The following is a 284,048-nucleotide window of genomic DNA, read 5'->3' on the forward strand; positions in this document are numbered from 1 at the left end:
TCAAAGATGTAAATGTAAGACTTAAAACTGTGAAACTCTCAAACCTAAGCGTAAATCTACATGACTTGGTATTTGGCAATAGATTCTTAGAGATGACCCCAAAGCACAAGCAACAAAAGAAAAAAATAGATGAACTTGACTTCATCAAAATTAAAAACTTTTGTGCATCAAAGGACACTATCAAGAAAGGGAAAAATACAACCTACAGAATGGGAGGAAATACCTGCAAATCACACATCTGGTAAGGATCTAATATCCAGAATATATAATAAACTCATATAATTCAACAACCAAAAGACAAACAACCCAATTAAAAGACATATGCAGAGGACATGAATGGACATTTCTCCAAAGAAGACATACAAATAGCCAGCAATCACATGAAAAGATGCTCAACACCATTAGTCACTAGGGAAATGCAGACTGAAACCACATGAGATGCCACTTTATACCTGCTAGAATGGCTGTAATTTTTTTAAAAAAGGAAAATGTATTGGCCAGGATGTTGCATAATTGGAACCCTCATACAGTGCAGGTGGAACGTAAAATGAGGCAGCCTTTGTGGCAAACAGTTTGGTGGTTCTTCAGAAGGTTAAACATAAAATTACCATATGACCCAGAAATTCTACTCCTAATATCCAAAAGAATCAAAGACAGGTATTCAATCCAAAAGTTGCTTACAAATGTTCATAACAGCACTATTAACAATAGCAAAAATGTGGAAACAACCCAAATGTTCATCAACTGACAAGTGTATAAACAAAATGTGGTACACCCATACAATGGAATACTATTCAGCTATAAAAAGACTGAATTGTAACTATAAAATGATTAAAGTGGTAAATTTTATGTTATATACTTTTTACCACACTTTTAAAGAATCAATGAATGTAATTGACAACATTAAAAAAAACCAAGAGAGAAAAACCATGTGATCACTTCAATGCAGAAAAAGCCTTTGACTAAATCCAACATCTTCCTAATTAAAACTCTCAGCAAACTAAGAATTGAAGAAAACTTCCTCAACCTGATAAAGGACAGCTATGAAAAACCTTCAGTTAACATTAAACTTAATGGTGAAAGACTGAACTCTTTTCCTCTATAATCAGAGATCACACAAGGTTGTCCTCTTCTAGCACTTCTTTTCAACATTGTACTGGAGGTTCTAGATTTAAAAGGAAGAAATAAAAGTACCTTTATACACATATATAGACAATATGATTAAGTAGAAAAATAGATTCTACAAAAAGCTACTAGAACTAATATGTGTGTTCAGCAAGTTTACAGAATACAAGATGAACACACAAAATGAATTGTATTTTTATACACAAACAGTGACCAAGAGGAAATTAACAATTTAAAATGCCATTTACAATAGCATAAAAAATATTAAATATTTAGAGATAAACCTAACAAATAAAATGAAAGACTTGTACACTAAAAACTATAAAATATTGCTGAGAGAAGTTAAGGTCTAAATAAACGGAGAGATATTCTTTGTTCATTGATTAGAAGACTCAACAGTAAGGTGTAAATTCTCCTCGTATTAATCTACAGAGTCAATGCAATCACAAAATCCCAGCAGGACCTAAAATAGTCAAAACAACTTTAGCAAAGAAAAAGTTGGAGGACTATCATTACCAGATTTCAAAATTTATTATACAGTTACAGTAATCAAGACAGTGTGGTATCGGTATCAAGATAAACAAATAGATCAATGGAAGAAAATAGTCTGGAAAAAGACATGCACATATATAGACAACTGATTACTGACAAAGTTGCAAAGGCAATTCAGTGGAAGAGAGATAGTCACTATACTTTTTGACGCTTAAATTTTCCCATCTTTGGCCCCTTGTAACAGTTTGACAACTTCTTTGTTCTCTGGTACACGTTCCTGGCTCATCCTGTACATTTCCTGCCCCCAGACTGGAATTAGCCGTTTCTTCAAAGAGTTCTATGACCTGTTAGTGGCAAATAATATTTAGAAACCACTGTCTGGGCTCCTCAGTAGTTATTTCTTATAGACCTCTTCAGTCAACAGAACTAGACAACGCATTTTCTGTTTGAAAGAGAAAAATACATTGTGTTCTTACTAATATTTCTAATTCAAGTTTAAGATTACAATGTTTTTACTCAATCCTTTTGATTTTAGATATATATATTTCTCTTTCACCAAAAATCTTGGTTCTAATGCATAACATAGTCTCTCTTTTTTGCTCTATCTACATGAATATATAGTTTTTATTTTATTTATTTTTTATTGAAGTATAGTTGTTTACAATGTTGTATTAGTTTCTGGTGTACAGCAAAGTGATTCAGTTATACATATGTGCGTCTATGTATTTTATATATAGTAGGGTGTAACTGTTAATCCCAATCTCCTAATTTATCCCTCCCCCTCCTTTCCCCTTTGGTAACCATAAATTTGTTTTCTATGTCTTTGTAGTTTTTATTTTTTATTTATTTATTTATTTTTTGCGGTACGCAGGCCTCTCACTGTTGTGGCCTCTCCCATTGTGGAGCACAGGCTCCGGACGCGCAGGCTCAGTGGCCATGGCTCACGGGCCCAGCTGCTCCGCGGCATGTGGGATCTTCCCAGACCGGGGCACGAACCCGTGTCCCCTGCATCGGCAGGCAGACTCTCAACCACTGCGCCACCAGGGAAGCCCTGTCTGTGTAGTTTTAAAATAACAACATCAATATTATTATTGACCTATGATTACTAAATATCATTTAAGATTTCTTTCTGTTTTTAGGATATAGCCTATCAGGAATTTGTACACAAATTACTGTGTTTTAAATTCACTTGAAATTATTATTTTCTTATTATTTTCTCCGTGGTTGAGCCACTAATTTGATACACAACATCATAGGCTAGGTCCCATAGAAAACATAGCCTGAATCAAAAGCTTACATGTTTATACTTTACTGGGGAGTACAATTCCAAGGTATCAGGCATGAGAGAATGAAGCAGGGAGGCAAGGAATAGGGACAAGTACAGGGTAGGAAGTACATTGCGCCACCCCATGGGTTTGCCTCAGAGAGACCATATAAATGACCGCATCTCAAGACAGCTCAACACGGGGCAGGAAATGAGAAATTTTCATGTGGTGGATTCCCGTCTGTCACTGGTCAGGGTTTTGCCCCATGGCACATGAATTCCCCCACATTTCTGGGTAGTGCATGTGTGGGCACCGTGCTGATCCGCAGTGTCTTGTGCTCCAGTAGCAACAGGCAAGCTGTAGCGGGGGAGGCGGGAGGCTGGTGGTGCACGGGTGAGGTCAAGTGCTGTCGGGTTGTGTCTGTGTAAATGGGTCACCATGGTGGTGACTAGAAAGAATCCGTGTAGAGTTGGTCCCACAGAAGTGGCCAAGGTGAAACAAGTGGCCAAGGGCCTTGGAGACTGCAAAGATCTGAAGTGAAAACATAAGAGGCATCTGATACAGCACACCCCTTGGACCCCTCCGTGCTATTCATTCCCTCTCATTATACCTGGTCTCATACGACAATATGGGTTCTCCTCTACTGTGGGAACAAAATGCCCTCACTCCTTCCAAAAGGGGTGGTACAAGTCCAATCATTCATAAAATTCCCCTTAAGGCAGTAACCAGCCACAATCTCTCTTAAGACTCAGGGAAGATGAGTTAGTGAGTCAAGCTACAGTTCGCAGCTGAAGCTGGTCCCAAGGCTGTAAGTGATAATCACATCATCTCCCTCCTTCACTGTTCAGTCTAGAATTTGTCACTCTTAGCTAATACTTCAGTTGGCCTGATTGCTTTCCAGTGGAGTGATCCAGACTTTCATTTCTGCGGAGTCTGAGCCTTTAGTTACCTGGCCCTTGTCAGTTTGTAGTTGTTGCAATTGCTTTTTTTCTGTTGTCACTGGGTATAGAGGCACCCAAAGGTGTCCCAAGTGAATCCCCTGGGCTCCAGACATACTCTTTCTGACTCTGTTGTGTGTAACAGCAACCCTGGCCCCTCACTGTGATCAGGGGCATTGCCCTGCCAGTATGGTAACTCCTCCACCTCCAGGTTCATTGGCATATTGAGCCCAAAGTATCCAGTTGGTAATCCCAGCCTCTGGTTCAGTGGAACCTACACTATATCCCCTGGGAAACATGCTCCCCTCCCCCTGCCCCAAGCCAGACAGAGTCTAAGATTGTAGGGACAATTTCAATGCATCTGAGTTATTTAAACCATCTCTAAATAGGTCTCCTGCTTTTCCTCCCTTTCCCACCCTGCCAACTGAGGTGTTGTTTGAACTTGTTCACAGTTCACAAATCATGAAACTTTTTTATGAACACGGGGTTTTTAAAAAGAAATAAAATATCTTTGCTTTAAAAAAAGAATCTCTGCTTTAAAGGTCATTGTATTCAGCATCCTTTCCCCCATCACGCAAAACTGAGGTGATCCTCCTTTTATCCTCTGATTTGAGACGCTCTAATTAAAGAATTTCCCTCTGTATCCCACAGGCAATAGCTTTATTTCCTGATTTAGTTCCCAAGGCTCTGTTCCCATAAGTCCACCCACATTCATGAGGCCCTTGCTCTAAGGATCTAGCCTGGGCCCAATATTTACAGACCTTTGACTTTGTGCCCAGTGCAGCTCTCAGTACTGGGGACTCAGTGGTGGCCCAAGCCAACTTGGCCTCTCTTTCCCTCCTGGAATGCAGAGCTGGGAGATAAACAATAAACAGGTAAATAAGACAGTATCATCTAATGACAAGTGATTTGAAGAAAACATACATTTTAAGTTTTCTCTGAGGATGTTGTACACATGTACTGAGATCTGCATGTCAAAAGGGACCAGCCATGTGAGGACTCAAGAAAAGTGTTCCAGGCAGAGTGTACTGCAAATGCAAAGTCCCTGAGGTATGAATAAGAATAATGAGGTGGAGGTTTGAGAGTAATGTGTTCACAGTAATGAGGTCATAGAAGCATAAGTTAGGCTTCCTTGTCAGCCACAGGAAGGAGGTTGGATTCTATTCTAAGGACAATGGGAGGCCAGTAGAGGGTTTGGAGCTGGGGAGTGATAGGATCTGACTTACTTTTTTTTTTTAATTAATTAATTAATTTATTTTTGGCTGCATTGGTCTTTTTTGCTGCATGTGGGTTTTCTCTAGTTGTGGTGAGCGGGGGCTACTCTTCGTTGAGGTGTGCGGGCTTCTCATTGCTATGGCTTCTCTTGCTGTGGAGCACGGACTCTAGGTGCACGGGCTTCAGCAGTTGTGGCGCGCAGGCTTCAGTAGTTGTGGCTCGCAGGCTCTAGAGCACAGGCTCAGTAGCTGTGGCGCACGGGCTTAGTTGCTCCGCGGCATGCGGGATCTTCCCAGACCGGGTCTCAAACCTGTGTCCCCTGCATTGGCAGGCGGATTCTTAACCACTGCACCACCAGGGAAGTCCCCTGACTTACTTTCTGAAACGTTTCTCTGGCATCTGTGATGAGACTGAATCAGAGAGGGGCAAATGTAAAATCCAGGAGACCAGTTAGGAGGGAACTGCAGCGTTCCAGGGGAGAGATGAGGTAGGGAGATAAGAGGACCTATGTGACAGATACAGTCTATTATCGACTTTTGGGTCTCTGTCACTTTCCACCTGATACTGCAGTTGACTTCCTGTTATTCTAGGAGATTCCTGAGGCTAGGTCATCCCCAGAACTGAGTAACTGTAAGACAGTAACACATATTGAATCAATCTATAGCAAAATCTAACTTCTGCGAAGGGCTTTAGCAATGATAAAGCCTTCTCCCTTTTTTCCAAATTTAGTTTATTGAAGTATAGTTGATTTACAATGTGTGTTAGATTATGATGTATAGCAAAGTGATTCAGTTTATATATATATATAGCCTTTTTCATATTCTTTTCCATTATGTTTGTTTTTTTTTTTTTTTTGCGGTACGCAGGCCTCTCACTGTTGTGGCCTCTCCCGTTACGGAGCACAGGCTTCCGGACGCGCAGGCTCAGCGGCCATAGCTCATGGGCCCAGCCGCTCCGCAGCATGTGGGATCTTCCCGGACCGAGGCACGAACCCGTGTCCCCTGCATCGGCAGGCGGACTCTCAACCACTGCGCCACCAGGGAAGCCCTCCATTATGATTTAATCGCTGGATATTGAATACAGTTCCTTGTGCTATACAGTAGGACCTTGTTGTTTATCTATTCTATATAGAATAGTTTGCATCTGCCTATCCCCAACTCCGAATCCACCCCTCCCCCAACCCCTCCCCCTTGACAACCACAAGTCTGTTCTCTGTCTTTGAGTCTGTTTCTGTTTTGTAGATAAGATCATTTGTGTCATATTTTACATTCCACATATAAGTGATATCATGTGGTATTTGTCTTTCTCTTTCTGACTTACTTCACTTAGTATGATAATCTCCAGGTCCATCCATGTTACAGCAAATGGCATTATTTCATCCTTTTCTATAGCTGAGTCATATTCCATTGGAGCTGTGTGTGTGTGTGTGTGTGTGTGTGTGTGTGTGTGTGTGTGTGTGTATCAATCATATCTTCTTTATCCATTCATCTGTCGATGGACATTTAGGTTTTTTCCATGTCTTGGCTATTGTGAATAGTGCTGGATAAAGCTTTCCATTAATACTTTATTTCATTCTGTCCTCTCCCAAATCTGCAAGGTGGCTATGATGAGGGCATGAATTTTACATGTCCTCTCTGAGTTAACCCTTGCCACAAACTGTGAGGTGGAGACTATTTGTTTACAGCTGAGAGATGAGCAAACTGAGACAGAGAGGTTCACTTTCCAAAACCACACAATTAATGGTGCAATACTCAGGTGTCCCTGCAGAGCATGAGATGTACTTTGTGACTTACATAAGGCAAAACTTTGCTTCCAAGCTTAATTTTTTTTCATCAGTCCAAACACCCCTAGCAGAAGCCTGAGAATCTAAAATACACTATTGGGTGCAGGTATTACTTCTCTCACTCCCCTTACTTTTTGGATGAATCTAGTTGAGTCACCTTAATTCCTCCTAGCTCCACTTAACCAATAATGAATAATTTGATGGATAGGAGGGCAACAAAAAACTGTTGCTGACATCTCAATGGTCTGCTTTACTCAGCAATCAAAATGCCATGTCCCCAACTGACAGAAAATATCTTATGTTCCAGTTATTCAGAAATTGAGGACTTGTTCTAGGATTTCCATGACTCAGCAGGACAGAATTCATCCTTTATCAGGAACAAAATGGTAAGGCGTCAGCAAAGCCTTATTACTAGGATTAGAGAAACAAATATTCATTAGATTCTCTGAGACAGCTCTCTGCCACAAATCCCTGTGTGCACTCAAAACCTCTCTCTCTCTCTCTCTCTCTCTCTCTCTCACACACACACACACACACACACACACACCAGTCCAGAGACTGGTGAAAATTCATTTAATTTTTCATTAAACTGTGTGTTCTTTCGAGGACAGTGGCTGTGTCTTAACTTTATAGCATCTGGTACAGAGCCTGGCTCAGAATAAAGCACTCAGTAAATGTTTGTTTAATCGACTCCTAAAATCTGTAGATGAATATAATTTCTAAAATTTTATTGAAGTATAGTTGATTTACAATGTTGTGTTAATTTCTGCTGTACAGCAAAGTGTTTCAGTTACACACATATATACATTCTTTTCGTATTCTTTTCCATTATGGTTTATCACAGGATATTGAATATAATTCCCTGTGCTATACAGTATGACCTTGTTGTTTATCCATTCTATATATAATAGTTTGTATCTGCTAATCCGAAATTCCCAGTCCTTCCCTCCCCCCACCCCCCTTTCCCTTGGCAGCCACAAGTCTGTTCTCTATGTCTGTGAGTCTGTTTCTTTTTAGTAGTTACATTCATCTGTGTTGTAGTTTAGATGCCACACATAGGTGGTATGTAGATGAATATAATTAATAAATCTATTAAAAATATCTTCAGAATGCTTTAGAATGCACTGTCCAATGCAGTGGTCACTAACCATGTGTGGTAACCCAGTATTTGAAATGTGGCCAGTCCAAATAGAGATTTAGGGAAGTGTAAAATACACCCCAGATTTTGAAGACTTAGTACAAAAAAAGATAATATATTTGATATATTGGGTTAAATCAAATATATTACTAAGATTAATCTCAGCTGTGTTAAATGTGTTCCTATAGTATTTAAAATTACACATGTGGCTATCATTGTATTTTGATTGGACAACACGGCTCTAAAAAGGAAAATAAAGTTCAGAAAATATTATTCTTAAAGAAGATGGCAAGCCAATATTTGATGCCGCTTTCCACGCTCTTCATCTTGAACCTATCAAAAAAGCTCAGGTTTCTTCCAAGGCCAGCTTCTCCCGTGGCAAACAGAGGCCATGAGGATTCTGCCTAGGTCAGAGGGGTGGGCTGGTAGCTCATGGGCTGAAATGTGGCTTGCAGTTATGGTTGACAGTAATTTTCTTAAAAACTGAATTAGTTATTACCATTTCAAAATGGGGAGATTTCATACACAGATCCTTATTTGTTAGGTGCTCTTAGAAAAGGGGAAGTTGTGGCAATGCTGGTCTTTTTTTTTAAATTAATTATTTATTTATTTATTTTTGGCGGCGTTGGGTCTTCCTTGTGGCGCGCGAGCTTTCTCTCCTTGCGGTGAGCAGGGGCTACTCTTCGTTGTGGTGTGCAGGCTTTTCACTGCGGTGGCTTTTCTTGTTGTGGAGCACAGGCTCTAGGCGCACGGGCCTCAGTAGTTGTGGCACACAGGCTCAGGGGTTGTGGCTTGCAGGTTCTAGAGCGCAGGCTCAGTAGTTGTGGTGCACGGGCTTAGTTGCTCCGCAGCATGTGGGATCTTCCCGGACCACGGCCCGAACCTGTGTCCCCTGCATTGGCAGGTGGATTTTTAACCACTGCGCCACCAGGGAAGCCCTGGTCTTCTTCTTCTTTTTTTTTTAATTTAAGTTTAGTCAATTTACAATGTTTCAGGTGTACAGCAAAGTGATTCAGTTATACATATATATACATATAGGTACACATATTCTCTTTCAGATTATTTCCCATTATAAGTTATTATAAGATACTGAATATAGTTCCCTGTGCTATACAGTAGGTCTTTGTTGTTTATCTATTTTACATATAGTAGTATCTACCTGTTAATCCCGAATTCCTAATTAATCCCTCCCCAGTACTGGTCTTACATGTAAGCCAAAAGGTACAGCTAAAAAGCAGAAGCCGCCTTTGCCCAGGGAATGGATTCTCCAGTTTGCCATATTGTATTCCTATGGTCGAGTTGTTGTTGCTGTTGCTTTTTTTCTTTTTTAAGTAAAATATTCCTTGTAGCCACACCTTTATTCAAAGAAGAAAAGGGAAATGTAGACTAAGAGGGTGTCTGTGTCTTAAAGGAAGAGAAGAACATTCAATGGTGTTTAATATAAACACAAAGTTTGTGTGTGGAAAGAATACATCTTAAATCAGAATTAAGCAACAACTCCAGATGGCACCTGACTTTGCAATCCCTCACCTAGTTCTTCCGGATCCATCATTATTGGAGACGTTGAATAGTACTGCATCTCATTTGAGCTTTGAGTTGATGTAAAAGAAATTCTCCAAAGTGGCTCTACTTGCTAACAATTTTACCTTAAGGGTCTAAGAAAAATTCTAGGACATTGTTATGAAGTTTGTGCAGACCTAGTAAGACCTGATTCAGGCCTGAAAGAAAGAAATAGCCAAAACTTAAGTCCTTCCATCCTTTAATGTACCACGGAACTTCAGCTTTCAAAGCACTTCCGGTTCTGTCTCACCTAATTCAACCCCGTGAAGTTCATGGGGTGAGATTCCATAGATGGGGAGGACCGCGGGGGCCCAGGAGGCTGAGTGCCTTGCTAGGAGTCAGACGGGTAGTCTGTGGAAAAGCACCAGACCATGAACCCTCTGCCTCCCAAGGCCTTCTGGACAGTGGACAGAGAAGGCGGATGGCAGGAGAAAAGAAGTGGAAATGAAAATGGGAGACCTGAAGAGAGGTGGCGGGTTAAAAGGGGCAAGGAAAGTGCAGAAGAAGGCAGACATTAAGGGGTGGAGATAAGGCAGTGGAAAGGGTGGGGGACTGCTTCCAAGGAGAATGAGCTTAGACAGCATACCTGGGGCTGTTGGTGAATCTCATTCCATCAATGGCAAAACTAGAGCAGAGAGGAGGTGGTTTGCCCGGAGATGTCCAGCACTTTGCCAGGTGGACACTAGAACGTGAATCCAAGTCTCCTGATCCCAGTCCTGGGGTCTTCCTTCGGTTGGTCACAGGGAAGACGGGCCAGTGGGCAGAGAGACGAGTGAGGGCCTGAGGCAGGCAGTATCAGAGTCGCAAGAGGCGTGGACGGAAAGCTCTGCCTAAGGCTGGTAGTGCCCGGGTGGCCAAGTGCCAACCATTTTCAAGGGGCGCACACCTTCCACAGCTTCCGGCTCGAAGGCGGCGTGGGAAACGCCCCCACCCCCACCCCGCCCCCAGTATTCGGGGACTTTCGGAACCTCCTGAGAGATGGTCAGGGGATTTTGGAAACATCATGGCAGGAATCAAACGGCCGATATTTCTGAACGACTGCAATTTCCTAAGAAACATTGGAGATGAAAATGGTTAGGAAGAAGGCGAAATCTGCCGAGGGGCATTCGTGAATTTCCGAAGCTTCTCGAGGGGCATTCGGGACCTCTCGGTTCTTTGCGATCTATTCGAGAGTCAAGTCTCTGGTAGATCCGTTCGTCGCCTAACTCCTAAGGGCGACTTGGGCAGACTGTCCCCCGACAATTTTCGGAAGTGTTAGGGATCGGCCCGAGAGTGGTGCCCTCTAGCGGCGGAAATTGTCACCATTCCCGGCCTCCAGGTTGGGCCGGCACGCGCAGACGCAGTTGCGCGCCGGCGGCTGTTCAGACCGGATGTGGTTGCTGCTGAGGTCATTTCCGGCGGGTGACGGTGCGGACGGGTCAGAAGCGTAGAGGCGGCTGCAAAATGGCGGCGCCTGAGGAGCGGGATCTAACACAGGAGCAGACAGAGAAGCTGCTGCAGTTTCAGGTAGCAGCGAGTACTCGGTGAAGCGAATGCCACCGCGGGCTAGGGAGTGGGTCCCTAGAGGAGCCCAGAACCCTGCTCAGATTGGGCCCGAGATTCTTCTCAGACCAGCAGGCGGCCTCCTCCCCCCCCAGGCGCCAGTTGCCCTGCTTGCTGCCCCCGGCGCCCGAGCCTCTGTCGGTCCCCAGCCTTCCAGGAATGGCTGCGGGCAGACCCGCTCCCCCTCTCTCCCCTCAAGAGGGTTAGCTTCCCGGGTTCCCCTTAGCGGCGCCCGTCCTCAGCCATCCTTTTTCCAGCCTGGTTACCGGTTGGACTCTCTCCGCCAACGACTGTGGATCTACTGGGATGCTTAATCCCCACCGTGGAGTTGGCTTCGTTTCGGGTCTCTGGAAGGCCTCCTACCAGCCTCCCATGCCATTTCCACAAACGTTTACTGAGGGCCTCTTGGGTGCCAGGCCCTGTGTTGGGCGCTCTGGTGGCAGTGGGGTCAGGATTAGCCCCTGCCCTAAAGATGTGGGAGGACACCTCGTAATGAAACAGTGCATGATAAATGTCATCAGTGCCGTCTGACGGGGTTTATTACCCCGGGCTTATTCCTGGGCTCACGTTCTTGACTCTGCTTGAGGAGGGTGGGAAACTTGCTGGAATCTGCCTCCTTTTAGTGGATGTTTGGGTTAAGAACTTTGGACACTATGCACTTTATCCCTGAGTTGGAGAATCTGGTTGGAGGAGACTTAGGTAACCTTGACTCTGTGTTACCCTGATGGGTACCAGTTTCTTTATTTCTAGAATACGTATCTTAAAAGTGTTTATCCCCTAAGGATGTTGTGGAGATCAAAATGAGTTTATGGATGTCTAAAGGGCTTTGTAAACAGTAAACTGCTCTTAAACAGTATTGCAACTATTAATCATTATTTAACTTAGGATAGAATTAAAGTTAGTGGTACGCTTATTTCCTAATATAAAATATGCTAAATATTCATTAATTACACAGTATTCACCAAAAACCTTAGTGCTCAGGCAATAACAACAAATGGATAGAATACCATTTATTGAGTATGGTGTTGTAGGTACTTTCCTGAAACACTTAATATACATTATTGTATTTAATGCAACCCTATGAGAGTCATACTGTTACAATCCCTATTTTAGAGATGAGGGATATGAGGCTTAAGAAGTAACATGCTTAGGTTACACAGCTAGTAAGTTGTGATGTCAGATTTAAAACCAGGTCCATCTTTCCAGAACCCTTCCTGAGCTCTTGACGTGTGTGCTGTACAACCCATGTAAGTAGCAGTGTACACCTGAAAGTGGAATGCAAATGCTCTAATATTGTATTTTTTTCTCTTTGCAAGTTCTCACTTTTCTGTGATTTCCTTGATTTCACTGCAGTTAATTTTGAAGTGTTTTCTCTTAAATCAGGCAGTGGGTTGGAAGTGTATAAATTGGAAAATACTGTCATAGAAGTAGTTGACATTTGTTTGGAGTTTTGAGTAGAGAAATTGATGACACAGCACATTAGAATTAAAATGAATAAAGAGCAGACAACTAGCTTCTACTTCCTCACAGACTACTAATTTCAGAGTGTTGTTTAACTCTGGCAGATCATTTTATCCCTTACTACTCTTGAGGGATAAGCCCCCATGTTGTTTAAAGTGTTAAGAGGTGAGGTGAACCATAAGTCGTGAAGTGCTTAGTCTGGTCCTGGAAGAACATGAATATGTGGTAGCATTTCTGAGATAAAGTGCATAGGAATCTCTGTTTTTGTCTTCATTGGCTGTCTCTATCAGTAAGAGAGGTGAGTAGCAGGTTAAAGTTGTATTAAGATTGCTTTATGAAATTGGATTTAATAAGACAAATACATGTTACATTTGTGTATTCTTTAAGCAGTTGCTTGGATCAGGTTCATCATCCAGATTACCATTAACATCCTCTGAAATTTACTAGGTGTCAAGCGTTATACGAGGTATTTGATGTACATTAACTCTTTTAAACCTTTTTGTAACACTGTAAGGTGTTAACCCCAATTCAGTTTATTAATGAAGAAACAGGTTCTGCGAGGTCAAATAACTTGCTCAGGTGGTAAGTGGCAGAGATTTAGAAATCCATACCCATAACCATCTTGCTTATAACCTAATGGAAAAGCCAGACACATACATAAATAATGAGTATTCTGCAGTATATTAGTGCTCATGGTGTAATATACGTAGTAGTATAAACAAAGTGCTGTGGAAATTTAGGAAATGATAGTATTGATGAGGATGGAGGGGGAAAGAAGGATGGCTCAGTAGTTACCATTAAGTTTCTACCGTGCCTTAGGCGTGGTGCTAGATAGTTTAGAACCATTATGCTTAATCCTCACAATAGCCTTGTAAAAGTGCCACAGGTGATATGCCTCCTCCTAGGTAAGGAAACAGGTCTAGTAAAGTATTTGCTCTAGATCATTAAGCTCTTAAGTAGTGGGGATGGAATTAGAATTAGAAATCTAGTGGATCTGGATCTGAACTTAAAAGCTGGACTCTTTCCACTGTACTTTGCTGCTTTGAAGGAGGAATGGAATAACAGGTGGTGGGCAGGAGTATGTTCAAAGCTGAGGCATGGATATGAAATAACGTAGAATGTGTTTGTTGTGATGGATTTAGAGAATTGGAAGATGAAAATAACACTGGAAAGGTAAATTACAGCCAGATTTTGGAGGCCTGTGCTCAATGGTTTAAACTTTAATCTGTAGGCTTGAAGAGCCATCAAAGATTTTTTCAACTAGAGAGTGAAATAACACTAGGTTTCAGCTTTGCTTCACTAACAGTATGGAGCATGTGCTTGGAATCTCCACAGGGGTTAGGACAGAACAGGATGACACTGCTAGGAGTCAGTTTTCAATAAGTTGCTTCATTTGATATATTGAAATTAGCAAAAGTGAAATATTTTGGAAATCTCAGGTTTCCTCTATTTCACTTTTTTTGTGACATATGATTTGATTGGAACTCCTTAGGTTATATTTAGCAGGCTTCTAAGTCTGTTTGATGTCTTTTAAGATTCTTCTAGTTACTTTCTCCTGTTTATTTTAGAAGCAGTTGAATATGAATAACTAATGCCGTATTTATTTTAGGCCTTCCCCATTTTCTTCAAATGGGAAATAATGAGTTTTAAGAGGAGCTAATACAAATATGGGGAAGGTCAGTTGTATTGAAGTCCATGTTTCCAAATTTCCAAGTATAGCCGATTCCCCTGGTGTCTTGGTTTACTGCCTCTAGGTTGCTGTTTGAACACCTTTAGAAGGATGACATGGATAAAGAGAGAAGCAACTAAAGGAGCTATACATGGCCAATAGAGGAAGAAACAGTCCTTTTCTGCTTGTACAGGAGTATGAAATTTTGAGATTCGAAGGTGTTTTTGTTTTTGACATTGTTTAAACACTTTTTGAGCATTTACTTTATCGAAAGTGCTCTAGATCCATTGTATCTTTAAGTCCTCCCAGTAAACATGGTGTAGGTTCTGGTATTGTTGAGTAAACTAGGATCAGGAGATAATTTACCTAAGGTCAGTGATGAGCTTAGATTTGAATCCAGAACTCTGGATTCTCTTTCTTACTACCTAGCACTGCCGCTCTGGCCCTAGGTTTTGATTTGTTTTCAACAACAGGTAGGTGAGTAGGGCCAATAGAAACAGTATGGGACACTTTGAAGAAAGAGAACACAGCAAAGGAAGTCCAAAAGTGTGATTCTAATCCTGGACATCATCACTAATGTTAATTCTCTTAATCTTCTCTACGTGAAGATGGACTTTTTAAGGAGAAAGGAAGAAGAATCCCCCAAAGTGGGAATGAACAAGGAGGACCGTTCTCTCCCTTCCATACCCACAGGTATGAGAGAGAAAATGGGAGAGAGGGCTTCAGGGGGAGGATCTTCAGGGAAAAGCCAAGTTTCAGTTAGACCATGAAGATGAAGGAAGTGTTCCAGAAGTTAAGGATCCTAGGGGATATTGCTGCATAGCAGGGCTTTTAATTCTAAACAGAATCCTAAAAATGTGGTGTTACTGGGTCAAAACAATGTACGTTGTAAATTTTAATAGCTACTGCTAGACTGCTTTCCAGGGAGTTTTGGCAGCTCACACTCTCACCAAGAGGATGTGAGACGACCAGTTTCCCCACATCCTTGCCAGCACTGGATGGTGTCTTTTCAGTTTTTGTTAATCTGATTAAATTTTCAGAGTCCTTGTTTTAATTTGCATTTCTAGTGGTAGTGGTGTTTGTAGTTTTTGGTTTTGTTTTGCAGTCAGTTGAGTTTGAACAGCTAATGCAAACACTTGTTTTAAGCTATTTCAAATGGGAAAGAGTAGGGACATAAGAGTGAGGGATTGGCTTTGCAGATGTCCCACGGTATTATGGAAGGTTTGTTTTCTGGTTGCAGAATAAAAAGTGCTGATTTTAAGATTGAATTCCGTTCTATAAACTCCTGATTATGGATGAGATTGAGCTCCTTTTGGCTACTTATGGTTAGTTATTGTATAAATTCCCTGTTTATCCTTTGTTCATTTTCTCTTGGATTATTTGACATTTTCTTAGCAGTTTGTACGAGTTCTTTATGTATACTGGTCATGTATAGCAAATATTTTCTTTCGTGACATTTATCTTTGATCATTAATCTCTTCACTTACCCTTATTTAAAATTATGTCATCAAATTGGCATTTTTTTCTTTCTGGCTTTTGGATTTTCTGTTTTGTCTAAGAATGCCTTCTACTTAATGGCATTATACATATGTTCTTTTTTGTTTTCTTCAAAATATTTTATAGATTTCTTGTTAAAATCAGATCTTTAATCCATGTGGAATTAATTTTTTGTATGTATGAGATGAGAACCCAAACTTGCTTTTTTCCAGGAAAGACTATAGTTTAGCTGAATAGTCAGTCCCTCCCCCAACTGATTTGAGTAGTCCTCTTTATCATAGTGTACTCTGTTTTCGATAACCTATTTGCTAGTGGCATTACTGAATTAATAATAATAGCTTTCTACCAAATTTTACTGATAATATCTGATAGGACAGGACTCCTTCCCTATTCTTTTTTTTAATTATTGGTAATCCTTACAAGTTCTTTCATGTACATTTAAAAATCATTTTGTGAGCCACTATGGAGAACAGTATGGAGGTTCCTTAAAAAACTAAAAATAGAACTACCATACAACCCAGCAATCCCACTACCGGGCGTATACCCTGAGAAAACCATAATTCAGAAAGAGTCATGTACCACAATGTTCATTGCAGCTCTATTTACAATAGCCAGGACATGGAAGCAACCTAAGTGTCCATCGACAGATGAATGGATAAAGAAGATGTGGCACATATATACAACGGAATATTACTCAGCCATAAAAAGAAACGAAATTGAGTTATTTATAGTGAGGTGGATGGATCTAGAGTCTGTCATACAGAGTGAAGTAAGTCAGAAAGAGAAAAACAAATACCGTATGCTAGCACATATATATGGAATCTAAAAAAACCAAAATGGTTCTAAAGAACCTAGGGGCAGGACAGGAATAAAGATGCAGAGGTAGTGAATGGACTTGAGGACACGGGGAAGGGGAAGGGGAAGCTGAGATGAAATGAGAGAGTGGCAAGGACATATCACTACCAAATGTAAAATAATAGCTAGTGGGAAGTAGCCACATAGCACAGGGAGATCAGCTCAGTGCTTTGTGACCACCTAGAGGGGTGGGATAGGGCAGGTGGGAGGGAGGGAGGCGCAAGAGGGAAGGGCTATGGGGATATATGTATATGTATAGCTGCTTCACTTTGTTCTAAAGCAGAAACTAACACACCATTGTAAAGCAGTTATATTCCGATAAAGATGTTTAGGGCTTCCCTGGTGGCGCAGTGGTTGAGAGTCCGCCTGCTGATGCAGGGGACACGGGTTCGTGCCCCGGTCCGGGAAGATCCCACATGCCGTAGAGCGGCTAGGCCCGTGAGCCATGGCCACTGAGCCTGCGCGTCTGGAGCCTGTGCTCCGCAACGGGGGAGGCCACAACAGTGAGAGGCCCGCAAAAAAAAAAAAAAAAAAAAAGTTAAAAAAAAATCATTTTGTGCAGCCGTGGAATTATTGGAATTGCTTAAAATAATAATTTGGGACTGGTTGAAATTCAGGCACATGTACATTTCTTTATTCAGATGTCACGTGTCCTTTAAAATATATTTTTTAACTTTCCTCTAGTTTTTGGATATTCCTTATTACACTTATTCCTAGGTATTTTGTAGTTTTGGTCACCCTGTGAATGGGATATCTCTTTATTTCTAAATGGTTACTAATAAAAATGCTGTTGCATTTTGTACATTTATCTTGATTTTTTTGATCTTCTATCGAATTTCTTATCATGTTTTCTGATCATTACTAATTTTCTAGTTTTGTCTCTTGGGCTCTCTTTTTTAGTAACAATTTTATTGTGATATAATTGTCGTATCTTAAATGAACCCTTTTAAAGTGTGCAGTTCAGTGGTTTTTAGTGTATTTACAAAGTTGTGCAACCATTACCACTATTTACTTCCAGAGCATTTTCATCACCTCAAAAAGAAACCCATTAGCAGTCACTCTCCATTTTTCTCTCCTTCTAACCCCTGGCAACCACTAATCTATATTCTGTCTCCATAGATTTTGCCAATTCTGGGCATTTGGTATAAATGGAAGCATACACTGTACAGCCTTTTGTGCCTGGCTTCTTGCACTTAGCATAATGTTTTCAAGGTTCATCCATATTGTAGCCTATATCAGTACTTCATTCCTTTTTATGGCCAATAATGTTTCATTGTGTGGATAAACCACATTTTGTTTATCCATTTCATCAGTTGATGGCCATTTTTATTGTTTCAACTTTTCAGCTATTAATATTGATGCTGCTATGAATATTTGTATACCAATTTTTGGGGGACATATTTTCAGTTCTCCTAGGAGTAGAATTGCTGGGTCACATGGTACCTCTGTTTAACTTTTTGAGAAATTGCCAAACAGTTTTTCCAATGCAGTTATACCATTTTCCCTACCAGTAGTATGCGAAGGTTCCAGTTTCTCCACATCTGCACTAACATTTGTTAATCATCCATCTTTGAAACCATCCTAGTAAGCGTGAGGTATTAATCTCGTTCAATCTCGTTGTTTTGATTTGCATTTCCCTAATGACTGAAAAGATGGTTGAGCATCTTTTCATATGCTTATTGGCCATTTGTGTGTCTTCTTTTGGAGATACAAAATCAAATCTTTTGCCCATTTTTAAAAAATTGAAGTGTAGTTAACTTACAGTGTTGTGTTTCAGGTGTATAGCAAAATGATCCAGTTATATTTTTTTCAGATATTTTTCCATTATAGGTTATTACAAGGTACTGAATATAGTTCCCTTTGTTTCACAGTAAATCCTTGTTGCTTATCTATTTTATGTATGGTAGTTTGTATCTTTTAATCCCATACTCCTAATTTATCCCTCCCCTTTCTTCTTTTCCCCTTTGGTAACCATAAGTTTGTTTTCTATGTCTGTGAATCTGTTTCTGTTTTGTATATAGATTCATTTGTACTATTTTTTTAGATTCCACATATGTGATATCATATAATATTTGTCTTTCGCTGTCTCACTTCATTTAGTATGATATTTTCTAGGTCCATGTTGCTGCAAATGGCAATATATCGTTCTTTTTTATGGCTGAGTACTATTCCATTTTGTGTGTGTATGTGTGTGTATATACACACTACATCTTTTTTTTTTTAACTGAAGTATAGTTGGTATACAATATTATATAAGCTACAGGTATACAATGTAGTGGTTTGCAAGTTTTAAAGGTTATACTCCAATTATAGTTATTATAAAATGTTGGCTATATTCCCCGTGTTGTACAATATATCCTTGTAGCTTATTTTACACATAGTTGTTTGTACCTCTTAATCCCCTGTCCTTATATCACTCCTTCCCCCTTCTCCCCACTGGTAACCACTAGTTTGTTCTCTGTATTGGAGAGTCTGCTTCTTTTTTGTTATATTCACTAGTTTATAGTATTTTTTAGATTCTACATATAAGTGATATCATACAGTATTTGTCTTTCTCTGTCTGACTTATTTAACTTAGCATAATACCTTCCAAGTCCATCAATGTTGCTGCAAGTGGCAAAAACTTCACCCTTTTTTATAGCCGAGTAGTATTCCATTGTGTATATATACCACATCTTCTTTATCCATTCATCTGTTGATGGACACTTAGGTTGCTTCCATATAATGGCAATTGTAAATAATGCTGCTGTGAACATTGGGGTGTATGTATCTTTTCAAATTGGTGTGGGTTTTTGTGTTTTTGGATATATACCCACCAGGAGTGGAATTGCTGGGTCGTATGGTAGTTCTATTTTTAGTTTTTTGAGAAACCTCCATACTGTTTTCCACAGTGGCTGCACCAATTTACTTTCCCACCAACAGTGTATAAGGTTTCTCTTTTCTCTACATCCTCTCCAACATTTGTTATTTGTGTTCTTTTTGACAATAGACCTTCTGACAGGTGTGAGGTGATACCTCACTGTGGTTTTGATTTGCATTTCTCTAATAACTAGTGATGTTTGAACACCTTTTCATGTGCCTGTTGCCATCTGTGTATCTTCTTTGGAGAAATGTCTATTTTGGTCTTCTGCCCTTTTTTAAAATAAATTTATTTATGGCTGGCTGGCTGGCTGGTTGGCTGTGTCGGATCTTAGTTGCAGCACATGGTATCTTTATTGTGGCACACGGAATCTTTGTTGTGTCACGTGGACTTCTCTCTAGTTGTGGTGTGTGGGTTTTCTCTCTCTAGTTGTGGCACCCAGGCTCCAGGGCACGTGGGCTCTGTAGTTGTGGCATGTGGGCCCCAGAGCACATGGGCTCTGTAGTTTGCGGCACGGGGGCTCTCTAGTTGAGGTGTACGAGCTCAGTAGTTGTGGTGTGCAGGCTTAGTTGTCCCGTGGCATGTGGGATCTTATTTCCCCGACCAGGGATTGAACCCGTGTCCCCTGCATTGGAAGGTGGATTCTTTGCCACTGGACCACTGGGGAAGTCCCGGCCCATTTTTTAATTGGGTCGTTTGTTTTTTTGATATTGAGTTGTATCAGATGTTCATATATTTTGGATGTTAACCCCTTGTCAGTCACATCATTTGCAAATATTTTCTACCATTCTACCATTCCGTTGTCTTTTCGTTTTTTTGATGGTTTCTTTTGCTGTGCAAAAGCCTTTAAGTTTGATTAGGTCCCATTTGTTTATTTTTGTGTTTATTTCTTTTGCCTTGGGAGACTGATCTAAGAAAATATTGCTATGATTTATGTTCGAGTATGTTTTGCCTATGTTCTCTTCTAGGAGTTTTATGGCATCATGTGTCATATGTAGGTCTTTAAACTATTTTTATTTTTGTGTATGGTGTGAGGGAGTGTTCTAATTTCATTGTAGCTGTCCAGCTTTCCCAACACCACTTGTTGAAGAGACTGTCATTTCCCCATTGTATATTCTTGCCTCCTTTGTCATTGATTAACTGACTGTAGGTGTGTGGGTTTATTTTTGTCCTTTGCCCATTTTTTACTTGGGCTATTTGTCTTTTGTTGTTGGATTGTTAAGAGTTCTTTATATATCCTGAATACAAGTCCTTTATCAGATATATCATTGGCAAAAATATTCTCCCATTCTGTGGGTTGTCTTTTCACTTAATCATGTCTTTTGAAGTTTTTTAATTTCATGAAGTCCAGTTTAATGTTTTATCTTTTGTTACTTGTGCTTTGGTCATGTCTTAGAAACCATGGTCTAATCCAGGGTTACAAAGATTTACACCTGTTTTCTTTTAAGACTTTTGTAGTTCTGGCTCTTACACGTAAGGTCTGATCCATTTTTAGTTAATGGATATGAGGTGGGGGTCCAACTTCATTCATTTGGTTGTGGATATCCAGTATTCCCAACACCATTTCTTGTAAAGATTATTCTTTCCCTATTGAATAACCTTGAAACCCTTGTTTAAGATCAGTTGACCATAACTAAAGGTTTATTTCTGGATTCATTTCTGTTCCATTGATCTGTGTCTACCCTTATCTGTATCTACACTGCCTTGATTATTGCAGTTGTGTAATAAGTGTGAAATCAGGAAGTATGAGTCCTCCAACTTTGTTCTTTTTCAAAAGTGTTTTGGCTATTCTGGATCCCTTTCATTACCAAATAAATTTTGGGATCACCTTGTCAATTTCTGCAAAAAAAGGCAGCTGGGTCTTTGATAGGGATTGCTGTTACTCTAGATCAATATGGGGAGCATTGCCATCTTAACAGTATTAAGTCTGTCAATCCATGAATATGAGAAGTCTTTCCGTTTATTTAAGTCATCTTTAGTTTCTCTCGATGTTTTGTAGTTTTCTGTGTACAAATCTTGCACTTCTTTTATTAAGTTTATTCTTTTTGAAGGTACTGGGAAAGGAAATGTTTTCTTAATTTTATTTTCAGGTCGTTCATTACTACCATATAGAAATATAACTGATTCTTGTATATTGATCTCATATCGTACAACCTGGTTGAACTCTATTAGTTCTCTATTAGTTTTTTTGTAAATTTCTTAGTTTTTTCTATATACAAGATTATGTCATCTGTGAATAGATAGTTTTATTTCTTTTTTTCCCTTCTTGCTTAGTTTTAGTATAATGTTGAATAAAAATGGCAAGAGTAAATATCTTTGTCTTGTTCCTGATCTTAGGAGGAAATCATCAGTCTTTGACCATTATTATGTTAGCTGTGAGTGTTTCTTAGATCAGGGTGACAAAGTTCCCTTCTATTCCCAGTTAGGTTTTTATCCTGAAAGGGTGTCTTGGGTTCTTAAAAGGGTTATATGAGACAACGCAAGTAAAGTACCTGATAAATACTAGGGCTCTATCAAAAAAAGGGGCAGTTTTGGAGAATGTTCAATTGTACACATGTTCTGTTACATTTCTCTTTATTTTTCCAGGGAATATTTAATAAAGGGTAGAACTGAAAATTTGCAAAACTGTCCTTTTTTAAAACTGGAGTTAGAAGATAAGAAACACTTATCAAGTGGCCTAATGTATACTCGAAGGAGTGCAAGTCCTCTTCAAAAAGGATACATATAGAAAATATTTTATATACAGAAGACTTGTCTGATATTTTTCAAATTTACAGAATTAACCCTGTGATTTGGGAATTTAAAGTGTTGACAGTTAAACTTTGTAAAGTTTTTTCACTTGAAAATTCAAATTTAGCTTAGTTTTAGTATCCTTAGATACATTTTCCACAAGATTAGCATTAATACATTGTATTTCATTAGTTTTTGCCTAACCTTTTCATACAAAATGATGACATTCTGACGCTGTCAGCCCTTCTTTATTTGTTAATAGGGATAAAGATATATGTTCCCGCCCCTGTTTAGTTACACCGAGTTATAGTATATGTAATAAAGGCAGGATAAACATTTGATCCTTTCAATTATTTATTAGTTTTTAAATAATGAGTTGATTCCTAGCATCCTATGAAGTAACCATCGAGATTTTTAAATTTTTTATTTATTTATTTATTTATTTATTTATTTATTTATGGCTGTGTTGGGTCTTCGTTGCTGCGCATGGACTTTCTCTAGTTGCGGCGAGAGGGGGCTACTCTTTGTTGCGGTGCGCAGGCTTCTCATTGTGGTGGCTTCTCTTGTTGCGGAGCACAGGCTCTAGGCACGCAGGCTTCAGTAGTTGTGGCACGTGGGCTCTAGAGTGAAGGCTCAGTAGTTATGTCACACGGGCTTAGTTGCTCTGTGGCATGTGGGATCTTCCCGGCCCAGGGCTCGAACCCATTTCCCCTACATTGGCAGGTGGATTCTTAACCACTGCGCCACCAGGGAGGTCCCACTGAGATTTTTTCTTTTAACATCTTTATTGGAGTATAATTGCTTTACAGTGGTGTGTTAGTTTCTACTTTATAACAAAGTGAATCAGCTATACATATACATATATCTCCATATCTTCTCCCTAACCCACCCCTCTAGGTGGTCACAAAGCACTGAGCTGATCTCCATTTGTTATGCGGCTGCTTCCCACTAGCTATCTGTTTCACATTTGGTAGTATATATAAGTCCATGCCACTCTCTCACTTCGTCCCAGCGTACCCTTCCCACTCCCCGTGTCCTCAAGTCCATTCTCTACGTCTGTGTCTTTATTCCTGTCCTGCCCCTAGGTTCTTCAGAACCTTTTATTTTTTTTTAGATTCCATATATATGTGTTAGCATACGGTATTTGTTTTTCTCTTTCTGACTTACTTCACTCTGTATGACAGACTCTAGGTCCATCCACCTCACTACAAATAACTCAATTTTGTTTCTTTGTATGGCTGAGTAATATTCTGTTGTATATATGTGCCACATCTTCTTTATCCATTCATCTGTCGATGGACACTTAGGTTGCTTCCATGTCCTGGCTATTGTAAATAGAGCTGCAATGAACATTGTGGCACATGACTCTTTCTGAATTATGGTTTTCTCAGGGTATATGCCCGGCAGTGGGATTGCTGGGTTGTATGGTAGTTCTATTTTTAGTTTTTTAAGGAACCTCCATACTGTTCTCCATAGTGGCTGTATCAATTTACACTCCCACCAACAGTACAAAAGGGCTCCCTTTTCTCCACACCCTCTCCAGCATTTACTGTTTGTAGATTTTTTGATAATGGCCATTCTGACTGGTATGAGGTGATACCTCATTGTAGTTTTGACTTGCATTTCTCTGATGATTAGTGATGTTGAGCATTCTTTCATGTGTTTGTTGGCAGTCTGTATATCTTCTTTGGAGAAATGTCTGTTTAGGTCTTCTGCCCATTTATGGGTTGGGTTCTTTGTTTTTTTGATATTGAACTGCATGAGCTGCTTGTAAATTTTGGACATGAATCCTTTGTCAGTTGCTTCATTTGCAAATATTTTCTCCCATTCTGAGGGTTGTCTTTTCGTCTTATTTATGGTTTCCTTTGCTGTGCAAAAGCTTTTAAGTTTCATTAGGTTCATTAGGTCATTTGTTTACCACTGAGATTTTTAAAATTTGAATTGTAGAGTTTTAAAATTTGCAGTGAACTCATGGATGTAAATATATTTAACGTATTACATTTCATTGCCATTGTGCTTATTAAGGCTTAGGTTGTGCCATCTTTGACAATTGTGAGTCTATTTATTTATTTATTTATTTGCGTACGTGGGCCTCTCACCATTGTGGCCTCTCCTGTTGCGGAGCACAGGCTCCAGACGCGCAGGCTCAGAGGCCATGGCTCATGGGCCCAGCCGCTCCGCAGCATGTGGGATCTTCCTGGACCGGGGCATGAACCCATGTCCCCTGCATCGGCAGGCGGACTCTCAACCACTGCACCACCAGGGAAGCCCTGTGAGTCTATTTAGATTGGCTCCTGATGACTTTTATTTTTTAGGAAATCCTAGTATTTACATAATTTTATTTTTTCAGAGTCACAGGAAAGATTTACCGTTTGAATTTGTAATTTGGAAGAGCCTTGTATTATTTTTCCTGAAGACTTTTATCATATTGTCATGGCCCCAGTAGTCCTTGATAGGTTTTTAGCTTTTTGACATTGTAAGATGTTTGACTCATCTTGTGCATTTTCTAGAATCAGGTGTTTCTCCAGGAAACCTTGTTACTTTTTGGTAAGAAATTATATTTAGATGCCACAGGTCTGGTAGCTATGAGTGCTCATTGCTGTTGGGTTGGTCTAGAACTTTTTAGTTAACAGAAGTAGGAAATACATATAATATATAGTACAGACACACACATATGTTTGTATTTATTTAATTCATGATAAAACAATTTGATATTTCCAATTCAAATTCAGGACTGCCAATTCAAATTCAGCCCTACATTTTACCTCTCTTCTTTCTCCATACCCAAAAAATTGGTTCTTAATGAGATTAACATGATTATTCATTTGCCTTATCACATAATCAATACTTTGTCTCAAAATAATAATACCCTTACTGGTAACAACAATTTGATTATTTAAAACAATTTAAGCCCTTTTATTGCAGAACGTATAGTCAGTTTACTGTGTTTTAAAGTCATGTGGGATAATTTCATTTTGGATAGTTATGCTACCAACTCTACATTTGATTTTTGCTTCTGATGTTTAGAAATTGCTGCTGCTGCTTTTTCTAAATTTTGTTTTATAAAACAGCTGCAGGATTCCAAAGTCAAATCTACATGTAACAATATATTTAGAGAACTCTAACTTCTGTTCTTCTCTCTTATACCCTGTTCCCTGCCTTCCCCTGCAGAGAAGTTTAGAATTAAAACAAAAACAAAAACCTTTCTTTTAAAAAATCTAAGTAATAAGTATATATATTTGTGGACCCCTCCCTTTTAAAAAAGATAAATGGTGATGTATATTACACACTTTTCTCCAACTGTCTTTTATACTTATTATCTCCTGGTGATCACTGCATAGCAGTATAGGGATTTATTTCTCTTAAGTATTTACAGTTGTATAATACTCTATTGTATGGACATACCATAATTTAGATTGATGGATATTTAGGTTATTTCTCATCTTTTGCTGTAATAAATAATAGAGCAATAAGTAGCCTTGTGTACCAACATTTTATTTTTTGCTAGTGTGTCTTTGGGATAGATTCGTAGAAAGATTTCTGAGTCAAAGGATTAAATGCTTATATATATGTATACGAATCTGTAGTGTTGCTAGATATTGCCAAATTTTCCTACGTGAGGATTGTACCATTTTGCATTCCCACTAGCAATGTATGGGCCCCTGGCAACCTCACCAACAGAGTATGTTGTCAGATTCAGTATAGTTTTTTTTTTTTGTTTGTTTGTTTGTTGTTTTTTTTTTTTGCGGTACGCGAGCCTCTCACTGTTGTGGCCTCTCCCATTGCGGAGCACAGGCTCCAGACGCGCAGGCTCAGCGGCCATGGCTTACGGGTCCAGCCGCTCCGCGGCATGTGGGATCTTCCCAGACCGGGGCACGAACCCGTGTCCCCTGCATCGGCAGGCGGACTCTCAACCACTGCACCACCAGGGAAGCCCCGGTATAGTTTTAATTTACTTTTTCCTTATGAGTGAGGTTGATCAACTTTTCATATATATAAGGGCCATTTGAGTTTATTTTTCTATGAATCGTCCACTTTTTCTTACCCACTTTTGTAGCAAGTTATCCTTTTTCTTCTGGGTGTTTTGGGGGTTTTTTTTGGGAGGGGTTGTCATTTTGTTTGTTTGTTTTTTGGGTTTTTTGGCCACGCTGCACGGCATGCGGGATCCCAGTCCCCGACCAGGGGATCGAACCCATGCTCCTCTGGGAGTGGAAGTGTGGAATCCCAACCACTGGACTGCCAGAGAAGTCCCATCCTTTTTCTTCTGTATTTTAAAAAAATCTTTATATATTAGGAATTTTTTTTTTTTTTTGCCATACGCGGGCCTCTCACTATTGTGGCCTCTCCCGTTGCGGAGCACAGGCTCCGGACACGCAGGCTCAGCGGCCATGGCTCACGGGCCTAGCCGCTCTGCGGCATATGAGATCTTCCCGGACCAGGGCACGAACCCATTTCCCCTGCATCGGCAGGCGGACTCTCAACCACTGCGCCACCAGGGAAGCCCTCAAAAGAACTTTATAATCAGCTTCTCAAAATTGAAATTTTATTGAATTTATAAAATGAATTTGAGGGGATGTGGTTGACATCTTTATGTTGTTGAATCTTCTTATTCAAGAACACAGTTATTGTCCTCTCAGAAGCTTTTTGACAGACTGATTCAGTAGTGCTTGCTAGACTTCGTTTGTTACATTTTTATGTAACAATCAGGCATTTATGATCAAGTTGGTTCAAGTTTTGGGTTATTTCTTCAGAATGGGCTGGGCATCCCTGTTTGTTTTTGCACTCCTTTAAGTGTTTCAAGGAATAACATCTGTGTAATTGGCAGAGTAGTATAAAAGAATATGTGTATTACAGATATTCTTTTAGAAGCATATCTTCGAGGTGGATATTGATAAAGATTAATTCTGCCAATTTTCTTTTGGGCCAGTTGAGGGTCATTTGACATACTTAGGAAATCTTAGTGGCTATTTCTCCATATTATATTTTTCCTTAAAATGAATAGCAAAAAATAGTAACGTAATAAAATTGAAAATTTGATGTTAAATGCGTCCTCTGTGTTTGTGTGTTTTTAAACTACCGTTTGGTGAGAGTGCCAGCAATGGTAAATAGCAAAATCACTATGAGCACTGAGGTGCCTCTTGGCTTTGGATTTTCCCACCAAGGAAATTTTGAAAATGTTTTCATTTTCCTGGTATAAATTTAGAAGAGAAAATATTTTCATGCTTAAGTATCTGGGGAATTTTTTTTCATTATGTATGCATGTATATATGTATTAGTGTTTATAAATTCCTGTTGGAGTTAAATAAGTGAAACCAAAAAATCCCCTACCCTCAATTAACCCTCCACTCTATCTGCATTGCCTCTACCCTAGTTTACACTTCATTTCCCCTTTGGAATATTTCAGTAACTGTACCACTGCCCCTAATTTCAAGTCTCTGTCCTCTTCAATTCAGCCGTCTTACTCTTTCCAGAATAATCTTTCTAGCAAAGATTTGATTGTGGCCCTAAGATTTTTCATTTGCTTTGCATTGATTAAAGCAGCATGAAATCTTTGCATCTTATGATCTGACCCATATTTCACTGTCCAACTCCATAATTCTACCCTTTCCATTTCTATTCCAGTGATATTTTTCAGTTCCCTTAACATGGCATTCTTTCTCATGCCTCTGTGCCTCCATGCATACTCCTCTATTGCCCTGAAACACCTCCTTCTGCTAGTTTTCAGCTCAGAACTCTGATACCATCCTGAGTTCCCTGGAAGACTTGGATTTGTTTATTACTGGTGTATAGTTTATTTATTTACATGTCTTTTTTTTTTTGGCTGCATTGGGTCTTCATTGCTGCGCACGGGCTTTCTCTAGTTGTGGCAAGCGGGGGCTGCTTTTCATTGCGCTGTGCAGGCTTCTCATTGCAGTGGCTTCTCTTGTTGGTAGCACGGGCTCTAGGCATGCAGGCTTCAGTAGTTGTGGCACGTGGGCTCAGTAGTTGTGGCTCACAGGCTGCAGAGCACAGGCTCAGTAGTTGTGGCGTATGGGCTTAGTTGCTCTGAGGCATGTGGGATCTTCCCAGCCCAGGGCTCGAACCCGTGTCCCCTGCATTGGCAGGCAGATTCTTAACCACTGCGCCACCAGAGAAGTCCCTATTTACATGTCTTTTTACTCCACAGAATTATTGGGGATCAGGACTGTGATTTCTTTGTGGTGCTTGCTGCATGATGCTCAATTAATATTTGTTGAGTGAATTTAATAACTCACCAGAAATCTCACTTAACCAGAGGGGTTTTGTTTTAGTTGTTGTTGTTCTTGATGTTGTTTCTCTTTCTTTGTTAAAGCAGTTGCAGCAGCTTTAAGTATCCCATTTTTAAGAGGAAGGGAAAAGCAAAAATTCCAGTTAGCCACATTCTCATCTTTGCAGTATGATGTAGGGGAAAGAGCTCCATATTAGGAATTGCACCATTTGAGATCTTGACAGTTAATTAATCCCTCTAGGCCTCAGTTTCCATATCTGCAAAATGACTCTGATATTTCTAACTTTACAGGGTTGTTTTAAGAGTGGATAAGAAAGCACATACTACAGTGCCTGACTCATAGATGTTTAATAAATAATTGAATCTAAATCATGGAGCATTTTATAATGCCAAGTTTTGAGGCTGAAAAGTATAATTAAATTTAAAAGTAAATTGTTAACATTTTGTCACTTGACATTAGATTATACATATATAGATACATGTATATATGTATGTATATATACACACATATACATACACAAATCTCATGCATGTCAAGTTTTGGAAGTGTAATTTCACACTATTTTGAAACATATACAGTGGCAGATACTGTTGGCCTCGAGGGTGGGGAGGGAACAGGGAAGGCCAGATTCTCAGATGACATTTTGGAAGACTAGTAAAGTTTGGTGCCTTTGTAATGTTTCTCATAAAGAAGAAAACAATAACACCTTTATGTCTTCCTAAACAACTTTTCTGCTTGATTCTGAGTAGCTGAGTCACATTAGGAAAGGTTGAATAAGGCCAAAGTGGTTTTTGTTTGTTTTTTTAGTGGAATTAAGTGTGTTAAATGAAAGAATAGATACTGAAATAGGAACTTAGTGAAAAGTAATTTATTTGATTCCCAGAAAACAATCTGATTGTAGTACTTTAGAACCTTTTAATCAAGTTCAAGTTCATCTCACAACACACTACAAATGTCTTTTTCCCCCAATTTTTAAAATGTGGCAAAATACACATAAAAGTTACCATCTTAACCTTTTTTTTTTTTTTTTGTGGTACGCGGGCCTCTCACTGTTGTGGCCTCTCCCGTTGTGGAGCACAGGCTCCGGACACGCAGGCTCAGCGGCCATGGCTCACGGGCCCAGCTGCTCCGCGGCACGTGGGATCCTCCTGGACCAGGGCACGAACCCGTGTCCCCTGCATTGGCAGGCGGACTCTCAACCACTGCGCCACCAGGGAAGCCCCTTAACCATTTTTTAAGCGTACAGTTTAGTGATAACTAATACATTCGTAATGCTGTGCAACCATCATTATCATTCATCTCCATAACTCTTTTCATCTTGTAAAACTGAAACTATACCCATTAGACAATAACTCCCCATTTCCCCCTCCTCCAGCCCCTGGCAGCCACCGTTCTACTGTCTTTCTCTATGATTTTGAGTACTCTAAATACGTCATTTAAGTGGAACCATACAGTATTTGTCTTTTTGTGGCTGGCTTGTTTTTCTTAGCATAATTTTCTCAAAGTTCATCCGTGTTGTAGGATATTGCAGAATTTTCTCCTTTTTGAAGGCCGAATAATATTCCATTGTATGTGTATATCACATTTTGCTTATTCCACTCATTTGTTGACAGACACTGAGTTGTTTCCCATCTTAGCTACTGTGGATAATAATGCTGCTCTGAACATGGGTGTACATACACAGAAGTGGAATTCCTGTGTCATATGGTAGTTCTGTTTTTGATTTATTGATGCACTGCACACTGTTTTACACAATCGTACCATTTTACATTTCCACTAGTGTTGCACAAGGGCTCCAATTTCTCCACATCCTGGCCAGCACTTTTCATTTCCTGTTTTTTCAATAGTAGCTGTCCTAACAGGTGTTAAATGGTAGCTTATAGTTTTGATTTGCATTTCCCTAATGATTAGTGATGTTGAACATCTTTTTATATGTTTATTGGTTATTCGTACATCTTCTTTGGAGAAATGTCTATTCAAGTCCTTTGCCCAATCAAGTTGTTTATTTTTCTGTTGTTTTAAGAGTTCTCTATATTCTGGATATTAATCCCTTATCAGATATACAGTTTGCAAATATATTCTCCCATTTTGTGGGTTGACTTCTTACTCTGGGTAGTGTCTTTTGTTGTACAAATTTTTAAAATTTTCATGAAGTCTAGTTTGTCTCTCTTCTTTTGTTGCCTGTGCCTTTGGTGTCACATTCAAGAAATCATTGCCAAATCCAGTGTCAGGAAGTTTTTAGCTTATGTTTTCTCCTAAGAGTTTTATAATTTTAGGTTTTACATTTGGGTCATGGATCCATTTTGAGTTAATTTTTGTATATGGTATTAGGTAAATGAGTAGGAAAAACACACTCCTCCTATGTTTCTCCTTTTCTCTGAATAGACATGTACGTTTTCCACACATCAAGCAATTCTTTTTTTTTTTCAAGTTCTCATCATTTATTGATAAAGCAAAATAGTCCATGGCATTAGAGTCTAAGGAGCATTCTATGCAAATTCATGGTGAGTTACAGGACGAATAAGGCAATATTTTACTCTTCAAGTTATAGTCATGGAATTAACCTGACTTTCCTTGGAGTGTAGGACTTTTGCTGGGAGGAAATGATGCAGTGTGAGGTAGTGGAACGTGTACTGTTTTTCTTTTTTAACATCTTTATTGGAGTATAGCTGCTTTACAATATTGTGTTAGTTTCTGCCAAGCAGTTCTCCTAGATTCAATTCAGTTCAGTTCTGACACTGTGTACCTGAAGTTAGCATCAGATCCCACAAGTTAAAAGTTCAGTCCCACAAGACTGCCCCCACTTCAGATGCCAATCACAAGTCCCAGATGCCACCTGAACTTCTGACTGACCAGCTATATATTGGGGTTCACATGACCCCCTCCTCGGGTTTGATAATTTGCTAGAGTGGTTCACAGAACTCAGGAAAACACTTTCGTTTACTGGTTTATTACAAAGGATATAATAAAGGGTACAGAAAAACAGCCAGGTAAAGAGATATCTAGGGCAAGATCCAGAAGGGTCCCAAGTGCAGGGGAGCTTCTATCCCAACGGAGTTGGGGTGCACCACCCTCCTGGCATGTAGATGGCTTCACCAACTCAGAAGCTCTCTGAATCTTATACTATTGGGATATTTATGGAGGCTTTATTGCCTAGGCATGATTGATTTAAATTCCATTTTCAGACCCTCTCCCCTCTTTGGAGATTGGGAGGTGGGGCTGAAAATTTGAAGCTTCTAATCATGGTTTGTTCTGTCTGATGGCCAGTCCCTATCCAGGAGCCCACCAGGAGTCACCTCATTAGAACAAAATACAACGATATCATCCAGGAAATTCCAAGGGATTTAGGATCTCTGTCAGGAACCAGGATCAAAGAACAAATATTAGAACAAAAGATGCTCCTAGTGCTCTTATCACGTAGGAAATTATAAGGGTTTTGAGAGCTCTGAGTCAGGAACTGGGGTCAAAAACTAAATGTTAGAACAAAAGAATCTCCTGGTACCCCTATCTGCAAGGGTTTTAGGAGCTCTATGTCAGAAACTGGGGGCAGAGACCAGTATATATATTTCACAGCAAAGATCCAGCTTTTGCATGTGGATATCCAGTTTTCCAGCACCATTTGTTGAAAAGACTGGTCTTTCCCCATTGAATGGTCTTGACACCTTTGTCAAAAATCATTTTCCCATATATGCAAGAGTTTATTTCTGGACTCTATTCCATTCCATTGGCCTATATGTCTGTCTTTGTGTCCGTACCACATTGTTTTGATTATCTTTGTGTCAGTACCACATTGTTTTGATTACTGTAACTTTATAGTAAGTTTTGAAATCAGGAGGTGTGAGTCCTCTAGCTTTGTTCTTTTTCAAGATTGTTTTGGCTCTTCGGGTCCCTTGAGATTCTGTATGAGTTTTAAGGTTGGTTTTTCTATTTCTGCAAAAAAAAAAAAAAAAAAAAAGGCATTGGGATTTTGATAGGGACTGCTCTGAATCTGTAGCTCACTTTGGGTTTTTAACAGTATTGTCTTCCAATCCACGAACACTGGGTGTCTTTCCATTTATGTAGGTCTTTAATTTCTTTCAGCAGTGTTTTGTAGTTTTCATTGTACAAGTCTTTCACCTCCTCAGTTAATTCACAGTATTCTTTTTGATGCCATTGTAAATGGAATTGTTTTCTTACTTTCATTTTTAGAGTGTTCATTGTTAGTGTAAAGAAATGCAACTGAAACTTGTGTGTTGACTTTGTATCCTGCTACTTTGTTGAATTCATTTATTAGCTCTAACAGGGATGGGGGGCGGTCTTTAGAGTTTTCTACATATAAGAAGTTACGTCTCAATTGATTTTAATAGATAGCTATCATACAAAGTAGCTTCTCAAACCACAATGAAATTAAGGTAGAAATTAATAACAGAAGTAAAACTGGAAGATTCACAAATGTATGTAAACAACACACTCTTAAATAACCAATGGATCAAAGAAGTAATCACAAGGAAAATTAGAAAATATGTAGAGATGAATGAAAATGAAAGCATAACATGCCAAAACTTACGGGATGCAGCAAGAAATGCTTGGGGAGTGGTGGGGGCGTTGGTAGCTATTAAACACAAATGTTAAAAAACACAAAAGATCTTAAATAAAATAAAAAATAATAATAAAAGCGTCTTCCCTGGTGGTCCAGTGGTTAAGACTCCGTGCTTCCCGTGCAGGGGGCACAGGTTTGATCCCTGGTCGGGGAACTAAGATCCCGCATGCCACGCGGCGTGGCCAAAAAATAAAAAAAAATTTTAAAACACAAAAGATCTTAAATCAACAACCTAACTGTATAACTTAAGGGACTAGAAGGAAAAGAACAAACTAAACTCAGAACTAGCAGAAGGAAGGTAATATAAGGAACAGAGCCTAGGTAAACAACACAGAGAATAGAAAAATCAGTGAAACCAAAAATCGGTTCTTTGAAATCAACAAAATTGACAAACCTTTAGCTAGGTGGACTAAGAAAAAGAAAAGATTCAGATTACTAAACAGAAATGAAAATGGAGACGTTATTACCAATTCTACAGAAGGAAAAAATGATTAGAAGAGAGTACTGTGAAAAATTGTATGCCAAAAAATGATAACCTAGATGAGATAGACAAATTCCTAGAAATACAAAACCTACCAAGACTAAATCACAAAGAAATAGAAAATCTGAATAGACCTATAACCAGTAAGGAGATTGAATCCATAATCAAAAATCTCCCAACAAAGAAATGCCTTGAACCTGATGGCTTCACTGGTGAATTCTACCAAACAAATTTAAAGAACTAATTCCAGTCCTTCTCCAACTTTTTTAAAACATTGAAAAGGAGGGAACACTTTCTAACTCATTCTTTGAAGCCAGCGTTACCGCCATACCCAGATACTGCTAAAAAACTACAGACCAATATCCCTTATAAACATTAATGCAAAAATCCTCGACCAAATACTAGCAAACTGAATTCAGCAGCATATTAAAAGGATTATACACCATAACCAAGTGGGATTTATCTCTGGAATGCCAAGAATGCTTCAACGTATGAAATTCTATCCGTGTAATACTCCACATTAAATAATGAAGGGAAAAAATCCACATGGTCATCTTAGTTGATGTACAGATGTCTTCCTTGTCCACATGAACTAAGTATAGTTTCATTATAACATTCTCATTTTTAATGTTTCCTTCATGTTTCTTAAAAATAATAGCTAAATTGAGCATTCTACACTTAATCTTTACAACCCAGTGGGTTAATTAGTATTTTAATTTACATTTTATCAATAAGGAAACAACCTCGTGACTTCCCTGGTGGCGCAATGGTTAAGAATCCGCCTGCCAATGCAGGGGATACGGGTTCGATCCCTGGTCCAGGAAGATCCCACGTGCCACGGAGCAACTAAGCCCATGCACCACAACTACTGAGCCCACGCTCTAGAGCCCGCGAGCGACAACTACTGAGCCTGTGTGTCACAACTGCTGAAGCCCACGCACCTAGAGCCCATGCTCCTCAACAAGAATAGCCACCGCAGTGAGAAGCCCGCGCACCACAACAAAGAGTAGCCCCTGCTTGCCGCGACTAGGGAAAGCCCCTGCACAGCGACAAAGGCCCAACACAGCCAAAAATAAATTAAAAAAAAAAAAAAAAAGAAACTGAACCTCAGAAAGATGCCTAAGTTCACCCAGCTAGTAGAATTAGAATGAAGGATTATTCAAGATTCTGGTGTCTTCTAAATTTCCAACAAAGGTCCACCACTTATTCCACCTACTCTTAATTGCTTGGATAAGACCTTCCTTTAGGTGAAGTTAAAATTTTTTTTCTTTTTAAATAAAGGCAGGACTTTTCAAAGCCTTTAAAAGATGTATTGGGAATTTCCAGAAAGGGGATTTGATAAGCAGCATTTTCCAGTCTTATTTGACACCAAACTCAAAAGAACAAAACTTAATTGTTGACCCTGGGCATAAAGGAGAAAAATTTTATGTACATCTATGAGCTGTTTCTTAGCTACCGGTAGGTACAGTGATGATAGAAGAGACTGGGAATAAGAAGACTGGACAGTTCTGCCACCCTCATGCTCTGTGACTTGAGAAAGCTTGTTCACTTTGCTAAGCCTCAGTTTCCTTTTATGCAAAATGAGGGTTTGAAATATTGTCCTCAATTTATCTTTACTCTTTAATGTGAAAATTGGAAGAATTCCAGATGTTTTATTCTCAGTTGAACGAAAATTTTGTTGAAATTTTCCAAATTGAGAATTTATTGAAAACTTCTTGTTTTCTAAGATGAGTTAGTTAAATAATGGGAGGCAGTATAGCATAGGAGACAACCTGGACTTTGGACATAGTTATTCTAGGTTTCAGTCTTGGCTCCACCACTTATCATTATTCTTAAACAAGGATATTCTTACACAAAGTATATAACCTCTTGAATCCTTGGGTTTCTCGGTGAAAATGAGGGCTTTATAACTTGCATTGCCTATTACATAGTAATAGGTGCTTAGGAAATGGAAGCCGCTGGTATTTAATTTGGTAAATCAGTAATTAAATGTGAATAATAAAGATCTGAGTGTAAGAGCTTTAGTTACAGATTAGAGCCGAGGTGTGATCACTTTACTTCCTTAAAGGACTTCAAATTCCATTTCTCCTGCCACTACTAGTGAGAGCATACTGCTTATTGCATAAAGCAAAGCTATTTATGTTGCAGGAAAGAGAGAACAAAGATCTCTGCTTTTTCCCAAGTTTCTCTCTGGGAAAAACTGAAAACAAGTTAAAATATGCATCCTCAACAAGCTAGAGCCAACAAGCCAAGTGGAATTTAGAGAGTACTTAGATTTCAACTCAGCCTCCTGCAGTGTTTGTTAGTATAATAAACAGATGAGGTGGAAAGAAACACTTCTTAGGTAAGCACTCTAGTGATTATTGTAGAGTGATTAACTCATTACCCAATCCCTATCCAAATAGTCGAATGAGACATCTGGTTACAACACTGTACGTCTGTTGTTTGTGGTACCTTCCTTCAGTTATGCTTCAGCAAGAGATAGATTGAGGATCACAATATTTCAGATGTAGGTTGCCAAGTGGTGTTGACATCCTACTGTCATCTGATTTGGGAGGAGGAAGTTAGACTAAGGTTGGAATAGGAGAAGGATATAGAATGGTTCACGCACATCCCTCCAATCTCCCCTATGCATTTTGCTAGTTAGAGATTGATTGGGGTTCTGGGTCTTTTTTGCCCTAAAGGTAAGTACTTCCTTTCTCCTACTAATGCTGTCAGTCTGTTACATTTGTGTAAATTGATGTAACTAAATGTAACATTATGCTAAATCCTTGGGAGGGCAATTCATTGAAGAGGAGTTAGCTTTGAGAGCTTTGAGGGGAGGCGGAAGGGAGAGATCATCTTGGAACAAGGGATATTTCTCAGTGAGACAGACTTGGATGGGCCTGCCTGAATAGGGGATTTGTGGTACACACTGGTCCTGAAAGATTAGAGGGAGAAGGAGGTGCCAAAGTTAAACTTTCTACTCCTTGAAGCTCTTTTGTCCAGCACCATCTCAGATCACCTCAGATGTCAGTAGATCTAAATGTAAACCAGAGTTCTGAAGAGCAGGCCAGTTAGGTGAAATTACAGATTTAGCTAACCTTTATTGATCACTTACCGTGTACCTGAATTAGTGCGCGGTGTCTTCCACATAATTCTTTTTAAAGAGTCTCGATATTCTCAACTGATAATGGGTATGATGGCACTATCTCATGGGATTGTTGAGGAAACTGTATAGTTGCTTACACAAAGTAGGAATAAATGAGTAATAACGAAAAGAACAATGTTTAAAAACTAGAGAGAGATAAAGAAGTAAAAGTTGATCATTGGCGTGAGGGCAAGATGTTCATTTAAACATTTTCTACTGTATGCTAAGGCACTACACTAGGTCTAGGGGATATAGAGATAAATGGGTTCTCTTTTCAAAAGAAAGTTCCTATTAAAAGAATTACAGCCTGCTGAGTTCTAAAGAAATTAGTTTGGGAGGAGCTTGAAACCAATGACTGAGGTTATTAAATATAAAATTCCCTCAACTTCTGTGTTTCATCTCTCTTCTGTAAGTGCTTATAGCCAAACATGTTATTGCTGAGGAGAGAATTGGTAGCAAAGCTAATACAGTGTCTCCAGCCAAACCTGTAATATTCTTTCTTTTTGAACAAAGCTGGCATTGCAAAGCTTAATTGGCACTGAAATGACTATTGGCTTGACACATATTTAGTTTTTGACTCACATTGAAACCAGCCCTATTCAATGTAAATTGGAATAGTCTTTTTAAAGTGCATTTTAGCAGTATGTATCAAGAACATAAAAATATGTATATTCCTCTCAGGGAAAACTGAGAATGTGGGGGAAAAAAATGTATATTCCTTGGCCCATAATTTTAACTGGATCCTAAGGGGTAAAAGCCTAAGTACAGAGAAACTTTATAAACAGAAATGTTCATCAAAGTGCTGTTTTAATAGCAGAACATCAGAAGCAGTTGCAAAATCTATATGTAAATTGTTTTAGCCAATTAGAATATTATATAATCATTAAAATGGGTAGGGAGACTAATGCATAAAGGAGTACTTGGTATAATAAGTAAGAATGCTCAAATTTGTACATATCCTGGAGAGAAGACTCTCATGGAGAAGAGAAAATTGAGAAATCTCCCCAAACCTTGACTGTATGCAGTGATGTGTGAAAGGTGCGGCTGGTTAGTGGAAAGAATGGGGTGGAAAGATTGGTTCCCAAGCCAGGAGAGAAAACACCAGAAGAGTCCTACGAAGATCAGAAAGCGAAGGTGAATGGATTTTTGTCAAGATGCTTACAGTCTAGAAAGGAGAAGCAAAGACCATTAATCAGTTCCCCCTGTATGTTTGTTTTTGTCTGTTTGTTTTTAAGTTTGGAAAGGAGATTGAATCAAAACTCTAAATCCTTTTCTTGGAATACAGGGAAGTGGTAGTAGTTGTGACCACAGGGAAACCTCTCCCTTCCTCATCTTTCTCTAGTATTTAAACTGTCTTAACCTAACTTATACTAGGTTTTTTAAAGTACAAAACTGAGAGAAAACCCAGGTAGCCAACCCATGTCTAGGTTATGAGTTACATCTGTTTTCAGACAGTGAGTGCCAGATGAGTTCGGCATGTTTTTCATTTTTGGATCCTGTTGGCTAGCTTTGAGGTCAGGAAATCCATTCCCGCACGATGCATTTAGCATCATGATATAATGAATAAGAGCGCATTCATCTTTGGCGGTCTGTTTCCACTTTTCCTCCTAATTTTTTTGAACACTGTATCTTAATATTTCTCTTCTACTTCCACATATTATCCAATCTTCTTGGCTCTGTCTTTACAATATAACCTCAATCTATCCTCTTCTTTCCCTTTTCACTGCTACGATCCTATGCTAAACCAGCATTCTCTTTCCCTAGGATTCCTGTATAGTCTCCTTGCTGCTTCTTGCTCTCTGTCATGCCCTCTACAATTAATTCACAAAGCAGCCAGAATGACTGGCTACATATGGTCATGACACTCCTGCTGAACTTAGAAGTAAGGCTCTGGGTTAGTGATTCTCAACTCTGACTGTACATTAGACTCAGCTGGAAGCTCCTTCCCTTCCAGGAAAAAATTTACCTGTGCCTAGCCTGCATATTCAGAGAATCTGATTAAATTGCTTTTGTGGGGGGGAGGTGTCTAGATAGCTGTAGATTCCCCTCGGATGCTTCTGATGTGCAAGCAGGGTTGAGAAACACGACCCTAGATGAACTTTCCCTACCCTGCCTACTTCTCAGACCTTATCTGCCAACTTGCCAAGCTTGTTCTGTCTCAGATGTGTCTCTCCCACCCCAGTTTTGTTTTGTTTTTCCACTTTTTTTTTTGGCTGTGTTGGGTCTTCGTTGCGCACAGGCTTTCTCTAGTTGGGGTGAGCGGGAGCTACTTTTCGTTGCGGTGCGTGGGCTTCTCATTGCAGTGGCTTCTCTTGTTATGAAGCATGGGCTCTAGGTGCACAGGCTTCATTAGTTGTGGCACGTGGGCTCAGTAGTTGTGGCTCGCAGGCTCTAGAGCGCAGGTTCAGTAGTTGTGGTGCACAGGCTTAGTTGCTCCACAGCATGTGGGATCTTCCTGGACCAGGGCTCGAACCCGTGGCCCATGCATTGGCAAGCGGATTGTTAACCACTGTGCCACCAGGAAGTCCTGTTTTTCCACTTTTTAAATAAACCTTTTATTTTAGAATAGATTTAGATTTACAGAAAACTTTTAAAAATAGTATGCAGACTTCCCATATACCTTCACTCAGTGTTCCTTATTAACATCTTACATACTAGTTTGGTACATTTGTCACAATTAATGAACCAGTATTATTGCATTATTATTAACTAAAGTCCACACTTTATTCCGATTTCTTTAGTTTTTACCTAATGTCCTTTTTCTGTTCTGGGATCCCACCTTACATTTAGTGACTGTGCCTTCTTAGGCTCCTCTTGCCTGTGACAGTTTCTCAGACTCTTCCTGGTTTTTGATGACCTTGACAGTTTGAGGAGCACTGGTCATGTATTTTGTGGGTTGTCCCTCAGTTGGGATTTTTGTGATGTTTTTCTCATGATGAGGCTGGAGTTTGGGGTTTGGGGAGGAAGACCACAGAGGTAAAGTGCCTTTTCATTACATTTTATCAAGGGTACATATTATCAACAGGATTTATCACTATTGATATTGACCTTGATCATCTTGCTCAGGTAGTGTTTGTCAGGTTTCTCCACTATGAAGTTAATCTTTTTTCCTCCTTTTCCGTACTGTACTCTTTGGAAGGAAGTCACTATGCACAGCCCATACATACCTAAGGAGTGAAGAGTTATGTTCCACCTCCTAGAAGGCAAAGTATCTATCTACATAGTTATTTGGAATTCTGCACAGGATTTGTCTATTCTCCCCCATTTATTTATTTATTCAGTCATGTATTTCTGTTCATATGGACTCAAGGATGTTTATTTTGTACTTTGGATTATAACCTATTACTACTTTATTTTCTTGCTCAAATTGTTACCAGCTTTGGCCATTGGGAGCTCTTTCAGTTGATTCCTGTATCACTTTGATATATTCCCATCATTATGGGGTTTTTTGAGCACTCCTTTACTTTCTGGAACTAGAGGATTCTCCAGGCTCATCTTGTGTATTTTTTGCTCCAGTCCTAGAATTAGCCATTTCTCCAAGGAACCTGGTTCCTTTTATTGGAGAACAGTATTATAAACCAGAATCTGGGCATTATGTGTGCTTGCTATTGGGGTGTGTGTTGTTGCCTCTAGGCCCTCTCAGCTGATAGAGCAAAGATATACATATGTGTATACTAAGCTAACTAGTTCTGTGTGCAGCCATCTGTCTAAATTAAACTTAAAAATGAGTTGATTCAGATGTTTCCAACTCTCACCCACATGGATCATTCCAGCCTTCTCCTCTCGACTATCTGTAACTTCCCACTTCAACAGTGAGAAAACTGGCTCCCACTCTCTGTTTTATTGTTCATTTCCAGTATAAGTATATGGATATCGTGCTTCAGAATGAACATATACGGTGAACCAACTCTGTCAGCTAGAGCACAGTGCTTGTGTGCAGTTCCTTTTGCCTTTAGTCTTACAGACTTCACTCATTTCCAGAGTTTTAGGTTAACACCTTTTCCTCCCACCCCATTCAGTGAGGTTGTTTCATATATTTTTAATACCATTATTTTGTCACAGTCTGTGTTCCATCCTGGGATCCTCTCACCTTCTAAATTATTTTTTAAATTTCTGTACATTAAGGTTCACTCTGCTGTAAAGTTCTGTGGGTTTTGACAAATGCATAGTGTCATGTATCCATTTGTCTCAGAGTTTTTGCATTTGTCCTTCTGCCTGGAATAGTCTTCCCACATATTTTCCCATGACTGGACCCTTATCTTTCATCAGGCCTCTCCTGAAATGTTATCTCCTTGGAGAGTCCTTCTTTGAGCACCCTATCCTAAGGAATCCCCCAGCCTAAATTTTTGTTCATTTATTTTCTCTATGTGTGTGGTTGGTTTTGCTCAGTCTCTCTCTAGTAGGATACAAGCCTAATGAGTGCAGGGACTGTATTTGTATCCGGGATATCTAGAATACCAGATCAGTGAATATTTGTTGATACATGAATAGTCCTTTCCTAGCATATTGCTAGTGCATGTTTTTAATACTCATCAGTAGTGACTGAAAAGCAGGCTTATTCAAGTTGGGCTTCTAGTTTACCCTGATTCACTACTTATACAATAAAAGGGTTTTGCTTGCATTAGGTTAAGTATTTCAGTATACTGAAGATGTGCAGTTACCCTGATTGTTCTCTCCTACAGTGTTCATAACCCCTTTTTTAAAAAGTTATTTTAATAAGTGACGTATAATCTCTGGTCCCACTTAGAATTGTACAGTACCATGGATTTCCTGGCCTGGCTGTACATTAGAATCAACTGAGGAGCTTTTCAAAAAACCCACTGATTCCTTGGCTCCATCCCTGACTTATTGATCTCCAGGAAGATTCCGCAAATATGTATTTTTAACAGCCAGCTTAGCATCTAGTTCTGACTAGATGGAGTTTAATTAAAACCCCAGGGTATTAATGTACAATGAGTTTTGGTGACATTTTCTAGAGGATTTCACTTTAGTAGCTATGGTTATTGAAGCTTATACTAAAAGGTCTTTTTAACTCGGACAGACTTTTTCTGCAGCCTTTTAAGCCCTTAACTGTGTGTAGGTACTGGGGAGCGTTATATAGAGATGAATCACAGACACTGCTCTTAAGGAGCATGCATCCTCTGATAAGGCAGTAGAATGAGTGTAAATAGTCATAATAGCTGATAGAAAATAATAGGTTCATAAGAGAGGTAGAAAACATTTTTGGTAAAGACAGAGTAGTCATTCATACCCTGAGAAGAAGGTAAAAGTAAAGTCCAGTTCTTAAAGAGAATGTACAGAGAGGGAGTGGAACCCTGGACATCCCAGTTATCTGCAATGGGCTGTAAGGAAATCAAAAGTTAAAGGCGATCCTATTATAAGCCAGAAGGCAATAGCCAAACTGGTAAGAGGCCCGCGGGGGTCAGGAAAAAATCCACATTGTCAGAGCTGTCAAAGCCAGTGGTTCTTAATAGAGCTCTAGAGTTCTTAACAGAGCTTTTCCAATTGCAGTATTGAAAATTTTGTAGTATTTTAAACATAAAAATATATTAGCAGGGACTTCCCTGGTGTCACAGTGGTTAAGAATCCGCCTGCCAATGCAGGGGACACGGGTTCGAGCCCTGGTCCAGGAACATCCCATGTGCCACGGAGCAACTAAGCCCATGCACCACAAATACTGAGCCTGCTCTCTAGACCCCACAAACCACAACTACTGAGCCCGTAAGCCACAACTACTGAAGCCTGCACACCTAGAGCCTGTGCTCCACAACGAGAGAAGCCACCACAATGAGAAGCCTACGCACCGCAACGAAGTGTAGCCCCCACTCGCCGCAACTAGAGAAAGCCGGCACGCAGCAACAAAGAACCAACGCAGCCATAAATAAATAAATAGTTCAGTTTAAAGAAAAAAGCAAAGTTTTTATACTACTTGTGTAATTAAAAAAAATAAACAACTGCATACCTAAAGAATGCAAAGTTCAGTTTTTGGTTTTTTTCTTCTAAGCTTTGGAAAGGATAGTCAAATAGTCCAAATTAAATCCCTCACGTTGTACATAAAGGAAGCTAGAATTAAAACATGTTTGGTCACTGATCACAGGGCACAGAACCAAAGTGAGAATCTCAGGCTCCTAACTCACCAGTACATGTTACGACATTCTTAGCAGGTTGAGATCAATCTCTTTTTCCTGTTGCTTGCTGGTTATTAAGAGGAATTTCTTGAGGATAGAGGCTGTATTGTATTCATCCCTATATCCCTGGACATAGTAAGTAATACACAGAATAGGAAATAAACAGTAGACATGTGTTGCATGAAAGGATGGATGGATGGGTTTGGCTTTTGTATTAGACCTTGAAGGAAGGCTAGAATTTAGCTCTGTGGAAATTCTGGTCATTAGGTGTACACGTAAGCTGTTAGATTTGTTGAGTATCGGACACCTAAAGGGAAATAGAAAATAATGTAGAAAGCTAGGTTGGGGCCACATTATAGAAACAATTGAATGCCAAGCTAAGGATTTTGGATTTTATTATCCAGTCAGCTGAAAACTTTTGAGCAGAGAAATAACACACACACAGGGGAGTGGGGAGACCAGGGGAGGTGGGGAAGAGTTAGAAAGAGGAGGAGAAATTAATTATTTTGACAATTCACTTGAGGTGTCATTAAAGCTTGATTGAAGATGCCGGCTCAGGGAATGGAAATGTGATTATAGATATAGAAAACAGTCAGAACTTGATTACTGATGAAGTATGTAGTTCAAGGGATAGAGTACTCAAAAATGAGGCTGAGGTTCCAGATGTCATATTTGCCTGTATATTTTGGAAGGTGGTGATGTCATTAACACATACAGTGGTTTTAAATGATGCATTTGTGGTACTGGTGCCACATCTAGGTAGAAATGTTGAATAGGCTATTGGAAACGTGTTGCTAAACTTCAGAAAAGGTGACAGGTCCAGAAATTTATGAGTCATTTGAGTAGAAAGGGTCATTGAGGATTGCCAGGAAGAGGCAAAAGCCAAGGACACATCCTTAGGGAAATTTCTACATTTAGAGGGGATAGGAGAAGAGCCAGAGAAGGAAATTTGGTCATAGACAAAGTGAAACCTAAGAATAGTACAAGGAGAAGGGAGTAGGGAAAGTACATATTGGAGGGAAGCATCTGAATTACAGACTTCCTTTGATAAAAAGTTTTACACATTTTGCATTATAAGCTAATAGGTAAAATGATGTAAGTTAGTGAAAGGCATTACATTTGCAGAAAACCTGCATTTTTATATCAGTATGATAAACAATAGATGTTTAGCATTAAAGACTATTTTGCTGGGCGCAGAGGTTGAAGAAGTCTTTCATTTTTTAAACTTGAATTTGAGAGAATATTGATTTTGATCAAGTAGTCTTGAAAGCCTTGAAGTTTTAAAAGACAAGGAATTTTCATTTTTTTTTTTGTTGTATGGGAGTAACATCTACAATAACTGACTGAATAAATTCTGAATAGTGACATTTTACCATACTTGAATATCTGCCTTCAAAACTTTATTTTCCCAGCGGTATTCATAAGTATTCTATTAGGAGTAAAAATATCCAATATGTACTGTTGGTTTTTCCCTAAGTAACTTTTTGTTTTTAATCTTTCAGGATCTGACTGGCATAGAATCTATGGATCAATGTCGCCATACCTTGGAACAGCATAACTGGAACATAGAGGTATAATAGGATTCATTGTGAGCTTACTTATATTTCTTTTTCCCTGGTATGATAACAGATCTCAAAGACACGTGTTTTTTTTGTTTGTTTCTTTGTTTTTTTATGAATGTCTGAAAATTTTTGTGAAAGGTAACAAACTGTACCTTTTCTGCAAAGTCCCTCCTTTTGCAATCCATGTTAAGTTTTGAGATTATCCATTTTGGATACATTTCAGCTTGGTTCATTCATCCTGTATAGCAGGTCTCCTCTATGAGTATACCATTAAAAAACCCCACCGCCCTGTTAAGGCTTTTCCTTTCTCTACTGTCTTGCTATCACAAAGGAGCCTGCAGCCACCACGCAGGGCTGTCTTGGACGCCTGCTTCTGGGTGGAATTGCCAGTGGATGGCAGGTGACACGTATTTTTTTTCACAGCAGGAATCTTCTCTCAATAGATGTTTTTTCAAATTTACAGCTCTTTAGTCTTTAAAAATAAATTTGTGAGAAAGGTGAATTTTATGATCAAAGTTTATAAAATCATAGAAAAGATTGTGACCAAATCTCTCAGTATAGTGTCCCTCTCTCTTTATTTTTTCTTAATTACTCTTCGAGAAAAATACTGGTTTTTAAATATTTGATTTGTAACAAGATACCATCATGTGAACCTTTTTCTTACATATTTTATAATTTATTCTTTTGGATTTTCTAGATAGTTGTGTCATCTGCAACTGCATGATTTTTTTTTCAGTATATGGATCTTTCGTTTTTTTTGATATTGAATTGGCTAGAACTTCAGAGCAGTCTCAATTAATAATGGTAATAGCAGACATCTTGTCCTCACTATAATGCCTGTGATGTTTTATTATCAGGTATGTTGCTGGTTACGTTATTATTTTGAGATAGAACTACTAGAATGTAATAAGCTCCATGAGAGCAGAGTTCTTTTGGTTTTGTTAACTACTGTATTCCCAGCATATAAATTTGATCCTAGTACGTCTTAGGCTCTCAAATATTTATTGATTCTTCTTCCATTCTTGGTATATTAATATATATCAAGAGCGGATGTTGAATTTAATCAAGCACCCTTTTGATATCTGTTGAAATTACTGTTTAATTATGGTATATTATTTGAATAGGGTGCTGGATTTCTGAAAATATACTCCTAAGTGATATTTAGTTATTCAGCACTATTTTTGAGCAATTAAATTCTAGGCTCTGGCACTATGCCAGCAAATAAGACGAAGTCCCTACTCTCATGGAGCTTAATTCTAGGTAATTTAACTTTGCAATAAATGCTATGAATAAGATGAGTATAGAAAATGGAACAAAGAGGATCAGGAAAGTTATTTTAATAGGGTGGTCAAGTAAGGCCTTTCTGGGGAGGTTATATTTGAGCTGACACCTGAATGATGAAAAGGAATAATGAACGTGAACATTTAAGGGGAATGCATTTTAGGCAGAGGGAATGATGTTGCTCTGGTGTTGTGTCCTTGTTAGGCTTTGATTTCAAGCATATGCTGGCTTTATAAAATGACTGACTTGATAAAATGAGTTGAGAAGCCTAGATAGCATAGATTTTAAAGAAAGCACTTGAAAACTTATTTCTGCCTGTTCTTTATTAACTTCTTCATGGTTTCCCCATTATTCATAATCTATTTGTTGATAAGCTTTCTTAGAAGATGCTTTTTTCTTAGAGATTTCCAGGTTATTTAGCATAGGCTATACAAAGCAGCATATCATTTACTCTCTTCTGTGTCTGTTCTATTATCCTCTCTTCTCATTGTTTTTATTATGCTTATTTTCCTTTTTTAAAAACAAGACTTGCTGGAGACTAGTTTATTTTATTTGTTTTGTTTATAAAAAGCTCTTATATTTATCAGTTCATTTTTTTCTGTTTATTAAGCAAAATCTCTCTTTAATGTATTTTTTCATACTTCTGTAGGTTTACGTTCCTTTTTTTAGCATTATGATTTTTGCAGCTTTATTTGTACTCTTTCTTGCATTTAAGGCTGTGAATTTTCTTCTGAAACTGTATTTTTAAAGTTTTTTATTTTCTTCTTTGGCCCAAGAGTTATTTAGAAACATATTTGGAATTCCTAGTAGCTTGGTTTTTTTTGTTTATCCTTTTCATATTTATCTTTCATTTTATTTATATAATTTAATATTTATATGTTAAGGTCCTTGTCATTTAATAACATTATGAAATATATATTTTTTAAAAATTAAAATCTTAAAATTTAGAGAAAAATAGAGAGATAAAAGGAGCCACCATGTACCTACCATCCAGCTCCTGAAAGCAGGCATTTTGCAATACTTGTTTCAAATTTCTCTTAAACAAATATAGATAAAATTGAAGCCCCCATTGTCAGTTGCTTGCATGTCATCCTGTCTGCACCCCCTTCCTTTCTTTCCCTTCTTTCCTAGAAGTAACCACTATCGACAACAGTGGTTGTCAAGGAATGTGTTTTTTGTGGGATGAAGGTTTGGTGTCTGTATTCAATCAAGCTTAATGTACAATTAAAATCTGCTGTTTCTTTTTTTCTGGTTACTTAATAAGACTACTTGACATGATGAACTTGAATGTGGTTTTATAGATTTCTTTATTTTTCATTGGTAATACCTTTGTTTTTTCCTGATTACAAAACCAATACATGTCTGCAAACAATTTAAGAGTTTATAAAGTTGAAAATTAAAGTTCTTAATAACCATACTTGAGATAACTACTTTTGATGTTTTAGTATATTATATGTCCTTCCAGACTTTCTTATATATACACCTCTGCTTAGTGTGCTGATAATATTAACTTTCCCAATGTTAATAACAAATATATCAAAGAGAATGCTTTTCTGTATGCTGTGGGAAGACAGTACATGGTGCAAATAAAATGCATTAATAAATTCTGTGTTTATTTGGTGGGGGAGATGTTCTAACTTTTATATAGTTTGACTATTTGATGCATGAAGACCCGTGGCCATTAGAAGTTCCTTGTAATAACATATCCTTTGTTAATATCAGATGATGCTTTTTACTTTAAATTCTAATTTGGTTTATTACTATTGCTGCCCCTGCTTTATTTATTTATTGTTTTACAACTAATCTGGTATAATGTCAACCATGCTTTAACATGAAATGACGTATAGAAATATTAAAAACTTGTTGCAAACATACCCATGCACCCACACAGGAAAAGAATTCCAAAGTGTTAAGAAGAAAATGCTCACCCTTAATCCCATCATTTCATGGATAGCTAGTGTTAAATTTTAGTGTATATCCTTTCAGACTATTTTTGTTAGTTTATATGGCTATATAGATTTAAATATAATTTTCTTGTTACACAAATGGGATTATGCTATATTTACATTTTTTCACTTTTAGTAACTCATAAAAATAATACATAAAGATAACTGTCATTTGAAGACATACAGATGGTGGCCAATAGGCACATGAAAAGATGCTCAACATCACTAATTATTAGAGAAATGCAAATCAAAACTACAATGAGGTACTATCTTACACCGGTCAGAATGGCTATCATTAAAAAGTCTACAAATAACAAATGCTGGAGAGGGTGTGGAGAAAAGGGAACCTCCTACTCTGTTGGTGGGAATGTAAGTTGGTGCAGTCACTGTGGAAAACAATGTGGAGGTTCCTCAGAAAACTAAAAATAGAATTACTGTGCGATCTAGCAATCCCACTCCTGGGCCCATATCCAGATAAAACTATAATTCAAAAAGATGCATGCACCCCTGTGTTCATAAGCAGCACTATTCACAATAGCCAAGAAACAACCTAAATGTCCATTGACAGATAAATGGATAAAGAAGATGTCATGTATATATACAATGGGATACTACTCAGCCATAAAAAAGAATGAAATAATGCCATTTGCAGCAACATGAAGTTCAAACAAAGCCTAAGATTAAATATGAAAAAAATCCTGCTCAGATCATTTGCCTACCACTGTTTCTCAGTCCTACACACCCAACATAGCAATATTAACAATTTCTTTTGCTTTTTTCCCAGATATTTTTGTGCCTGTCTAAAAGTATGTATATTTTTCTCCAAAGAGCTTCTATTTATATGGGCTGTATCTATTGATATCTATTACCATATGACAAATTAAAACTGAAATCGTTCTGTTTAGTAATTCACTTTAAAAATAATAAACTCGGGACTTCCCTGGTGGCGCAGTGGTTAAGAATCCACCTGGCAGTGCAGGGGACATGGGTTTGATCTCTGGTCTGGAGGATCCCACATGCCGCGGAGCAACTAAGCCTGTGCTCCACAACTGCTGAGCCTGTGCTCTAGAGCCCGTGCTCTGCAACAAGAGAAGCCACCACAATGAGAAGCCCGCATACTGCAATGAAGAGTAGCCCCCGCTCGCCACAACTAGTGAAAGTCTCACGCAGCAACGAAGACCAAATGCCAAACATTTTTTTAAAATAATAATAAATAAACTCATTACATGTTAACATTAATGTTTGCAGACTTTTTTGTCTGGCTTAATAGAAAACAGCTGGATTTTCATATTCACTCCTGCTTGTAATCTTTTGTGATATGTAGTTTTAGTTGAAGTATGTGAAGAAAATCTGGCTTCACCCAGGTATGTAGTTTACCATTTTAACCATTTTTAAGTGGCATTACAATTTAGTGGCATTAATTTAATTACATTTACATTGTTGTTCAACAGTTACCACTGTCCATCTTTTTTTTTTTTTAATTTATTTTTGGCTACATTGGGTCTTTGTTGCTGCGCGTGGGCTTTCTCTAGTTGTGGTGAGCAGGGGCTACCCTTCGTTGTGGTGTGCGTGCTTCTCATTGTGGTGGCTTCTCGTTGCGGAGCACAGGCTCTAGGCGTGCGGACTTCAGTAGTTGTGGCGCGCGGGCTCAGTAGCTGTGGCACAGGGATTTAGTTGCTCCGTGGCATGTGGGATCTTCCCGGACCAGGGATCGAATGTCCCCTGCATTGGCAGGCAGATTTTTAACCACTGCGCCACCAGGGAAGTTCCACCACTATCCATCTTTAGAACTTTTTCATCGTCCCAAACTGAAACTCTATACGCATTAAACAATTACTTCCCATTACTGTCTCCACCCAGCCTCTGGTAACCACAATTCTACTTTCTGTCACTATAAAATTTCACTATTCTAGATACGCATATAAGTGGAATCAGACAATATTTGTCCTTTCGTGTCTGGCTTATTTCACTTAGCATAACGTTTTCAAGATTTATCCATGTTACAACGTGTATCAATACTTTATTTTTTATTATCAAATAATATTCCTTGTATGAATCTACCATAATATCTTTATCCATTCATCAGTTGATAAAACATTTGGATTGTTTCCCCTTTCATCTTGTCATTAATGTTGCAGTTTATATTAGTGTACAAGTTTCTGTGTGGACATATGTTTTCATTTCTCTTGGGTATATATCTAGGAGTGGAATTGCTGAATCATATGATTACTATGTTTAGCCTTTTGAAGAACTGCCAGACTGCTTCCAAAGAGGCTACACTATTTTACACTCCCAGCAATGGTATATGATGGTTCCAATTTTTCCACATCCTCACCTACAACTTGTAACATCTGTCTTTTATTATATTACAGTCATTCTAGTGGTTATGAAATAGTATCTTGTGATTTTGATATGCATTTTTCTGATAATAATGTAGTACATCTTTTTATATACTTCTTTGTCATTTGTTTATCTCCTTTGGAGAGATGTCTATTCAAATCCTTTGCCCATTTTTAAATTGGATTGTTTGTCTTTTCAATGATGAGTTGTAAAAGTTCTTTATATATACTGTAGATACTAGATGACCCTTATCAGATATATGATTTGTAAATATTTTCTCCCATTCTGTGGGGTTGTCTTTTGACTCTGTGTTAGTGTCCTTTGATGCACAAAAGTTTTCAGTTGTGATGAAGTCCAGTTATCTATTTTTTTTCTCTTATTGCTTGTGCTTTTAGTGTCTTATCTAAGAAACCATTGCCTAATCCAAGGTCACAAGATTTTCACCTGTGTTTTCTTTGGAGTTTTATAATTTCAGCTCTTATATTTAAGTCTTTGATGTATTTTGAGTTAATTTTTGTATATAGTGTGATTTAGGGGGTCAGCTTCATTATTTTGCATGTGAATATCCAGTTGTCTCAGCCTCATTTGTTGAAAGACTATTCTTTCCGCATTGAATTGTGTCTTAATATTTGAAAACATGAAACCTAGAGGACTACATGAAGTTAGCCACATGGCAAAGTTTAAAGCCAACTGTCAAGGTTAGAGGGCACACAAGTCCTCCAAAAGACCACCCTCACTTTTTTTTAAATTAATTAATTAATTTTATTTATTCATTCATTTATGGCTGCATTGGGTCTTCGTTGCTGCCTGTGGGCTTTCTCTAGTTGTGTTGAGAGGGGGCTACTCTTTTGTTGTGGTGCGCAGGCTTCTCATTGCGGTGGCTTCTCTAGTTGCGGAGCATGGGCTCTAGGCGCACGGACTTCAGTAGTTGTCGCACATGGACTCAGTAGTTGTGGCTCGCGGGCTCTAGAGCGCAGGCTCAGTAGTTGTGGCGCACGGGCTTAGTTACTCCGTGGCATGTGGGATCTTCCCGGACCAGGGCTTGAACCTCTGTCCCCTGCATTGGCAGGCAGAATCTTAACTACTATGCCACCAGGGAAGTCCCTACCCTCACTTCTGACAGCAACTGCAAGTTCAAGGTGTTCCTAAAACCACCTTCAGTTTTGATAATTCACTAGAAGAGCTCACCGAAAGCTATTATAACTCATGGTTACAGTGTATTACAGGGAAAGGATACAGATTAAAATCAGCTAATGAAAGAGACACTTAATGCAGAGTCTTGAGTTCCAAACACAAAGATTCCTTACTTCTCTCATGGAATCAGGACATGTTACACTGCTGGCACAAGTGTGTGACAATATGCATGAAGTATTACCAACCAGGGAAGCTCACCTCAGCTTCAGTGTCCCGAGTTTTCACTGGGGCTTCATCACATAGGCATGATTGATTTGATTGGTTGCCTATGTAATTGAACTCAGTCTCTAGGTTGACTGATACTGCATTACCCAAAATCCCCAGCCTAAATTAAATGGTTCGTCTTTCTAGGGTGGTCAGCCCTACCCTAGGTTCCCATAGCAAAGATACTCTTATCAGGTGTGACATAGATTATCTCCAGAAGATTATTCTCCAGAAGAAGGCAGAGATCAGACCTCCTCTTGTGTAAGGCCAAATTTTTTTACTACAGTGGGACAAATATCCATTTTCAGGGGCAGAGTTAGGAAAGGAATGAGACTTTTTACTGAAGATCGTCTGTCTGCCAGGAATTATATTAGAATCTTTGTGTATGGTCACCTCATTAATTTTTCAAATTAACCCTGAGAAGTATTGTTTCTTCATTTTGCACATGAAAAAGTGAGGCACAGAATCCAAGCAACTCTTCTGAGTGCTGGAGCTAGGATTCAGACCTAAGTTTCTCTGCTCCAAAGCCAAGCCTTCCATCAAACACCAACCCATCAGGATTGCTCCATTGCACAGCTCTGGGGACACAGTCTGCTTTGCTGTGTTCTCTGTGGATGGTTTTCCTTACGCTTGTACAGTGAAGCACCTTGTATCCCAGCCACCCTAAATAACACATGCCATCTTAATAAAAGCAGTGAGCTTCCAGACAAGTTCCTAGTACTCCTCTACTGTGTATGAATTCTGGAGCCATCACCACACATTGCCTCCCACCATAGCAAGTTAAAGAAAGGTTCATGAATATATACTCCCTGGTGACCTATTTCGAAACACCAGCAATGGTTGTCTCATCTCTTCTAGGTTGATTTGAGCATCACTGAAGTTCTTGCTATTCTTTTCTTCTCAGGCTGCTGTACAGGACAGATTGAACGAGCAAGAGGGTGTACCGAGTGTTTTCAACCCACCACCATCCCGACCCTTGCAAGTTAATACAGCCGACCACAGGATCTACAGCTATGTTGTTTCAAGACCACAACCAAGGGCAAGTTATTTCATAGCTGGAATTTCTCCCTTTTTTATTTTAAAAGTTCTTTCACTTGGTTATGTTGATCTCTGTATGATAGGAACAAAAGGAATATTCAGAATATAAACCTGTTAGCTTGACCTAGCTCCTTGGTAGGTTTATTGGGTTTATCATTTTTCCTTTATTCCTTAATGAACCAATGAAAGTATCCTTTTTTTTCCTGTTTCCATGCCAGTTATTTGAAGAGTTTTCTGTGCCTTGTTTATAGCACTTCATCTACATGTATTTACATGTCTAAAAATGTTTGCTACGTGTTTAATAGATCTTCCACTCTTAGAGTGTTTACTGAATTCTTTGTTGCTTCATTTTACTTAATTTTAAGCTACTTCTAGGGAAGTACTTGTAATCTCTGTGGGAGAAATTAGTCTTGAAGGGCTAGCAGCAAGGAGGTGGTTCAGTTAAATTCAGCAAGCATTTAAGAGTGTTCCAAGGTACTTGATATTTTGCTGTTGGGGATCTAGAGATGAATAAAGAGGCATTCTTCCCTCTTCAAATTATTCACAGTCAAATTAGGGAGGTCAGGTGTGTATACTGATAGTGAACACTCCAGAGAACTTTTTGGAGTTTCTTATTCTTGGAGTTACACTCACCTCTTATACTTGGATTTAGAGTTTACTCCATCACTCCTTTTTGTGGAGTACTTGATAATGTTTTAAAAATAGTTTCTAAGTAGATGTTTTGGGGGTATTCTGAAGTAGAACAGCACAGATTCCTAGAGCAATTATATGATTCAAGGAGTAGTTCTAGGGAATTCCCTGGCGGTCCAGTGGTTAGGACTGCACTTTCAGTGCTGAGGGCCCAGGTTCAATCCCTGGTCAAGGAACTAAGATGCTGCAAGCCGTGTGGTGTGGCCAAAAAAAAAAAGAAAGAAAAAGAAAAAGAAAATTTTTTTCTTTTTTAAATTAAAAAAAAAAGGAGTAGTTCTGTATGTGTCCAGTGTTTCTCCAGTTGTTTTGGGCTTGAATGTGTTTGGGACCCTAATGTCCACTAATGGAGCTCCAGAGCTCTAGAGCTCCCTGGCCATGGACACAGAGGGTCTCAGATTAACACAATATACCGTGTAAGAAATGTTTTGTAAGCTATAGAGCCCTATATATTTGCTAATTAATAATAAGAGCAGCAGTAATCAACACTGTTAAAATAATAATTAAGAGTATTACCAAGATTAGCAGCTGTTTGGAGATTTATAATTGTGGTTAATATAATTATTTGTCATTTATATACAAATGTTCAAGGTAGCAGTAGTGGTTATCTTTCTTGTTATTTCTATATACCACATTTTAATGTATTAAGTCTAAAAAGGAAAGAATGAATATTTATGATTTAGGGAGGAAAACTTGCAACTGAATTTGACAGCTAATGTATGTAAGTAGCTGCAGAATAAGTGTTCGAGCAAATTTAATACAAAAATGATTGTATAAAAGAAAAATATAATAGTATTAGATGAAGTGAGGTCAAAGGTAGTTGGTTTTTAAGAAGGATGAGGTGGGCCAGGAAAAGGGAACCTTGTTTTGCAGAGGCAGAAATTACAAGAAAAGGACAAAAAAGAATGAAAATCTTAACTAGCAATTAAGGTATTAGGGATTGAGAGAATGATATCTAACTTTGTTTTTGGAATTTCAGGGGCTGCTTGGATGGGGTTATTACTTGATAATGCTTCCATTCCGGTTTACCTATTATACAATACTTGATATATTTAGGTATGTACCTTTGTACGTATGTGTTAGTAGTAACAAGGTAGATGTTGGAGCTGAAACATAGACCAGAATAAGGTTTATGCTCTATCAATTTTGGCTGCCAGTTTGTCATCAGATTGAATACTTTTCCTGAAGTAGTCATATAGCATGAAAATATTTTCGGTTTTTCAGACATAACAACAGATGTTATCATTTTCACAAATAAGTCTGCCTCCCTATCCCACATGTTTGTCCCCCTACATTCCCTAGTTAATCTTCACACCCTTTCCTTTCCAACCTCTGTTATCTTTACTAGCTTCACACTCCTTGTAACTTTTACCCTAAATCATTTTACAACTCATAATTCCAACAAATTCTTTTGCTCTGAGATGACCTACTTTCTTCTAGATTCCTCCTATAACAGTTTCACCATTCTAGACACACCTCCTGTACATTTTCCTCTGTCCTGGCAACCCATAGGTTGCTGGCACTGGAACCCTTCCATATGTGTACCCACTTGCTTCACACTTTCACCTTTCTTCTTAATTCCTTCATGTACCATTTGGAGAGCTCAGCACAGGAAGCTACAGAAAGGCTGGAAAATGTCAAGGGGCCCAAGTTTCTGGCACATCAGACTTGGGGTGTCTGGTCTGGAACTCAGTAGTAGATGAACCCACACCTAGACTTCATGGAGAACTAAAATGTTTTATGGGCATCCACGCCAACAGATGGAGCCTTGCATACAGGGCATTCTATACCTTCCTCTAAATATGGGCTAATCTTTGCCTTGCTCTAGGGAGCAGAGCCTGAAGGTAAGGACCCAGCAGCTGCAGAGGATCAGACAATACCTAAGAATGGGCATGTAAAAACCTTAAGTCTTAGTTGATATCTCTATTTTTTTTTAAAAAGCTGATTGTCCTAAATTGTGTTGGCCATTGGAATATATTGTAATGAGAAATAAAAAAATTAAAACCTTTATCCATTCATCAAAATTTGAAAACTTAAAGAGTAATAAGATAATCCTAAAATACTTGATTTCAGAGAAAGTTATCAAAACATTAATCTTCTTAAGGATTTCTAATCACTCCCTCACATACACAGCTTCTTACCTTTGTTTTTAATTTGCTCTGGAATGTTTGTGTCAATGAGTTTGATTTGATTACTCAGGAGAAATTCCAAGTGAAATCATGTTTATATGGGGAATTTGTTAAGGGGATAAGGAATTGGCTCAATATTTGGTAAGGAAGGTATCATAGTTTAGTCAGCTTTTCTATGCTGATATTTCTTTAAGTATATGAATATTGTTTGCTTTGGGAAAAAATATGCATGGCATGTGTTACTAATTTTAATGCAACTGTATCATCCAAGTAACTTATTTAATGTTACATAGCACATTGACTTATCAAGCCCCTGCTCCTTTGCCTTTTATGGAAACCCAGAGGATAAATAAATGGTACTATACAAATGTGATAAGATGGGCTCTTTAGAAACAGATGTGTGGTACCGTCTTTAACCTTACAGTAACTGCCAGGTCTCCAACTCTGCCCGTGTTGTCTAGATCCGTTTTATAACTTCCTCCATGGATGCTATCAACCATAAATCACTGAGCAGAATTTACTTGCCCTGTTGAAGAGCAAGTCAGTCATGACTGCAAGTTTGGATTTGAAGTTCTTGTCCATAATTTGAATAGTTTGGGAATGTGGACTCATAATTCAGAATCCCAGGAGAACAGAAAGGAAAGGGAGAGGCAAGTAGAAGAACCAGAAAGAGATACAGCTCTGTTCTAGAACAGCACTAATAGAACTTTCTGTGATGATGGAAATGTTCTATATCTGCAGTGTCTAGTGTGGAAGCCACTAGCCACATGTGGCTGTTGAGCACTTGAAATGTGGCTGGTGTGAGTGAGGAAGTGAATTTTAAAAATTGTATTTAATTAAATTAATTTTCTTGGTAATTTAGATAGCCACATGTGGCTCATGGCTGCTGTTTTAGACAGTGCCGTTATGGAGAGTCTGGGGGCACAGCCTGACCTGTGATCTTTTTGAATATTGCGTCTTCCTTTCCCAATTCTTATAGCCCTAAATTTTTCTGCAAAAAGCACTCAAGATTTGTTTAGGCCAGTGTTGGAATTTATAATTCTAGTAATTTGCATTCTTCTTAAGCAGACAGTGGTGTAGCACTTGCTGCTTTGTGGCTTTTGAGCTAGCCTGTACTCTCAGGTTTGATGGTCCACTCACAGACCGTTCACCTCCCTGTGCTGCCATGCCCATGGCTCTGCTATAGGAATCTTTACAAACTGGCCCACTCCATATGCACTACAGTAAGCTGATTCATGTGATATTTATTCCTTCCTCCCCAGGTTTGCTCTTCGTTTTATACGGCCTGACCCTCGCAGCCGGGTCACTGACCCCGTTGGGGACATTGTTTCATTTATGCACTCTTTTGAAGAGAAATATGGGAGGGCACACCCTGTCTTCTACCAGGGAACGTACAGCCAGGTCAGTGCCACAAACCATATAGATGCCAATTTATTGATATGATTCTATCCTCAAAGGAAAGCATAGCTTAGCACTGATCATGTCATTCTTTTATTCAGAAACTTTAAATAGCTTTTTATTGCTTACACAAAAAGAGACCAAGCCCTTTAGCTGGGCCCTCCTTGATCTAATCCCAACCTCCTTTTGAGGTCTTTCCTGCATAACTTGTTTCCCTATACCCTAGGTTCCAGCTGACCATTCCCTTAACATACTCTGTACTTTCCCACCTCTGTGCCTTTGCTTTTGATTTACTGTTTCCTCTATCTAGAATGCCTTCCTCACATTTTTGCTAATTGGAATCTTGCCCATCCTTCACTAGCTCATGTCACTCCCCTCTTGTACCCTTTCCTAATTGTTGCGCCCTACCCTGCCTACTTGCAATCTAAAATAGTAGTCTTTCCTTTTGCACTTTCATAGTGGTTTTCTTTTTTTTTAAACGTTATAGCAATTTCACATTCTTCCTTATTTTATAGTTGTTTGTGTTAATGTCTTATCTCCTGTACCAGACTGTAAGCTCCTCCTTATAGGCAAAACCGAAGTCTTGTATCCCTCACAGAATTGAATAAGGGGATAGACTCAAAGCAACACATCTCATTCAACCCAAGCCATGCAGACATTCGACTGTTGTTACCTCTCAGGGAGCAAAAATTAGGAGTTCTATGGGTGTTGGGCATATCTCTAGTTTACCAGAGAAAAATGTAGAAGTAACACCTTATGCCTGAGGGTGGTTCTGCAGCCTCCAGGATTCCTGGATCTATCTGGAGAAAGAGAAAAATGCTTACTCTTGCTTCCTTCTGTGATTCTCCCACATCTGCTTTTTCCCACTGGCTGCTCCCACCCCACTCAATGAGCATTAAGCACGTACTATATGCCACGCATTGTGCTCAGTGCTAGAGATACAGACATGAATGAGATGGGCACCTCTCATACACCCTCTTTGCTGTAATCCTGAAGGTAGACCACCAGTGGTCATTTAGGAAATCTTAATTAAATTGTAATATACTTGGGATTCTGCAAATGCAAAAGCATACACAGAAATCTGGGACACTAGCCTTGTCTTTGAAGATCTTTTAAACCCCATGCTCTTTAAAATGCCCTTGGGTCCCTCAGTCCCTCATCCCTGCTTGGTATGTGGCCTTGGATCAGGCTCATCTTCGCAGTATTTTTTATGTTGTAGCTGTAAAGTGGCAAAACTCTCATCTCCCTTTTCAGGTCAGATTTTCCTGTTTACATCTTCCTTTAGATTGTGGGAACAGATGACTTTTCTGTGATTGGGTGGGGAGGGGGCCTTTTTTTTGTCAGCCTGCCTACTCTTATGTGCCCGATAGAATTTAAATCCTAACAACACTAAAAACTTTTTCATTGAAGCTTGTTAGCATGGACTTTTTGTAGGGAGAGAAATGCCAGGGTTATGAAGGTAGGAGCCCAGGAATTTTCTGGTTTTCTTGCTCACCTTTTTCCCTCATTTCTTCCTTTGTTCCTAAATACGTAGCTGTATCCATTAGGACCCTTAGCCTAATTAAAAGTTTGAGGCACAGTCATCATCATAATTTGTGATCTTTTGTTTCTCACAGGCACTTAACGATGCCAAACGGGAGCTTCGCTTTCTTTTGGTTTATCTTCATGGAGATGATCACCAGGACTCTGATGAGTTCTGTCGGTAAGTGGATTGATTTTTTTTTTTTTCCTCTTTTCTGATCTTATCTACTGATAATTTGTAGTAAGCAAGTTCTTATCATGTCTTCTTCATCCCTCTCCACAGCACCACACTTTGTGCTCCTGAAGTTATTTCACTAATAAACACTAGGATGCTCTTCTGGGCATGCTCCACAAACAAACCTGAGGGATACAGGGGTAAGTCGTGTTTCTTTTGCCTCATTGAGATTGTTGAGATATCTTTGGAATAATCTGGAAGGACATGCCATTTATTGCATGACTATTCTGTGGCTGACCAATCCTCTCAGCAGTCCTGAGAGATGGGGGTTGTATTACCTCCACTTTATGGTTTAGGAAACAAGCTCAGAGAGTTTAAGCCACTGGCCCAGGATCATACAGTTAGCAAGTTTTGGAGCAAGCTCAGGTCTGTCAGGCTCTAGCCCATTCATTACAGTTAACCATTGCCAGAGCCTGTTTTATTTTTAAAAATACCCAGTCCTGGGGCTTCCCTGGTGGCGCAGTGGTTGAGAGTCCGCCTGCCGATGCAGGGCACACGGGTTCGTGCTCCGGTCCGGGAAGATCCCACATGCCGCGGAGCGGCTGGGCCCGTGAGCCATGGCCGCTGAGCTTGCGCGTCCGGAGCCTGTGTTCCGTAACGGAAGAGGCCACAACAGTGAGAGGCCTGCGTACTGCAAAAAAAATACCCAGTCCTGGCCAGCAGCTTGCCTTTAATCTTAATGAGTTTTTTACTGAAGAGTTTATTCTTGTCATCAGCAATTTTAACAGAGCTTCTTGCACAATGAGTTTGAGTACCCTGAGTGCTGATAGGGATTCAGAAAGCTCAGATCTTTGCTGACTATAACTAACTCTTAACTGGAGGTAAATATCTTTAGAAGTCAGTATAAGATATAAAGGCATCTAGTGAAGGAAAATGTAGTTACTTTGCAGCTACTTCTATTCAGCAACTTTTGAATATATACTAGCATACCAGGTGCTGTGCTAAATCCTGAGAACCAAAGATGCAGCAGATGTTTTGTCTACATCCTGGAATCCGAATTGTTATTCCTAATTGGTTTTTAAACATCTGATAAGTTCCTGCAGTATATGTTTTGCCATTCTCTTACGGCTTTGGGTGTGAGGAGTGATAGATAGAAGGAGACTAAGGATATTTTTAACAGAAGCTTAAAATCTCTTCTTTCAAATCATAAGGTAAAACGGGTAAAGCTCTGTAATTGTAAAATCTTGGTTATTTGGAAGACCAACTTTCTAAACTCCTTCAGAACAGAAAAGCTAGCCCTTTTTTAGTGGGTGGGGGCAGGTGGGACATAGGAAAAGGGGATAAGGAAGGGATTGGATGAGAGGAACAAAAGACAGGGAAGATGATGGTGGAGATCCTCACCAGTAACATAAAGCTTGAGACTTGCAGCCTTGTCCCCTTCGACACAGGGGGAAATTATGCTGAGCAGTAGCCAGAGTCTTTGTAGATCCTTTTCCCTCCATCAAATAGACATTGTTCTTGAACTCTGCAGCCTGCCCTAGCATCATCATGACAACCACACCCCACCAGAAAAGCCTGTCCTACTCTAATCAAATTACCTGGGAATAGGGACACAAATATATAACAACAACAGCAAAAAGATTGAGAAACTAGGAGGGAAAAAGGTAGGCAGGGAATAAATGACACCTCCCTTCTTTCCCAACTGACACCAAAGCAGTTCTCTCTTGCTTGTTGTGTAAAGTCTAAGAATTAATCTGTTTTATCCCTAAGTCCTGCCCTTGATCTTTTGGGTCTTCTTTCTGTCAGTCTCGCAGGCTTTAAGAGAAAACACCTATCCATTCCTGGCCATGATTATGTTGAAGGATCGGAGAATGACTGTGGTAGGACGGCTAGAAGGCCTCATTCAGCCTGATGACCTCATTAACCAGCTGACATTTATCATGGATGCAAACCAGACTTACCTGGTGTCAGAACGCCTAGAGAGGTACAGGGGAGTTCCTCTCTGGAACTGAGACCAGCTGTAGACTTGGGTGCCTTACCTGGGGCTCCACAAATCCTGACTTCTTCTCTGTTAGGCGACTTTAAAAGCCTTGTCCATTTAGTGTTATTTATATATTTTGACCTAAATAACTCCATCAGATCATCTTTTCTTGGAGATGTGATTCAAAATAAAGACAGGACTCTATGCTCAGGAATGTAAATTGTGTCATTTAAAATAGCTGAGCATGATATAAAGAACTTAAATGTAAAAAATGAGGAATGCTTATAACTTGGTTATAACTCCTCCCCCATCACATAAGTAATGTACATTAATTAATGTAGAAAATTCAGGAAACATAGAAAAGCACAGAAGAAATGTTAAATCACTCATAATCCTACCACCACTTTTAACATTCTGGGATATTTTCTTTTAATTTTATAGACACAGACACACACACTCCTACGTACATACACAATTTTTTGGAGAGAAAAAGAAATATCCCAAAATGTTACAGTGTTTTCTCTTTGATTAGTAGAACTCTGAATAAGATGTTTCTTTATTTTTCACATCTTCTAAAGTGTGTGTATGTGGTTTTTTGGTTTTATGAAAGCAACATACACCAAAATGTTGTAACCCAGAAAGGTATTTACCTATAAAATATGATCCCACTGATCATTTTATGGCAATAATATTGTGTTACTTCTGTTAGGATTGGGGGGAAAGGATAGTTTTACATGGAAAGTTAAAAAGAGAGGGAAAAGCTTGCCATTTCTTTTTCTGCCAAATTAAAGTAAGAAAAGAGATGGCTCATTCAGATTCTGCATGAGAATCTGAATCCCTTATGGTAGTATTAACTGGTCATCTGCCAAGATTGTCAACCTTTTTAACCCCCTAAAAAATTTCAATATAAGAAAACACAGAGCTTTGTGAGATTTATTTTTTCCCTCTATGCTTTTGATCTGTCCACAGGGAAGAACGAAACCAGACCCAGGTGCTGAGACAACAACAGGATGAGGCCTACTTGGCCTCTCTCCGGGCTGACCAGGAGAAAGAGAGAAAGAAGCGGGAGGAGCGGGAGCGGAAGCGGCGGAAGGAGGAAGAGGTGCAGCAGCAGAAGTTGGCAGAGGAGAGACGGCGGCGGGTAAGGAGCCTGTCTTTATTTACTTCTGGTGACTCTCAAACTGGTCTTTTCTCAAGTGTGAAAGAAAAAAACTAGATAGGATTGTGAGTGATTTAAATTCTCCATGCCATTTTAATATTTACTACATTTTCACAAAAAGTATTTTTTAATTGTTTAAAAAGTTTATTAAAACAAATACAAGAGTAAGTAAAAGTTAGGCAGAACAGCTCTGTTCCATGAAAAGTAAGTATAAATAGATAATAAGCAGTTCAATATGCTAATTCACAGCAGTAGATTTTAAGCATTCATTCTTAGTACCAGTGTTTAGCTCATCTGACATTTTATTCATCATCTTGTTTCATTGCATATTGCCACTTGATTATAGCCAGGGTCTTTTAGTCATTCCCTTTTTTCTAACAGTTACATACCTTAACATAGTCAATAAATAATACATGTGATGCAATAGTATGTAATCAAATAAATATAATTTGAATTAGAGTGTTTCTGACCCTTGCCAAGAAGTTTTCTTCTGATACTGGTCATTAATTTTTCGTCTGACTGCCTAGTAAACCTACATGTTGTGATTGTGTTTCTTGTTTCCTTGTTCCCTGATTGGAGCCATAGCCTCACCTTTGCTTTGTGTCTCTACAGAATTTGCAAGAGGAGAAGGAAAGGAAGTTGGAGTGCCTGCCCCCGGAGCCTTCCCCTGATGACCCTGAAAGTGTCAAAATCATTTTCAAATTACCCAATGATTCTCGAGTAGAAAGACGATTCCACTTTTCACAGTCTCTAACAGTAAGGACTGCCTAAGTTGTGTGAAGTGTATGTAAAGTCTGGGCTGTCTGGGCTGTAGATATGGAAACTTTTAAAGACTCTCAAGAGTGTTATTGCTGTATCTGCTGCTCTGATGAACAGGGGAGGAAGGAGGTGGGGCAGAGAGAAGAGTGCACTGAATTATTGTATGTTCCTTCAGGTCTAGCTGCCAACTCAAAGCAGTTATTAAGGTTTCATTTTATCATGTTTGAGCTCTGCTAAGAAGAAAAGATAGCTTACCAAGAAGTCCCACAAAAGACTTGTATGTTGGAGGTGGGAGGCTCTTCCAAGCTGCTCGACTCACATTGGCTTTAGAATCCCACCAGAACCCCTTGCTGTGTAGAAAAAACTCTATCCCCGCTGCCCTGGAAGGACTGGAATTACACAACTGAATATAAGTGCATGCACAGCTTGCATGCAGTTGTCACTCTTTCTTTCTACTCAGCCCATTAGAAGCCCCACTTAGTAGGGCTACCTTGTATATCTGGTGTCCATAGGTAAATAGTGTTTGTCATTCCATAGGGATGTAGTTACAAGCAGAGACTCTCAGAGTCTCACAGAATGAAGATCAAATTCTCATTGTTCCAGTGTTAATAGGTGTGTTTCCTTGGTCAGTTTACTTAATCTGTAAGCCTCAGTTTCTTCATCTTTAAAATGGGTATAATAGTCACTCTCTAATAGGATTGTTAGGATTAAGTTCATATGTAAAGTGCTCAACATTGTGCCTGGCTCATAGTAAGCATTCAAATGCTATTGTTTTTGGTGTTTATTATCAGAAGGAAGTTCCTGTTTATATTGAGCATTGGTAAGTTGCCTTTCCAAGTTTACAACTATAATAGATGCTGCCATTTCCCTGATCATTTGAAATAATCAAGAATAAACTGCATAATAGAAATGTGGATGCTCTGTAGTCAGGTGAGGCTGGGTAGCACATTCATTACTTCTCCTGTTTAACTGGAAAACATTGGACAAGTTACAGAGTCTCTTATAGGGCCTCAGATATATCCTGCATGTAAAATGGAAATATAACCTGTCCTCTGATAACATTAAACTGAAGGTATGTCAGGCACTGTGCTAGGCACCCTAGGGGTTATGCAGGTGAGTAAAGCGTGGTTCTGGAATTCATGGAGCTTACTGGCCAGTAAGGAATGTAAGACGATTCAAAGAGCTAATTCAGAGTAAAACGTTGTGAGGCATCCTAGTGAGAGAGAAGCAACAGCTTCCTTGTTTTATTTGTTTATCTCTCATTTATACATTGATTTATATGGGGGAAGGTGCTCACATCTCTAACTTTGGATGTTTTAGTTGGGAATAACATGAATGAGCCTCACACAGGACCTAGCATGTAGTAGATGGTTTCTAAATGTTCATTCCCTTTCCTTGATGTGTTTCCTAACTACTGTTTTCTGTGTGAGTATTAGCTTGCAGCCATGTTCACTGACAGTTTCTCTGTAGTATGCCCAAGCGCTTATGGAGCTTTTACTCCCCAAACTCTAATTATCATTTTGTATATGAAAAGCGTAACCAAAATTTCCTCTCTTGAGAGTTTTGGAGGAAAATCTGTTAGAATTGTGGAGTAGAATAGACTTTTAGCCAAAGGGGAACCAACCCATTTGTTAAATATTTAATCCTTGTAGGCTTTTTAAATATGTTTACACTACAAGTTATTTTTTAAAGAAGAAAAAAACTTCAGATGGAGAGAAATAATTCGTAAATGGGGACAAGGATCAGATGGGAAAGAAAGAAGTGTAAGAGGAGAGGTGTATTGGCAGTGCTGGCCTTTCATTTAACATTTATAGAGTTAATAACATGTAACTGAATAGTGAGTTACAGTTTTTTAGTGCTCCTGCAGACTTTGTGTGGTCTTCTGTGAGCTCTACCCTTTATAAATACTCTCAATGAGTGAATGTTCAGCAAAATGCTCAGTTTGTGTATGATGCTCAGCTCTTGACAGGTGTTAAAAGCTAGGATAAAAAAGGGTAAACTGTAGAAAAATCTCTAGCCTTCAAGAGTGAGCAGAAAAGTGGCAGCTGACTTTCTCCTAAATGAATGCATGTAAGAGAGAAACCAAATTATACTCAGCCCAGAAATCATTTTTCTATCCATTATGAACCACAAGGGACCTGTAGAGGTGATTTCATCTGTTTCCTGATGGTATTGGTGCATTGCCAGTGATAAACAGAAAATGTCAGTGTTGTATCAGTGTTGAGTATTGTCAAGCAGTGACTGAAAAGGAAGCAAGATATTTTGCCCTTTTGTAAAACCCTGTTGGGTTCATACCAAGAATACTTGGTGCAAGTCTAACTGATGCATCTCAAGAAAAGAAAAGAAAAGGAGAATGAATGTTAATGGAAATTGCAAAGACAGAGAAAGGAGCTGAAAGTGATTAAGGTTGATGGACCAAAATATGAGAATTTTGTAAAATCATGAATGGATTAGGTGAAAGGAAAATGAATTTACTCCTTAAATGGATTTGTAGCAATAGCCTCTTCAGGCAGAGGGAAATAAACTTATGAAAGGTGGAACAAAAAGGAAATAGAAATAGATACCCTCAAAAAAGTAAGGGTAACTTGAATGGGGTGCTCCTGATCTTTGGGATGGACCTGAAAGAGGTCAGCAGTGCCCTTCACTGCACATCCCTTAGAGTCTTGTTAAAAACAGACTTTGAGATAAAGAGGACCATAGATCAGATCCAGGGTGCCTGTTCTTAATGTGTGGCATTAAGAGACAGGGGAAAATAAGAATTTACCTGTACCTTGCCAGGGTACAGGGTGAAGAGGGCTTTCTCACAGAAGAGAGGTCTACGTGGAAGGTGTCAGATCTCGATCAAGTGAAGGAGGTGTGCATATGTGAGAGCACCCAGTGCAGAGAGGTCAGAGCCCAAGTGGCCTGGGGATGGGGTGGGTGTTAAATCCAGAACCAGGTAAGGAGGGTATACATGAGGAGAGGGGAATCAACTCATGGCTGTCAGTATACAGGGGGAAATAGAAATATAGATGCATATATGTATGTACACATTGTCTGGCTTTCTCCACAGCGAGTGCTTGGGAACATCAGCACCCCAATAGCAATGAACATATCTAGCACCTAGGTCGTGGTTGTTATTTATTTATTTTCTGTTTTTTCGTTTTTGGCCGCACTACACAGCATGCAAGGTCTTAGTTCCCCGACCAGGGATCGAACCCATGCTCCCTGCAGTGGAAGCGTGGAATCCTAAACACTGGACCTCCAGGGAATTCCCTAGATCGTGGTTTTTAAATAGCACTGTCCATTAAGAAGAATCACGGTTCCTTGGAGAAATGGCTGATTCCAGGACTGGGACAGGGAAAATACAAGATTAGCCTGGAACACCTTGTACCACAAAGCAAGGAATTGTTCAAAGAATGATGGAGACACGTCAGAAAGACGTGGAGGCCAGCTTGATTGGGCTCCTCAGACTCCATCTGAAACAGTTTGAACATTAGAACCTATTGAATAAAATAGGAAAGCATGGCTCTATATTAATATAAATAAATAAATTGAAGAAAGTTTGAGGAGCCGAATGTCTCTGTAGTCTCAGAGTACCCCCCCCCAAAAAAATGCTCATTAATAACAAAGGAGAAAAGACTAACTTAGAGTGGAGAGGCCTGGCAGGCACCATCTTAATCAAGTGGTCACAGTGGACATCATAGGTAATGGAGCAAAATGAAATTGTACTCCACCTGAATAGGATGCATTGAGTAGAGCACAGCATCATTTCTGTAATACTCCTGTCAAAGATGCATAACTGGAATCTAATCAAGAGTAAAATATCAGGGCTTCCCTGGTGTCGCAGTGGTTAAGAATCCGCCTGCCAATGCAGGGGACAAGGGTTCATGTCCCGGTCCGGGAAGATCCCACATGCCGTGGAGCGGCTGGGCCCATGAGCCACAACTACTGAGCCTGCGCGTCTGGAGCCTGTGCTCCGCAACGGGAGAGGCCGCGACAGTGAGAGGCCTGCGCACCGCGATGAAGAGTGGCCCCCGCTCTCCACAACTGGAGAAAGCCCTCGCACAGAAACGAAGACCCAACACAGCCAAAAATAAATATAAAATAAATAAATAAGTTAAAAAAAAAAAGAGTAAACATCAGATAAACGAATTGAGAGACAAAGTAACTGACCAGTAATCTTTAGGAGTGTCAAGGTCGTGAAAGTCAAGGAAATCCTGAGGATTTGTTCCAGGCTGAAAGGAGCAGACTTAGGAGATGTGACAACTACTAAATGCAACATACAATTTAAAACTGGATCCTTTTGCTATAAAAGGCAACTGCCAAGACTTGAATGGGGCCTGAATAAAAATTTAATGTACATTATTATATTACAGTAGTAATGTATCAGTTAAGTTTCCTGATTTTGAGGGTTGTATTATGAAGGTGATTGCCCTGTTTTTAAGATATACACAAGAGGGCTTCCCTGGTGGCGCGGTGGTTGAGAGTCCGCCTGCCGATGCAGGGCACACGGGTTCGTGCCCCGGTCCGGGAGGATCCCACATGCCGCGGAGCGGCTGGGCCCGTGAGCCATGGCCGCTGAGCCTGCGCATCCGGAGCCTGTGCTCCGCAACGGGAGAGGACACAGCAGTGAGAGGCCCGCTTACCGAAAAAAAAAAGATATACACAAGTATTCTGGGGTGATGGGACATTCAGTTGGTAGCTCACTTTCAACTGGTTCAAAGAAAAAATTCTGTACCTGTGCTTCCAACTTTTCTGTAACTCTTGATTATTTGTAAGTTAAAAATGTTTAACTTTATATCAGACAGGTTTTCAAAAAAGAAACAGATGGGTCAATTCAGAGTAGGACTAGCATTGGGCTGTGTAATAAATCTCTTGAAAGAGTTGTCCGACATGTTTGCTCTTTGAAATTGATCGACTTTGAAATGGAATTTCAGTCTAATGTGATTACTTCATATCTCCAAGTTACCCTGGGGAGAGCTGGGGTATATTTGATTTCATGGTTGTGTGTGTGTGTGTGTGTCTTTGTCTTTTTCTCACTGCCCTTCTTTTTCTATAGGTAATAGAAAATTACCTTCTTTTTCTGCAGGTAATCCACGACTTCTTATTCTCCTTGAAAGAAAGCCCTGAAAAGTTTCAGATTGAAGCCAATTTTCCCCGGAGGGTGCTGCCCTGCACCCCTTCAGAGGAGTGGCCCAACCCCCCCACGCTGCAGGAGGCCGGACTCAGCCACACAGAAGTTCTCTTTGTTCAGGACCTAACAGACGAATGACACTTTTTCTTCCTCTCCTTTTCAACCCCAATCCCTAAAAGAAATGGAAAAAAACAAAAAAATAAGAGAGAGAAATTCATATTATTATTATTATAATACAATATTTTTTTTAAAAGACTGCTGCATCCTCAGGAAGGATCAGAAACCATGCTGCCTGCAAAAGTCACCACCTGTGTGTGCACTCGAGGTTAGCAGTGAACGTTCCTGCTGGCGAACCCACCCTTCCCTACTGCCTCTGCACCACACCTTCCAGTGAAAGGAGACTCTTCACCTCCAACCCAGCCATTGTCCCAACTGGGGAAGGGGACATTCCCACTAGATCTCATTCATTCTTGCTTTTATAGAAAATAAAAGTGAAAAAACCTCCAACAACCAGCTATTGCAGCATCTCCTGAGGACTTGCTTCTTCCACCTCTGGAGAAGAGAGGGAAGGGAAGGCACAGAGCAGAGATGTTCCTTGAACTTCCCACAATTTATGAATAACTTTAATTTTTTTGTTGTTGTTGCTTTGTAATGACCAAAGGAATGAGGCTGACATAGGTGTATTTTTTTTCCTTAACATCATTTGATAAAGAGCCATTTCTTAAACCCATGAGTTCTTGCCCTGGGCTCCTTAGCCCACAAGAGTGTAATAAAGGTGTCCCAGGCTGGTTTGTGCTTATTTCTGCCATTGTCCCTCTCACGTTCCCAGAGAGGTTCTTTTTGGTCCAACTCTAGCTGTCCTTTCTTGCCACCTATGCATCCCACTTGGTACAATGGGAGGAAATCTGGGTTTGTAGCTCTACAAAGGCTGTGTATGTACAGATACACCCATATACATGGTATGAACTCCGTGTAGACTAACCTATACGTACAACTGCAGCTTTTCCTTGGAATCTGGACCAGGTGGTCATTATGGGATCTGAACAAAGGATATGCGTTCTGACATGTGCATGCTATTCCTGCCCAGCCCTGAGCTTTCCTGAATTGCCAAGCTTGGTGCCTTTCCAGAGGACAAGCAGGGTCTGTGGTGGAACCAGCAGAACCATGTGAGAATACCCCACCTGTCTCACTGGGAATGTGGTGGTGGTGGTGGTGTTTTAAGGGTTGAAAGAACTGGAGGCCTCGAAGGGAGCCAAGACAGAACTCAGCCTGTGTAAAGTGTCGGAAGGCACATTTCAGTTTTTGGTGTAGCTACCTGCTGGGGGCAGTTTTATCCTCTCCCTCTATTGCTGTGTTGAAGCAGTAGGGGTTTTTCCCTCTGATGTCTCATCTGTGGTTGAGTTTATGGTAATGAGTATAGGGGTCAGGCCATGTATTCACAGATGTCAGCGTGAGCTGACAAGTATTCCAAAGTGTTCTGTAGCTAGACTTGCAGAACTTGTAACACTGCAACCTACTGAAGTTACTGAAGTTATTGCAGTTCCCTAGCATGCTGTGAGGCCAGGGGTTCATGTCAACATAAAGCATAACTTGCTAGACTTGCAGCCTCCAAAGGCTTTCTCTTGCTTAGCTAAAAGCTAAGGACCATTCTTTTAAGTAGCAGTGATGTGACTGCTCTTCTCTGCCACCCTTAGTGTTTGGGGTAAACACCAAGGGGCAGGGTGATGAGCCCCATGGGTATCACCTGGGGAGCCTGAGAATTTCCCAGTGGCCTTGGCACAGGTGTCTGCAGCACCATCTCCAGGAAACTTTAATTCTGCTCCTGGCTGCCTGTTTTTCTTTCACTTTGTTTCCTGCTGTCCCAAGTCCAGATGAGTGGGAAATCGCTTTCCGACTGTTGTCATAAAATGTATCTGGAGTGACTAAGGATAAACTGTTCTCCACTCCACCTTACGTGAAGTCTACTTCCTGCTGACAACCATGCAAAGATGAATTTTTCCACTTAACTCGGAGCCACCCTCCCTGTCTGGAATGCAGAGCTGTTTCCCTGCGTAGGAGGGTATTAAGGACCTTCACCAGGCTGGGTGTACCAAGTATCTTTTCCACACCACTTTGGGAAGTTGTAAATTTTTTTCTTAATAATTCAATCTGCATCTTATACTATGATGTGCACTTTACGCCTCTTGCCTTTTGATAACTTGTCCAGTGAAGAAGGTCAGATGCCAGAGTATTAAAGTCTTCCCAGCGTTGAAACAGCCCTGCTTTACTCAGTCTCGCTTCCTGTCTTCATGCTGACCTAGACCTGCTGCCTAGGTGCCATCTCCTCTCCTCCATGAAAGATGCACATTTTGTCAACGCCCGTACAATCTGTATGTTACTCCCAAGGACCTCTGGGAACTTGATGGGACCTGCAAGTGAGAAAATACTGAGAAGCCGGTGATCTGCAAGCATTTGCTCTTCTTTCCAAATCACCTCCTAATTATTTCAGCTGTTGTTTCCAAATGGCAAGTCATCAACTAAACAAAAACACTTGTTTCCAGTTTTGTTTTGTACTCCCAAGACTAAAGTTGTAGATTCAGCTGAATCTCCGTAGGAACTGACCAAGCAAAGATACCTAATTGAAGTCAGTCGAATTTCTGCAGCCTCAGTCTTTTCTTTCACTTCTGCAGAATTTCCTGCAGCTAATACTTCTTTCTCCTTGCTTGTTTTCACTATGATGTTTGGATAAGAGATGGCCAATGGAGAATATTTCTTTTAGAAAAAAATAAAAAGAACCTAGAATCTTCAACTGAGCTGTCATGAAAATTGCTAATGGTGCCAAGGCCAAGGAAAAAGTTACAGAAAATGACTGTGGGAAGGAGTGATAACCCCCAGAATGCAAAATCAGGAGTGTATTATCTGGTGCTTGAACAAGGAGCTCCACTTTACAACTGGTTTTTTTTAGGACTTGTGAGGGATGCAGCAACAGGAAATCCATCCACAAAGGAGGCAGTGCCCCAACTTGTACTGCACCTGAATAGTTACGTGATAATTTACTGAAGAAATCTAGTGTACTTTAAATTTTTTTCATAAAAGTTTACATTGTATTGTAGGTTAACATTAAATGTTTTATAACAAAAATTCCCTAACAAGTTGTGGGTCTTTCTGTCTAGGGGAGATCTGGTAGATGTTTCTCTGTCTGAAGGCAAGGTTGGAAAACACCAGGAGAGGGAACAGAGGGAACATTGCCAAGAAGCAAGGGGTTAAAATAGACCTTCTACAATGTGTTCTTGTGGAAAATGGCAGCTCAGGCAGTGTGCTTTAGTAGAAGGAGCTGGCAGATCTGGGTTCAAATTGAGGCTCTGTCATTTGTCAGCCTTATGACCTCAGACAAGTTTTTTAGCTTCCATGAGCCTTAGTTTCCCCAACTGAAAAGTTAACATCATCTGCCTCAGGATAGGCTTGTAGATTAAAAGATTAAATAAATGGAAAAAAAAACTTAAAATGTATATGAAGCACCTGACACAGGTGTCATTCAGTATTTGTTCCCCTTTCTCTAAGGAAGTGTATTTTGAAGGTATATTTTCTGGCATTAATAACTCAGTTTTTTAAGGCATGTCGTTTCTCCTGCCGGAACAGACCCATGTCCTTGCAAATGAGTGGCTAGAGAAGAGTCACTTTGGATCTAACAGATTCTGGACTATTGGAACTATGCTCCTAGGTATTTTTGCTCGTATTTTCATTTCTGAGAGGAAACTTAAGCCTCAATTCTTTGCCTTTCTCTTTCCCACTGTCTGTCCGGGGCAAAGAACTCATTTCTGTGAGTATGGATTCTTGTCACCTTCAGAGTCTGCCCTGTTGCTTATCCAAAGGTGTGTAGGTGGGTATGCGTGTGTGTGTATATATAATTTTTTTGAATGCACATCTTAAGTGTAAACTAGAATGTCTTTGTCTAGTAAGTTTTCAAGAAGAGTTTACTCACCTTGGGTCAGAATCCACTAAAAATGAATACTTCGCCATTGTGAAGCTCACATATAAAAATTTTGCCATCGATTAATAGAGTCAAGGAAGATGCAGACTCTGATGCCAGATACACCTGGTCTCAAATCCTGACTGGGGCTGTGATTTTGGCCAACTAACCTCAACTCTAGGCTTCAGTTTCATCATCAGTAAAATAGGGCCAACTGTACCATTTCCATGAAGATTCTGTGAATTGCTGCTGCAGACAGCCTGGCACATAATAAGTGTTGGGTAAAAGCTCCTATTACTGTTTGCCAGTTTGTAGTTTGGGCTGCTCACTGCTAGCAATTCACCCCATATGGATTAAGGAAGCAGAGGAAAAGGGGAGGGGTTGAGGCTTTGCTTATGGGCAAATAGTGCCCGACACTTTTTTCTTGACACACTTCCATCATTGCAGTTGGAACTCCACGTGTGCTTTTACTTTGATGGAGCCACAAGCCCCGAGCCACCAGAGTCCCTTCCTCTTGCCTCTTCTGCCACTTTGATGCACTGTCCTCCAGGGCAAACTCCCAAAGTACATGCCATCTGCTTGGACTACTTTATCCTGTTCTGGTTGCTACTGGCCATTCTCCAGATGTTGGCAACGGATAGTTTCCACCAGCAACCTCAATGACTCACATCTGCATATTTGGATTCCCTAAAATTCCAGTTCTTCTGCTCCTGATTTGCCTTGTGTGGCAGCTGAGTATGGTGGGATGTGGCTTTGGGGTCAAATCTGGATTTGAAACTGCTGCTTACGGATTGATCTAGGGCAAGTTTCCTCCTATATAAACCTCATGGCAGTACATTCCTTGCAAAAGTCCAGGTGCCATTTTTGGGGGGTTGGGTTTTTTTTTAATTTGTTTTGGCCGCACCAAGTGGCTTTCAGGATCTTAGTGCCCTGGCCCCCGGCAGTGAAAGTGCCAAGTCCTAACCAGTGGACCACCAGGGAATCCCCTCCAGGTGCCATTTAAATGAGCTGATATCTGTGAGTGCCTGGCATTGGGTAGATGGACACTTAGATGAGTGGTCGCTTCCCTCCCTCCTTTGCCAGCAGTCCCCTGCTTTGAGTGTGGCCTTCACTCAGAACTACTTCACCGTCAGGACTTCAGAACCAGTCCCTCTCACCACAGCTGTTACCACCCAACTCCACTGTCCTTACTCTGCTTTCAAAGCCCTCCTGTCCCTTCACCCTCATTTCAGTCTCCCTTCTGGTGTCATCTTGGCTTCACGCCTCTCTCCACTACAAGCCAGTACTGACTGTCACAATTCCCAAAGTAAACTCAACCGTTTGATTTCTTTCCTCTTGCTCCTTCAGCTGCAGAATCCTAGCATGTATCACAGTGAGTTGAAGAGCCCTCGGGGTTGGTGCCCACTCCTTTGATCCAGCTCTAGGAAACCCTATGCATTTCTACACCATAGGCACTGCTTCACTGTGTCCCCCTTTCTCAAATCCAAGCCCACCTGCATCCTCCTCACTCTAAACCCACTGCAACATCTACTTCCTGAGAAAACTGAGGTCTTGTCACAGAACTTCCTCATCTTCCTTTTTCACCTCAAAATTGTTCTGTGATGTCACCTGCTTCCTGTTTCTCTTCTGTCTTGTGGGTGTATTTTCTTTTAAAAGAGATCTAATTTACACCCAGTAAAATGTCCAGCTGTTAAATCCACAGCTTGATAAAATTTTACCTAAGTATACACCAAAACTAAGATGCAGAACACCACATTACCCCAGAAAGTTCCCTTGTGCACCTTCCCAATCAGTAGACTCTCAGACATAACCAACTATTCTGACTTCTTTCACCATAGAAGTTTTGCCTGTTCTTAAACTTTGTATAAATGGACTCCCTATGTATGTGTGTGTGATTTTATAAGTTGTTTTCATGATGAAATTTTAGGAAGTTCAAAGAAACAAAAAAATGTATTATACCACACTGTCCAGAGATGTCTGCTGTTAATACTGTGATGTATATCTTCCCAGACTTTTCATTGCATATAAAAACATTTTTAATACAGAAATGGGATAATATTGTAAATACTGTATTATCTCTATTTCACACATTCTTCTATATCGTTTTTAATGGCTATGCAGCATTTCACTGAATAGCTGTACCATAAATTGATCAAAAGCCTATTGTGACATTTAGGTTGTTAACCTTTTTGTTTGCTTTTATCTAATAGATTATCTAATAGATTGATAAACATCCCTGTAGCTAAATATGCACATCCATGTTTATTTTCTCAGGAAAAAAAATGTTTTAGTAGTGAAATTACTGTGTCAAAAAGGAATGGAAATTTTTACTTTTTAAAATGTTTGTGTTATCTCCAAGTTGTGGTGCAGAAAAGTTATTTATACTCCTATCAGCAGTGTGTGCTCAGTCTCCCATCTGTGTCATGATCGCCAGATCTTTACCAAAAACTATCCCCTTTCCAATTGCTTGGATCTCTTTATCTTCCACCAAAAACTGTTTGGCATCTCCTCCCTTACAAAATCTTAATGTTGCTTTACCCACAAGTCACCACTCTGTCTCCTTCCCTGCCAAGATAGGTTGCACAACCAGCCTCCACTTCTTTCTTAACCTCCTGTTAATTATACTTTCATCTCCACTGACTGTCTCTTATGGTCACCTGTGACCTCTTTTTTTTTTAATAATGTATTTTTAAAATTTTATTTGTTTATTTTTGGCTGTGTTGGGTCCTTGGTGCTACGCGCGGGCTTTCTCTAGTTACGTGAGCGGGGGCTACTCTTCATTGCGGTGCACGGGCTTCTCATTGCGGTGGCTTCTCTTGTGGAGCACAGGCTTCAGTAGTTGTGGCACGCAGGCTCTAGACACAAGCTCAGTAGTTGTGGCGCACGGGCTTAGTTGCTCTGCGGCATGTGGGATCTTCCCGGACCAGGGCTCGAACCCGTGTCCCCTGCATTGGCAGGCAGATTCTTAACCACTGCACCACCAGGGAAGTCCCACCTGTGACCTCTTAATTACCATTTTCATTGGCCTCTTACAAGACCTTTCAGAATGTAGAAGTCGCCCAGCTGATATTTGACACAGAGTAAGCGTCACCTTGTTTCCATTCCCACAGGTTGAGGGTCAGAATACGTAAACAAGGTTAAAGAATTCACACTTTATCCTGCAGGCCGTTGAGGGGTTTTAAACAAGGGATTGGGGTTTTAGAAAGCTGATTCTCTCACCATGGAGAGACTGGATGGGAAGGGGCAAGACGGCAGGCAAGACAACAAGTGACATGATGAGAGTCGTGGATCAGGAGCGGCCTGGGGACGGAAAGAGTCTAATGATGGGCTGAGCACTATTTAGGAGGGACAGTGGCCAAGGCTCGGAGGCTGATTAGATATGGAGGGTCAAGGAGAGGGAGAAACTGAGGATGGTTTCCGACAACTAAATTTAGAAACAAAAGCAGTCTCTGGTGCCCTTGGCTGGTGCTATTTCAGTGGAGGAGTACAGTGTCAGAGGCAGAAGTGATGCATGAGAGGTGAAGTGGAAAGATCGAGTATAGGCAGCTCTCACAAAATTTGTCAGTGAAAGGTATGGGGGGAAATAGGAGCCAGGACTGAGGAAGAGTTATTGTTTTAAGGTAGGAGAGACTTCATTATGTTTAAATGCTAAAAGCAATGAGATTTTAGAGAAGGAGGTTGAAGATACACAGAGAAGGGATAATAGAGAAAGATGCCACTGGAGTGGTGGGAGGCATTGGCTTTAGGAGGAAGGATGGGAGCAGAAGTCAGTGCATTCTGACTTCTGGAATGTAGGTTTGAAGGCAGAAGTTGAGGGTGTCCCCAAGTGATTGTGTCTGTTCTATCTGTCAGGTTGGGGGGAAGTGATGGGCCAGAGGTCTAAGAAGACTGGGGAGATTTAAAATGGCTATTTAAGAGAGGAGAACAGAGTGTAGGAAGACTCAGAAGTCTGTCTCAGCAAACTGAGGGCCCAGGCGAGACTGAGACCAGAACACACGGTGGGAATATGCACAAAAAGTTACTAGTCTACCTCCCTCACTGCTGCCGATTTCTTTCTGAAAACAGAGGTCACCTGGGAGCATTCAGAGCCTCTCAGTTCCCCAGCCTAGAAGTTGGGGCCTCAATTCTAGGGCCCTGATGGAACTTCATAACTTCATTTTTCTCTGTTCCTCCACATGGTCACACTAAGTAACACACACAGATCTCTTGATTGTTCCCTAGACACACCAGGCGTCTTCCTGCCTAAAGCCAGGCCAAGAAAACTCATATTCAATAGAAATGGTTTAAAGGATGTGCTGTCAATTTTTCAAACTCCTCTGATTGCCAGGAAGGCAGGTGCCTAGACCACATGATTCTAGTCTTCCAGAATCAATCACATTGACAAGACTCTTTTTTAACTCTGGCTTCATTATCACCCAGGTACTGGCAGGAGAGTAGATGTAAATCATAACTGGCCTGGCATACCAGTTTTGACACACAGAGCTGCACACACCTGGATGTTCTCACACAGCTCTTGCCTTTTGGCACCTATCTCTAAAGAGGTCTTTAGTTAGCAAACAAACAGGAAACCCATTCTAGCTAATTTAAGGAAAAAACTGATGTGTTGAAAGACTATGGGGTAGGTCCCAGAATGGAAAGCCAGACCTCAGAAAGGGTGGGGTCCAGGTTTCAGAAAGGGTGGGTGGAGTGCAGTTGTGGGAAAGGGATTGTCACAGGTAGAGGGCACATTTCAGATGTCAAGGACTCCCACCTTTGGAGCATAACTGGCAAGCAGATTGAGGTTTCTGTGTTTAGTTGCACCCCATACAACAGAGGCAGAGCCTTTTAAAATGGTGCAGAAAAGTGTAAAGAAAATAACTATCATTAACATTCCCACCACTCAAAATAATTAACATTGATATTTTGGCATATTTGCTTCAGCTTTTTTTTTTTTCCTGGATATGCTCTGGTTAAAACCACCTAAAATGTTTATGTATTTGCTAAAATAAATCCATTCATACTCAGCAGATGTGGCTAATTTCTGGCCGATCTGGGCCCTGGCGCCAGCCCCTCGGGTGACCTACCATGGCCTTGAGTACTGACCGGCTGGCCGTGAGCCTCTGCTGTTCAGAGGGCTTTCCCAGCCTGCACTTCATCTGTGGTCAGATTAACAGTGAAGCATGATGGGTGTGTCCCAGCTTGTCAGTGGAGGCCAGGGAGTGGACATCATCATACCAAAAATAATTAATAATGAGAGAGAGAACAGTAAATTTCACTACGCTGGGACAATGCAAAGAGAGGGCAGGGCCTGTGTAAGATCATCTGGGCCCTGGGACTGGGGTCAACTTCCCACATATTTTTCCTCCCAGGAGCTCACTCATTTATTCACTTATTCAGTCATCTATTTAGAAACACTCACAGATGCCTGCTGTGTCCTTGCCCTTTTGTTAGGGTCTGGGAATGTGGCGAATGTGATGGTCCTTTGTCTGGTGAAGCAGAGTCATGGGCAACAAGAAGGATTCATAACAGGTGAGCCATCTGCGTGGTGTGCAGTGGAAACCAGAGTAAAGTGTGGCCTGCTGTGGCTTGAGGGACGGGTCTGAGGAAGCTCGTTTGAGGAGGGGACATTCAGGCTGGGCTTTGGGAAGGGAGCATGCCTATCAGAAGGAGAGAATTCAAAGCATCTGAGGCAACTTAGTGTGATTCATGGGCCAAAGGGAGCAGGGGGCACATGGCATCTCCCTCTCTGAGCCTCAGTCCTCAGTTTCCCCAGTGGGCACTATGAGGAAGGTAGGAACAGCTTTACAGTCAAGAAAACAGAAGAAGGATCCCGTGAGAGAAAAACTTGGTGTGGTGTGTGCTCACGAAATGTGAGTGGTCTTCCAAGCAGAGAGAACAGCATGCAAAACAAGGGGGTGAAAACAGGGCACGATGGAAAAGAAAAATAAACAAAACTCCTTCTGTGGCTGCCAGCCCCCGAAGGACCCCTCCAAGGGACAGAGATCTTCCACTTCCTGTTGCATTCAGGAAGTTGTAGGTGGCAGTCGGGGAGGGCTCGCCTGGAGCCTGGAAGAGGGGGAAGAAGAGACCAAAGGGAGGCCTCCGTGCGGGCTTTTCAGAGGTAGATTCTCTGACTTGGAGAATTTATAAGTGGAGACTACAAGGCTATCTTGATTCTCGCATTTTCTAACTGGGCCTAGAAACTAGGCCTCTATAACCTCGGTGCCCCCAAGTGGAAACCGAAGATAATAAATACCTCAACTCAGCGTGTTGAGGGGCAGACACTATGGGACCTGGCCCCTGCCTCCTCTCCAACTTCACCCTGTGCTCCTGCCCAAACTCATTCTTGCCTCTGGGCCTTTGCACATTCTGTCCCCTCCCTCTAGAATGCTCTTCTCCTGACTAGCTCCTTCTCATCACTCAGGTCTCAGTAATCTCAATGTTGCCTCCTCTGAAAGACCACTGCTGTGTCAGGGAGCCCCTCCCTGTATTCTCCTTCATGGCCCTTGTTATATTTGAAACTATTGTTTTTTTGTATTTTGTCTGTCTCTCCTTCTGGAATGCCAGTTTCTGGGAGGCAGGAACTTTGTTTCATTCACTGGAGTTTCCCCAAGGCCTAGAACAGTGCCTGGCTTTGGGCAGAAGCACTCAGCCAGGTTTGTTGAATGACAAACTAAGCACCCTACCAGGCCTTGAGGACCCAGTGGCAACTAAACTGCCTTTATGGAATGTTTAGACTGTTACACCCTCTGTGCCCAGAGGAGAACTCTGAATGTTCTACCTGTCAGCATACAAGCTGAGTTCAAGGGACACTGAGCCCAAAAGTGAGAGAGCATCCAGTCCTGGAGCTCCACCCTCCTCCCTCCAAGGACAACTTGTAGTGTGTGACCCTTGGAAAGGTGTTGCCAATGACACCAACTGTTATTAAAATAAAGACACACTTTACTGGCAATTCATTCATTCAAAAAAATGGCCACCATGGGCCAGGCATTGTTGTAGTTGGTGGCAGGCAGAGCTTTGGACAGAAAGGAGGTAACCACAATAATCTCTTACCCCCTGCCACTGCCACACCTTATGTAGCAGAATCGCAGCCCAAAGATGATATGATTTTACTCTGATTCATAATGTTGAATCTTTACCCAATTTCCCTTTCTTTACTTTTTATTTTGAAATAAATATAGGTTTACAGGAAGTTCCAAAAACATTACAAAAAGGTCTTACGTACATTTAGTTTCCCTCAACAATAACATCCTGTATAAAACCAGAAAATTGACATTGGCACCATCCACAGATTTTGCCAGTTTTACATACCCCATTTGTGTGGGTGTGTGTAGTTCTGTCAATTTCATCACCCGTGTAAATTCATGTAACCTCACTATAATCAACATATGGAACTGTTCCATCACCACAAAGATCTTGCTCCTGCTACCCCTTAGTAGTCACACACATCCCACCTTAGTCCCCCATCCTTAACCAACCCCTGGCAATCACTAATCTATTCTCCATCTCTCTAATGGTGTCATTTCAACAGTATCGTAAAAATGGAATTATATGTCACCTTTGTGATTGGCTTTTTTCACTCAGCATAATTCCCTTGAGATCCTCCAAGTTGTCACGAGTGTCAATAGTTCATTCCTGGTGACCTCCCTGGTGGTCCAGTGGTTAAGAATCCGCCTTCCAATGCAGGGGATGTGGGTTTGGTCCCTGGTCAGGGAACTAAGATCCCACATGCTGCGGGGCAACTAAGCTGGCACGCCCAGAACTAGAGAGAAGCCCGTGTGCTGCAAAAAAAGATCCCACGTGCCCCAACTAAGACCCAACCACCCAAAAATAAATACATACATACATACATACATACATACATACATATTTTTTTTAGAAAATCATTCATTCCTTTTCACTGCTAAGTGGTATTCCACCATCTGGATGGACTACAGTTTATCCATTTACTCATTGAAGGACAATTTGAGTTGTCCCAGTTTGGGGATATTAAGAATAAAAATGGCTATTGAACTTTTGTGTGTATATTTTTTGTGTAGACACGTTTTCATTTTTCTGGGATAAAATGCCCAGGAGTGCAGTTGGTGGGTCATATAGTAAGTGCATGTTCAGTTTTTTTGTTTTTTTTTTTTGCGGTACGCGGGTGTCTCACTGTTGTGGCCTCTCCCGTTGTGGAGCACAGGCTCCGGACGCGCAGGCTCAGCGGCCATGGCTCACGGGCCCAGCTGCTCCGCGGCATGTGGGATCTTCCCGGACTGGGGCACGAACCCGTGTCCCCTGCATTGGCAGGCGGACTCTCAACCGCTGCGCCACCAGGGAAGCCCGCATGTTCAGTTTTATAAGAAAATGCTGGGCCATTACCATGGTGAAGCTGGGCAAAGCGGCAGAGCAGGGGCTGCAGCAGCTCTTCAAGAGCGGCCAATTTGCCACTTGCTGGGGGTTTTTATGCCTATCTTGGTTTACCCAGGATTTAAGAGGGGTGCAGATGCTGGGAATGGCTGAGCCAACCTATTTTGAGCTTACTTTGGGGATCAATGACTATTTGGTCATCTGGATTTGGAAGCAATCAATGGACAGGAACAACATGGAAGGCGTGCGCTCTGGCTGGGATGAGCTGGAACAGTGCTCACCAACCAGTGGCACACGGCTCTTACTTCACAGATGCATCTCTACTGACTTATTTATGATAGACTGCATCAAAATTAATATTTTAAACACGGTTTTAAAATATAAAAAAGAAACTGCCAAACTATATTCCAGAGTAGCTGTGCTATTTAACATTCCCACCAAAAACGTATGAGAAATCAAATTTATCTGTATCCTTGTCAGAATTCGACATTGTCACTATTATATTAGTTGTTTTAATAGGTGTAATAATCTTATTGTGGTTTAACTTGTGTATCCCTAATGGCTAATAGTGTTGAACACAATAAATATCCTCTTTGCTAAAATGTATGTTGATGCCTTTTGCCCATGTTTTAATTGGATTGATTTTCACTGAGTTTTGTGAGCTGTTTATATATCTGACATGAGTCCTTTGTCAGATATGTGACTTGCAAATTAGGTTTTAATTTTTGACGAAGTTCAAGTTTCAGTTTTTTTCTTTTATGGACTTTTTCTTTTTTTTAACATCTTTATTGGAGTATAATTGCTTTACAATGGTGTGTTAGTTTCTGCTTTATAACAAAGTGAATCAGCTATACATATACATATATCCCCATTACCTCCTCCCTCTCGCGTCTCCCTCCCACCCTCCCTATCCCACCCCTCTAGGTGCTCACAAAGCACCGAGCTGATCTCCCTGTGCTATGCAGCTGCTTCCCACTAGCTATCTATTTTACATTTGGTAGTGTATATAAGTCCATGCCACTCTCTCACTTTGTCCCAGCTTACCCTTCCCCCTCCCCGTGTCCTCAAGTCCATTCTCTACGTCTGCGTCTTTATTCCTGTCCTGACCCTAGGTTCTTCAGAACCATTTTGTTGGGGTTTTTTTAGATTCCATATATATGTGTTAGCATACGGTATTTGATTTTATCTTTCTGACTTAACTTCACTCTGTATGACAGACTATAGGTCCATCCACCTCACTACAAATAACTCAATTTTGTTTCTCTTTATGGCTGAGTAATATTCCATTGTATATATGTGCCACATCTTCTTTATCCATTCATCTGTCGATGGACACTTAGGTTCCTTCCATGTCCTGGCTATTGTAAATAGAGCTGCAATGAACATTGTGGTACATGACTCTGTTTTGAATTATGGTTTACTCAGGGTATATGCCCAGTGGTGGGATTGCTGGGTCGTATGGTAGTTCTATTTTTAGTTTTTTAAGGAACCTCCATACTGTTCTCCATAGTGGCTGTATCAATTTACATTCCCACCAACAGTGCAAGAGGGTTCCCTTTTCTGCACACCCGCTCCAGCATTTATTGTTTGTAGATTTTTTGATGACGGCCATTCTGACTGGTGTGAGGTAATACCTCATTGTAGTTTTGATTTGCATTTCTCTAATGATCAGTGATGTTGAACATTATGGAATTTTTGGTATCATACCTAAGAATTCTTCACCTAGCCCTAGATCCCAGTGAAGATTTTCACTTGTTTTCTTCTAAACGTCTTCTAGTTTCATGTTTCACCTTTAAATTTATGATTTTTTTCTTTTTGCTTATGGCTTTCCAATTACTCCAGTAATATTTGTTGAAAAAAACTATTCTTCATTGAATGTTCCAAAATCAGTTGGTTGTACTTGTGTGGGTCTATTTCTGGGTTCTTTATTCTGTTCCGTTGATCTATTTGTCTATCCCTCTCCTGATAAACTGTCTTAATGCATCTCTTCAGTGAAATATTGCAATCAGGCAGTGATTCTTCTCACTTTACTCTAAAAATTGTCTTAGCTACTCTGGTTTCTTTTACCTTTTCATGTAAATTTTAAAATAAGCATGGCAATATGTCAAAAAAACCCACAAAACTTTGCTGGATTTTAATAGGAATTGCATTAAACCTAGAGATTACTTTGGGAAGAAATGACAATTTACTATGCTGAGTCTTCCAATCCAAGAACATGACATGTTTCTCTGTGTAGGTCTTTGCCTTGTTTCATCAGTGTTTTGTAGTTTTCAACATACAAGTCTTATGTTTTGTTAGATTTACATGTTTCTTTTGTCTTTCAAGTGATTGTAAATAGTATCATCAGGTTTTTAATTTCCATTTCCATGTGTTCATTGCTAGTATGTAGAAATAATACAATTAATTTTTGTATATTGATCTTATATCCTATGACCTGACGAACTCATTTAGTTCTAGTTATTTGTAGATTCCTTGGAATCTTCTACATAGATCTTCATCATATCATCTACAATAGAGTTAGTTTGATTTCTTCCATTTTAATCTGCATTCCTAATTTCATTTCCTTTTTCTTGCCTTGTTGTGCTGGCTAGGACTTCCAGTATGATGTTGAATAGAACTGGTGAAAGCAGATATCCTTGCCTGTCCTGATCTCAGGGCTGGTAAGCACCTAGTCTTTCACATCATTAAGGATGATGTTAGCTGTAGGTTTTTGTATAGATGATCTTGTCAAGTTTTATCATGAATGAATGTTGAATTTTGGCCAAAAAAATTTTTTTGCATCCATTGATACGATCTGTGATTTTCCTTTCCTACAGGCTTTTTGAAATACTGAAAAAAAGCTTAGAGACTTCCCCATCTGACAATTCGCTCAGACTGGGAACTCAGCTCCTACCACTCATCTAGTGCACCATGCCTCAGTGTGTTCCAGAGAATGCAACTTGGCCTGGCATGTGGCCAAAGAATCCCAATGTAGGAAATGCTGCCCAGAGTATGTATCCACTGCTAGACATTTACAACACACATCAGCATAGCCAAGGCTCAGAAAAGCCCTGCGATATAGGCTGTTACTCTCAACATGGAATTTCCCAAACTTATCTTACCAGAGTCCTTTTTTGCACAAACTCCATTATGTTCCACAAGACTTTCTCTGAAACACACTTAGGGAGCCACTCAACTGAGTCTGACCCTTAATTTGCCGATGATCCAAAGGTTGAACGAGAAGTCCCCTGACCAAGGTCACAGATAGTGGCATCACAGACAGGCACAACAGGTCTCCTGCCCCTGACCATGCTGCTTTGACATACTACCAAGTCAGCGGGCAGCCCTGCCATACCACACGCCACCATGGAGAAGAGGAACGTACCCACATCACCAGTCTGGCCCCTTTAGTGGCTCTCGGGCCCTTCGTCCCCACTGAGCTTGAGGATCAGGGGCTCAAATCCTTATAGGTTCAGTGGGGTCCATGGGTGGTGGGTATGTAATGCAGGCTGGGCCAGTCATGCTGTTCTAGCTCCCTAACGGTAGCACACGTTTCAGGGATGGGCGTGCAACCTGTTGGTCTAACAAGACTCCAGACCAGGAATTATTAGAATTACTGGGGGGGAAAAACAGTTTTTGCATGGAGATGATGCTAAATTAGAAGAAACTGAGCTAGAGGTACCAGGAAGCACCAGGCAGAACAAAGTTGTAAGATGAAGAGAGACCTGGTTCCTTAGGACATGCCTGAACCCCATCTGGTCAGGCTGAAGCAGAACCTCCCTCCAGAACTTAAATGACAGACTAGTTAAGTGCCGCTTCCCTCAAACCAGTTAGATGGAATCCTGTCGGTTGCCAACAGAATCCTAATTTGCCCGTGAAGCAGTGTGGCCTGGAGCAAGTTGTCACTGAACTGGCCCCGTAGATCCCTTTCCATCAGGAGGTATCATTTCCCCCAAGATTCCACAGCGAAGAACAATCTTTTCTGCCCCCCTCATCCCTGTCCCCTACCCACCCTCAGACCGACACCCCCACGCGCGCTTCCCATCAAAAGGATGAGAACACAGGCAGCCAAAGGCAGCTTGGGCAGTACTCGATATACATCATACATTTATTATTAGTGAATATCCCTCTGAAATCAGCAACAATATTAAAAAAAATAATGATTGCACTACTTGGTCAAGCAGAACTAGCAAGTTTCATTTTAAAAAAAGTACAAATCTGTTAAAAATTTCAATCAGTATACACATATATAATACAACATACTAGTTATGTTAAATGCTACAAACCAATGTGAATCCAATGGAATGGAGAAAACCACACATTTAAGCTTTAAGAACCATTTTTTTCTCTATATATTAGCATTTTCTCAAATACATACATGGGAAAAATGAGGTAACTGTAAAATGTGCAAGGAACAGGGCCCCCCAAATTACATATATTTATATATATATATATGTAATTTTATATATATATATATATATATATATATATATATATAAAAGACCTTTCTAACACAGAACACAGGCACTGGGCCCAGCCAGGGCTGGGGGACAGCACCCACTGTCATGCCTAGGCCAGAAGTTGGTAAATAAAAGAGTAAACAATGACAAGCCCCCACCACAGGAAATCATTGGTAACATGGCATCTATAGCAAGGTCGGCAAATCACAAACATCCTAAATAATTGTTTTATAAATCTTTTTTTTTTTACTTTTTTTTTTTAAATGTTGTGTTTCCCCCCCAATAGCTGCTCGTTGGAATCACTGCTGCAGTCAACACACCATCCGTGAGCCTGTTTCCACCTGCCCCAGGAACCGTTAAGGGTTTCGAAAACCTTTTTTTTGGGGGGTGGGGAAGGGAGGGGGTCGGAGAGGGTAGTTCTCTGTGTAAAACAGGTGGGGTTTCAACACTGCTATAAATATAGAAATGTCACCTGGAGTTATATACAGTAAGACTCTGGGTTCTCCATGGGGTGGGGGCCAGGCTGATGGGGCCCCACGGCAGGCTGGGGGGAGGTGGTGGGCCAGGGCCGCTGCGGGAGAACGAGGGTGGTTGGAGCATCCCTGAGGCAGCAGGCGCCAGGGGCTGCCTGCTAGGATGTGCCGGCCCCACACGCGGTTCGTTCGGGGCAGCAACCCCAGCGGGGGGGGTGAGGAAGAAACGGAATGGGACCCGGGTGGGTGAGGGTAGGGAGCTCGGCCAGACCCTCCGGGGGCTCCTCCAGGTCTTGGAGGGCAGGGCTCAGGCTGGGAGGGGGCCCCTGGAGGCGGGGTCCACACCCTCCTTGGACCCTGTCCCCCTGGGACTTCCCTGGAGGAGACACGCCCAGGCAGGTGGGAGACAGGCCCTGGCTAGAGAGGGAGAAATGCCCTGAAAAGCGTACGGTCCCGGTAGGCTCTGGGGACGTGTGCAGTACAGTGCATGGCAGTTATCAGCTGAGCACAGCCCCCCCCCCCGCCCCCCCAACCCCACCCATGACCGCCAGCCGCCTGGCCCCGCCCCAGCCGCGCACATGCATGCAGACCAGGCGGCACCACTAGACCATTCCCTGCCCCTGGGCACCTGGTCCTGGTTGGTCCCTATACACCCCCCCGCCCATTAAACCAAAAGAAAAGAAATTGTTTAAAAAATCCACACCCTCAAATCCTACACGTGATTTTGGGCCAAATGAATAAACAAAAACTGCTGCTCCTCACGTTCATGCAAAACGACAGAGAGGGGAGATGGGGCATGGGTCTGGGCCCTGTCACCGCCAGGCAGGGGCAGCCACCAGCAACACAGGAAATCACTCTCCCTGGCCTGGTCCAGGCCCCCTCAGGATACATGCCGTCCCGGGTCAGGGCCTGCCTCCCACCTGCTCGGGAGGTTGGCTCTGATGCCCTCCAGCCTGGGCTTGGGGCAGGAATGTTGTACCCGAGGTGAGGGTCCTCTAGGGAGCCAGCCCCACCCCACAGCAACCTGGGTGGGGCTGGCTGCCTGAGTCTGTCTGGGGTCAAGGCAGGAGAACCCACTGGCCTCCTGCCACTGTCTGTCCACGCCTGTCAGTGCCACCTGAGCAGAGAGCACACCACTTCAGTGCAAGAGACCAGGCGACCGAGGACAGCACCCCCTTTGCCCATCCCGGGGCCAAGGATCTCCACCAGCCACACGAGGGGAATGAACCCCTGGCTCCCAGGGCCGGCAAGAAAAGGAGACAGACCCGAGGGCAAACAGGAGAGACTGAGTTAGGGACTCTCAGGCCGCTCCCTGGCGGGCGTCTTTTAGACTGGTGGGCAAACGGGGAGGGAGTCTTTGGAGCTTGGCAAATGCAAGGGCTTATTGCAGGGGCTTCTCTCGGGCTGACCCTGGCACCAGCTCTGGAGATGCAGGCAGGAACGGCAGGGCAGGCCTGGGCCACGCCCTCCCCGGCCTTCCGGGGCCCCCGGAGTTTCCAGAGCTTTGGGCAGGGTTCTCCTGGGTGGCTGTGGACCTCACTCAGCCTCCCTGGGCACCTCGGAAGCGTCAGCCCGACAAATGGGACACGTCCGGTTGGCCTGGGGGGAGCAGCCGCACATGAGGCTCCACTCTCACCGGACCCCCAACCCATCCGGGGCTGTTCTGCTGCCCGGTGGGGACCTGGCTCCCTGAGTGGAGCCGGCACTTCTGGATGCTGAAGAGGACACGAAGGGAAGCCCTCCAGTCCACCCTCCTCCCTCACTACACCAGGAACACCTGGGAGCGGGCGTGGCTACGTTACCTTCAACCACTTGTCGACACACTTGGTGTGGAACTCGTGGTTGCAGGGGAGGACCCGGAGCAGCTGCCGTGCCTCGAAGTCACTGAAGCAGACGACACACCTGGGAGGAGGGCACAGAGCGTCACCCGCACACTGAAGGCGAGGGCAGGTTCGCGGCAGAGCACGAAGCGCTACCCTGGGAAGACCGCAACCCATCTGTGCTCACAGAGAGACAGGAGGGGGCGCAGGGCACTCACAGCGTCTGCTCTGACTGGTGGCTGTCGGGATGAAAGCGGTACGATGGAAGCTGCTCGATGTCCGCTTTGGTGAGGCCGCGAGGCTTGGCGTCTCCCAGCCGCTCTGCCAGGTTCAGGAGGGCCTGGACGTGTGCAGGAGGGGAGGGTCAGTGGCAGCCAGGGCTGGAAGTCCCCCAAGCCCCCACCTCCCAGGACAGGGCTCCACGGGACCTCATAGTTCTCCATCTCCACGTCATCCACATCAAGATCCAGGCTGATGGTGGGCCCCATTGCTGTTGGTGACATTGGCAGCATCGAGCTAGGGGGAGATAGGTACGCGGGCCCGGGGTCAAGGTCAGTAGGCGTAAGGGGCGCAGAGCTGCTCCCGACTCCCGCCATGAAACAAAGCCCAGAACTCTGCACTGTTCACACCAGGGACCCCAGTGTCTGTCCCAAGATGTCGCAGTAGGGCAGGGAGCCCAGCTGGTGAGCGTTGAGTGTGCATGTATGGTTTGGCGGGGATGCTAGGTGGCTCGAGAGGCCCCGGGACCCCACGGGGCTGTGTTTGGGTCTAACCACTAGAGGCCCCAGAAGAACAGGGCACCACAGCTCTGGGGCAGATGTGTAGGTACTTACAGGAAGTAGGGCAGGAAGCTGGGGTAATACGGTGGTGGCGGAGGCGGCGGGGGTGGTGGCGGGAGCGGCTGTTGTAGGCGGTATCTCTGGGTGCTCAGTCTCCGGGGCATCATGTGGGAATATGGCTGCAAGAGGGGGGCCAGGTGCACGTCAGCCATGGGCCTGTCTCCCGGTCACCCTAGATCCTGGGTGGGGAGTGGCACTTACCACACCAAAGGACAGCTCCTGGTGCAGGGTATCGTGGGGCAGGTAGTGCAGGGGCACGGATGGGGACAGAGTTGGGCCCGGGGCAGAGGTGGAGTAGGTGAAGCTCCCCAGGGGGTGCTGATCCCCCCGCAGGTCCACATCACTGTCGAGCCGCTGCAGGGGCTGGGAGAAGCAGGGGTGAGTCAGCAGAGTCAGTGACAAGGAAAGCCCCCACCTCCCTGCCCCACTTGCCATCCCCTCTAGCATCAGACCCATCGCTCAGACTCACCATACGTGGGTGCTGGGTCTGCAGCGACACAAACTGCCCAAGAGGCGCCATATGAGCGGGCTGGGGGTGTGGGGCTGGCGGTGGAGGGTGCAGGATATAGTGGTCACTGGAGATAAGGTGGGGGTAGGCCTGATAGGGCACAGGGAGCTGCTGCATGGTACATGCCTGGATCAGCTGCTGAGAAAGGGGGCAGAGGCTGGAGAATGTTCTTCTGGGCTCTGGGCTGGGTCTGCTTGTGGCTGGGCCAGGGGCCATTCCACCCAGCGAGTGGTCCCAATCAAAGGCCTCTGGACCATCCATCCCTGGCCTAGGCCTCCCAGGCAGGACGTCTTGCTCTTAAGACCCACAATTACCACTCCAAACCATAAAGCAGGAACTGGGAGCAGGGAGGTCTCTGAACTCTGAAGTGCCCTCCCACTGGACGTGAACGCACATATGCCGTTCTGGACAGGGCTGTGGCCTGGAGCCGAGCAGACACTGACAGCCTGGATGGGCGCTGTAAGCTCAGCTCAGTTCCGACACTGGCCTGTGCCTGGGGCCTTCAGCTGGGGGCGGGGCAGGAGGCCCAGGCGCTCACTCACCGGGGGCGGGAGGCAGCAGAGGGGATAGTGCTGCCCGCTGAACATCACGGAGCATGCTGGGAGCTGCTGGGTGCTGCAGCCAGGGATGTGTTGGCCTGTAGGCAAGGGGAAGCCTTGGGTCGTCACTGTGGTGACTGTGTAGGACAGAGGGACAGGTCCCTGGTGCACCTGCAGGAGGAGAGACCCAGGAACTGTAGGGAGGCCACTCTGCTGCCCCCAGGTGAGAAGCAAAGTCCTGCCGGGCCAGCTCTGGTGAAGGTGAAGTCAGGGCTTGTTCCCTCTGCTCCTCAGACCGGCTCGCCAGAGGCCAGGGGCAGCGGGGCGTGGGCGTGGGGGGGTTCCGCTTACCTGCTCGTGGAGATCAACCATGAACGGGCTCTGCTGGGAGGCTGGGTGCAGCATTCGGGGGCTCCCGCCGGCAGGAGCCGAGGCTCGGCGCTCCTCTACGGGGAGGTATGCTGGTCGGGTCGGCGGCTGCTGGGAGGGTAAGCGCTCATCCTGGGTAGGTGGGCTGGCCAGGGGGCCCTCACGGCCAGGGCTGCACCACAGAGAGGAAGCCCCAGTAGCACTGACGGGGGCCGCTCATTCACAGAGCATGGAGAGAAGCCAAGGTCACTACCCACTGGGGAAGGAAGACAGCTCAGGGCCCTGTGCCCTACCACCCCTGGCCCCTGTGCCCCAGCCCAGGCTGAAAGCTCCAGTACCAGGGGCTCCGGGCTCCACAGGACTGGGAGGTTCCCTCCTACCTTCCCCAGAGCTGGCCTGGGCTGCTGCTGGGTCCTGCAGAGAATCGCCGCTGACCCACAGGGGCAGAGGGCAGCCACCTAGTCACTGCCAGAGCCCATGGCTGCATCAGGGGAGGCAGAGGGGTGGAGGGGCTGGGCCAGGGCTCACAACCCTAGGAAGCAAACCGACAAAGGAACTAAGGTACAGAGAAGTCCAGTCCCTTGCTGCATTAGGGGTCGGGGAGACAGATTCAAACCTCTGCAGCCTGGTTCCAGAGGCCACTGATGCCCACCACACCCTGGGCTCCCCAGGCAGGGCTGCGCTCTGGCACTAGGGTTCAGGCTTGGCCTGCAGGGAGTCCAGGCCTTAGTTTCCTGCTCTGTGAAATGAGATCAGGGTCCGCCTCAGGGTAAGTTCAGAGGGCTGGCCGGCATGCTTCCAGGCCAGGGGGCTCTGGTAAGGCCCCCTCAGGGTGGGGTCTCCAGGAAAACCTGTCCTGGCGTGGGGATCTACAACTCTGACCTCTAGGTAACTGGGGCTCCTGAGGGGACTCCAGCTTCCTCCCTTCTGTCTGGTTGGCTCAAGATGGATTGCAAACAGGCCTGGGGCCTAGTTCTCCTTCCACTAGTAACAGGTGAGAGGTTCTGACTTGGTTCTTGCCCTCGGGGTTCCCAGTCCAAGCCAAGTCAGTACAGTCGTTCCTCAGTATCCACGAGGGATTGGTTCTAGGACCCCCACGATACCCAAATCCGAGGATGCTTAAGTCCCTTATATAAAATGGTATAATATTTGCATATAATCTACACACATCCTCCCATGGACTTTAAATCATTTCTACATTACTTATGATACCTAATACAATGTAAATAAATGCTATGTAAGTGACAAATTCAAGTTTTGCTTTTTGCAACTTTATGGAATTTTTTTCCTTAAGTATTTTAAATCTGCAATTGGTTACATCCATGGATGTGGAACCCATGGATAGAGAGAGCTGACTGTATACTTTCTTTCCATACTCTGTTCCCACAGTGCCTACCCAAATGGGACTTCACCTACTTTTCAAGTAAGGTGCTGTCAGCCTCATTTTGCAGAAGAGAAAACTGAGGCTCAGAGACGAAAGGACTTGCCCAAGGCCTCACAATAAGTGTCAAAGCTGGGAGGTGGGCTGACTACCAGCCTCTTGCTGCACACTGATGCTGATGGGAAGGGGTCCAGCCCAAGGGTTCTGGCAGGACGTGATGAAGGAAGTCAACCTCTGGTGAACTGGTGGGTCTGGCGTGCAGCCAGGCCCTTTGTGTGGGGGGGGAGTGCATGCAAACCAGACCCAACACAGCCCCCAAGTGGGAGGTGGGGCTTGCTGAGAAAAGAGGAAGCAAGAACCTAAACCTAAGGGAGGAAGTTGAGTGAGAAGGGGGCGGGGCAGGAGCTAGGGTCCAGGTGGGGGAAGTTGGGGGGACCACTCATTAACTCCAGAGGTTGGAATGAGACCCTGGCAGGGAAAACTCTGGAACCTGTCAGACCCTGCAATGCTGAAGGGCGCATCCAACAGGACCAGCCTTTGGCTGTTCCTGCCACAGGGAGCCCTGCCTCCATCTAACAAAACTCCTATGCTTCCTTCATACCCAGCTTTAAGTGTCACCTCCCTGCTAACACAGCTAGGGAACCGGTGTACTGTCCCCTCAACACCTTGTTCCTTTCCTCTGTGCTGGGCTTTACGTGCATGGGCCCTGACTTTCAAAATGAGCCTGAAAGGGAGGCTCTTCACCTGATAAGACAGCACAGGGCCAAGGCCACAGCCACAGTAGAGCTGAAATTCACATTTCTCCCACCCAACCTGGGCTCCAGCACTTGGCAGAGGGGTGGGCAGGGCCCAGTGACCAGCTTGTGTCCAGCACAGGGCAGGCCTGATGTGGTAAATGCACACTGGAGAGCCAATTACATAGGTCTAAGGCCATGTCTGGCAGCAGTGAAGTTAGTGCCAATGATTAAAAACTGGGACATAAAAAAATCTGTCCTTTCAGTGTGTTGTGTGTGTGGCGGGGGGAAGGAAGCAGAAAATCTGGTCCCACTGGGCCCTCATTTCTGCTTGACCCACCTCACTCTGGGCATGAGTTTTCTCTCCAGGCCACCCCAGGCTCATTCCTTGCCTGCCCACCACAGGTGACTCGGGTCGTGAGCCCCCAGCGTGGGCCAAGTGCATATCCTTACACTCATGTGTACACACACAGCCTCCTTGATTCCTGCTGATAATCCAGCCAAGCAAACAAAGGCCAAGAGAGACTCAGAGGAAACCCCTAAATAACTTAAACAGCAGACTCCTGACCCACCCCAGATTTTTGGATCAGAATCTTTGGAGGGTTGGGGAACAAGGGCACCTAGATTTCTACTAAATTCCCCAGCAGTTTCTACAGCACAGGCAGGTGCTTGAGAACCTCTGTTCTAACTGACCTCTGAGATCCTGGGAGCCCACAGTCCTGCCTATGAGGAGTACACAATACTTCCCATGTGCCATCCTGGTAAGTCCTCATAGCAACCTTCAGAAGTAGGCATGCTGAGGCTCAGAGAAGTGAGGTCCAAGGCCAGTCAGTTGGAGCTGTGAGTGCTCTGGGACATGGCAGTGGCCTCAACTGCTCCTCTTGTGCCAGGCTGTCTTGAAGTCCGGGCAGTGTCAAGGCTCAGGGGTGCAGAATCACAGAGGCCTAGGCCCATGGGAATCTGCTCTGGCCAGCCTCTTCAAGGACACCCACACCTCAGGAAAGGAAGTGGCAAGGAGCCGAGAAACCCAACCACCAGACAGAAGGCCTCTAGCTGTGACTGATGGTGCCAAAGATGACAGTGTTGACCCTTGCATTCTTACACACAATACCCTGACTTCTGGCCAGAGTCTTGGCTGAGGATTGGGCACATCGCCTCCCCTCTCTGAGCCTCAGTTTATTCATCTGTAAAATGGGAATAGCCCAGTAATCACCTCCCAGGACTGCTTAAAGGCTGCTGCACTGATTTGTAAAGCTTAGGTGTGAACGATCACTATCAGAAAATACAACAGGCTGACCTTCACTCCCACCCCCCAAGCAGCTTAAAGATGCTATTTTAAGCTCCGCAGGAGGCAGCTGGGAAACATGCCTCCCTCAGGGAATATCCCCTCCCAGCTGGCAAGGGAGGGGACCCTGGTTCTTGACTGGAGACAGAGATGGCCCATGGGGAACTCACCCACTTCACAGTTGAGGAAACTGAGACCAGGAGAAAGAAAGTAACTTGCTGCAGACCACAAAGCCAAAGAAGGACAGAATTAGTCCTGGCTGGCCCGTTAGGCCCAGATTTCCTCAACCCCTGACTCTCATTACCATCAGTAACCTCAAGAATTACCTAATGCCAATTCTCTACTGCAGGCCCTAAAGGAGATCAGGAGAGCTTTCTCCTTCAGGCATCCTGACTAGACCTATTGTGGAAAGAAGCAAGTAAGGCCCAGAGCTGGAGCAGCAACTTGCTCAAGGTCAAACAGCAAGGCCACCACCTAACTGCTCTGCCTTTCACCACACCTCCTCTGCGCTGGGCTCTCAGTGAGGTCTCCGTAAAAGGGTCTTGAGGGTCCCTAAATCCAATCTCGCCCAGAAGCAGGGACTGCACCTTGCATCCACCCCCTCCCCCAGGAGGCAGCCAACTCCCTACTTCCTATCCCCATCCTGGTCTAGGGAGACCCTGACATATCATTTGGGCCTGGGGGCTGTTTGCAGGTACAGGGACTGTTTTGCAGATAAGCTAAGTCAGGCCCTGAGAACAGGAGCAGACTCAGGCAGGCTGAGAAGCCCCCCTCCCACCCCTCGAAAAAGAGGCGGGTTGGGCCCAGCACTGACTGGTGGGCAAGCAGAGCTCCCTAACTGTGGTGCCTGGAGGCAGCTGAGAGCAGGACCACCAGGCTTTGAGTTAAGAGTTGTTGGCCAGCCCAGACTCCCTGGGTGACCTTGGTCAAGGAAATCTTCCCTTCTGTGAGCCTCAGTTGCCACAACTGTAAAATGGGAGTGGAAATCTCTCCTTCCCAGAGCTCCCAAATAAAGCCACAAGAGGCAAGACGCAAAAAACCAGGTGGTCACATTACTGGGGGAGGAAACCAGTGTCCCTGAGGAGCAGGCCCCTCCTCAATGTGGGCCAGGAGCAGGTTGCGGGATTCGGGGAGCTTCCTCAGCCACCCCTCCCTGGGACTGGGGACGTGGGTGGGGAGGACGTGGTACAGATACTCGCCCAGAGAGGGGCCTCCCTCGTCCCCCTCTCACTCCTTTGTGCCGGGCTCGGAGGGACATCGGGGGCTGGAGGCCATACGGCGGCGTCGGGGCCAGAGCGCTGTGACTTTAAGAGCCGAGGATCCCGGACCATGTGCTCGGAGTGAGACAAAAGCAACAACAAAGGAAGTGGCGGCGGCAGGGGGAGGGGGCGGCTCCTTCCTCTCCAACCGCAGCGCTCTGCCTCTGGAGAAGGGAGACTCGGCCTGGCCTTGGGGGGCGCTGGGGGTGGGGAGGGGTCCCGGATTCTAGAGGCCTCGCCATCTCCCCTCCGGACTGCCCGTAATTAACTCCTGCAGAGCCAGCTAGATCACAGCCCTCAGTCCCAGGGGAAGGGGGGGGCAGGAATTCCAGGGATGCGGAAATCGGGAGCTGGGGGCTCTGGCCCCGACTCACCTTCGGCCGCCTGGCCACACGTTGACTCCTTTGTTCCCGATCTAGGACGGCCAAGCTGGGCAAGAGGCGGGGGGTGGGTGGGAGTGTGCTGCCTGGACCCTTTAAGAGCCCCCGCCCTGAGGAACAATGTGCTCCCTTCCCCACCCCCCCGGTCCGGGGGCAGTCCGGCTCCTTCCGGGGCCCTCTTTCTTTGTTGTCCGTCCGCCGGGCGTCTGCCTCGCGAGGCCCACGCGCGGTCAGTCTCTCGGCCCAGGCCCTCTGGGAGCGGGAGGCGGCGCAGGACGCGGCCGGGTTTGCGCAGCTGCCGGCGACTGGCCCTTTAAGAACTGTCCGCGGCGGCAGCGGAATGTAACAAACCCCACATTTGATTCACAACATTCGAATCGGCGGGGTCGCGCGCCGGGCGGGAGGGGGGCTCGCGGGGGCGCGCCGGGAGGTTCCGGCAAACAGTAGCCGGCTGCTCCCCGCGAGGGCCCCGCCCCGTGCTAAGAGTTCCGCCCCTCGGGGGCGCCAAGAGCCAATCATTCGCCGAGACTCGGCACGTGATTAGTGGGCCGCCATCTTGGAAGGCAGATTTTTTTTTTTAAAACCTCCTCTCGCCCCCACCTCCTCACTTAAAGTGCCCGCAGCCATCACAGGAAAGGGGCGGGGCCACATGGTCTGACCTAAAGACGGGAGACAGCGCGGTAAGCAAGACAAATTGGCTGTAACTCTAACCTGCTATGCAAACTCACAAATCACTCATGCTTCTGAGGCTCAGTTTCCCCGCCATAGAAGTGGGTCCCGCCGGGAGAGCCGCAGCCCGGACTTACTGTGTCACGGTCCCCTCCTTGGGACGGCGCCTGGGACACAAGTGCAATGGACCTGACCTTCGACGGGGCAGGAGCGGCTCTTAAGCCAGTCCGAGTGGTTAGGAAGGCTCTAACAGCCCTGGGCCGGCAACCTCCCCGGAGATGACGTCAGCCCCGAAAGCTACTGCGCCGCGATGACATCATGGCCTGGCCGCCTCGCATCTCCTTGTTTATACTGCGCGGTGGCTTTAAAAAGTTGGGAGGGGTTGGATTGCCCAACGAACCAATAATGGGCAACCCATGCAAATAAGCTAACGCTTGTCGGGAGGGATTGGCCCGGCTCGCGTTGCCGTCACAGAGACATTTAAACACCCCGCCCCCAGCGTGGGCCGGGAAAAGGGCGGGGAACAGTTTGAAGCTGGAGCAGCAGTCGTCCCGCGCTCTAATTGCTCTAGGCGAGGCCTCGGAGAGCTCCCTGCTTAGGGGGATTGGGGAACTAAACCCAATGAAGTCTTTAGTTTTCTACTGTACTCCTAGCAATTATGAGACGCATTACTACAACCTGCCCATTTTACAGATGGGTAGAGAGAATCAAGAGGGGTGTCATTCACCCCAGGTTACAAAGCGAGGAAGAGTGGCCGAGCAGATACTTGAACCCAAGCCAAAGCCCAGCGTCGTTCCCCTTTGCCTCGACGCCTCCCCAGGCAGACGTTATACAAAGTGGGGTATTATCTCTACATCGATAGCAAAAAAAAAAAAAAAAAAAAAAAAAAAAGCTGGGAGCTGGGAACAGGTCAAATAAATTATGCATATAATCAATAACTGGACTCCTCTGTATGCAGCTGCACTGACATAGGGTTACCTCCAGCACAGCCCTAAACAAGATACCAGCAAAAAATGTTAAACATTTGTTAAGCCTGTGTGGTGGGGTTGCTGGGTGTGTGTGTGTGATTTTCTATGCTTCTTTGGTATATTTCATAATCCCAAATTTAAAAACTGAAAGAAAGATACTGAACAGAGTATAACAGTATCAATGTTTTTAAAAATTGGATATATACAGTATCTGTATATAGAATATTCCTGGAAGGATATACAGGAGACTGATTAATAACTGTCCTCAGGGAGAACTGGAGGAGAGCACTGGGTCAGGATAGACTTTTTATTGTATACGCTTTTGTACATTTGCTCCTTAAAAACAAAACAAGAAAAACTCTATACAGTATAACCTACTGAAAATTCTAAAGAAAATTACTGTGAAAGAGTATGTTTTAAATATTTTAAGCCATAAAAAACTTGTGTTCCTTTAGAGTCAGAAATCCCCCTTTGGAAAGGGTATCCAGTGGAAATAATCCAGAAGGAAGCTGGGGAACAGACATGCTTATCCAGGTGTTGTTTAGACCAGCAACAATCTGACACCACAATGTGGATGGCAGCCAGCAACACAATGACTGAAAATGGTACCCACTTAGAGATATGTTTGCATATCTCTTAAGGACAGAAGATCAAGTTCATGATGCAGTGCTACAGATGTTACCTGGAATGCCAAACTCTATCCATCATAGTTAAACTACGTGTGCATGAGAATAAATGGGGTTGCGTTTCTCTAACCATCTCCTTATCAGCAACTCTCCCTTCTCCTAAATCCCTTCCAACCTTTTATTTTTCTCACTCTGTAAAAGCAATCAGAAAATCCTTCCCACATTCAAACTGCCTACATTGTTAAGACCACCCCCCTGCTTGCCTGTGTAGGGATAGAACCTGCAATGGCTCCCTAATGCCTGGCTTTCAGGGCTCTGTTTAACAAGACAAGCTTCCCTTACCAAACTTTTTTTTTTTTTTGCGGTACGCGGGCCTCTCACTGCTGTGGCCTCTCCCGTTGCGGAGCACAGGCTCTGGACGCGCAAGCTCAGCGGCCATGGCTCATGGGCCCAGCCGCTCCGCGGCATGTGGGATCTTCCTGGACCGGGGCACGAACCCGCGTCCCCTGCATCGGCAGGCGGAGTCTCAACCACTGCGCCACCAGGGAAGCCCCCCTTACCAAACTTTTCAGGCTCACCTCTCCCCAGCCTCTCTCCCACGACCATGGCAGTGCTCCCTCTGGCCTTCCCTGCCTGAGATGCTCTCTCTCTTCCTTTCTACGAATCCATTCCTCTTCTCTGTCCCTTGAGGCTCTGCTCCCATCTCACCTCTTATAGGAAGCTGTGAAGTCTCTAGCTTGTACTGAACTCCTCTGTCTCTGAACTCAGGCCTAGACACACCCTGACCTTCACTTCATGCCATTTAATTTGCACACAACCCTGTTATGATTGCTTCGTGTCTCACTCAGTAATCTCCTTCTGGGCTTCCCTGGTGGCACAGTGGTTAAGAATCCGCCTGCCAAAGCAGGGGACACAGGTTCAGTCTCTGGTCCGGGAAGATCCCACATGCCGTGGAGCAACGAAGCCCGTGCACCACAACTACTGAGCCTGTGCTCTACAGCCCATGCGCCACAACTACTGAGCCCGCGTGCCGCAACTACCAAAGCCGGCGCGCCTAGAGCCTGTGCTCTGCGACAAGAGAAGCCACTGCAACAAGAAGCCCGCGCACCGCAACTAAAAGTAGCCCCCACTCGCTGCAACTAGAGAAAGCCCGTGCGCAGCAGCGAAGACCCAACACAGCCAAAAATAAATAAATAAATAAAGAATCTCCTCCTGGCGGAAGAGGATACAGCATTTTTAACTGCACTGACATTCAGCCTTCACTGAGAGGCAGACACCACAGGGGTAACCAGTCTCATTTTATGGTTGAGGATCTGAGGCTCAAGGAGGTGAAGTGACTTGCCCGAGGCCACAATGTGAAAATCCTTTACCACTCCCCACCCTCAGAAAGCGACTCCAGTAACTACTCCACAATCCAGTTACTCCTTTGAAGCCACCAAGCCTCTGACTGTGCCATTCTCTCAGTCTAAAATGTCCTCAACACCCCTACTCACCTCTGGCCAAACCCTGCTCAACCTTCGGGGCTCAGCTCAAAGGCTGCCTCCTCGGAGCCTCTCCTGACCATCTGCTGGCTTCTTCAATATACGGCATGACTATTATCACACCACATCAGGATGGCAGAAGGTATCTCCATGGGACTGCTCTCCCTACCCGCAGCAGGGCCTGGCTCACACTTCCTTGGATGCCCAAGGAAGGGACTCTGTATTGCCCTTCCTTGCCCCTGATGCTTCAGGGCCAGGAAATCCTTGCCCTGTGTTCTCTCATGCATGACCCTCTAGTTTACGCCCCTGGGAGGCCCTCAGTAAATTCCCACAGACCTCTGGGTTCCCCCCAGGACCGGAGGCCAATAACACATCTCCCTCTGAAAAACCTTGCTGGGTGCATGCAGAATCACTCTGGAGCAAGAGGGAGGGAGGCTCAATTTTACCAGATTTCCCAGAGAAGTCAGAAGTCTGGACTTTCCTCTCAGGTTCACTGACAAGTCTTATGCTTTGGAACCCCAACGTGGGCCCAACGGCCTGCATGCCTACTCTGTGCCCCATTCTTATCATCCCACCCCCACTCCCTTGAAGGCAGGTTCTGTTACTTTCACCTTACACAGATGAGGAAAGTGGCTAAATAAATGACTCCCCTTGCCACAGATCCCAGAAGTGTGGCCCAGGTGGGGGTGGCTCACTCTTGCCCAGGCATCTGCCTCGAAGCTCTGTGGAGAAATCAGGGTTCTAGAGTCTTCTGCATGATCTGGGCAAATCCTACCCTGATCATCTCATTGGTCCTTCCAATGACCTAAGAGCTAGGTACCAGTGTTTGCTCCAAGAAGCTTGGGCAAGAGAGGATATGATTCACCCACCATCACACAGCCATCAAGGGGCAAACCTGGGATCACATTTTAAACGAACATTAAGTTTGGTGCATGCAATGCAAATGCCAACACAGGGTCCCCAAGTGTTGCTCAATAATCAAAAGCACAGATGTCCTGGGGCAAGAGACTCTCCAGATCCCAGAGTGGAAGAGTGGCAGAGAGGGATTTGAATCCTGGTCCCTCGAGTGCAAAGTACTGGATGCTACAATCCAGCTTCCACTCCCAGGCCTCCTCTGCAGGAGATGGGAGGGATTCTGTGCAGGCAGGAAGAAGGTGGGGTCATCGGTTCCTGCTGGAGCCCTCCCCTGCTCCATCTGCCTACCTAAGACCTGGACAGCTGGCTGCCTCCTTCCCTCCATCAGGATCAGAAAGTACTCCACTCCTTTTTTCTAAGACCCCTCAAGCTCTCCTCCAGATGCAGGGCCTTCCCAAGTGGAGCTGGCAGAACATAGAGATTGAGGGACCATCCAGGGACACACAACACAGCCTGGTAAAGCCAGCTCAGGACACAGACCTCCCAGCTACCCCAGGGCATCAGACTTGAGCCTCACGCTCCAGGCTGGGGGTTGACAGGCCCCCTGCCAAGTCCTCTCTGCTCAGGACAGGCCTGAACACACCTGAGCCCCAAGCTTTGTCTCCCCTAAAAAGCAGAGGCTGTTTGTGCATATGGGGGAGGGCAGAGTGTCTGTAAAGGTGTTCCCAGGTCTGGGTTCAGGGCTGCAGCACTCTGGCTCCAGCTTTGAGACTTGGTCACTTATGTGGTCTCACTCTTCTTCAGTCTCATCTGTAAAACCAGGATGATGACAACACTAATGACAGATGACATTTACTGAGCACTTAGTGTGTGTAGCACTGCTGTTCATCTCCTATAGGCTACTGAGGGGGCAGGCATACACTGATGGTTAAATACAGAGCCTCTGAAACCAGCCCACCGAGGCTTGGACCCTGGCTCTGCCTTTTATCAGCTTGGTGACCTTGAGGAAGTCACCACCTCTATGAGGCTCACAGTTTGTCCAGGTGTAAAATGGGGGTGATTATACCTACCTCAATGAGTCAATAGTGGCTCTCACTTGTGTGTGCATCTTCGGCGGTACCTGCCTGGCTTTCTGGGTCTGGGTCTGCGCTTGAATGTGTGAGCTTTGAGGGTAGGGCGTTGGGAGGGGCTCCCCTTTCTGACTACCTCCCCGCTGTAGCTCTCACCACTGGAACCCGCAGGGTCTGCAGAGGAAGGAGCCAGGTACCATCACCACATCATCCGGTGATGAAAATCGGGGGCTGTAAGAATGGGGGTGCCTGGCAGACCCAGGGAGAGATGAATCCAGCCGAATTCCCCATTTTCCCTCTATCCAAGGCCAGTTTCCTACACCCACATCTCCTTCCTGCCCCCGACACCATCTCGACTCGGGCTTAATAGCCCTCAGGCAACAGAAGGTGTGTGACCTTGGACAAGACACAGACCGTCTGGAGTCCCCGCCTTCCTACGCCCTCAAAGCAGTAACCAAGCCGCTGGCGCGCGGCGGTCTGTTCCCCGGACCCGCAGCAGCCCCAGGGCAGGGCTCGGGTCGCTCTGGATCCCCAGCGGCTGGGACAAGGAGCGTTGGTAAAGTGTTTGGGGCAGCCGTGACGAGGCCAAAGGACTGCAGCTCTGTCCCGGGCGCCTGGGGCCCAGCCGAAGCCGACACTCGCCAGGGGTTGCGATCGGGGCATGAGTGGGGCGCAGGGCACGCTGGGACTCGTAGTTCCCAGGGCCTCCCGTACTCGGGCTCTTAGACCTACCGGGCGGAGCAGCTCTGGCTCCGGGTCCCGGGACAGCGAGCTCCGGCTCTGCGGGCGCAGGCAGCGGCCTCGCTGGAGGTCCCTGTGCTACACTGCCAGCCCGCGGCCGCCCCCTATCGCTCCGTCTCTCTGGCCCCGCGCCTGGGGCGCAAGGCGCAGGGTCCAGGCCGGGCGTTACCTGGGGCCGCGGCGGGGCTCCACCCCCACCGGGAGGCCGAAGCGTCGCTCCCGCTGCAGCCGGGGGTCCCGGTCCAGCTGCGGCTCGCGCCGCCTGCCGCGGCCCCCCCTCTGGCCCCAGGCAGTGGAACCGTCCACGAACCTCTTCGCCCGGGCGCGCGCACGCGCGCGCGGGGTCCACGCCGGCTGCGCAGCTTCACCCTCCCTCCCGCGGGTGTATGGAAGTACCTGGACTGCACCAAGCGCGCGGGAGCGGAGGGTGGGAGGAGGAGGAGCGTGTTTCGGCCACGCCCACTCAGTGTCCAGCGGCAAAGGGCGCGCAAGGGCAAAGAGTCCGGGGCCTGGCCTTCCAGCCGCCCCCTTACTACTGTGTGCCCTTGGCGAGTGACTAAATAGGAAAGATATTACGACTCCGTGGTCGTTCAAAGAACCTTCCCTTAGCGGACAGTTTGTTCCCCTCCCTCAGCCTCGGAATTGTGTGTGGGGTGTGTGTGTGTGTGTGTGTGTGTGTGTGTGTGTGTGTGTGTGTGTCAAGGATCGATATACAAAGATTAAAGACTATGGGGTCAGCAGTTCTTGGTTCCTCCCTTTGTGTCGTTCTGTGAGCTTCAGTTTCTTCGTTTGTGAAATGTGAGCGATGATACCGCCTTTGGGCGGTAGGGAGACTAGTGATAAGAGAATGCGTATGCCCATGGCTAGAGCTAGCCTGGACCAGAGTGTGGCTGATACCTGCTCAGGCCAGGCATCCCCAGTCCCAGAGGGGATCCCCGCTGCCTGCATCCTTGGGTATAATTAGCCGGCAAGGACTACAACTTCCAGCGCGCCCCGCTCCGGCTGGGTCTTTCCGGGAGTTGTAGTCCCCGAAGTCCTCACCTCTCAGAGGCTGCCCTCAGGAGGCCCCCTTTTCTGAGCCCAAGACTTGGCACCTCTGCAGAGGACTGTTTTAGACCCGCTACCTCGAGGCCAATTTATTTTTTAAAGCTTGCATTTGTTGAGCTCTTCCCACGTGCCAAACAATATTCTAAGTGCTTAAAATGAATTAACTTAGTTGGTCCATAAAATCCAGCAACCCAGTGAGGGAATATTATTATTGTCCCTGTTTTATAGATTTGAAACCGAGACATAGCCAGCTAAGGGATTTTGCTAGGAAGCAACAGGGCTCAGGATTTCTGCTCAGGCGGGACATTCAGAGCCTGCTTTCTACCCCACTCTGGTTCATCCTTTAAACAAACGAGTTTATTTGTTTTTTGGGTTTTTTTTGTTTGTGTTTTTCTTTTTAAATCAGAACTACATTAAAGCCTAAATTAGGGTATACTTTGTAACTCTACAGTAAAATAAACAAATCTTACGTGTATAGCTTAGTGCATTCTTCATAAATGTATACCTCTGTATAACTAAAATCCAATCAAGATCTAGAAAATTTCCATCACTCCAGAAAGTTTCCTGTCACCCACTTCGAGTCAATTTACTCCGGTCATAACTATCGATCTGTTTCCTATCACTATAGATTTGTTTTTCATGTTTAGAATTTCATGTCAATGGAATGGCTGACTGTATAAATACTGCCTTCTTTCATTCTGCATCATGTTTTTTGAGATCCAACCTGTGGTGCGTATCAGTAGTCTGTCCTTTTTTTACCCCCAGCTTTATTGAGATCTAAGTGACATATAACATTGTGTAAGTTTAAGGTGTACAATATTATTCGATACATGTGTATATTGCAAAATGTTTCCCAAGATAAGGTTAGTTAACACATCCTTCACCTACACAGTTGCCATTTTGTTGTTGTTTTGGTGAGAACATTAAAGGTCTACTCTCATAGCAACTTTCAAGTATAAGATAGATCCAGGGTTTCCCCGGTGGCAGAGAGGTTGAGAATCCACCTGACAATGCAGGGGATACGGGTTTGAGCCCTGGTCCATGAAGATCCCACATGCCGTGGAGCAACTAAGCCCATGTGCCACAACTACTGAAGCCCGTGTGCCTAGAGCCGGTGCTCCACAACAAGAGAGACCACCGCAATGAGAAGCCCGCGCACCATGGCGAAGAGTGCCCCCCGCTTGCCACAACTAGAGAAAGCCCGCGCGCAGCAACGAAGACCCAACACAGCCAAAAATAAATAAATAAAAATAAATAAATTTATTTAAGAAAAAAAGATAGATACAGTACTGTTAACTATAGTCACCTTGCTGTACATTAGATCCCCAGAACTTACTCATCTTATAACTGAAAGTTTGTATCTTTTGAGCAACACCTCCCAGTTTCCCACAGCCCACAGCTCCTGGCAAACACCATTCTACAACCTGTTTCTATGTATCTGACTTTAAAAAAAAAAAGGTCTACACATAAGTGAGATCATCCAGTGCTTGTCTTTCTTTATCTGGCTTATTTCACTCAGCAAGATGCCCTCCAGGACCATCCATATGGTCACAAATGGCAAGATTTCTTTATTTTTTATGGCTGAATAATATTCCATTATGTGTGTGTGTGTGTGTGTGTGTGTGTGTGTATGTGTATATATATATATATATATATTATATATATCACAGTTTCTTTATCCATTCATCCATTGCTGGACACTTAGGTTGTTTTCAAGTCTTGGCTATTGTGAATAATACTGCAATGAGCACAGGTAAGTTTTTTGTTTTAGTTTTGTTGTGTTTGTTTTTTAACTTGCTGTCTAGTAATTCATTGTATGAATGTACAGAAGTTTTTGAAACCCAATCCTTTGAACAAATGACCCCTGAGTTCCAGCCACCTTGGTCTTTCAGTTCCCCCGAGGGCCCGGTTCTTTCCACAGTGGGGTTTGGACACACTGTTCCCTCTGTCTGGGCTTCCCTTTCCTTCCTCTTGGCCTGGACTACTCTGCTCTCATACAGAGTGTCCTTCAGTGGGAGCAGGGATGCTGGTCCCCACCCCACCAGTGCCCACCGCCAAGCACAGTGCCTGGCTAAGGTGAGCAATAAGCCCCTGTCTGCTGAGTGGACCCAGAAATGGCAGGGGACCCCAGGAGGGCCGTGTGACACCAGGTTGCATTCCTAGAGGGCTCAGAGGCCTGTTCAATCTCAGAGCTCCACGAACTGGACTGACAGAAAAAAAGCACATGTTATTTCACTTCCCCCTATTTTCCTGATGTGGAAACTGAGGCTCAGAAATGGAGAGTGGTTTGCCCTAGGGCACACAGCCAGGAAGGGACAGAGCTGGAATGGGAACCCAGGTCTGCCTGGCCGTAATGCGGGCCTGGGATGGTGGTGGTGGGGAGTGATGGGAAGGGCCCAAGGGAAGGCCCTGGGAGAGTTTTTCCAGAGCAGAGTGGGGAAGTGGGGCCTGGTGCTCCGGAAAGTCCAGCCCCGTGGAAGTGGCCGGGCAGCTCTCAACTCAATAAAACAAATACAGTTGTGGCCACGGAGTGGAGGTCATGGGATGAGGTGAGCTCCCCATCACTGGAGGTGTGCAAGCCGTGGCAGAACAGCCCCTTGGAAGTGGTCCTTTAGAGGGACTGTGTGCCCTGGGAAGGGGCTCAGTGGTCTGGGGGGAGGTGAGGAGTTGGTCTTATGGGTCCCCAAGTTCTTTCTAAGGTGGGAGGTTGTGAGTCTCTGACACCAAGGGGCTCCTCTTGGGCTGGCCCCTCAGCTGTAAGACAGAGAGATGAAAAAACTTTTACTCTGCAAAGCTGTGTGCAACAGGGAGGGATGACTGGAAGGTTGAGGAGGGATCAGACACATGCACAGAAAAGAGCCACACTCAGCGCAGGCTCTCCAGGTCACCTCTGAAGCTGCACGCTGTGGGGGAGGGGTGGCGCCTCCATGTTGCTGATGAAGAAGTGGCAGCTGAGGTGAGTGACTTGTTGGACATCATACAGCTGGTCAGAGGGCAAGTGAGGACTTGATTTCAGCTTGATTAATTTCTGAGCACATAGTGAGTGCACACAATAGGTTGCCAGCAAAGACAAGCAATGAGAAGTTTTTCTGATCAAAACTTTTAAAAACCACACCCCTGAGACAGTGGCTATGAAGGATCCCTGATGTGTGTCTGAATTGCTACCTCAGGTGCACACCTCTTTATCACTTGCCCTGTGCTGGTGCTTTACCATGTTACCTGCTTCATCTTTTTTTTTTTTTTTTTTTTTTTTTGCGGTACGCAGGCCTCTCACTGTTGTGGCCTCTCCCGTTGCGGAGCACAGGCTCCGGACGCGCAGGCTCAGCGGCCATGGCTCACGGGCCCAGCCGCTCAGCGGCATGTGGGGTCTTCCCGGACCGGGGCACGAACCCGCGTCCCCTGCATCGGCAGGCAGACTCTCAACTGCTGCGCCACCAGGGAAGCCCCGGCTTCATCTTTACAACAAACCTATGAGTTGGTTTCTGCTGTTGTGCCCATTTTACAGATGAGGATTTTGAGGGTCAGGGAGATGAACTCCCTTGCCCAAGTCCCCAGCTGGTAAGCGGTAGGGAGATGATTAGGACCCAGGTCATCTGAGTCCACATTCTGACCTCTTAGCCGTACTGTGTGCCTGGCTGTCTGCCAGTACCCAAAGCTGACTCTGGGTCTGGATCTGTGACTCAGACCTGGATCATCACAGCCCAGAGCCCAGTGAGCTTTTCAGGCCGCCTTGTGGCAGGCAGACAGGTGCCCCTTGAGATGGTTATGGCACCATCTGGCCATACCCGGCTCATCCACACACTGGCCAAAGGTCTGGGCAGGCCAGGACATGCCCTGCTGGGGTCGGAGCAGTGATCCAGAGCTGTTGGCCCCAGCGGTCAGAGCAGGGAGGGATAGCAGGGCCTTAGGTTGGGATCTGCCCTACTTGGTCCTGGGCAGAGAGACCAGGCTAGCTCCCTTGGTCTGCGGTGGGCCTGGAGCCTGGAGCTTTGGGCAGTGTTGCCTACCTCTCCGCCTACCAATTAAGCCACCAATGATCCCACCACACCACTACAAAGCTAATATTCCATGAGCCTTCACTGTTAGTCACTGTGCTCGGGACTTTAAGTGCATGAATTCATTTCTTCCTTACCACCACCTTCTGAGGTAGGTTTCATACATAACCCATAATTTACAGATGAGGAAATTGAGGCTTAGAGAGATTCTGTAACTTGCCTCACTACAATTGAACCCAGCCCCGACTCTGAACCTGATCTCTTGACAGCTACGTTATAATAGCCGTGTCAAGTGCCATCCAACCTCCTGCAGCATCCTTTCCTTGGAGACACACAAGAGGAAACACTTCTTAGGTATTAGGAATTGCACCATAGCTCCCAGATCCTGGTTCACGATTCCTCTCTCTCTCTTCCACCCCCGGTCTCTGTTGCATGGATGCTGAACTTAATGGATCCCAGATCCTGTTTCCCTCTTTGCCTTGCCTGCTGGGAAGCTCAGAACCCAATTCATGGCCTACCTCTGACATTTATCCAGAACTTCAAGGTAAATATTTAAATATTTTATGGACTCTACTCAGACCTAAATTTTCCTCATTTTTCTCATTTGTTTTCCTTTCATCCAGGTTTCTTCACTTTTTAAGCTTGTTGTAGCACATAATTTTTCCAATTTTTAAAAATTGTGGTAAAATATATAACATAAAGTTTACCATCTTAACCATTTTCAAATGTACAGTTCAGTGGTATTAAGTACACTCATATTGCTGTGCAAACATCACTGCCATCTGTCTCCAGAACTTATTTCATCTTGCAAAAGTGAAAGTCTGTATCCATTAAACAATTACTCCCCATTCCTCCCTCCCCCAGCCCCTGGTAACTACCATTTTCCTTTCTATCTATAATTTTGACTACTCTAAGTAGCTCCCATAAGTGGAATCAATTTTTGTCTTTTTGTGACTGGCTTGTTTCACTTAGCGTAACGAGGTTCATTTGTAGCATTTGTAGCATGTGTCAAAATTCCCTTCCTTTTTAAGGCTGACTAATATTCCATTGTGCGTATAGACCACATTTCGCTCATCCATCCGTCAGTGGACATTTGGGTTGCTTCCACATTTTAGCTATTGTGAATAACGCTGCTATGAACACGGGTATACATGCAGCATATATATTTTGATAATCTGTTTTAAAATTGGAGGTTTAGGAAACAAACATTCTTTTAAAGTGCCTGGCATATTGTAACTACCTGATACATATCTATTGAGTGTAAGTCAGATGTGGCACCTGCCATGAGGAGAGGGCCACCCAGGATGATGACAAGACAGTGGGCATGTGTCCTGAGCAAGCTATGGATTCAATGCCCTGGGAGCTCAAACAATTGGTGGGTGGGGTCCTTGCTATGTGCCAGTCCCGTGCCAGGAACAGTATCTCAGTGATCTGGTTTTATCCTCACAAGAATCCTGTGAAGTAAGGAATATTATTTTCTCTAAGTTATGAATGAAGATGTCCAATATCATGCTACAGGGAGAAGTGGGGACTCCAGGAGGCTTAACAGGGAGATGGCCAAGCCAAGTTCAAACTCTGGCCTCTCTTACCCTAACTCTGTGCCCCATCCTTAGCATCTGGGTGGGGCGGTATAGGGATGGGGAACTTCCTGCCTGAGGGGCATTGTAGTCAGGACAGACTAATTCAACCAGACCTAGCAAAAAAAAGAATGTATTGTTTCAATAATGGAAGAGTCTGGTGGTGATGGCTTCAGGCATGGCTACATCTAGGGGCTCACACAAAGTCTTCAGAAGTCCACGTGTCTCCATTTCTCAGCTCTGCTTTACTCAGTCTTGGATTATTTCTCTGTAGATCTTTCCCTCATGGTAGTAAGACAGACAGCTGTTGGAAGTCGCTTTCTCACAGCTTGGACATCCCAGCGGGGAGCAACGAGGTTCTCATTCTCAGCAGTTCCAACAAAAGTCCTTTATTTGAGTCTCACTGGTTATAACTGACCCAGCTTTGGGGCACATACCCAAACTCAAACCAACAGCTCTGGCCAGGGGGATGCTGTGTCAGGCTGGTCAGGCCTCATCACATGCACCCCATGGGGTAAGGAGAAGGAGGGGTGAGGAAGTTCCCCAAAGGAAAACTGGGTGTTGTTACCAGGGAAGCGAGGAGAGCTGCTAGGTGGCCAGAACAGGGGGTGGGCAGGGGTAAGTGTGGAGGAGGCCCCACTGGGTGAGGAGAAATGGGGAGGGCTGAGGTGAGCGAGGAGGACTCTTCCCTCATTGCAGGGCCTTGGTGCTGCGGTCAGAGTTGGTTCCTGGCTTACGGCCACTTCCCCTCTCTGAGCCCCATGACACTTCTCTGTAGCGTAGGCATGGTTATAATGGAACCTGCCTCTCCTGGGCAATGTCAGACATCACAGAGACCATGATGTAAAGCACACCATAGGTGCTCAGTAAATGCTGATCCCAACTCCACTCAGGAGGCACAAGGACATCCTCCCCTAGGACTTCCCTGGAGCTGAGAGTGTATTTGCATCTCACAATCTCTTTTGGTTGTTTGAGGGCTCACTGAGTGCCCATCCTGGGCTGGGTGTCTCCCTGGCCACCCTCACTTGCCCCTGGTGTGGGAGGACCCAGCGCCCCATGGTCCAGACACAGGCAGCATGGCTCAGAGAGGGGCGGTGACTTCCCCAGGCCTCCCAGCCCCAAGAGCTTGAGATCCCCTTTCTCCTGTGTCAACACGGGGATGGTTGGGCCTGAGACTGGAGGAGGAGTTGGGGGTTCGGCCTCTGCTGGGAGGCCGTGGGTTCTGGGAAGATATTTAAAGCCAGTCTGAGGGTGGATGAGCTCCTGGTGTGGGGGGGTAGATACCCTCTGAGGGCCTCAAAGGAGGGGAACAATCAAAGTTGCCTTCACTCCTCAGTGAAGACCTCGTGTTTGATTATTACGCTATTTTACTAGTTCCCTTCCCTGACCTATTGCCTTTCTCACCTTCCTCACAGGTCCTCTGCCACGGAAGACTCTTGTAGCAAGGAGGGGATGGAGGGCTCACCCTCCCTGCCTCCCGCCTGCCCCAGGGCTGGGCCTGGTTCCCACATTATCTGGGCTCGGTTCTGCCAGACCCTGGCTCCTGTGACCTAGGCCCCCAGGCCTGGGAGCACAGGGACTGTCACCTTGATCCTGCCCTCCTACCCTCTCCTCATCTGTGCTCCGGGCCTCCTGAGGAGTCCTTCCCATCCCAGGAGGTGTGGTCTCTCTCAGGGTTAATGATTGCTCAGGAGAGGCGGAGGTGGTGTCAAAGTCTGCTGGCCGCACCACCGCAGGCCCCAGAAGGTGCCCACCTGTGCCGCAGGGCCCATCGTCTTCCTCCGGGGCCCCTTCTGGGGCACAGGTAGGGAGGGCACAGCTCCTCTGCAGCAGGGCCGCGGGGTCTCCCGGCCAGGGGTAGGGACCGAGTGGGGCGGTTGGGGCCATGGCGTGCTCTGGGGGTCTCCCCCGCAGCTGGGTGGGAGCGCTGGGAGGAGGGAGCAAGCACTGAGCAGACCTGGAGTGAGTCCCAGCCTGGCCGCAAGGCCTCAGTGTCTCTTGCAGCGTGAGGCTAGTAATACCTATTCTCAAGGTTCCGATGGCTCCCTTCCTTCTAAGGCCTTGGGCGATTTGGATCCAATGAGGTTTCTTCTCAGGACAGAGGGAGGCAGGTGCCCTAGAAAAATGAATTCACATGCCCCAGCCCCTTTCACGGGAAGCCTGAAGTGGGGAAGACAGGGTGGCTGAGCCAGGGGCTCCAGAGCTCAAAGAGAAAGGACTGGGCTCCAACTCCAGGTGCTTGGGTTCAGATCCCAGCTCCATCCTGACTTTGGGTGGGCTCCATAACTCTTCTGGGCCTCAGTTTCCTCATCTGTAGAATGGGGACGGTAATAGTGCAGGAAAGACGCTGGAGAGCCCCAGAGCAGTTTGGCCTGTGGTCGGTAATGAAGTCCGGTGCCTCCTCGGCCCAGACTCGGAAGTGTCTAGTTGGGACTCACTACAGGTGGCCCCCAGCTCTGGCACATTCCCAGGCCCCGACACATCTCTTTGCCCTGGGGTACCAGGTGGAGACTTGGCTGAGAGCTGAGCCGAGCCTGGGCCTCTTCCCTGAGGCAGGGACTGCTGAGTTGGGGCACCAGGCACAAAAGCAGGGGCCTGGGGACACTGAGATCCGACTTAGGGAAACAGGCTGTGACCAGTGTGTGGACTCTGGTTCTTATCCACATCCTATTCTCAGGCGGGGGCGGGGGGGGGGGGGGAAACTGAGGCCAGGAGGATAAGGCCTTGCCTGGGGTAAGTGAAATGTGGCAATCCAAACTCCGGATCATTTGACTCCATGTCTGTTTACCAGGGAAGCAGCCTGGGGATGGGACTGGAGGGGCCCCAGGGCCCTGGTGGCATCAAGTGGAGCCCAGATCGAGGCTGGCCCAGGGGCTCCTGGCTTGGGAGCCAGTCTGGGTCTAACACTCTGCCCCTTCCTCTGGGCCATCCCTCTCTGAGCTTCTCTGAGCCTCAGTTTCTTCACCTGGACCCCAGAATAATAATTCCTACAGCTGGGAAACAACTGTGAAAAGTAAACAAGAAGGTGAGAAAGCAGAAATGAGAGTTTGTGGTCAGTTGGAAGTGGTGGAGTGGCTGGTGGCTGAGCCTGCCTGCAGGGGCCCCATGGGTGAGGAGGGCCACCTCCCTCTCTGACCCTCCTGGAGGCCCTGAGCAGTCCTAGGGTCCACACTCCCAGTGCCTCCGAATTCTAGAAAGTCTTGGAGCTGTGGGCTGTTGAGAGCTGTGGCTGTCGCAGGGGGTGGGTATGCCCCTCCCAAAGGGACAGGCCCAAGGGCCTGCATGTCTCATGGGGTGGGGGCCAGAGCCACTCTAATTCACCTCTGCATCCTTTTTGTTTTGTTTTGTTTTGTTTTTGTTTTGCGGTACGCGGGCCTTTCACTGTTGTGGCCTCTCCTGTTGCGGAGCACGGGCTCTGGACGCGCAGGCTCAGCGGCCATGGCTCACGGGCCCAGCCGCTCCGCAGCATGTGGGATCTTCCTGGACCGGGGCACGAACCCGCGTCCCCTGCATCGGCAGGCGGACTCTCAACCACTGCGCCACCAGGGGAAGCCCTCTGCATCCTTTTTGACCCTTTCCCAAGCACTTTTTGAGGGCTGGGAAAGGGGAAGTGCAGAGAGAGCTTTGGGGACGGGGCTTGGGGGAAAAGAAGCTGTAATTTCTAGAATGTAGGTAGTCTCATTTTTCAGGAGACAAACTGAGAGCCAGAGAGGAGCAAAGCAGAGCCCCAGGGCTCAGCTGTGCAGGGACTGGGGTCTGGAGAAAGCCATGCCTCCTTCACTCCCATGCCTCGGCCTAGGGCTGCCTGGCACGAAGGAGCCCTGGGGAAGGGACTGGCCTGGGCCCTGTCAGGTCCCTTCCCCAGTATAGTCCATGGGCAACTCCATTCAATTCTCCTCCCCCTCTCCCTCCCCCTCCCCTCCTCTTCTCTTCTCCTCCTTCTCCTTCTTCTTCTTCTTCTTCTATTTAATAGTATTTTCAATGTTGTTAGTTTCAGGTGTACAGCAAAGTGATTCAGTTATACATATATTCTTTTTTCAGATTTTTTTCCCTTATAGGTTATTACAAAATATTGAGTATAGTTCCCTGTGCTATACATTAGGTCCTTGCTGGTTATCTATTTTACTCCATTCACTTCTTGTTCATTGGTGCTCACTCTGTCCCTTGCCCCTGCTGGCGTGCCACGAGCTTAGGGGCCAGTGGAGGGGCCACCAACGCCTGAATTTGGCTCCACACCTGACCTGGCCTTGGAGGATAGAGAGAATTTGCACATATGCAGAAGACTAGGGAAGGTGTTCTGGGCAGAGGGGAGGACTTATGCAAATGTCTGGAGGCAGGAAAACAGGCTGTGTACTGAGAACAGGAGCATTCAATGCCCATGGGCCACAGGAGGAGAAGAACGGCTTGTGTGGGAAGAGACCCAGCAGCTGTGAGGCCCTAGCTTGCCAAGCAGAGGGACAGGAAGTGGCTTCCGCAGCCAGTGGGAGCCATGGCGGAGGTTTGAGCTTGGGAGTGGCCGAGCCTGGTGACGTGGGCAGACTCACTGGTGGGGCAGGTTCAGCCTGAGCCTTCCCCAGCTCACACAGACTCTGTGCATTTTTCTCAGGTGACTGAATCCAGAGGATGATGCTCTGACTGTAGAACTTTGGCCTCATTATGATCAAATTAGTGTGCATTTATAAAAGTTTTTGTGACAAGGAGGAGGCAAGATTGCGTGAAACCCAGGGCTGGGGCGAGGCAGTGAGAAAGAGCGCTGGACCGGGAGGCAGCAGGTTGGCGTCCAGGCTCTGCCCTGGGCGTGGCGTGTTGAACAGGAGCCTGAGCTTCCCTGGGACTCAGCCCTCTCTTCCTTCCCGGGGGATGGTGAGGGCTTGACGCAAGTAAAAGACTCCGTGTGCCTCACACAGAACATCAAAGGTCATCATGCTGCTCTGAGTAAGGGTCACAGGCTTCTTGAGGCCCCATGAGAATGGCAGGGGGGAGTCAGAGGAAACTTTGATGAGTGATGGGTAGAGCTGGGTGGGGGAAGGGGGCCTGGAGGCGGAGGCCTCAGGGACCCTGCAGAATGAAGCCTGTGTTTAAGGCTGTTCTGCCCCCATCTCGACCCTGGGGGCTCTGCACGGCCTGTGGGAGAGTCTGGCCAAAGGGGAAGAGAAAACCAGAAGCCTGGCAAGAGAGAGCACAGACATCCTGCTCTGAGTTCTGATCCCATTACCCATTGGGTCACGTCCCTTTCCATCCAGGACCACAGTGTGCTGAGGAATCAGTGGTAATGGGTGCAAAGTTCCAGCCACAGCACTCGGCCATCGTGCCTGCTCCCTTCCCCTGGGGACTGGATCCCAGGACAGGAGTCTCCTGTCTTTCCTACAGCACTTTGACTTGGTGAGGAGCACGGCTGGCATACCTGAAGCTGCACACTTAAGTGTCCAATAGTCCTATGGCTGCTAGGAGGGGAAGCCTCTAAAGGAGGGGAAGCGAGGGAGCAAAAGAGGTGAGGGTGTTAGGTCCAAGATCACACCCCAAGGGGGTGCCAGGGCTAGCTGCATCCGGCCAGTGTTAAGTGTCCCGGATTTTGCTCACACAGTGGATGCCAGCAGTCTATCAGCATCACCGGAGCCCAGCTCCATCTGCATCTCCACTATCAGCCCACCACCACCATCATCATCTCCGCCCCACAACCATCAGCACCACCAGCTCCATCTCATCCCCACCCGCATCATCACGATCATCACTGTTGCGTCCACCCCCACCTCATCCCCACCGCCATCACCACTTCCATGCCCTCTGCCATACCTCCCCCTAACCAAACTGCTCTCTCTGAACCCCAACTCCATCGCGCCAGCACCTCTCATGGCATCGCCATCCCCACAGCACAGTCGTCGTCTCACTGAGGACTGTGGCTCAGCACACGTGATTCTGAGGACTGAGGGCTTTTTTTTTTTTTTTTTGTGGTACGTGGGCCTCTCACTGATGTGACCTCTCCCGTTGCGGAGCACAGGCTCCGGACGCGCAGGCCTAGCGACTACGGCTCACAGGCCCAGACGCTCCACGGCATGCGGGATCTTCCCGGACCGGGGCACAAACCCGCGTCCCCTGCATCGGCAGGCAGACTCTCAACCACTGCGCCACCAGGGAAGCCCCTGAGGGCTTATTAATTCCTCCCAGGAAGCGGGTCCATCTGCACTTCCCAACCTGGCTGAGCGTAGCCCTGCTGTCCAGCGTGTGGGCTGTCCTCAGCTATCATCTTTGGAGACCTTGGCAAGCCAATAGTTTTCACAGCCGCTTCCCCAGGGGCACTGGCTAGAGTCCCACTGCAGGTGATGACCCAGAAATACAGTCCTTGGTGTCATCCACACACAGCCCTGCCCTGTTCTTGACCTCTACACTCAATCTCAGGGCATGGGCAGGATCGTGGGCACAGGGGAGAGACGGGAGAGGTTTCTGTGGTGACCGCACTGGGAGTAGCAGTCATAAAGTGAAGATGGCCCCACAAGATGCACAAGGAAGGGATTTGCATTTGCTGAGCACCTACTGTGTGCCAGGCACTGAGCTGGCACATTCTATTCTCATTCGCCGCCTCCCCCCCTACGCCCCCAACTTATCACTTATTGGAGGTATCATTCCCATTCTACAGATGAGGAAATAGGCTCAGGGAAGGGCAGTGAATTGCCCAGCGCAGCTCTGCAGCTTCTCATCTCTGTAAACTCAAGCAAGGCTCTTCACCTCTCTGAGCTTTAGTTTCCCCAGGTGTAAAGTGGGTATAATGGCTTTCACCCTTAAGTGCTCTTGTGAGTGTTACATAGCACCCGGGCCAGGGTCTGGCACGTCGTAGCTGTTCCTTACGTGGCAGCTCTTACTGTTCATCACCACAATGTTGAATGGCTGCCACACGTTCTGCCAAGGGCTCGGCCACATTTTTCTTAAGCATTTGCTTGTGTCTCATGTTTAGGTTACTTCCATTTTCCAAGGTCAGAAATAATCGCTTGTGATGAGCAACTTCCTGCAAAAAGTTTCTTTATTTTAGGTTAGTTAGATTACTGGGTCAAAGAGGGCGCATGTTTTAAAGATTTTGAGTCCACAGCTGAACTGGGTTTTTCCTCCCCTGCTGGAGTCCTGGTGGAAGGTGGGGCTGCACCCTTCCCTCTGTGCATGGGAGAGACCAGGGCCTTGAGCTTGGAGAACTGTGTTTGAATCCCACTCATTTCTAGCTGTGAGATCCTTAGCGGATCCGTCTGAGCCCCAGTTTCCCTGTCTGCAAAAGGAGATTAAATTATGTGAATTCCAAACATCCGGCCTCCAAAATATATCTCTACTCTCGCCTCTTCTCTCCAGCCCTGCTGCCACCATTTCAGCCCACTGGCACACAGCAGCTGGAAAGATCTTTAAGAAAAGTAAATGAATCCCTGTCGCTCCCCTGCTCAAAACCCTGAAATGACCTTCTGTTTTTCTTAGAATAAAACAAACCATCCTCACCATGTCTTACAGGGCCCAGCATGATCTGGCCCCAGCCTACTTCTCCAGGCTCATCTCCCACCCCTCTCCCCTCTGTCCCTGTGCTCCAGCCACACAGCCCCTCTTTCAATTCCTGGAACACACCTGGTTCTTACCTGACCCGGGGCCATCTCTTGTATTGTCCGTACAACCTGGAAGGACCCTATAACAGTGCTCGCTCACAGGGCCTGCCCAGATGCCTTAATTGTAAAACCTGTGGGATTTTTATTTATTTATTTTTATTGAGGTATGGTTGCTGTACAATATTATATAAGTTTCAGGTGTACAAATAGTGATTCACAATCTTTAAAGGTTACAATCCACTTCTAGTTATTATAAAATGTTGGCTGTATTCCCTGTGTTGTACAATGTATCTTTTTAGCTTATTTATTTTATACCCAGTAGTTTGTACTTCATCCCCTACCCCTACCTTGCCCCTTTCTTCCCTGTTCCCACTGGTAACCACTAGTTTGTTCTCTATATCTGTGTCTGTTTCTTTTTTGTGATATTCACTAGTTAGTTTTATTTTTTAGATTCTGCATATAAATGATATGATACAGTATGACTTATTTCACTTAGTATAATACCCTCTAGGTCCACCCATGTTGTTGCAAGTGGCAAATTTTTATTCCTTTTTATGGCTAAGTAGTATTCTACTGTATGTATGTGTGTGTGTGGTGGACACTTAGGTTGCTTCCATATCTAGGCAATTGTAAATGATGCTGCTATGAACATTGGGGTGCATTTATGTTTTTGAATTAGTGTTCATTTTTTTCCAGATACATACATGGGAGTGGAATTGCTGGGTCATATGGTAGTTCTATTTTTAATTTTTTGAGAAACCTCCATGTTGTTTTCTTAGTGGCTGTACCAATTTACATTCCCACCAACAGTGTACAAGGGTTCCCTTTTCTCCACATCCTCATCAACATTTGTTATTTCTGTCCTTTTTGATGATAGCCGTTCTGACAGGTGTGAGGTGATATCTCATTGTGGCTTTAATTTGCATTTCTCTGATGATGCTCAACATCAAGCATCTTTTCATGTGCCTGTTGGCCATCTGTATGTCTTCTTTGGAAAAATATCTATTCACATCTTCTGCCCATTTCTTAATCAGGTTGTTTGTTTTTATTGATGTTGAGTTATATGAACTGTTTATGTATTTTGGATACTGAGCCCTTGTCAGTTGCATCATTTGCAAATATTTTCTCCTACTTGGTAGGTTGTCTTTTCGTTTTGTTGATGGTTTCCTTTGCTGTGCAAAAGCTTTTAAGTTTAATTAGGTCCCTTTTTTTAAGTTTTGCTTTTAATTCCTTTGATTTAGGAGGCAGATCAAAAAAATATTGCAACAATTTTTGTCAAAAAGTGTTGTGCCTATGTTTTCTACTAGGAGGTTTATGGTTTACCTGTCTTACATTTAGGTCTTTAATCCATTTTGAGTTTATTTTTGTATATGGTATGATAAATTTTTCTAATTTAATATTTACATATAGCTGTCCAATTTTCCCAGCACCAGTCATTGAAGAGACCATCTTTTCTCCATTGTACATTTTTGTGTTTTTTTGTATTTGGCCACGTTGCACAGCTTGTGGGATCTTAGTTCCCCAGCAAGGGATTGAACCCAGGGCCTCGGCAGCGAAAGTGCAGAGTCCTAACCACTGGACTGCCAGGGAATTCCCCAGGATTTTTAACTTATGCAGATGACGTAGTGATGACCTGGAGAGGCTAAAGCCATTGAAGGAAGATTTTATTACTCACAGTTCCCTAGAGGAGGGGGCATGCCACTCCATGCAGGGCCACATGGGGAAGCACCAGGTTTGGTCAGGAGGCAGAAGAAGCGAGGGGAAAGCAGGGCCCAGAGCCCTTACTGCATTTTCCATGGGAAGGAAGGTGGGAAGGAAGCTACAGGTTAAGCAGCTGAGCAGGCTTAGGATTGGATAGTTTGACTAATTTTGGCAGGTTATAGGAGTCACGCTTAGTCATCCAGTACCTGATGCTGGGGAGATTTGAGGCAGCAGGAATATTGGTTTGGTGTGTGAGAGTTGATAAAGGTGGCAGCTGGGAATACAGGCTTTGATTTGGTTGGTTTATACATGAGAGGAGTGTTTGCAGACAAATCACTTGTTATCTCTAAGAATTAGCTAGCCCTGAGAGGGGCAGCCTTTCCCAGACCAGCAAAGCCCCCAAAATGTCAAAGCATCATAAAATACAGAAAATAAAAACATGATGAATGCACCAGATTGAAGGGGAGCAATTCTCACGTCTTGCTGAGAGGAGTCTTAAAAAGTCTGCAGCCCACTTTATCTGCCAGACTGCCTAAAGTAGTGTCCCTTTACTGTGCTCTCTCAATGCCCACATTCTCTTCCTTCATAGCACTTAATGCAGTAAACAATTAGACAGTACTTTCCTTGCTTGTTTAGGGTCTGTCTTATTCACTAAGCATAAATTTGGTGAAGGCAGCACCTTGACTGTTATACCTACTGTTGTATCTCCCCAGTGCTGGGAACAAGGTCTGGCACATAGTGGATCAAGGACACCCAATAAGTATTTGTTAGGGGAATGAATGGATAAATAAGGGTACTCAGCACAGAGTAGGTGCTCAGGAAATGCCAACAGATATTTAAAATGACCAACCCTCTTGATACCCCAGTAGATCTGGGCAAAGTTGGGCAAAGACAACTCTGAGTTAAAGGGGGAAGACTAAAGCTGGAACTTCAGGACAGGTGGAGGCAAGCCAAGCCCAGAGGATCGTGGCCAGATTGGTGCCAGTGTCCCTCTGGCTATCTAGGGGACATTGACCGAGAGGGGCCTGTGAGGTGACCAAGGCTGGCCAGGGCAGAATATGGGGCTCCCAATGATGAGGGGGGCAGAAGACAGACTTTTATCTCCTCCATAATAATAGTTGCTGACATATTTTTGCTAACATACTTTGAGCCAGGCACTGTGTAAGCCTCACACAGACCCTGTAGTGTAGGTGCTGTTATTATTCCCAATTCACAGATGGCGGAACTGAGGCCTAGAGAGGTTAAGTTACTTGCCCAAGATTACATTGGATTGACCCTCAGGCTCTCTAGCCCGTATGTTTACCCCTTGCACCCTGTCCCATCTCTCAGGCTTTCCACGTCAGGCCTCTGGGGTTACAGTGATTCACTGGCACACTTATTTATTCATTTCTGAAATGCCCCCTGAGCTTGCCCTGGGCTCAGCCCTGGGCTCTGTCCTGGGGTCACAGAGATGAATCAGACCTGGACCTTGCCTTCACATCTCTCCTGGTCTGGAGGGAGAGGCTGATCTGCAAAGAGATAATGGGCCCTGAGAGCTACAGAGCTTAGGCTAGGATCTGAGCAGCGTCTGGTGAGGTCTCTAGGCCAGCGCAGGAGTCAACTCCTCCTGTGGGAACACTGAAGGAGTGTCTGGACAGAAGATGACCTTGGGGCTGCTCATCAGTTAGCAAGGCAGGGAAAGGCATTCCAGAAAGAGGGAACTGCATATGCAAAATGAGGGAAAACGGAGTGGGTCTGTGGATGTGGGAGGTGTGAGGGAGGGAAGCAGGGCCGGATGGTCTGTTCGAAGCCTTTGTATGCAGTTTGGCAATGGGGAGTCACTGAAAAGTTTGGAGCAGGGGAGAAAGGTGATTAGAGGGAGTGAGGAAGGATAATTTTGGTTGAGAGGACTTGATTAGAGACGGAAGGGAAGGAGACCGTGAGGAGGGCTGAGCCGGGGAGAGAGGAAGCCTGTTGCAGGATGGAGAGAAGTGTAAGAGGTTCAGGGACTGGATTGGATGTGGGACATTCGGGAGAGGGGGAGTCAAGGGTGATGGGGGAAATGGGTGATCCCTGAGGCAGGAACACAGGAGGAGGGGTAGGTGGTGGGAGGGAGAGGAGTTGTGGTTTCTGATGTGTTTCACGGTCAAGGTTCAGCTCTGGAAGCCATTCCGCATCCCCCTTGGAGGGCCTGTCATATGGAGTCTACCGTGGGTGAGGGTCCCTCCTTCTTGGCTCTCCCGTAGCTTTGGAGCCGGGCTCCTCTGGAAAACAGTGCTTGTCTCAGCCGCACTGGGGCAGGAGTGGGAGCTGCCCAGGACCCAGTGAGGGTGCTTAGCAGCAGCTGTGTTCCTTTGTGTGCTTTATAGCTTTAACTTATCTTTGGAAAAGTTAATATATTCACTTAGCACGAAATCCAAAAGGTACAAAAGAGTATGTAATAAAAATCCTGTCTTATGGAATGATTATGTACATGCAAGCACGCAACACATTTTCTTGACAGAGAGCAAGAAGCATTTGCGAAATGTATCCTGCTCTCCCTCTTGCTTTGGTAACAATTGTCTTTTGGGATGAAAGAGCCTTGGGGGTTCAGGTATCTCTTGATGACAGTGAATCAAAGTCCCTCTTTTCCCAGATGAAGGATAGCTTGCAATGTAAGATGACCAAGAAGACTGGGCAGGGCAAGGTTTTCCAAGCGTTCCTGCCCAGCTGTCAAGCAGCAAGTGGAGCACAAAGCCCTTCCCAAACTGACTTGACCAGGGAACCCTTCTGTTATGGGACATCTTACAGGGCTGGGGTTCCATGGAGTACACTTTGAGAAAGGATGCAAAGGCAGCTATTAATTGTGTCAGCAAGTGGGACAAAGGACCGAGCCCCCCCCCCACAGAGGCTCTGGATGGTCCTGGACAAGTCATAGTCCCTCTCCAGGCCCCTGATTTTGAAGGATGCTATTAGCTTGGACTCTAAACAGGCAGGTTAGTGCAGTGGTTGAGGGAATGAATTCTGGAGTTCAAAAGACCTGTTTTCAGAGCATGGGCTTGCCATTGACTCTCTGTGTGGCCTCAGGCAAGCCCCTTAGCAGCCACCTAGTTGTAAGAATAAAGAGATTATGCACGTAATATACTTGGATCCGTGCCTGCTACACAGTGGGCACTGAACCCTGGGGCCAAGTTCAGGGTCAGTCTCAGGCTGGGGCTCTAGATCAGGCTCAGCTACCCTGCCCCTCCCTGCCATGCCTCCCAGCTCCCTATCCCCTGGAACATCTGGCAAATGGGCAGAATTTTTTTTGTGTGATGGAGGTGAGTTGGCCGGGTTCAGACCCGACTGATCAGGGTCCACCAGAGGAGGGAGGCCTGGGTTCATGTGCCCCTCCCCTGATGCCTCTTCCCCCAGGACCCTCCAGACGTGATGGTGTGGCCGTGGCTGTCCTGCCTCTTGCTTCCTGCCCTCATGGTGTCTGGTGGGTACCTCCCCTCCCCCACCAGGGCAACACTAACCTGGGGATCCTCAGCAGAACCCTATGGCCCAGCCCCGGGCTTGGCTGCTCTGGGGAGGCCTGGAGAGGAATCCAGTCCTGTGCCGGTGAGCTGGACTGAAAGTTGGCCAGTGGGACTGGTGTGGGCTCCCACAGGGGCAGATGGGGGTCAGTCTTTATGGAGGTGTCCAGATGTTCCAACACTCTGTGTCCCTACAGTGTCAGCCAACGTGGCCCCAAAATTCCTGTCCAACATGTCGTTAGTGAACCTGCCCGAGGACCTACCAGTGGGTGAGTAACTGTCCCTGTGCCCAGACTGCACCAAACGCTTACCCACAAGAGGGCCCCAGGGGCTCCCCTGTGGGCTTGCTCGCCATCCCTACAGCTCCACGGCTTGTCATGGGGCAAAGGTGGCCTGAAGGAAGTTTGTTCCAGAAGTTTGTTTTCTCCTTTGCAGCTTTTGGGTCGAGGGCCCTCACACAGCACCAAATAATCAAGACTCACCCCAAGAGAACATTCCTCCCATTTCCCATCTCTTTCAGTCTTTCTGATTTCCCAAGGGAGAAAGTATCCATTTGGTACCATTATTTCTCTTCTACCTCTCTCACTTGCTCAGCTCTCTTCCTCCTCTGCTATTTTTTTTTTTCAGACAGAAAGAGAGCAGGCTTTAGGCTCAGAGCCTTTCATGCACACATCTCACCAGAAATTGATACTTTTGCTGTCTTCGTTTGTAGAGTTACCTTCCCTCTATGGCGAGTGAGATGAGTTTTCTACGTCCAGTAGCCATCTAGTTTGCTTTTAAAATAAATGTATTTACATGAAACAGTAAGTCAGTTAAAAGGAGGGTCATAAACAATGAGACGTGGATGTGGTAATGATCTTGGTAGTGTACAGGAGTGAATGATGTTCATGAAACATTGTTTTGGATGAAGCCACAGGGACTGGATGCCAAATTCCCAGCAGGCAGGATGGGGGTTGAAGAAGCTGAAATGATAGATGACTGTATTCATTGGGATACAGGGTCAGCTGCACATAACAGACCCCAAATAACAGAGCTGTAAACAAGGTCAAAGTTTCCTATTCTCTTACATAGTCATCTAGAGCAGTGAGCCCAGGGCTGTCAGAGGCTCTGTTCCATCAGGCTGTTCCGTGCCCTATGCTTCTGGCATCAGGGACCCTCCTTCCATTTCCAGGTTCTGCCTCCCTTAGGGCCTGGCCCTCATCCACATGGTCCTAGATGGCTCATGTCACGCCCTATTCCAGTGAGAGCTGGGGGCAAGAAAGCGCCAAGAGGGCCCATTTCTTTCTCCTAGGGACAGGGCTTCAGGTTTTACACATGTTACTTCTGCTCACATCTCATTAGCCAGAACTTAGCCACATGCCCTAGCTGCAAAGGAACTGGAGAAATGAGGTCTTTATTTATTTAGCCATGTGCACAGCTCAAAATCTGGGGTTCTATTAGTCTGAGAGAAAGGGGGCTGTGAATACTGGGGGACAATTTACAGTCTTTGTTGCAGTGTCAGAATTGGGTCCCCAAATATCTAAATCTACTAGATGAAGCAAGAGACTGCATCAAAGGTGAAATCCAAAGTCTGCCTTGGAATCCAGAAACCCAGGTCTAGGTACACGAAGAAAGGTTGGGCGATGGGCTTCAGAGCCACGAAAGCCACATCCATTTGCATGTGGTTGCCAGGACAGCAAAATCTACTAAGGGTTATATTAATAAAGGTTTAGATCCCAGGATGAGGGAGGTGATAGCCTCATTACATTCTGAGTTGGCACAATCCTCCCTGGAGGACTGGGCTGAGGTCAAACTATTTGATATCTGTGAATACAACAGAGAAGTAGTATATACACGTTAATGATATTTTATGTATATTTTCATAGCTGTTTGGTCGTGGATAAACACACACACACACCTCCAAACAAATGTTACAAACATATGTAACCCAAATGTCCTCAAGATCTCCATTCTCTTGGGTGACCCTTTAACATCAAGTCTGATCTCAGGCAGACCAAATGAGAGTCTTTTCTTTGATAACCACAGGGCCCCTCTCTGGGCTTTCTTAATCCGAAGAGCAATTTCTTCCTTTCTGAGATGAATTGCATGGCTCTCTTGGGATGAGAAAGCATTTTCAGTCAGGTTTTTAAAAAATGTTGTTTAGACCTTTTATTTTGAGGTATAATATATATACATGGAAGCACACCGACCCCCTCTCTGCCCTTCTAGTCACTCCCTGTCCTTTCTCTCCTGCAGAAGACCTGTTTTCTTGACACTCACACTGTATAATAGTTTAGTTTTGTCAGGCAGACGTTTTAAAATACGTCAGATTTGAGTTTAAAGACAGACACCTAATATATGTCTTTTATTTCTGTAGCTCTTATTGATTTATTTGTTACAGTTAATTCTTTTTCAGGCAGACTTTTAAAAAAGCTTTTTCTCCCTGATCCTTCTTTCTGTGTCCATGAACACATGTTTACAGAGAAGGATTTACACATCCCCACTCACTTCCCATGGGTATGGGTATAAGGGCCATATCAGTTTACATTTTGACATTTTTGAATCAGGATGTGTCTTATATTTGAGATAGTCAGTTAACACAGAGTGACTCCCCACCCCAGCAGTCATTAAATTGACAGTGTGTCTCACAACAGAGGAAACATACTGTAGATACTAACAGCTTTCTAGCCCGATGGTCTTCCTGGAGGAGGGGGCCTGGGTGGGAAGGGACCAAGCTTTCTAAGGAGTTTCTGGAGGAGCCAGAACTATTTGGTCAAAGAAGAGCAGACTCCAGATGTGCTGCCCAGACTGTCCCTGCAAGGCTGTCGTGGGCAAGGGTGGGGGCACGCTGGTTCTCTGAGAGTCTCGGGCTGGGTGCTGGGCCCCACCACCATGTCACTGTTCTGGCACTTCTGTTTTTGTAGGCCTCTCCCTCCAGAAAAATACATTAAAAATATACTTTAATATACTGCATTGGCATAAAGACAAATATCCTGAGGGCTAGATTATAATCATTTATTCCTTTTGATTTTTTTTTTTTACCGTTTGAAAAAATGAGGTATAATTGACATACAATATTATATTAGTTTCAGGTGTACAACATAATGATATATTTGTATATATTTCAAAATGATCACCACAGTAAGTCTATTTAACATATGTTACCACACATAGTTACAGATGGCTTTTTTTTTCCCTTGGGATGAGAGCTTTTAAGACCTAATCTCTGAATAATTTTCAAATACCCAATACAGTATTGTTAACTCTAGTCACCATGCTGTACATTACATCCCCAGGACTTATTTATTTTATAACTGGATATGTGTACCTTTTGACACTCTTCACCCATTTCTCAGTCCCCCGCACCCCACCTCTGGCAACCACCAATCTTCTCTGTATCTATGATCTTGGTTTTTTGTTTTTAGATCTCACATGTAAGTGAGATCATACAGTATTTGTTTTCCTTTGACTTATTTCTCTTAGCAGAACTCCCTCTAGGTCCATCCATGTTGTCACAAATGGAAATATTTCATTCTTTTTTTAAGGCTGAAAATATTCCATTGTACATGTATACCACATCTTCTTTACCCATTCATCCATTGATAGACATTTAGGTTGTTTCCATGTCTTGGCCCTTCTAATTTTAAAAGAAGTTTGACATTCTTGTGGGCCTCGTGGGCAGCTTGGCCAGGCCAGCATTGAACTAGGTGGCCGTGGACCCTGTGCATTCCCTGTCCCGTCTGCAGGTACTGAGGTCTTCTGGCTGATAGCTCAGGACCCGGACAATGATCCTCTGACCTATAGGATTAGTGGCTCCTATGCCTACTTCTTCAGTGTCACCCCGAATACTGGGGAAGTGAAGCTGGCCAACCTTCTGGACTATGAGGTAAAGGGAAGCAATCTGAGAAGGCCTCGTGCGGGATTGGGGAGGTAGGGAGGGCTCTGGTGGGCACCCGAACAGGGCTTACCTTGTTTCCCTTCTCTCTGCCCACTGCAGACACTCTACTGGTTTCCCATCAACATCTCTGTGAGCGACGGTCACAATAATCCAGTGAGTCAGAAGTGGGGAGGGAAGGGAGGTCCAGGGATTAGAGAGCAGGGGACTGAGGGCCCACCGCTAATTGCCCACCGCAAATAAGCAGAGAGAGCCCCAGCTAACAAAAAATGAATTGAATGTTTATTTTTATTGAAGTTATACTTCTCCATTTTTCGTCATACAGTATTAACCAAGATTTTAGTATTTATTATAATTTATATTAATTTATACAAATATATGGTTTATCTTTTGTGTATTTTGTATATCTATTGTATATCATTAATTACATTATTATTTTTTAAAAGATTTATGTACTATTTTTTATTTATTTTATTTACTTTTGACTGTGTTGGGTGTTAGTTGCAGCACGCAGGATCTTCACTGAGGCACGCGAGCTATTCGTTGCGACGTGTGGGCTTCTCTCTAGTTGTGGCACATGGGTTACAGAGCACATGTGCGCTGTAGTTTGCAGCAGGCGGGCTCTAGTCGAGGTGCGAGCTCAGTAGTTGTGGCGCATGGGCTTAGTTGCCCCGTGGCATGCGGGATCTTAGTTCCCTGACCAGGGATTGAACCCGTGTCCCCTGCATTGTAAGGCAGATTCTTTACCACTGGACCACCAGGGAAGTCCCAATTACATTATTAACTTGTATTAATATACTTATTAATAAAAAAACAAGTGCCAAATACCTCCCTACCCTCTCTCCACTGAGGTCATCACTTTCAACCCCTTTGGCTGATGGGTTGGTCTCAGTGTTCATGTTTCTCAATAACACACTTATACAGCTGTGTCTTGTGTCTGTGAAAGTTGGGGGTTTTGTCTTTATAACCTATTCCCCAAACCCTATCCATTAAAAAAATCATTTTAATGACTTGGATATTCATAAATATTTTCTCTTTGTAAACAGTTTTAAAAGTGCAGATAGAGCTCAAGTCCCCTTGGGCAACCCTTCCCAGCCCACTCCCACCTGAAGTGTCTGCCATCACCGTGTTCTTTTCTATCCGTCGCTAAATACTGACGTGCATATATGCATCCACGGAAGAGAGATGGTAGTTTTGGGTGCATTTTCTGAAATCCAAGTGGGATCCTACTGCATATATGGTCTTGAACTGCCTTGATGACTCCACAATCAGCTTTGGAAGACTTCCCTGGTGGTCCAGTGGTTAAGACTCTGTGCTTCTGCTACAGGGAGCCCGGATTCGATCCCTGGTCAGGGACGTTCCGCATGCCACGGGGTGCAGCCAGAAAACAACAATCGGCTTTGGAGTCCCTTCTGTGTCTGCACATGAGTCTCCTGTTTCCTGTATGTCTATAGCCCAGTGTGGGGACTATAAGCTCCATGGTGCTTAGCTCGTCTCCTCAACACTTAGGTTGTTCACAGCTTTACGCTATGGCTAACAAAGCTAAAAGGAACATTCTTGTAATAGGACATTTTAGATTTTTTTTTTAATGATTTCCACAACATACTCTCCAAATGGTTCAGTAAGTCTGTGGAGAAGAAAAACTAAATAAGGGGTAAATCTGGATGAAGAGTATCAGGAATTCTTTGTACCATACTTGCAACTTTTCTGGCCTTTGAAATGGTATCAGATAAACACAGAGGGGAGAGGGGGAAGCTGGGGCAAAGTGAGAGTAGCATCCACATATATACATTACCAAATGTGACATAGATACCTAGTGGGAAGCTGCTGCATAGCACAGAGAGATCAGCTCGGTGCGTTGCGACGACCTAGAGGGGTGGGGTAGGGAGGGTGGGAGGGAGGCTCAAGAGAGAGGGGATATGGGGATATATGTCTTCATATGGCTGATTCACTTTGTTGTACAACAGAAACTAACACAGCATTGTGAAGCAATTATACTTCAATAAAGATGTATAACAAAAAGTCACCCCAGACGCCACCTGATTGTTCTCCTGAGAAGCTATACCAACTTGCACCCCCGTCCTGATACTCCTGAATTTGTTTTCTCAAGCTCCCACATTTTCTGGGCTCACCTGGGCTTTCTCACTTGCAGGTGCGGAAGGAAATGGTGGTGATCGTGGAGGACAGAAATGACAACGCACCCATTTTCCAGAACACAGACTTCTCCGTCAGAATCAATGAGGTAACATCTGCCTTAACGGGGTGTGTGTGTAGGATGCAGACATCCCACAGATCTGCTCAGAGTGGGAAGGACCAGAGATAGACAGCAGGGCATCCAAGATTGGGAAGTGCACCTCCTAGAAAGGGCAGCTTGATGAACCAAATTCAGGGGGTTGCGTGTAACCCCACGTACCATAGTTACAGCAACATTTTGCAATCTATCAGACTGGATTGGAATTCTTTAAGTTATGATAGTCAGGGGTGGTGGGGGGGAAGGAATTGATTTTCTCATGTTTCTGAAAAATTTAACAGTATATCTGACTTCAGGCATGGCTGGATCCAGGTACTCAAGCCATGTCATCAAGAAGAGATTTCTCTCTACCTAGAAGCTCTGCTTCTCGTGTTGCCATCATCCTGGGGTGGGGCGAGCAGTTCTCCCTTACGGTGATAAAAGTGTTCCCCAGCAGCTCCAGGCTCATATCCCACTGGCTTTGCAATTGCAACACAGACTGTCTCTTTCTCAATGGTCCCAGCCAAACCCCCAGGACTGACTCTCATTGGCCCATTTTGGGTCAGGTGCCCATCAGTTGAGGAGTATGGAATGCTCCAGTTGTCTAGGTCTGCATCATGTGCTTTCCCCTCTAGCAAGAGGAGCAGCCCCACTTCAACTGCATAGGCAGGGAGGAGGTTTCCCAGTGGTCCCAGGGCAGCAAACACAACACCACTCCTGAATCTTCATTACCACGTGGCTTCAAAGTCCTGACAGGTGTGGGTCCCCCTCCCCCAGGCCAGACTTGAGGCTGGTGAGGTTCAGACAGCCCTTCAACAGGCTCTGATTGAGCGCCTACTGTGTGTCTGGCACTGTCCTTGGTGCTGAGGATATCCAGTGAAGACAGACTTGGTCGCCACCCTCGCTAGCTCACATTGTAGTGAAGAGCACAGACAACAAAACATTTAATCAACAAAGTATTAAACAAACAGGATTATTTCAGATGGTGATGAGCTCTATGAAGAGCATAAAACATGACTGGGGGGGGGGCCTGCTTTAAGTTGAGCCAGTCAGGAAAATCTTCTCTGGGTAGGTGACATCTGAGCAGAACTAAATGTTGAGGAGCCAGCATGGGCTGCTCCAGGAAAAGGATATTCCAGGCAGGGAACAGCAGCTGCAAAGGCTCTGAGGTGGGAATCAGCCTGGAGTGCTGTAGGCATAGCCAGGAAGCTCATGTGTGTGGGGGGAGGAGGCTGAGGAGAAGGTGAGGTCAGAGAATTGGGCAGTGGCCTGAACCTGGAGGGCCATGGAGGCAGTCTGGACCGTATTCTGGGCAGAATGGGGGAACCACTTGTTGGTTTTGAACACGAGACTGATGTGGTCTGGTTCAGGATTTTCAAAGATCTTTTTGGCCACCGTGAAGAAACAGTGAGGGTGTGGACAGGTCCTAGAGGAAAAGCCTCCCAAAAGAACCTTCCAGCTCTGTGAGGTGCTGTGTGGAACCTATTGCTGGACGCTACAGAGAACACACAGGGCTGTTTAAGCAGGGGAGTGGCACAACCTGAGTTCTGGAATGGTCACTCATGGTGGTCCTGAGGGGCGCTGCAAATCAGAAGCCAGCTCAGGTTTCAGGGAGGCTGTGTGGGGAGAGGAGAAGGGGGAGCTCTGCTCCCTGCCTCCATCCAGATGCCCCCAGAAGCCCAGCCCAGGTGGGAAGGAAAGGGGGACATCTGTGGAATGCTGGGTTTCAGGTTCTGGAAGGTCCATCGCTATCCCCGTGGTACAGTTGGGGGCACTGAAACTCCAGGAGGGGGCATGATGTGCTTGGGCATGGAGGAGATGTGTTGGAGCTCAGAGGTGACAAAACCCTTGTTACAGACCTTGCCGGTTGGCTCCCTGTTGTTCTCTGTGCTGGCCAAGGACAAAGACACGGGGTCCGGAGGCGCCGTGGTGTACTCCATAGAGAAGGTAAGTGTGTGCGGGTCCACGTGGGAGTGTGGGCGCCACCTCTCCTCATGGCCGCCAGGGGGCAGCATCTCCCACACAACCTGCAGGGACCTTACGGAGCACGGGCTCTGCGACGGCCTAGCCCTGGTCCCCAAGCCTTCCTCTGGCCCCCCCCGGACCTCATTTGGCCCAGCCGCCTAAGGAGGGTGCCTGCTGCAGACCGGACTCTCCTTCCCACCCTCTCGCCTGGGGCACTGTCTGTGTCTTTGCGCGGTTAGCGTCACACCACCTGGTGGCTGCGGCAATCCTGGCTTCAAAGAAGAGGAAATCAAGGCTCAGAGAGGTCCAGGGTCTTGTCCAAGGTCACACAGACAGTGGCGGGTGTGACCCCAGTTTCACGAAGACACATTGGCTAGCCACGGCCCCCATCATTGAGCGCCCACTACGTGCCTGGAACCTACCTTAGCTCACTTGACCCTGTTTTCGTCCCACTGGGGCGATATCCAGCCCATTTCCCAGGCTCAGAGAGGTTAAGTGACCTGGTGAGGTTGAGAGCAGAGCCAGGATTCGACCCCAGGTCTCTCAGAGCAGGTCCTGGGGGCAGGGCCGTCCGGGGGAGCCTGGCCTGACTGTGCTCTGCCTCAGGTCATCCCTAGCACGGACAGCAGTGAGTACCTCTTTGAGATCCTGCCCAACGGCTCCATCATCCTCAACGGCAGCCTCAGCTACAACAACAAGAGTGCCTTCTATCAGCTGGAGCTGAAGGCCTGTGTGAGTGCAGGCGCAGGCAGGGTCGGGGGCATCGGGACCCGAACCCCCGGCTTCACGGAGACCCATCTCCCGGCAGGACTCGGGCGGCGAGTACAGCAACAGCGTCATCGTCCAGTGCTCCTCGCCTGTCTTCGTGTCCATCTCTGTAATCGATCAGCCAGACCTGGACCCCCAGTTTGTCAGGGAGTTTTACTCGGCCTCTGTGCCTGAGGATGCCCCCCAGGTGTGCCAGGGAACTGGAGGGGTCTGGGTGGAGACAAGAGGTGGGGAAGGGGTCTGGCCACTGACCATGCCTTCTTGCAGGGAACCTCGGTGCTGAAGGTGGAGGCCATGGATGGCGACAGAGGCATCAATGACCCTGTGATCTACAGCATCTCCAGTGAGAATGGGGTGTCCCCAGGCTGGGGCTGAGGCAAGGGAAGGGGTGGGGGCTCCGTCAGAGCCACTGGAAGTAGCTGCTCCTGCTGCCTTTTCCCAGACTCCACAAGGCCTGGCTGGTTCGACATTGGGCCAGACGGGGTGATCAGGGTCAACGGTTCCCTGGACAGAGAGCAGCTGCTGGAGGAGGATGAGGAGGTGCAGGTGCAGGTCACGGTGAGTGAGAGGGCCACTGCCCACTTTGTACCCTGACTTTCTAAACTCTGACCTTTGATCTCAGCTCTCTCTGAATTCTGGTTTTCTGATCTCTGCCTCTCGGCCTCTGCTCTGCTCTCAGGCCACCGAGATGCACCCCAACATCTATGGGCAGGAGGCCAAGGTGAGCACATGGGTCACGCTGAGAGTGACAGACGTCAATGACCATAAACCTGAGTTTTACAGCTGCAGCCTCCCAACCTGCACCTTCACCCCCCAAGAGGCTCAAGTCAACTTCACTGGCTACGTGGACGAGCACGCCTCCACCCGCATCCCCATCGATGACCTAACCATGGTGGTCTACGACCCAGACAAGGCAGGGGCACCCAGGCCACGCGCGGCATGGGTGGAAGTGATGGTTGGGAGATCGTTGGGGGAGGGAAGTGGCGAGTGACCAGCAGAGTGCAGTACCACAGTGCTCGGTGGGGCAGTGGGCAGTGGGCAACAGTGGTGCTGACCATGAGTGGTGGTCAGAGCTGTTGGGTGACACTTGGAACTGCTGAGTGATGTTGAGCCGGCTGGTAGTCTTGTGTTCAGGGTGGTGCTACGTGGCGGAGAACAGAAAGGCAGCACTGAGTGGAGGTTGGTCCTGGATGCTGGGTAATGTTGAGTGGAATGTAATTTTTGGCGGTGTTGAGTAGAGGAGGTAGTGATGTGTGGATGGTGAAGTTGCGGGGTGCTGGGGTAGTACTGGGTATTGGGGGATGTGGGCAGTTTTGAGCACAGTGTGGTCTGGGTGGCTGTCAAGTTGGACAGTATTCCTAGGTGGAGGTTGATCCTGAGTGGTGGGTGATTTGGGTAGTATTGAATGCTGAATAACTACGGATGGTGTTTGGTAGTATTTGGTGATAATGAGTTGGTACAAAATGTCGACTGGAGGGTGATATTGGGTAGTGGTGGGTGGGTGGGTGTGTTGAGATGGTGGTTGGCCTTGACTGGAGAGGGGTGTGGAGTAGAGGGCGTGTGGATAATGGACCGATGTTGGACACTGATGATGTTTGGTGTTGGTATGGGTGGTGGAGGGCGGTGCATGGTGGCTGGTGCGGAAGACTCAAAGGGAGTGAGGGGTGTGTGTCCAGGCGCTGCAGCCCAGGCTGGGGCCTCAGGGAGGTCTTCTTCTGATGAGCCCACGTTGACAGGGACTAGGGACTAGCCTATCCTCCTGGGACCTGTGGCCAGGGATTGGGAGAAAGATGCAGGTGGGTACATTGCAGGAGTGGGGTCCCTAATATACAGCCCACGTCTACAGGGCAGCAACGGCACCTTCCTGCTATCCCTCCGGGGCCCTAATGTTGAAGCCTTCAGCGTCTCCCCAGAGCGGGCGGCGGGCTCAGTGGACGTGCAGGTGCTGGTGAGAGCACCGTCGCTGGTGGACTACGAGACACAGACGGTGATGCTGGTGCAGGTGAGGGGTACTCTGGGGCACCACGGAGAGCGGGCCATGGGGTGCTCCAGTCCCAATGTCGCTGCCTCTTCCCCTGTCCTCAGGTCGTGGCCACTGACTCGGTCAGCAGAAGCTCCTCGGTAGCCTTGGTGACCATCCACCTTAGAGACATTAATGATCACAGGCCCACATTCCCCCACAACCTGTACAACCTCAGCGTCTTCGAGCACAGTGCGGTCGGCTATGTGGTCACCAACAGCATCCAAGTGAGTGATGGGGGACAGGGCTGGGCAGGGCTGGGAGAGATGCGGAGATGGGCAGGCCTGGGGCTGTGGCCCTGCTGGAGTCCCTGTATCATCTGATGTCAGCGGGGGCCAGCAGGTGTGTATGCGCGTGCACATGTGTGTGATGTCTATGTGTCAGTCTGAGTGTGTCGGGGGGCTTCTCCCTCTGGGTCAGGAAGCAGGACGGCCCTGTCCTCGTCAACTGCACGGTTGACAGTGCAGGTATGGCTTCTGCTCAGTGTCGCATTATCTATCTCTCTGCCTCACAGGCCTCCGACCCAGACACGGGCGAGGGGGGCCGCATCACCTACAGCCTGCTTCCGGGGAATGGGTAAGTTACCCGGGTGGGCAGCGGGCAGGTGGGCGAGGGGGACCCAGGCTCACCTCTCTGCCTCACAGCAGGGCTAGAGGAGTCAGATAAAATATAGGGTACCCAGTTACATTTCAACTTCAGATAAACGATGATTGGGTTTTCTTTTAGTATAAGTAGGTTGCAAATATTCCAAAAATATTCCTAAAATATTTTTCATTGTTTATCTGAAATGCAAATTGAAGTGGGCATCCTGTATCTTTATTTGCTCCATCTGGCCACCCTGCACAGGGCGGACATCTTTGCGGTGGATCCAGGCTCGGGGACAGTGACGGTGAGAAACAGTGAGCTGCTGGATCAGGAGAAGCAGGCCGTGTACTACCTCACGCTGCTGGCCACGGACGGCGGGAACCTGTCGTCCTCCACCACGCTGCAGATCGTTGTGCTGGACATCAATGACAACAAGCCCGTGGTCAGCGGCTCCTACAACATCTTTGTCCAGGAAGAGGAGGGCAATGTCTCCGTGACCATCCAGGTGTGAGCCGGCCTGTAGCTGATGGGTGGGAGGGGCACACGGCACCAGGCCTGCCTCTGTAGTCATGCTGGTCCTGGGTTGGAATCTGGGCTCTGCTGTGTAGTCCTGAGAAAGTCACTCAGTCTCTCTGGGCCTCCGTTTCTTCTTTGGAAAATGAAGACAATCTCAGTACTTATTCCCAGGGTCATAACGGATGTAAAGTGCTCGGCACAAGGCCTAGCACAGAGCAAGCCCTCAAAAACATATTGCTCTTTTAAGTTCAGGCGCCTGCCTCATTCCAAAAAGGATTTGAGGTGGCTTAGATTTAAAAGTGTGATAAAAGAAATAAGGAAAAAGAGAAAATAAGGATGGTATTTTTTTAAAGTGCACAAAGGTAGAAGCCATACAATTGCTAAGAGTGGGCTGAATACTCAGTTCTGAGCTTCCTAATGGCCAAAGCAAAAATGGAAATGAGATCAGTGGTCAGGTTCACAGACTCTGTGAGATAAAAACGCACTACTGGCTCCAGAGGAACACTGGAAAGAAGCCTCTCCCCTGATTCTGAGGCCTTCAGAAGCTTCTCCACTGAGTCATCTGTAAGGGGATCTTGTGAGAATTGAGAAACCAGGTCCTCGGAATGACAATCACATGGCCGTGGAGCCCTCCCGTCTTTCTGGGGCTTGTGGTTTCCAGAGTACATTCCCATCCCTGATCTCTTGACAAACTTATGAAGTAGGTGCTCTAATGCTCCCCATTTCACGGAAGGAGAAAACTGAGGCTCAAAGAGGTTAAGTGACTTTTCTGTGGTTATACAGCCAGTCAGTGGCAGTGCTGAAACCTGGGCCTTCCTTCATGCACCTCAGTGCTCCTCACCCTGGTCTGTGAGCTCTTTGGGGCAGGAGCATTTCAGATCTGCTGCCAGAACCATGGTGCCCAGTGTGAGCCCTGAGAAGTGCTTGGTGAATTAACCAGCCTGAGTTCAGAGTGCCAAGGAATGAACAGACAGACTTTTTCATTTCATAAACACGATCCCAACAGATCTGAAACAAAAACCTGAAGGTGGCAGTGGGCAGAGAGGAGGGGAAAGAATTGGATCCAAGTGGGACTAGCCTAGCTCTGTATTCAAAGCCATGTTTGCTGAGCACCTACTATGCACCAGGCCCTTTGCTGGGCCCTGGGTCCTCCGAGATGAACCCACCATAATTCCTGCCTTTAGGGAGGGTGGCGGACCATCATCCAAGGGTGTCACTTGTGCTGTACTGAAGGTAGCACAGGGGTTGTGGAGGACCAGGGGAGGCACCAATCTGACCTGGAGTCAAGCAGACAAGGTGTAGAGGGCATTCATGTGCATGTGCAAAGGCCTGGTGGCAGGGAAGAGCATCTTGTGCTCTCCATGCTGGATCACCCCAAAAGCACACATGTGTTCACAACCTTGGTAGGACAGAAACACACACACACACACACACACACACACACACACACACACAGATTGGATGAAGAATTTCAGCTATTTAAAAAATATAGCACTGAAGTAGTCATCATGGGAAAGTCAGAATCTTGTTGGACTTCACACTTATTTATTTATTTGGCTGTGCCGCATGGCTTGTGGGATTTCAGTTCTCCAGCCAGGGCTTGAACCCGGGCTACAGCAGTGTAAGCCCAGAATCCTAACCACTAGGCCACCAGGGAATTCCCCCACACTTTTTTTTTTTTTTTTTTTTATTAAATTTATGGCTGCGTTGGGTCTTCACTGCTGCGTGCAGTTTTTCTGTAATTGCGTTGAGCGGGGGCTACTCTTCGCTGCGATGAGCGAGTGGCTTCTCTTGCTGCGGAGCACAGGCTCTAGGCGCGCGGGCTTCAGTAGTTGTGGCTCACAGGTTCCAGAGCACAAGCTCAGTAGTTGTGGTGCACGGGCTTAGTTGCTCCGCGGCATGTGGGATCTTCCCGGACCGGGGCTCGTACCCGTGTCCCCTGCATTGGCAGGCGGATTCTTAACCACTGCGCCACTAGGGAAGTCCACACACATACACTTATTTTTGTTTATTTTAAACTTCGACTGTCTATATTATACTGCCCCCACTCCTCCCTCCCCACTAGAATATCAGCTCCATAAGGGAACTGTCTTGATCGTGGCTCTATTCCCAGTACCTAGAACAGGGCTGAGCATGTGGTAGGTAAACATTTGTGGGATGAATGAGTGACCTCAATGTTTCAGACCTCAGAAGCTCTTGAAAGCTGTTGGTCTGGCTCTCTCAGATGCAAGACTGAGACTGGGAGATTGGGGAGCATCCCTCTGGCTTTAGGCCCAGTTACTGCCCTCATGGGCCAGCACTGGAGGGAGAGTCCAGACTGCAGGGCAGGGGCTGGGGCCGGGGAGCACCTGATGGCTGACGTCCCAACCCTGCTTACCTGCACAGGCTCACGACGATGACCAGCCAGGCACCAACCACAGCCTTCTGCGCTTCAGCCTGCTGAGCAGCCCCTACAGCCACAACTTCTCAGTGGACCCCGACAAAGGGATCCTCAGAAACCTGGGGCCCTTGGACCGAGAGGCCATCAACCCCACCCTGGGGGGCCGCATCGTGCTGACGGTGCGCGTATCTGATTGTGGCGAGCCTGCCCTCTGGACTGACGTTAATGTCACCATCACTGTGGAGGTAAGGTCTGGCTCCGCCGGGGACAGGGTCCAGGATGAGCCCTGTACTGGGGGGCTCCTGAGCAGATGGCCAGCTCCCCGTCCTCCCAACTCAAGTCACATTTCTGCCCTTTGCAGTGCGGTGGGTAAAAGAGTTCTGGAGCCAAGCTGATGGGTCAGAATCCTGGCTCATTTGTTGTGTGGTCTTAGGCAATCGCTCAACTTCCCTGTGTTCTCAAGTTCCTCATCTGTAAAATGGGGATGAAAATAATATAAAACGAGTTAAAAAATGGAAAGTGTTTCAAAGAATGCCTGGCCCAGAGAATACACTCAGTGTATTCCTGGTCCTGCAAGGGAGGGATTGTTTAGCACCATTTTATTGATTAAGGGACTAAGGCACACAGAGGTTCTGTAGCCTGCCTCGGGTCACAGAATGGGGTTTTGAATCCAGTCTGTCTGGTTCTAAGGCCGCCACTGGGTCACAGGCACCTTCCTCTATGATGTCCACAATGTGGTTGGTGCCCCCTCGGGTTGTGCAGTGCACAGCCTGAACCACCCCACACAGCAGCCCTGTTTCCCACTGGGTTGGGATGTGCCGCTTTCCCACAAGGATCAGAATGAGACCTCAGGGAAAATAGAGAAACAGAAGTCGGATGAGGACTTGCCAGCTGTCCTTGGGGTGGAAGTAGGCCTCAGAGAAGGAAGAAAGCGAAATTGCATTTCCTGAGCGAGAAGAGTCCTTTCACACCCATGAGCTCTGTGAGTAGGGAGGACCACTCCACTTTGCAGATGAAGATATTGAGGCCCAGAGAGGTCAAAGTCACATGTGAGGAAGAGGTGGAGCTGGACTGAACTCAGAGCTGTGCTCTTAGCCCCTCCTGTGAGGTAGGACGACCTTGAGAGTGCAGCTGGCCATGTGCACGGAGGCAGTAATGCCATCGCTGGGAAATTGCCATCAGAAATTACATCTGGTTAAGGGGGAGAGGGCTCAGTTTTCAAAGATGTTCTCTCTACCATTATTTAGAAAAAGCTGAAAGCAAAAGCAGACACCTCTGGGCCATCCTGGGGAAGGACTGGGAAAGCCAAGGGCGCCCAGCACGCACCAGCATCAGGGGAGGAAGCACAGGCAGAGTTGGCCTGATGCTGTGACAACAGGGGCAGCACTCTGTCTGGGCGGGGTGACCAGGGCTGGAGAGGGAAGGCGAGAACAGAACACAGCGGACGTCTCAGGACAGGACCAGGTCAAGCCCTGGCAGGTGCCCCCAGCCCAGCCCCACCTGAGCACAGAGTGTGTGTCTTGGGGTTGACCGAGGGCTGGAGGGACAGGAGAAAGGAGGGGACCAGGGAAATCTTGGGCCTCTGTGGGATCATGGTGGTATTGGGGCCAACCCAATAAATCCGAGAGATGGGGAGTCAAGCTGGGCCAGACAGGGACACAGGTGGGGACTCAGAACTATCCCTCCCAAGAGCAGGGTCTAAGACGGCTCTGAGTGGTGCACAGGGAAACAGAGTGTACACCAAACTTCAGAGTACCGCCACAGACCTCTGAGCCTCAGGGGTGGGGTCTGGGCGAGTTCTGTCTGCTTGAAGCCTGTTTCATCATCTAGGAAGCGGGCAGTGCTGTCTGAGGAGACCTGGACAGAGAGTCTGGGCCTCGGGCCAGGGGAAGTATGGGCTTCTCAGACTGGCTCTGGGGATGCTGAACCTGGGGTCTCCTGAGTTCCCTGGGCTCAGAACTGCCTCTGTCTGCAGGACATCAATGATAATCTTCCCATCTTCAACCAGTCCAGCTATTCCTTCTCAGTGAGGGAGAGGGACCCAGGTAAGTCCTCCCTCGGCCAGGATATACAACCCCTTCGAGGGCAGGCCTGAAGCCCCCAAGGGGAGTGAGGACAGAGGATGCCCCCAGTGGCCAGGTCAGGGGTCCCTCCACACTCTGCCCCTCATTCACAGGAGTGGTGGTGGGCGTGGTGGAGGCCTGGGATGCAGACCAGACGGAAGCCAACAACCGCATCAGCTTCAGCCTATCAGGGGGTGGTGCCAACAACTTCTTGATCCGAGGCTTGGTGCTGGGGTCTGGGCTGGCAGAGGGCCACCTCTGGCTGCCCTTGGACGTGAGCCTGGACTATGAGACACAGGACTTCTTCAATCTGACAGTGAGTGCTGAGAGCCCAGACCCCCAGGGGCGTGACGCCACAGCAAAAGTCCTCGTGAATGTGGAGGACGTGAATGACGTGCCACCCACCCTGGACTCAACCTCGCTCCGGGGCATCCGTGTGGCTGAGAATGGCTCGCAGCACGGTATAGTGGCTGAGGTGGTGGCTCAGGACAGGGACACCATGTCCCAGGTGGAGGTACAGCTTGTGAACGTCATCTGTACCAAGGCCGGGGTCGACGTGGGCAGTCTGTGCCATGGCTGGTTCTCTGTGCTGGCCAACGGCTCTGTGTTCATCCATCAGAGTGAGGTCATCGACTATGAGACCTGTGACCTCGTCACGCTGGTTGTGCGGGCCTATGACCTCACAACGGACCCCCGCTTCCAGGCCTACAGTGACAATGGTGAGGCAGCCTGGCCTGCAGGGCTCAGCAGGCTGTAACATAGGGGCTGTGGGAAAGAACTGGCACCTGCAAGGTCTGGGTTCAAATTGTGGCTCCAGCCCTTACCAGCTGTTCCACTGGGAAAGTCATGACACCTCCCCAAGCTTTAGTAGCCCCATCTATCAAGTGGAGCTGGGTAGTAGGTTGGCTGTGAAGATTAAATGAGAATATATATGTAAAGCATTTCATGCAGTGTTTGGCACATAGTAAGCACTTAATTAATGCTATTATGTTGTGAGGCAGCATAAAAGAAAGAGCACACTTCAGAGCCAGATGTGCACTCAGATCCCACCTCTGACACCAAGTAGCAATAACAATCATATTAACAGCTAGCGTATATTGAATCCTTACTACAGCCAAGAGCTATGCCAGGTACCTTGCAAGCATTTCTTCATTTTATTCCCACACAATCCATGTGGTAGGTGGTCCCTATCCAATTTTATAGATGAGGAAACTGAGGCAGTTCAATAATCTAGATTACACAGCTAGTAAGTGTCAGAATAATGTTATGGTCAGGTGGGACATACCTGGGTTGGACTCAATCTTGGCCCACTGCTCTTGCTGTGTGACTTTGGACAAGTTGCTTATCCTCTCTGAGGTCTGGGGAGGATGCGCCCTCCTACGAAGGCCAGAGGAGACTGAGTCAGCATCCTGAGTCAGGAGCAGGGGAGGGGACTGAGCATGGGTGATGCATGGGAGGGAGGCTGCTAGGAGCAAGACTGAGGATGAGACTTTCTGGGTCAGGTCTTTGCTTAGATACCAAGACCAGCCAACATTTCCCCCCTAGGAAGCCTCCCCATCACCATCGAGGATGTGAATGACAATGCACCCTACTTTCTGCCTGAGAATAAGACTTTTGGTAAGCAGCAAGCCCCTCCCTCCCCACCCACACTGTACTCTTCCAGGACTACCTTTGGGCAACTCCCACAGATGCTCCTCAGACCCCAGGTGTGCACTTAGAAAGGGAAGAAGGCCTCCAACCCTGCCTCTCCCTCAGGGTTTCAACAGGAGGGGAGACCTGAGTTTTCACCCCAGCTCTGTCCCAACTCACATCTGACCCTGGGGCAGGCCCTCCTTCTCTGGGCCTCAGTTTCCCCATCTGCACAATGAGAGGTGGAGGACCTGCTAACTAACGGCTTAGGGGTAGTTGTAATGGGGGTCTCTGGTGGTAGAGAGGTTAAGGGCAGGTTTGGTGGGATGAGCCCTGAGCTGGGCTTACGGTCAGCACTTGGACAATTGGGCACTGGTCCTGACCCCACTGACCTCTTCCTGTCCACACCTGTAGTGATCATCCCAGAACTTGTGATACCCAACCAGCAGGTGGCTTCTGTCCAGGTAAGTCCTTGGCTCCAAACTTTGTCACTCACATTAGCTCCAGGAGACACAGGGCCTAGGCCTTTAGGTCCTTCAGCTGCCCCCAGAATGTTTTAACACTAGAAAGAAAATCTATTGGCTCCGACATATGAAAAGAAAACCTCAGAATGGAAATGAACACCTGCTTAATTGATATGATTAAACTCCATTAACTGTTAAATGTAGTATTCATAAAAATTTCATGACCGTAAAAATCACTTGCAGTGGTTTTCTCACTACACCAGAATTCTGGAGTATTACAGAGAAATCATAGTAAGTGTAAATTAAAGAAGTTCCTCGTATTAAATAATTTTGAGAGCAAAATTGTAAAAATACTTTCAATTTTTATGGCATTGTATGTGTTTATTAGAGGGTGGCAGCTATGACATGCAGGGGGGGCGGGTAGTGCGGCCTCCCACACAGCCCTGGGGCCTGGGCCTGGCTGGGCCTCTTACTGAGCTGGGGAGCTGCCACACCTTTCTGGAACTCACTTTCCCTCCTGGACAAGGAGCTGTCAGTTCTTTGCAGTAACGCCTTAGGGTTAAGAGATGGGTTATATGTGGGCGTCACGCCCTGTGCTGTGGAAAGGGCACAGGTGTGGAGACGGATGGGCCTGGCCCTCCCCACTTAGAGCTGTGTGTGCCTGTGGGCAGGACAGGGTCTGTCTCAGAACCCCGGCATTCTCCCATAAAAGGGGGATAGTGATTCTCCCTCTCTAGGTTCTTTCTAGGCTTAAACATTCAGTTTTCCAGTCTTCAGCCAATTGCATTCTAATGTCATGAGTCTGGCCATGGCTTTGAACAATTTTCTTTAAATTGACTCCTTTTTGAAACATAAACACCAGCTTTGGCCTCATCCTGAAAAGTGACGTCAGTGGACTCACAGCTCTGTGTGTTGGTTATATTCTTCTCTAAAAGGCACTAGAATGAATAAAATTGCTTGTGCCCTCTCCCCCCATCATTTTGTGGTCCAATAGGGGAATTCGTACTCATGTTAGCAAGCACTGAAACGAGGGATCTAAGGGAAGGTGACTGGCACACAGTAGGTGCCCAGGAAATCTGAGTGTCCCTGAGCTTGTGTGTGTGTGTGGCAGTGGTGGGGGTGGGGGAGAGCAGGGTGGGATTTCCACACGGGAGGGACTTTGGGCAATGACCTGTTGAGCTGGGGCGCCAGAAGCAGGGACTTGTTCAAACACTGTTTGTTTAAAGCATTTGCTCAGTGGCCTGGGGAAGGCTGATAGAGATCATGGGGACCAGCCTCCCAGGCCACCCTAGCCTCAGACTCCTGCTGGGGATGGAGGGGTGCCTGGCCTGGCCTGGTCCGCAGTTGTTGTTCGCCCTTGCTCCTAGGCCAGAGACAATGACTCAGGGAAAAATGGGGCCATCCTGTTCTCCATCCTCCAAGTGGATTTCATCGCTAAGGATGGGGCCGTGATCCCTTTCCAGGGCTTCTTCCATGTCTCCACTTCCTTGGAGGCCAGCGTGTTCATTGGCAACATTGAGTAACTGTGGGCAGCCCCTGGATGGGGTGGGGGGAGCCAAGCAGGGCCTCAAGGCAGTGAGTTCCTCGTCCTGGGAGGTGTACCAGGAGGTTCCAAGGAGACTTCAGCTTGGGTTTCAAGACTGAGCTCTGCTCTCCTACCTTCCATAGGCTGGTGACCAACCTTGATTCCACTCTCCAAGGAACTTACCAAGTGACGGTCAAGGCCCAGGACAGGCCATCTGAGGGTCCTGCCCAGGAAGCCAAAATCACCCTAAATGTGAGTGTCGGGTTCTGCCTTCAGTTCCTAGTGCCCTCTGCCAACCCCTGGGTCCCTTGTGCCTCATCTTCCCCCTACCCTCTTTCTGTAGCTCTTCACTGTGGACCAGAGTTACCGTGTGAGGCTGCAGTTCTCCATGAGCAAGGAGGAGGTGGGCGCCAACACGGAAGAGATTAAGGCGTAGGTCTGGGGAGCTGGGAGGGGCCTGTGGGGAAAAACACGGCCCGGGAGCCTGGTCCCTGACAGAAACCTGGATGGCATGTCCCTGACCCACACTTGACCTTGTCCTTGTCTTTTTTTTAAATTAATTTTTATTGGAGTATGGTTGCTTTACAATGTTGTGTTAGCCTCCACTGCACAACAAAATGAATCAGCCATACACATACAGATGTCCCCTCCCTTTTGGACTTCCCTCTCATTTAGGTTACCACAGTACATTAGGTAGTGTCCTTGTCTTTGACCCTGTACCTGTACTTGCACTTCCTTTCTGCCTGTCCCCAGAAGCCTATGGTTGCCTGGGCAAAGACAGGCCTAAATAGGGCTGCCATGTACAGTTGCAAAGGCTGTGCATTGCACAAGGGCACTCTGCTTGCTAAACTGGAAACCCAGTCCCAGAGGAAGGGGCATCCTTGTCTAATTTGCACAGAAGTGCAACTTGCTTAGCCAATGGAGCTGTCCAGAGGTGGTGCCCCTCACACAATCCCTAATTCCACTGGCAGAGCCCTGGCCACAGGCCTGGGCTAAGGCCCCTACCCCAGCCCTCTGTGACACCTGCCCCCTTTGCAGGGCTCTTGTCCAGGCGACCAGGACTACTGTCTACATTGTGAACATTCAGGACATAGAATCCATGGCTCGGTGAGTGCCCACAGGACCGGTGGTTGGGGCGAAGAAGAGAGGACCAGCAGTAGGAGGGGCCTGCCTGTCTGGTGGTTCTGCGCTGCTGGCTTCACCTCTGCCCCATTCCAGGGCCCGAGGCCGTTCCTACCTCGATGCCTACTTTGTCTTCTCAAATGGGTCAGCCTTGACCCTTGATCAGCTGAGTGTGTGAGTAGGGCTGCCCTTGGGGTGGGCAGGAGGGTGAGCAGGAAGCCTGGGGGATGCCAACGTCCCTCGGGCCTGAGCGGGGCTCTGTGGCCAGGACGATCCGGAATGACAAGGACTCCCTGACCAAGCTGCTGCAGCTGGGGCTGGTGGTGCTGGTGAGTGTCGGCAGGGTGGAGGTAACAGGGGGGTGAGGAGGGGGGTGTTGACCCTACATCCTCCCCCATCACAATCCTTCTTCTCCAGGGCTCCCAGGAGAGCCAGGAGTCAGAGTTGCCGGACACGCTCCATAACGCCATCATAGGATTGGGAGTGGCTTTGCTGCTGGTCATCGTGATCATGACCACGGTCCTCGTGTGTACCCAGAAGAGGTGCTGCTCCCATCACCCCCTGTGTCTTCAACCTCGCCTGTCCCACCACCCAAGATATCTGAGGGGTAGAAAGACCTGGGGTTTAGGTGTCAGGTACATCTGTATTCAATCCCAGGTGACCCGTTATGACCTCTTGGGTATGTTAAACTCCCCTCCCCAAGCCTCAGTTTCCTCATTTGCAGAATGGGAATGACACTAGATTCCTCAAAGCATTCAAGGGAACCATGCGCATTTCATACCGAGCAAGGTGTCTGGCACATACTATACATTTAATAAATGCTGCTTCTTTTTACCTTTCCAATACATATGAAGCCAGTAGCCACATCTGGGTCTGATTCTAGGCTTTGCCACTGGTCAGCTGCGTGTTCTTCAGCAAATCATTTCCCTTCTCTGGTTCTTCCTTGTACCCTCTGTTAAATGGAGCTAACACTCCCACCTGCCAGGGTTGTTGTGAAGTCACACTCTCAGGGCCTGCACTGGGCACACAGTAGGTGTGCAGGGAAAATAGTGATGCCCCCCCCGCCATGTTCCCCCCAGCTACCACCGGAAACTTCGGGCTATGAAGGCTTCCAAGGAGGCCCGGAAGACAGCGGCGGGGGTGATGCCCCCAGTCTCTGCCATCCCCGGGACTAATGTGTACAACACTGAGCGGTAAGTGGGGGTCGAAGGATGGGTAAGAGGCCCCATGGGGTGGTTGAGGCCCATGGTCGCTTGACTGGGCCTTCTTTCCAGTGCCAATCCCGTGCTGAACCTCCCCACCAAGGACCTGGGCTTCGAGTCCCAGTCTTCCTCCAGTGACTTGGACAACGTCAGGTGAGCAGTGCTGGTTGTAGTGGTAGTCATGGTGGTGGTAATGGTGATGGTGACAGTGATGGTGGTGATGGTGATGATGGTGATGGCGATGGTGCTGATGGTGATGGTGGTAGTGGTAATGGTGATGGTGGTGATGGTGATGGTGGTAGTGGTGACAGTGATGGTGGTGGTAATGGTGGTGGTGATGATGGTGGTGATGGCAATGGTGGTAATGGTGGTGGTGATGGCAGTGGTGGTGAGGTGGTAGTCGAGGTAGTGATGGTGATGGTGGTGGTGATGGTAGGGGTAGCTGTTGGCCAGAGACAGGGAGGGCTGGGCCTGCCAACTCTCTGAGCTCCATTACCTCCCTTTCAGCCTCAACTCCCTGGATGACAACTCTGTGGATCTGGAAAAGAGCAGGCAGGAAATCAAGGCAAGATGGGGGATGAGCTGGTGCCTGGGGCTTCTGACTTGGGGCTCTTCTCTGAAGGGGTGGGTTTCAGGACAGAGCTCGAGGGACCTCCTGCTGCCATGGGTGTGTCTGCATCTGGCCCTGGGAAACCCCACGGCTTTGGAATGGGGCCCGATCCTTGCTCCTCTACTCATTAACTGTGACCCTGGGTGGGTGAATTCTTCCCTCTGGTTCTCAGTTTTCTCATCTATAAATGGGGATCAGAACACCAAATATGCAGGACTGCTGTGAGGATGAAATAAGAGTGGGTATGAAAATGATCTGGCATACAACGAGTGGTCAGGAATCTGGTTCCCTCCCTTTATATCCTTTATATAAAAGCTGGTGGGGTGGGGGGAGGAGATCCAGAGATGAACATAATCTAGCCAGGGAGCAAAGGTAGGCTCAGATGAACAACAATACCATCATTTATTCAATAGGTTAGTTGGTTCAGTTAGACCAAGCATTTGTGCAGCCTGGGCTGCTGACTGGAATCACGTGGGGAGCTCTTTAGGCCTGAGGATGCCAGGTCACAGCTCAGAGATTCTGATCAGATAGCTGGGGTGGGCCTGGGCAGGAAGGTGCTGCTAAAGCTTCTGGGGTTCTAATGTGCAGGCAGGAGTGAGAACCACGAAAGTAGGAGAGTAGATCAGAGGGCTGAATGGGGGATGGGACGCCAGAACCAGAAGGAACTACCCTCTCCTTCCCACTCTGAAAACCAACACTGGAGTAGAAGCTCTAAGACCCACTGAGCTTTTATAGTCTGCGGTTCTCTCTCTGTGTGTGTGTGTGTGTGTTTGCGCGCACGCGTGCGTAGGGGTGGATATCCACCCACCATTCACCTTATCCACCCTACTTTGGGTCCTGCCCTCAGCCAGGCCCTGCCCTTCCAGGGGGCCTCTTGCTGTTCCTCATGATTCAGGACTTATTTTCCCTTGAGGACCCCTTACTTGGAAAGATTTGGTCAACCAAAGCCTCTCGTGGGTGTTAAAATATCAGAATGCTGCCCAGGGACCTGGCTGTAACATGGAGGCCTCCAAATGGACCCCCAAGGATGGGGGTCATCAATGGTGGTCCAGGCTGCCAGGCAGTGCAGGAGGCCTCTGGGTGGATGGCTCATCTCTGGTTCAAGATGGTTTGGGGCAAAAACTCCAATAAACATATCTGGGGGGAACTGAGGCAGAAAGGAACAGTCTTGTGGGCTGGAGCTTGTGACCCAGCAGGTAGGCCCTGGTGGAGGCCAAAGCTGACCCCCAGAGGGGAGTGGAGTCAGAGACCCCAGCAGTGGGGCTGGACCTGTGGACTGGGGAGGTTCAGGGAGCTCTGAGTCTGGAAAGGGAGAGGGGGCCAGGCCGCTAAGAGTCTTCAAAGCCAAGAAAGAGCCAATCCTGCAATGGCAGGGGGTTGTTCAGTTTCTGAGAAGCTGCCCGAGGCTCCATCCCAACTCCTGCAGTGGTAGGTGGGCCTTGGGGTCTCTGGGTGGGGAACGCAGGTGGGGCTTCCTTCCACAGATCCCTTGGTGCCCTGACTCACCTAAGACTTCCGTAAATGTTTGTGCGGAAGGTCTGTGAGATCTGAGGGCCCATCCAATCCAAACTTTTCAAGCAACCAAGGCCAGGGAGCGGTGCTGAGCTGCCCAAGGTCAGAAAGCTTGCAAGGCCAGGGCAGCCCAGAACCCAGGTATCCTGTCTCCCGGGCCAGGCTGCACTTCCTGGGCTGTACTGCGCCAACTGCTCCCACTGGGGATCTGTGTAGAGGGTTCTGGGAAGCTCAGGCACAACGTTTAGTCCCTCCTGGGGCCCCTCATGTGTTCCACTGTTTACCAGGGACTGGAACAGTCCCAGTCTGGAAAAAGCCCTTAGTGTGCCCTGGGGAGGATGGAGGTGGTGGAGGCTCTGTCCCCGTGGGTGTCTATGTGGTGGAGTAGCTGAGCCTTGGGGCCTGGCTGGTCCACAGGAGGGATTCTTGTGAGGGTGTGACACATCACATGGGGAGGGGTAAGAGGAAAGGCAGGAGACGAGAGAGTGTGTGCCATGATGGCCTGCAGGTGGGATCCTGGGTGTGACATGTCCCTCTGGGGTGGCAGAAGGACCTGCCAAACTCAACCAGGAGCAGTGCTGAGCCACGGACAGGCTTTAGATCCAGCAAGACCAGCGGTCCAAACACCGCTCTGTCCCTTCCTGGCCAGAGAGCGCTCCAAAGCCTCAATTTCCGCATCTGTAAAGTGGGGGATATGATCCCTCCCTTGGGGGTCCTGTGGGTACCTCAGGTGATGGATGGTTGTGCCCAGCACGGTGCCTGCCATGAGGTACAGGTGACAGGAACTGTGCTGGACTGGCTCCTTGGCACAGGACACAGGGCCTGGCATCATTCAGGACTGGGCAGAACACCCAAATGCCACCATGTCCATGGGTGGGCAAAGGCCAGAGTAGACCCCCTAGGCCCTCCCCTTCACCTGAGCCCATCTGTACCACCAGTATCCATGGCCCTCTCTGGGACAGAGTCAGGAAACTGAGGCCCCAGCCAAGGAGCCATCTGGTCGTGGGCTTGAAGGGCCACCCACTCTCCTAAGGACTGGGGAGGTCACCCCATCTTGGCCCTGGCCTCACACCTCCCCTCCCTCTTCCCACAGAAGGAGCCCCTGCACAGTCTGATGGGGCCGGATCCAGAGCCCCTGAACAGAGTGCTGTCAGGAATGAAGGTGGGCACACGTGGACAGCAGAAGGAGGAGCTGGCCTTCACCAACACTGGCCTGAATACCACAGACCTGTGATGGGGGCCCTGCCACAGGACCCTGGCCACAGAGCCCCACATGGGCCCGCACTCTTCTGGGTCACCTTGGAAGAGGCCTTGTTACCCCCAAATTATACCTACCCCTCCCTGAACATAATAAGATATCATGTTGCTCCACCCCCGTCTGCTTGTAGCCAATCACAGCTGACAAGAGTTGGGGGAGTATTTTATTACCAATGTATATATTGTGACAGTTTGTAGCCAAAAACCGCGGCTGGAGGGGTGGGACACGGGAACTGAGTTGTCACAAGGGACTTGTGGGGCTCACAGCACTGGGGGACCGAGGGCTGGAGAGGGTGGTCTTTCAGGGACTACTGTGGTTGTAGAATGAGCTCTCCATCCTGCCCCCAATACCCAAGACCAGTTGCCACCCAGGCTGTCTGTGAGCCTCTGACTCTGATCCCCGGACCTGTCTGAGCCCTCTCCCCTTTCTGTGACTCAACTGCGCCCCCAGGGCACTCCTGCAGCTGCCTTTGGCCTGTCTGGGAATTGTGGACCAGTGTCCAGTGGGGGTGGGGATAGGGTTGGGGATTGGGCCAGGTGAGGGGGAGACAGGAACTGGGGACAACTACCAGCATGCAAGAGATGCCCAGGCCATGGGGCCAGCCCGCTGCATGGACATGCACTCGCATACACCCGGGGCCTTGCACATCGGGGGTCTCACATGTCAATCCTCGCACACTTGGGGTTTTTGTACACAGTCTCTCCCGTTCTGGGGACCTGGCCGCCGCTGGAGACCACAGTGCACCAGTCTGGACATCTCAGGAGCTTGCCTCAGCTCTCAGGGCTGGGAGCGTGGGTGCTGAGCGGGTCCCCAGAGGTCGCCCAGTGTGACCGGGAGGGGGTGAAACTGAGGGCTGTGAGGGGACAGTGGGGTGTCAGGGCTGGGTTCGTGGGCTCATGACCACGAGGGAGCCGGGTAGAGGGCGTTCATTTGTGTGTTTAGGAGGGGAGGGGGCTGGAAAGACAGGATAAGACCCTAGAGGCTGCCCGCCCCTCGGAGGCCTGTCACGCGTCGAGGGGATCCCTTCTAGGGGTCTGGGGTCAAGAAGGGAGCCTGAGAAGGTTGGAAACCCGGGCGTACAAAAGGGGAGCAGATCACTCGGCCGTGGGTCCGGCCCGCGAGCAGCACCGCGGCCGGCGCACACTCTGCAGCAGCGCGCGGAAGAGGCCGGGTGGGCGCTTCGCTGCGCCCTCTGGGGGCGCGGTGCGCACGGAGCCCGCACGGCCCGAGCCCTGACGCGCAGCGGGCGGCGCCGCGGGCGCCCCTTGGCGGCCGTGCTCCTCGATCTGTCGCTCCAGATGCTTCTGGATGGCCATGCCCAGTACCTCCACCTCCATGGCGGCGCCGTACACCTCCCACGTCATGCCCTTTTCGTCCCAGCTCACGTCGCGCACCGGCTCAGCGGCCTCTGGGGGCGCCACGGCGGCTGCCAGTGCGGAGCCCGGCCGCACCCGCACTTCGGGGAAGGCGGGCGGCGCGGCGGCCTGCGGCGTCATGGGCTCCGTGGCCACGGAGCGCGTCTCGGCGGCGCCCAGTGACACCTGTAGGCCCGCGTCCCGGCGAGAGGGCGGCCTGGGCGCGGGGCTGGGTGCGCGCGGCGCCGCCTGGAAGCTGAAGGCCGAGCCGCCCCCGCCGTCCTGCGGAGACATGGGGCTCACGGCCACCGACACACAGGCCTGCGAGCCCGCCTGCGTGCCCGCGTCCTCGCGTGGCGGCGTGGCGCTCGCCTCCCACGACGGCGCCTTGGTGAAGTTGTCGCGAGTTCGCGGCCCCGGCGACGGCGCTACGGCCTCCAGGCCCGGGTTTCTCTCGGCCCTAGTGGCCGCCGGGTCCTTCTGGCCAACGCTGCAGGCCTCGGAGCTGGGCAGTGGCGCTGGCTCCACGCGACCCCCGCTATCCGCGGGGTAAGAAGCGGAGCCGCAGGGTTTGTCATCTGCCTGCCTGGAGGAGGAGGCCTCCGCCTTCTCCAGGGTCAGGTGGGCCTGCTGCCCCGAGGATGGGGGTTCCCCTTTTCCCTGAGGCGCAGAGTCAGTCTTCCCCAGGGCTACAGGCTCCAACTTCCCAGAGACAACAGAGGATCCAGGATCCCCCTTCTCCGAGGTCAGCGGCTTCTCCTGCAAAGACTTAGCCTCTGCTTTTCCTGATGAGGCGGTGCCCTCCTGCCCAGGGGGCCTTGTTTCTGCTTTGCCCTCAGACTTGGGTTCTGCTTTCCCTGAAGCCCTGGGATCCACCTTCGTGGAGTTCATAGGATTGCCCTTCTCTAGAGGCAGAGGATCCACCTTTCCCTCTGGGACAGCTTCTGCTTTTCCCGAGGATGCCTGGACTGTTTTTCCTAGGGTCGTGGGGGCCACCTTTCCTGCAGACTCGGAGTTCATGTCTCCAGGGGGAACAGTTTCTGCCTTTCCCTTGCATACAGGGTCCACTTTACCCAAGGTGGGGGGATCAGCCTTCCCTGAGGCCATGAGACCCACCTTTCCAGGGGCCACAGGACCTGACGTTTCTGAAGATAGTGGATCTGCTTTTCTCCCAGTCACTGCCTCAGTTTTTACAGAGGATGGGGGACCCGCTGGGCCTGAGGACACAGGGTCTGTCTTTCCTGATGATTCAGGATTCACTTTTCCAGAAGATGATGTTTTTCTATTTCCCACAGAAATGGGATCCCCCTTTCTGGAGGACACTGGGTCCCCCTTTCTTGAGGATGCAGTTTCTGTCTTTCCCACAGACATCAGTTCTGCCTGTCCAGGAGAAAAGGGCTCTGGCTTTCCTGAGGACACAGGATCCACTTTTCCCAAAGAAACGGGACCCGTCTTGCCTGAAGACACAGGGTCCATGTTTTTCAAAGATGTAGGATCCATCTTTCCTGAAAACATGGGATCCACCTGTCCAGTAGACATGGTTTTTGTCATTCTCATAGACATGGACTCTTGCTTTCCTGAGGAGGCAGGATCCATCTTTCCCAGGAACTGGGGGTCCTCTTTTGTAGAGGACACGGTTTCTGCATTAACCATAGATGCAGGCTCTGTCATCCCTAAGTGAGTAGGATCCACCCTTCCAGATGACCCCAGAGCCACTGTTCCAGGGGATACAGGCTTGATTTTGCCTGATGACCCTGGAGTCAGCATTCCCAAGGACCCGGGATCTGTCTTTCCTACAGATGCAGAATCCGTGTTTTCCAAGGACATGGGATCCACCTTTTCAGATAGCTCAGGATCTCTCTTTCCCAAGGATACAAGATCTGTCTTTCCTGCAGATGCAGGACCCACCTCTTCCGAGGACACTTGAAGGTCTTTTCCTGAATACCTGGGCTCCTCCTTTTTTGGGAATGCAGGATCCACTTTGCCCAAGGATACAGGATACTCCTTCCTTGCAGACATTGTATCCACCTTGCTGGAGCACTCAGGATCTACCTTTCCCAATGATCCAGGATCCTCCTTTCTTGGGGTCACAGGATCCATCCTTCCAGAAGCCACAGGCTCCGTCTTTCCTGTAAACATGGGATCTGCCTTCCTCAAGGACCCGGCATCTTCTTTTCCTATGGAAATGGAATCTGCCTGCTTTGAAGACTTGGAATCCATCTTCTGAAATAACATAGGATTTCTGTTTTCTGAGGATGAAGGGTCAGTTTTCACTGAGGACACAGGCTCTGGCTTCCCAGAGAAGGTGGTTTCTGGTGTCCCTGAGATCAAGGCTCCATGTGTCCCTAATGTCTCCTTGGCGGCTGCCTCTTGGGGAGGGATGCAGGTCAGGGAGGGGAAGGCCAAACTCCTGCCAGGGCCCTCAGAGCAGGATGCCCTTTCCCCAGCCCCAGTGGGGTTGCTGTGTCCATGCCTGGGCTTTGGGCAGGGGTGTGCCTTGGGGGTGCAGGGCTGGCCTTTTGCTGGGAGGGGCAGCAGTCCCTCATGGCCGGGCTCCCAGCCCCCAGGCTCCCATCCTGTGGGCAGCAGAGGGCTGTGGGCTGGGGTCCTGGGGGGCTGGAATCCTTTCGAAGCAGCTGGAGCCAGGCTGGGTCTTCAGCGCTGCCCAACTGCCCTCATGACCATGCTTGGGCCCCAGGTTTCTGTCTGGTTCTGAAACACAGAGAGAGCAGACTCAGACTCAGAGGGGATCCAGTGGGGAGGAGCCTCCATCTGGGCCTCCTCCTTCTCACTCTCTTTCTAGCAGGCGGGGCTTCTCACCACGTTCTCTGCCTTTGTCTGGTCCCCTCCTGCCCATAGGGTCTGGGCTAAAAACATGAACCCAACTATGTCATTCCCCTGCTTCACTGCTCCCAGTGGCCCTCTGGATAAAGGTCAGGCTTCCTAAAATGGCATTCAAGGCCCTTCACAACTTGGCCACAGTCTAACTTTTCCAGTCCATCTACCATCACCCCTCCCTTATCAGCCCACCCCACGCAACATGCTACCTAGAAGTTATGCTTTTCTCCTTTAGGCCATGGGTCACAAATTCTGATGCCATAGGAGCCAGGTAGGTAATTTAATTGAGGGAAACAGACTGGGTACAGAACAGTAGGGAGTGGTGGGGACTAAGGCAAAGTGGAGAGCACATGCCCTGTCTAAAGGGGGAGCCATACTCCATCCCTGGAGAAATGCATCTTAGCAGTATCAGTCAGAAGTGGGAAGTATAGAAGTTTACTGTAAAATATCCCAATTAATTCAAGATTAAAAAAAAAAAAAACAGTATGTGGCCCAAACAAAATATGTCTGCTGATCACCAGTTTATGTCTGTGTAGGCCCTGGGGAGATGGGAATGGTTTACAGTCAAGGAAAGGACACAGGCTGAAATGTGTGTTTTCAAAGGTTGCTCAGGGATGGTGTGGAGGCTGGAGGGGAGGGGCTGGCCAATCATTTATTCAATCTCTCATTCATCTAATTCTTCATTCGTTTACCCAGCCCCTTCTCTGCGACAGTCTAGATGAGAGATGGTACAGCGAAGGTTGTGGGAATGAAGAGTTGGCAGGATTGAGAGGTCTGAGGGAAACTAACAGGAACCAGCTGGCGGTAAGAGGTGATGGTGGGGGTGGCCTGCAGGATGCTGGCTAGGGTGGCGGGTGCTGGACAACAGATCTGGGAAAAGGGGGAGTTGCATTTTGGACAAGCTGAGTGTGTGGTGCCTGGGGGATATCCAGGGAGAGGGTCTGGCAGGCAGCTGGATCTGCATGCAACTCTGTTTTATTATACACTCAGCGGCCAAAGCAAGCAGAGTTCCCAATTCCCCCCAGACCTCTTCCTCCTGCCATCTTCTCCAAAGCCATATTGCTGGTGCTCAGGCCAATATCCCTTGACTTTTTCTCACACCCGGCATCCCATCATCAGCAAAACATAATGGATCTACCTTCAAAATATGTCGAGAATTTGGCCACTACCCTGAGCCAAACCTGCACCTTCTCCCACCTGGATTATCCTTGCTTTTTCCTTCACCCCATATAGTTTTTTCTCAACACAGGAACCAGAGGGATCTTAGTAAAACTCAAGGTAGATCATGTCCCTCCTTTGCCCAGAACCATGCAATGTCTCGCCATCTCACGCAGTGTAGAAGTAAACTCCTTACCATAGCCCACAAGTCCCTGCATTTTCTGGCCCCGTCACCGCTCTTGGCCTTGTCTCCTACTGCTCTCCTGTGATTACCCTGCTTCAGTCACCCTGGCTGCCCCGCTGATCCTTGAACCCACTGCCTTGGGGCCTTTGCACTCGCTGTCTCCTCTGCCTGAAATGCTTTCCTTCCCAACATCTGCACCTCCCTGAAGCTTTCCCTGACCCAACCTGTGTAAAATAGCCTCCTTCACAACACTGGCTGACGCTTTCCATCCCCCTTGCCCCGATCAGTTTTTCTTCATGGTACCTGTCTCCAGCCACCATATTGCATATGTTTGTTTATTGCTCGTGATTTCTCTCTCCCATCAGAATGTCATCTCCAGAAGTGTGGGGACTTTGCTGTGTTCACTGATGTGGTCTCAGGGTTGAGAACAATGACTGGCACATAGTAAGCAAGCGGCTCCCAATAAATATTTGTTAAATGAATGACTGAATGACCTGTCTATGATGTTAGTCCAACCATGCCACTCCTTGGCTCAAAACGCTCCTTGCTTTTTCGGGGGAAGTAAATTGGTTGTAATGTTTTTGGAAGGACACTTATCAATTCATATCAGTTTACAATGCATACAGCATTTGGGCCAGCAAGCCCACCTCCGGGGTGGTCTTGAAGACAGACAAATGGTGCATTGAGAACATGGCTGGTGATGAGAAGAAAGCCAGGAAGTGGGCTTGTAAAATGTGGGACAAGCACAGAGGACCTCCCCTCCCCCACAGCTGTTAGAATGTGTGGAGTGATGAGGAAAGATGCCCAAGATAAATTAAGTGAAAAAAAGCCAGAGGATAGCATGGCTAGTGGGATCCCATGCGGGTAGGCAAGGACAAGGACAAATACACATCTGTAGGTTTATTTATAAAGAGAAAATTTCTGGAAGGAGACCCATGAAGCTTTTAGCAGTGATTGCCTTTGTGAAGCGAGACCAGGGATCTGGAGGTGGAAGGGACTTTTTTTGAATGCCCCTTTGCGACACTTGAATTTTGGTTGTGTGCACATATTTTTTTAAAAACAGGAAAAAAAATAAACTTTTAATGACTCCCTGTTACTTATAGGGTCAAGTTCCAACTCTTCAATGTGCTTCTAAGCCCCTGTGTATTTACTCACCTGCTGGGCTTTATCTTTCATTATGCACTCCATCCCCCAAAGCATGTGTACACACACACACACACACACACACACACACACACGAAAGCTCTTTGGGCTCAACCAGGGGTTCACATTCTTTCCAATCTTGGCCTCTACACACCTTCCCGCTTGGCTCTTATTAAACCTTCAGTCCTCAGTTTAAATGCCTCCTCCTCCAGTGAGCCTTCTTTGCCTACCAGCTTCCTCAGGGTCCCTGTGGCCTCTTGTTCTGCCCCTAACCAGACTCTTGTCATTCTGCTTGTAGCCCTTTACACCTCTGAGTCCCCGCCTAGCCCTCAGGTCCCTGGATGCGGACTCAGCTGGTATTGTTCACGACTGGGTCCCCCAAGCTTTGGGCATATGAGACTTGGGGGGATAAGGGTTATCACCAAAATGGGGGCATGGGGGGAGGGGCAGTTTGCAGAGGATGGTGCAGGACTGGGTTTTGGGAAGTTGAACTGGGGTGCCTGGGGGACTTATAGGGGAGATATCCAGGAGGCTGCTGGGAGACAGGTTTGAAACGCAGGAGAGGTCTGCTGCAATTCTTCGGATCTGGTTTTCGTCAGCATAAAAATGGCAGGTGTATGGGGAGCTTGGGCTGGAACTGGAAGGAGTCACCAAGGGCTATAGGAGGTGTGCTCTGAGTCTTCACCACCCTTCCTTTCACCCCTGGTAGCTCAGCCCTGGGGTCCTCTCACACCAGCCCCTCCAACAGGCTCCCAACCCCTGGGTGAGGCATGGGTAGTAAGTTGGGACAGCTCCCTGATTTACCAGCTCTGTGACCTCAGGCCAGTCCCATCTCCTCACTGGGGACCCTAACAAACCTACCCCCTGCTCCCACAGGGCTGCAGGGAGAATTAAAGATGAGGGGTGTGCACGTCTCTGCTACTTTAGGGCTGGGCTGTGTACATGCAAGGCCTGTTTTTATCTACTCAGCCTGTCAGAGCCCAGCTGTGCTCCCAGGAGGGGGCAGGGGAGGGAGGGCCAGCAGCACAGGCACAAACTGGCAAAACCTTACCCTTGGACATGCTTGATTAACTCAGAGTGCTTAAAAATTTTTTTTAAGGAATTTAGTCATCAACATTTAAAAATTAGAAGGTTTCATGTAAAAATAAGATTTCTAGCTTCTCTTGGAAAACTAAAACTTGGCAATCTGAGCATGCTTCCTGCATGGCAGCAGTCAGCTGGAGCCAAGCAGTGGCTACTTCCTTAGTTGGGGGTACACTCTCCAATTAGCCACCATCTCTACCCCTCCCAGTGGTGTTCTGGACACTGAGGTTGACTGCCCGCTGCCACTGATCACTGATTTGCACCATCATTCTTCTTATAGCAGCCCTTCATGCATGCTGCCCACCTGGCCAGTAGTCACCTGAGTTTTGACCCTTGACCTAGATGCCAAGAAAGGTGGGAGGTGACCTCAAGCCCTTACTATGCTTATTATGTGCAGATCCCATACACTTTCCAGGCAGATGTTGTGTTCTTATTTTCCAGAGAAGGAAACTAAGGTTCCAAGAGGCAGGCATGGCCCAGCTGGTAACATACCCCTTCCGAAAGTCCTCCTGGAAGAGGCCGGCTTCTTAGTTCTCAACTCACAATTCTCTGATATGGGATAAGGTCCCGGATTGGGACAGAGAGCCTGGCCAGGGAGTTAGAAAGATGTGGGGTCAAGCCCCAGCTTAGTCATTGACTTGCTACATGACTTTGGGTGAGTTTTTCCACACCCTGAACCTCCATTTCCCAATCTGTGAAATGGGGGAGAGGATGTAGCTATATTTAGTAGAGCTGGCTGAGCCCTGGGTTTAAGATCTGCCAAGATACCATTCCCAGAGGCTCTGCTGCTCACAGTTCTGCTAGACTTTTCCTGGTTCTCAAAGAAGCCTCGGTATTGGCCAGCCTCTTCTCCAAAAGGCAACTCAGGCCTGGGGCCCTACCTCCTCACCTCCCATCTCCCACTGGAACCCAGCTCCGTCACTCTCCCACTGTGCGCTCAGCCCTGGACGCAGCATTCTCAGGCTCATTTTAGCCCCTGGACTCCACAACAATCTCACGAGGGGGGCATTATCATCCCATTTCACAGATGACACTGAGGTCAGAGGGAGAAAAGACTTGACCAAGGGCACACAGCTGGGATGGGGGGCTCTAATTCAAAGCCTGTTTTGTCTGAATCCAAAGCCTGGTTCTTCCCACTCATATCAGCTGAGATCCTGGACACTGATGCTTGGCTCTTAAGACCCCATTCTGCTCTTCAGGGTCATGCCAAGGGTCCTCCCAATCCCCTGGACCTAACAGGCAACAGTGTGAGGGATCGTCTAGGAAAGGAAGCAAGAGTGTCCTCCGTGCGGGAACCCACCTTTGGGAACACCCTATGAGCAGATGAGCCTGCGCACTTCTCCCGCCCGGTTGAGGTAAAAGATTGAAATGACCCCCGGTTGTATGGGCTGGCTCACCCAGCATGCAGGAGAGCACCTAGGTGGCTTGTGGACATCTGCACCAGCTTAGGCCAGCCTGGGGAGCCAGGGCCTGGCTCCTACCTTCTGCTCAAGAACTTGGTGTGCACATGTGCAACACATGTGCAGAATGCCCTGTGTCTCATGGCGGCCACTTGGACCCTGTGGGTATGCACATGTGTGGCCACATGGCCTCAGAGCCTCACTCATAGGAGAGATGGCCTGGGTATGTGCACAAGTGATTGTGCCCTGCCCCCAGGCAGAGAAGCCCCTGTGAATGCTCACTCAGGCCCAGAGACCTGACCAGCCAGTTATTTTCCTTTTAGGATTTCTTCCCTAATTGGAGCCAGGGCGCCAGGCACCTGCAAACACCTCCTCCCATGGTGATAAGATTGACAAAGGCTTGTGGTACTTCAGCAGGTGTGTGAGAAACAGTGTGTGTGTGTGTTACAATCCTGGTGTGCTGTACTTCACCCTCTCATCCCCTTGTCTCCTACAACCCTCAGAGCAGCAAAGCTTCCTCCCTGGGGCTGGAGGGGAGATGGAGTCTAGCAAAGGGTGATAACCAGTCTTCCTTCCAGAAATGGCCTCCAGACCATCCGTCCATCTATCCACAGGAGAGCAAGACTAGACATGCAGGAGTGGGTGTGTGTGTGTGGAGAGCAAGCTAAAAGTGTGTGACGGAGTGTGTGACACGCCTGCTCCGGGGTCCGGGGGTACATGAGGGATACCATGACGTGCAGCTGTGAATAGGCGCAAGCAGGCCAGAGCAGGATGGCTGCGAGTGCTTTGTGATCGGGGAGTATTGCTGAGTTGAGTGTGCTGTGATAGGCAATGGCTGGTGTGAGTGTGTAGCTATGCCTGGGTGTGTACCAAAGGTGTACGGGGTGGGTGCACAGGTGACCATGTGTATGAGTCTGATGGAATGATCAAGGGACACAGTGGGTGTGTGACAGTGTGTGTGATGGAGCCCCAGCGTGTAGTCCACACTGAGCGTGCGACAGCGAATGTGCTCCATGGTGCCAATAGAGCCACTCGAGCGCCGAGCTCGCTCCAGGGGGAAAATGAATCAACGCGGGCGGACCCCTCCCCGCGGTGGCGGGAAGCGTCCCCTCCCGCACCACCGCGCCAAACAAAGCGGCAGTCAGCGGCGAGGCCAGGAGCGGGGCCGGGGTCTTACAGGGTGGGCAGGCCCGCAGGGCCCCTCGGGTGCTCGGCCAGGACTGCGGACCCACCCCCGCCCCGCCCCTGAGTGGAACCTGGAAATGGACACCCGTCGCCCCGGCCGCGCGCGTACATTCACCCGGGCGCACGCCAGACACACGCTGCGCACGGTGCCCAAATCCCGCCACCCAGGAGGTTCGAGGACCCTGGACAGCGGCTCTGGGGCGGCCGCGAGCCGAAGAAGGCGGTCGACACCGCCCGCCTGGAGCGGGCAGCAGGTGCAGGCGCGGCGCTTACCCGGCTGTGCCGCCGTTCCGTCTCCCCGGCGCGCTGCGCTCCGACTCCCGTCACCGCCACCGCTACCGCCACCGCCGCCGCCCGAGCTGCCTCGGCTGCCTCCGGCAGGGCTGGCGGGCGGACCCGCGGACTCCGCTACGCCGTCCTCCGCGCCGGCTCCGCGCTCCAGACCCGCGCCCCGCCCCGGGCATGCGCACTGGCCGACTCGCGGCCTCAGAACCCGGGAGGGGGCGGTGCCCGCAGGGAAGCAGGGGCCCAAAGGAGGGAGGGGCGCCCCTCGCCCGCCGCCCCTCACCACGGCCGCTGGGCTCCTGGGTTCCCCGCCCTCCTCGACCCGGTTTCCATTTCACAGACAAGAGACTACGGGGTGGAGAGGCTGCCTATTAGCTGCGCCCCTGTTGAGGGAGGGGCGCGCTGTCAGATCTCACTCAATCCAGCCCGGTGAACGCTCTCTGCTTGTTTCACCGAGGAGGAAATTGGGGCCCAGAGAGGAGAAGCCGCTTGTCCGCGGATACTCGGCCCCTGGAGCGGGACCCAGGTCTGCGCAATCTCCGAGCTCCCCCTGCGCGGAATTTCCCGCCTCCGCCTTGGCCGTACTTCCGGCCTTCTCCCCTTCACCTCGCCCCGCCTCCGCCCCCTTTGTCTCGCCTCCACCCACGCTCCCGGGAGTGGAGGGACCTGCGTGGTCGGGGGAGCGCCTTCGATTTCCCCGCTACCGGCCTCCCTAGCCGGGGTGCCCGCCCACCTTCTAGTCTGTGCAAGCCGGGTTCTCCTCCTCCTGGGTACCCTCAAGCAAATCATTTCACCTCTCCGAGTCTCAATTTCCTGATCTGTAAGGTGGGACTAACATTAATCACCTCACAGTAAGTGGTCTCGGAAGGATGAAGGAGCCTGAAGTAGGTGTTAAGGGCCTTCCAGCTGAATCTGAATTGCCAAGGACATGAGGACTTGCTGCCCACTCTGCCTTAACTTTTCTCAGCAGAGAAATTGTCCCCTCCCCTTTGACTTCCCAGAGAAGAAAAAATGTCTGTGATTGCCAAGAGGTGATAAAGCCCTCTCGCTTGTACTGTGAAACCACCTACTAAAAATGGTAACAACTAACGTTAATATAATGCTTATTTAGGGGCAGTGTTTTTATGGTAAAGCCCGCAAGTTAACCTAACAACTAACGTTACCTTAATTTTGTTTTCCGGTTTCATCTAATTTCAATTTCCAATCACTTGTAAGCAAGTTAATATTAATGTATTATATCCCCGTTTTTCAGATAAGAAAACTGAGATACTGATGATAAATCACTTGTCTGCGTTAGTAGTGAAGCTAACTCCTGAAACTTCAAGCTTCACCCTTACTTTCTATTCCTCTCACTTACCTGGTGAACCATAAGTCACCGTGATCGTTAAAAAAAAATTTTTTTTTTTTTAAATCTAGATGGCAACTGAAGAAAAAAAAAAAAAAATCTAACGGATGACGTCTTTAGCCAGCATCCCAGGGAAGCCAATAACGGGAGCACAGAACCAATTTTCAGCACCACGGACAACACTCATGCAAGGGCGGCTTCCCCACGTCTCTGGCCCTGAAAATTGCTCATTCATTGCCACAATGGCACTTCGCTTCACAGTTTACAAACCCTATTCTTTCTACGCTCATCGTTTCATTTTACTTTCCCTACAGTCCTTCAAGGTAAACATCATTGGCTCCATGATGCAGATGAAGACATCGAGGCCTGGGCAGGTTCACAAGACATGAAAAGTAGCAAGAACGTGGCTGTGATCTAAAAAGCCCCCCACACCCCCACCCCGGGGCAGGGCAAGTGCGGATGGGAGCAGGATCAGGGCATGAGTGAGGAGGCCGTAGCAGCTGCCCAGGTGAGAGGTAATGATGCCTGAACCATTGGGATGGAGAGGAGGGGCCAGATCTGATAACTAGGGGTAAAGTCAACACGTCTACGTCATGGGGTGGATGTGAGTGTGAGTGGAGAGAGGATTATGCTGCCCCTCTGAGGTTCTGCCTGATGAACCCCGGGGAAAGAAGGGACTTGTGAAACAGCCACACTGAGACATCCGAGTCCAAAACTGAGCTCTGAAGTGGCGAGGCCTGGCGACAGACCAGGGAGCTGGTGATGGAGGTCAGGAGAGGTGTGTTGGTACATGAGGGGAGAGTATAGGCCAAAATAGGGTGAGACAAGGGCCCATCCTGAGGAACATTAACATTAAGGGAAAAGGAGGCTGCAAAGGAAGAATAAGTGGTCTGAGAAACCAGAAGAAACCCAGGAGAGTGTGATGTCTCAGAAGCCAAGGGGAGAGAACATTCCAGAAGGAGGTCAGGGTAAACTGCATCAGGAAGACAAGATACAGCCTGAGAGTTGTCCTCTGGACTTGAAAAAAAGATAATGGAAATTTGATGAAAGCATGGTTACTGAAGTGGTGGGGGTGGAAGCCAGACTGGGGTGGGGTGGGGCAGGGACTGATGAGTTAATGGGAGCAAGGAGGTGGAGAGGGCAAGTAGATGACTCTCAAGTTTGGGCTTGGAGGGAGAAAGGGGATCTGATAATCTCTACAGGGGCACTGGAGGCATTCAAGTCCTGATGGGAGGGGGACAGTAGAGAGGGAAAGGGAGATGCCAAGAAAGGAGATCATAATGGCTGGGCCCAGATGCTCAGTGTGGAAGGATAGGATGGGATCCAGCACCCTGGGGCAGCTCACAGACCCTGAAATGAAGATTCAGGGAATATGGTTTATTTGGGAGGTGCAGGGACACCAGCAGGGGAGTGGGAAGGTGACCCAGGAAGGGAAGGCATCCAGTAAGAGGTGGTTATCAAGCCAGCTACCACAGTGGGTGAGTGAGGCTTAATCCTGCAGGAAGTCTTGGGAAATGGGGTAAATGCACATCTCAGAATTCCCCTGGCTGAGGGCAAGGGAGCTGGTGTATTTATATCCCAGCAACTGGCAGACATTGGTGAAGAGCCAGCCCATGGGGCTGTGTGTTAATTCCTAAGCACTTCTAGCCCACAGTGCATGTGGACAAAGTGGGTTCCATAGCCCGAGGACAGCTCTTCGATAATGATGCGGGTACTGGCTGTTGGGAGTCCTACTGGTGGGCACAGAAATAGTATGGTCATCTGAGGGGATGTAGTCAGAGCTCTGGCCATGTCTGCTACATGCGCACAGTCAGGGCCTTTTTCCATCGGTGCCCTTTGCCACACTCTAACCACTCTTGTTCCACGGTGACTTGTTGATAAAAAACACGTTTAAAAATGAAAAATTTCAGACAACAAAACAAAACACCTGCCAAGGCGGAGCAGGAGCTCAAAAAGGGCACGGAGGTAGGCAGCGTGGGTTCACATTCTGACTTTGGCAGTTGCTAGCTGTGTGGCCTTGACTGAGGTCTCTCTAGGCCTCAACTTCATCATTTGTAATTCTTAGCTCTCGGAGCTCTGAGGAGGATGTAGGGAGAAAAAAATCCCCAGGGACCAAGCATAGTGTAACACTTGTGGTGGATGCCAGGGTATGGCAAGCCCAGCACTGTGTACCCTTGTCTGACCACAGGACCTCCATTTTCCTTGAGGAACCGCGTCCTCACTCCAGTCCATGTGGTGGAGTGGGATGGACCCACTGCCATTTTCAGGGATGGGCAGTGACCTAGGCCTGGCCAATCACTGTGCAGTGATTAGTTCCAGGGGTAGAAGTAGAGCAAAGGACCACAGCCAGGGCAACTGGCTCTCCCACTTCCTTGGAGCTTTAGGGGGTGCTAAATTGGTGGTGTGTCTGCCTGGAGCTGCTGAGGGTCATCTTTGTCCCCACGTGGAGCGAGTCTGCCTGGGCCCGGACCGTGGCTCATGGGGTTCAGGCTCATCCTGTGACAACCAACATGATTGCCCGCACCGGTGTGAGTGCGTGTGCGTGCATATCTCTGGTTGGTCCGCCTCCGTGAAGCCATATACACTCATACACACCAGAAGATAAACAAATGCCTGCAGCTCCTTGGCTGGCGCCCAGGCTGGGGGTGGAATAAACAATCCCAGTGACTTTCTGAAAAGCAAGCATGTGTGGCAACAGGCACCATGGAGACAGGCAGACTGTACCAGAGCAGAGACAGCAGCCACCCCCCAGTGCCACCCCGGCGTCACCGCCACACACATGCAAATACACACGCACATCTCATGTTCATATCTACACATGGTTCCGCTTTCAAATCCAGGCACATCACCCTTGGGATCTGGCCCCCATTCCAGCTTTGCTTGCCTTTGAGAAGGTCTGAGATTTCCAGTACAGTGGCATTCACAGTTCCTCACCCCTTGCGTGGACACTGGTCCTGGTCTAGGCCAAATTTCAGCAAATCATAGCTTCTAGGAAAGGTGTGTGTATGTGTGTGTGTGTGTGTGTGAGAGAGAGAGAGAGAGAGAGACAGAGAGGAGAGAGAGAGAGAAGGGGAGAGAGAGAGGGAGGGAGAGAAGGAGAAAGAGGTGGGAGGGTGGGCAGGATCACATGGCAGGCAATGCCATATAAACCCAACTTTCTGGAAAGTTCTCTTTGCTTCAGAGGTGCACACACAACACACATTCATCTGCTTCTTCAAGAAACACTCACCCAGACCCCTCACCCCCTGAGGCTTGTATGGACACAGCCCTGGATACAAACACTCAGATATGTATCCATCCTCATGCATGCAGGGCATAACCCAGTATCCCCTAGATTGGTGGTGGTGGTGGTGTACCATTTACTGACTGCCCAAGTGTTTTACAGTCATCTCTTTATATTTAACCCTTAAGAAAAACCACCTGAGATTGATATTGTTATTATTCCCATTTCACAGATAAGGCAACAAAAGTTCATAGAGGTTAAGTAACTTGCCAGGGTCACACAGAAAGTGACAAAGCTGGCAGCCAAACTCCTGCCCACACTATTAGCCCCTCTTCATTTAGTCAGATATACATGCAACAGCCATGCGTGCACAGGTGTGCGTGTGTACACAAACACACACACACAAACCCTGCCTCCTCCGTCAGTGCAGGTAACTGATGTCCATGGAGTCATTTTCCTCACCCTGACCTCCTCATAGGCACCACTCCCAGACCCACACAGCACTGCCCTGATATTCATGAGAGCCCCTCGTCCAGGCACCTATGAGCACAGCCTGCTGCCCACAAAGGTCCCCTCCCCACAGCAGCTGTAGGCTCCGGCCCAGCTGGGGGCCACCCTGGCATTTGGATGGGTGACTCAGGCTGAATCATGGCCCAGCTGCTCCTTGGCAGCCCTCTCCCCCACTCTGCCCAGAAAGCCTATTTTGAAGGCAGAGATGGGCCTCGGGTAGCGGACAGGGAGCGGGGCAGTCGGGGATGGGGACAGGGAGCATGGGCGCTTGAGCAGGAGGGTCTCTGTGCCCTCCTCTACTCCTCAGTGGTCTGCGGGTGCTCTCAGGCAGCCCCCGACCACGCCCCTCATTCTGCCAGGGAAGTGGACCCTTCTGCCTGGACACAGGCAAGGGGCTCCCTCTCTGATCCCAGGGCCCACTTTGGCTGCCCTGCCCCACCTTTTGGCCCTAATAACAACAATAATAACAATATTTACTATTCTAATTGATCACTCACATGTTACAGTATTCTACAGTTTCAAAGCACTTTCTCATCAGTATTGCATTTAATTCTCTTATCAGTCCTCGAGTGGACTAATAGCATCCTTAGGAGTGCAAATTATCATCCTTACGTTTGAGCTGAAGAAACGGAAGCTCAAAGGGATTATGTGAACTATCTAAGGTCACACAGCCGAAGTGACAGAGCCAGGAACCAAACTTAGGCTTCTTGGTCCAATCTGTGGAAGGTAAGCATTAGGGCTGGAGTTAAGCTGCAGTTGGGCACGGCAGGGCCATGGTGGGGCCATGGTTGGGGCATTGGAAGTGGCAAGGTAGGGGGCCTGCCTAGTGGCTTGGTGTGTGGCAGGATCATGACAAAATTTTTCTCTTTACCCTTCTACAACTAACAGATTATGGAATCATTTATGCTTTTAAATCTTCTTTTCCATGTTTCAGGCCAATGTCCTATGGCTAACAAGTGCAGAGCCATGGAGTTTCTACTGAGAAGTCTTGACCCACAGGACCTTTGCTTTCCAAAGCCTTAGTTTCCTCATCTGAAAAAATGGGTCTGGGCCTCCAGTGGGGCAGGGTGTTGAGAGGCGTGAGTGCAATCATGTGCATCATGCCCTTTAGAAGCCGTGAAGGACTTCACAAAAAATGCTGTTTTTCACATTTTGTTTTATCTTTAAAAAACACCTGTGGGTACTGGGCAGAGGGCAGGTGGGCTTCTGGGAACCTGGGGGCAGTACCAAGAAGGGGAGTGGGTGACAGCTCTTCCTTCCCCCAGCCTGGGCTCGGCCTGGCCTTCCCCCACCCTCAGCCCAGAGCTGGTTTCTAGGCAACAGGATGGATGCAGGGATGGTTCGGAGGGGAGAGAGCTATAAATAGGGAAGGGAGAAAACAAAAATAAAGTTCCAGAGAAGGCTGTGGAGCCACATTACTAAGGGTGGGGGCGGGAAGACAGGGAGGGAGATGGGTGAATGGTGGGGCACAGGGACAGCCCCCATCCCTTCATCAGGAGAGAGGGCAGTTTCAGGTTACCCAGCCGGCAAAGGTCCACAGAATGCTGACATGTGTGAGGAGGGGGTCTCCGTGTGCACAGCTGAGCGGATGGGGGTGACAATGAGGAGTCAGTTCTGGTTGGAGAACTAGGGGAAGCTCAGAAGAGGGAAGGATTTCAACAGGCAGAGTTGCAGGCAGATGTCCAGGTGAAGGAAAGAAGCAGGCTAAGGAAAGGAAGGTGTGAACCAGGTGGGGTGGGGCTGGACCCACAGATCTCAGAGGCCTGGCCAGGCGTGGCCTCGCCAACCACACACACCGTGTCCACAAAGACGCAGCAGGGCTCTTCCTGTGCTGTGATGCTCGCCCTCCCCAGATTTCCCAGGCCACTTCCTTTTCATTCAGGTTTCAGCTCTACCTCGCCTCCTTAGACGCTTGACCTGACCACGCAATTGAATGCTGGTCACCACCCTTACTGTGTCACATTCTATCACATTGCTCTGTTTTTTTTTTTTTTTTTTTGCGGTACGTGGGCCTCTCACCGCCGTGGCCTCTCCCGTTGCGGAGCACAGGCTCTGGACACGCAGGCTCAGCGGCCATGGCTCACGGGCCCAGCCGCTCCGCGGCACGCGGGATCCTCCAGGACCAGGGCACGAACCCGCCTCCCCCGCATCGGCAGGCGGACTCTCAACCACTGCGCCACCAGGGAAGCCCTGCTCTGTTTTATGTTCTCCATAAAACCCAAAATTATCTTGATCCATATATTTGCTGATCCATGGACATGAGTTCTGCCAGGGCAGTGACCTGCAGGGCTGTTCCCTGCAGCCCCTTACTTCTAAGAACACAGCAGGTGAGCAACACACACTGTCGAATGACTAAATGCACACAACGTGTGGGCAACCTCCATGTACACGTGTGAACAGAGATACACCTGCATCCATATGTAAGTGTGCACACTCAACACCCCCCCCACACACACAGTCTCACTTGCAGTCTCCATGAAATTGCGCAAGCATCTGTTATCTACACTCTGCTGCCTCCACATTTTCCTGTCGTTGGTGGGTTTTGTTTGTCTCCCCTCAGAGCAAGTCCCTTTTGGAAAATTCCAAAGGAACTGGGCTTCGGAGTCAGGCTCGGGGCTGGATGTGGCCTTTGCCACTTCCCAGCAATGTGACCTAGGGCAGGTAACTCTGCCTCTCTGGCCTCCATTCTCTCATCCATAAATTGGGGCTAATAAGGAATCCTTGAGGACAGTTTCAAGTGAAATGAATGGAGGCAAGTGCTGGATGCCTGGGAGATACTGGGCACTGGGGAAATGGCTCTGTCCCTGTCCTGAGGGTGGAGCCCATGAGCTGTGTGTGCTCACACAGGCACTCACAGTCAGGAATTCGGTCTGACACAGGGCTGGCATCTTCCGTTGTCACTTCTGGGCTTGTGCCTGGAATGCATTTAAAGTGACCTCTGCACATGAGAATACTGGTCTCTGAGCAGAAAATCAAGCTCAGAAAACCAGGTGTGTGGCTTGGCACCCGGGAACGAGGAATAAACCTCTTCACAAGCCAGATGGTGAACCTGGTTTGGGCATCTAAAAATGGATATCAGGTGCTGGTAGCTGGCAAGGGGTTGGCAAACTCAAATTCCTCAGAGGTCAGGCAGTTCATGAAAATGAGTGAAGTGGATGGGAGGCACACAACAGGGAGGGAAAGGGACTGTCGCCAACTGGAATCAAATGAAAAATATTTAAACCTTGTGCTAGAAAATTAAACATCTCTACAGGCCAAATTCAACCTAAGGGCCACGAGTTTGCAATCCCTGCTGACTGTGGGTTGTAAATAATGTCTTAATTCAGCCAAAAAGGATCTGGGCATCCTGGAACCCGCCACGTTGAGCCAGAGAATTGGAGTCCACCGGTTTGTTCTCCCTACACACACGTCTGCCATAAGCCTCCTACTTCCAGAAGTAAAGGCTCGTACACTGCAGGCCAAGGTGACCCGAGTGGACCCCGGTCTCCCCCAGCGTGCAAGGCCTTCTCGAGCCAGGCACCACCCCCCGCCCCGAACAACTCAGGGAAGGAGGGGGCGCTAAACACCTGGCGGTTGACTGAATACAGCAAGCTCCTTCCAGCCCTTGGGGCTGAAGGGGCGAAGCAAGGTTTGAGTCGGAAAGGAGGTCGGACCTGGCAGAGAAGGGGCTGGGTCTTCCTCAGGCAAGAATGGGGGTTATTGCGGCAAAGCAGAGCCGGGCTTCCGCATGGGTGAGTCAAGTTAGCCCGCGGCTGCGGCAAAAGAGAGCAAGAGCGCTGCATCGTCGGGGGCGGGGCCTATCACAGGTTGGGGCGGGGGAACTTCTGTGCCAATCAGAGCAGTGCCTTCGCCTTGATGGAGGCGGGGCCGCTGCGCAGCAAGGCGGCATCTCCGCCCCCCTACTTCCCTGCACCGCGGCGGTGTTGGGGGCCCTCTAGTGCCAATATTCATCCGCTCAAGGCGCCTGGTCGGCTTCCCAGATTTCTGCATACCCTTGCTCACCTCAGCCGAGGTCGCAAACTTTCGGACTCCTTTCCGGGAAGGGAGGAGCACTGGTTGCCCGAACTCTGCTTTTTTCCGTGGCAACTGCCCATTTCCCCTCCCCTGGGATGAGTTTTTCTGCGGTGAGCAGGTGCGCGCAGGGGTATGTGCGTATCAGCGTTCTCGCGGGGAAAGGTTTGAGCGAAGCAGCTTCTTCCAGTGACCGCGCTGCTGTTTTCCCAGAGCTTCATCGCGGCGCGTGTGCAACTCTGAGTGCGCAGGCTGGTCTGCACGTGTCGGCCAGCGTGCGTGCACGCTGGACCGCGCGTGCGTGATCATCGAGGCGCCTGCGCTGCATGCGCCTTGAGCCCGTCGGCCCTGCGCCTTGGCTGCAGCGGACTTCCCTCCGCCCAGCACGCCCAGTAGGAGCTTTACTGTCCAGTAGGTGGCGCCCGAGGCCGCCTTCCCGCCTCCCAGCCCGCAGCGTGGCCCAACCTGGGGGGAACCCCTCCATCCAGGTCGTCCCCCGGGGGTGCGGGGCGGGTAGGAGCTGAGGCCAGATGTGGTCAGTCTTGTACCTGGGCTGAGTGTGCCGGGCCCCAAAGAGGGGCGTGGGGCAGGCTGGGACGTGGAAGCCTGTCGGTCGTCCCCATCCGGGGCCCAGCCCAGCCCAGCCCTGCCCGTGCGGCGCCTGCTACAGACAGATTGGCTTTATTCATGGACACCCGGGGGGCGGCCGGGCCCGCCCGCCCGGGACACGCTCACACGGGGGTGGGGGACTCTCCATGCCACAATCACGACACACGACGCCCGCGCTCGGACCGGGCCGGCTGGGGGAGGGGCATGGCACAGCCTGGCTCCTGGTTTTGGTTAAAAAAAAAAGGTTCTTGGGGTCGATGTGGGAATGCGGGTGTGGGGGGGTTCTGGGACTGCCCGGGGCCCCTCAGAGAGCCTCTGTCGGGGGTGGAGGGGAGCCGCTGCTTTCCGACTCGTTTAAAAACACATCGAACATGCTACATCCGCGCAGACACTGGATGGGATGGGATGGGGTGGGGAGGGGGCAACATAGGTGGGGCGAGGCTACCAGCCGTGGCCGCAGCCCCGGCCCTGTCCACGCCCCAGGGTTGGTAGCGAGCAGGTGAGACAGACAGACTCTAACACAGGCTCCGAGGGGGCGCCTCGGAGCGAAGGAAGATCTCGTGTTCTCGTGTTTTAAGGGGAAGGGGTAGAAGGACAACCCTGGCTCTGGGGGGCGGGGCACGGGACAGGGAAGGGATTGTGCTGCTGGTGGGGGGCCGTCCTGGGCCCTTACGCCTCTGGCTCATACTCCCGATACTCCTCCTGCATCAGAGGGATGGGGGTGGAGTGGAGAAGAGCAAAAGAGGAAGGGGTTGGAGACCAAGTGGCCAGGCCCGGCCCAGAGACCCCTACCCCTCAAGGAGGAATAGTGCATGTCCCTCTCCCTGGGCAGAAGAGAAACCTGGAAGTTGGGGACATCTGGGATGTTCTGGGCAGGGGTGCCTGGCGCCCAGTGCTAGGCCCCATCTGTCCTCCCTCCCTGCTGCCACCTCTGGTGTCTGGGTTCTAGAAAAGGGGGGCTTGAAGCTCCCAGGCCTAACTTTATCCTGCCAGGAACCTCCCACCCCAGCTGGGGATGCCCAAAGCCCCACCCAGCCTTGACACCCCTCACCTGGGGCGGTTCCTCATAACTCTCCCCTTCTGGCTCCATCAGGGGCTCAATCAGCGGCTCCTCTGCAGCTTCCTGGGCCACTTCCTCTGGCTGCAGGCAGAGAAGAGACAGTGCCCATGAGGCCAGCTGGTGATGCCCCTCAAATTCCTACCTTGGGAAGCTTTTGGTTGATTGGGGGAAAGCTAGGCTTTGTTGGCAATGCAACCAGAATTTTTAATTAAATTGTTTATTTGGAGTGCCTTGGAAGTGGGATGGAGGAGTGAAATTCCTCCAATTATGGCTTGAAGCTGGGGGTGGCGAGGGGGAGAGGGCTCTCCATACCCCTCTCCCCAGCACGTGGCAGCCTCCTGTGCTCCCATCATATGGACTGGGTGGGATGGGGAGATAGATGGCACACTCAGTCACCCATTTACCCCTACCCTCTTTGTGTCAGCTCTGTGAGGGGGTGCGTATCAGGTCCCCAGAGATAACCCTGGAGGGAGATGGAGGCTCAGGGACAGGGCTGAGCAGGAGCTCTGAGCCATTCCCCTGCCACTTTCCACCCATCCCTCCCCCAGGGCCCTGTGTGGCCTGGTTTCTTCAGCTGTTGCTATTTTAAGATAAGCTGGAAGCGACAGCTCATGGTGTTGCTTGGATGTGTGAGCTAAGACTCTCCCCTCCCCACTGCATCTGCTGTCCAGACCAGTGCAGACCAGCAGGCACGCAAATAGGGGGCTGCCAGACACATGGCCAGTCCCCTGTGGGTGAGCACATGTATGTGCACAAACATGGGACTGAGCTGACTGCACACGTGGGCACTCAGTAACCTGAGGTCCAGGCACGGCTGCACAAGGCCACGTGTGGGGGAACCTGTAGGCAAGGGGCACCCCACCTCCCCCACTTCCACATGTAACCACTGTCCCTCCCTACTGGACAGAGGTGAGAATCTTGGGACCCTGGAGGGCTGGCACCTCTACACTCTAGTTGCTCCGGCTCCATCCAGGTAGCTTCAGCTCCTTCACATTACCTGTCATGGGCCCTGTGGGCACATGAGGTTACGCTCCTGGCCTGGCTCACTTTCCCCAGTTACAGGTGGGTCCATCAAGGTCCAGGAGGGGGGAAATGTTAGTTTGCCCAAAGTCACCCAGCTATGACCAGAACCCAGGAAAGAAACAGACTATTAAGAATCCCAGCTCTGCACATTATTGGGAAACAAATGTCCAACAACAGTAGAATGGATGTGTGCTCTGTCATCCTATCACACAGTGGTTACTTCACCTCAAGGATGGGGAACCACAGTGCACACCACAGCATGGTTGACTCTCACGCTTACTGATGAATGAAAGAAGCCAGGTACAGAAGAGCATGTGCTCTAGGATAACATTTCTGTGAAGCTGAAAAACACCCAACTTATTTGTGGTGATAGAAGTCAGGAAGCAATTAGCTGTGCGGGGGGAGACAGGGCCAGGACAAAGGTGAGGAGAGTCAGGTGCCTGGGGTGCAAAGGAGACCCTGGAATAAGCATCCTCCCTTAAATTTTGTGCCCCAGATACCTCACTTCTCTCACCCTAGTCTTGGCCCCGGGAGTAGGGACTGGGAGGAGGTGTAAGGGAGGCTTCCAAGGGGCTGATGTTCTGTGTCTTGATCTGGGTGCTGGTTACTTGGGGAGAGTTGAATTTGTGAAAATTTCATGGAGCTGCGTGCTTTCTGCATGAATGCTGTACTTCAATAAAAAGTTCACTTAAAAACCATCCTAGCCTGGCCATTCACTACCTCTTTGGCATTAGGTAAGTCGTTTTACCTCTGATCTCAGCTGCCTCGGGTGGGAAATGGGATGGTGTCTCTGCTTTGTATGCATATGGGGAGGCTTCTATGATAACGTATGTGAGCAAACTGGGAGGTAGAGACAGAAACTTGCGCCCCCAGCTTGCATGGGTTCTCCATGGGCCAGTGGCCCCAAAGGCCTGGCTTTGGATTGTAAGTCTATGATCTTGAGCTCCCTTAAGAGAGGAGGCTTGAAGTGTCAACAAGTGCTGGTAAGAGGAAGGCAGCCTGAGAGAAATGGTTCTGTGCAAGGCCCCCACCAAGCCTTGAGCTGAGAGCTCAGGCCCAGACCTGCCTTCTCCGCATCCCAGCTCTCAGCGCTGGGCCTGGCCCCATGTTGGCACCAAGGGACTACAGTGACATGAACCTGAGCTTATCCTCCCAACCACCTTCTCAGGGGGGCAGTCAGGATTTGTGATCTTGGGCAAGTCATTTTACCTCTCTGAGCCTCAGTTCCTTCATCTGTAAAATGGGCTAATTGTGATGCCTTCTTTACAGGGATGTTGTGAAGATTCAATGAGAGGCTCCATGTACAATATCTAGAACAGTGCCTACCCACACAAGAGATCAGTGAATGGGAGCAATCACTGGAAACATAAGGATAAGAAATGGGAAGTCACACAGCTGATAAAATGCAGAGACAGGACTTGAACCAGAACTTCTGAGTCAAGTCCCAGCTTTCAGACAGGGGAAGGAACCAACTGTGCAAAATGTCTGGAGTGGAGGGTGCTGTGGGATCTCCTCAGCATGGATACCCTCATGCTGAATGCACACTGATCTCCTGATCACGCTGAAGAAAGCCCCACCCCCACTGAGGGGGAGTCTGCGCTTACACGTGGACAACACAGAGCACCCCATGGGAGGCGTGTCTCTACAGACATCATATAGACCCACAGAGTGCACTGTCCTAGCACACCTATGGTGACACAAGACCTTGGGGGTGCACACAGGCTGACCATGTGATCGTGGGGCCATCATCTCTTACCGAGCACTCACTATGCCATCCAGGGTTTTTACATCAGTAGTTCTCAAAGTGTGATCCCTGGACCTGCAGCATCAATATCACCCAGGTACTTGTTAAACATGCAAATTCTCGAGCCCCACAGACCTGCTGAATCAGAAATTCTAGGGATGGGACCAACAGTCTGTATTTTAACCTGGCCTCCTGGTGATCTAATGCACACTTAAGTTTTTGAGAACCTCTGAGCTACATTATCTCTAATCTACCTAAAAGTCCTCTTGTGCTCATCTCCCGTCTTAGAGGCAAAGAATCAGGCTCAGAGACATGATGGGACCTGCTCAGGGTCACACAGGAAGTAGTGGAGTTAGGATTCAGATCCAGCTCTGTGGGGCTCCAGAGCTCACAGCTCTCACCCTACAGCGTGTCCTAATGAGGTATCTGACTTCCTGCACACGTGGGTAGCTGCCACCACTTGCCTGGGGTAACATGTCTGCACAAATGTGTGACACACAGTTCACCCCTCCCCATGGCCCACTTCTGCTCATGCCTGCCTCAGGGCCTTTGCACGTGTTCTTCCTACTGCCTGAAATATACTTTCCACATGGCTTGCCTCATCCCTTGGGTGTCAGCTCTAAGGTCACCTCCTCAGAGAAGCCTTCCCAGCTTAAAGTAGCCCCCTCACCCCTTGACTGTCTATCCCCTCACTCTTGTTGTCTTTTCTTCATAGCACATACCCCTGTCTGAAACCATCTTGCTTACTGGTTAGCTTTTTACTGTATCTTCTCCCACTAGCGTGTCAGCTCCATGAATGTAGGAACCTATTCTGTCGTAACCCCTAGAACAATCCCTCTCTAGCATGAATACTTGTTGACTGAAAAGACATGAGTGAACAATCAGCGACATATGTGGATGAGGCCAAAAGCGGTCCAGATGACTCTCACAATCAGGATACATGTATCCAGCCAGATCTAGGTCATAGTCACGGGGAGTGCCATGCCCGTACACAGCTTCATGCAGACTCATTCTGAGCTGCGTCTAGCAGGGCCCTGCAGAACATGAGGCAAGGTGGCTTGTGCCCCAGGCTGGCTGGGGGAGCAGGGAGCCTGGTGGCAGGTTTATGGGTGTGCCTGGCACGTGTGTGTGTGTGTGTATGTGTGTGTTGTGTGTGTGTTGGAAGGATAGCTCACCTTCAGATCGGTGGGAAATTCCTCCTTCTTCACCAGGCCTGTGGCTGCTGCGATATTCCCAGCCCCAGAGAACACAGCTCCTCCCAGATGAGATGCCTGCTCCTTGGTTTTCTCAGCCACTGCGTCAGGGAGGGGGTTGGGGGCCAGGGTGAAGCAGGCATAGATGCCACCCTCCTCCATAGTGTCCCAGGGCCTGCCTTCCCATGGAGCACACCCCCAGGAAGCCTTAGGGGTGCCCTCTTCCACCACCCCTCCCCCGCAGTCTCTGGGGGCCAGCCAGATCCCAGGCCAGGGTGAGGACACAGGGCTGAGCAGGGCTGGGCCGGTACCTGAGGCCACTCCTTGTACAACCCCTTCTCGGGTCTTGCTTCCTATGGGGACAAAAATGAGCACACATAAGGGCTCTGAGCCAAGGGAACAGACTCCAGCAAGCACAGCGGTTACAGAATGGGCAGAGGGACCCAGTCAGCAGTGGGCATCCTGGCCCTTCACTGCCTCCTTGGGCTCCCAAATCCCACAAGTGCCCCCCATGCCTATATCATCAGGACTTCCAGTTCTCCCCACTCTCTGTCCCCTATCACCCCCACCTGGTATGATACCCACACCTCTGGTGGATGTTGCCTGAGTGCCAGCCCTGGGAAAGCACTCTACCTGCGCCGGTTCATTTAATCCTCTGCCCAGGATGGGAGCAGATGGGGGTGGAAGGAACTGGGGGCGGGGAAAAAAGGCTCTGTATTTGGAAAGGTGCCCCTGGTGCCCCTGATGCATAACTCCCCACATCCTACCCGAGGACACTCACATCCCAACATTCCTCGCTCCATTTCTTCTAAAGACCCTCTTCTAACTAGAGTGCAAATCCCTCCTTCTGGCCAAAGTTGGGAGAGTCTTAGATGCAGAATGGGTGTATAAGGGTGACTTGAAGATGGTAACTGACACCCATGGCATTGGCTGGGTCTTTCCAGGAGGGTAGCAACTGGGTAAGGCAAGAGATCCTAACCTGAGGTGGTGGGGGGTGGATGCCCTCAGGGGAGTGGGCTGTCTCCCATCCTGAGGATTTGGCAACCCAGACAACAACTGACAGAGCCAGAAACGGGTGTCTGGGCCAGCTGAGGCTGGCAGGAGGAGGGTGCAAGAAGACAGGATTCTCAGGGCTAAGTCCAGTTAGACCCAGAGACTCGCAGGGATCAGGGGTTGTGCATGCACATCCATTTATTCCTCCCACAAATGCTTGTTGGCACCTGCTCTGATTCAGGTTCCAGGCCAATGGCTCACTGTCAGATGGAGGAAAGAGAAGAGCAGAATTGGTGCCCTGGACCTCAAGCAGTGGGGAGAGGACTTCCAGCCTCCAGGGGGTGCATGATGGGGGAGGGGGCACTGCCTGGGTCTTGACAAATGGGGATTTGCAGGGATATGGGATATGCAGAAAGCAGAAAGCAGGCTGAGGAGGGTGTTCCAGGCACAGGGAACCATGTGGGCAAGGCATAGAGAGGTGTGTTTTCAGGGCCTGAGCGGAGCACATCGACGGGTTCTGTGTGCTCAAAGCAATGGAAACTGAGGCAGGGCCACGAAGCACATTGAATGCTAGGCTACAGGGAGCTGAGGCTTTGATGAGTAAGAACTGGGGGCCATCAGGAGTTCCTGGTCAGGGGGAGGAGTAGGAGGTGCCCATCTAAGGGGAAAGGGAGGGGCCGAGTCTGTTAGCAAGGACACAGTGTCAGGGGTGCCAGGGGTCCACAGGAGTGAAAGGGCTGAGGGAGAAGGGAGGAGGGAAGAGGGAGGCCAGAGCTGGGGTCCAGCAGGTGTGAGCTCAAGCCTTCTCCCAGTCTCCATCACCTCTGCCCTAGCTCCAACCACCCTCATCTGGCAACTATGTTACCACCCAGCGGGCCTCCCTGCAATTTGTTCTGTCCCCAGAGGCCTGAGGGACTTTCCATTCTGAAGTCAGATCCTGTTGGTCCCTGGCTTACAGTCTATCATGGCAATTATAATAATGCTTTGCCCGGGCCTGCAGGGGCCACTCATGAACTGGCTCTTGCCCACCTTTCTGATCTCATTTCCTACCACTGCTTTCTGCCCTCTGCTCTCGAATCCAGTATCCTTCAGCCCATTCCAGGGCCTTTGCACCTGCTTTTCTGCACCCCCTTCCCAACCTCCTTATTCTTCGGGCTCAGCTCAGATGTTACCCTCTTTGTTTACCTTACCAAGGTGGCCCCCACCCCAGCCACTGGATGTCAAATCCCACTACTGGAATACTTGGCATCACTATCAGGAGAGCCGGCACCTACCAGCACATAGTAGGTGGTCAATAAGTATTTTTCGAATTATCACAACTCCAAGTCTGCCAAAACCCTGGGCAAGTTAACCAGCCCTCTACAGCCTAAATAGGAGATAATTCTACGGGCCGCACAAGTTAAGCCCTGAATCAGCAGACAGAATTCAATCAGCGTCTTGCCTCACTTTATGCAAATGATCCTGCAGGCTCCCTCTTTTTTCCCACTTAGGGTGAGACATTTTAACCACTTGGACTTTCTCCTGATGACAGCTGTCAGCTGCAAGGAGGGTGCACCCAGAGGAGAGATGCCAGTGGTGGAACTGCTGGGAGGAGGGAGACCCAGAGAGCGATTCAGAGGTGGAAGTAGCTGGAGAGGAGGGCTGGGAGGGAGCCCCAACAATACTGGGGGGAGCACAGCAAGGGGAGGGGGCATTTTGGAGTCCATAAAGCTTGGCTCAAACTCCAGCTTCGCGTTTTATCAGCTGTGACCTTGACCAAGATAGTTAAACCTCTGGGAAGCCCCAGTTTCCCTGGTCTGTGGATGGGCAGGGAGCATTAAATGAGGTAATAGATGTTATGGATGTATTTCACAGGGTACTTGGCAGAGAGTAAGGGCTCAGCACCAGGTAACTATTAATAATGGGAAGAATAAGGAAAAGAAGGCTGTCTCCTTTGATCCCCGCATTGGTCCCTGGACTTTCAGCTGAACCCCACCCTCACCAATCTTTCCCCCATTCCCCCTCCAGTCAGTCTCATCACTGGCCCAGGTTCCATCACTGGCTATGCCTTCAGTGACCCCTGCTGACCCGGCCCCATCTGCTGACTCATATTCTCCTGCCCAGACCCCCCACTCCCTCCTTCTAAGGACCTCGGCTCCACTCCCTCGGAGGACACCAAACCCCTGCACCCCGGAAGCCCCGCCCCTCGCCCACCAACGTAGAGGACACCCTCCTTGGTCTTCTCCGCGGCCTCGGTGACCCCCTGCTTGGTTTTCTCCGCGGCGGCCACGACGCCCTCCTTGGCCATGGACAGGCCCTTCATGAACACGTCCATCCTGGCGGCCTGAGGAGGGCGAACACACGGGCACGGATGTGCTGGCCCCGCATTCTCATCCCAGCCCTTCCGGAGGGACGCTGGTGTCCCCTCCCCTCCCTCCAGAGACCGAAGGCGCCCTTCCGGGCCCGGAACTCCCTCCCGCCTTACCCCCTCCCCAGCGCTAGGCCACAGGGCCGCAGCGAGTCCTAGCGTCCTTGAAACCGGGGACGCAGGAGAGGCCACCGCCTCGGTTATCCGGGGCCCTGCAACCTGCAGCCCCGCGGAACCGGAGTGCTGGGCAAGGCGCTGGGCAAGGCGCGAAGCCCCGGGGCCTGTCTGTACACACACGACAAAGTCACACGGCCATGCACACAAACATACTCCATGGACACGCTCACGTGCACACACAGGACATGCAGGCGTTCAAAAGCGCACGGACACTCTGACACACAGGGGGCACACGGCCGCGGACGCACGTCCACACGGCCACCCAGGCAGTGGCAGACACCGAGCAACAGAGACACATACCCCGGGGCGCACACTGACAGGCACCCACCGGCGTCCTCTTTCCGTTCTCCAGCCCCTTCCCCATCCCATCCAGTTCCCTCTCCATTCCCAGCCCTTTCCTCAGCCCGGGTGCCCGGAGCGCGGCCGCCTCACCTGGATGCGGGTTCCGGGCTGGGGATGGAGCTGCGGCTGCGGCTGCGGCTGCAGCAGCGGCAGGCGGATGCAGGGGCTCGGCTAGGATGGGCTGGGGTGGGCTCGGGGCCGATGGGGTATCGGGCCGTGGCCAGGCGCTCAGTTTGGTCTGCAGCAGGCGGGGCGTGAGCCCTGAGCCGGGGCGCAGTAGTGCCCTGGCCTTGGGTGCGTCGCCAGCCACCGCTCGCTCCTAGCGCCCTGCTCGCTCGCGCGCTTCTGCTCTGGCTGGGGCGCTGCGGCAGCTCTGAGCTCAGCGCCCCCACTGGCGGCCGCGCCACCCCTCGGCCTGACTGACGGGGGGCGGGGAGGGTGACATCTCCGCGGAGCCCGCTAGCCTCACGGGGCGGGCCCGAGACACGCCGCTGGGGAACCCGGAGCGTCGTCAGACTCAAGTCCTGTTCCCAAGAGTCTAGTCTGGTGAGGGAGAAAATGCGGCGTGCTGAGTAGGGACGTACAGTTGGTTTTAGAGTTCAGACCTGTTTGGATCTCAGCTGTGGTTTTATTAACTGTGGGACCTTGGGCTACTCAGCTCTCCTTTCTGAATGTCAATTTCCTCTTCTGTAAAATACGGATGGTTCATTCAACGAACGATTATTGAGCGCTTAGGTGCCAGGCAGGTTTGAGGCTGGAGACAGGGGAAAAGGAAAACAAGGTCCCTTGCTCTTCGAAGTTTACAGTGGTGAGTTTCTGTGTGTGCAGAGATGGGTCACAGGACAGAAAATAAACGTCAACACTTAAACCAAACAAGGTTATTTCAGCTTCTGAGAAGTGTCATGAAGATGATGAAATGGAGATGAACCAGAGTTACTAGAGGAGGGGCACTTGAGACCAACTGGTCAGGGGAGGCCTTTGTGAGAAGGTGAATGGGAGCAGAGACCCCAGAGAGGCGCCAAGGCCGGGATGCTTGAGAGCAAGATCCATAGAGAGGGAACTGCAAGTGCAAAGGCCCTGAGGCAGGACTGTGCTTGGGAACAGATAAAAGACTGAAGAACCAGGAGGGAGGGAGAAGGAGGTGGACATGATCCTTTTTAGTGTGGTTATGGTCTGGATTGTCAAAATGGCCATAGAGTGCCAGGCACACATAGGTCCTTAGTTGGTATATGACAGAATTATGACCAAAAAGCTGTGGGATCCCAGAGGAAGGGGACTCTGACAGCTCAAGGGAGTCATAGAAGGCTGTACAGAGGAGGTGACATCAGAGCTGGGCCTTGTGTGATTTCATCTGGCAGACAAGGGAGGAAGGGAATATTAGGCTGTGGACATAGCATGGGCAAAGGCACTGTGGTTGGAAATGCAGGGTGTGTGAGAGGGCAGTCAGGAACCAGACTACACAGGGCCTGGAAAAAAAAATGTTCCCAGATTGCTGGTAGAGCTGCAAATTGTTACATGCTTTTTGGAAGGTGATTTGGAAACATTTACCAAAGACATAAATGCATGCTCCTTTGGAGCCAACAGTTCCTCTTCCAGGAATTCATCCCTTGGATCTCTACTCATACAGGCACACAAAGACATTTGTGCAAGGATGTTCACTGCAGCCTGGTTTATTGTAGCAAAAAACTGAAAATAATCTAAATGTCCCTCTGTAGAGGACTGGCTAGTTAATTGTGATTCATCCACCCAGTGTGACTCTGTACTGCCATTAGAAAGGATGGGCTAGACCCATATGTACTGATATGGGAGTGTGACAAGACATGGTGTGAGGTGAGAGAGGCAAGGTGCCAAACTGTAATGTGTGGAGCTAGGCAATTAAAAAAAATTATTTTATTGAAGTATAGTTGATTTACAATGTGTTAATTTCCATTGCACAGCAAAGTGATTCACTTATACATATATATATATATATATATATATATATATATATATACACACATTCTTCTTCATATTCTTTTTCATTATGGTTTATCACAGGATATTGAATATAGTTCCCTGTGCTATACAGTAGGACCTTGTTGTTTATCCATTCTATATATAATAGTTTGCATCTGCTAACCCCAAACTCCCAATCCATCCCTCCCTCACCCCCTGCCCCCTTGGCAACCACAAGTCTGTTCTCTATGTCTGTGAGTCTGTTTCTTTTTCATAGATAAGTTCATTTGTGTTATATTTTCGATTCCACACGTGAGTGATATCATATGGTATTTGTCTTTCTCTTTCTGACTTTACTTCGCATGATAATCTCCTGGTCCATCCATGTTGCTGCAAACAGCACTATTTTGTTCTTTTTTATGGCTGAGTAATATTCCACTGTATACATGTACTACATCTTCTTTGTCCATTCATCTGTCAATGGACATTTAGGTTGTTTCCATGTCTTGGATATTGTAAATAGTGCTGCTATGAACATTGGGGTGCATGTATATTTTCGAATTATAGTTTTCTCCCACTATATGCCTAGGAATGGAATTGCTGGATCATATGGCAACTCTATTGTTAGTTTTTTGAAGAAGATCCATACTGTTTTCCATAGTGGCTGCACCAGTTTACATTCCCACTGACAGTGTAGGAGGGTTCCCTTTTCTTGTGGAGCTAGTCAATTTTGATACAAGGAAAATACATACACTCACACAGTTATATATAGACACCTTATATATAAATATAGACATCTGGATATACAAAGAACACACCTGCAAGGACTTCCAAAACACTGTTAACAGTAGTTGCCCCTGGCAAATGGGATTGAGAGAACTCAGGGAGAGAAGCTTGTACATTTCATTACCTTCCTTCTTGTGCTGTTTGATTACTTTACCTTGAATAGTATTTTACTTGTGTAATTTTAAAAGCTGGCATGGGGAACAGCGTGGCCTCTCATCATTGAAACTGTCTCCTTCCTATGTCTGGGGGATCCCGCACCTTATGAGACAGAGCACATCTCCCCACTCCAGGAGCTGACGATGCTTTCCCAGCTTTCCTTGCTGCCAGGACATGTGACCTCAGCCCCAGACTTGGAACCTGAACCTAGTGCCAGGAAGAAGCAGGGAAGGAGGAGAGTCTGCTTTGGTGAAGACAGGTGGTGGTGATGGTGGTGGCAGTTCCTGCCAGGGACCAGGGGCAGCACTGCTTTTGGAAGCATCAGTCACCAATAGGGCAAGCTGTACTGTCTGTACTCAGCTGTAGCATCTGGGGAGTCTTCCTGGGACTGCCTGACAATGTGATTTGGCCATCATTCCAGGCTGCACGGTCTCCAAGGGGACTCTGGCTTTCCAGGAGAGTTTCTGAGCTGCCCACTAATGGATAATAAACTCCTTCTCTGTTTAAATAAGCCAGAAGTGATGTTTATGACTCTTGACTAAGATCCCCTGAATGTCAGATGAGGAAGGACCAAGCAGTAGGGAGGAGAGGGGAGGAAGAGAGAAAGAAGACCATACGAAGGGTGTCTGTACTCCTTATTTTAGGAATTGGGAAGTCACTGAAGGATTTTAAGTACAAAAGAGACCTAAATGAGACTTGCATTTTATGGGGCCCAAATGGAGGTGGGTTGGAGGGGGACACTGCTAGAATCAGCAAGAGCAGTGAGGAGGCTGGGTCAGAATCCACTGGAGGAATGATGAAGCCTGAACCAGGGAAGCCTCGGTGAGGCTGGTACAGGACTGGAGGGGAGACATGAGCATCACTGAGGACACAACTTATTAGATGTTGGGGAGGAGGGAGTGAGACGAGTTCAGGAAGATCGCCAGGTTTCTGGCTTGGACAATGGGGTGAGTGATGCTGCTGCAAAATGAAATAGGCATTGAGGAGGTGGGGCAGCTTTGGGGGGTGATGGTAAGTTTGTCTGGGGCACACCGAATGTGCAGGACGAGGAGTCCAGCTGAGAGTTGGATATCTGAGCCCGGAGCTCAGGAAGTCACTCCAGGCTGGCTTCAGGTATCGACTTGGGCCATGGTATAGTGGGAAATCTTTAATACATGGCTTTCCAAGCAGGGAAGCACCTTGATTTGTAGAGTTTGCCCATACCCATGGTGTAAATTCTCCTGCTGTGGTTGATTTCAAGCTGTCACTGTGATGTCTCTGAGCATTTCCACCATTCAGGTAAAAAATAACCTTGAAAGCATAGATAATAGTAAAATAACTAGGAATTTATGTTTTGAGTGTTTATTATCTTTGTTTTGAACATATTTATATAATCAGAAATTTATATAACTTAATTTTTAATAATGGCCTTAACACCTGGCTCACAAAATTCCTGAAACTTTGTTCTCAGGAGCTGGTCCAAGCCAGCCCAGTACACCATTGGATTTGTAGTCATTTGCATAGAGGTGGTGGCTGGAGGATGCAATTGCCCAGGGGAACAGGTAGAGTGAAAAGAATGGAGGGGCCAGAACAGAATCCTGATTTACTGCAAACTTCCTGAGTTCCAGAGCCCAGGGAAAGCCTGAGAAGGAGCAGCACAGAGAGGAGGAGAAACTGGAGAGAGAGGGAAGCCAAAGCAATGAGTAGTAAAGAATCCTCTGATGGTCAGCAAGCAGTCTGTGGGGGAGTTTAACAGCAGCAATAGGAGGTGCTGGGAGTCCATGAGGGAAGAGGTACCTAGGGAAAGCCTCCAGAAGAAAGTGACACTCAAGCTGGGTTTTGAAAGATGAGAAAGACCTTACAAGTGGTGGTGAGCTTTCCCAGCAGATGATCCAGCAGGTGGAAAAGTCCAGAGTGTAGAGGGAACAGAAAACAGGTTGAAATCTGAATCAGGTGGGAAGTTCATTTGGCTGCTAATCAGAAGTTTAGGCAAAGCAGGTGTTTATCCTTTCACTTAAAGAAGTTGTGCTACTGCAGTAGGCAGTCCATAGTTGGTGTGATAACTTCACAGTCCTCAGGGACCCAGAATCCTACCTTCCTGTTCTACCATTCTTAGTACCTGGATTCCACCTTCAAGGCCCCTTCAACGCCCAGGGTGGCTGCTTCAGTTGCAGCCATCATGTCTATGTAGAAAGCAGGAGGAAGGGAAGTAGGGTAAAAAGAGTACCTGCCAGTTTTCTGTCTCTTTCTGAAGGAGTTTTCCCAGAAGCCAACAACTTCTGCCTACTTCTCATTGGCTACACCTAGCTGCAGGGAGGCTGGAAAACTCCGGTCATCTTGCTGGGCTTATGACTTCCTAGAATCAAAGTATGAGAAGGGGAGAATGGTTACTGGTGAGCCACTAGCAGCTCTGTCCCCCCTCCCAAAGTTTTGCCCCCAACTTATTATTTTTAAAAACTTCAAGCATAGAGAAAAGTTGCAAACATAATACAATGAACAAAACCTTCAGAAAAGTTGCAATATTAGCACAGTGAATACCCAAATATCCTCACCTACATTTGCTACATCTTTGTTTCTCTCTCTGCATATGTGCTGTCTCCAGAAGAAGGTGGCATGGTTACTGGGCCACTACTTTCTAGCACAATGGATTCTTTACCCCATGTCACATGGCCAGCCCCCCTTTAGGGCATAGCATGGCAGAGCACAGGCCCCTGGGTCTCTTTCTGGCCAGGCCCTAAACCTGTGAGTTCTCGGGGCCCTCTCTTTGTTTCTGTTCTCTCTCCCCACTGGAAAATGGGCCGCTCCACTCCTCTCTTTTGTCTCCCCTTCTTAAGAGTGTACCAAGGAGCACAGCTATTGAAGCTTCTGGAGAGGAAAGGCTGGGAGAGTGTGAAGAAGGGTTTGGGAGAAGATCCCAGCTGGAGCAGCAGGTGCTCTCTTAAGAGAATCCTAGGGATCCTAGCTTTGCCTGGGTTCTGCAAAAATCCAGAAGTGTCTTTATAACTCTGAGTGTGGTGCCTGACAGTGTGATTGAACATTTACCAACATCATTGCTGTCCGGGCCTCAGGATGGGGAGGAAGACAGGCAGGCGGGATTGGGGTGCTAAGAGCAGAGCGGGGGTGGGTGGGTGATATTGAGTGAACACCTGTGTGCCAGGCACTACATCATTAAGCCCTAAAATCAATCCCTTAAAGCAGGCACTTTCATTCCCACTTTACTGATGAAAGAACTGACACCCAGAGAGGGAAAGTCATGTAACTGGTCATTGGCCTCTATTCTTTTCAGTCGGTTTTTCCTGAGTGCCTACTGTGTTCCAGGTACTGTTCTAGGTACTGGAGATTCAGCAGAAAACAAGATGCATGAAGTCCTTGCTCTTCTAGAACTTACTATTCTAGAAGGAGGCAGCAGACAATTAACAAATGAACTAGTGACCAAAGAAAATGCCTTAGATTGTGTCCCTTTCGTCAAAATCAGTGACATTCACCTCGCTAAATCTAATGGTCAATTCTCCCACGTGACTCTGATTTCTGGGTACTTGCTCTGAGCCAGGCCCTGCTCCAGGAACTGGAGAACAGAGTCGTGGGTAAAAGAGGCCCTGGGGACCTCATATTCTAGTACCAGAAAGCAGATGTAAAATAAATAAGTAAAATATAGGGTGTGTCAGGAGGTGATAAGTGCTTGGAGGGAAAGCGAAGAAGAGAAAGAGCATGGGGGTGCTGGGGTGAGGCTGAGGGTTTGACCAGTTAGATGCAGTGGGCAGGGAAGGCCTGGCTTGAGGTAGGAATTGAGGGAGTGGCCAGAGTAAAGTCCTAAGGCAGGCGTGGGCCTGGCACGTTTGAAGACCTGCAAGGTGGCCAGCGTGGTGGAGTGAGTGAGGGGTGGAGAGTAGCGGGGAGGGAAGGCTGAGAGCTGGTGGGACCTTACAGACCCTTGTAGTGTGAGCTCAGGAGTGACGTGATCTAACTTTCCTTTTTAAAGATTGCTGTGTAGCGAGTAGATTGTTCTTGGGCCAGGGTGGAAGCTGGGACCGGTTTGGATGCCATCACAATAGTACAGGGAAGATGACAGTCCACTTGGGCTAGGGTGGTGGCAATGGAGATGGAGAGAAGCGGCTGGATCCTGGATATTTTGAAGGTAGAGCTGAAGATGGGTTACAAGAGAGGAGTCAGGACCAGTCCAGAATTTTTGGCTGAGCAGGTGGAAGGATGGAGAAGATTGTGGGAGGAGCAGGTCTGGGGACAGGGGAAAGTCAGGAATTCAGCTTTGGATGCAATAAGCCTGAGCCAGATGCACATTAGATACCCAGGTGGAGCTGTGAGCAGGCAGCTGGATGTGCTCTTTGGGATTTCAGATTGGGGCCACAGGTGCACCATACTTGTCACATTCAATGCCCGAGACTGGGTGAGACCGTGAAAGAGCAAGTGTTGACAGATCAACACTCTGTCAACACTTAGTCCTGGGGCCTTCCAGAGCAAAGAGGAGGAACAATCAACTTTGTTCACATCTTTACCCCCCATCGCCTAAAACAGTGCCTGGCACAAAGTAACTGCTAGGTCAGTATTTTTTGAATGATTGAATGAATGAATGAATGAGTGGTGCTAAGTGCTAAGAAGGAAATAAAATGGATGCTGAGTTAAAGAGTATATGGGGGGGCTTCCCTGGTGGCACAGTGGTTGAGAGTCCGCCTGCCAATGCAGGGGACGCGGGTTCGTGCCCCGGTCCGGGATGATCCCACATGCCGCGGAGCCGCTGGGCCCGTGAGCCATGGCCGCTGAGCCTGCGCGTCTGGAGCCTGTGCTCCGCAGCGGGAGAGGCCACGGCAGTGAGAGGCCCGCGTACCGCAAAAAAAAAAAAAAAAAAAAAAAAAAGAGTATATGGGGGACTTCCCTGGTGGTGCAGTGGTTAAGAATCCACCTGCCAGTGCAGCGGACATGGGTTCGATCCCTGGTCCAGAAGATCCCACATGCCATGGAGCAACTAAGCCCATGCGCCACAACTACTAAGCCTGCGCTCTACAGCCCGCGAGTCACAACTACTGAAGCCCGCGTGCCCTAAAGCCCGTGCGCAACTACTGAGCCCATGTGCCGCAACTACTGAAGCTCGCGCGCCTAGAACCCATGCTCCGCAACAAGAGAAGCCACCACAATGAGAAGCCTGTGTGCCACAACAAAGAGTAGCCCCTGCTCGCCACAACTAGAGAAAGCTTGCACGCAGCAATGAAGACTCAATGCAGCCAAAAACAACAACAACAACAAAGTACATGGGGGAGAGTGGTCTACTTTAGATAGAGTGGTCAGGGAAGATCTCTTTGAGAAGGTGGAATGAGTCAAGCCCTGAAGGACAGGGAGAAGTCAGTCATATAAAGAGTTGGGGAGAGATGTCAAGTGCAAAGTCCCTGAGGCAGGAATGAGACTGGCCTCTTGGAGGATCAGCCCTGTAAGCCTGGATCGTGCAGGAACTTGCAGTCCCAGAACCTAGACTTTGGATCACATCCTGGGTACCCTGGAGAGGTTTAAAGAGAGGAGTTAAGTGATCAGACTGATTGTTTAAATAACCCCTCTGAGCCACGTGGAGGATGTTTTGTAGGGAAGCAGGAGTGGAAGCAAGGAGAGTGTTAGGAGAGAAAAGGCAGTGGCCCAGGCCAGAGATGGCGATGTTTGCTGAGGTGAGGGAGGGAGAGTAATGGGCAGATTCGAGATATTTTAGGAACAGAATGGCAGGATTGGGATTCAAGAGCCCCTGCTTGTTCAACCCCACTGTGAAAATGTCCTCCACAGACAGACTTGGGAGGGCCTGGGGTAGGGACCAGAACCCCATAGGGCTGGGGGGGTTTCCTCCTGGGGTCTCTTCATAGTCACCCAACCCCAGACTCCAGGGGCTGCCCCACGCTGGAAGACGTGGAAGATGGTGAGAAGGGCTGCTGTGGCTGCTAGGATCATCCCATGCCAGGTTCTGGGCCAGGACTCTAAGGCAGCTAAAACCATGTCCGGCACTTGGAGAGGATCCTTTCCCCCTTTTTCTCCATCAGACCTGGATTCGTGATCTCTCCCCAAGCCTGGCCCTCCTCCAATGCTTCTCCTGTCCAAAATTCTTCAACATTCCTCCCATTGAGAGGTGGGATTATGTCCCTGTTGTTGAATGTGGGCCCTGGGACTCAAAAAGAGTACACTGGACATAAATCTGTGCCAGGTTTCAGGCTGAGGCCTTAAGAAACTGGCAGCTTCTGCCTCTCATCTCTTGGGACATTGGTTATGAGAACCCAGCCACAATGCTGTGAGGAAGCCAAGTGGTCACATGGAGAGGCTACATAGAACGGTCCCAGCTGACACCCCAGTTGAGGTTCCATCTGTCAGCCAGCAAAGACCGCCCCACTGTGAGTGAGCAGATAGCCCCAGCCCCAGCCTGTAAGCCACTCCAATCGATAGGGCTTTGGAGCAGAGATGGGCCATCCCTATCGAGTGCTACCCAAATTGCAGTTCTGTGAGCAAAATAAATGATTATTGTAGCTTTAGGCCACTCTGTTTGGGGTGGTTTGTTACGCAGCAGCAGGCGGCTGGGACTTCATGCCCACCTCTCCAGAGCCTGTCCACAGCCAAGCACTACTGAGTCTTCCTTATAAATACATGTTCTCTTCATCTTCCCTGCCACCCCATTCGTGACCTGGACAGCTACGCCAGCATCCAAGTAGATCTCCTCCCACTCGCTCTTAATTGCACAGGGTCTGTTTCCTACACAGCAGCCAGAGAACTTGCTAGAAAGCCCATCTGATTACCTCCCCAGCCCCTCTGTACCCACTTGAAGCACCCAATGGCTCTCCACTCTCCTAAGATCAAGACTCACCATCCTTGCCCCCTTTAGGCATCAGCGACAGTGGTGGTCTTTCTTCTCTTCCTCCAGTACCTCACGGGCCCCTTGCCCCAGAGCCTCTGCACGTGCTGCTTCCACTCCCCGAGATGCCCTCCTCCACCTACCTAGTTAACGCTTGCTCAGATGTCACCTCTTCTGTGAACTGCCTCTGAGTCGGTGGTTCTTGAAACGGGGTCTCTGACCAGCATCATCAGGGAACTTGTTAGAAATGCCAATTCTCAGGCCCAAGCCCTGTTCTAAGGCATCAGAAATTGGGAGGCAGGGCCCAGTGGTCCGTGTTTAACAAGCCCTGCAGGTGATTCTGATCCATGCTCTTGAGAAGTGCTGCTCTAAAACCCTCAGCGCAGGTCATGGATTTTGTCTTCTCCCATCTGTGAATTCCTCTCCTTCAGAGGTCTGCATTTATGATGACACAGGTCTTTGTGAGATTACCTGATGCCTGGCTCCCCTGATAGACCAGAGCACAGGGGACACTCATCTTCTGCTCCTCACTGCCTCCTAGGCCTAGGCCTGGCACACCCTGGAGCTTAGGGATGTGGGTTGAACAGATATTAACTGTCGGCCTCCAGGTGGTCATGGGCTTCTCTGGCTGTGGGGGAGGGGAAGGGACTGGTCCCTTACAGAGCTGGGACCCTCAAAGTGGACAAGGGGAGGGTGAGAAACCTTAAGAAGTTTGGGGAGCGTTCAGCCTCTGCAGAAAAGGCTGCTGTTCAGAAAGCAGGGAAAGGGTCTCCCCAGCCAGAGCTTTCCCTCCCTCCCTCACCTCCCCAGTCCCTCCTCCACCCTGGGGTAGCCCTCAGCTGACTGTTATTGACCACTGAGCCAGGCCTTGTTTTGTGGGCTTTACGTGTTTTATATCATTTAACACCTAAGCTTCTGCGTTGTGTATCATTAACATTCCCATTTTATAGAGAGGGAAACTGAGACTCAGTGAGGTTCAGGTACTTGGCTGAGGTCAGGGCAGGGAGGACTTGAACCCAGGCTGTATGACAGGTGCACTGGCCCTCGCCATCCATGCCCAGGTGGAGAACACTCAGATGGCCTAGGAGGTAGGAAGCAGGAGTGCAGTGGGCCGGCAGGCCTGTGTGGAACCTCATTTGCTCTTCCCTAAGGCAGCGTCAGCTGTAGCAGATTGGGAGGAGGCCCCAGTGTTGCCAGACCTCTCTAAAATTTCAAGAGCAACCAAAAATGTGGATTTTTTTATATCCTCCTTGTTTCTAAATAATCACATTAGAAAGAAAACCCTTAGGTGCTTCCAGAGACCAGATAAATGCCTGTGTCAGATGACATTGATGGTGAAATCGAGGGGGTGAATGACAGCAGAGCCAAAAAGGAGACACCACAATGTGTGTATAAGGTCTCGGACCTGGCCCCGCCCTGCCCCCCTCCCCCATGTCAGAGTCGCAGCTTCTGCCATGTCTGGGACGGTCCGCTTTAAATTCGGCGTCCACCCTTGGCGGGATGCGGTTTCACTAAGGGCAGACCCCTAATACTGACCCTTACCATCGTGTCTCAGCCCCCAAATGGCCAGCACCATGTGGGCGGAGGCTAGGTCTGCCTGGTCACAGCTGTGTTCCCAGCCCCCGGGCTGCATGCAGGTGCTCACTAAATGCTTGCTGATGGAAGTAATAGTGTAAGCCCTTCCCCCTCTGAACACCCCACTCCCCCACCCCTACGCTGGCTCCTCCCAGTCCCCTGTCCTGGGTGAGCGGGGCGGGGCGATGGTGGGTTAAAGGCCGGCAGCTGGGGACCCCCTCGGATGCTGGGTGCCCGTGGAGTCCAGGCTGTAGCATGGCTACGGCGCACTCTGTAAGTCCACCCGCCCGCCCCCTTGGGCAGCGAAGGCTGGGGCTCACCGCCCACCTTGACTTCTTTTTTTGGTCAGGCCAAAGAGGCTGAGGGTGGAATCCAAAAGTGGAAGAAAGAGAAGGAGGAGAAAGAGAAAGAGGAAGAGGAGGCAGCAGCGGGGGTGTGGGTGGGTGAGGAGGCTCTGAGGAAGGCCCGGGCCGAGGGCCCCATGGAGAGCAAGCTGGAGTTGCACCCACTGCTGAACAGGTAGGCCCTACTCTTGGCATTGGAATCACTTCCTCATCTGGGAACGGCCAGAGCTGGCCTAAGACTTGGGCTCTGGTGGCCCTTCCAGCCTTAACCCAGCTGAGATTCTGGGTTAAAGGCCCTCACTCATCCCCTGGCCCTTCAGGATAACTGGCTCCAGTCACCTTGGGCGGCCTGTGCCCCAAATCCTATCTCCCTGTTTGCCCTTGGAGGGACAGGGCTTCCCTGCCAACCTAGCTGCTGCTGGGGGCGGGCGGGTGGGTTGCACTCTGCTTCCTCCTGGCCCCCCCTCCTCCAGGTGGGCTCTGTGGTTCTTCAAGAATGACCGCAGCAGGGCCTGGCAGGACAACCTGCATCTGGTCATCAAGTTTGACACCGTGGAGGACTTCTGGGCGTGAGTGTCTGTCCCTCATGGAGGAGGCTGGGGCCATGGGGTTCTGAGCTGGGGGCCCTTCGCAGGCCCCACCCCTCCAGGGAGCTGCTTTCTACACAGTTTTCCCAGTCTTCCCTGGGGCCTTGCAGCATCTGCTGAGGACTGGGGCTTGGTGGGTTCTGCAAGGAGCCGGCGGGGGGATTGGGCTGGGGCACATCCCCCCGCTGAAGCCTCCTTGGGACCCAGGGAGAGAACCTGGGAAGTGGGAGAAACAAGGAGTTGACCCTGACTCTGCTGCTCCATGCTTTGTGACCCTGGGCAAGTTCCTGCCCCTCTCTGAGCTTGTCTCAGCCACAAAGTGAGTTTTAAGGCTGTCTCAGTGTCTGTGGTGATCCAGTGAGGAGATCTGAAAGGTGCTTCACAAACCCTAGAGGTGGGTGAGAAGGTGGGATTTGAAGGTCTGGGCAAGTGGGGATGGAATTCCTGGCAGGGGGCACCGGTATGAGCAAAGGCTTGGAGGCTGGAAGGTGGGTGGAAAGCAGTGGGGTCTGGTAAGAGATTGAGGGGGTCTGAGGCCAGTTGGAACCAGGCTCTAAAAAGCCTGGACTTTCAGCCTGGGATGGGGCCTCTCTCCAGGATGTACAATAACATCCAGCTGGCCAGTAAGCTCTCTTCCGGCTGTGACTACGCCCTGTTCAAGGTAAGCCCTGCTTCCCCACCCCCACCCTGTCCCCAGGGCACAGGGGGGCTGATTCTTCCCAGCTTCCTCCCTCACAGGGGGTTTGGGGGTGGGGTGCCGAGGACAGCCTCCCTCAGAGTCAAGTATAATTTCAGATCAGAGGACCGCTCTGCAGAAGCATGGACAGAGTGTCAGACCTGAGCTGTACCTTGAAGGACAGGGGAGGGGGAAGAAGGGGGAACAAGGAAGGAGTCTAGGTTTCTGGCCTGGCTCCTTAACTAGGGACGTGCATCAGAATTGCCCTAGGACACTCATCAATGTCCAGGCCTGTCCCTGGAGGTGCTGTGCAGTAGGGCCCTGACATCAGCATTTAAAGATTTTCCTTAGGTGACTTGTTTCCAGCAGCTGAGCCTGGAATGTCTGCCTTTGGCCACACTGGGGTTGCCCCAGATGCTTTCTTTTTTTTTTTTTTTTTTTTTTTTTTGCGGTACACGGGCCTCTCACCGTTGTGGCCTCTCCCGTTGAGGAGCACAGGCTCCGGACGCGCAGGCTCAGCAGCCATGGCTCACGGGCCCAGCCACTCCGCAGCATGTGGGATCTTCCCGGACCGGGGCACGAACCCGTGTCCCCTGCATCGGCAGGCGGACTCTCAACCACTGCGCCACCAGGGAAGCCCCTCCCCAGATGCTTTCTTAATGACCTCCATTTGAACTCTCATATCAAGGAACTTGGTTCAGTAAAGGAGATAAACACACACCCACGCAAGGCTATGTGAGGTGACAGGTGTTGAGGCTTAGGGGCCCATGGGAACTCACAGGAGGGTCTGGGGGGCTGAATGGCTGGTAGAACCTGCTTTTTCAGGAGGGATGAAGGCAGAAAGGTCCTGGCCTGTGGAGGCCTACTGAGGGGCTAGAGCAGGACCTGGGGAGGTGGCCAGGCCCTCACTTTCCTCTGAACAAAGGGAGGTGGTTGATCTGCAAGCCTGCCTCCCAGGATGGCATTGAGCCCATGTGGGAAGACAGCAGGAATAGGCGGGGTGGCCGCTGGCTGGTCAGCCTCGCCAAGCAGCAGCGCCACAGTGAGCTGGACCACCTATGGCTGGAGACGGTGAGTGAGGGACTGGGCGGGGAGGCTTCCCAAGGGAAGGGGCTGGGCTGGTGTGTAGCGGTGGTCTCAGGGTGGTGGGGGCAGACTCTGTGCCCACCAGGAAGGCTCATCCTCCTCCTTTTTTTTGGCTCCAGCTGCTGTGTCTGATCGGGGAGAGCTTTGAGGAGCACAGCCGGGAGGTGTGTGGGGCCGTCATCAACATCCGAACCAAGGGGGACAAGATTGCCGTATGGACGAGGGAGACAGAGAACCAGGAGGGCGTGCTGCGCATTGGGTGAGGGGTATCTCTGGCACAGGGTGGGGGCTGGGTCTCTTCTAGGAGAGAAGGGGAAAGTGGTGGAAGGGGCGTGGTTTGGCCTGCAAGGGAGACCTCTGGAACTCTGCATGCTGTCTCTCCCTTCTTTCTTCACCACTTGTGTAAAGGGTGTGGCATCTCAATTTCAAACTGTTTCTTAACAGATCTCTTTTCCTTTGCACTAGGCACATTTTGGGTTTCCACATGGGTAAGACAAATACAACAGGAGTTACTGTGGTTGGAACCAGGGTAGGAGCTCTGAGCAAAGGACCCAGGGCCCCACGTTATCTCCAGGACCTGCTGCTGACTGCCTGTCTCCTTTCCTCTCCCACTTACCTCCCAGGCGTGTCTACAAAGAGCGCCTGGGACTCTCCACAAAGACCATCATTGGGTACCAGGCCCACGCAGACACGGCCGCCAAGAGCAACTCCCTAGCCAAGAACAAATTTGTGGTGTGAGGGGACCCTGGCACCACTGCCCAGTTGGCTGCCCCTGAGTCTCCCACTGCTGTGTGTGTGTGTGTGTGTGTGTGTGTGTGTGTGTGTGTGTGTGTGTAAAAGGGGCTGGGCTGGGGGCAGATGGCATGGTTCTCACCTATTCTGGAGTGAATACGAGCACTCTTTAATGTGAATTGGGGCCCGGGACAAGAGGCAGTTCTGGTGGGGGACCCAATGTGAGGGACCAGGGCAACGGAAAGGTGGAGGAAAGCCTGGGCTTGTTTCACCCTGGGGGTTGGGTTGGGTAGAGTGGGGTGAGGTGAGTTATTGGTGGGAGGAGGGCTCAACTGCAGGTGGAAAGATAACAGGAGAGAATCCTAGGATCCAGGACTTACTCCGTGCTCCCCACCTCGGGGAAAGAGGCTAGGTGGCCTGAGGGTCAGACTCTTCCATTTGAGGGAAGGGGGCTCAAGGCTGCTGACCCAGAGCTGGAGCTCAGGGACAGGAGTGGGGGACTCTCTCGACTGATCACTCTGCTTTAAAAACTTTTATGGATTGCCTCTCATCAGATTTGTAGCCTTGGAGCCTACCCTGTATCCCACACCTCCCCCCAGCCAGCTGTGCGTGGGTCCCTAGAGGGGCGGGAGTGGGGGCGGGGGCAACTGATGAGGCCCTGGCCCAGGAAAGGTGGTCAGGCCTTACTATGGTTCTGCTAGACGATGATCAGCTGGAAGGTGATGAAGCTTAAGCCCCTTTCTGTTTCCTAAATAAATACTTTTAAACAAAACCAGAATTATTTTTAAAGAGGACTCTAATAAAATTGAGTAAAATTCAGGCCCCCCAAACCTTGATCTGCTCTAGTCCTGCCTTGAGAGGGCTCATGTGAGACGCCCCAGGTACCAAGGAGCCTGATCAGGGTGGAAGCTGGTAGGGGGGAGAGGGCTTAGACGGTGGGCGGGGGGCTTTAACCGCCAAAGGGGCTTGAGCTAGGGCATGCAGTATATGCCCCTGGCAAAACTGAAGGGGCAGGGAGCAGCAGGAGTGGCTCTCACAAGACTCAGGTGTCATCCACTCTGAGTTTGAACCAGTAGAGATAGAACTGAATTTCTGGGGCTTCCCTGGTGGCGCAGTGGTTAAGAATCTGCCTGCCAATGTCAGGGGACATGGGTTCGAGCCCTGGTCTGGGAAGATCCCACATGCACGCAGAGCAGCTAAGCCTGCGAGCTACAACTACTGAGCCTGCACTCTAGAGCTGGTGAGCCACAACTACTGAAGCCCGCTCCGCAACAAGAAAAGCCAGCCCGATGAGAAGCCCACGCACGGCAACTAGAGAAAGCCCGCGCGCTGCAACGAAGACCCAACGCAGCCATAAAAAAATTTAAAAAAAAAGAATTTCCGTCCAGTGAGGAGCGCTTTTTAAAAAAATTTATTTTTATTGGAGTATAGTTGCTTTACAATGTTGTGTTAGTTTCTACTGTACAGCAAAGTGAATCAGCTATACGTATACAAATATCCCTCTTTTTTGTATTTCCTTCCCATTTAGGTCACCACAGAGCACTGAGTAGAGTTCCCTGAGCTATACAGTAGGTTCTCATTAGTTATCTACTTTATACATAGTATCAAGTGTATATATGTCAATCCCAATCTCCCAATTCATCCCAGCACCCAAAAAGCGCTTCTGATTGGACTCCACTGTAATAAAACGTCCTGCACGTGTGCTAAACACCATCCATATAACCATCCTCCTCTCGCTCACCAGCTCAGTAGTTACTCCTCTCTAGGGATGGGAACAGACGGCAAGGCCGGGGATTGGGGTGGCGCTGGTCCTGAGCTTTGCGGTGTGGGGGGAACTAGGGGTCTTTCGTGTCTGCGACTTGCGGCGCCCTCAGCATCTCAGGTTGGTCTGAAGGACGCTGCAGCGGCCACCGCATAGGGAGGAGTCAGGCCTAGAGGCTAGCCTCCGACAGGGCTGAGTCGGGCTGTGCGAAGGGGCCTGTATGGGGGTGGGGTCCGGAGGGGACAGTCGGGAGGGGGCGGAGCCAAGCCCAGAGACTGGGCTCCAAAGGGGAGTAAGGCTGGGGGCGGAGCCTATGGAGGGGGCGGAGTCAGGCCTAGAGGTGGGGCTCTGAGGGGGACCAAGCAGGGGGCGGTCCGGGAGCCTAGGGCGGTCCCTGCGGGGCGGACCCTGGGGGGCGGGCGGGGCCCGACGGGCGCTCTGGGTGGCCGCAGCCATGAAGCCGCAGCCGCCGGGCTAGGCCCCGGGCGGCTCCAGCCCCGGGCGGCCCGCGGAGGGCTGGGTCCAGCCCCCGGCTCCGGTTCCCGGGCCGGCGGGCGGCCGCTCACCATGCCCGGCAAGCACCAGCACTTCCAGGAACCCGAGGTCGGCTGCTGCGGGAAATACTTCCTGTTTGGCTTCAACATCGTCTTCTGGGTGAGAGCGGGGTGGGTTCTGGGCCCTGTGCTGGGGATGGCGGGAGAAGGAGGCTCAGTCCCCTACTAGGGGGAGACACTCTCTGCCACAAGGGCTTGGGACCGTCTCCCCACTCCTTCCTCCCATTCGCACCTCCACGCCCACCCCCAGGACCGCCCAGGGGAACTACGAAGAGGCCCGGATTGCAGGGGACGGGTCCCAGCCACTGCGGTAGTGGGGGGGGGGGGGGGACAGTCTTCCGGGGTCTTCCCGAGGCCCGGCGGAGAAATGGGAGGTGTTTCCGTGAAGACCCCACGGGCACGCTTAGTGCGGGCGCCCCCTCTCCCTCCCAGCCCCTTTGCTACCCGGGGGTGTCGGGGATACGCGGAGCCCCACCCCTGGTTTTACCCGTAGGGAGGAGAGCCTCCTCGAAGGTCGGGATCCCGTCTCCTGCCCCTTTACCTCTCCAGTACCCGGGCCTGCTGCCTCGCCTTAAGCTCCTACAAAGGGGGAGGGTAGGTCAAAGGTCGAAGCCCCACCCCCACCCCAAAGAGGCTTGCGGGCAGGGAGGGCCAATAGCCCTAGTTCCCGGCCGGGGACAGGGGATATTTCCTGATGAGAGGCCAGGAGAGCTGGCCCTGGGGAACAGAATTCAACATCCACAGCTGACCAAACCGAGGCTCCAGGGCAGGGCTGCCCCTGCCTGGAGAAGGGAGCTGCTGGTGCCCCTCCCAGGGTGGCATCTGTAGCCCTGGGCCCTGCCAAGTCATCTTTCCCTTCTCCCTCTTCATCCCATATCTCCAAGGCTACTTGCTGCCTCTGCAGTCTCTGCTTCTGACCTCTTGGGTCAGAATGCCAGACCCATTCAGTTTTGTTTATCAGGACTCAGTGGCACTGCCCTCTACCCACATGCTGCTTATGCAATGTGGGTGTCCTTTGGCCCCAGCAGTGCCCAGCCTCGAGGGTGTGAGCCATGTGCAGAGAGCACTAGTCAGGGAAGTCTGAGGCTCTGGGTGAAGCAGGCCTAGCTGTGAGACAGTGGGCAAGTCACTTCTCTCTGGGCCTTAGCTTCCCTGGCAGCGAGTGGGTGATAATGAAGCCTGCCCCTCAGGACTGTTACGCAGATTAAATGAATTATAACTTACTGTATTCTTGCAGCTACTTTATTATCTACATTTTACAGGTGAAGGAACAGGCACAGAGAGGTTAAATCTTTTAACCCAGAGTCACACAGCCAGTAAGTGCAGAGCCAGTCAGTGGGCAGTAGATGGAGGTGAGGCAGAGCATTAAGCAGAGGGAACCCCCAGATGTCAAGGGGCGAGAGGCATGAGAGACCCAGGCTTGTTCCAGGGTCCCCCAGGATGGGGAGCCCGAGTGTGAAAGGCCCCAGGTCTGGGGCAGAGAGTTTGTGTTTTATGTTGAGGGCAGAGGGTAGCACTGAAGGCTTCAGTGCTGGGTGATGGGTATGTTCTAGCTTCTGTTTTGGAGGCAGATCTGCCTGGCTGACACGGGGAGGGTGAGTGAGGGGCAGGGTTTGGAGGTAGGGAGATCAGAGAGGAGGGCTGGGGCAAAGTTGGGGTGGTGGCAGGTGGGAAAGGTGAGGAAGGCTCCAGGGGAAGTTATGAGGCTGAACTGACAGGACTGGGCCACTTGGGGGTTTGGTTTTGGGTCAAGGTGGCCTGAAGGAGGTACCTGTGAAACAGGCCCAGAGATTTTTTTATTTTAATGGAAAGCAGACCCTTATGTTACCCTGCTCAGGACCTTCCAGTTTTTTCTCACTAGAATACAGTCCAGACTCCTCCCCGTGGCCCACAGCACCCTGTGGTGTCTGGCCTTGCTGCCCTTCAGTTTGTCCCTTGCACCGCCAAACATGATCTTACCTCTGGGCCTTTGCCAGTACTTCCGCCTAGAATTCTCTTCTCTTCAATGCACCTTTTCATCATTCAAACCTCAGCTAAAATGTCACCATGCTCCCTAACTGAAACATGCCCCCACTACCCTATTAACTCCCCATTTCATCACCCTGTTTGATTTTCTTTAAAGGCTCTGTTGGTATCTGAAATTACCTTGTTTGCTCACTGTGGATTTCCCCCACTGGAGTGTAAACTCCATGAGGGCTGAGAGCTCATGTGTCCTATTCCCTGATGTATTTCTGGTGCATGGAATGGATCCTGGGACATGGAGGCGTTTGCAGCAGGCAGGTGGACTAAGGGCTCTAGAGCCGGGGAGAGGTTTGGGTGGAGATCAGGAGATGCCAGTGTCACGATGGGGTGAAAGATGAGTGTGAGAAGAAGAAGGGTAGAAGGCTGAGGTTGGAACCTGGTGGGGGAGGGGGGTAGCCATGTGCATGGCGCAGGTGAAGCAGAGCATTGTAGGAGGGAGGCTGAGAAAGGGCAGGAGGAGGAACGGCGTTGCGTTAACCATGGAGAGGTTTGGGAAAGAGAAAGTAGTGATCATTCACCTAAAGGCCACGGGCGGGTCAAGTGGGATGAGGCAGGAGAAGTGATGTTTGGTTTCACATCCCAGATCCAGTGTGGGGGAGGGAAGGAAAAATATTTCTAGAAAAAGAGTACAGCAGTGGGAGGAGCCTGGGGTTGGAGAGGGGAAGGTGCTAAAGGTGGCAGGTCAGGGGTGGAGCTGACTGAGGCTCTGTGCTGAGGGGAAGGAGCCTGTAGAGAAAGCAGGTGGGAGAGGGAGGTCTGAAGAGGTGGGGTCATGGCCTTGGGCTTGGGCCAGAGGGGCACTCTCCCTCTGAGACTAGATGTCCTGCCCGGGTTCAGGCAGCTGCCCTTGATATCCAGGGCTCTTCCCAGTACGGAAATGAGGTGGGATAGTGGGTGGTGTTTAGAAGGCCTAGGCTGGTGCCACTCTGCTGATATGGGGCTGAATTGGGATTCCCTGTCATTTAGGGGTCTTTGGCTGTGAACTACAAACATGTACTCTGCCAGATCGAGGTTGAAAGGGTGGGACGGGAGTGAGGTGGCAGTCACAGAGTTGCAGGGCAGCAGGAGGACCAGACTTGGGAGGGGGCAGAGAGGATGCCAGGAGCCTGGAGCCCTAACATAGGCCTGGGGTGAGAACAGAGGCTCAGGAAACAGCTGCTGCCACTTGGTGGGACTGTTTTGGCCATCCTCTGCTCCAATTCTGAGTTCCGAGAAGGGGCCCGCCTTTGTCCATCTTAGGGCTGGGGACGGTTCAGTCTTCCAAGCTGTGTCCTGTGGGAAGAAACACTGAGATGCATTCTTGGGAAGATTGAAAGGACCCTGAATGTAAATTGATATAGCCACTATGGAGAACAGTATGGAGGTTCCTTAAAAAATTAAAAATAGAACTACCATATGACCCAGCAATTCCACTACTGGGCATATACCCTGAGAAAACCATAATTCAAAAAGACTCATGTACCACAATGTTCATTGCAGCTCTATTTACAATAGCCAGGACATGGAAGCAACCTAAGTGTCCATCAACAGATGAATGGATAAAGAAGATATGGCACATATATACAATGGAATATTACTCAGCCATAAAAAGGAACAAAACTGAGTTATTTGTAGTGAGGTGGATGGACCTAGAGACTGTCATACAGAGTGAAGTAAGTCAGAAAGAGAAAAACAAATACCGTATGCTAACACATATATATGGAATCTAAAAAAAAAAAAAAGAAAAAAAATGGGGCAGAAGAACCTAGGGGCAAGATGGGAATAAAGATGCACACCTACTAGAGAATGGACTTGAGGATACGGGGACGGGGAGGGGTAAGCTGGGACAAAGTGAGAGAGTGGCATGGACATATATACACTACCAAACGTAAAATAGATAGCTAGTGGGAAGCAGCCACATAGCAGAGGGAGATCAGCTCGGTACTTTGTGACCACCTAGAGGGGTGGGATACGGAGGGTGGGAGGGAGACGCAAGAGGGAAGAGATATGGGGACATATGTATATGTATAGCTGATTCACTTTGTTATAAAGCAGAAACTAACACACCATTGTAAAGCAATTATAGTCCAATAAAGATGTTAAAAAAAAAGAAAGGACCCTGGATCCCATTTACAGCCCTTTCCCCTCTTTCTCTCTTTCCCCCTGGCTTCCTGAAGACCCTGAGCAGTAGTGGGGAGGGGGCTCTGCTGGGGGTGGGAAAGGATGCTGGTGCCCCAGCCCTCAGCTCTTTGCTGCTGCTCCTGCAGGTGCTGGGAGCCCTGTTCCTGGCCATTGGTCTCTGGGCCTGGGGTGAGAAGGTAAGGCGGTGGGGTAGGGTGTGGGGCTGCTCTGGGTCAAGATGGTGGGAGGGCCAGCCCCCCCCATTTGCTTCTGCTCGCCCTTCACAGGGTGTTCTCTCCAACATCTCGGCGCTGACAGATCTGGGAGGCCTTGACCCTGTGTGGCTGTTTGTAGTGGTAGGAGGCATCATGTCGGTGCTGGGCTTTGCCGGCTGCATTGGGGCCCTCCGGGAGAACACCTTCCTGCTCAAGTTTGTGAGTGCCCTCCCACTGGGGACCCCAACCTCCTCCCACCCACTTCTTGCATAGTTCATGCTTAATAATGGTAGTTTTATTATTATGTTATTGTAACAATAATCACTAGATTTGTATTCTCCACGTTTATAGTATCCTTTCTGTTGTACGGGACCGAAACCTAGTGGCCTAAGCTAAAAGGGCCACTAAGAAAGCCCAAGGGCGTGTTAGCTGCCAGCGCATTTGGATCCAGCAGCCACCACAGTGTCACTTGTCCTAGTCGCTCTGTTTCTCAGCTCTGTCCCTCTGGGTTGGCTCCAGTCCTCTTGGGGTGGAAAGATGTCCAGGAACGGGTGGCTGCTGGCTTCAAGCTGCCCTCCCAGGAACTCCTGCTGGAGGCTGAGGCTCTCCCTTCCCAACCATTCTGCCCAAGTACTTCAATTGCATCTCCTTAGTCCTGATTGGCCGCCTCTGGACCAATCCCTGTGGTCCCAGGGGAGGTAATGCTCTGATTGGTGGGATCTTGACGCCTGCCCAGTCCTCTATGTGGGACTGGGAATGGGGAAAGAGGTGGAGGTGGCTCCTGCGTAGCAGCAGAAACTGAATGTGTGTGTGGAGAGTGGTTTCTCAAAGACAGCAGGGTGGGTAAGAACAGCACTATCTTTTTTCATCATAAAACAACACTAACATGATAGAAGGTGGGGACTTTTGATGATAGAAGGTGGGCTGTCTTGGGTCGGGGTGCAGGAGGTTGGAGCCCCACCCAGTGGCAGCCCCAGACCCTGTATCTCTGACCCCCACTGTCTGTGTGCCCCCAACCCCAGTTCTCCGTGTTCCTTGGCTTCATCTTCTTCCTGGAGTTGGCAACAGGGATCCTGGCCTTCGTCTTCAAGGACTGGATTCGAGACCAGCTCAACCTCTTCATCAACAACAATGTCAAGGCCTATCGGGACGACATTGACCTCCAGAACCTCATTGACTTTGCTCAGGAATACGTAAGTCCAGCATCCAGCTCTGACCACATGCAGGAGGCACATGCTGGGCAGATGAATGAGGGAGCAAGCTCCCTGTGTGCTGGGTCTGTTCCCTCGCCCACCAGGCCAGGCAGGCCCCAAGGAAGCGAGCCAGGAGGGCCCCTGTCTGAGAGGAAGCCAGGCCCTCGTGATCTCCGTGTGCCTGGCCCTGCATGGTCACAGCATTGGGGAACAGAGGCCGAGGCCAGAGGATTCACACTGGCAGCTCCTAGGCCAGGCTTACAGAACACTTAAAGGAGGAAACGTGGCATAAAAATATAGATTTCTTCTTCTACTAAACTGGGCCCACAGTATGGGCTGGCGCTACATTGCCACTGCCCCCTTTGCTGGTAGAGGGACTGTTTGCCGTGTCCCTGGCACGCTATTTTATTATACCTGTCAGCCCTCTTCCCTCATTTATATTATTCGTTTGGCCTCTGAACATATTCGAGTTTGAGGCCCGCCCCCCAGAAGCTCTGCCCTCAAGCTTGCAAACCTAACCCCTGTGAAGAAGCAGTCAGTGAACAGTTCACAAAATCCTAGACACCTCCCGCCTGCACGTTCTCACCCACTCACGCGTAGTCACACACACTCAGAGTCATACTCCTTTGGTGCCATCCACCCCAAGAACTGCTCTGGGATCCAGAGGTGAACCAGAGCCGGTGCCTGCTTTGAGGAGCTCTCAACCCAGGGCAGAAGTAAACAGAGAGGCAGGTGGTTAGGGTGTGATTTATTTGTTCATTCAACACAGAATTGTTATGGACCTATTCTGTGCCAGGCTCTGGGCTGCGGGCTGGGGATTCAGAGGTGAAAAAAGCTGGGACCTGTGTTTGTGGGGATGGTAGTCTGGGGGAAGAGACAGATGATAAAAGAGCAAAACAAACAAATGTGTGTGCGTGTGTGTGTAGAATTATAAATCGTGGTAAGGGCTGAAATGGGGAAGCTCAGAGAAGGCGAAGGCCTCTCGGGGGCAGCCTTGGGAGAGGAGAAGGCCTCTCAAGACCAGCCTTGAGCTGGTCCCTTGAGGGCCAGCTTTTTAGCAGCCTGTGCCATGTCAGTGAGTTAAGGCTGTGTACTCCTGTCTCCCCACTAGATCATGAGCTCCCTGCTTCATTGCAGCCCCACGATGTGCTGGGTAGGGGTAATGGTGATACAGGTGCTGACAGCAGCATCTATGAAGTGGAATGGGATCATTGTGAGGGGGGCAGGATTGCCCTCCTGTCCCGGCAGAGAGGAAGAGAGAAGGTCTTATGTAAAAACTGCTGGGGCAAGTGTGGGGAGACGGGTCACAGATGTGGGGTTCAGTGGTGCCTTTCCCCACAGGGTTTGTTGAAACTCGAACCCCTCAAGGTGGCCTGGAGGAAGCCACAGTCCTTGGGCCACCATCCCTGCCCCCCCCCTCCTTTTCTCAACCTCTCTTGGACTAGGGGACAAGCTCAGGAGCCCCTTCCTACTCCACCCAGCCCCCACCAACCCAGGCAGGAGCCTCAAGCTGCTCTGGTGGCCCTGGGCCCAGGCCTGGCCTGTCTGTGGCAGAGCTACCCGCCTGCCTGGCTGCCTCTAGGCCCCCTCCTGGCCAGCCCAGCCCTGTCTTCCTGCAGCCTGGGCCTGTCCCCAAACAGGATGGGGCTCCTGGGCTGGGCCTGGCTCACCTGGGGTTCTTCTCCCACCCGCTAGTGGTCTTGCTGTGGAGCCCGAGGGCCCAACGACTGGAACCTCAATATCTACTTCAACTGCACTGACGTGAACCCGAGCCGGGAGCGCTGCGGGGTGCCCTTCTCCTGCTGTGTCAGGGACCCTGTGGTGAGTGGGGCCTGGTGAGGAGGGGTGAGCCTCGCAGTTCGCAGGCCCAGTCTGGGAAGAGCCCATCCCCGGGCTGGCTCGACTCCACCCTGCTCTGGGGGCTGTGGATGTGGATGTCGGGGGAGGTCAGCTTACATGGGAGTAGCCCTGTGGGCTGGGGAGTTTGTGTCCGTGGGCAGTGCTGAGGCCTGTTGGATAGGGACTGCTCCTCTTGGGCCACCATGCTGGGGTGGCAGGGTTGGGGGTTCTGACCCTTTTATGGCTTTCTTTAGAACAGAAGCTTCTCTCGGTGACACCCCTCCAGTCACAGTGCACAGGGACAACGAGGGCCAGGTTTCTTCCCATTCTTATAAAACTCGAGCAGTCAGGGTTCCTAAAACTGAAGCAGTTCAAGCTGGTGTTGTGGCCATGCACCCTGGCATCAGGGAAAGAGGTGCACGGGTCCCAGCCAGCCTAGCTTAAGGAGCGGTGGACACAGCGGAATCCACGGTTCCATCTGCTTCCCCTGAGACCCCATGGATGCCCCCCCCACTGAGTTGCTCACTGGCCTGTTTCTTCTCAGGAAGATGTCCTCAACACTCAGTGTGGCTATGATGTTCGGCTCAAACTGGTGAGAGGGGAGGGGACAGGGCTGAGGGCAGCTGGGGGCACTGGGATCGGAAGCGGGGGTCCCCTATAGGCTCTAAAAGGCCTCAGGGATTCGGGGGAAGGGATGCTGAGTCCTAGGAGGCACACGAGGCTTGGTACTGCCAAACACAAGGCAGTGGACGCCACTAGAGGGAGAAAACAGTAAGACATGGATAAAGAAATACGAACAATAATGTGACAATTTCAGCTAAGCACTTGGAAGAAAATAAAATCAGAGGAGTGATGGGATTGGGGCAGAGCAGTCAGGGAAGGCCTCTCGGAGGAGAAGGCATCTGTGCTGAGACCCCGATGAGGAGAAGGCCCTGTGGTGGAGCTCCAGGCTGCAGGCACTAAGGTGTAAGGTCCTGGGCGGGGCTGAGCTTAGCAAGCTGGACTGAGATGGGGCCTGCAGTGGTGGTGGTGGGTGGGCTGAGCCGAGCCTGGTGCCCATCTGTCCCCAGGAGCTGGAGCAGCAGGGCTTCATCCACACCAAAGGCTGCGTGGGCCAGTTTGAAAAGTGGCTGCAGGACAACCTGATCATCGTGGCTGGGATCTTTGTGGGCATCGCCCTCCTCCAGGTACCACTGTGGCCCTGCATGCCCTCACTCTGCCCTGGACAACCTGCCCTGCCAGTGGCCTCTCCCTCACCTGCTCTCCGTCTTACAGATCTTTGGTATCTGCCTGGCCCAGAACCTCGTGAGTGACATCAAGGCAGTGAAGGCCAACTGGTGAGGCTGCCTCGCTGGCCATGGCCACTCGCCTGGCTGACCCAGGGACCCCCCCCCCCCCCCCGCGCAACTCTCCCCATGATGGGCAAGGCTGCAGGAGGTGTTTCTGCTTGGACCTGAACCCCACATGGGGCTTGCGTGCCTCTGGGCTGTGCACCCATGGAGAGAGCTGCATGGCTCTGCCCGGGCTGCCTGTCCTGTAGCTGTGTGCACGGAGGGTGGGTGTGGCCAGTGGGTGTGCACAGGGAGCCGCCATCTCAGCTGTTGTTGGGTGGTTGGCTCTCCAGGGGACTAGGAAGGGCACAGCTAAGAGGGGGCAGGCCAGGTGGGGTGGGCTTGGGGCCTGCTGTTGCATGGGACACAGCCTCACGTATCTCAGAGCTCTCTCCACTAGCTGTGACCTTGACCCTGCCAGGAGCCCACTTCAGCCTCAATGTCTCAGACTCTAAAATGGGTCCAAGAATTTTCTCTCCCTTGCTTGCCTCTCAGGATCAAACATGATGATGGCTACAGACTACTCAAATAAACAAAACCTTGAAAACCACTGGCTTCCGCCCGGCATCTTGAAGGCTCTGTCAGCTGCAGGTTCTCAGCAGAGCTCTCCATCTTGGGCCCCAGCCTGGAGCCATCCGCCAATGTGTTTTCTTGGCCTGGGTAGTATATACATTTGAGCCAACCTTTAAAACTTGGTGTATTTCACATAAAAGTCCAGATCCCCAGCTTCTTGTGAAGATTGGCCATCTGGCCACAGCAGCTCTTGGGACATCGTCTCCTGGGACATGTGCTTCCTGTTCTCTGAGGGACCCACCTGGCCTGTGCTGCTCACCGTTTAGGTTGGGGTTGGCCTCCCCACTGCTGTAGGGTTTTTCCCTGCAAACACTGCGAGGCTGCCGTGGGCTAAGCCTGGGGCGAGGCACCAGGATGTGAAGAATGGGGAGGCTGGACCCTGCCGTGAAGAGGCTACACAGCCTAGGAGGAGTCCAACCACACTGGAGACTGAGACGGGTGCCCAGGAGAGTGGCTGAGGGGTGGAATGGAGATCAGGAATGTTTGGGGAAGGAAGTAGTTGGAAGTTGAAAACTTGGCACACATGGGGTTGGGGGGAGCCTGCTTTGGGACCCATGGTGGTTGACACGGGCTCACTTGGAATCAAATCGAAAATCTTCATGGAGGCCTGCAGAGCTGCCTCATGGCCACCAGAGGGCGCACCAGCAAGCTTTGCCTGGGTCTGGCTGCTTCGTCCACAACCTCACTCTGGTACAGCCAAGTGCCTGGTGTGTCCACCCAGCTTACCAGTGCTTTGGGTTCAGGGAATTTGAGAACTTCGAAAGGAGCAACTGGCTCAGACTTGTGAAGTCTGCTGCTCTCAGCTCTGCCTCTTAGCTGCATGAAGGGGTGTGTATAGAGTGACTGCCGCACCCATCCCTAGGGTGCCCTTTGTGGATAAAAGGAGGGATTTGGGCTGGTTCACAGATCTCTTACTCAGATGCTCTTAAGGTTGTATAAATGAATGAAGTAGGCCTTTGACTTGGGAGGTCTTTGCAGTGCAACTGGCTTTCCTGCTGTTCCTGAAGACTATACAGAGAGACATTGCTTTATGATGAAAAATATTTGGACCATCAAGTTGATAATGGCAGCTGACCTTGAGGTACAATACAGTGGTGGGGACTGGCAAAGCACAGGTCCCCATCTGAAGTTGGTGGTTGTCATTTAGTTGTGGCTAATTGCTATAAAGTGGGAATGCAGGTCTAATGTCAGAAATCTGGAGAAGCCAGAGATCCAGGCTTTTATGTGAAATATTCCTATTTTTAAGGTGTTGACAACTAATGAAAAAAAAATGCAAGCCCAACAAAAGAGGAGGGAGCCAGCTTTGGCCCCTGTGTCACTACGGTTCCCTCTGGGATAATCACCCATTGGGGTCCTGGCTGCTGTGCCATTCAGGGGTGCTGGGAGCTGCTGCCAGGAGGGGAGGGTGTGGGGTATGCAACCAGCATTGTAGCTCCCAGACACAGGCTGGACAGTGTCCTGGGGTCCCTGACAGGTACCAGTGGAGTACAATAAATACAGCTCACGATATTGTGCACGTCTTGCAATTTTTAATTTCACAAGCTTTTACTTTTCATTTTCCCCCTCAAACCTCACAACCCCCTTGTGAGGTGGAGACTCTTTTCCTGATGAAGAAACTGGGCTCAGAGAGGGGAGCGAGTTGCCCACCACACAGCTGGAGGAGGCACCCAGATCTGAGCCTTCTCGCCGGAGTTCTGCACCAGACCCGTCCTGCCTTTCTGATGCACTTGGGTGACACCTGCACACTTGAAGTGTGAACCAGTAAGGGACAGCAAGGGATTGTTCCCCAAGCATGAGTTGAGCTTCCACACAGGTGCTGGGGATGTAGAGGAGGGAGAAGGGCAAAGTCCCAGCCCTTGTGCTGCATTCTCGTGGGGGAGACACAAGTAGGCAAATAAGCATTTTTGTTAGCAATATAACCTATGAAGAAAATAAGAGTGATGAGCTAGACAGTGATGGCTGGAATGCCTGTGAGAAGGGACCCCTTGCTGGGGTGGTGGAAGGAGTCCCATATCTGGGAAGCTCCAGGGGAACAGTGTTTCAGGTTTTGGTACCAGCTGCCCTAGAGGCCCTGAAGCTGGGTAGGCTTGGCATAAGGGAGGCTGGGGTGCTGGAGAGGTGCAAGTGAGTGAGGGGCAGAGGGCACGGACAGAGGGAAGTGGTGGAACCAGGATATATTTGGAAATAGGACTGATGAGATGCATGGGAATGACTGGAAGGAGTGGTCGTGAGCTTGGCTGTGGACCCAGAGTTCTCCGAAGCTCAGTTCTGCTACAGGACATCCATCCATCCATCCATCCACTCAGGTAGGCCCTGGCTGGAGGCTGGGGTTACTGAGGCAGCTCAGACTTGCCCTTCCCCTCCCGGAGCCCACGGTTTCCTGGTAGAGGTAGTGGTGCAGTGTGTATGTGGTGACGAGCACATGATGATCGCTGCACGTGGCGTTTCATGCTGGTGAGAGACAAATCTCCTGTCCCCAAAGGAGAACTTGGAGCAGTTCTTTTCCTTGGACTGAGGAGCCCTTACCCAGATGGGACCTCTCCGGATGTGTAGAAAACACAAGGAAGCTTATAAGCTACCTACTGCCCATCACACTCGGATCCCTGGGACATGGGGACCAAGGTCACCCTCCCACCCACCATCAGGGACACTGGAGGTGACAGGGGTGGGCATTGTCTTGCAGCCTGGGAGACCCTCAGGAGCCATGGGCCTACCTAGTCTAACCAGAGGAGAGGCTGCCAGCAGCTCCCCTATCATCTTGGCAGGAGGGCATCTTCTGATATCAGGCTACCTTGTGCGTGAGGGGAGGGCGGGGGAAGACCTGGAAGGGACAGATTGAGCCGGACCATTGAGCCCTTGGATCTCTGGACGAGGAGGTCAGATGCGCTATGGAGTCCGGGGCCAGGGTTCACTTCCAGAGGGTGGCTGGCGCATGCCTTGGAAAGAGACACTCCCGGCGGCCACCAGAGGGCACCAAAGCGCAGCCCACGCAGGCAGCAGTCAGCTGTGGGCAGAGAGGGGCTGTGGGTCGTTGGAGGGAGGTCCGCGTGGCTAAGCAAAGACATGCCACCTTCCAGAGACCTGGGGGCCCACCCTGTTGGTACCAAATCCAGACCTTGCCACCCTCTGCTTTATTCTCCGAGGACTTAGAGCAAATGACACTGCCTGCCCCACAGATGCCTCTCCCAGTGCAGTGCTCAGGGAGACCTGAGCCCACCTTCCCATCCCTGAAGGTGGTGATGTCTGCCAGACAGAGCTGGGAAGGGGGTCACTTTCTCTAGGAGGTTGAAGCGACATGCTCCAACACATACACCTCCATTCGCTCATTCAGCCAGATTTACTGAGCACCTAACTGTGCCAGACGCTGTGGTGGGCACTCGGGATACATAAGGGAACAAAACGAGACCCCCATCCTTGTGGTGCTTACAGTCCAGATCAGGGTTGGCAACCTTTGTCTGCAAAGGGCCAAATAATAAATATTTTAGGCTTTCAGGTCATACAACCACTCAACTCTGCCTTTATAGCAGAAAGCATCTCTTGACAAGACGAACGAATGGGCTTGGCCATGTTCAAATAACATTATCTGGACACTGAAATTTGAATTTCATATAATTTCCGTGTGTCACAAAATACTATCCCTCCTTTGATTTTCAACAATTAAAAAACATAAAACCATTCTTTTATATATAGCTCTGGAGCTGTGTAAAAACAGGCAGTGGGCCAGATTGGCCTCACACACAAGCTGGTATAGCCGTCCCCCACTGCCCCCTCCCCCCAGGAAGGGAGAAGACCAGGCACAGCGAGCCTCACTGCTGTGGAAATATGAGTGAGCAAGGGGCCTTGGGAGTGTAGGGGCTAGGTCAGGCCTCGGCACTAAAGAGGGTGGTCAGAGGGAGCCTTGATGAGACAGCAAGATAGAGCAATGACTTTTTATATTAACTTTAAATCATTTTGGTAGCACAGGTAAAAATAGGAACCCAGTCTACTTAAAAAATGGATGACTCTAAGGTCCCCTTACTGCCCTATTCTATTCCCCTCTCCTCTCCCTGTGACGTTGAAGCTGTGAGCTATAGATCCCTCTGGACCACTTACATTTTAAAAATTTCCTCCTCATATTATGCACTCAGAGACAGTGTTCAGCATCGTGTGTATGTGTGTTAAGTGGCGGGATACTGTCCGCATCTTGCTGGACTAGCTTTCCCCCCACCGCTCCCCACACACACACCAGTGATGTGTTTTGAAGACAGAGTCACATTTGTGCATGTAAAGCTGCTTCATTTCTCCACTTCGGGGGTGTTCCCTGTGGGGATAAGCCATGTTTTGCCTCTCCACCCCTTTCCTTGACTGTCCATGGATAGTGGACAGTCAAGCTCTTCCCACTTTGGGGCTCTTTCTGCCACAAGGCTCTGGTGAGAGACACAGCCGGGCCTCCTCTCCTGGGGTTCCAGCTGGAGCAGCCACTGTTCACTGCACAGGACGAGGGCTACAAGGGAGGGTGGCTCGAAGTCGGGGCTGATGGCAGAGGTGGGCCCAGCAGGTCCCTTCCTGTGCCTAGGGGCATCATTTCTGCTCCTCAGCCCAGGCACCGGCCTGGTAGGCTGCATTACCACAGATCTGGGACCTGGAACTCAGCCCATCAGAAGTGTGAAAGCCACACAATTAGTCCCTTGGCACTGTGAAGGCTGTTGCCACGGTAATGCCTCCCTGGTCCCTCGTGCAGCCATGCAGATAGATGGGGACATCAGCCTCCCGCATACAGAGGGGCCTGTGCTGTGGCCTGAGAGAAGGTCCTGCCCTTGATCGAGGCTGTTATCTTAGGCTCCTGGAGGACTGGATGCACCTGGACACCTGGGTCCTGCTTCCAGGAATGATCCTCTAGGAAGTAGCTTTCCAGGTCTGCCTCCCACTAAGGCCGAATGCTCCCCAGGCTGCTCCAGCATGCCCCATCCCTAATCTGTGGGCATCTCCTGGGAATCATGCCTTGGGGGGGAGTCCCAGCAGAGGGACCACATGGAATTCCAGCCAGCTCACCCATCAGCCAACATTTGCCAGGCACCTTTGTGTGCCAGGCTGGGAATTCTGCAGTGGCTCCAACACAGTGTCTGCCTTCAGGGGGCTCATGGTCTGGTGGGAGATGCATACAGGTGAATCACCAGTCTTTATGAGTGATTTATTTGTTTGAATAGATGGTGCAGGCATGTGGTTAAAAACTGCAAACTGCGCGGAAGTCTCTGTGCAAATCTTCCTCTCGCCCCTGTCTCCCGGTCTCCTGCCCCTCCCCGGAGGCAGCCACTGCTGTCAGCCCTGTCCACTTCCCTGGAGATGGTCTATGCATTCAAAAGCAGATCTCCTCAAGAAACAAAGCCAGCCAGAACCCAATCCACATCCTGCACCACTGACGGCCTCTGTCTGCATTTTTCACTGACCAGCATTTCTGGGAGATAATTATGTATCAATATGTACAGATCCACCCAATGCTTTTCAACAACAGCAAACCCATAATAATAGCAAGAACTTATACTTACTCTGTGCTGGACGCTCCTCTAAGCACTTTATTTATATTAACTGATTGACTCCCCGCAATAGCTTGGAGATGGGTGCTCTGCTTATCTCACTCCACGGGCAGGAGGTTGGGGATGCCCATTGTGTGATGTGGCCTGAGTGACTCTCACCACCCTCCTGATGGACAATGTGGAGGACATTTCCAGGCAGTGAGCACTCTGGTACTTTTATCTTTGGGCACTTGTATCTCAGACGATGAATGCTTGGAAGTGAATGGCTAGGTCAAAGGGCAGGTACATTTTGAATTTACATAGCTATTGTCAAATTACCCTCTGAAGAGGTCACACTCGGTTACTAAGGTGGCATCTGCCCCTCCTGCTCTGGCAGCGAGGGCTAGCACTGCCTTTATCCACCTTTTCTATCTTTGCCAATCTGATAGAAGAAAATCATCTCTTCTCATGGTTTTCCTTTTCATTGCTCTTATGAGAGAGGTTGAGTGTCTTTTCGAACAGATCAGTACAATCTGGTAGAGTCAGAATTACACGGAGCGAGGTCCAAAGGGGCTAGGAGCCAAGAGGCTGGAGTGGTTTTTCTGTCAGGGGTAAGGGTAGAGGTGGTCCAGGAGCGTTGCTGGTGATGACATCTGAACTGGCCCTTGGGATATGGGGTAGACACAGGGAGGGCATTCTTGGTAGAGGGGAGGGTCCGAGCAAAGGCTCAGAGGGCTGGGCAGCAGGGACACCCGAACAGGCCAAGCCTGAGAATGCACCTCTTCTCATCAGTGTCACCCCTACTCCCTGAGTCCCGAATCCCCAGCCAGGCTGTTTCTTCTGCTCCCACACACAGCTTGAGCTAAACCATGGTTCCTGGGGTCTCTGCCCCAAGGGAGCATCTTCCAGGGACCCTAGAGGGGACCTGCCCCACCAAGCACTTAGTAAGTAGCCTCCCTTGCCCCCTCTCCACCCCTCTGCCTCCCCTGCCCCTCCCACCCATGCCCACCACCAGCTGGGTGTGCGTACATCCTCATTAGCACGGTTCAGTGGCCAGCACTGGTAATTGATCTCCCTCCAGCCCAGCGTGGACAGTAGCTAATGGGGATGATTGGGAAGGGAGTTGCCGCTGAGGGACGCTTACTCGGAGGCCCGCACATGGCGGAGAGGCAGGCAGGAGATGGAGATGCAAGGCCTTCAAGTCAGCTGAGAAGTCTGCAGCTGCCTCTGCCCACCCCTCCAGGCTGCCATCCGACCCTCAACCTGACCCTGGGGCAGGATTAGCACACAGGTGGGCAGAGGGGCTCTGGAATTCAGCTGCCTGCTGGGGTGGAGGCAGGGGCCAGTCTTGGAGGTGGGATTGGAGTTCTGGGAGGGCATCCTAGGAAAGCTATGAGTGCTGGGGCCCAAGGTAAGGCAGGGTCCCCAGTTAGTCATGTGTGGAAGAGGGACCAAGACACTCCAAAACCGAATTGGCCAGCCATAGATTCCATCGTACAGTCAGTCAACAAATATTTATTAAGTGGTTACGGCGTGCCAGGCACTGGGTAGCTGCAAAGTGACCAGAACAGTCAGGATCTTCTTCATGGGCGGGGAGATGGACAGTAACTAGGAAAATACTTCATGTGGTAATAAATGGTGATAACTGCTCAGAAGAAAATAAACAGGGTTACATGACAGGGATGCAGGATGGAGTGCTACTTTAGGAAGAGGGCTGGGGAGGCAACATGTGAACTGAAACCTGAATGGTGACAAAGAAAAGCACTCCAGGGCTTCCCTGGTGGTGCAGTGGTTAAGAATCCGCCTGCCAGTGCAGGGGACACGGGTTCGAGCCCTGGTCTGGGAAGATCCCACATTCCACAGAGCAACTAAGCCCATGCACCACAACTACTGAGCCTGCGCTTTAGAGCCCGCGAACCACAACTACTGAAGCCCGAGAGCCTAGAGCCCGTGCTCCGCGACAAGAAAAGCCACCACAATGAGAAGCCCGCGCACCTCAACCAAGAGTAGCCCCCGCTCGCTGCAACTAGAGAAAGCCCGAGCACAGCAATGAAGACCCAATGCAGCCAAAAATAAAATAAATAAAAATAAATTTATAAAATATAAGTAAAATAAAATAAAGTGAGGTGCATTTAAACAAAAAAAAAAAAAACAAAAGAAAGAAAAGAAAAAAGAAAAGCACTCTAGGCAAAGGGAACAGGCAGTGCAAAGGTTCTGAGGCAAAAATGAGCTTTGGGTGTTTGAGAAAGAAGACTGGAGCAAGTCCGGTGAGGAGGAGATGAACTGAGAAATCAGTGGCAATAAAGTAAGGACGATCATGGTCAAGGCCAGAAGCCCAGTTGCCAGGTGTGTGGGGTCATGGTGAATGGGTCCCCTTTCCTGGTGGTGTTGGCCACATGCAAAGGCGGAGAGAAAGGTCTGCCCTGGGGTCAGCATGGCCAAGGAAGTCGGGCTTGGGAAGACCCCTGTCACTCTCTGGTCATGTGCCTGCAGACTGGGGAGGGGCAGACTTTCAGTGGTGTCAGGACCAGCCTCAGCCTGACTTAGAGGAGGCACAGAAGCCTCGCTGGCCATTCTGAGACAAGGTATACCGTCTCTGCTGCGTGTACGGCACAATGACATTCTGCATCATCTAACTTCTGGCTGACTTGAGCTACAACTCAGGTAATCCTTCCAGCAACTAACAAATATATTAATGAGTGTAAATGTTAAAGGATAAAGCTTAATAAACTCCCAGAAGCAGGTTGGAGTCAGCCTGGCAGGCAAGCAGGAGCACTCTAGAATTCTTACAGAGTTTTAGACATAAAACCCATGTATGTTTTTTATGGGCAATGTAAGCAGTTTCCATGGGTTAATCTTGACTGTTCTCTTGATTTTTGCCATGAGTGCCGACTTCACTGTAGAATGCCCAAGTTACTGTTCCTGTGGGGTTGAGGCGTGTCCTGGACCCACAGTGGGCAGGTGTTTGCAAACCAGGAGAGGGGGTTTCATATGAAAGAACCACTCAGACTAGTACTCATTCTCTAAAGGCATGTTCACACCCCCGTATCCTTGCTGAGATTGTCCCCGCAGCCTACAATGCCATTCCCCTCATTGAGGCTGGTCAGTTTCTCACATCCTTGAAGGAACTACTCAAATGCTCCTTTAGCCCCTGCCTCCCCTCTCCTACAGCTTAGTGTAGTATAGCTTTTGGATTACAGAAAATATGATCTAGAAAAAGCATTTGATAAATTTTAAATCAATTTATGCTTATTTTTAAAATCACAATTTCTTAGCAACTGGAAATAAAAGAGAGTTTCTTTAACCTGATAAAGGGCATCTACCAGACATATAAGACAAATGTTATACTTAATGATGAAACATTAGTAGCAGGAATTGGACAAGGATGCCTAGTATTGGCATTGTAGTGGAGTCCTAGCCAATGCAATAACACAAGAAAATAAATAAGTGTAAAGAATAGAAAGCAAGAAGGACTTCCCTGGTGATCCAGTGGTTAAGACTTCGCCTTCCAATGCAGGGGGTATGGGTTCAATCCCTGGTCGGGAAGCTAAGATCCCACATGCCTTGGGGCCAAAAAACCAAAGCATAAAACAGAAGCAATACTGTAACAAATTCAATGAAGACTTTAAAAATGGTCCACATCAAAAATCTTAAAAAAAAAAAAAAAAGAATAGAAAGGAAGAGACAGGGCAGGGACCATCTCTTTCACCTTGCTTCCAATTAAGCAGATACTTAATAAATGTTTGTTAAATTGAAGAAAAATTCAGTGTGTTCTCAAAGAAGTTTCTTGAAGGAGGCAGGAGCAGAACTGATCCTCTAATAGCAAGAGTCAGAGAAAATTCACTGGTGCTCACGAAGTTCCATCATCATGGTGCTGCCAGAAAGATAGAAGTATGATGTTTCCCTGAGACCAGAAGTGAGTGAGAGAGCTCTTGGGATGCCAGGAAGAGACTTAGTTATGTCCAGGGAAAGTAGCTCTGGCTCAAGACAAATTGGGTGTTGGGTACCTACTGTCTCTGCCTGGTCCCTGTCTCTTCCCCCATCTTCTGGAAACAGCACCTGAGTTATCTTTTGGGGAGAAATCTCCCCCACCCTCAGTCCGTGTTCTTCAAGGGGAGTAGGAACAGAACCCAGGCCTGACCAGTCAGCATGTTCCATCCCTTTGGCTGTGGAGGGTTGGCAAAGGACATCTGTTCCTGAATGTTTGCTGATAACAGAGATACTCCCTCTCCTTGGTGTTCTGGGTCTACTGGTGACCACCTTCCTGCCCATGGTCCCAGAGTGAAGCTGACACAGAGAGAGTCAAGAGAGGAGGATCAGTCTTGGCCTGGTGACCATACTTGATCCCTAGATCTAGTCATGTCTGATGGCAGAGCTTTCCTGCTCTTTCCAATGACATGAACAAATAGCACCCCGACTTTTTTTTTCAATTTTTAAAACAGTTTTATTGAGGTAATGTTGACATTCAATAGAGTACATATTTAAAGTGTGCAATCTGACCAATTTTAACATGTATACACCCACGAAATCATCATCATAATCAATAAATGAACACCCCAAATCATCATCCCCAAAGTTTTCTCAGGATTATTTGGAATTCTTTTCTCCTGTCCTTCTCTTCACCCTCAAGCAATCACTGATCTACTTTTCCTCATTATAGATTAGTTTACATTTTCTAGAACTTCATATAAATAGAATCATACAGTATGTCTGGCTTCTTTCATGCAGCGTAATTATTTTGAGATTTATTCATGTTGTTACATGTATCAATAGTTGATTCCATTTTATTGCTAAGTAATATTTCATAGTGCGGATAGACTATTTACCTATTGTTTCCAGTTTTTGGCTACTTCAAATAAAGCTGCTATGAGGGACTTCCCTGGTGGCGCAGTGGTTGAGAGTCCGCCTGCCGATGCAGGGAACACGGGTTCGTGCCCCGGTCCGGGAAGATCCCACGTGCCACGGAGCAGCTGGGCCCGTGGGCCATGGCGGCTGAGCCTGCGCGTCCGGAGCCTGTGCTCCGCAACGGGAGAGGCCACAACAGTGAGAGGCCCGTGTATTGTAAAAAAAAAAAAAAAAAAAAAAAAGCTGCTATGAAAATTTGTGTATAAGTCTTTTTTTTAAATTGAAGTATAGTTGATTTACAATGTTTCAGGTGTACAGCAAAGTGATTCAGTTTTATATATATATATATATACACATATATACATATATATGTGTATATATATATAGATACATATATTCTTTTCCAGATTCTTTTCCTATAGGTTATTACAAGATATTGAATATAGTTCCCTGTGCTGTCCTTGTTTTTTATCTATTTTATATATATTAGTGTGTATCTGTTAATCCCTCTCCTCCCTTTCCCCTTTGGTAACCATAAGTTTGTTTTCTATGTCCTCCCCTGCCCCCCTGCTCTGCTTTTTGTCTAAGTTGATTTGAGTTGAGTTTCTGTCACCAGCAACCAAAAGAGTTCTGACTGACACAGTGGGAATGAGAATGTCTGGGTGGGAGAAGCTGAAGGTCTGCATCATACATGCTGTCTCACAGGGGTGAGGTTTGGGGGGCGGGCAGTGCAAACAGCTTCCAAATGGAGCCCAATTCAGCATCCCTGCCTCTTCCTTTATTCTGTGCTGACCCTTCCAAGGGGGCTGGCCCCAAGATCCCAAGAAGAATGGAAGAATGATCAGATATCATTTTTGGTAAGTCGTTTTTATAAACTCAACTTCATTGAAGTAAAACTTACAAACAATAAAATGCACTCATTTTAAGTGTATATTTCAATGAGTTTTACAAATGCATTGCCTTGTGTAACCCCCATAACAATTAAAATACAGAACATTGTCATCACCCAGAAGGTGCCCCATGGTCCTTCCTGGCCAGTCTCTGCTCTTCCCCCAACCAGACAACTACTGACCTACTTTCTGTCACTGCAGGTTAGATTTTTTTCATATACAGTCAGTCGTCAGTATTTGCAGATTCCATATTTGAGAACTCACCTACTTGCTAAAATTTATTTGTAACCCCCAAATCAACTCTCGTGGTGCTTTCGTGGTCATTTGTAGACACACGCAGAGGGGTGAAAAATTTAATTCATATGACGCCATTCCCAGCTGAGACTGAAGAAAGCAAGGCTCTGCCTTTTGCTTCAGTTCCCACTGTAAACAAGCGTTCTCTTTGCAGGTTATTTAGTGCTGCGATTTTTGCATTTTGGCATTTGTTTTTGTTTGTTTGTTTTTGGTGGTGGTTTTGCTGTTTAAAATGGCCCCAAATGTAGTGCTGAAGTGCTGTCCAGCGTTCCTCAGTGTGAGAAGGCTGTGATGTGCCTGATGGAAAAAATACGTGTGTTAGATAAGTTTCGTAGAGACATGAGTTACAGTGCCTCTGGCCGTGAGTTCAATGTTAATGATTCAACTATATGTATTAAATAAAGTGTCTTTAAACAGAAACACACACACAACGAAGTTATGTATTGATTGGCTGATGCAAATGTGACCAGAGGCTTGCAGGAACCTAACCCCGTGCGTATTCTCCCAGGAGCGATGGTTCAGACTCACAAATTCAGTGTTTGCAGTGACTTTATAGAAGAATGAACCTCTGCGTTTGAGATCACACAGAGGCAGCCTTTTGAGTCTGGCTCTGCCACTCAGCATAATGCTCTTGAGATGCATCCACTTCGTTGTGTGTATCCATAGTTTGTCCCTTTTACTGCTGTGTAGTATTCCATCATGTGGACACACAGTTTCTTTATTCATTCACCAGTTGATGGAGCATCTGGATCGTGTCCAGATTTTGGCAATTATGAATAAAGCTGCTATGAACTGTATGAACGTACAAATCTTTGCATGGACATATGTTTTTATTTCTATTCCAAGTATTTTCACATGAGCAAATAAATGTCATATTTGCCTAATCCTTACAATAACCCTGACAAGCAGCCTCATTTTATACACAGGAGGATAGGAGCTTAGAGCTTGGTGGCCTGCCACAGGTCACACAGCTCACAGCTCCTGCCCCCAGCCAGGCTGCCTCTTCCCTGGTGGAGACCTGAGGGTCCCTAGTCAGTGTTGGCCCCGTGCTGGGGTTGGAGGGATCTTGGCTCTGTCACTGTCTCTCCATGGGCCTTGGGCTCCCCAGCTACAAAATGTGCAGTTTCAGTCCCCTCCAAGGAGCCCTCGCTCTCCAAGTCTGTGATGTTTACCCTGTGGGGAATCGGAACAACTGGGCCAGGCCCAAAGCAGCCCTTGGGAGGCCAAGCCAGGCAGGAACCAGAAATTCAGAGTCTGGGTGGCTTGGCTTATCCGCTTATGGTACTTGAGCTGCCCGAGTCCACTCCTCTTGCTCGAAGTAACTGTTCCAGTTTTTTCTCTTGGGGATTCTCCTCCTCCATCACATGCAGCCTAGTGGGGACTGTCCATCAAGGCCTTACCCTGGCCAAAGGAGGATTACCTGCCTGTCTCTGTGCCAGGGCTTTGAGTCCCGAGCAGAGGGAGGCCTGACACAGGGTCTGATAAGTGGCCTGAGCAGGCTCTGAGCTGCTGTTGATTCAACAAGCTGCCTGACAACTTCCCAGGGCAACCCGGGAACTTTCTGTTGCTTGTAATCAGTGAGCCCTGCACACCATGATTGCTATTCCCCTCCCTCGTGAACTTGCAGCCTTAGTGCGGGCTTGGCTCTCAGGAGACTCTTCCTCTGGATTTCCCTTGGCTTGAGGAAACCCAGGAGAGGGCGTCACGTATTTGGGAGCAAATGGCAGAGGAGGGGTCCCAGGCTTGGGGAGAACTCCCAGACTTGGGTCCTGACTTGTCACTCTCCCTCTGGGGCTCATCATCCTTATCTCTAAAAAGGGCACCCCTACCCCTGTTTCATGCATTGTCAGCAACCCACTTCCTATGTGCAGGCGCTGTCCCTGGTGCTGGGGAGACAGGGTGAGGAGATGACTCAGACAGGCCCCTGCCCTAAGAGGGGACAGACAATGAGATGTCACAGTTGGGAGAGATGATGAAGCAAGTCCCAGTGCCTTGGAAGTCAGCTTGGGGCTTTGTCCACACCTTGGTCAGTCTTTGGACCAGAAACTGACCTTGGCTACCTTGAGCAAGGGGATTTGGAAGGAAAGGACAGAAATCAGGGCAGCACAGTGGATCTAAGTAGTGAGACCTTCAGATAAAGTCTCTTCAGGGGGTGGCCATCAGAATGAAAAATTCTGCTGAAGAGTCAGAATCACAGAGAGGGGTCTGCCTAGCCTCACGGGCCTGTGTCAGTACCCACCAGGGTCTCTTGATTGACAGCCGCCAGGACTCCCTGTGGTGGAGAAGGGCTGAGTCCTCAGGAGCTGCTCCCTGCAAAGTGGGGGAGACACAGGGAAGGCAAAACCCACCAGTGTCCCCTGGTTGTCAGGCAAGGACTCATAAGAGGCACTGAAAGTGCCGGGGGAACTGAACTGTAAGCACATAAGGGTTTGGTATGTCAGGGCTCAGAAGGGGAGGTGGCCTCACCTGCCCCCACCTACGGAGTGACCGCCCTTGGGCAGGGCTTCCCGTCTGAACCTGGGAGGGCTCCATGCGTGTTTGGTAAATGCAGGTGGAATGAATGAAACTCTGCGCACGTGCCTAGGTCGAGAGGGTGCTGCAAAGCCAGACCCACGTGGCCCCTGCCTCCCAGGATTGAGTCCAGCAGTGGAGACAGATGTGCCCTGGACTAGAGATAGAACAAGACATGGTCACTGAGGCGTGTGGCGAGTGCCAAGGGAGTGTCCGGCATGGGTGCTCAGCCTAGACAGGAGGTCAGGGGCTCTCAGAGGAGGTCTGCGTGGGAAAGCTGAGAGGGTGGTTGGAAGACTGTGGCAGAGAGGGAGCGCATTCCTGGGGGACCCTAGCGTTTTGTTCTGGGGCCTGGCTCTGCCCTGTGGGCCTAAGAGGGAGTGGGGGGTATGGGCAGACAGGTGCAAAACTGTCCAGTGGGTGAGCTGGGTGGGCGGGGCAGGGGAAGGAGGTTTGGGGTGGGAGCATGGGAAGCCTCGGATTGGGGGAGAGGCGCGAGGAGACGGGGGCTGCAGTTCCCTGCCGGCTGCAGAGGACACCCCAAGGTTACCTTGGCCTGTGGCTCCACGGCTCGAGCCACTGTCAGCGATGACAACGGCGAACCAGCAGCCTCTCTGAGTTTTATTATCATTCAAATGAGGACGTGGATAGGTATTTCATTTGATTGGTAGAATAATAGGAGCCATTTATCTACCTCCTCTCAACCTTTCATATCTGTTTCACTATTTTATGGGATCACATACATCATAGTAAAGGCAAAAATGTATTTTTTCCCCCTGACTTGGGTCTGGGGGCGGGGGGGCAGCAGGGATGGGAAGGCGGCTCTCAGAGTGGCTGGCAGGAACTCAAGGAAATGAAATCGAAAAAGACTATTACCGGTGACAGACAGTTACATCGGAAAGGGAATAAGAAACTCCCCAGTGCGGGCGTGGATGAGGAGGTTTAAATGGAAGATGTAACACCCTCCAGCTCCGGGTCCAGCTAGAGGGTGGGATTGCAGGAAAGCCTTAGGGATGGGGGCAGGCGGGGAGCCAGGAGCGAGGCTGGCACAGGGGGCATGTGGCCCAGCTCTTGGAATTCTTTGTCTCTCTTCAGCTATGATAAATTACACATGTCATACAAGGATCAATTCTCCTTTTGAAAAAATTAGAACATTCCAGGTAAAATCCACTGTGACCACTAGTCCCAACCCCACCCCTTCCTCCCCTTCCCCAGAGGCAACTACTTAGGATTTCTTTCCTCTTGAGTTTACAAATATACAAAGATACCTTAAAAGAGGTAGCACTCTTTTGTGGATTTGTTTTCCTTTCTTAAGTGGTATCGTACTGCATCATGCAGCTTCTTGTGTTTTGCACTCAATATGTTTTCAATCTCCGTGTGAGTAGACCCATGTGGGTCTCGATCCTTCCTGGAATTGCCAGGTCGTTCTCCCTTCCATGACTAGCCTGTCTTTTAGCCACCCAGCGACCCCTTGACGAACACTTGGGTGGCTCCCAGCTTTTCACAATTACTAACCACGCTGCAAGGCTCCTGGCACCTGGGCCAGTTTCTTGAGGGCAGGTGAGCAGTGAGCTCACTGGTGGGGAGGGGCATGCTTTTTCAGGTGGAGGACGTTAGATGGATCACTGCCCAAAGTGTCCCCACTGTGGGGCTCCAGCCGACTGCCCCCAGCAGCTCCCGCCTCTTAGGTGATGGCGAGTGAAAGTGCACGGAGGGTCATGTCTTGGCTAGAGGTGGGCGGCAGAGCAGGGAGCAGCAAAGACCTGGATGGACTGGGCATCAGGGTGGAAGGGAGGAAGCTGACCCCAGAGCTCCAGGCGTGACCCCACAAGGTAGGGGCTGGATTCCAGGCAGGCATGCAAAAGGCCATCAGGGTTGATGCTGGACCTGATGGTGGGGCCACAGGCAAGGGCTGGAGGGTGGGTAAGGGCAGAAATCAGAGGGCACTGGGTGGCTGGCAGGGTAGCTGGCCAGCAGGGCCAAGGAGAACAGCTAAGGCGAAGCCAGAGTCTGTGGACAGTACCAAAACACAAGGCAGGGGGTGGGCAGCACAGGCATAGAGGGGTGCTCCAGGGGCCCTGGCTCCCTGTGGGCAGCACAGAGACACGAGGGTCCACGGAAATGTAGGAGACCTTAGCTCAGGCCCATGGATGTGGGCTGAGGCTCCCTGCTCGGGTCCCGTCCATAGGACAGCATTTGGGGCCCCGCCCTCAGGGATGTGGGAGGGGCAGTTAGGGGAGTGGGGGCAGCAGCCTGGTGAGAACTAGGCTCTCTATCCTGGGAGAAAGACTCAGGTTCCAGAACGCTATGGAGTCCAGTTGCAAAGATTACAAGGGAGAGTTGCTTTAAAAAAAAAAAAAAAAAAAGACACAGCTTTTTGAGGTATAATTCACACACCTCATACTTCACCCATTTAAAGTATACCATTCTGTGGTTTTTAGTATATTCACAGATACATGCAACTATCATCACAATCAACTGAGAACATTTTCATCATCTCCAAAGGAAGCCTTTTAGCTATCATCCCCATGTCCCCCCAGCCCTAAGCAACCAGTAATCTACTTTCCATCTCTGTAGATCCTCCCGTTCTGGACATTTTGTATGAATGGAATCACACACTGTGTGGCCTTTTGTGTCTGGCTTAATTCACTTAGCATAATGGTTCATTCATGCTGTGACATGTGTCAGAACATTCTTTTTATGGCTGAATAATATTTCATCGTATAGAATGACCACATTTGGTTTATCCATTAGTCAGTTGATGGACATTTAATCGTTTCATCCCACCTTTTTGGGATTATTATGAATAATGCTATAAACAGTTGTGTACATGTTTCAGCATGGACACATGTTTTCATTTCTCTTGGGTACACGCCTAGGCATGGAATTGCTGGGTCATGAGGTCATTCTGTGTATGGGATCTGCTAGACGGTTTTCCAAAGAGACTGTACCACTTTACATTCCCACCCGCAGTGGGTGAAAGTTCCGATTTCTTGCCAACACTTGTTGTCTAATTTTTGGGTTCTATCCATCCTAGTGGGAGGAATTGCCTTTTGAGGCAACTTCAGAAGCTGGTGGCACGAGCTTGGTGCACCTCTGGGCTCCAGGATCCTCCAGAGATTCCCCAGCTCTCTCCTGGGTTGGCTTCACCTCAAGCAGACCCTGGCAGCATAAGACAGGTTCAAGCCACTTCCTGACCTGACCTTGGAGCCTCCTTCCCTCAAAGGCTCCAGAAAGGCTCTATAAGTCAAGGTTCTCCAGAGAACAGAACAAATAGGATGTATATAAATAGATATAATTTGCATATTTATTATAAGGAAATGGCTCATGTGATTATGGAGGCTGACAAGTCCCAAGATCTGCAGGGTGAGTTGCCAAGCTGGAGACCGAGGTGGAGTTCCACTAGTCTGAAGGCTGGCAAGCTCAAGACCCAGGAGGGGCTGGTGTTTCAAGTCAAGTCTGCAGGCAGGAAAAGGTTGGTGTCCCAATGCAAAAGCAGTCAGACAGGAAGAATTCTCTCTTCCTCGGAGGAGAGACAGGCTTTTTGTTTTTTCAGGCCATCAACTGATTGGACAAGGCTCACCCACACTGGGGAGTGCAATCTGCTTTACTCAGTCTACTAATTCAAAAGTGAATCTCAATCGCAGGGAAGATGGCGGAAGAGTAAGACGCGGAGATCACCTTCCTCCCCACAGATACACCAGAAATACATCTACACGTGAAACAACTCCTACAGGACACCTGTTGAACGCTGGCAGAAGACCTCAGACCTCCCAAAAGGCAAGAAAGTCCCCACGTACCTGGGTAGGGTAAAAGAAAAAAGAATAAACAGAGACAAAAAGATAGGGACGGGACCTGGACCAGTGGGAGGGAGCTGTGAAGGAGGAAAGGTTTCCACACACTAGGAAGCCCCTTCGCGGGCGGAGACTGCGGGTGGCGGAGGGGGGAAGCGTCGGTGCCGCGGAGGAGAGCACAGCAACAGGGGTGCGGAGGGCAAAGCGGAGAGATTCCCGCACAGAGGATCAGTGCCGACTGGCACTCACCAGCCCGAGAGGCTTGTCTGCTCACCTGCCGGGGCGGGCAGGGCTGGGAGCTGAGGCTCGGGCTTCGGTCGGATCGCAGGGAGAGGACTGGGGTTGGCGGCGTGAGCACAGCCTGCAGGGGGTTAGTGCACCACGGCTAGCCGGGAGCGAGTCCGGGGAAAAGTCTGGACTTGCCGAAGAGGCAAGAGACTTTTTCTTCCCTCTTTGTTCCCTGGTGCACGAGGAGAGGGGATTAAGAGCGCTGCTTAAAGGAGCTCCAGAGATGGGCGTGAGCCGCTAACAGCGCGGACCCCAGAGACGGGCATGAGACGCTAAGGCTGCTGCTGCCGCCACCAAGAAGCCTGTGTGCGAGCACAGGTCACTATCCCCACCTCCCTTCCGGGGAGCCTGTGCAGCCCGCCACTGCCGGGTTCCCGGGATCCAGGGACAACCTCCCCGGGAGAACGCACGGCGCGCCTCAGGCTGGTGCAATGTCATGCCGGCCTCTGCCGCCGCAGGCTCGCTCCCCACTCTGTACCGCTCCCTCCCCCCGGCCTGAGTGAGCCAGAGTCCCCGAAGCAGCTGCTCCTTTAACCCCGTCCTGTCTGAGCGAAGAACAGACGCCCTCCTGCGACCTACGCGCAGAGGCAGGGCCAAATCCAAAGCTGAGCCCCTGGGAGCTGTGCGAACAAAGAAGAGAAAGGGAAATCTCTCCCAGCAGCCTCAGAAACAGCAGATTAAAGCTCCACAATCAACTTGATGTACCCTGCATCTGTGGAATACATGAATAGACAACGAATCATCCCAAATTGAGGAGGTGGACTTTGAGAGTAAGATTTATGATTTTTTCCCCCTTTTCCTCTTTCTGTGAGTGTGTATGTGTATACTTCTGTGTGATATTTTGTCTGTATAGCTTTGCTTCCACCATTTGTCCTAGGGTTCTATCCGTCCGTTTTTTTGTTTTGTTTTTCTTTAAAAAAATTTTGTTTTCTTAATAATTATTTTTTATGTTTTTATTTTTTAATTTTATTTTTTAATGCGGTACGCAGGCCTCTCACTGTTGGTGGCCTCTCCCGTTGCGGAGCACAGGCTCCGGACGCGCAGGCTCAGCGGCCATGGCTCACGGGCCCAGCCGCTCCGCGGCATATGGGATCTTCCCGGACCGGGGCACGAACCTGTGTCCCCTGCATCGGCAGGCAGACTCTCAACCACTGTGTCACCAGGGAAGCCCTATTTTTTATTTTAATAACCTTATTTTATTTTATCTTACTTTATTTTATTTTACTTTATCTTCTTTCTTTCCTTCCTTCCCTCCTTCCTTCCTCCCTCCCTCCCTCATTTCTTTCTTTCTTTCATTTCTTACTACTTTTTCTCCCTTTTATTCTGAGCCATGTGGATGAAAGGCTCTTGGTGCTGCAGCCAGGAGTCAGGGCTGTGCCTCTGAGGTGGGAGAGCCAACTTCAGGACACTGGTCCACAAAAGACCTCCCAGCTCCACATAATATCAAATGGCGAAAATCTCCCAGATATCTCCATCTCAACACCAGCACCCAGTTTCACTCAATGATCAGCAAGCTACAGTGCTGGACACCCTATGCCAAACAACTAGCAAGACAGGAACACAACCCCACCCATTAGCAGAGAGGCTGCCTAAAATCATAATAAGTCCACAGACACCCCAAAACACACTACCAGATGTGGACCTGCCCACCAGAAAGACAAGATCCAGCCTCATCCACCAGAACACAGGCACTAGTCCCCCTCCACCAGGAAGCCTACACAACCCACTGAACCAACTTTAGCCACTGGAGACAGACACCAAAAACAACGGGAATTACGAACCTGCAGCCTGCAAAAAGGAGACCCCAAACACAGTAAGATAAGCAAAATGAGAAGACAGAAAAACACACAAAAGATGAAGGAGCAAGATGAAAACCCACCAGACCTAACAAATGAAGAGGAAATAGGCAGTCTACCTGAAAAAGAATTCAGAATAATGATAGTAAAGATGATCCAAAATCTTGGAAATAGAATAGACAAAGTGCAAGAAACATTTAACAAGGACGTAGAAGAACTAAAGATGAAACAAGTAATGATGAACAACACAATAAATGAAATGAAAAATACTCTAGATGGGATCAATAGCAGAATAACTGAGGCAGAAGAACGGATAAGTGACCTGGAAGATAAAATAATGGAAATAACTACTGCAGAGCAGAATAAAGAAAAAAGAATGAAAAGAACTGAGGACAGTCTCAGGGACCTCTGCGATAACATTAAACGCACCGACATTTGAATTATAGGGGTTCCAGAAGAAGAAGAGAAAAAGAAAGGGACTGAGAAAATATTTGAAGAGATTATAGTTGAAAACTTCCCTAATATGGGAAAGGAAATAGTTAATCAAGTCCAGGAAGCACAGAGAGTCCCATACAGGATAAACCCAAGGAGAAATACGCCAAGACACATATTAATCAAACTGTCAAAAATTAAATACAAAGAAAACATATTAAAAGCAGCAAGGGAAAAACAACAAATAACACATAAGGGAATCCCCATAAGGTTAACAGCTGATCTTTCAGCAGAAACTCTGCAAGCCAGAAGGGACTGGCAGGACATATTTAAAGTGATGAAGGAGAAAAACCTGCAACCAAGATTACTCTACACAGCAAGGATCTCATTCAGATTTGATGGAGAAATTAAAACCTTTACAGACAAGCAAAAGCTGAGAGAGTTCAGCACCACCAAACCACCTTTACAACAAATGCTAAAGGAACTTCTCTAGGCAAGAAACACAAGAGAAGGAAAAGACCTACAATAACGAACTCAAAACAATTAAGAAAATGGGAATAGGAACATACATATCGATAATTACCTTAAATGTAAATGGACTAAATGCTCCCACCAAAAGACACAGACTGGCTGAATGGATACAAAAACAAGACCCATATATATGCTGTCTACAAGAGACCCACTTCAGACCTAGAGACACATACAGACTGAAAGTAAGGGGATGGAAAAAGATATTCCATGCAAATGGAAAACAAAAGAAAGCTGGAGTAGCAATTCTCAGATCAGACAAAATAGACTTTAAAATAAAGACTATTAGAAGAGACAAAGAAGGACATTACATAATGATCAAGGGATCGATCCAAGAAGAAGATATAACAATTGTAAATATTTATGCACCCAACATAGGAGCACCTCAATACATAAGGCAAATACTAACAACCATAAAAGGGGAAACCGACAGTAACACATTCATAGTAGGGAACTTCAACACCCCACTTTCACCAATGGACAGATCATCCAAAATGAAAATAAATAAGGACACACAAGCTTTAAATGATACATTAAACAAGATGGACTTAATTGATATTTATAGGACATTCCATCCAAAAACAACAGAATACACATTTTCTCAAGTGCTCATGGAACATTCTCCAGGATAGATCATATCTTGGGTCACAAATCAAGCCTTGGTAAATTTAAGAAAATTGAAATTGTATCAAGTATCTCTTCCAACCACAATGCTACGAGACTAGATATCAATTACAGGAAAAGATCTGTAAAAAATACAAACACATGGTGGCTAAATAATACACTACTTAATAACGAAGTGATCACTGAGGAAATCAAAGAGGAAATTTAAAAAATACCTATAAACAAATGACAATGGAGACACGATGACCCAAAACCTATGGGATGCAGCAAAAGCAGTTCTAAGAGGGAAGTTTATAGCAATACAATCCTACCTTAAGAAACAGGAAACATCTCGAATAAACAACCTAACCCTGCACCTAAAGCAATTAGAGAAAGAACAAAAAAAACCCCTAAAGTTAGCAGAAGGAAAGAAATCATAAAAATCAGATCAGAAATAAATGAAAAAGAAATGAAGGAAACGATAGCAAAGATCAATAAAACTAAAAGCTGGTTCTTTGCGAAGATCAACAAAATTGATAAACCATTAGTCAGACTCATCAAGAAAAAAAGGGAGAAGACTCAAATCAATAGAATTAGAAATGAAAAAGGAGAAGTAACAACTGACACTGCAGAAATACAAAAGATCATGAGAGATTACTACAAGCAACTCTATGCCAATAAAATGGGCAACCTGGAACAAATGGACAAATTCTTAGAAATGCACAACCTGTCAAGACTTAACCAGGAAGAAATAGAAAATATGAACAGACCAATCACAAGCACTGAAATTGAAACTGTGATTAAAAATCTTCCAACAAACAAAAGCCCAGGACCAGATGGCTTCACAGGCGAATTCTATCAAACATTTAGAAAAGAGCTAACACCTATCCTTCTCAAACTCTTCCAAAATATAGCAGAGGGAGGAACACTCCCAAACTCATTCTACGAGGCCACCATCACCTTGATACCAAAACCAGACAAGGATGTCACAAAGAAAGAAAACTACAGGCCAATATCACTGATGAACATAGACGCAAAAATCCTCAACAAAATACTAGCAAACAGAATCCAACAGCACATTAAAAGGATCATACACCATGATGAAGTGGGGTTTATTCCAGAAATGCAAGGATTCTTCAATATACGCAAATCAATCAACGTGATAAACCATATTAACAAATTGAAGGAGAAAAACCATATGATCATCTCAATAGATGCAGAGAAAGCTTTCGACAAAATTCAACACCCATTTGTGATAAAAACCCTGCAGAAAGTAGGCATAGAGGGAACTTTCCTCAACATAATAAAGACCATATATGACAAACCCACAGCCAACGTCATCCTCAATGGTGAAAAACTGAAAGCATTTCCACTAAGATCAGGAAGAAGACAAGGTTGCCCACTCTCACCACTCTTATTCAACATAGTTTTGGAAGTTTTAGCCACAGCAATAAGAGAAGAAAAGCAAATAAAAGGAATCCAAATTGGAAAAGAAGAAGTAAAGCTGTCACTGTTTGCAGATGACATGATACTATACAAAGAGAATCCTAAAGATGCTACCAGAAAACTACTAGAGCTAATCAATGAATTTGGTAGAGTAGCAGGATACAAAATTAATGCACAGAAATCTCTGGCATTCCTATACACTAATGATGAAAAATCTGAAAGTGAAATCAAGAAAACACTCCCATTTACCATTGCAACAAAAAGAATAAAATATCTAGGAATAAACCTACCTAAGGAGACAAAAGACCTGTATGCAGAAAATTATAAGACACTGATGAAAGAAATTAAAGATGATACAAATAGATGGAGAGATATACTATGTTCTTGGATTGGAAGAATCAACAGTGTGAAAATGACTCTACTACCCAAAGCAATCTACAGATTCAATGCAATCCCTATCAAACTACCACTGGCATTTTTCACAGAACTAGAACAAAAATTTTCACAATTTGTATGGAAACACAAAAGACCCCGAATAGCCAAAGCAATCTTGAGAATGAAAAATGGAGCTGGAGGAATCAGGCTCCCTGACTTCAGACTATACTACAAAGGTACAGTAATCAAGACTGTATGGTACTGGCACAAAAACAGAAAGATAGATCAATGGAACAGGATAGAAAGCCCAGAGATAAACCCATGCACATATGGTCACCTTATCTTCGATAAAGGAGGCAGGAATGTACAGTGGAGAAAGGACAGCCTCTTCAATAAGTGGTGCTGGGAAAACTGGACAGGTACATGTAAAAGTATGAGATTAGATCACTCCCTAACACCATACACAAAAGTAAGCTCAAAATGGATTAAAGACCTAAATGTAAGGCCAGAAACTATCAAACTCTTAGAGGAAAACATAGGCAGAACACTCTATGACATAAATCACAGCAAGACCCTTTTTGATCCACCTCCTAGAGAAATGGAAATAAAAACAAAAATAAACAAATGGGACCTAATGAAACGTCAAAGCTTTTGCACATCAAAGGAAACCATAAACAAGACCAAAAGACAACACTCAGAATGGGAGAAAATATTTGCAAATGAAGCAACTGACAAAGGATTAATCTCCAAAATTTATAAGCAGCTCATGCAGCTCAATAACAAAAAAACAAACAACCCAATCCAAAAATGGGCAGAAGACCTAAATAGACATTTCTCCAAAGAAGATATACAGACTGCCAACAAACACATGAAAGAATGCTCAACATCATTAATCATTAGAGAAATGCAAATCAAAACTACAATGAGATATCATCTCACACCAGTCAGAATGGCCATCATCAAAAAATCTAGAAACAATAAATGCTGGATATGGTGTGGAGAAAAGGGAACACTCTTGCACTGCTGGTGGGAATGTGAATTGGTTCAGCCACTATGGAGAACAGTATGGAGGTTCCTTAAAAAACTACAAATAGAACTACCATATGACCCAGCAATCCCACTACTGGGCATATACCCTGAGAAAACCATAATTCAAAAAGAGTCATGTACCAAAATGTTCATTGCAGCTCTATTTACAATAGCCCGGAGATGGAAACAACCTAAGTGTCCATCATCGGATGAATGGATAAAGAAGATGTGGCACATATATACAATGGAATATTATTCAGCCATAAAAAGAAACGAAATTGAGCTATTTGTAATGAGGTGGATAGACCTAGAGTCTGTCATACAGAGTGAAGTAAGTCAGAAAGAGAGAGACAAATACCGTATGTTAACACATATATATGGAATTTAAGAAAAAAAAATGTCATGAAGAACCTAGGGGTAAGACAGAAATAAAGATGCAGACCTACTAGAGAATGGACTTGAGGATATGGGGAGGGGGAAGGGTAAGCTGTGACAAAGCGAGAGAGAGGCATGGACATATATAGACTACCAAATGTAAAATAGATAGCTAGTGGGAAGCAGCCGCATAGCACAGGGAGATCAGCTCGGTGCTTTGTGACCGCCTGGAGGGGTGGGATAGGGAGGGTGGGAGGGAGGGAGACGCAAGAGGGAAGTGATATGGGAACATATGTATAACTGATTCACTTTGTTATAAAGCAGAAACTAACACACCATTGTAAAGCAATTATACTCCAATAAAGATGTTAAAAAAAAAAAAAAGTGAATCTCATCCAGAGACACCCTCACAGAAACACCCAGAATAATGTTTGACTGAATATCTTGGTCCCATGGCCCAGCCAAGTTGACATAAAATTCACTTTCACAGAGGCTCTCAATGGCCAGCTCAGCCATCTCTTGACTTTCCGTTGTGAGTCAGCATATTTCCTCTTGTGACTGACAGTCACAGTGGGGCTTTGGCCACTTGGAACCAAAGGACACCTGACTGAGGTCATCAGTACTTTCAAAAGGTTCAGAGTCCAGGAGACTGCTGGGGCCAGGTGATATTCCCTGATGTGAGTAAGCAGATGAGCCTGCTGTCTGGAGTCTGCAGTTGTTCCTCTGAGTTGGGAGCCCCTACGAGGGGCTCCTGTTTCCATTAATTAAACCTAGACCACTGCTTCTTCGGATTCCCTCTCTCCCTGGGGGTCTCTCCCTCTGATTCCTGCCACCCACCCCTCAGGGATCAGTGGCAAGTGCTGCCCCTTTTTATGTCCTGGCTCCCGTGTGAATAACCTTTTCCCTGGGTCCCCTGCGCACAGTTTTGTTACTGCTGGGACTTAACAAAGGTATAAACACAGAGAAGCCAAGAAGCCTGGGCCCGGCCCAACAAGATGGGCTCCTCCAGCTCCGATATCAGCCCCTGGGCCTTGGTCACCAACTGTGGCTGGTGCTCTCAAGTTCCTGGTCCGCTTGGCCTCTAGGTGGCAGGCAGGGCAGCTTTTCCGTCCTCTACCAGGAGCTTCCCACTGGGTGTCTGGCTGCCTTGATAGGCCTGCCCCACAGGGAGGGACCCACCTCTATAGCTGCCCCCACCCCCATGTGTGGCTCTCAGCACACAGTGTCACCAGAGATGGCCTTGTCTCTCCCAGGGTTGTGGCTTCACCCCAGCCAGCCTGAGGTGGGTGACACAGTGACATCTTCCCCAGCGAGGACCAGCGAGGCCTGCAATGCCCTCTTTACTGTATCACACTCCCACCACGCACAGCAACCAGACCCGACCTGCGGGATGCAGGCTATGCGGAGGAGCAGAGAGAATCAAAAGTACCTAAATCTTAGCTTTTGAGCTCCCAAAGGCCCAGGTCCCATCATAAACAGTAAATTTGGAACAATGCCTGCCCAGCGCATTTTTGGTCACCACAGATACGTGAGGTTAAAAATTCTGTCTGGCTGGGAAAGAGAGAGAGTGTAAGGAATGAAATGAGTGAGCTGGGCCCTGCTGGGGCTGTTCTAGGTCTGGAGGAGGGAGGGGAGGGAATCCCTGAAGCAGGGCAGCTAGGGAGGATTATACCCCCAGCGGAGCTGAAGATCTGATTGCAGGGGGCACCTGGCTGAGCGAGGCCCCCAGGTCCCCTGTGCCCTGTCTTGGCCCTTACAAGCAGGGACCAGATGAGGACACAGACACCTCATCGGCTGCCAGCACTGAAGGGAGATGACAGCCAAGAACCAGATGTGCCCGTGTATGTCTTGGGGGTGTCAGCAGGGCAGACACCAACCTATGACCCATCTGCCAACTCCCTACTCACGTTGTGATACCACCCACATTCACTGGAATCCGGGGACCAGGAGACAGGGAGGGGGAACTCCGAATCAACTGAGTATAAACACCAGTCGCTGAACTGACCAACACTTATTTTCTTCTGCTGGGCAGGAAATGGGGGTTTGCAATAAAGAAGAATACAGATAATAGGAATGTAAGGTTGTGGTTTGGGCACACTTGGGTTAGTGGCCTGAATAGTCATACCCACAACCCACGGCTTAACTCAGGACTGGGGCCACAACAGGAGCTGGTGCTGAGGAGGAAGGAAGAAGGCAGACAGGGGAGCTGGGCGAGCTGCTGGTCAGAGGAGAGGACAGGCCTGGAGGGGGCTGCCAGGACAGAGGGAAGCATCCTTGTGTAGGCACGGGGCGGGCTATGGAGGGGTAGGGGCAGGGGAAGGGGGGTGGGTCAGCAGGCTTGGGAGCACAAATCAGCTCCAGGGTCCCAAGCAAGTCCCTAAGCTCTCTGAGCCTCCAGGTCCTCACCCAAAACAGGGCGGCCTGCCAATCCAGCCTGACCCACATCTTTCCCCTGCGCGACTCTCATCTGGGAAAACCTCATCTCCCAGTAGTTCCGGCAGGGCTGACCCTGGCCTCTAGTTTCAGGCATGGGTATGTGATCTGGGCCTGGCCGACAAGACTATATTCTGGCACCTTTGTTGGAACTATTGCCAAAGAGAAGCTAGCTCTCCTGGGGTGGTAAGCAGTGAGTATGCAGCTTGGAGCTGCTGCGGGGCCTCCATGAAGAGGTAGGTTTGTCTGAGAATGACTTCAACTCAGAGGAAAGCAGAGCTGAAAGGTGAAAGAAATGAAGTCTGTCTCAGTCAGCTCAGTTGCTATAACAAAATGCCATAGACTGTGGCTTGAACAACAGACATTTATTTCTCATAGCGCTGGAGGCTGAGAATCCACGATCAAGGTGCTGACAAAGTAGAGAGAGAGAGAGGGACAACCAGCACTCTTGTGCTTCTTCTTATAAGGGTAATAATCCTGTGGGATCAGGACCCCATCTTTATGACCTCACTTAACCTTGATTACCTCCATAAAGGCCCTATCTTCAAATACAGTCACATTAGGGTTTGCAGCTTCAACATATGAATCTTGGGGGGGGGGACACAAACGTTCAGTCCATAACAAAGTCCTAAAAACATGGTTTGCACCCCTAGGTCCAGCTATGACTGAAGTGAGATCTTCCCACGGACTTTCCAGCTACATAATCCGTTCCATTCTAGACCAATGTGGTCTGGGTTTCCTCAACTTGCAAGTGAGAGTCCTGTGACAATTGTCATAGATATTACACGTGTCTGTGCTTAGCACACGACATGTGTGGAAGAAGTATTCATTTGGTCCCTGGGGAAAAGGCTCAAGTGTTTAACGTGGGGAGGGGGAAGCAGTCAGGAGAGAAAGGGGAGAAGACAAAGAAAAGGCAAATCATGGGAGGGAAGGAAGGATTCAGAATGGCAAAGGACACAGGAAATGTTATTTGGAGGGAAAGTGAGAAGAGAGAAAACAAACCAAGACTTGTTGTTGGAAATGTTTGGTTCCCAGCAAATTGAGTTCCTGTTTGCTGTGTGATGTTGAGCGATAAGAGTCTTTGTGGAGGCAGGCCCGTGGAGTGGGCTAGGGGTCGCGGGGGCCCATGAGGCCACGAGGCTGGCGTGGATGTTGAGCCAGGTGGCGTCCAAGGGGGTCACGGCGGGGTGGTGGGGGGCACGGCAGATTGTCCCCTGTCGCCGAGATATCCTTTAAAAGTAATAAATCAGATCAGGTCTCTTCCCTGCTTTACCTCCTCTGGCCTCTGACTTCCCATCATATAGAATGAAGGGCAAACACCCTCTACCCCGTGCCTTCCTGGGCCCATCGCTGCGCATACCATGCTGCAGCCCCCTGGCCCCGCCCGCTGTGCTCCCGTGAGCCATCCCACCTCTGGCCCCTTGCACCTGCCGTCCCTTCCCCTGGAAAGCCTTCTCCACCGACCTTCGCCTTCAGCTCCTTCTCCTCATTTGAGACTCAGCCCAGTGTCCCCTCCTGAGAGAGGTCCCCCTGGATGTCCTCCACAGCAGCCCTGAGGCTCCATCACAGGGTTCTGTGCTATTGTTCTCTCAAGCACTGACCACCATCACATCACTTCCACTTTTGTATCGTCCGTCTCCTCCTCCAACATCAGTGTCGTGGGCTGGGACCTCGCCTCAGCTGTGCTCACTGCTGCATCTCCCATCCCAGGATGGAAACCGGCACAGCGCAGACACTCAGTAGAGGGCCTGCCCGGACCCCAAATGCCTCTTGAGAACTCTGAGCTGAGCACCGGGCAGAGTCTCCAGGTTAGAAACCCAGGTGTGTAAAAATAGTCTCAGGTTTTTAAAAACTGAGCTTAACCTTTTTTTTTCCATTTTTATTTTATATTGGAGCAGAGTTGATTAACAATATTGTGTTAGTTTCAGGTGTACAGCAAAGTGATTCAGTTATACATATATCCATTCCTTTTCAGATTCTTTTCCCATACAGTTTGTTACAGGATATGGAGTAGAGGTCCCTGTGTTATGCAGTAGGTTTTTGTTGTTTTATCTATTTTAAATATAGTAGTGTGTTCATGTAAAACTTAATCTTATCGTAACCCCCACTACAGTAAACTCAGGATAAATGTAGTCATTTCAAGGTGTTCTTGGTCAATTCTCAGTCTCCTAGGTCACTTGCAAGTTCCCGCTTCTCACTAGGGTTGGAGTCGAACCTAAGGTGGGAGCAGGGCCCATGACGGGTGGAGACCTTGAATGGGGGCCGAGCTCACCACATCCATGCTGTGTCCACATTCCCAGAGCTCTCTGCTCCTCCACACTGGCTGCCCGTGTGGTCCCCAGTCCGGCCAGGTCCTGGGTCCATCCCCTGCCACATGTCCCTTCCCAGCCACTGAGGTCCCCCCATCATGTTTCAGGGCCACCCTGGTGAACTTCTCATTCCAAGAGAAACATTCTGCCTCCAGGAGCACATGGGGACCCTCTGTTCTGCTCCAAGCCTGTCTGTACCGACCCCTCCAAAAGGAGTTTCTTGTCTTGCTGGCTGGGGGCCGAGTGGGTTGGTGGAGGTCTCTGTGGGCCTCCATGCTCCCCAGGCCTCACCTCAGAAGTGAGGCATGGTCCCGCTGCCGTGGGATCCCCCAACTCCGCACAGGCCCAGGCTAGCTTTCTCCAACCCTCCCATCTCACTCCAGGGCTCTCCTCAGCCTGGGGTCTTTCTAACCACCACACACGTCTCTGTGCCTGCTGCTTGTGGCATGCGTGTTAGCCTTGGGCCTGCCAGGGCTCCCTGGGGTCCTCAGAGTAAGGAAATGCAGAGAGGAAGGGAAGGCAAGGGTGCCAGGAACAAGGCTCCCCCGCCCCTACCCCCGGCCTGGGCTGGGTAGAACCTTCACTCCAACTGGTCAGGATGGACTCCCAGGGGGGAGGCATCTGAGGGGTCCTGGGTGCCAAGCCTGAGTGAGCCAGGGGTGCTGAGGGGTGAGGGGCCTGACAGTGGGCTTCATCTTGCTTTAAGTAGCCGCAGGACCAAATTGGATTCCTGGTTTCGATGAGATGGAGGCTGTGATGCAGCTCTGCTCCAGGCCTAAGCTCCGAGGACAAGGCAGCAAGGAGACCCATCCCCGGCGCCCCTGCAGCCCCTGGTGGAGGGCCGGAGCCCACCCGTCTGCCCCTTTTCACTTCTGATTCCTCTTCAGATATTCCATCTCAGCCTCAGCCTCCAGTCTCCACCTCCCACACTGCATTGCTTAATTCCCCTCTCTCTTCTGCAATTTATTATTTAAGTCCGCAGAGCGACTGGGGAGAAGCGCCGCTTCCTGGGAGATGCTACATTGGAGAAAAGAGACCCGCCTTGGTGGGAGGGGGCCAGCTCAGGGCCAGGGACCAGGGTGGGGATGTCCCAGGGAGATGGCTGAGCCCAGGGGCGTGAGCTCGGTTCCAGGGCAGACTCTGTGGTCAAGCATCACCCACCCAGGGCGGCCTTTGAAGGAGGACATTCTACCTCCGCCGCCCTCACTCCACCCGCCAGGCCCTGCCAAGTCAGGCTCCAAGAGGGTTGGAGATGCAGAGACCCAGCTGCCAAGCAGCTACCGGGCAAGGAGGCCAGTTTTCTGTGCCTCCCAGGGAGGATGGATTTAAAGAAAACCAAGCAGCTTTTAAAAACCAGGAGATTTCATATACATACCTGGATTTAGCTTCTCCTGCAAAACGGGTCAACACTGAGCTGCTTTCCACAAGGCCAAGTCAGGCTGCAGTGGAGTTTGGAAAGGGCCGGCATGGGCCTTAACCACAGCCCTGCCTCTGCTCCCCTAGGGGCCTGCCCCACCCCAGGGGACGTCTGGTTTTAGAGACCCCTGCTCGGAGCCAGCTCCCTCCCTCCCCCTCCTCTGTACTGTGCGTTTCTGGAGGGCAAGGACTCTCTATTCTCCCTGTATCTCTGTATATTACTCACTGTAATACCCAGCCCAGTGGCTGGCATATAGAGAAGCTGAATAAACACATTTTTAATGAGCAGCTGAATGAATGAGTGAACAAGTGGGAGACCCCTGCCCAGGGTTAGGAGGTTGAATGCCATTTGAAAAGCTGAGTCTGAACTGCAGGCGAAGGAAGCAGGGGGACAGAGGCTGGGGGCATCCAGAGGAGTCCAGGGCTCTTGGGATGGAGTGGAGATGAGGGCAGGGAGGTCTCCCAGGGGTGGCTGCAAGGCCAAGCTGAGGAGTTGAGATTTAATTGTCCAATTCCCCGAGCTTAAAAAGAACACAATCTGGGGACCACTCCAGACCCACTGAATCAGACTCTTCAAGGTGGGAGGCAATCTCTGTTTTTAAAAATGTTCTCCCCAGCTGGGGGACATGGAGCCTCAACAGGTGTGGGAACTTGGCCGTGTGGCCGGGAGGTGGTCTTCTGTGCCACAGGTCTGCTGCTGTGTCCAATTCCCTTCCCACCCCACCTGGGGCTGTGTGTCTCTCTAAAGCTACCTGTCACCCTTCTGACTGGTGGTATGGCCCTGTGTCCATCATAGTCACTCACCACATTTTCAGCAAGTTTTAGAAGGAAGTATTAAATGACTGTGTTTGTTTTGTCCAAGCAAAATCCATTTATAAAGTGCAGCACTTGTTTAAGAAAAAACAACAGCTATTGACAAAATATAAAAAAATAAATTAAAACAGCAGCTCCTTAAAAGGACCCTGTCCGATAATTTGATTTTTTTTCCCTCTTCTTCCCTCAAAGGCCAGAACGACACAATCAATCTTGCAATTCCATAGGCTGCCTCATTACAGCTTTTTCTTAAGTGGAGGAAAAAAACATGGAAAGAAAAAGAGGTACCATCTGCAGCCCCATCACCTCCCATCTCACGATGGGTCCCTCTCGGTCCCCCTGTTTCCCCACCCCAGCCTTCTTGTCCTTCTGGCAGCCTGGACCTGGCCCCCCGCCCTGCCCCAGCTGTACCCTCCAGATGGGACCAGCGTGCCCGGTCAGCTCAGGGCTTCTCCTGCCAATCCCTACAACCCTCAGGCCCTGTGGGGACCCTGTCCTGTCCCCCAGCCCACGAGAGTGTTCTCAAACAGATTTCTCATCCTGACGCCCCATCCACATCACTGATGTTTTTCATGAGAAAAGCACAGAGCAGGACACATGTGTGCTGAGAGGAGACACACTTTGCACACACAAGTGAACCCACGCTGCAGGCAGCACCTTGCTTCCAGAGAACATAGGCAGGACCTCAGATGGAGGGGCTCCCACACTCTCCTCATTTCAAGACCCCCTTCCCCGAATGCTGCCCCCATTGTGGCTGCCATCCTTTCACTGGGGGCCTGCCCCACCGTTGGTGATACCACCTCCACCCTGACGACAGGTATGATTCAAACCAGCTTTAAAGTCCACCTGTGTCCTGGGCCAAATCACTGCACCTCTGTAAGTTTCTCCACCCGGAGAGTGAGGTCAGTAACACACAGAGATTGTTGTGAGGACTGAAGGAGCAGCCACATGCAGTAATAATAATAATACTTTATAACTGAGCACTAGCTCAGTGCCTAAGCCTGACTAATCCTTTTCTGACATTATTGGATGAAATCGTCAGTTCATATGATTATTAGGCTTATTTCACAGCTGAGAAAACTGAGGTATAGAGAGGTTAGGTTACTTGCCTATGGTCTTATAAGTAGTAAAAGGGAAGAGGACTTTTGGTGGGGAGAGCTTTCCAGAAGCCACCCTCCTTGCTTGTTAGTCCCCGTTCCTCTCTGGAAGTGTCCCCAGTGAGCATGGTCTTCTTGGGAGGGCGGTGATAGCCCCTGCCTCCCACCGTGGGGAGCCTGGGGGCAGTATGTCCCACGCTGTGGGGCTAGGGATGAACTCAGCTGTGAACCTCAAGCCAGCCTGCAGTCGCTGGTGCTCCTAGACTTCGTCCCCCTCAGCTCCTGTGGATTCTGGGAGCCCCAGATATACCTTCCCTTTTGCTTAATATAGGCAGAGTTCGTCTCTGTAACTTGCAACCCCAGGTGGTAACGATAACACCAAGAGTTGCCATCAATGCCTTGAGCACTTACTGTGTGCTGGGTCCCAAGATAAAGAGCTTTACAGACATTATTGCATCGTCCTCACCACAATCCTATAATTGTCCCTGTTTTACAGGCAAGGAACCTGAGGATCATATACATTTGGATTCTTGCCCAGCATCACACAGCTAGAAAGAGGGATAGCTAGGTTCAAACCCTGAGCTGCCTGAGCATAAGGGCATAAAGCTGCGAGCCTAAAGCTGTGTCGTGTGCTCACTAAATGATGACTTTAGCACCGTACCACCTCTGTATGCTTGCATGCAGTATGTCCTTTAAAATATGACTGGGAGTTTCCAATTCCAGGTAAGATGAGGTAAACACACTCGTCCTGTCTCTCCCACTGAGTGTAGCTTAAAACCTGGATGGAATGCATGGATTCGAAGTCTCTTCTGCCTACAAGCAAATAAGTGGTAATAATAACATCAAGAGTAGCTATCACTTCTTGAGCACTTACTATGTGCTGGGTCCCAAGATAAAGGGCTTTACAGACATTATGGTGTCTCAGATATCAAAGTAACACCAAATCAGCGGTAAGTTTACTATTTCCCCAACCCCCTGCCCCACCCAGTATCTCCTGGGCTGAATTCAATGCAGCCCGAAACCTTGAAGTGGGTATTGGAACCTACAAAGAGAGCTCCAGGAAAAGCCCTCTGATTCTGGCTTGAGGACCAAGAAAGGTGAGAGAATGCAGAAGCCTTCTGTTTTTCTTTTCTTTTTTCTTTGCCCCCTTTTTTTCCATTGTCTTGCACCCCAGCCTCCAATAAATCATGTGATGGCAGCTGCAGCAGTAGTAGTGTGGGCTGGTGGCAACCTAGAACTCCAGTGGGAGGAGCCATGGTCCATGATGGTGGGCAAGCCCCTTGGGCTGCACAATAGCAGTTAAGGAAGTACATGGTAGGGGAAGTAAATAGAGACGCAGCCTCTGGTCTGGGGACCAGCAAAGGGCAACCTCAGTGAACTGGAAAGTCCAGGGGAGATCACAGAAAGGGAGGAGTTGGGAAAAGCAGCCCCTTGAAGTTGTTTATGAAATCCTGGGCTCATCCCCAAACTGTGCATGGCCTGACCCTAAACAGCCTGCAGAGACCAGAGAACTGAACATCTGAGGATAGACCACTGCCCAAATCCCAGATTGGCCATGGGGAGGTGCTCATATGGGACAGATCCAAATAGCACTGTAAAAGCTTTGAAAATTGCACTGACACTGGAACCATGACCCACAGGAGGCTTGTGGGAACCTGTGATCTAAACCCAAATAGGTCAATTGCCTGCTAAAGGAAAAATATAAAACACTCTCTGGGACTTCCCTGGTGGCGCAGTGGTTAAGAATCTGCCTGCCAGTGCAGGAGACACAGGTTCAATCCCTGGTCCAGGAGGATCCCACATGCCAGGGAGCAACTAAGCCTGTGTGCCACAACTACTGAGCCTGTCTGCCACGACTACTGAAGCCCATGTGCCTCGAACCTGTGCTCCGCAACAAGAGAAACCACCGCAATGAGAAGACCACACGCTGCACCGAAGAATAGCCCCTGCTCACCGCAACTAGAGAAAGCCCGCACGCAGCAACGAAGACCCAGTGCAGCCCAAAACAAAAAACTACTCTGCATGGGAAGAGCCAGGAAAATCTCAACTTATTTGGGAAAAGACAATCAACAGATGCCAATGCTGAGATGACTCTCCTGAGATATCAAAGATTTTACAGCAGCTATTATAAAAATAGCCCAATATATAAGGGCAAACACTCTTGAAGAGAATGGAAAGACAAAAAGTCTCAGCCTAGGAATAGAAGATGTCAAGAAGAACCAAATGGAAATTTAGAAGTGAAAAATACAATAACTGAGATTTAAAAAACTCGCTGCATGGGCTCAATAGTATAATGGAGATGATAGAGGAAACAGTGAACTTGAAGATAGAATAATAGAAGTTATCTAATCTTAATAACACAGAGAAAAATAGATTGGATTAAAATGAACAGAGCCTCAGAGATCTAACATTGATATCACTGGAGTCTTGGAAGGAGAAGAGAAAGAGGGAGGTCCAGAAAAAAAATTGGAGAAATAATGATGGAAATTTTCCAAATTTGGTGAAAAATATAAACACACAGATTTAAGAAGTTCAGTGAATCCAAAACGGAATAAATATGAAGAAATCTATGCCCAGACACATCATAATTAAACTTTTGAAAACTAAAGACAAAAGAAAAAATCTTGAAAGCAACCAGAGAAAATGACATATTACCTATAGGGGAACAGTGATTCAAATGACTGTAGATTTCTCATTGGAAACCACAAAGGCCAGCAGGAAGTGGAACAACATTTTAAAAAATTCTCAAAGAAAAGAACTCTCAGCTCAGAATTCTTCACAGGAAATACATTTCAGGAAATAAGGTAAAATAAAGACATTTTCAGATGGCGGAAGGCTAAGAAAATTTGTTGCCAGAAGACCTAGACTAAGAGATTGCTAAAGGAATTTCTTCAACAGAAGGAAGATAACATCAGAAAGAAACTTGAAATAGGAGTAAGGAAGAGTAGCAGAAATGGTAAATATTTGGAAATATATTATAGACTATATTTCTCCTGTTGATTCTCCTGTTGAGCTCTTTAAAATATGTCTGATGATTGAAAACAAAAATATAACATTACCTGATGGGATTTCAATGAATGTAGATGTCATATAGAAGAGAAATATAACATAAAAGGAGGAAGGCAAAGTGACCTTTGTGGTCACTTTGGTGGTAAGGTTTCTTCATTCCACATGAAGTGGTAAAATATTAATTCTAAGTGGACTGGAAAAGTTAAGCATGGCTATTCCTAAAGCAACCACTTAAAATGTTTTTAACTTAAATCTTTCTCTTTATCCAAAATTTAATTCTAAATAGATTATAGATACAACTTTTGGAAGATAACAAAAGGGACAAATCTTCATGACCTGGGAGTAGGTAGAGTTATAACATTAAAAGCACAATCCATAAAAGGATAAATTGAGCATCATCAAAATCAAACCTTCTGCTATGAGAAGGGCACCTTTAAGAGAAAGAAAAGACAAGCTACAAACTTGGAGAGAATATTTACAAACCACATGTCCAGCAAAAGATTTGTATCCCAAGTATATGAAGAACTCTCAAAACTCAACAAAAAGCAAACAAACAACCCAAATAAAAGCTGGGCAAAAGGTTTCAACAGAAACGTCATCCAAGAGGATGTAAGGATGGCCAAGAAGCATGCAAAAAGATGTTCAACATCATTAGGGCAAAGTTACAATTACACACTTTTATGAATGGACAAAGCAAAAAACATACTGAGAAAACCAAGTGCTGGTGAGGATGCAGAGCAACTGGAACCCTCATAGACTGCCGGCGGGAATGCAAAATGGTCAGTCCCTCTGGAAACCAGTTTGGCAGTTTCTTATAAAGTTAAACATATACTTACCATATGACCCAGCAATCCCACTCCTGGGTATTTATTTACCCTAGAGAAATGAAAACTTATGTTCATGTGAAAACTGGAACAAAAATGTTCATAGCAGCTCTATTGGTGATTGCCTAAATGGTAAACAATCCAAGCGTCCTCCAATAGGTGAATGGAGAAACTGTAGTACATCCATTCAATGGAATAATACTCTGCAATAAGAAAGAATTAATTATTGATTCATGCAACGACTTGAATGAATTTCAGAGGCATTATGACGAGTGAGAGAAGCCAGTCTCAAAGGCTACATACTGTGTGATTCCATTTATGTGACCTTCTCAAAAAAACAAAGCTATAGTGATGGAGAATACGTCAGTGATTGCTGGGGGGTAGGGGTGTGGAACGTGTGTGATGATAAAGGGAGAATGTGCTTCATAGGGGTGATGGAACTCTTCTGTATCCTGATTGTGGTGGTTACATGAATCTATAAATGTGTTAAAATTCATAGACCACACACACACACACACACACACACACACATACACAAAGACAATTTTACTGAATTGTTAAAAACAGAACAAAATGAAAGTGCTGTGAGGGAAAAAATTCCTGAGGAGTTTGACCCTGCTGGGTCTCCAGTAAGTAGTGGGTGTACAAAGCTGAATCAGGTAAGGTTTACATTTTTAAGGCTCTTAGAAGCAAAGCCAGTAACAATGTGACAGAAGATTTCAACTTAATTGTCACCTTCTCGGAGAGGCCTTCCCTGACCCTCCCCCACTAATACAAACAAAGTAATACCCCTGTATTAGTTCACCACTGCTGCTGTAACAAATGACCACGAATTTAGAGGTTTAAAACAACATACTTTTGTTATTCTACTGTTCCAGAGGTCAGAAGTCCAAACTGGGTCTTTCGGGGCTAAAACCAAGGTGTCAGCAGGACTGCATTCCTTCTGGAAGCTATAGGGGAGAATCTGTTTCCTTGCCTTTTCCACCTTCTAGAGGCTACCCTCCTTCCACCATCCTCTCAGCCCCTTCTCCATCTTCAAAGCCAGCAAAGTTGGGTTGAGTCACTCTCACACTGCCGTCTCTCTGGTTCTCTCTCTTCTGCCTTCCTCTTCCATTTCCAAGGGCCCTTGTTATCAGGTCCACTGGATGATCCGGGATACAAGCATACCTTTTTTTTTTTTTTTGGCTTTGCAGATATTGTAATCTTACAAATCAAAAATTTGTAGCAACCCGGGACTGAGCAAGTCTATCGGCACCATTGTTCCAACAGCATTTGCTCACTTCATATCTCTGCATCACATTTTGGTAATTCTCAAAATATTTCAGACGTTTTCATTATTATTAGTTTTGTTATGGTGATCTGTGATTGGTGATCTTTGATTGTAATAATTGTAATAATTTTGGGGCACTATGAACCATGCCCCATATAAGACAGCGTACGTCATTGTTGAAATGACAAAAAAGCATTAGAATACTACCTAAACTTAATTGATAAAGCAGTGGCGGGGTTTGAGAAAATTGACTCCAATTTTGAAGGAAGTTCTACCATGGGTAAAATGCCATCAAACAGTATTGCATGCTATAGAGAAATTGTTCATGAAAAAAGTCAATCGATGTCACAAACTTTATTGTTGTCTTATTTTAAGAAGTTGCCACAGCCATCCCAACCTTCAGTAGCCACCACCCTGATCAGTCAGTAGCCATCAACAACAAGGCAAGAGCCGCCACCAACAGAGAGATCACGACTCACTGAAGGGTCAGATGATGTTTAGTATTTTTTAGCAATATAGTATTTTTAAATTAAGGTATGTACATTTTGTTAGACATAATGCCATTGCACACTTAATGAACTACAGTATAGTGTAAACATAACTTTTATATGCACTGGGAAACCAAAAAATTCATGGGACTCACTTTATTGCAGTGTTGGCTTTATTGTGGTGGTTTGGAATTGAACCTGCACTATCTCTAAGGTACACCTGTAATCTCCCAACTCCAGGTCAGCTGACTAGCGACCTACGATGACATCAACTACCTGGAATTAGACCAAACTTCACAAGTTAAGACCACAGTCCTCCACAGACACCAGCCGCAAGTTCAGGGGTCCCCAGGCTGCCCTCAATTCTGACCAGCTGGCTACCAATTCAGGGGTTCTCACTACCCCTTAGTTTCTATAATTTGCTGGAGTGGCTCAGAGAACTCATGGAAGCATGATATTTATGATTATAAAAGGATACAATTCAGAACCAGTCAAGGGGAGAGATACAGAGGATGAGGTCTAGGGGCCCCAAACATGAAACTTCTGTGTCCTCTCCCCATGTTGTCAGGAATGCCTTACCCTCCTAACACATCAACGTGCAACAGCACAGAGTATTGCCAACCACGAAGCTCACTGGACCTTCAGTGTGCAGAGTTTTTGTTGAGGTTTCATTGCGTAGGCATGACTGACCAACGTGACTGAATCATTGGTCAAGGGGCTGAACTCGATGTCCAGCTCCCTTCTCCTCATCAGGCTGATATCACGTGGCTCAAAGTTCCAATTCTTCTAATCACATGGCTTGTCTTTCTGGCACGATTGGCCTCCATCCTGCCACCTCATTAGTATAAACTATCAGGTGTGGTCCAAGGGGCCACCATGAATAACAAATACAGTCCTATCACTCCAGAAATTCCAAGGATATAGAGGTTACCTCCCAGGAACCAGGGACAGAGGCCAGCCAAGTCTTTATTATACACAACCTTAATTCCATCTGCAACCTTAATTCCCCTTTGCTATATAACCTACCATATTCACGGGTTCCAGGGACTAGGACGTGAACATCTCTCAGGGCACTATTCCATCTATCACAGCCTCTCAGTTGCTTTCTAACATGTCACCCTGTTTTGTTTTCATCATTACACCTAACTCTCTATAAAATGGTCTTATTTATTTTGTTTGTTTGTTTATTGTCTGTCTTTCCCTCTCCAGTGAGGGAAGGTCCCTAGCACATGACTAAGCAAGAAAGGGGAAGAATTAGAGGAGGTGACACTCGAGCTTGGTCTTTGAAGGATAAGTAGAGTGGTGTAGGGGTAGCAGGGACTCTGAGCATCTTTGCAAAGGGACAGAGGAGGGAAGGTTCGGTGGGTTTAGGGGCCCTGAGTGGATTGTCTTGGCTTGGGCACTGGGGTGTGTTGTGGAGGGAGGGGAGGTGTTGGGATGGAGAAAGGCCAGGTATCGCAGAATGGCACATGATAGGCTACAGACCTGATGGCACTCTGGTATCTGCTCTAGTGCCTTTGCTCTCTCACCCAGAGGCCAGGAGGGAAGCAGGGTGTGGTAAATAGGGCATGGACCCTGGGGTCAGACATATGTAGGCTCAGATCTCAGTTCTGCTGTCCACAGGCCACCTCTCCATGGTCGTCACTGAAGTTGGCTCACTCAGCATTCCTGGATAACCCACCTCTCCTCTGCCTTCCTCTGTTTGGAGCCCAGAAAGCCTCCCAGTATCTCTTGCAGCAAATGACATGGATCCAGCCAATGAGCTGGAAGTAGAATCCTGGTGAGGGGTGTTCTGGAAATGGAAAAGGCCCAATAAAAAGGAAAACAGGGCTTCCCTGGTGGCGCAGTGGTTGAGAATCTGCCTGCCAATGCAAGGGACACAGGTTCGAGACCTGGTCTGGGAAGATCCCACATGCCGTGGAGCAACTGGACCTGTGAGCCACAACTACTGAGCCTGCGCATCTGGAACCTGTGCTCCGCAACAAGGGAGGCCGCAATAGTGAGAGGCCTGCGCACCACAATGAAGAGTGGCCCCCGCTCGCTGCAACTTGAGAAAGCCCTCTCACAGAAACGAAGACCCAACACAGCCAAAAATAAATAAATAAATAAATAAATTAAAAAAGAAAAAAAGAAAACATACTCGACTAGATCAGAATTTTGCCTTCTCCTCTCCTTCCTGCTTTGAATGTCAAATTATGTCAGCAGCCACTCTATGACCATGAGGAGCAAGCTAAGAGTAATGGCCTAAGAAAAACTGGGCAGAATGATGGAGAGTTCCTCAGCTTATGAGGCCATCACTGAGCAATTGGACCAGTGTCAGCAGTCACCCACTTCTGTGTATTAGTTGGATGTTCTGTTACTTTTAGTCAAACATAGTCCTAATTCATACACTCTCTAAGCCTCCATTCCCTCTACTATTAACTAGAGGGAATAATATTTGTCAATATTCATTACACTTGTGTCATGTACTAGGAATTCCTCCAGGTGCTGGTGGCAAAGCACTGAACAAGAGATAAGGTTCCTATTCTTTCTGCATTTACATTTTGGTGGGCAAGACAGATAATGAACCCATAAATAGGCAAGAATATATGTGAGAGTGAGAAGTGCTATGAGGAAAAGAAAATAAGGTAATGTGTCAGAGAGAGACTGGTGTGGACATGACATGGGACTATATGAGGAGGTGATACTTGAGCTGAGACCTGAATGTGAAGATAATGGCAGGACAGAGCATGGGAAACAGCATTCCAGGCAGAGGGAACAGCAAGGGCAAAGGGCAAAAACCTTGAGGCAGGGCCAAGCTTAGTGAGTGGGCAGACCAGGAAGAAGGCCAAGTGGCTAGTGAGTGAGGAAGGCAGAGAATGGAGGTGAGACCAGAGAGGTAGGTGGGGTCAGATGACATATGTCCCAGTAGGTAGAATGGATTTATTCTAAACACAGAAAGGAAGCCACTGGAGGGCTTTCAGAGGAGTGTGGGACAATGACTTGAGTACCTTGAACACCATAGGTGTTTAATAAATGTCTATAGCCTAGGGTAGACAGTGCATCCACTTGGTGGGATTCCTGTCCCTTCTCAGGCTCAACCAGCCCCTTCCCCTTACTGCCTGTCTCATGACCCCAGCTCCTGAGCTGGACTCCCTCTGGCTGCCTTCTGAGGTTTCCAGGCCCTGTGTCATCCTCCCCCAGGGCCATTTGCTTCCTCCAGAGTGGGCAAGCATAATTACCGCTTTCCACAATGACATAAAAATCTAAGAGTCACAACCAATACAACATGCACCCACATCATCGTCTTTCATTTCAAATGATAAAAGCGTAAACAGCAGGGCTGGCAGCAGCTCGGGAGGATCCAGTGGGGGCAGGGCAGGCTGCCACCACCTCCCTACCCATCACTCCCATTCTGGGACACATTCTCCACTCTGGGGGATGAGTCCCCTCATTAAAGCCTATTGGAGGGCTTCCCTGGTGGTGCAGTGGTTGAGAGTCCGCCTGCCGATGCAGGGGACACGGCTTCGTGCCCCGGCCCGGGAAGATCCCACATGCCGCGGAGTGGCTGGGCCTGTGAGCCATGGCCGCTGAGCCTGCGTGTCCGGAGCCTGTGCTCCGCAACGGGAGAGGCCACAACAGTGAGAGGCCCGCGTATACGCAAAAAAAAAAAAAAAAAAAAGCCCATTGGAGAAATGGTTTTCTCTCTCTTTTCCTTCCAGATGCAGCAACCCAAGCCTCTTTAACCTGACTTGAGAAATCCAATTTGTCTTACCTTTCACTATTTTAAATGCTTTTTTCTTGCTTCCCTGAATCTTCTATGTTTCCCAAAATACAAAGCTAGGAGTGCTTTCCTGGAGGCAGAAGGACTTGCCTGGGTCTTGTTTGTCACAAACCCATGAATTGACCTCAATGGGGAGAGCGGCCCTCTGTGGCTGGCTTCTTTCACTCCAAATCCAGCCTGCCACCCACAGCTTGTCTTGGAATGTGCACAGAAACCATTACATTCCCAGCTCTCACAGACTCCCAGCAACGACTTCTTCAAACTAGTTACTTAATGGACATCATCCGATTACGATTCAGCCTTGCCATGCTCTCATTTGTGATAGCCAGTCTGCTATACAATTCTAACCTCTGGCTAGACACTGCTCCCAATTTCATGTTATCCATAAACTTGATGAACGATTAGCTTGCTTCTCTGCAGTCATTCATTTATTTATTCAACCAGCATTTAGTAAGCACCTACTGAATGCTGGGCACTGGATACAGAGTTAAAGGAGATAGAGGTCCTGTCCTTGAGAGACCCCTATGCTGGTGGTGGAGCAGACGTGGAAATGGTTCATTCAGTATCCATGCTTACCTATGCAGGGGACTGAGAGCTGGCCTCCTCAGGGAAGGAGCAGCTTCAGCTGGTCTTTGAGATGTTGGAGGGGGATTTTGCCAGCTGGAGAAGAAATGGTGTTCCAGTTAGACAGAATTTGCACAGGCAAGTAGTTTTGGGTGGTGATGGGAGAAGAAACTTATTGATATCTACAAGTGTGAGGGGTAATGAGCGTCAGGCCAGGATCCAACTAGGACCTGGACGCCTCTCTATCGCTTGGCTCTGCCCATTTCTGCTTCATCTGGAGGCTCCATGTGATAACAAGGTGGCTGCCAGCAGCCCAAGGGTTACAGCCTCCCAAGGTCAAATCCAGGGGAAAAAGACTACTCTTCTCTTAACAGACACAGTAAATCTCAAGAGTCTTACTGGGTCATATGCTCATCCCTGACCAGTCAGGGTGGTTGGGGGAATATAGACACTCTGACTGGCCAGGCCTGAATCACATGGTTTCCAGACCCTGGCCTGGAGTCAGCTCTGTTTGAAGCCAGTGGGTTGAAAGAGGGGAGTAGGGATTCCTAAGGGAAAACTGGGTGCTGTTAGCACTGAAAACAGTGAACAGGTGCCTGGCTGCTGAGTCACAGATGGCCACTATGTGGCCACAATGTGGTTGTGGCTCTCTGTCCTCCCAGGTGGTGGAAAGGGGAGCCACATGGGTCCTATCTGCATAGTGGGTACAGGGACTCGCTCACCAGCCACTCTGGGGGTAGGGGCAGGGGGTCGGGCATCTGAACCCTTCTTGCTACCATGTTCTTCTAACCATTTGCAGGCTGGTTGAAAATGAACTGTCTGCTTTCCCGGATGCTTGATTTGAGCCAGCCAGCAAGTAATTTGCCCTTCTGTTCTTAGCCTCCCCATTCTTCAAGCTCTTTTCCTGCCCTTCTCAAAAACCAACTCTCCAGCCATTCTGGAAAACCTGCGGGGCTGGCCGCCGGCACCTTCTAGCTGGAACTTAGCGTCGGAGGGTCAGCCCCAGCCAGGGCCCACCCACTCTATCGGGCCGCCCGTTGGCACATACTGAGCGGTACCCACCCAGTCTGAGCACTATAGGCTTCCATAGGACTTATGATGGAGCGGTGGGCTCTGCAGTGGGCGGCTCCCTGGGCTTGGGGACAGACAGGTCTAGGTTCTAGTCTGTAGGGACCAGGATTAGGTTCAGCTGTGAGTGACAGACACCACCCCAAAGACAAAAACAGTGCCAAAATGATAGAAATTTATTTCTCTCTCAAACAATCAAGAGCCTAGAGTCTGGAAGAGGTTTCTCAAAGTCGGCATCAGTCATTCTTTCTTGCTGCTCAGCCGTCTCCTTCCATGACTTCCACTTCATGATCCAAGATGGCTGCTTGGTTCCAGCCCCCAGGAGGAGAAAGGGACAAAGAAGTGCACGTCCTCCCTTACGAACACTCCCCAGAACTGCACACTATACCTGTGTGTACAGTGTTAGGGTCAGAATTTAGTCAGATGGGCAAAGATGGCAATAAGGGAGGTTGAGAAGAGAGTCTTGATACCAGGTAGCCATGGGCCCAACTAAAGATCAGAGTGAGGGGACAACGGACATTGGAGGATAACTGGCAGTCTGTAGCTCGGACTCATTAAATGTGTTCATGACTTTACCACCCACCCTGGGAGAGGGAAGTTGTATTTCCTATGTTACAGATGAGGAAGTTGAGTCAGAGAGAGACTGAAAGATTTGCCCAACATGTTTTCTGTTCTCTTTCTTTCCTTCCTTTGCTAACTTCCTTGCTCCTTGCTCTTGCCCTGGATCTGGAACATAGCTCTCAGTTCCTCTTGAGAGCTACTTTTCAAGGAGCAGGGTCTTTTCAGACTGATCCGTGGGTTTGGTCACTGGCAATCTGGGCCACCTGTGGGTCTGTGGTACCTCTTTCCAGCAGAGGCAAGCAGTGCAGCCCAAACCTGCAGACTTGTCACTGTACAAGGCTTACAAGTCTTCCCCTAACTGTACCCATTTGTTATAGATGCTGGTTTAGGCTCCAACAAACATGAGCTCTTGTCACTCTGGGCTCCTGAAAAATGTGCATCCCTTTCCTTTTGCACGGCCCGTTCGTAAACTAGGACTAAGCTACATCCTTCAGCTCTCTCAAGGGTTTCTTGACGGTTATCAAGTGAAAAATAATGTGGGTAATGTGTTCTGAGAAATTCAGGGCAAGCTGCTGCCTGAGCCCTCATTGCCACTAAATGATAATTGCCTTGGGCCCTGAGAGGGGGCCTCCAGTCCCAGCAAGGGAGCCGTTCACATTGCCCATTCAGTCTGGGGTGGGAGTGGGGGTGGTGCTGTGGTCTGGAGTGATATCTACTCACTTAGGGAGCAGGAGGAAGTGGGGGTAGGGCTGGGAGGCCCCTGAAGATGCCCAAGCACAGAGATCCAGAATGTCCCCCTGCAGGTGGGCGGGCAGTAACGATTGGCACAATGAAGTGTCCAGGGGCAACAAGGATTCAGGCACTGGCCTTAGGCTAGAGGTCACCTCCAGCCTGGTGAAGGAATAGGGGAATGGCATACACAGGCCAGGGTCTGCTCCTAGGCAGAGAGAGGAGAGAGGCAGGTTTGCAAATGGATGATTCACCTGTAGAGAACACGGGGAGCTCCAGGAGCCAGCATCTCCTACCTTGGCGACTGAGATGGCCCCAGCTTTGCTTTCCCTGAGTTGGGATGCTTTTGACTTCAGGTAACCAATCCAACTTGGAATGGATTAGGCCCTTTCTTATCTCACATTGCAGGAGGTCTAGAGGAGGAGTGCCTCCAGGCATGGGAATCAGAGGTCCAGTGAAGTCATCAGGGAGCTCGGCTCTTTCCTTTCCTCTGCTTTGCCTTTGTTGTTATGTCAGCCCCAACCTCAGTCTGGCACCCCTCAGGGTCACAATATGGCTGCTGAAGCTCCAGGATTCACATCCAGATGCCATAATTCTTGGAGATAAAAGAGAGTATCTCTCCCTGTGATGATTAAAGTAATCTCTGACATTCCTTCACGTGTCATTGGCTGTAACTAAACCACACTCCCACTCCCCCTAAACAAATCAGGGGCATGGGACATGGAATAACCAAGAGTCAATCTGAACAATATCAGGTAAGAAGGAAATGGATGCTGGCGGACGACCAATGGTGTCTGCCTAATACACTTACCATTTTCGGATTAGGAGACGGTGATTGAGAAGCCAGAGCACCAGCCTTGGGGGCTGGGCTTTGGCAGGACCTGACAGCGAGGTCTTGAAAAGAATGTCTTAGCTTTTGATCTGGGGAGAGACCCTGTGCCCTGGCAGATGGTTTCCTGGACTCCTCAGGTTTCTGGTTCTCCCAGCAGCCTCGGACGAAAACCTGGGGCAGGAGGAATTTGGAGAAGCTGGTGAGGGGACCTCTGCTCCCCTTTGGCGGGTTTGTGTTTTCTTTGGCAGTGAATTACTTAGGATGGATGATTCTAACTCAAATGGAGGCCCCCTCCTCCTCTCCCCTCCCTCCAGCTGGGACAGAACAGGTGGTAGAGGGAGCAGAGGGCTCCAGCCTGCGGCTTGCAGGGCCATTCATCACTGGGCATGTTTACACCCCACCTGGGACTGAACTGGGCCGAACAGGTGATGCACTGAGAGGGGGTGGGAGGTGATATGGAATTAACCCTTCTGGCACTGTCTCCAGAAGGGAGCCTGGCCTTGTGACAGAGAGAAGAGGTGTTGGGGTTTGACAGGGGGTGGCTCAAAATGTAGGGCACTCGTGCACCAAAGGAAACAGAATGAGGGAAAAAAACGCAGGAGGCATTTCAACTTTTCCTGTATTTGGAAGATTTGGAGATTAAGAAGATTAACCCAGATTATGGGTATAGGTGTTTTGCTGGGGGTAGGGGTGGGGTATAGAAAACAACCCTGATTTGTAACATTAGCTGATTGCTGTGGTGCAAATACTCTCACCAAGGCTGACTTCAAGCTACCAATTTTTTAGTAACCAGCTCACAAATCTTGAATATTTAACAATTGGATCCTAGGAGCCAGCCCCAGAATGCCCTGTGTATGAAGCTGTTCATGTACAGGATGGAATTTATTTATTCATTGTTCATTAGAAATCACATGGCACCCTCTCTGTGTCCGGAGCCATGTTCCTGGAACGCCAGGCAGACCCAGTGCCTGCTTCTGAGAGCACGCAGGTACAGAACAGGACCATCTCAGAGTGGGATGGAGTTGCTGTGATTGCAACATAACAGGGTGCTGTGGGGGGAACATGGCCTTGAGGCCTCTGTATGTCGTCCCTCTGATGTCTAGACTGTGAGTCTAGGAAGGCGATTTGAATCCGCCTCTGCCCTGCCTGGGCATCTCCTCGTGACCTTGGGTGGCTCAGTCCCTCTCTGCCTGGAGAGAACAAAGGAGGGTGAATGCTCGGCTTTTCTGGTTCCGTCATTCTGCAATTCTCTACTCTGTATCACACACTGCTCTTTTATCTCTTGCCTCCTCTCTCCCCGCCACCTAAGCCCTCAGCTTGGGCAGACCCTTCATGGCCATTGCCAAGGCCCCAAGGCATTCCCCTGCGCCCTGCTCTGTCTTATTCCTAGCGGTCAGTGTGACAAAGGGGTTGAGGCATGGGTGCTGTGGCTCTCAAAGAGCCGTCGTGTGCTTCTCCTGGGCACTGACGGCTCCTGCACCAGCTCTTCCCCAGCAGCAAACCCTCCCAGATTCCAGCAGCATGCAGGGTCGGCCTTAATGCCAAGGGAGGTATCGGAGCTCAAACTCCAGCCCTCACCAAACCCTGGTGTTTAATTAAGAAAAAGTAGCTTTGTGAGCCATAAAGGGCTCTGTAATCTCTTTAAGCACGAGGGTTTAGGTTATCCTGTGTGTCAGCTGATCTAACCACTTCCCAAGTTCCCACCTTGGGGAGCCCTCAGGGGCTTCCAGGGGCAGCGCCATCTGCCTGCCCTCAACGGGGCTTCTTTCTGCGGGGTGGACAGAGAGGGGGTGACACCTCTGCAGGTTGAGCTTCTGTTATCTTCTCTTGCACCTGAATCTTTAAATCATCTATGTCTCTTGGCGAGCCGGGGCTGTGGCGGGAAGCTGTTAATAATAGATACAAGTGACTGTCTGGTAACGAATTGCTGAAGACGGTAATTAGCATTTTAATTTAGGCATTTACTTCACACTCACCTCTGGAGACCCGGGTTTGGATCTGGAATTGGGGTCACCAAGTGAGGTTTGCGTGTGTCCTCCTACTAAGCCCCCACGGGTTGTTTGTCTTTGTCATGTGGGTCGCCATAGCCCAGGGCTGAGTGTGGCCTGAGGGGGGCACTGTTTGTCCAGGCTGCAGAGCGGCTCAGCGGGCAGAGCACCGATTTGGAGTGGGGAGGGAAGGGGAGGGGAGAGGAGAGGAAAGGAGGGAGGGAAGGGAGGGGAGGGGAGAGGAAGGGAGGGAGGGAAGGGAGGGGAGGGGAGGGGAGACGAGAGGAAGGGAGGATGGGCGAAGACAGGAGAGGACAGGCCTGACTCTGGTAGCGGGTGGGCTGTGCAGCGGCCGGCAGGGAGGAGTTGGGTGGGGAATGGGGAAAGGACTGGGAGAGGAAGAGCATTGAACGTTTGGCGTGAGCAGAGAGAGGGCTTCAGGGAGTGGTTGAGTGGGGAGGGAGGCCGTGTGGATCCCCAGCTGTGCCTGTCCCAGGCCAGGGCTGTCACTCTTTCCTTTCCACAAGCACTCATTTTTCTTGATTATTCTTCAAGCCCCAGCAGCCTGTGTTGGCTGGAGTTTTAGGACTAAATGCCTTGACGGACTTGCCGTTTTTCTTCCTCTAGTTCACAAAACAAGATTTTAAAGTGACAACAATAACAAAGAAAGTTCTCTCTTCCCTCAGTGGCTAAGGGCTGGGGACAATGTGTTGGGGTCCAGAAAGACACGAGCTCAAGCTGTGAGTGTGTAAGGGGTTGAAACACACCTCACAGCTCCTTTCCCAGATGCCTCTACACCCACCCACCTTGGTGGGAGAGCAGGCAGTATAGGCGGCTCCCTCTGAGACAAATCCCATTTATCTAGCCCTGCCTCACAGCCCTGGCATTCAGGGTTGCTCGAAGATAGCCACACATTGAAAAATGACCTACATTTTTCCCTCCATGTAAAAGCATCTTTGATGTATGAGACAGTAGCTCCAGACTCCCAGGGCTTTGGGGCCAGTCGGAGACTTGAGGCTGCATCAGGAAAGTGAGCAGGTCTGGATGAGGAGGACGATTTGGGGGGCACTGGAGGCCCACGATGGGTGCAGCGAGGTACCTGGGGACTGAGGGGCTCTTAACGGTCCAAGCAGAGCTGACCAAATCCCATGATGCTCTTAGGCCCAGTGTTTCATGCTTGTGCCATAGGGGGCTGACAGCAGCTAGGAACCTCAGTTTCCTGTCTCTTCTCTGATATCATCTCTATCACTTAGGAATCTTTAGGTTGCAAATGATAGAAGATAAAACTTGAACTGTCTTAAACAAAAAAGGGAATGTATTTGCTCCTGTAAGTGAAAAGTCAAGTGGTAGGTCGGGTTTCAGGTAATGCTTGATCCAACTGAATTATATCGCCCTATAATCTGATTTCTTCCTGGCTCTCTGCTCTTCTCCACAGCTTCATTCTAAGGCTGGGTCCCCTCAGGATCACAAGTTGGTTGCCAGAAACTTGTCTGACTCCATGTTTCTTTGTTCTTTCCAGTGAGAAAAAGAGGTACTTTCTGGATTCTTTTCTGGAATTCAGCATCTCTCATTGGCCTGAATTAGGTCACATGACTATCTTTGACTCAACAACTGTGGCTATGTGATGGGCTGTCAGATTGTCTGAAGCCAGTCCAGGCCCACCTCTAGAGCTGGTAGTGGGGTCAGTCTTGCTTTAACCACAAACAAGTCTGCTCCAAAGGGGGTGGGATGAATCCTCCCTAAGGAAAATGATCTTGAAGGCAGTGACGGATGTAAGCCCACTCCATCCTATTTGTAACCACCCCCTCCCTGGAATGCAATTGTACAGCCACACCCTCTGCCATGTGGCTTATTATTATTATTATTTTGCTGTTTATTTAACATAAAGGCTGAGACTTTCAGGTGCTATGTGACTTAGCAGTGGCTCCTACTCGGTGGGCTGAAGACACTCCCCAATGCCATTGATGTTGGGCTTGGCCATGTGACTCACTTTGGCCAGTGGAATGTTAGGGGATATGATGTGAGCAGAGGCTTTAAATCTGTTTGTGTGGTTTAGATTGGCCTCTCGCACTTCTTCCAGCCACCATGAGAAGAACGTGCCCTGGGTAGCCACTGGTCTCAGAATTTAAGACATGTGGAACCGAGCTGAACCCAAACTGTGGCCTAAAACAGAGCCAATCAGCTAACCCTCAGACTACGGACAAGAAAAACTGATGTTTGTGGATTTAAGTGACTGAGATTTTAGGGTTGTTTGTTACACAGCATTATCACAGCAATAGCTGACTAATGCCAATACAAAGAGGATGCTAGATTAGTTAGAGCTTTGACATTCCGGATGTGCAGGGTGAGGGTTGCAATTTCAGAGAGGAAATAGGATGATTTCCCCCCAAAAGCCACTTTTGCTCTCTGGAATCTAGAAGGATGTCTGACCTCCCCTCTGTCAGGATGTTTCATGCCCTTGCTTGCCAGGGGGCCTGGGAGAAAGAGGTTTCTTTTTTGCGGAAAAGATGCCAGAATATGACCTAAAAGAACAATGAGACCCCACCCCAGCCCTGAGCTCTGCTGCCTGTTCCCTGGTGATGGGTGAAGGCAGAACCAGGAGACAGAGCGTGAAAGAGCCAGGGAGACTCCCTGGGAGCATGTCCTCACAGCAAGTGTGGAACAACCACTTGTCTGGGCTGGTTTTGGCCCTAACATAGCTGCCTGGCTCTAAGCCTCCGGGTGCGGTTGGCACATCCCTAGAAAACAGCATTTAGATTAAAGTTTTATAGTTTAATCTCTGTTGGAAATGCCTTTAAGAGAATCCAGTTGGAGGGTGAGGAAGCTTCACAACGTAAGTATTGACTCTAATGTATCTGATTTCCTAACAGTGGGCTCACCTACGCCATAGCAGTCACGTTCACCGTGACAGGTTAGGAAGCACTGTCACATCCAGCCTCAATGAGTTTGAGTCGGGGGAGGATAGTTACTCCATAGATCTGACAAGGAAAGCCAGGCTCAGAGAAGGTAAGAGAAGGTAAGTAAGCAGTGATGGGTGCCATCCTCCTCCAGGCTCTGGTCCCCTGGCACCTTGCAGCCCACCAGGGACATCTATTATGGTCAGGTTGTCCGGCATCTTTGGTGTCCTCCCCAGGCCCGAGTCATGGTGAGCTTTGAAGAAAGGGGTCATTGCCTTCCCTTGAGTCTTGGGATTGACCAAGATGGTACAGGTAGCAGTAGCCCCTCCTGGAGTCCAGTGTGGCCAGACTGGAGGATCTTCTCTGGCCCTGTGGGTCAGGTCCAGGCCTTCACTGAAGTTGGAAAGTGAACCTGGACTCTGAACAAGAGTGCAGATCCAAACTCTCCCACTAGGATGAATCACTTACCCCTACAATCCTTAGTTTCCCAGTCTGAAATAACAGAAGTATGCACTGAACAAAATGCCTGGCCCACAGTAACCATTCAACAAGTAGGAGTTACTACATTTGTTTGTGTTCAGAATTGCCAAGATGACAGTGTGCTTAAAACCTTGAATTCTGGATTCGGACTCCCTGGGTTAAAATCCTGGAGCTTCCTCTTACTAGGGGGGAATTTCCAAAAATTTCATGTAACCTTTCTGAGCCTTAATTTTTTCGTCTGTGAAATAGAGATCAGAAAAACCATTCCCTGTTGGGTTGTGTAAGGATTCGGTCTGTTAATTCACGGGTCTCATGTCTTGTCTCCATCTAAGTCCTGTGTCCAACGTGCATACAGTAAGTGCTCCATGCATGCGTATTGTCATACGTCATCTATGACTTCTGCGACCATCACCCTGTTGGCACAGATGCCTGGGATGACCTCGGCATGACCCTTGGCCGCCTTCTGCTCTTCGCTTCCCTCTCATGCCTCCTGGGTGAGTGCTCTAGCCACCCAGATGGAAGCATGCTGGGGAGGGATGAAGTCGGCAGTGGAGGGACAGAAAAGGAGTCACAAGATAGCTGAGCGCAGTTGGGGGTGACCCAAAGTCCTTCCTTGCCCACGGCAAGGGCTCCGTAGCTGCTGGTCAATACTTCATCAACTCCTCAATCACTTCATATCTCCACATCTCTAACTTTAAGGGGAGTCTTTGCTGCACAGCTAGGTGTTCCCATGGCAACCTCCTGGCGACACAAAACAGCTATTCCTCCCAGAATGGGCAGCCTTCTTCCCTGTCTCCTGGAGAAGCCACAGCAGTTATGCCCCACTGAGCCCTCAGCACCCTGGACAGAAGACCACAGTCCTGCCAGCAGCTCCTTTCCTAATTCACCAGTCCTAGGGCTGCCTCCGGAGGATGCAGCTGGACAACAGTTTTGACATACAGTCATCCCTCAGGAGCCGTGGGGGTTGCCCGTGGATACCAAAATCTGCAGAGCTCAAGTTCCTTATGTCAAGTGGCACAGTACAGTCGGCCCTCTCTATCCCGGCTTCCACATCCGTGGATTCAACCTATCGAATCTGTAGTTGGTTGAATCCGCAGATGCGGAACCTGTGGATACAGAGAGCCTACTATATGTATTGAGCGCCTATGATGTCCAGTAATGCACCAAGTGCTGGCTGGGGACCCAGCAATGGAGAAGATAGACAGAGTCCTGGCCTCAGGGGCTAGAATTCTGGTTGTCATCTATTCAAGAAAAAGGAAAAGGAACAAGACAACTTCAGCCAGTGCTAAGTGCTATGAAGGGAATGAAACAGGGCCATATGGCAGAGGAGACTGAGGAGGGGATCGGGGAAGCCCCCTCAGAAGATGTTGTCTTCGCTGAGCCCTGAATGCAGAGGGGAACCCAGCAACCACAAGACACTGGGGGGAGTGCGTCCAGGCAGAGAAGGCAGTGAGTGCAAAGGTCCTGAGGCAGGAGTGAGCTCGAGTGTTTGAAGAACAGGTAGAGGCTGAAGGGGCTGGAGTGCAGTGGGCAAGGTGGGCAGGGGGCTCTCTCAAGGATGGCTTTGTGAGGTGGGGTCAGGAGTTGGGATTTTATTTTAACTGTAATGGGCAGCCATTTGGGGGGTTTTAAGCAGGGTAGAGACAGGATCTGATATGAGTTTATTTATTTATTTATTTATGGCTGCATTGAGTCTTTGTTTCTGTGCGCAGTCTTTTCTCTACTTGCGACAAGCAGGGGCTACTCTTCGTTGTGGTGCGTGGGTTTCTCATTGCGGTGGCTTCTCTTGTTGTGGATCACGGGCTCTAGGCACGCGGGCTTCAGTAGTTGTGGCACACGGGCTCAGTAGTTGTGGCTTGCGGGCTCTAGAGTGCAGGCTCAGTAGTTGTGGCGAACGGGCTTAGTTGCTCCGCGGCATGTGGAATCTTCCCAGACCAGGGCTCGAACCCGTATCCCCTGCATTGGCAGGCGTATTCTTAATCACTGCGCCACCAGAGGAGTCCCCTGATTCGAGTTTATAAAGATATTTTGGATTGCTTTGGGCTCCTTACCGTCCAGAGTTCCCCTGCCTGGTAAGCACCACAGTTACTAAGTAAACCGTGAGTTTGGCTGAGAAATATAATTACAGCTTCCCAGAGCTGGTCTTTCTCTTACCCCTGTAGGCCTCAGACTGTCTTCCCAGGTACCTGGGGGTCTTCTCCTCACCCGGTATCACCACTGTTGCCACCACCCTCCTCTCCACGCCTTTGATATTTCTGGTTGCTGATAGCAAAGCCTTCACCCCCAAGTCCAGTCAATCATATTCCACCCCACTCCCAAAGCCATTGAGACTTATCCCTGATGAATGGGCAGCCTCAGACCCAAGAATCCTTCAGCCAGTCCAGGCCCGAGCGCTCAATCTCTCATAACTCTGTGTTAAGGATACGAAGTGACACTTGAGACAGCTGGATAAAGGATGAAACAAGGGGCCTGATAAGTGGGATGGATAGCTGTCCTTGCCCACACTGGGCTGGGGGAAGGGCAGAAGAGGGCCCAGCATGAGTTATTACCTTTCCCAGAGAGTCTGGGTCTCAGGCTCACTCCGGCCCACATGGAAGACAGGCTTCCACTGCCCCCTGCCCCCTTCAGGAATCTCAGTTTCAAGGTCCCAGAGAGACCCCTGCTTCTGGTGGTCTGAGAAATTGAGAGAAACAAGATACTTTCCTGGGGGCTACAAGGTGCAGATGGGGAGGATGGAGCACTTGATGCTAGCATAGGTCTCTGGGAGGTAGAATGACAAGAAATGGGAGCCCCACCTTGAGTCCCATTGAAGGCAGAAAGGATCCTTTTTACTCATGACGGAAAACTGAACCAAACTGGCTTAAGTCCAAAGGACTTCATTGGCTCATGTAACTGAATAGTTCAGGGGTAGCTCCTTCTTCAGGTGTGTCTTGATCCAGGACTCCAACAGCATCACCAGTCCTTCCATGTTTTGGATCTGCCTTGGAACAGGCTCCATTCTCAGCAGGCTCTCTCCTCATGGTCGCAAGATAGTTAACAGAAGCTTCCAAGGCCACCTGCTTCCTTATTCATGTCTGGTGGGAAAGAGTCCCAGAACTGAATCTCATTGGCCCTGATCATGTTGACATGGGTCATGTGCTCCTTTATTAATTAACCTGTCATTGTGCAATGGGAAATGCTGGTGGGCTAAGCTAACCTGGGCTCACCCCTGAACCTGAACGTGGGGTCAATTCTAGCTGAATGCATGGCTGGGGAATTTGGGATTTTCTGAGGAAGGGGGAGGGCATGAAATGGACCCTGGAGAAACAACAAACACATGCCACGGCACCACTCAATCTCATTTCTTATTATTCCTCATTATGTATCCTCGTGTCTCCCTAATTATTGATCCAAAACCATTCATGGAAGCTCCAGCTCTATCTCTCCATATAAAACCCTCTGTATCAGTCAGCACTCTGGTCGCAAGTGACAGAAACCCAATTAAAATTGGCATGAACCAAAAGAGAACTGTCTCACATAATTATAAAGTACAGAGATAGTGCTGATGGCCCTAGACTCGGGAGGTTCCAGGGACTCTGTCATTGGTATTTGTTCTCTCTCCTTCTCTCGGCTCTGCTCTCCTCTACGTGACTCTTTCTGAGGAGGCCCTCCCAGGTGTTTGTTGCAGGATAGCGGCAGCAGTCCAGGTCCTCATCCCCCTGGTTTGCGGGTGTTCCGCTGAAGTCTCAGGACTATTCTCATTGGTCCATTCCTGACCAATCACTGAGGTGAGGCGGGGCTGGCACTAGTCGGCTGGTCCCGCCAGGTCCCGCGTGCTCCCTGCAGCTGGGGGAGGGGAGGCCCACCTGAGCCGCAGGTGCTGATGGAAAGTCAGAATGCTGTTTCCAAAAGAGAAGGCCTGGAAGCTGGGCAGACAAGGCAACAACCCGCAGCGACCCTGCAGTGACTTTGCCAGCGCTGCGTAACTTTGCATTGTTTTCCAGAAATACCTCCCCCTCCGCATGTAGAACTCCAGGATAGAAATCACATCCTCCCTTCTGTGATAGTAGGTGCTTAATAAACCCTGCAGAACAAACACAGAGTGCAGCTTGAAATTTGATATTGCAATCACAGCTACTGTGGCTGGAACAGCTACCCTACGCCAGTGCTTCACAAATATCATTTTCAGGAATTCTATACATTTAAACAACAAGATAGGGGTGTGGAAATGGAGGCCCAGAGATGTGAAGCAACTTTCCCAGGCCACACAGCTGGTAAGGGACAGAGCTGGGATCCTTGCCCCTGTTCTGGCTTTACCTCCCTCCCTGCACTCTTCCCCAGCAGCTCCCACACCACTGAAAACGTGAGCTCTAGAGGCCTGCAAATATCAGGCTGATTCACTTTGGTTTGGTCTCTTTTCTCACCAGCTTCCCTTAGCGTACGGAGTAAACCCCACTTGGCACTTGGGCTTGTTCTGGGGAAAAGGGAGAGGGTCTGTGCTACCTCCTCTGTCGTGTACCCCCCGCCCTCCAGTACTATGAAGAGGGCCTGGTTTCCTTACTGTCACAGTCTTTGTACTTGCTGTTCCCTCTGCCTGGAACACTCTTCCTGCAAGTCTCTCAGCTTCTCTGAGAGGCCTTCCTTAAGTAGCTCCCACCATAAACATCACTGTGTTACGGCACTACTCACAAGCTGAAATGTTCCTATTTTTCACTTGCTTATTATTATCTCATCTCATTAAAATGGTAAGTTCCAGGGGAGTAAGTACCTTGTCCATCTTGTTCTGGTATGTGGGATCCTCAGGGCCTAGAACAGTCTCCAGCACATAGTAGGTGCTCAGGAAATACTTTGACAATGGAAAGAGTAAATGAATGGCCTCACAGAGTTCCCAATGTGCTGTTCCGATTCGATTTCTGAGTTCACCAAGCCCTTCTCGTATGTGTCCCGCCTTCTGGGCTGGGACCTCTGCTTGGCGATCTGGCTTGTCTGCGGCCCACCAGCCTGCAAGCTGAGCTGCTAGAATACCAACCAGGCAGGAGGCTTTTTCTTTGCAAGTGGTGCTGACCTGCATGCTGTGGGAGGGCTTGTGTACTGACTTGCAGGAGAAATGCCCCAGTGGGTCCCCAAGAGCTCATTTGTGTGTCCCTTCCCGGGTTTCACATGGCCGATGTGGCCTGCGAGGTAGCCTATGATGGGACTGGTGATAGCCACACGCTGTGCTGCTCTCCACATGGTCTCTGCAGCAGGATGGGGTGGGATGGGGATGGGTGCTTGGCACCTTCATCTCCAGCATCCTGATGTCTTGACCTGCGGCTCTGGGGACTCTCAAAGGGAGAAAATGAAGGCACCTCAATGTCTCCTTAGTTACTCCTCGGCTCCTGCCCATGTCCCTACTCCTGCCATCATGGATTCTCTTGGGATCTCCCAGCCTTTCCTTCAGATATTACCACTTTGTCACCTCCACACTCATTTCCTTATTTTTGGGAATAGCAGACCCTCTCCACCACCCCTCTCTGCCATCCTAGACTGGAGGAGAGAAATGACCAGGCAACTCATCTAGACACAGGATCAAACCTGAAAACTCCTGAGAGGTGGGCCATTCCCTGCCCTTTCCCCAGAAAAGAGTCAGAAGGTGAATCCAGAGCATTTACATCACACCAGGTGAGGCCAGGAGAAAGGTGAGAGGTTGGCGCAGAATACGTTTTAGGAAGTCCCTTGAAGCCACTGCCTGTCACCCCCACGTGTCACATCCGGTACCCTGAGCTCTAGCTCATTGGCTTCATCGCTCTGCTCTCCCTCACCCAGGCTCACAGCTTCTCATCATTCAGCTCTCAGCTCACGCTCCACTCAAGCGCACATCAGAGTCACAGGAAGGCTGTTGAGCTCACATCACTGGACGGTCCCCAAGAGGTCCAGATCCAGGAGGTCTGGGTGAGACACAGGAATTTGCATTTCTAGCAAGCTCCCAGGGATGCAGAAGCTCCTGATCCAGACAGTTTTTGACTCAGTGAGGCCTGTTTTGACCCTTCCTGTTAAAGTCTCCTGCTGCCCCCCTCCCTGTCTTTCTCCATGATAACACCCTGCTAAGCTTTCTTTCTTTTTTTTTCCATAGCAGTTATCTGTAATTTTCTTCGGGGTTTTGTTTGTTTGCTTGTTGTGCATCTCCACTGCAGCAGACTAAATTCCATAAAGTCAGGAACCTGTTGTCTTCCATCTCCTGAGTATCGGCAGCACTGAGCGTAGTGCCTGGCACATAGTAGGAGCTCGAGCAATATGTGTTGGGTAAATGAATAGTGAGCTTTCTGTGCTCTCAACGGCTCCCCTTGTCCTTAGAAGAAATCAGTGATAAAAATGCCAGAGCTGAGTGAACGTTCCCTGCCCTCAGGCACATGCCCCACTAATGAGCCGAAGGAGGCTATTTTCAAGCAGCCAAATGTTGCTTTTTCACCAGTCAGTCTATAATTCTGACACCTCCTTAGACAACATGGAAGATGTAGGCCAAATTATTATTATTGTTGTTGTTGTTATCTAATATTTATTATACACATTGTGTAGTATGAGCCTTTTCACTCCTGGTTTCTAATCAGTTTCCTGTTCCCTGAAGATAGTCTTGTGAGCAGCCTGTAAAAACCCACGGAGAGCTGGAGGCTTCCAGCACATCTGTTGGGAGACTGAGAGTCAAGGTGGTTTCCAGGCCGCAGCTGAGCTGCGAAGAGCCCTTGAGGCCCGGGAATGGCACGGAGGCTGAGAGCACCCATGGGTTGTTTTAAAAGCTCTCATCAAATTGTGGCGTGTGGAGGGATGGAACTTTAAAAGCATTTCTTAAGTAAATGATTTCCAACTCTCACTGCTTTACAAATGCCTCTGCCCTAATGTCTTCTTTAAAACACAGCAGCAAATCCCACACAGTGAGCTGTCGACAGAGGCAGAACCACAAACTATGCTGGAAGCAAGGGTATCTGTGTGTGCCCTTCCAGCTGGGAATGGCAGGGTTGGGGAGGACTGAGGTGTGAGGGTACAGAGCAGGAAACTGGCAGGGCGCCACACCCTCTCACCCTGCAGTCAGCCCCCCTTCCCCTCCCCCATCCAGGAGAGATGGGGAATGGCCTGCAGTCTGGGGGAGCTTCTTCAGGAAAGACACATTTTCTGCCTAAAGGGAGGTGGTTGGGTGGTGATGAGCATTCCTGTTCATCTGGAGGAACGATTTAGCACCAGGAGGAACCTGGGGAAACACCTTCTGAATAGGGAGAGCAGGCAGATCATCTCCCACCCCCACAGGCACCAGCTCCGAGAACCCTTCTACTGCATGGGATTTTGGATCCCGTCTACACAGGGAGGGAGTGAGGACATTGGTCGCTGCCTCCTTTGGAAGGAAGACGGGGAGGCAGGTACCAGCCCAGTGTCAAGAGCCAAAGAAGGGAGGGAAGCACAAAGCACAGGTTCTCCCCACCCCCCAACAATGGGCTGGTGTGAGGCGGGCGGGGTAGATGGGCTAACGCAGCTTGTGGGTCACGCCCAGCCACCTAGCCAGCAGGACACTCAGCTCTGGGCCTATCTCCCTCTACTGCAGGGACTAAATGGGACAGTGGGCAGGCAATGCTGCACACGTCTGTTCATCCGTTCAACAAATATGTATGAAGCACCTACTATGTGCCAGGTGTCACTTGGGTACTGGGGGTCTGGTGGACACGTCCGCCATGGTCCCTGCTCACTTTCCAGTGGGGAAGGAGGAAGGCAGCAGCCAGGTAAGCAAATATTGTACATGAACAAGATAGCATCAGGTAACTGCAGTCTAGAATGTAAAACAGAGAGAAGTGTGGGAGAACGCCCCAGGCAGCAGAGGGAGGTGACACTTCAGCTGTGACCTGAGAGATGAGGAAAATCTGGGGAAAGGGCATGCCCCAGAGGGAACAGCAGGGGCAAGGGCCCCCAGGTGGGAACCAGCGTAGAACATTGGTGGGGGAGGGGAAGGAAGAAAGAAGGGAAATGACTGAAGCGGAGGGAGAACAGGTGTGAGGGAGAGGATTGGGCCGTGGAAAGGGATTTGCATTTCATTCTAAGTGTAATGGGAAGTCACTTGAGAGCTTCAAATGGGGAATTCCTTGTTCTGATTTACATCATTAAAACCCACCCAGGATCACTTTGTTATAAAGCACAAACTAACACACCATTGTAAAGCAATTACACTCCAATAAAGATGTTAAAAAAAAAAAACAAACACCCAGGATGCTTTTGGGAATGGAGAGAATGGGTAGGAAGTGATGGAAAACTCTGAAGGTTATAGAGAGAGAGGAGGGGCCTGGGTGGGGAGGCGTGGCCACGGGCAGGTCTGGGATAGGTCTGGGGGAGGAGCCAGCAGCATCTGCTGAGGCTTTGCATGTGGCAGGGGTTAAGGAGAAGGACATCTCGATCTGGAACCTGAGCCAGTCCTGGAGGCCGGGAGATACGTGGGAGGGAAGGCAGGGAACTCTGCTGAACTCCTGATTCAGGGGAGGAGGCATTTTAATAAGCCAACCCCCAGGTGGTGCTGATGTAGCTCTACGCTCTCAAATTCCAACTCCAGAGGCTGAATTCCTTGTGTATAAAAAATATAGCCTGGGGCTTCCCTGGTGGCGCAGTGGTTGAGAGTCCGCCTGCCGATGCGGGGCGTGTCCCGGTCCGGGAAGATTCCACATGCCGCGGAGCGGCTGGGCCCGTGAGCCATGGCCGCTGAGCCTGCGCGTCCGGAGCCTGTGCTCCGCAATGGGAGAGGCCACAACAGTGAGAGGCCCGCGTACCCCCAAAAAAAAAAAAAAAAAAATAGCCTGGGGCTCCAGTTGCCAAGTAAGGGATCAGGATACAAAAGTTTAAACAGAAAACCACTTGTCAATTCACTCATTACTACTCTCTCCCCATGAAGCCATAGACCCCCAGAGTTCCCTCCCTCAGCAAGAATGTGGGTGCCCTTTCTGAGCAGCCCTTCCCTTCCCAAAGGCTCCTTCTCTTCTTATATTCCAAGATTCAGAAGGTAGTAGGAATCTTTGAGGTGCCTGCTGCCTGAGTGTGAATGGAGGACACAGGCAGGCAAGAGATCAACACCACCAAACTATCGATGATTTAAGGGTCCCGTACAAGGCCTCAACTCTATCTACAAGTGACTCTCAGGAATCAAGGTGAGCTGAAAGAGGGCAGCCTACCCTCTCAAGGGTTCATTTTCTCACAAAAAATAGCCAGGAGTTTGGCAGTCTAAGGCTGATAAGACCACTTGAGGTCATCAGGGACCCAGTTTCCTTCTATTTGTCTGTTGTCCCTTCCTAGCAAAGGCCATCACAAGGTCCAAAATAGCTGCTGGACTTCCAGTCATCATGTCGGGCTGGGAGGAGAAAAATGGAGGAACATCTCATTGGCCAGAATTTAGTACATGGACCGCACCTAGTTGCAAGGGAGCCTGGGAAATGTAATTTATTATTATTATTTTTTTTAAAGCTGAGCCTTTTGCCCCGGATTCTGTAGTAAGACTGAAGGGGGAATGGATGTTGGGGCAGTTAGCCACTTCTGTCCAAGGACGTTAGTAGTGACCCCATGTAAGTAAGGTCAAGGCATTCACCTGTAGCCCCTTCACCCCTATGGATCCAGTCCCACTCCTCCCACCTCTTAACTCATCTCCTACTGCAATCCTCTTCCCTCTCTACTCAGGTCTTCAACACGTCAAGTTCATTCTCACCTCAGGGCCTTTGCACTTGCTGTTCCCCCGCATGCCTGTAAGTCTTTTCCCCAAGGTCCCTGCATAGCCAGCTCACCTCATCATGCAGGTCAAACGTCTCCTCCTCAGAGAGACCTGCCCCGACCTCCCCTGACAACCATTCTCAACACCATTAACCTGGTTTTTATTTTTTCCAAAGCACTTAGTATGATCTGAACTTGTATGTTTTTTGTTTATGCTCCACATGAAGAGGGAAACTTGCTTTTGCCCACTGCCCTGGGCACTGCCTGTAAATAATGCAGGTGTATATGCAGATAGAGGAGAATCCTTAAATTTGTGTTTTCTTCTGCTCAGTGGCCTATGGGGTCAGATGTAAGAAGGCTCTTGCCAAGAGGCCCAGCTTTAGTGTAGCAATTTTTGTTAGGATTGCCCTTCGTCACCTCCTCGTTCCGTGTCAGCCCCCACACGAGCCTCCTTGTAGAAGGGGTGGCTCCTCTGACTTTCACCGTGCCTGCCTGATCATTTTGGAGGGAAGTGTGACTATAGCTATGGAGCCTTGCCTGTGCTTGGCCACCAATGCTCAAACTGACTCCAGTCTATGCCTGGAACTCAACTGATACCCTGATCCCTTGTCACCATTGCCCTCTGGATTTCTTTTGCCCTCTCTCTGGGTTGGGTCTCCTGATCCCCGAGTCTCTGGTCATTTCTTTTCCCGGTTTCCTCTCTTGCTGTGGAGCACAAGCTCCAGTGACTTCCTAAGAAGGAGTGGAAGAGAGTTCAATTTTTTGAGATCTTCCGGGCCTGCAGGTGTGTTTTTCTCTCCTCTCATTTGATAAATAGCTTACTTGAATAGTATAGACTCTCGCTTGGAAATACTTTTCCTTCAGAATTTTGAAAGCATGACTCCATGTTTGCTAGTTTCTCTGGAAACTTGTAGACTCTGCTTTTTTTGTCCCTAGGCTTCTGAACTTTTGCAACAACGTGCTTTGGTGTGGCTCTGCTTTCATCCACTGTGGTGCACAGCTGTGGAGGCTTTCAGTCCCCAAACACATGTCCTTCATTCCTGAGAAACTTTCTTGAATTATTTCATTAAATTTCTTTCTTTTCATGTTTCTCTTTATTTATATCCTATTACTCAGATGTGGAATCTCTTGAATTGGTCTTTCAGTGCTTGTACCTTTCCTCTCTTATTTTCCATCTCTTTGTCATTTTGCTCTGTTTCTGGGAGGTTTCCCCACATCTGCCTCTCTAATCCATCTCTTCCTTTTTTTTTTTTTCTTTTTTTAGAAAAATCACTTCTTTCTGCTGTTAATTTCCAAGAACTCTGTTTTAATTCTCCATTCTCTGAATGTTCCTTTTATTAGAGCTTCATAGATGTAGTATCTTCTCTTAGGTCCCTGGAATTATTAATAATAGTCTTTTAAGGTTTTCTTCATCTAACATGGCCTTTGTTTCTGTACATTATTTTTTCTATTTGTTTGCTTTGTTTCCTCTACTCCCTGATGGAGGTGTCCCTCAGATGTCTGGTGACCTATGGTTCACCAGATCATGATTAAGTACCAAAATGCTGATTGGAAGCTTCAAGATCTTGATGTGCCACTGGTGGGGGAATCCACCAGTGTCAGTACTTTGAGGTCTTTGACTGGGGGCTGGTCAGATTCCCTAGAGAAACTCTCTCAGTCTCCTGCCTGGAGAAGAGTTCTGGCCTGATGGCTTCTGGAGCTGCATAGGGGAAGGGAGCTGGGTGGGGGTCGCAGCATTCTGTACCCCATTTTCAGTACAGTATCTAAGCTCTTAGCTGTGCCTTGCCTCCTCCAGTCCAGAGAATAAACTTGAGCTTTTGCTAGGGAGACGAGAGGTGGTTACCCAACAGCTTGGACTGAGTTGAGGATCCAGATTTCCCACAGGTTTGCAAAAGCTTTTGCTTTGCTCGTTCTTGTTTTAACTCTCACTCATCCCCATATCCTCGGGCTGCACATTCCCGAGGCTTTGAAGGCTCTGTGGTGAGAACAGACTTGAGTGTCCTCTAGAGAATCAAACAGCCTACTGTTCTGTCTAGCTGGGACCTCTTGGTCAGGTATTACTTCTCCCTGTTTCCAGCTTCCAAAATCGTGTTGCCTTCATCTCCCCAGTTATCCTTCCTATGAAGTTGATGTCTTTAAAAAAATCACCTGCTGTAATTTTAGTGGGGGCTGGAAAGGAACGCAATTAATATGAGTGTTCGGTCTCCCATCTTGTCTCCTTGTCTTACAAATGAGGGGATTTGGGTGAGAGTTCGAGGCTTCCTATGGAGATGAACAGTAGCTGCATGTCTGAACCTCATCCTGTGTTTACAGAGATCCTAACTTTATGAGACTAACCTCGCATTGTGGAGACTGAAAACGCCAGATACACACTTTCCTGTCATCCCTGGCAGGTAGGCTGTGAGTCCGTGCCCAAAGCCAGCCAATAAGATGCTTCTCACTGGAGACCTGGGTCAGGAGGTAAAAGGTAAAAGGAAGCAGGGTCGCAGGAGAAACTTCTGGATGGGGGAGCAGCAGGGGCTGTGCTGTGTCCCGTACCAGCTGTGGTGGCCATGGTCAGGGTGCTGGCAGCATTGTCATCACTGGCCAGGGTCTTGGTAGGCTTTGATGCATGATCCGCAAAGAACCCTGAGTGATACACACAGCTGTCTATTGGTAGGCTTGGGGTCAGGGCAGATGTGTCTAACGTGACACTGTCCTCCCCATGCTGTTACGTCCTAATCAGCCCTTAGAAGCTGCATCTGGAGCCTCCCCAAAAGGGGCCTTTCCCACCTGAAATTTTTTACAGCCTCTGTCCTGCTCTGCTTCTCCAAACCTCTCCTCCCCTTTCCCAATCCTTGACCTTTGACCTCCTGTCCCCTATCCAAAGGCAGGCCCCACTCTGTGGCTGTCAGCAATCTTCTCAACTGAAATCAGTCTGACTGCGTATCTTCATCTGCTCTGGCCATGTTTTCTCCTCCTCTGTTTTAGCCAGGTCCTTGCTCCCTGACACCCATAGAGAAGTGCCCCAGCTCTGAGCATCATTATTTAAATATTTTTTAAAATTCACTATTTCACGTGTTTATAACTTGTTCTTCCCACTAGAAGTGTAAGTGTCTCATCCCTCCACTGCAGAGCACAGAGCCAGGCAACATGCAAAATGTTCAATAAATATTTCCCCACTTCCCCGCTCTGTTGAGGAAATAAAGTACTTATGAACTCATGTATGATTTTCAGACAAGAATGTTGGTGGTGAAAATTATTCTCCCTTATCTGAGCTTAGTTTTCTACTAGCTGTTATTGTAAAAACAATATAACATGAAAGAAATTTTGGAAAAAAGAGGGAGAAAAATCACCCATAATTCTCCTTGGCATAACTGTTTTCATTTTTTTGTATGCATTGCCTTCAAACATTTTCCTTTAAGTGTCCACATGTTTACACAGCTCCAGTCTTAGTACTCACTACCCTTAAAATCAAGCTCAAAGACCACTTCTCAAGACAGCTTTCTTAGACCCCAAGCAACTCCCTCCCTCTGTGCCATTACATTTCTCACCCTCTGAGTGTCATTATTTGTTTTCACATCATCGCCAGGAACCAAATTTCCTGGGGGCAGGAGTTGCATCCCATGAGTCTCTGTGGCCCGAGCACAGGGCAGGGCACACGCTGGGCACTTCTCATGGTCACATTTTGCATTCTATGCTGTTACCGTGCATTAGAACAGACGCCTTTTCCCCTGTTGCTCTATGCTGTTACCGTGCATTAGAACAGACGCCTTTTCCCCTGTTGCTCTGTAGCTTTCATAACGATCATTTTTAATGGCTCCAGAATATTTCCTCAAGTGGATGTTTCATGATTTAGTTAACCAGTCCCCTACTGGGGAAAATTTGGGTTGCTTCCAGGGTTTTTTTTCTATCACAAATAACACCGCAACAACCGTTCTTGTGCAATATAGTTTATTTCTCCTTTTGAGTAAATTCACGGAATCTTGGGTCAAACAGATCCCCAGCTCTTAAGCCCATTTTAGCCTGGCAACAACCGACTCACCTGGTTCCATCTCATGGGAGGGACACAGGTGTTCCCACAGCCCAGCTTAAACACTCCCTGTGATCACACGAACCTGTCATCCTTGCTTTGCTGAGAGGTCATGAATTGAGTCACCCTCATTCAGCAAATGTTTATTAAAGTGCTACTTATCTTGGCTCTCTAGAGCCTGATACAAAACCTGGTATGTCTGAGGTGTTCGTAGTATTCACCTGCTGTGTCTGCCTGTGCCCCTTCCTCTGGTATCAGTTCACTAATTTTTCCCAGGGAAAACCATCCTCCTTCCAGTGCAGTTTCAGTGGTACAGATGCTGTTTTGGGTCCCAGGGATTGACCTGGGCTTCAGACCTGACCAGTCAGAGCACTGTATCCCTGCTTGCAGTGATTGGCTCAGGTAAGGTCACATGACTTAGTCACAGCCAATGAGTTGCAACCCTGGGACATTTGTGAGAGAAGCCCTTTCCTCCCACTGAACTCAGAGCTGCTGTGAGGATGATGCGTTGATGATGTATATAGTTGATGTACTGATAGTATAGTATAGTATATACTGCAGTATAGACCATGAGGTGATATGGATGGGGGAGCATCAGAGCTGCCTGCAGCCATTTTACCACTGTACAAGGAGGCCCCACCAGTGCAAGGAGAGTAAGACTAAGAGAAGCAGAGGGAACATCCCTTTACTTATTCCTTCTACATCTATTTGTTAAGCCCCACCCTATGCCAGGCCTGTTTCTGGCTCTGGGGAAATACCTGTGAACAAGACAAGGTGCCCATTCTCATGGAGCTCATGGACATTCTAGTGGGGAGCAGCAGTTTCTACAACAAATAAGCATATAAGTAAGCAGGTGAATAAACAGGATAATTTCTGGAAATGGCAAGTGTTTGAAGGGTGAGAGTGAGTGGCTAAAGGAGGTTAACTGCTTTTACTAGCCTGCGGGGGGTGGGGGTGGGGGCGGGGCCTCTCTGAGGTGCTGACATTGGAGCAGGGACTTGAGTGATGTGAGGTGACTGCATTCCAGGTGGAAGCAGCCACCTAAAGACCCTGCCAGAGATGGCACATGGCACAGGGCACAAGTATTCTGTTTTGTTTAAAAAATTTTTTTGATTGTGGTAAAATGCACATAACATAAAATTTACCACCTTAACCATTTTCATGTGTACAGTTGAGTGGATGCACAGGTTTTGAAGACATTTTTGAACCCCTGGATTCAGCAGTAACTGAAGTCGTCACTACCCCTGACTTTTCAGTTGTGGAGCCAACAGTCGCCCCATCTAGACCAAGTTTGAGCTGGCTTCTCTGCCACTGATTCCCTGAGACCCGATACAACCAACGTTGTTGAGTGAGCAAATACATAAGCCGGAAGTCTTCAGAAACACATGCTACCCCCGCAACCCATCAGTAGCCATGGTCTCTGCAGCCTCGTCAGTGCCAGGTACTATCATCAACCAACTTTCAAGCCTAGAATATGAGATTCGGGGAGGAAACAACTGATCCAGGGAGAGAGAACCAGGACCAGCCTCGCCTCTCTTCCTACAAGTTCTCAGCTCTTATCCATGCACAACTGGGTTGGGCCTTGCTTTGTTCTCTGCTCTGGTGGTAGGTTGTAACATTTCCACCTGGAGGTGTCTTGCTTATTGCTCTGGGGACGTTTTTATTTTTTTATTTAAAGAGAAGTTCTGTGGCAGTCTGTGCCACCAAGGTCCTTCGGGAGCCTCTGGAAATATGATTCTGTCTGAAGAACAAAGAGACAAATTTGCGGAAGATCAAATGCAAAAGCATCATGAAAGGAGAGGGCTGGGAGTTACAGTTGGAAACGGAGCTGGTTCCAGCCCAGATCTGAAAGCCGTGAATAATGGAGGATCCATACACAGCCCGGGGGGTGTGCCTCTTGGGGGTGTGAGAGGAGATGGGGTCCCCCACCTAGCTGAAGATATCGCCTCGGCAGGAAGAAGTAGGGCCGGGCACAGCCCTCCAGGCAGGGTCAGCACAAACGAAAAGAACAATGAAGATAAAGAGGATGGAGTCAAGGGGTGGGAGGGCTGGGGCAGGAGAGCCAGCGGCTTCGGGGGTTGGATGTTGCTGCCGTGACTGCCTGTGTGTGATGGGAGCTCAGGCATAGGAAAATACAATCCTGGGTTCCCAAGGTGGGGGCCAGGTATCCCTGGAGATTTAGGGGGAACGTAAAGGACACAGAGCTCTCCCCTTGGATCCTACTGGCAGGTGCGCCTTCTCTGTCAGACTCAGGAAGGCGCCTGCAGCCTCCTTTGGGGAGTGTCCTCCGTGCCCCTTCTCTTGAGTCTGCCGGTCCCAGGACCAACTCTGTGCCCCATCACCCTCTGCTTATTCCCTTCAGCTTGCCTTCTCTTAATGGCCCAGAGCCCCTCCCAGGTCTCCAGCACACCCACCAGGCTCAGCACCTCTCTTTACGCACCCCTGCCCTACTCTCAGGCCCAATCCTGAGCCTCCACCCTCCTCAAACTCCTCCCAGCCTCCCCATCACGCCACCCGACCCGGGCCCTCTTCCTCCCCTCTCCCCTCTCCTGCAGCTCCCAGACCTCTGGGTTGGCCTCAGACCCTTCCCTCTGTGGCAGCTCTGACACATCTTGTCCCCCTTGTCCTGTGCAGCACTGTGTCTCTGGGGACATGGTCCGTCCTTCTGGGAGTGGACTTTCATCATTCTTCTTGTCCACGCAGTACCAGAAACTTCTTTCTGACCAGAAAACCCGAGCTTCCCATTGTCTAAGCTGAAATGCCAGATGTTCGCCCTCTAGGCCTTCCCGAACACTAGGATCCCCCATCAGTCACATCCTACCCAGCTAGTCAGGGTCACAGAGCAGCAGGGACCACCCAGCATCCCAGACTCTGTCTGTGGATGGGCAGTGGCAGCGCCGGCTGCACGAGCAGCCTCATCTGCGTTCCAGAGGCAGCGGGGACAGGACGCAGGGCCCAGCAGGGCAGGTTGGGGTATCAATGACAAGGGCAAGGGCAGTGGTGTCCTTGTGACTTCTTCCTGGATGACCAGCCTCTCAGCATGATGCTCGGGCCTCCCCGAGGACCTCTAGGAGATCCAAATATTCTTTAATAAGGGCCCTTTCTGTTTACATCAGCCAAACTATGTTGCTATTGCTTTGAATCACACTCAGTTCTTTTGTATTAAAAGATCCTGACTTGTCCATCACCTTTTTCAATTTCTGTTGTTTTTCCTTATTCTAGTATCTCTTTAAAAACACATACTTATTAAGTTTAAAAAATAAATTGATGTAAAACAAGATATAAAGTAAATTAAAAGGTCTTTTAAATTATGATTTAAAAATCCAGAAGCCACAAAAGATTTGATGATATCTATCAAAATTGCAACCACCAATCCTACTTTTGGGAATTTATCCTACTCCTTTTTTTTTTTTTTTTTTTTTTTTTGCGGTACGCGGGCCTCTCACTGTTGTGGCCTCTCCAGTTGCAGAGCACAGGCTCCGGACGCGCAGGCTCAGCGGCCATGGCTCACGGGCCCAGCCGCTCGGCGGCATGTGGGATCCTCCCGGATCGGGGCACGAACCTGCGTCCCCCGCATCGTCAGGCGGACTCTCAACCACTGTGCCACCAGGGAAGCCCCTATCCTACTCCTATTCTAGTCAATTAATACAGCCTGGAGATTAGAGATCTTTCCTAGTCAAAATGTAGAAACCTTCCTTAACTTCCCCCACCTCTTTTTAAAAATTAAAAAAAAATTTTTTTTCTTTTTATAGAAGAGTATTCCATTGTGTGGACAGGCTGTAGCTCATTGAGCCTAACCCCTTCTGATGGACCCTGAGTTGCTTTCCATCTTTGGCTGCTATAGTGCAATGAATACCCTTATACATGCTGCCTCATGTGTATAAGGTGGAACATCTGTGCAATATATCAAGTGAGAAGATAAGATACAGAACAGTCTATAGGATGTGTTATGTTTTGCACAAGAAAGAGGGAAAATAAGAATATGTCTTCATATTATACTTGTTATACCTCTATGACTATACCCTGGAAAGATAGAAAAAAGCTAATAATAAACTTACTGTCCTTTGTGGTTGGTGGAGGGGTTGGGGAAATGGGTGGAAGGGGCAGAGGTAGGAGAGAGTCTTCCTCTCCCTAAAAACAAGTCTGCCTTGTTTTTAGAACCAGGTGAATGTCTTACCTGTTTCAAAAAAAATAAAACAAACCAACAACATAAATGAGTGTAGAAGTGGTACGTAGATGTGACCAAAATCCTGAAGACTTCCATTGGTGGCTGAATTTGGGAACTGCTCCATATTGTGGCTTTGGGCTCTTTCTTATGCCCAGACTATTCCTTCACCCACAGGAGCCAACAGGGAGCTGAGGAGAGAAGGGAGGTGGCACCTGCAAACACAGACTCCTGCCCCACTGTGTGCACATGACTGCCTGCTGCTCTCATACCTGCCCAGAGCATCCTGTTTCTGGTTCACTGTGTCCTGGGGTGTTGATTAAGGGACCTCTCCCTGAAACTGGACCCCTTAAATCCTGCCTCCCTCCCAAGAGAAGACGCCAGAGGGGCCGGCCCTGGGGAGGGAACTGTCCAGTGACAGGCCATATTGGCCAGGTTACCATACTCACGTAGATGTCACCCCTTCCCACCAGCGCAGCTTTATGACCTGACCTGTGCCGGGGAACACAGCAGAGCAGCCCACACCTTTGTCCCTAGACCCCGGCACTTTGTAGAGCCTGAGCTGGGCACACACATTCAAATCTCCCCTCTGCAGCCCGAATGAGGGCCTTGGCTTTGCGGGAGAGCCAGAGCGGGCTGCTGGGGGAGGGCGCTGCGCCCATTTTGTCTCCAACTGCCTTTGTTCGAGAATAAACACTCCAGGGCCGCCTCCCCCTGCCCCCCACCTGAAAGCCGCCTCTGCCAGAGAGAGAAATCGTATACAATCTCTGCTTTAGTTGTACAAAAAGTCTGAAATTGCTTGGAGAAGAGGCGGGAGGGAGCCTGGGCGAGGCTGGGGCGATCCGGGCGGGTAATTGCAGGTCATCTATCTGCCTCTGTCAGCTGGCGCCTGCTCCGCAAGCGTTTGCAGAGAGGACTCCTTGAATTTGCTTTTATTCCCCATCTTGCATTACTTACTCTTTCCTCAGCAGCTGTAAAACCTTTTTCCTAAAACTGCCCTCAGGCATAATGAGCAGGAGCCATTCGGAGCTGGGAAGAAAGACAGACCCGAAATGATGTACCTGGCCTTTCTCAGGGTCCCTGAGAGGGTTCCACATAGGCTGGAATTTGCTCTGGGGGAGTTGGGGGGCTTCCACTGGAACTGAGGGCAGCAGAGAAGGACACCCACAGCATAAGGAGGGTCCCTGTCTCTTCCTCCCCCACTCACTCAGAGCAGTGGCCTCAGAGGAGAGGTAGAGCCTCCTCCAAATGGGCCTTAGGGCTTAGAACCCGTCAGAACCCACCCAGCCCCGTGGGTGCCCACATGCATCCTCAGGATAGCCCTCCAGCACCCCTGGAGTTGGGTTCCACCTGGCCTGAAGCTGGTCCACTCCCTGAATTGAAGCAAGGGGTTGGGGATGGAGGCTGGAGTAGTGGGTAATGCTATGCAGCAGATGGGACATTGGGGTGACCAGTCCAGCTCCTGGGGAGGCGGCAGGACCAGGGACCACTGGGCGGCCCCAGGCGTGGCTAATAGAACCAGAGCTGTGCTTTCCTTGGGGGCAGAGTGCAGGAGGGGTGTGGCTGATCCTGGGTGGGCAGTGACATGGAAGCCGTGTGGGGTGATGATACTGCCACTTGCTCACTGAGTGACCAGGGCCACCAGCAGCACACCTCCAGGGGAGACTTTCACCCCAGGAGCCCTTAGCTCCCCCAGGTCTTAGCTTCCTCACCTGCACGGCGGGAGAAGCCTCACCATAATGACCAAAGGGAGTGTGTATGGCTCACACGATGACGTGTGTCAGGTAGGGCCCGAGCATGTTTTACAGAGGATGCCATCTCCTCCTGGCCAGACTTGCCACAGGGTCAGGCTGTGGGGCTGTTTATAAACACCAGTTGCGAGTATAAATTTGCCTATTCTAGAAGGAGATGGAGACTTTCAGAGCCAGAAGGGTCCTTAGAGACCATCGAGGCCCACCTTTTCTTTCTCACCACCCCAAAGTGACGTCTCGGAGGTTAAGGGACTCTGAGCTCTTCCCCTGAAATCACCGTTGCCAGAGAGGGAGTTCTGGGGTGTCTCCTCCTTGCCTCCCACATGTTGGATCCTTCGGTGTGCACAATGCTCCCACCCAGCTCTGGCCTCCTCTCTGCCCAGGAGGGCAGGATGGAATGGAGGTGGTGAACCCAAGACGTGGCCAGCCCACCCGAGCTCCGCCTTCCTCAATGGACCAGCCTAAGGTCTCGGTCAGTTCAGGGCTTCGTGGCTCTCTGGGTTTTTCCTCTCTCCCGCTGTTTTGCCCTGGGCATTGGACTGTTTTGCCCTCTTTCTCTCCCCACAGGGTGTCCCCTGGCAGGTGCCTTGGCAGGATTCCCAAAGTGGGAGACACACTCTCAGAAACCCGGAGCCTCACCTAACCCCATTTCCTAGCCTATAAAATGGCCAACAGTCCATACGTGAGAGTGCCCTAGGGATCAGCATCTTCTCTGACAGGGAAGGAAAGGGCTCCAGGCAGGCCAGCTGGCCTGGACCTCAAGTTAACAAACCTCAGGTTCAGACTCCAGATGAGGTGATACGTAGACACAGAGACATGCTCTGTCAGGATGGAGAAAAGGACACTCACCACTCAGTGCTAACTGTTGTCATCCTTGAGGGCACTTTCTCTCATGATCCCTAGGGGTCCCCTGTTAGCTCAGGATCTGTCTAGAGCCCCACCCCTCCCTCTCCTCCAAGGCTCAGCTGCTCTCTCCCCCTCACTGCTCTGCTCCAGCCACTGTCCCCCTTGTAGGTAAGCTTCCACTTCAGGACTTCTGCCTTTTCTGTTCTCTTTATCTGGAAGGTTCTCCCCACAGACCTCCACGTGCCTCACTCCCTCTCTTCCTTGGATCTCTGCTCAGAAGTCACCTTATCAAAGAGGACTTCTCAAACCTCCCCCCCCCAACCCGCACCGCCCCAGCCCCTCCCCCCTCCACCTCCCCTCACCCCACCCCCCACCCCCCCATAGGAAAGTGGAGGCCCTCCTTCCGGTACTCCCTACCCCCGGGCACTTAACACCATTTGACCCTTTATAAGCTTTTTTCTCTACTGCACCTTGAATGCAGGTGGCTATGGAAACAGAATCTTTAGTCTTGTTCCCTGAATTCTCCGCAGCTATTACAACAGTGCCTGACACATAGTAGGAGCTCTACAAACATGTGCTGGATGAATGAAGGAATTATTAAATGTAGGTATTTAAATTACCCCAGTTTCTGTAACCCTTTGGGAGCATTTCTTGCATTTTTAATATACAAGGACTCAAAAAAGAGTGTTTACTGGAGACTTGCCTTTCTGCCCTCTGAAAGCCTCCGGGGATGAGCATGGCTGTGGGTGGCTAAGACTAGGGCTCCTGCCCACCCTGGGGAAGGGGAAAGACTGAGCTGTGGTGAGTGCCAGGGGCCAAGAATGTCCCCCTTTCAGGGACGGGGATGTGGAGGGAGCTGTGAGCTACACAGGAAGCAGCTCAGTCTAAGGAGGAAGCAGCTCAGTCTAAGGCCCCGGGGGTCAGAGCTCTGTTTTACAGAAGTCCCAGTCCTGGGGGATCCCAACTCAGAACTAATTATTCACAGGCCATGAGGGGCATCTTCAGAAAGGGCATTTGCAGGATGAGTAGGAACTGCTAAGGCAACTTGAGGAAAGGAAGTGTGAGGATGGGGCAGATACAAATACATGGACAGAGCGTGTTGGGCAAATAGACAGTCTTCCTCATGTGACATCAGGGGTTCTGTGTGAGAAGAGGGCACAGGCTGGCAACACTGGATTAAACAAAGTGAAACTGGACATACTCGTCAGAGCCTTTAATACACATTGTCCACTGTGGCTCTCCAGGACAGGATATAGTGTGCCCCACTGGCTTCATGGAGCACCCATGAAGGCCCATCTAACTCACCCCAGCAATTACTGACAAGAGCGTAGGGACACACGGCAGCTGGGGGAGGAGTCTGAGGTAGGGGTGAGGCAGAAGGAGAAGGCATGCTGGAGTAAGTGAAGCTGAGGCCCATTGGTAAATTCTCTGAATGCCTTGCAAAGGAGTTAGGACTCTGTTCTATAGGAAACTGATATTGATGCGGAAATTGCATTTAACTTGTATCTACTTATTGACTCTAAGACAAGGCACACAGTCGAAATGCTACAGGGACTTCAGTAAAGAGATTGGCCTGGTGCTGGAGCAAACTGGAGCACATATGTCCTTGTAGGGAGGGAAGGGCTGCTACGGACTGCCTTGTGCACTGCAGATGTTCAGTGAGCACTGATCCCAGAAACTACTACATGAATGGTGCCTCCTCGAGCTGTGCAGTGCACATCCTGAACTCCTGTCCATGGCAGCCCTGAGAGGGGCATGCTCACTCAGCTCCAGTGAATTGCTGTCAGATGAGAAGGTGTGGTAGACTAGTGTTCACCAATATCAGAACTAGTGAAACTAGCGTTCACACAAGACTGTACGTCTCAGCCTCCTTGGAATGTGGACGGGCCACATGACTACATCCAGTCAATGACAAATAAGCAAAAGTCAGATATGTGTAGCATGTTGAGACTGTGCAACAACCATGTGCTCTCTTCCTATCTTTTCTCCCCCTGAAGCAGCAACTGACAAGGCCATATGTCTCAGATGCTGCTAAATGATGGTGGGTCCCTAAATGACTGTGTGGAGCAAAGCCCCTGGAACACCTGCACTGGACATGCCATGTGAGAAAGAAATAGACATCTGTGTGGTAAACCCCTGAGACTTGGAGGTGTTTATTACTGCAGCAGAGCCCAGCCTGTCCTGACTATAGAGAAGTAGAGCAAATGTCCTGACTTCTGATTTTGAAGAGAAGTCTTCTGGTGTTAAATGTTGGGCATCGATTAAAAATAATACTTCATATGATGCAGGCCAGGCATGCACTGACCACTGGCTTGCAACCCACAATCTCTGACTATGCTATGGCGTCTTAGGGAACTGTACATAGGACGTGAGCTTACTCATTTTTTTGCACTTTCCTGGGCAATCTCATAGCCTCGTGAACATACTGGGACAGAATGAGACTCTCTGGTCTATGATTAACTGGAAGAGAATGGCTGGTTACAAACAGAGGAAAAGAAGGCAATACTAGGGCTCTTTTAAAAGCTGCTGGAAAGCAGCATCGGGGCGTTTGAACGCCTGTGGCAGCAGCTATGAGACTGGCTGAATCAGCCTGGAGTGAGACAGGAAATGGTAATTAAGCTCTGCTTCTTGGTGTGTGACCTTAGGCAAGTCATCTCACTTCTCTGAGCCTCACCTTCCTTGTGGAGAATTTGGGGATCATGGTACAAACCGCTTTGCAGGCATGTTGATGGGAGGAGATGAGACATGTGTACAGCACTCAGCTCACAGGAAGGGCTCGATAAATGCCAGCTCTGGTGGCTCTTATTCCCTTTCTGTCAAGCCAGTTAGGGGCACAGAGCTGCCACTGCAGGAGACTCCCTCAGGGGTGGGGCCGGGATTGGCCTTCCTGAGACACATAAAGGCTCGGTGTCCTGTGGACTGGTCAGCAGCTGGCGGGCTGAATTTGTTTCCTGTAGCTGCTGTCACAAATTACCACAAACTTGGTGACTTTTAAAAAAAAACATATAACTTGAAAGTTATCATTTTAACCTTTTGTTTTTGCGGTATGCGGGCCTCTCACTGTTGTGGACTCTCCTGTTGTGGAGCACAGGCTCCGGATGCGCAGGCTCAGCGGCCATGGCTCACGGGCCCAGCCGCTCCGCGGCATGTGGGATCCTCCCGGACCGGGGCACAAACCCGTGTCCCTTGCATTGGCAGGCGGACTCTCAACCACTGCGCCACCAGGGAAGCCCCCACTTTAACTATTTTTAAATGTATGGCTCAGTTGTGAAAAGCATATTCACATTGCTGTGAAACAGATCTCCAGAAGTTATTCATCTTGCTAAGCTGAAACTTTTTATCTTGGTGACTTTTAAAACAAAACAAATTTATTGTCTCACAGTCTGGAGGCCGGAAGTCTGAAATGGTCTCAAAGTGAAGTTAAGGAGTGGGCAGGGCTGACTCCTTCTAGAAGCTCTAGGGGAGAATCCGTTTCCTTGCCCCTTCTAGCTTCTGGGGGCGCCCTGCACTCCTTGGCTTATCACCCCTCCCTCCCATTGCTCCGACCTCTTGCTTCTGTTGTTACATCTCCTACTTCTGTGTCTAATCTCCCTTTTCCTCCCTCTTATAAGGACACTTGTGATTGCGTTCAGAGTCCACCTGGATAATTCAGGACAGCCTCCCCATCTCAAGGTCCATAACTTAACCACACCTGCAAAATCCCTTTTGCCGTGTAAAGTCATATTTTCACAGGTTCCAGGGATTAGGACTTAGATATCTTTGGCGGGCACTGTTCAGCTACCACACTGGCCACTGTAGTTAGCTCAGGGCCCGGGCTCCTTCCCCCGGCAGCCAGGAGGAGCAAGGTTGGGAAAGTTGCCTGAGATGGAGGCATGGTGCAATGGGGCAGCAGGACTTGGGGGTCAGCCCGATTCTGCCCCTGGCCTGGCCCTCACCCTCTATGAGACCATGGCAGGTTCCTGCCTCCCACTCTCAGCTCCCTCAGGACCGTTCATCGAAACAACAAAGCACTGGGGATATAGAAAAAAATTGCCTCTCTCATGAAGAATCTGTTCTAGTCTGGGAGACATGGAGAATGAAGACAAACCCATGGAATGAGAAGCAGTGTGAGTGCTAAGGAGAAACAGGAAGCAGGGACGGGAGAGGAGGATGGAGCAGGCCCCCTCTGGGCTGGGAAGATTTAGTCCACACACATTGATCAGGCACCTATTATGTGCCAGGCACCGTTCTAGCACCTGAGACACAGCCAAGAACAAGACAGCCTTGGCCCCCATCCTGGAGGACGTCCTGTTTCAGCAGGGGACAAGCCAGGGAGTAAATGGATGGGATGAGTTTCAGACAGTGATGAGGCTATGACAGAACTAAAACAGTGTCCTGGTGAGAGAGAAATGGGGCCACTTTAGATGGGCTGGTAAGGGAGGGCCTCTGGGAAGAGGTGACCACTGAGGAAGAGTCAGTGTGTGAGGACCTGGGGGAAGAGGGTACCAGGTTGAGAGGACAGAAAGGGCAACATAGAAGTGATGTGCCTAGATTGCCCAGTACGGTGTCTGGGTAGCAGGTCCTCAGCAAATACTGTGTGCAGCAACCAGGAGCTTGGGGCGGGGGCGGGGACTTTCCTTGGATGGGACACCAGGTCAAGGGCTTCACAGTCCACCTGTTGTGGCCAGTGCTTCTGAGCCATTGGTCCCGGCAGTGGACACAGCTGGAACAGACCCAGAGGAAGGGCCTGCCCACACCTGGTGGCCACCTTAAACAGAATGAGGGCAGGGCCCAGGCCCCAGCTGCACCAGCCCAGGCCTGGAGCAGCCCCTGTCAGGAAGGAGCCCGCCTTGTGTGCCCCCGCTCCAGCACGGAGCCCTGTTTCCTCATGCGGGCTGGTTTCTTTAACGAGACCATCTGTCTGGCTTTCCTCACTCTGCTGAGCATGATGGGGCCATCCATCTCCCCTGTCCCCATCCCCGTCTGCCTGTCACTGCCCAGGCCCCCATTATCCCTGCCCGGCTCTGAGGCGGGCCGTGGCAGTTTTCGCCTCCAGCCTTCGTGTTTATTCTTCTCATCTGGCCACATCTGGCCTCCGTGCTGAGTCACTCGCTCCATCTGCCTGTCCTCGCTGTGGGACGGCGGCCGTCTCTTCCTGGCTCTCCCTGTGCCACGTGGCAGCCCACGCGTGCAGCGGGTGCCAGGGTCTGCAAGCGTGGGGACAGGACCGTGAGCAGCTCTGTGCCAGCCTGTGCGCCGGGGGTGGGGACCCACTTCAGGGCCAGCTTCCCCTGGAGGCTCCCCTCAGCCCCCCAGGGGCACGTGGCCCATTTGCTGAGTCCCAGTGAAGGTGGGCCCTACCCGAAGGCCACAGCCAGGCCCGGCAGGAACTAGAATGCCCATGTAAGCCCAGCTGTGCTCCATGCCAGAGCCTTTCCCTTTTGCATCTGAGCATGGAGGATGGGCATCTCCATTTGCAATTCAAATCCCAGCAGGGCTGTTCCCAGGACCTACAGCTCTAAATTTTTTTTTTTTGCGGTTCGCAGGCCTCTCACTGTTGTGGCCTCTCCCGCTGCGGAGCACAGGCTCCGGACACGCAGGCCCAGCGGCCATGGCTCACGGGCCCAGCCGCTCCGCAGCATGTGGGATCCTCCCAGACTGGGGCACGAACCCGTGTCCCCTGCATCGGCAGGCGGACTCTCAACCACTGCACCACCAGAGAAGCCCTAGAGCTCTGAATTTGAACAGGTTCTGAGTCTGACTTTCTTCGTATTTTTTGAAAAACAAACGAGTTGAGCTGAGGGAGTATAATACCATCATGTATCCCATAGACTCGGCACCTATTCCCCCTTTCCTCTAGCAACGCAGCCCAAAATTTCCTTAAGCCCCTGCCCACAATTCCTGAGATTTGGGCAGGACTGACATCAGACTTGGCTCCAGGAGAGGTCACATGACCAAGAATTCATCAATCAGAGCACTGCAAACACCCTCCACCTCCCCACATCAGTGATTGGTTCAGGGTCATGTGAGCACCTAGCTGGGCCAGTCAGGGCCAGACCTTTGCTGAAACTTTTCTAAGAAAAGGGATGCTTCTTTCTCCTGGGCCTGTGATTGAGCAAGATGTGGGACCTGAGTGACTGGCAGCTGCCAAGTGGTAAGAGCCAGCCTTCTAGGGAAAACAACACAGAGGAGAGCAGAGCCAAAACATGAAGAATGAAAGCAGTCCTAACAAGCTCCTAGATCCAGCTGGGCCTGAAGCCAGCCCCACCTCTGGACTTTTCCATCACTGATGCCAATACATTCCCTTTAGCAATAGAGTTTGAGGTGGGTTCTGTCACTTGCAACCAGAAGAGTCATATGTGATACACTCCTGAAAGGGGCTAACACCTGCTTGATATGTAGGAGGTACTCAATAAATACTAATTTTAAAATAAGACCTTTGTGAAGAAAGCCAATCTCAAGAGCTAACGTGTCATACAATTCCATTTATATAACATTCTCAATGTGGCAGTCATAGAGATGGCAAACAGATTCATGGTTGCCAAGGGTTAGGGATGGTGGAAGTGGATGTGACAGTAAAGGGTAGCACAAGGGACATCTTTGTGGTGATGGAACAGTTGTGTATGTTGATTGCTGAGATTTCTCGAATCTCCACAGGTGATAAAATGACAGAATGATATGCACACATTGTACCAATGCCAGTTTCCTGGTTTTAGTGTTATACTAGTTGTGTGAGATGTAACCACTGGGGGGAAACGAGTGAAGGGCACATGAGACCTCTCTGTGTTATTTCTGCAACTTCCTATGAATCTGTAGTAATTCCAAAATAAAAATTTTTTAAGTTTCTTGTAGGCTGTCACAATCCAGCAGTTCTTGGGCCTGAAATAGCAGAGTGCATGGATGTTGGAATCATATGGACCCAAGTTTGGATCCCAGCACAGCCATTCACAAGCTGAGTGATCTGAGGTCAGTCATGTCTCTTCTCTCACCCTCAGTGTCCTCATCTGTGAAATGGGGCTCATGGGCCTAACTTGTAAGGTGGTTATGAAGAGAAAATAAAATGAACCGTAATTTGCCTAGCACCTTGCCTGGCATATGGGAGGCAATAAACAATAGTTGATAGATGCAGCAGGATATAAACACGGGGTTTAACAGGGAGGAGTATGGTGGGGGGGTGGGGTGTCACGGCTTTGGGCTCTGGAGCCAGCCTCCCTGGGCTTGAATCCTGGTTGTGTATCTCCCTGGCTGGGTGACCTCGGCCAGGCCACTTGACCTCTCTGGTCCTCACTTTCCCCATCTGTAAAATGGAGATTAAAATAGTATCTACTTTGTAGGCTAGTTTTGAGGATTAAAAGAGATAATGCACCTGAGACCATTTGGGAGTGCCTGGCACTTGGCAAGGATGGTAAACAAAGTTTTGAGTGCCCACTGGGTGGGGAGCCTGGCTCCCTGGGTGGAGATGGGGGTGAGGTGCCTGGCCATGCATTGGGGCCTGTAGCAACCTCGCCCCAGGGAAGCCCCGACTTCCTGGGAACCAGCCCCTCTGGAGGTCCTCCTTCAAAAGTCCGGCAGCCGGTGATGAATCCACCCCTGGCCAAGCAGAAAATCTGATCCCAGGCACCAAGGCATCCCTGCCCCCAAGATCCAGGCTTCCCCCTTCCCGCTCCTGTCCTCCCTGAGGAGGGAACACACAAACCTGAACTGGACTCTGCATGGAATGGACTCTGAGGTACAGGCTCCCAGGAGAATGGAAAGGAAGTAGGGTTCACGGTCAGAGAAAGAAATTATGGGGACAGTGGGGGCTGGGTGGTGTGGGTCGAGAGGGTTGGAGAAGTTCCTCTGTCCCCAGTCATACATTTCATGGTTTGGTTGTGGCTTTAAGATGCCTACAAAGCCATCATCACCGAACACATCCTTTAGGTTAAACACTGCCCACTCCTGTGTCCTGTTCCTCTCTTAAATCTAGAGGAGTAACATATTAAAAGCCACTACAATGTGAATTAGTTTATGACAGGGTGTGGGGTGAGGCCCGCTAAAAGTAGACAGAGGAGGGGCGTAGGAACAAGGGGAGAATGATGTTGAAGGCAAACTTTGCCTGCCCTGGCTAGCTCTCGGTGATAATCCATTTAAAGGCATCCCCTAGCTGTCCTTGTTGATGTAGATCCATCTGAACAGTTTCAGGGCTGCAGTTTTTATTTAATGCAGTTCTGAGCCTGGCAGCACCAGGGCCCAGAGCTGAGAGGCGGCTGGCTCCTGGCGATGCTTAATGGCGAGGTGAATGTGTGGCGCTTCTGAGTAGGAGAAGCAGCGGTGCCAGGCAGCAGTGGCCACATTGGACAGCCCAGCTTGCTGCTGCTGGGATGATGGAGCACACTGGAGGTGAAAATTCTCACCCTGGAGCCAGGCAGGGGCATTTATGAGAAGGGACTCTCAATTTTAAATGAGCTGGTGATCGGCAAACAAGGGAATATGTGGCTCATGTGGCAATCTATCTTCAGGAATGGGTGGATCCAGGACCCCCTGTGAGAACATTTAGTAGTTCCTGAGACCACAAGTTTCCTATTTAACGTGGCAGGGGGAGAGCATGTCTGTGGCCAGGCAAAAGTCTTGAGATTCTTTCTGACTGGTCTGGCTAGGGTCACATGCCCATTCTCCAAACCAATCACTGTGACTGGGAGGATGGGATATGCTGAATTTCTTGGCCCACGCCGAGGGGCCAAGGGAGGTGGGGAGGGTGTCAATTGTATCCAAGCCTCACAGAGGGTCAGGGGTCTAGAGCAGGGCCGACCTGGCTAGGAAGCAAGCAGAACACTAGTTCATACTGATGGCTCAGCCTGCGTTCACATGCTTTATCCAACTTACCCCTCTCAACAGTCTCTGTAGAAATTCTTCTTCCCATTTGACAAATGAGAACACTGAGGTAGAGGAACTTGCCCAAGGTCACATACCCAGAGAGGCAGTCCAGTCTCATTCTATTTTATTCCAAATTCTTTCCAACATTTCCTGGTCCAGACTGTCCTCTCTCCCTAACCCCTGATATTCCAGAGCACTTAGACTCCTAGATTTGGGACCTGGAAAGGATATTAGAGTTCATCTAGTCTCCTTCAGTGATATACTCAAGGCCACACAACCAGTGAATATAGCACAGATACTAGAATCATAATCTAATTGTCACTTACCTCCTATCTGCCCCGCTGCTTGTGAACCTGGTCTTAACTGTGTGGCCCTCATTTGCTCGCTGGCCTCAGTTCCTCACTTCCCTGTGGCCTCACACAGTTCCCAAGGCCTCTGAGGCTTGGATGCCTTTGCTGATAGGCTATGCTTTCCTGGGTCCCAATGCTACAGCTATTTACATGTGTCTTACTCTTCCTGTAAACCATTTTCTTTCTAGCTAATTGCTTTGTCCTAATTCTTTAGAGGTAATTTCCTTCTGTTACTTTATTTTTACAGTTAACACCCTCCAATTAATTTCATAGTTCTTGAAAGTTCTCACATAATTTGCCCTAAAAACCCTTGCAGTTTAACCATTGCATGTGATAACGATGTCTCAGGCAGCCTGGTCATCCAGTCACTCGTACGGCATCCAAGACACTTGGGCACCTTGGTTGCATTTGACGTTCATAATAGCCTTTCAAGAGTAGCCTCATTTTACAGAGAAGGAAAATTAAGGCTCTAGTGCCCTAGTGTGGGCAGAACTGGGATCTGAACCACCACCCTCTCCGCTGTCCTGAGCTCCTGGGCTCTCTTACAGGGAGTGCTAGTGGTGGGTCCTGACTCCCAGGTGCACTTCTGACCTTCTGGGAACTTAGTGGCCATGCTGGCCCCACCCCTGGTGATTCTCTGCCTATCCCTGGATCCTGCTCTGAGAAACTGCCCTGGCAGGCGGAAGGATACGAAATCCAGGGGAATAGGGTCTCAGCATCAGTGCGTGGATGGGAAAAAGACAGTGGCAACACCAGCCTCTCCGGGGGAGACGGAGGGAAAAAACGCAGCATCAACTACATTTGCAGAGAAATAAAAAGTGATTTCAAATTCTATTTTCCCGATCTCTCTTAGCACATCCCCTGACGCTATTTTATTTAGTAAATGGAGGCCTACTTGTTATTCTCAGTTATGACATTAATTCTCCGGGTGACCCTTGGCTACTTACCTCCTTACTCAGAGCCGGTTTCTCTATCACCACCCGCGCAAGGACAAAAACATGCTCTCACAAGAAGGGAGCGCCCTGCGTCTGGAACAAACATGGGCCCTCATTACCCAGCACGCACTGCACGTGGCGGCGCGGGGTGGCCAGCGAGGGGTGGCCAGCATCTTGGCTCGAGGCGTCTGCTCTCACTTTCTGTCTCTCTCCTCTTGCCTCACCACAGACTCCTCCCCCTAACTGTTTTTTTGTACCTGTTAGCTTCACAGACTCTTCTGCCAACCTCCCTGTCCTGTATGATTCTGGAATTCTCTCTTGCCCCTGCCCCCAGCCCCCAGAGTTGGGGGAGGGGTGACGGCAAGTTCCCAGCTGGGTACCAGCTTCCACCATCTTGTGGTTGGGTGGATATTATCTTCTTGTTTTTCCAGCCATCTCCCCTCCTTGGGGGGCAAGGTTGCCATGGGTAATTGGCCTCGAATTTGTTTACCTCATTGCTCAACATTCCTTCTCCCCCACGTCTCTCCCTCACCTCTCCCTCTGTTTCCTCCATCCCACCGTGGCTCCCTAAACCATCTGGAATCTCAGTTCCCCTCTCCCCCCAACTTGTGAGCCAGAGAAGGCCAGTTTGACCACCATGTGGGAGGCCCAAGCTTCCCTCGAACATGGGCAGCTGGATTCAGAAAACAGCTCATCGGCAGCAAAGGAAAAATACAAATAACGAACTGCAGAAACCCGGGGCTGGGGTTTGGCAAATACAGATGAAAGCAAGTCCCTGATGACAAATTCTAATGATTTTTGCTCTGGTTCAGAACTGCAAACTAATTTTGAAATATCGGTTGTCAGGAAAGAAAGGGTTCAACTGGGGGCGGGAGTTTCTCTATCTATCACCACCCGCTCAAGGACAAAAACATGGTCTCACAATAAGGGAGCGCCCTGAGTTCACTTCTGCAGGAGGTGGAGAGCTGCGTGGCCTGGGAGGCTCTGAGCGCTCACAAGTGAAAAAGTCCCCGCTTCCCCCAGCTAAGTTACCTCGAGGATCCTCAGGGAGGTAGGCAGGAAGCATTGTCCTTTGTTGTTGTTTTTAATAGAGAAGGAAACTGAGGCTGAGAAAGAGGATCCTTTCTATCTGTGATGGTCTGAGGCTCCCATCCGGGTCTTCCTGATGAACCAGGTGGGCAGCCTCCACGGGGACAGAGATTTCCTTAGCTTAGGGAGGACTTCAGGTCAGATTTGTGACAAATCCTCTCTGAGACCCAGGGTGACAGTCAACATAATTAATAACCTGACGGGCCAGACGCTGATGCATCAGAGCTGTGGCCAGGCACGATATGGAGCAGGTCCAGAGGGGCCTGGAGGCCCAGGGAGGCCAGAGTGGCCAGGACAGGGGAGCCAGGGGCTTCCGGGAGCCGGAGGCCGCAGCTACCCACCACCTGGGTTGGAAGCCACCAGCTCACACCACCAGGTGTCCCAGCTGACCCTCAGCGCTGCTCCATCAGGCACCTGGACGTGGACCCAGCATGCATTCTTCCACAGAAGCCAAACCTGCGCCATTCAGCTTCCTGTCCTCACAGCGGCCTGGGAGGCGGGAGAGGGGTGCGAGGCCAGGCTCCCGGTCACTCAGCTCGCTGGCCTCTCCTGCTTTTGTTTCCTCATCTGTGAGTTGGGGGCAATTCTGGCACCTGGTGCTCTGGAACTTGGGGCGGAGAAGGCAAGCTTTATCCGGCGCTTGGCCTAGAACCCGGCATGAGGCTACTACT

At 48.4% G+C, this 284,048-nt stretch overlaps 7 protein-coding genes and 1 pseudogene across 25 annotated transcripts; 5 read left to right on the plus strand and 3 right to left on the minus strand.

Moving 5' to 3' along the window:
* Window positions 1-10,911: 10,911 nt before the first annotated feature.
* Window positions 10,912-67,985, plus strand: FAF2 (Fas associated factor family member 2). 2 transcript variants are annotated; one of them, XM_029217201.1, is made up of 12 exons: window positions 10,963-11,022; window positions 12,265-12,305; window positions 44,199-44,267; window positions 52,128-52,262; window positions 53,928-54,004; window positions 56,340-56,478; window positions 58,092-58,177; window positions 58,280-58,371; window positions 59,978-60,155; window positions 61,122-61,293; window positions 61,924-62,067; window positions 67,142-67,375. In XM_029217201.1, the coding sequence occupies exons 3-12, from the start codon at window positions 44,220-44,222 to the stop codon at window positions 67,322-67,324; spliced, it is 1,254 nt and encodes a 417-aa protein (XP_029073034.1). In that variant the 5' UTR covers window positions 10,963-11,022; window positions 12,265-12,305; window positions 44,199-44,219; the 3' UTR covers window positions 67,325-67,375. The 2 variants fall into 2 exon arrangements, with proteins under 2 accessions (XP_029073033.1, XP_029073034.1); XM_029217200.1 differs by lacking the exon at window positions 12,265-12,305 and having other exon boundaries at window positions 10,912-11,022; window positions 67,142-67,985.
* An 11,491-nt stretch (window positions 67,986-79,476) lies between these two features.
* Window positions 79,477-84,981, plus strand: LOC114892174 (annotated as a pseudogene).
* RNF44 (ring finger protein 44) lies at window positions 84,116-100,263 on the minus strand. Of its 7 annotated transcripts, XM_029216908.1 has the most exons (12): window positions 100,069-100,145; window positions 93,484-99,332; window positions 88,831-88,982; window positions 88,433-88,622; window positions 88,085-88,252; window positions 87,504-87,680; window positions 87,236-87,397; window positions 87,029-87,153; window positions 86,624-86,711; window positions 86,414-86,535; window positions 86,178-86,277; window positions 84,926-85,974 (listed from the first exon to the last, which is right to left on the minus strand). In XM_029216908.1, exons 3-12 carry the CDS (start codon window positions 88,935-88,937, stop codon window positions 85,912-85,914), a joined length of 1,302 nt encoding a protein of 433 aa, XP_029072741.1. In that variant the 5' UTR covers window positions 88,938-88,982; window positions 93,484-99,332; window positions 100,069-100,145; the 3' UTR covers window positions 84,926-85,911. The 7 variants fall into 7 exon arrangements, with proteins under 7 accessions (XP_029072740.1, XP_029072741.1, XP_029072743.1 ...); XM_029216907.1 differs by lacking the exons at window positions 93,484-99,332; window positions 100,069-100,145 and adding an exon at window positions 93,082-93,457 and having other exon boundaries at window positions 84,116-85,974; window positions 87,504-87,677; XM_029216910.1 differs by lacking the exon at window positions 93,484-99,332 and having other exon boundaries at window positions 100,069-100,263.
* Window positions 100,264-108,244: 7,981 nt separating this feature from the next.
* On the plus strand, window positions 108,245-145,116 carry CDHR2 (cadherin related family member 2). 5 transcript variants are annotated; one of them, XM_029219170.1, is made up of 32 exons: window positions 108,245-108,322; window positions 119,166-119,232; window positions 119,467-119,538; window positions 122,995-123,134; window positions 123,246-123,299; window positions 125,296-125,385; window positions 127,231-127,320; window positions 127,945-128,070; window positions 128,147-128,293; window positions 128,374-128,449; window positions 128,549-128,664; window positions 128,786-129,019; window positions 129,953-130,108; window positions 130,192-130,353; window positions 130,641-130,702; window positions 130,973-131,216; window positions 133,613-133,852; window positions 135,583-135,652; window positions 135,784-136,389; window positions 137,216-137,287; window positions 137,714-137,763; window positions 139,131-139,282; window positions 139,432-139,540; window positions 139,632-139,720; window positions 140,327-140,395; window positions 140,507-140,584; window positions 140,679-140,739; window positions 140,828-140,952; window positions 141,490-141,603; window positions 141,685-141,765; window positions 142,120-142,177; window positions 144,828-145,116. In XM_029219170.1, exons 2-32 carry the CDS (start codon window positions 119,181-119,183, stop codon window positions 144,966-144,968), a joined length of 3,936 nt encoding a protein of 1,311 aa, XP_029075003.1. In that variant the 5' UTR covers window positions 108,245-108,322; window positions 119,166-119,180; the 3' UTR covers window positions 144,969-145,116. The 5 variants fall into 5 exon arrangements, 3 of the variants coding, with proteins under 3 accessions (XP_029075003.1, XP_029075005.1, XP_029075004.1); XM_029219171.1 differs by lacking the exon at window positions 108,245-108,322 and adding an exon at window positions 109,468-109,543; XR_003792871.1 differs by lacking the exon at window positions 144,828-145,116 and having other exon boundaries at window positions 140,713-140,739.
* A 970-nt stretch (window positions 145,117-146,086) lies between these two features.
* On the minus strand, window positions 146,087-149,016 carry GPRIN1 (G protein regulated inducer of neurite outgrowth 1). Its single transcript, XM_029215685.1, is given in 2 exon segments — window positions 146,087-148,815; window positions 148,818-149,016. Coding segments are annotated over 2 exon segments (2,805 nt in total). The 5' UTR covers window positions 148,894-149,016.
* A 16,361-nt stretch (window positions 149,017-165,377) lies between these two features.
* SNCB (synuclein beta) lies at window positions 165,378-174,551 on the minus strand. Of its 4 annotated transcripts, none has more exons than XM_029218002.1 (6): window positions 174,291-174,551; window positions 173,528-173,657; window positions 170,653-170,694; window positions 170,324-170,442; window positions 166,373-166,462; window positions 165,378-166,023 (listed from the first exon to the last, which is right to left on the minus strand). In XM_029218002.1, the coding sequence occupies exons 2-6, from the start codon at window positions 173,646-173,648 to the stop codon at window positions 165,991-165,993; spliced, it is 405 nt and encodes a 134-aa protein (XP_029073835.1). In that variant the 5' UTR covers window positions 173,649-173,657; window positions 174,291-174,551; the 3' UTR covers window positions 165,378-165,990. The 4 variants fall into 4 exon arrangements, with proteins under 4 accessions (XP_029073835.1, XP_029073836.1, XP_029073837.1 ...); XM_029218003.1 differs by lacking the exon at window positions 174,291-174,551 and adding an exon at window positions 173,799-173,923; XM_029218004.1 differs by lacking the exons at window positions 170,653-170,694; window positions 174,291-174,551 and adding an exon at window positions 173,799-173,923.
* An 11,107-nt stretch (window positions 174,552-185,658) lies between these two features.
* Window positions 185,659-189,629, plus strand: EIF4E1B (eukaryotic translation initiation factor 4E family member 1B). The gene is made up of 7 exons (XM_029218111.1): window positions 185,659-185,733; window positions 185,810-185,979; window positions 186,278-186,373; window positions 186,989-187,052; window positions 188,025-188,138; window positions 188,273-188,412; window positions 188,777-189,629. Exons 1-7 carry the CDS (start codon window positions 185,716-185,718, stop codon window positions 188,889-188,891), a joined length of 717 nt encoding a protein of 238 aa, XP_029073944.1. The 5' UTR covers window positions 185,659-185,715; the 3' UTR covers window positions 188,892-189,629.
* Window positions 189,630-190,992: 1,363 nt separating this feature from the next.
* On the plus strand, window positions 190,993-201,984 carry TSPAN17 (tetraspanin 17). Of its 5 annotated transcripts, XM_029218556.1 has the most exons (9): window positions 190,993-191,301; window positions 195,470-195,520; window positions 195,611-195,757; window positions 196,561-196,731; window positions 198,427-198,552; window positions 199,115-199,162; window positions 199,641-199,757; window positions 199,846-199,907; window positions 200,397-201,984. In XM_029218556.1, exons 1-9 carry the CDS (start codon window positions 191,215-191,217, stop codon window positions 200,431-200,433), a joined length of 846 nt encoding a protein of 281 aa, XP_029074389.1. In that variant the 5' UTR covers window positions 190,993-191,214; the 3' UTR covers window positions 200,434-201,984. The 5 variants fall into 5 exon arrangements, 4 of the variants coding, with proteins under 4 accessions (XP_029074389.1, XP_029074390.1, XP_029074386.1 ...); XM_029218557.1 differs by having other exon boundaries at window positions 199,846-200,459; XR_003792813.1 differs by lacking the exon at window positions 190,993-191,301 and having other exon boundaries at window positions 195,217-195,520; window positions 199,119-199,162.
* The last annotated feature ends 82,064 nt before the right edge of the window (window positions 201,985-284,048 follow it).

This window comes from Monodon monoceros, unplaced genomic scaffold (genome assembly GCF_005190385.1).
Source record: "Monodon monoceros isolate NGI ecotype Baffin Bay Population unplaced genomic scaffold, NGI_Narwhal_1 Super_Scaffold_12, whole genome shotgun sequence".
Taxonomy (NCBI): Eukaryota; Metazoa; Chordata; class Mammalia; order Artiodactyla; family Monodontidae; genus Monodon; species Monodon monoceros.

Bases quoted from the DNA above. Each gene is read 5' to 3' on its own strand.
- TSPAN17 (XM_029218553.1), top strand. From the start codon at position 195,299: ATGTTAAAAAAAAAGAAAGGACCCTGGATCCCATTTACAGCCCTTTCC. The intron at 195,758-196,560 runs GTGAGTGCCCTC...CCCCAACCCCAG, and splicing joins ACACCTTCCTGCTCAAGTTT to TTCTCCGTGTTCCTTGGCTT. The intron at 196,732-198,426 runs GTAAGTCCAGCA...CCCACCCGCTAG, and splicing joins TTGACTTTGCTCAGGAATAC to TGGTCTTGCTGTGGAGCCCG.
- EIF4E1B (XM_029218111.1), top strand. The intron at 187,053-188,024 runs GTAAGCCCTGCT...CCTGCCTCCCAG, and splicing joins GTGACTACGCCCTGTTCAAG to GATGGCATTGAGCCCATGTG. The intron at 188,139-188,272 runs GTGAGTGAGGGA...TTTTGGCTCCAG, and splicing joins ACCACCTATGGCTGGAGACG to CTGCTGTGTCTGATCGGGGA.
- CDHR2 (XM_029219170.1), top strand. From the start codon at position 119,181: ATGGTGTGGCCGTGGCTGTCCTGCCTCTTGCTTCCTGCCCTCATGGTG. The intron at 137,288-137,713 runs GTAAGCAGCAAG...CCACACCTGTAG, and splicing joins GCCTGAGAATAAGACTTTTG to TGATCATCCCAGAACTTGTG. The intron at 139,283-139,431 runs GTAACTGTGGGC...TACCTTCCATAG, and splicing joins GTGTTCATTGGCAACATTGA to GCTGGTGACCAACCTTGATT.
- SNCB (XM_029218002.1), bottom strand. From the start codon at position 173,648: ATGGACGTGTTCATGAAGGGCCTGTCCATGGCCAAGGAGGGCGTCGTG. The intron at 170,443-170,652 runs GTACCGGCCCAG...TCCCTGACGCAG, and splicing joins TGTACAAGGAGTGGCCTCAG to TGGCTGAGAAAACCAAGGAG. The intron at 166,024-166,372 runs GTGAGGGGTGTC...CCTCTGATGCAG, and splicing joins GTTATGAGGAACCGCCCCAG to GAGGAGTATCGGGAGTATGA.
- RNF44 (XM_029216906.1), bottom strand. From the start codon at position 93,108: ATGTCCCTCCGAGCCCGGCACAAAGGA. The intron at 88,253-88,432 runs GTAAGCGGAACC...CTCCTCCTGCAG, and splicing joins TGGTTGATCTCCACGAGCAG to GTGCACCAGGGACCTGTCCC. The intron at 86,712-87,028 runs GTAAGTACCTAC...ATCTCCCCCTAG, and splicing joins AGCTTCCTGCCCTACTTCCT to CTCGATGCTGCCAATGTCAC.
- FAF2 (XM_029217200.1), top strand. From the start codon at position 10,960: ATGGCGGCGCCTGAGGAGCGGGATCTAACACAGGAGCAGACAGAGAAG. The intron at 54,005-56,339 runs GTATGTACCTTT...CTTCCTCCCCAG, and splicing joins ACAATACTTGATATATTTAG to GTTTGCTCTTCGTTTTATAC. The intron at 60,156-61,121 runs GTACAGGGGAGT...ATCTGTCCACAG, and splicing joins GTGTCAGAACGCCTAGAGAG to GGAAGAACGAAACCAGACCC.